Source organism: Eschrichtius robustus, chromosome 8 (assembly GCF_028021215.1).
Source record: "Eschrichtius robustus isolate mEscRob2 chromosome 8, mEscRob2.pri, whole genome shotgun sequence".
Lineage (NCBI taxonomy): Eukaryota > Metazoa > Chordata > Mammalia > Artiodactyla > Eschrichtiidae > Eschrichtius > Eschrichtius robustus.
The window spans coordinates 107,686,654-107,901,479 of record NC_090831.1 but is presented as its reverse complement, the minus strand read 5'-3'; the positions used below and the strand labels follow the sequence as shown (position 1 = coordinate 107,901,479).

The window sequence follows — 214,826 nt, the reverse complement described above, 5'->3', positions numbered from 1 at the left end:
GGGGAGGAGGGGAGGGAAAGAGGAAGACAAGGCCTTTAGCTGTTTTCCTCCCCAGAGGTTTGCTGGGCCAGCCTCTCGTGAACATCGAATCCTCCATCTCCAGAGAAAGATGAGAGAAGCCAGAGGCCCAAGGAAACCACTCCTTTCCTCCCTCTTCCTACTCTTTTCTCTGTGCTCCTTCTCCCTCCCCATCCACTCACACGTATCCTCCTTGCACATAAGGATGTGGACACCATTGAAACAATGCCGTGTTTAGACACAGAGCTGGGTGCTCACTTCCTGTCTAAAAGGTCTGGGGCAATTGACCTCATCTCTCTAAGTCTCAATTTACTCATCAGTCAAATGGGGTTAATAAAATCTCTCCTCCCTACTTCACAGGATTTTTGGGGGGTATTAGATGAGACAACTTGGGTGAATTGGCTTGGCAAAGCCTGCAAAATATAATGTCATTATCTCAAAGCATTTAGCTCTCAGTCACAGCTGCATCTTAGCTCAGGACTCCAGTTGCAGTGGAGAGAAGAAAATAGAAAGGGGAACAAAGGAAATGTCTATTCTATGAGAAGGAATTCAGTGAAGAGTCCCTTTTCTCTATCTTCAGGTGGTCACCATTATGCCAGGATAGGTAGTGCATGTTCTGCTATACATGAAGGTCACTGCAGTCATTATTATAGTTCTCAACAGAGAGCAGAGTCAATTTCTCAGTGCTGCTGAAGCCCCACACAGCCCCCTTTACAGTGTGGGAACAGTAGGAATAAAGCAGAGGCCAGCACACAAAGCAGTCATATTAGAAGGAGAAAGTGAAAGATGATGCCTGAATGGTAAATGATGAATCTAACAGAAAATCTGCAGGAGGTGGAGGAGAGGCAGAGACTAAATCCAACAAAGTTGTTCAGCAGAGGACATCAACAAAAGGCCACTTAACTGTCACTGGCGATTCTCAGAAGCCCCCCCTCCCCATCCATGCTTTCCCAGAATGGCCAATTAACTGGCCATGTGTACAGAGAGGGGAGCTCTTTTATTGAGAGAATGCCCTGCTCCCACACCCCGCTGGACCTACTCCATTATCTCGTAGTTCAGCTGTTCAGACATGCCAAACTCTCCTAGAACCCTGGCTTTGGGAACTCTCAGACTGAACCATTAGCAAAGGGTTTAAGGACCTAGAAAAGAAAGCAATTAGGCTTTCTACCCAAGTAACATTCAGCTTCAGTTAGAAATAGGAATAAAAGAATGTATTAGTAAACAATAGCTCAGGAATTTAAAAGAAAGAAAAGTGAGATGGTGCTAGTCACCCAAAGTACCCAGCATCCTCTTGTTCAAAAGCACCATTATAAGTCACTAATAATAAGACAATCCCTGCACTTGGTTTAGGGGTGGGGAGAGAGAGAAAGAAAGACTGAGAGCAAGAGCAAAAGAGAGACAGAGGAGCAGTTAAGAATTCTTGAGAATTCTAAGGCAGCACTTCCAGTAGAACTTCCTGTGATAATGGAAATGTTCTATGTCTACAGTATCCAATAGGATAGCCACCAGTGGCTAGTGTGAGTGAGGAATTTTAAATTTTAATTAATTTTAATTAATTTTAATAATTTAAATGGCCACATGTGGCTAATGACTGCCGTATTAGACAGCATAGTTCTATGGGAATTCACCAGCCCTGTCTCCAAGGCTGGATCTGAAGCAGAGACACACAGCTGTGTTTGATCTAATACCTAATATTGGCTTCTCACTCAAAATTAATTACTCATTAATTAATTTTATTTTTAGACATTAAAATATCTAATTAAGTAGACATTATTTACTCAATAAATGTTTACTGAATACCTACTATGGGCCAAGCACTTGCTAAGGTGTGGGAGAAAAACAGAGCGATACAGACGTAGCCCTTAGATTTCTAATGGGGTAAGTAGACAATTAAGTTAAAGAGCATACAAATAAGTGTGAAAATATAGCTGATGTATGTGCTCCAAGGGGAAGGTACAACATGCCAGGAGGATGGGTAACATGGACTCCATGTAGACTGAAGAGGCAGGGAGAGTTAACCTAAAGAAGTTGTTAGAAGGACTTTAATCTCCTGCAGGTGAGTGGGCAATCCTGCCGAAATGAAATAACTAAAATGCTAGATAAAATATTTTTAATAACAACTTTTCTTAACACCTCACTGGGCTGGCATGAAAGTAAGAATCTACAGATCCCATAAAGGAGTAAAAGAAGTAAAAGCAAACTTACCTGAGAGGTAAGCAAACATGTCCCCTGAAGAGTAGATAGAGGTCTCTCAACCCTAGAGTTCTTGATCTTCCTCCTCAAAGAATATACCTTGTATCTAGGATCATGTTCCTCCTGCTTGAAGTATATATTTAAATTCTTTCTTTAGTGAAGCTCTCTGTTTTTATTTGTTTGAAAATTCTTTATTTGCTTCTTTTTTTTTTAAATATTTATTTATTTATTTGGCTGTGCCAGGTCTTAGTTGCAGCATGCAGGATCTTCCTTTTTTTTTTAGTTGCAGCATGCGGGATCTAGTTCCCTGACCAGGGATCGAACCTGGGCCCCCTGCATTGGGAGCACGAAGTCTTAACCACTGGACCACCAGGGAAGTCCCTATTTGCTTTCATTCTTGAAAGAGTCTCACTGGTTATAAATTCTAGGTTGATTATCGTTTTTCTCTCAGCACATCGAAAACATTATCACTTTTGCTGTTAAAAGGTAATCATTTAGACACATGTATAATGTGTCTAAGTATAAATTTCTTTTGGTTTATCCTGCTTGAGATTGGATTACTGTACCTGGGGATAGCTCTCTCTCCACTATTTTCACAAATTTCTCAGTCATTATACTTTTTTTTTGGCTGCGTTGGGTCTTTGTTGCTGTGCACGGGCTTTCTCCAGTTGTGGCGAGCGGCAGCTACTTTTCATTGCCGTGCACGGGCTTCTCCTTGCGGTGGCTTCTCTTGTTGCGGAGCCTGGGCTCTAGGTGCACAGGCTTCAGTAGTTGTGGCACGCGGGCTCAGTAGTTGTGACTCATGGGCTCTAGAGTGCAGGCTCAGTAGTTGTGGCACAAGGGCTTAGTTGCTCCATGGCATGTGGGATCTTCCCGGACCAGGGCTTGAACCCATGTCCCTTGCATTGGCAGGTGGATTCTTAACCACTGTGCCACCAGGGAAGCCCCCATTATACTTTTTAACGTTGGCTTTTTTCCAATCTCTTTATTATCTTCTGGAATTTTGATATGGTGTATGTTAGGTGCTCTCATTCTATCCTCCAAGACTCTTAGTCATTCTGTTATATTTCTATTTCATTTTATCTCCGGGCTACAATCTGGATAATTTACTCGTATTGAATATTGTTTCTTTAGCCCAGTTAACTGATTCTCTCATCAGCTGAGTTTAATCTGTAATTTAATCAATCTCCTAAATTTTAACTTTCAACTTACACAGTTCATCGATTCTAAAACAACTTTTTTCCAGATTTTAACACCCCTGAAATCCAGGAGCATCTTATAATCGGTGGCATCTTGAATGATAATTGTCAGTGTTTTTCGTTTTTTTTTTTTTAATTTTTTTTTTAAATTTTTTTTTAATTTTTAATTTATGGCTGTGTTGGGTCTTCGTTTCTGTGCGAGGGCTTTCTCTAGTTGTGGCAAGCGGGGGCCACTCTTCATCGCGGTGCACGGGCCTCTCACTATCGCGGCCTCTCTTGTTGCGGAGCACAGGCTCCAGACGCGCAGGCTCAGTAATTGTGGCTCACGGGCCCAGCTGCTCCGCGGCATGTGGGATCTTCCCAGACCAGGGCTCGAACTCGCGTCCCCTGCATTAGCAGGCAGATTCTCAACCACTGCGCCACCAGGGAAGCCCAATTGTCAGTGTTTTTGACGACACATAAAATTATGGCTCATCTTATGATCAATCTTATTTTATAGTCAACACAGTATGGTATTCCTTTTTCATTTTTTGGAAGTTCTATTTTATTCTTTTCGAGACCAAATGACTTGAATTTCTTACCTATTTTAGAACTTCTTGTTTGTTTTTTTTAAAACTTATAAAACTTGGACTTCCCTGGGGGCACAGCGGATAAGAATCCTCCTGCCAATGCAGGGGACACACGTTTGATCCCTGGTCCAGGAAGATCCCACACGTCGCGGAGCAACTAAGCCTGTGAGCCACAACTACTGAGCCCATGAGCCACAACTACTAAAAGCCCACGCACCTAGATCCCGTGCTCCGCAACAAGAGAAGCCACGACAAGGAGAAGCCCGCGCACATCAATGAAAAGTAGCCCCCGCTCGCCACAACTAGAGAAAGCCCGCGCGCAGCAACGAAGACCCAACACAACCAAAAATAAATAAATTTAAAAAAAATTAAATCTTTAAACTTATAAAACTTAATAATCTTATATTATGTGTCAGATAACTGCAATATCTGGAGACTTTGCAAGTCTATTTCTACTGCATATTATTTCTGCTGGTTTTCATTCATGGTGCATTTTTTTCCTGTGCTATTTCTCTGTGAGCCAGTCATTTTCTTTGGACCTTTATCTGTGGAATTGCTTTGAGGCTTAGATTGAAGTTTAATTCCTCCAGAGAGGATTTGCATTTACTTTTATGAGTTGCCTGGGGGGCACGTCCAACCTGAGACCACTCTAAATTAAATTAATTTGCTTGAGTTATTTTGGACTACAGAGTTAGCTTAAATTTAGACCACAGACTCATGTAGGGGCTTACTTATTACGGTTATATATTCTCAGGAGATATTTTTCTCTAGATCACTTAACATCAGGATTTTAAATCCTGCACAATAACAGCAGATTATTTGCAAGCGGGTAATCAGAGTGTTTTAAGGTCCTCTGCTGGAACAAAGGTTAGACAGTGATACTTTTCTAGACTTAGGTTAAGTATGCATGTTCAGATTGCTAGAGTAATAACTTCCAAACAGGTAGAAAGGGTAAAGATGAAATGAAAAACAGGGGGAAAAATAAATCAAAAGAAGATAGAAAGGAAGGTGGGAAAAAAAGGGGGTGTTAAAAGTAAGACAAATGGAAAGAACATAAAAAGAAGAAACTTACCTAAGTATATTTCAGTCATACTAAAAGTAGTTTTAACTCTCCAGTACAAGACAAAAATTATCAGAATAGATTCTTTTTTAACCTAGCTATATGTATTCACAAGAGCTATGCTTAAAGCATTAAGAACAAAGAGAAACTAAAAGTCAAAGGTGGAAAAAAGATATGCTAGGTAAATGTTAACCAAAAGAAAATATCTGTAGCTTTATCAATATAAGATAAAATAGGGCTTCCCTGGTGGCGCAGTGGTTAAGAATCTGCCTGCCAATGCAGGGGACATGGTTTCGAACCCTGGTCTGGGAAGATCCCACATGCCACGGAGCGACTAAGCCCGTGAGCCACAACCACTGAGCCTGCACGTCTGGAGCCTGTGCTCCGCAACAAGAGAGGCCGCGACAGTGAGAGGCCCGCGCACCACGATGAAGAGTGGCCCCTGCTCGCCGCAACTAGAGAAAGCCCTCGCACAGAAACAAAGACCCAACACAGCCAAAAAATAAATATAAATAAATAAATAAATGTATTAAAAAAAATATGTATATATATATACATATATAAGATAAAATAAACTTCAAGGCAAAAGGCATTATGAGAAATAAGAGGGTCACTACATAATAATACTACTTTCAATTTCCCAAGAATTTTTAACATATATAAATATTCAAGAATAATTCTAACAAATAATGTGCAATCCTTCCTGGAGACAATTATAAAACTTTATTGAAAAATGCTAAAATTCTAAATAAACCTGAAGATATACCTTATTCTAGGACAAGAAAATTCAATGTCATAAAATTACCCATTCTCCCCAAATAGATTTAGAGATTCAATATAATGCCAATCAAAAACCCAACAGGACACAACTTCATGTTTATATAAATGTATATGAAAAAATAAAGGTCCTAAGAAGAGTCAAGACAATCTTGAAGAACAAAGTAAGAGAACTTTCCCTATCAGACATTGAACCATATTATAAAACTATAGTAATTGAGATGGTACAGTATTGGCACAGATAAATAGAACATAACATGGAAATAAACCCACGCATATTTGGAAACTTAATTTTTTGCAGACTTAGCACAGTACATCGTTGTGGAACAGAAAGACTTTTCAATAAACGTTGCTGAGACAACTGTAGATCTATATGGGGAAAATGGAATTAAATCTCAATCATACCATAAACAAAAATCAATTCCAGGTAGATTAAAATACTTAAATGTAAAAGGCAAAACTATAACACCCTCAGAAGACAACATAGAGAATATTTTATGACATTGGGATAGGTAATAATTTTTCTAAATAAGATGTGAAAAGCAAAAAGAAACTATAAATTTCCCATAAAGAGAAAAATGGATAAAATCAACTACATTATAATTAAGAACTTCTCAGCAGAGAGTAGAAAGTAAGCCTCAACCAGAGAGGACATATTTGTAACACATAAAACTGGAACAAAATATCCATGATATATAAAGAACATCTGTGAATCACTTTTTTAATGGGCAAAGAACACAAAAGTCCATTTCACAAAAGAGGACTCACAAATGATCTATAAACATGTGAAAATTATAATTAGTCAGGGAAAAGAAAATTAAACCACAGTGAAATTACCATATCATACTACCAATGTCAAGAGTTAAATGTCAGTCAATACCAAGAGTTGGCAAGGATGGGGACAGCAGCACCTCTCATCCACTCCTGGTAGAGCTTTAAATTGGTGAAATCACTTCAGAAAACACTTGTTACCTAATGAAGTTGCACATCCTACACCCTAACAATTGCACTCCCAGCTATATGCCCTGAGGAAACTCATGTACATGTGCAGCAAGATATATGTCCAAGATTGGATTTCTAAAATGGAGATGTAGTTGTAATACAACAGAGCAGAGGAAATGAACCGACTACAACTACATGCATCCAGCAGACGAACCTCAAAACCATGATGTTGAGTGAAAGAAGCCAAAATGGAACACGCACTGTATGTTTCCATTTATATACATTCACAAACAGGTAAGACTGAGCAATATATTGTCTAGGAATATGTGCACAGCTGACAATTACAAGGAAAAGGAAGGAACTTATTAGCGTGGATTTGTGGTTTCATCTGGGGAAGGGAAGGGAGTGCAATGAGGAGCACCTGCAGCCTTCTAAGGTGTGTTTGTTCTTGTTAAGCTGAATGGTGGGTAAAAGAGAGTTAATTATATTTTTAACAGGCTATGAAAGCTTTACACAGGCTCTTGTAGGTATGATATACTTCACAATAAAATGTATTTTAAAGGAAATATGGGAAAGCTAAATTCTTATTTTTCATAGTGAGAAATCAATAGAAAATGCCTAAAACTGAACAAAGCAAGAGGTAGCAATATAAACACCGTATCTAGGTTTATGCATGTGAATGTCAAGGCTAAAAGAATTCAGTTTGGTTGTTGCTGGAGAGCAAGACATGGGAAGAAGGAATGGGGAGCAGGACTCGGCTGCTTTTTATAACAAGTCTTGCAGACCTGTTGGACTCATTAAACAATGTGCCGTATAATTAATTTAAATAAAAGTGAAGTTTAAAAAGTGGCGTCTGATACCTAGGATAGTCAAATGCATGGAGACAGAAAGTAGAGTGGTGGTTTTTGGGGTCTGGTGAGGGAACAGGGTCATGGAGGGTTAGTGTTTAATGGGTACAGAGTTTCAGTTGGGGAAGACGAAAAGATATGGAAATGGATGGTGCTGATGGGTGCACAACAATGTGAATTTCCTCAATGCTACTAAACTGCACACTTAAAAATTATTAAAGTGGTAAATTTTATGTTATGTATATTTTACCACACACAAAAAATTAAAGCTCAAAAAAAAGAGAGTGGAATTTGAGCTAAGTCAGGGAAAGTATGAAGGAGTTAACCATCCGAGGCAGGGTGAAGAGGTTCCAGGAAATCTGATTCTTGCCCTGAATCCTTTCTTCATTAAAGGTATTAATTCCCACTTCTGGTTGGAGACCTCCCTAACGGTCTCCAGAGATCACGTGAGGTGCTCCAATATTTGCAAATAAAACTCCCAAACTAAATTATGTTTAATTTCCAGAAGTCCCCTTTGGGTGCTTAATGGAAATAAATATATCAAATGTAATCTTAAAAAACAGAAAAACAGGAGTATCATCACTCACACTGCAAAAGGATTCTTTGACTAACAAGAGGATTTACTACAGTTTCTTAACATTCCTCCCCCAGGACACTCAAAATGTGATTTAATTAACACAAAACAGGCTTATCCCACCTTCCAGAAATATGCCAAACAGGTGCTTTCAAAGGAAATTGAGAACTGAAAATCCAAGAAAACAATGACCCACCAAAAGGTGGGTTAATGCTGCTCTAGACTAGTTTCTAAATCAACTTTATCATTGAAAAGCCCCACACTGGGGTCATTCCAGCAAGGGAAGCTGTAGCTGACCGACCATATCTCCATCACATCTCATGCTTCCCCCTATCATCACACACCATATAAATTCTATTTCTTCACAAGCATCAGTCTAACACGAAACAAGCTCATTGTGGGCTGGGGTTGTGTCACATTCAACTGTGTGACCCAAGAAACCCTGCATACAGCCCAGGCACTGCCCAGGACCTACTTATTGATGATCTGTTGATCCACTCATCCTGCTAACTGCCCAAAGCCTAGGGGAACAAACCTTGCTTTCCAGGCCTTTGCCCTTGCCTGTTCCACCAGCTCTGCATCCACCAGCTCAGAGCTCCTAAATCTTTGCTCTGTCCTGCTTCCCACTTTTAGTTACTGGACCCCTTTCTCACCACCCACAGAGACCTCACATGGTATCATACTTAAATGCAACCCTCCAATACCAGGGTCTTGCCTTCCCCTCCCCCAGAACTGGCGTCCACCCCCAAACCTAGGCCCAGCAGTTGATGACAGACTCTTGGGCCACCCTCTGCCACATGGATGCCTTCGCTTGGACACCCAGCTGGCCTCCTCTCTATTGCAGCACACCCACCCTCGTCCTCACTGGTCCAGCCACCTACCCGGGAGACCCCAGCTCCAGCCCACCTCCACCCAGTCCCTAAAGGGGAGAGGGTTTGCCCAGTGACATTCCCTGGCCCTCAGCCCACAGCTCTCACCCCACTGTGGCTGAGGGGCTGGCCATACCAGGACCACCCAGCCAATGATGGTGAGGTGCCCCAGACCACAGGCCAAGAGCCTGCTCCCAGTGAGGCGGAGGGTTGGCAGCCACCACCCAAGAGGCCACTTCCTACTTTTTGGAGGAAGGGCACCTGCAGGCCAAGGGGTGCAGCTGCAGCCAGGAGCCAGCCCCTGGTGCTGGGGAGCCACACATACAGCCCCATGAGGAGCTGGGGAAGTCTCCACTGTGTGGAGGAAACGCAAAGGTGACCAGACACTTTTCCTGTCTGTGGGCCAGCAAACTCTTTCTGGAAAGGACTAAACAGTAAATATTTTAGGCTTTGGGGGGCCCACGAGGCAATATACAGCAAGTATTCTCACTGCATAGTCTTTCTTATATTTAAAAATATAAAGAGCTTTTGGGCTGTACAAAAATAAGTGGATCTGGATTTAGCCTGCAGGCTGTAGTTTGCCCACCCCAGTCTAGTTGAAGAGCCAGGCATTCACTTATGAGACTATTGGAAACTATTAGAAAGCTCAAGGGAAATCAGAGACCGCAGTTAGAAGCATTCTTCAATCAAAGCCAATGATCTCCAAAGTGAGGCATTTGCTCTTACCGGGGGGGAAAGGAAGAAATTAATAAGACTTCTGGTGTATATATTTTTTTAATTAATTAATTAATTTATCTATTTATTTTTGGCTGTGTTGGGTCTTCATTGCTGCGTGCGGGCTTTCTCTAGTTGCGGTGAGCGGGGGCTACTCTTCATTGCGGTGCGCTGGCTGCTCATTGCAGTGGCTTCTCTTGTTGCGGAGCACAGGCTCTAGGCATGCGGGCTTCAGTAGTTGTGGTGCACGGGCTTAGCTGCTCCGCGGCATGTGGGATCTTACCAGACCAGGGCTCGAACCCGTGTCCCCTGCACTGGCAGGCATATTCTAAACCACTGTGCCACCAGGGAAGTCCCTCTAGTGTATATTTTAATCTCATCCTTTTTTATTTCAATTTTTGTTTGTGTTTTATAAAATACATGATATAAGTACAATGGTATTTATACAGAATTTATAAATACGTAATTACATATGTTGGGTGTGACATGCTAAAAACTTTTTAATTGTAGGAGGGCAGGATGAAAAAAATCTGAAGAATGCTGGCCTAATGATCTGGCACCAATTTTGAAAAGTCTCATACTGTCATGACTTTATTTCTGTAAGTACCTCTTCTCTTACATAGCGTTGGGTGGCAAAATCTGAGTTTTTTAAATTAAAACTTATTTAAATCAACGTTGACAGATACTGGAGGATTTCCCTATCTTTGAAATCAATGTATTATGAGGGGGGGGACTATTTGAGCACTGCTATGAGCAAGGTTATGCCTTTAGAATCTGATGTCTGGTTGAGATTTTGAATCTTTGCTGCTCCTTTTTGTCATGTGGCGTCAGAACAGTCTTCCCCCATAACAGGCCTTTGGGATCAAGAATTTTAAGACTACTGCTGGGTCCATGTTTACTTCAGGCTCTCCTTGACTTAATTACATAGTAACACTTCTTGTATGTGCTGAACTCAGCCTCTGTTCAACAGCAGACTTTTGTGCAACAGAAGACAGCAATTGGGGGGATGGGGTGCTGCCTGCCAATTTAGCTCCTCACCTTACTTGATCTCACCTAAACAGAGCTGTTTGCACATTTTGCCCAGATTTTTAAAAAATTAATGGAAAATGGAAAACTGAAATTTTTAGTGCCAATTTTTAAACAGTTGAGATAAACTTGATGCAACTGAGATAAAGATGGAAAATAAACATTCTGGAAACAAATAGCCTCACTCGAACATTCATTGGAGTAACCTAGGTAACTAGGTATTGATTTGGACAGGAAAAGATTAAAACTATAAAAGATGTTGTCAAGAACTCTGAAAGGTCAAAATTTTTACCCTGACTTCAAGTTAATAAGGTGGCTTGCCACCGTTTCCTGGATGCCAGCAGAAGACACAAAACCCTGGGTCACAGACAAAGAACTGTATTACTCATGGCAATATCAGCATTTGTGCCAGTTCCCTGAGTCCCATTTTCCACAAAGAGGGTCAGGTGACACCTGCCCAGGCAGTAGGTTGAATTATAGGAGAGGAATCCTGAGTGTAGGGAACCTTAAATCTTCTATGATTTCTATTCTTTTAAATTTGTTAAGTTTTTTTGTTTTTGTTTTTTTTTTGCCATGCCGCAGCTTGCGGGATCTTAGTTCTCCAACCAGGGATCGAACCCACGCCCTTGGCAGTGAGAGTGCGGAGTCCTAACCACTGGACTGACAGGGAATTCACAAGATTTTTTTTTTTATGGCCCAGAATGTGGTCTATCTTAGTGAAAGTCCGTGAGCGCTTGGGAAGAATGTGTATGCCACTGTTGTTGGATGGAGTGTTCCATAAATGTCAATTAGATCAAGTCAATTGATGGTGCTGTTCAGGTCAACTATATTCTTTCTGATTTTCTGCCTGGTTGACCTAAAAATTACTGAAAAAAGGGTGCTGAAATTTCCAACCAGATAGCAGATTTGTCTATTTCTCCTTGCAGTTCTATCAGTTTTTGCCTCATGAATTTTAACACTCTGTTGTTAAGTGCAAACATGCTAAGAACTGTTATATATTCTTGGAAAATTAAATCCTTTATTGTTATATAATGCCCCTCTTTATCCCTGATAAGTTTCCTTTTTCTGAAGTCTGCTTTGTCTGAAATTAAGACAGCTACTACAACTTTCTTTTGATTAGTGTTAGCATGGAATAGCTTTCTCCATCACTTCACTTTTAACATACCTGAACCTTTACATTTAAAGTGGGTTTCTTGTAGATGACTTAATAGTTGGGTCTTCTTTATCCAGTCTGACAATCTCGGTCTTTTAATTGGTGTATTAGACCATTCACATTTAAATTTTTTACTGATATAGTTGGAGTAATATCTACCATGTTTGTAACTGTTTTCTATTTATTATACTTGTTTTTGTTTCTTTTGTTCCCCTCTTTACCTGCCTCCTCTGGTTTTAACTGAACATTTCAAAGAATTCCACTTTGTCTTCTCCCTTGGCATATCAAGTATGCTTCTTTTAAAAATTATTTTAGTAGTTGCCCTAGAATTTGCAATGTACACTTTTAACTAATCTATGTCTGCCTTCAGACAACACTACTTCACATGTGGTATGGGTACTTTAGAACAGGTGTCCCCAACCCCCAGGCCACGGACCAGTACTGGTCCGTGGCCTGTTAGGAACTGGGCCGCACATCAGGAGGTGAGTGGCAGGCGAGCGAGCGAAGCTTCATCTGTATTTACAGACACTCCCCATTGCTTGCATTACCACCTGAGCTCTGCCTCCTGTCAGCATTATGGTGAGTTGTATAATTATTTCGTTATATATTACAACGTAATAATAATAGAAATAAAGTGCATAATAAATGTAATGCACTTGAATCATCCCAAAACCATCCCCCCACCAACCCAGTCCATGGAAAAATTGTCTTCCATGAAACTGGTCCCTGGTGCCAAAAAGGTTGGGAACCGTTGCTTTAGAACATTCCCAGTTTCTTCCTCTTACCCCTTATAACATTGCTGAAATACAGTATATTTCACTTATCCATAAACTGTAATCTCATTGTTACCATTTTTAAACAGTTATCTTCTAGATCAATTAAGAATAAGAAAAATAAAATATTTTATTTTACCTTCATTTATTCCTTCCCCCTTCCTTTCTTTATGTAGATACAAATTGTTGACCTATGTCATTTTCCTACTCCCTGAAAAACTTTTTTTAATATTTCTTGCAGAATTCAAAATCTGAATTCCCTCAGATTTTGTTTGTCTGGGAAAGTATTTCTACTTCACTCTTTTTTAATGTTGATATTTATTTATTATTGTATAAGTTTCAGGTGTACAGCATCATAATTCAACATCTGTATACACTACAAAATGATTATCACAAGTCTAGTTACCATTCGTCACCATACAGTTGACCCCCTACCCTCTATTTCACCCACCTCTCAACCCCCTTCCCCTCCGGTAACCACTAATTTGACCTCTGTATCTATGAGTTTGTTTTTGGTTTTTTTTGTTTGTTCATTTGTTTTGTTTTTTTAGATTCAATATGAGTGAAATCATATGGTATTTATCTCTGACTGAGTTAATTCACTTAGTTCATAATACCTTCATGATCCATCTATGTTGTTGCAAATAGTAGGATTTCATTCTTTTTTATGCCTGAGTGTATTCCATTTGGTATATACACCACATCTTCTTTATCCATTCATCCATCAGTGGACACTTAGGTTGTTTCCATATCTTGGCTCTTGTAAATAATGTTGTAATGAACATAGGGGTGTGTGTATCTTTTTGAATTGTTTTCATGTTCTTTGGATAAATACCCAGAAGTGAAATAGCTGGGTCAAATGGTAGTCCTAGCCTTAATTTTTTGAGAACCCTCCATAGTGTTTTCCATGGTGGCTGCACCAATTTACAGTCCCACCAACTGTGTATGAGGAATCCCTTTTCTCCACATCTTCTGCAACATTATTTCTTGTCTTTTCAGTAATTATCATTCTAACAGGTGGGAGGTGATCTCTCATTGTGGTTTTGATTTGCATTTCCCTAATAATTAGTAATGTTGAACATGTATTCATGTGCCTGTTGGCCATCTGTATGTCTTCTTTGGAAAAATGTCTATTCAGGTCCTCTGCCAATTTTTTAATCAAAGTTGTTTGTTTTTTGTCGAATTATATGAGTTCTTTACATATTTTGGATATTAGCCCCTTATCAGATATATGATTTGCAAATATCTTCTCCCATTCAATAGATTGCCTTTTCATTTTGATGACGGTTTCCTTCACTATACAGAAGCTTTTTAGTTTGATATAGTCCCATTTGTTTATTTTTGCTTTTGCTTCCCTTGCCTTTGGAGTCAGATCCACAAAACATCACTAAGACGTCACTAGATGTCAATGAGGTTACCACCTATGTTTTCTTCTAGACATTTTGTGGTTTTCGGTCTTACATTCAAGGCTTTAATCCATTTTGAGTCAATTTTTGTGTATGGTGTAAGATAGTGGTCTAGTTTCATTTTGCTGCATGTGGCTATCCAGTTTTCCCAACACTGTTTATTGAAGAGACTATCTTTTTTCCATTGTATGTTCTTTGCTCCTTTGTCATAAATTGTCCTTATACATATAGGTTTATTTCTGAACTCTCAATTCTGTTCCATTGATCTGCGTATCTGTTTTTGCCAGTACCATATTGTTTTGATTACTATATCTCTGTAGTATAGTTTGGTATCAGGGAGCATGATACCTCCAGCTATGTTCTTCTCTCTCAAGACTGTTTTGCCTATTTGAGTCTCCTTCAGTCTCAAGGGATAATCTCACTGGGTAGGAATTCTAGGTTTGTGGTTTTTTCTTCAAAACTTTAAATACTTCATTCACTCTCTTCTTGCTTTCACAGTTTCTGACAAGAAGTCCACTGTAATTCTTATGCTTGTTTCTCTATAAAGAGTAATTTCCGCCCCCTCCCCACCCCGCTTTCAAGATTTTCTCTTTGTCTTTATTTTTCTGCAGTTTGAATACGATGATTATTTTATTATACTGAACAGTAAACAAATCTTTCCTTCACAGGGAACGTTATCTCTGTCTTCCAAAGCTATTTATTGTTCTAACAGCCTTGAAAAGATAATCTGGATGTGCAGAAACATAGAGATCCATGGAGAATTTATCCATGTATAAAACACTGTGAAAATGGCACTGGAAATTGGGTTCAAAACAGTGTCCTCAGGGGGAATTCCCTGGCGGTCCAGTGGTTGGGACTCGGTGCTTTCACTGCTGTGGGCCTGGGTTCAATCCCTTGTCAGGGAACTAAGATCCTGCAAGTCGCCTGGCACAGACAAAAAAAAAGTGTCCTCAGCCTTGGTTGTCCATTAGTATCACCTGAGCAGATCTTTACAAACCAATGTCCACAGATTCTGTTTTAATTGGTCTGGGATGGAACCTAAGCATCACTAGTTTGCAAAAGCCCCCAGGTGATTCTAACGTATAGCCAGGGTGGAGAACACTTGTCTAAAAGATGATGAGGTGAGGTGTAATTAGTAAACATATTTTTAGCTCAGTGCTTCCCAAAGTTTGCTGGGCATGTGAATTACTTGAGAATCATGTTCAATGCAGATTCTGATTCAGTAGGTCTGGAGTGGAGCCAGAGATTCTGTTTCTGACAAGCTCCCTGGTATTGCCTGATGCTGTCATTTGACTTTGAGTAGAAAGGTTTTGGCTCACTGGGAATACACTAATTATAATCTGTGTCTACTGCTAAAATTTCATATACATACATGTTCAGGAATTTATCATATATGAAGGGAGAAGGCAGCCTGACTCTGGAAGATGGTTTTGCAATAGAGTGAGGCCTTTCGGTTCCCGGGACCACAGAAATACCTTGGGTGTTGAGATCTTGAGAAATTTGACAGACACTTCAGGGTGTTAAAAAAAACAGATTTAGAACACAGGGCCATTAAATCCTAAGCAACAACTTTACTCTGAAACTTACATTGCTCAAATATTGATGATGGTAATAGTTGAGGACGAGTCCACAAATTTGGATCCAAGTGTCAGAGAAATAAAAAGTAAAATCCTGATATTAGTAGAGCAAACATTCCATCAAGTTTGGGCAACTCAGGGAAAAATTGATCAATGTGTTATTATTTCTCCTTCTATTGGGAGTAAGGAAAATTATCTCTGGACTGCCTCTTCTCAATCTTTTGGTTTAATTTCTAAAGGTTATGATACCATTGGCCTCTGAGACCACAGAGCTGGCACCTATATCCCTCCACCACCCTGCAGCCCTGGCAAAGAGTAGGAGGGAAACACCCTCTTCCAGGGCCGGTGCTATTCATCATCAGGCCTTCTCCAGCCTAGCAACTTGTCCACTTTCCAGCTTGAACAAATATCTTTCTGGCTACATGAGTCCCTCATCTGTTTTCCTGAGTAAACGGAAGGCTCCTAGACCTGCTGCCAGGCACTAGGGAGGCTGGAGGACATAAAGAAACATGCCTGTAAGATATTTATCCTATTGATGGCCCTGGGGCAGGAGGGAGAGAGGGAGATCTGGGGCCTTTTTCTTTGACATGCCTCCTTAACAAGTTAATACCTGTTCAGCCACCAGCTGCCTCTAGAAGCATTTAGAAATACCACTTCACAATGATGAGATAGGTCATCCTTCCTCTCCCACTGGGCCTGACATCTCTGAGTTTTCTAATACAGATTTGCTGAAATGAGAGCAGGTCTTTGCTTTCCCTGACCTCTGTGCTTCTTACATCCATCAGAAAAGAACAATACCATAGCAAGGTACTCAGAGCTGAGGAAGGGAGACTGCCTCAGCCAGTTAGCTAAGTAGATCAGCTGACTCTGCTGCAGGTGTCACCAATTTGTGCTTAGGTACTGCGGACCCAAAATAAATAAAACCTTGGCTCTGCCCTTGAGGGAATTATAAGCCCAAAATCTGGGTTAATGATTTTCTAAGGTTAGGCCAAGTTGTTTAAATACTCAAACAGAATATATCTACCTCCTTGTTGAGAGCAGTGGGCATTTTGTCATCAAGGTTTCAAGAGGCTAAAGTTAAAGATGGGAGTAGGTGGTTCTATAGGTTATCTAATCTCTAAGGGCATGAAGTCCCTAATGGATGGATATAGTGTCTTTGGTCCATTTCAGATGTTTCTTAGTATTAAAATATTGTCCCTTGATGACAATGTTGGGTGCAGGCACAGGGGGCAGACCCATGGGAACCACACAATGCCCCTCAATTGTGGTCATCATCAGCCAGCAATGGCAGCCAGAGAGGGAGACCTGGCTCCTGTTTCTTTCCTAAATTCCCTCTCATCACTGCAAACCTGGAAACTCAAAGGTTTCAGGGGCCAGGCAGATAATACAGGGCTGTGAGACCAAAGGAACTGGAGGAACTCTGTGCATTTTAAAAGCATTCAAACTGCTTTCTCAGCAGCAATCTCTAGAGCTGGCCTTGAGAATCTGCTTCACCATTTCCATCTGTCTATGTTTGGACATGTTACTTCACCTCTTTAATTCTTTGACTCCTCATCAGTAAATAGGGATAATAATACCCATCCTGCATATATCCCCAGGTGGTTGTGATAATTTAATTATCCAATATCTATAAAAGCATTTTAAAACTATAAATCATTACAAAAATGCAAGCAACTTAAACAATATCAAGTCTTCCTTATCTCTGAAGGTTTAATTTATGCTCTGTTTCTCTTAGAACTTAGGGACATACATTCCTATCTATTTTCCAGAATTCCACTGATAATATTTGTTGGAAAAAGTACTCTTTTTCTGCTGCCCTAACTTGTTGAGAGTATGGTTTATGCGATTGTTAACTTGCTGCCCTACAGCAAATCAAATCGACAAATATTTACTAGCTGCTGAGCTCAGCTTTGTAGGAAATACAAAAACTATGAGATTCTCTTTCTGCATTAAAGGAGCAAATTGCCCAGCTACACCGTGGTACCCATATATTCTAAGGAGGAAAAAACTGCCTATGCTCTCTGGATGCCCCCAGTACACCTGGAGCTTTACTTCAAATACAAGAAACAGCTGGTGTTCATGATTTAAGGCTCAATACAAATAGTAGGGAGAATTTATTTTACAAGCTGTCTAGTTTGGCAAAATTCCAGAATTCATCAAATAGAAAGATAAAGATGATGGTAATAATGATAAAAATGATTCTTCAAATGGCCATCATCAAAAAATCTACAAAAAAAAAATGCTGGAGGGGGTGTGGAGAAAAGGGACCCCTCTTGCACTGTTGGTGGGAATGTAAATTGATACAGCCACTAGGGAGAACAGTATGGAGGTTCCTTAAAAAACTAAAAATAGAACTACCATATGACCCAGCAATCCCACTACTGGGCACATACCCTGAGAAAACCATAATTCATAAAGATACATGTACCACAATGTTCACTGTGGCACTACTTACAATAGACAGGACATGGAAGCAACCTAAATGTCCATCGACAGATGAATGGATAAAGAAGATGTGGCACATGTATACGATGGAATATTACTCAGCCATAAAAAGGAATGAAATTGAGTTATTTGTGATGAGGTAGATGGACTTAGAGTCTGTCATACAGAGTGAAGTAAGTCAGAAAGAGAAAAACAAATACCATATGCTAACACACATACATGGAATCTAAAAATGGTACCAATGAACCTAGTGGCAGGGCAGGAATAAAGATGCAGACGTAGAAAACGGACTTGAGGACTCGGGGGGGGGGAAGGGGAAGCTGGGACAAAGTGAGAGAGTAGTAGCATGGACATAGATACACTACCAAATGTAAAATAGATAGTTAGTGGGAAGCTGCTGCATAGCACAAGGAGATCAGCTTGATGCTTTGTGACCACCTAGAGGGGCGGGATAGGGAGGGTGGGAGGGAGGCTCAAGAGGGAGGGGATATGGCAATATATATATGTATACTTATAGCTGATTCACTTTGTTGTACAGCACAAACTAACACAACATTGTAAAGCGATTACACTCCAATAAAGATATAAAAAAAATTTTTTTAAAGATTCTTCATAGCTGTTCTTAAGATAGTGACATAAAAGAAGTGCAATCTACATAGGACCTTCCAAAACTGGAACATACCCTCAACTTCACCCAAAATAGACTTATAGCAGGCAGGGCCTTCCCAGCACCTGTAGAAATCAATGGTGACCCTATACACTTGACACAGTTGTGCTTGGAAGCTGGACCTGTGAAGGTTTCAGGCCAGGTTCCTTTGATTAATCCAGTAAAAGGGCATCAATATTTGTTTAACATAGGAAAGCTCCCAAAGAACCCCAATATTTCAAAACCCAAATGATACTCAAAATGACAACATCCAACTAGTGCTTTTCTGTGAACCGTTGAGATCTTTAAGTCTCAAGATAAGTCTAAGAAAACAAGGCTTCTATGGGACTTCCCTGGCGGTCCAGTGGCTAAGACTCTGCGCGTGCAATGCAGGGGGCGAGGGTTTGATCCCTGGTTAGGGAACTAAGATCCCACACGCTATGCAGCACGGCCAAAATAAAATAAAACAAGGCTTCTAATAAGGGAAAATGCCAATGTCCTGATTCATAAATGAATTTTCACCACTTGGTGAGAATAATAATTCAAGCTAACACATACTGAGTACTTCTACTTCCAGGTAAGGTGCTGAGGACTTTAATACATTAGCTTACTGAATTCTCTTGATAAGCTGTTGTAAGTATAGTCACTATTCTCATCTTAAAGATAAGGAAACTAGGGCTCCCAGAGGTTCTATCATGGCCCAAGGTCACATGGCTGAGTTGGGCTATTCGGCTGCCCCTCACCACGTGTAACTCAGACAGAAGTGGATGTGGTCTGCCTTTCAGTCCCCAGGTGGCTGCAGTTCAATGAGTGGCTCTGGTTTCAAGTAGGCAGCACATGGATGACAGCTAATCCCATCTACAGCCATGGACAGTATCCCTCACCCTACCAGTTACTTCACAGAAGGTCTTCTTTTTGTCCCCAACAGGACTGGGTGTAAGACCTGGAAATGGCTCAGCAAGCCCCCTCCCCAGTACTTCGAAAAAGAGAATCTAAAATACTTTATTCCATTATCAATGGATTATCCCTTTTCCATCCTATTTAGTGTCCTTAATAGTGGAAAATTCCATGGAGACTGGTTTGATGAGGTACAAGAGCCTTTCCAACTGAAGTGTGTTTCAGAAATTTAAGTTGTGTCCATGAATGTTTATGACTTAGATCTTCTCTTTTTCAGTGGGGTCTTCACTTAGAGGACAGAAGATATTATTTGTCTTGGGCAAGAAACCTATTGCTCTTGAGATTTTCCACCTGTAAAATGGGGATAATAACATTTAGCCCACATTTTCCACATGGTTTTGGGGAGTATAAAAAGAATGCAAAAAAGAGAGGTAAGAAGACTTTTATAATACAAGCCAGATGCCATCTTCTCTAACATTTCCAATCTAGAGGCCCCACCACCACCCATCACTCTCCTGACAGCAGCCAGTTTTCTTTTATTTATAGCAGCTCTCATTACCCAAATTAAAATTTTTATTTAATTGTTTACTTGAGAACTTCCTGTGTCTCCAAATACAATGAAATTCCATGCAAGAAAGGATTTTGTCTCCTTGTTTGTCATTGCATTGCCAGCATCTAAAACTGTCCCTGGCAGACATTAGACTCTCAATAAATGCATGTTGAATAGTAAAACCTTTTTTTAAAAATACCTATATCTTTGTTAACATTTTTAAAAATTGGATTTCAGGTCCATAGAAATAGATTAAGTATAATCCTTGGTTAATGGCACGACTTCTTTGGTTATTTATTTAGCTGTTGAATTAGGTTTTTTCCCTGAAAAAAAAAAAGAAACATAACCTAAAACAAAAGCTAAGGTCCTTCATTTCACCATAGGGCCTTGACCCTTATCTCACCTCTGAGTCTCTCCCCATCTAAGGTAATCATCATTCAGAATCCCAGGTTCTTCATTTCCCTAGAAGTAGAGCCTGAGATGGGATTCTTGCTTAGGTGATTTACTGAGGGAGTTCTCAGGAGAAGGGGAGTTTGGGAAGCAGGGAGGGACAGGGGGAAAAAAAGCTAAGCAAGGATATGGAATCTGCTGGAGGCTGGATTCAGAGCTGTCAAGCATACACTGAACCACAGCATTCAATCTACCGTGAAGTAAAAGACTAGCTGTTTGTACCCCGAGTCAGGCAGTCATTGGCTGACGTGTGGGGAGGTGATAAAGAGGAAGCAGGTGCATGGCTTCCTAGGTAAGGCAGGCCCCATTTGGCTAAGGACAATTCTCCAGAGAAGGATGGGGCCTTGAGCTGTGGATAGGCAACACTCCTAGCAGCTGCGGATGAGTGCACTTGACTGGGAAAAGGGGTCTGAGCATGCCTACTATACCTTGCTTCCCTTCCCCCAACCCTTTTTACTGAGTTATAGCTGACTTACAATATTATATGTTTTAGGTGTACAACAAAGTGATTCATAATTTTTAAAGATTATACTCCATTTATATTTATTATAAAATATTGGCTATATTCCCTGTGTTGCACAATATATCCTCGTAGCTCATTTATTTTATACATAGTAGTTTGTACCTCTTAATCCCCTACCCCTATCTTGTCCCTTCCCTCTTCCCTCTTCCCTCTCCCCACTGTTAACCACTGGTTTGTTTTCTATATCTGTGAGTCTGTTCTTTTTTGTTATATTCACTAGTTTGTTTTATTTTTCAGATTCCACATATAAGTGATAACATACAGTATTTGTCTTTCTCTGTCTGACTTATTTCACTATTGCTTCCCTTTTTTACACAGTTTTATCAAATTTTATGCCTTCCTTATAAGTGTATGTGTATATATAAATTATATATATATATATATTTTTTTCCCAGTTATTTGGAACTTTCTAGAAAGGAAATCACACTAAATTTTGTTTTGACTGTAGTATAATATTTCAGTATGTGAAAATACCATACTTATTCACCCATTCTCCCACTGGTGGACTTTTAAGTTGTTTTTAGGTTTTTGCTATTATGAACAGTGTTGCTGTGAACATTCTCATTTATGTCTCCTGTTGAATACTACAAGAATTTCTTGGGTTTATGCCTGGGGTGGAATAGGTGGATCATAAAGTATGAACTTTAGAAGATAATGCCCAACTATTTTCCAAAGTGATTTTACTAAGTCACACACCGACCCATAATGTATAAAAGATCCTATTATCTACCTCCTCTCCAACTTTTTTTTTAATAGATCTTTATTGGAGTATAATTACTTCACAATACTGTGTTAGTTTCTGTTGCACAACAAAGTGAATCAGCCATATACATACACATGTCCCCATATCCCCTCCCTCTTGAGCCTCCCTCCCACCCTCCCTATCCCACCCCTCTAGGTCATTGCAAAACACCTAGCCGATCTCCCCGTGCTTTGCTGCTGCTTCCCACCAGCCAACTACTTTACATTCGGTAGTGTATGTATGTCGATGCTACTCTCACTTCGCCCCAGCTTCACCCTCTCCAACTTTTTGACTTATGTAAATTGAATGAGTTTAAAATGGCATTTCATTTTGGTCTTGATTTGTACATCTTCCATCAGTAATCATCTCTTCCTGTTTTTATCAAAATACTTGTTACCTCTTAAGTGAAATGCTTGCTCATATCTTTTGTCCATTTTTCTATCAGATTATTTGTTCTTTTCTTACTGATGTGTAGGAGTTCTTTGCATCTCCTTCGTCTGTTGAGTGTATTATGAATGTTGTGACTATCTTCTCCTAGTCTGCAACTTTTCTCTCTTCATGGTGTCTTTTAATTAATAGCTCTTAATTTTATTATAGTCACAGATATTCTTTTATGGCTTTTTAATGCCTTGCTAATAAATCTTTCTCTTAAGGAATCTAAAGGACAATCTCAATCTTGGGGGTGGGCAGGGGGGTTCCACAAATAGAGCCAGGTTACAGGCGAGTCACAGAGGCAAGCATTGTCAGGTCTACTGAGGCATTGTCTGGTCTGAGGCAGCCCTGACTAGCCAGCACAAGCGACCAGCTGGCTGGCAGGTGTGTTCTGGTTATAGAATTGGATGTATCATGCTATTAGAGCTGGATACCATTAAAAATTCTAATCATAGACTGTAATTAACTTTCCTTGCTCTGACGCCCTGCTCACTAAACAACCTTCTGATTATAATTTGGCTTCCCATGTATCTTTGCCTACAGGGAGAGAATGTACTGTTCAGGCCGACGTGAGGATCCAATCCACTAAACAGTTACATGCCATGATGTAAGTTAATAAATTCGTATTCTGATTTTATCATCTGCCTCATCTGAGCCCTGTAGGCGTGAGTCAGCATCCCCAAGTCTAATCAATATGGATACAGAGAATATCAAGCCTCTGAGCTGAAAAACTAAGAACTAGACCCAGGACCAGAGCGAAATCACCAAGGTAACATTACCCTGGAGGCCCCTCGGCCTGATGGAGAAAGCCTTGCTACATGTCATGTGATGTGGACAGGAATTAAAACTGACTTTTGACATTATAAAGAGCTGCATATTCAAAACCATGGCTTGGTTCCATTCAGGTGAAGGCGAAGAATAGAGGATGATCAGGAGACTCATATTGAATATTTATTGGCTTATGAGCACACACCAGATGCTGCACAAATCCTAGGCAGAAGGATAAGATTTACAGACATGTTTGAAAAAGGCAAATTAAAAAAAAAAAAAGAATAAAGAAAAAAGGCAGATGGTACATGCTAAGGAGGAATGTAGCAAGAGGAGCCTGACTGATGAATCCTTGCTCCACCTTGGTACTCATGGTCCAGGATGCAAAATAGAAAAAGGCAACTTTAAAGACCAAAAACAAAAACCAGGAGAAGAAAACACAAGGTACACCAGAGAACAAATTGTAGTGTGCCAGGGCAGGGAGATTACCCAGGCTGGAGGAGTGATTTAGGACCAGTAGGGTGAGAGAAAGATCTTTGAACTAAGTTCAAAAGGCAAAGTAGAGGGGAGCCCATTAGGACAGATAGGGATAATTTAGCAATCCTGCTATTAGATCACCACTTCATCCAGGGTTTCTGAGTGAGCAGTACCTATAAAGACACAGATCCCTCTCTGGGATCCCAGTTACACTGAATAATAAAGAGAAGAATGTGATCAGAACTGTAGTATCTGGGAATTTTTGGCCCAGTGATGAGAAGTGATCCTCTACTTTGTATTCAGACTAAGAATAAATAAACAAAAACAGAAAAGGGGGATGACCTATACTGATGACCCTTCGGGATTTAGTTTTCAAAGAAAAATATGTTCAAGAAAGGTGAGATGTATTGAAGGAAATTATGCGTCATCTTCGAGACCAATCTAAAAGACAAACATTATCTCCCACAGCACTTCCCTTGGGGCCCCCACCAGAGCAAGGTCATGGGCGTGGCTAGACTGGATGAGGCTACAGAACCATTTCACATATCCTTTTATTCTAAAAATGAGGTAGAGACAGGCCACCCAGGAAGGGTTGATCCCAAGTGTGGCCTGCCCACCCAGCTATGTGGAAGGAAAGGCATACAAAGGGCTCAGTGAAACAGCAGGACCAAAATACAGCAGGGTGGCAGAAGTGCTTCTCTAAGCACACCACCAGAATGCACAAACTTCAAGGAAGGGGGCTGGAGAGGGGCTGACCTGTGTTCTCTACAAAGCCAGAGGGCTCTGACTCACATGTGAAGGAATAAGCTCCCTTTAATACTGGCCTCAGTGTGTGTGTGTACATGTGGATAAATAAATGTAGACAGAGCGGGCTCTCTTCTAGGAAAGGTTGTCCCACACATGCTCCATGATGGTCTTCAGCCCCAGCCAGGTCTCCTCTGTAGTGGGGATGATCTGGTTGGCTGGCAGGAAGAAGCCATAGTGCCCAATATCTCTCAACTCAAAAGTGAATGCATACTTGATGCCATTATCATATGCCCAGTCAACACTGCTGCCACTAGCTGGATCTGTTAAGTCAAAAGAGAAAACACCTTTGAAGCCTAGTTCCTTTCAGGATTAGATGGGAAGGGGCCTGGAGCTCTGCCCACCTGTGGTTCCTTAGGGATCTACAGTTATTTCTAAAAGTCATCAGGCCTACAGCACATAAACACTGGCCTGATCCCTATGTCTCAGACTGTCCTGCACCATGAGGGTCTTCACTAGTCTCAATCCAAGAGATTTTAAATCCTCATTTCCATCTTGTCACCAACTCACTGTGTAGACTCCTTCAGGTCACTGGAAGCAAATCTTTAGAGAGTGTGGCAGGCAGCCTCCAAGATAGCCACGATGATCCTTGTCTCCTGGTACTCACATCCTTGTGTTGTGCCCTCCTACACTGGACAGGGCCAACTTGACCTGTTTTTCAGGAGACTGCAGAAATGAAAGTGCGTGCCCTTCAAAGCTAGGTGATAAATATCATGGCTTCTGCCTTGCTCTCTCTTGGATCACTGGCTCTGGGGAGCCAGCTGTCATGTTGTAAGGACACTCAAGCAACCCTATAAAGAGGTCTATGTGGTGAAGAACTCACTGCCAGTAATTAGCCCTCACTTGCCAGGCATCTGAGTGAGCCATCTGAGAAGAAGATCCTCCAGCCCCGTCAAGCCTCTAGATGACTGTAGCCCTGGAAGACACCTTAAGTGCAACATCCTGAGAGTCCCTGAGCCAGAGCCACCCAGATAAGAAGCTCCTGAGTTACTGACCCACAGAAACTGTGTAAGAAAATTAATGTTTATTGTTTTAAGCTAATTTTAGGATAGTTTTTTACATCTCAAGAGATAACTGATACACAGAAAGAAGCACAGCCCTTGGGACTTCCCTTTGCCGAAAGGCAAGAGGCCTGTTTTCCTGCTTCTTCCAGTCAAACTCTACTAGAGAAGAAACTGGTTAAAAGTGCAAAGTGTAGATGATACTGAATAATAAAATAACAATGTAATAGCAGCTATCATTTGTTGAACATCTACCATGAGCCAGTCATCATACCGTAAAGTTTACATTTATGATCTCATTTAATCTTTAAGAAGCCAGTGAGATAGGTAATACTGTCCTTGTTTTTCAGATGAGAAAATCCAGGTTCAGAATGAATAATTTATCTAAAAAAATATAGATGGAAAATGGCAAGGCTGGAATTTAAACCCAATCCATCTGATGACAAAGCCCATGCTTTCTTCAACCGACTTGGGGTCCATTTATTATATAATATATATGTCTGTTAAATGAAAATATGGGTCCCTTTGTTTTTCCACTGTTCCTAAGGGTTGTTTCTCATGATACTATTTGTGATTTTCTAGAGATGCTGCTTCTGCTGCAATTACATGCTCCCAGAGGTTGTGGAACAGGCTCTCCTATACTCTCTGAAAGTCTTATGTAATTCCCACAGCCTTTCTCTATACTGAGAAAAATGCTGAATAAAAAAACAGGCAATGGCACCAGAAGTTTCTAGAAGTTATTTACATGGCAAGCTCAAGTATTTCAGAACAGATTTTAAATTCAGGAAGGGGCCAAGAAGACCTCTGCTGAGCAAAGTGATCAGGTTCATGAACTTCACTTTACTTGGGTCCCTGCTAAGTCTACCTACTTTTTTTTTTAAAAAAAGCACATATGGGGGACTTCCCTGGTGGCACAGTGGTTAAGAATCCACCTGCCAATGCAGGGGACATGGGTTTGAGCCCTGGTCTGGGAAGATCCTACATGCCATGGAGCAACTAAGTCCCTGCGCCACAACTACTAAGCCTGCGTGCATAGAGCCCGTGCTCCGCAACAAGAGAAGCCACCGCAATGAGAAGCCCACGCACTGCAACAAAGAGTAGCCCCCTCTCGCCGCAACTAGAGAAAGCCCATGCACAGCAACGAAGACCCAAATGCAGCCATAAATAAATAAGTAAATAAATAAATTTATAAAAAAAGAAAAAACACATATGGGAACATACTAATAACACTGTTCTGTACACTGTATTTTTCAATTAACATTTGAAGATTATTCCCTATTAGCACATACAGATCCACCTCACTCATTTAAGGGCTGCATAGTGTTTCATTGCGGTAATGCACCAAATGTGTTTTTATCCAGCACTCTACTGATGAACATTTAGTTGCTTACCAGTCTTTTGTGACTATAAACAATGCTGTCATGAACATCCTTAATACTCACAATCTATCCATGAGCTAAACGAGCCCAATGAACTTGTTTCCAAGCCCTTAGTAGATCAGAATCAGTGAAGAGGAGGGGAAAGGGTTGCTAGAGGAAGGTGGCCTGAGGAAGGAGACATGAAAACTCTAAAAAGCAGACACAAGAGTTAAAGAAGAAAAACAGGCTGCGCTGTTCAGCAAAAGGATTGAACAGTCCAGTACAGCACAGAAGGCCTTCAAGATACAACAACTGACATTCAGAAGGCCACTCAGTCATGAAGAAAGGAGCTTAAGTCTCTTCTACATACTCTGTTTAAGAAGGCAGGAAAGTGTGAAAACCCATTTTAGAATTATTTTCATCTAAAATGATTAATCTAAGGAAAAGTTCAGCACTTGAAGGGACAAATGTCAACTACTTATATAACACATACCATAACCCAGGGAGTTAGAGTGTTTTTATATAAAAATTGGTTTCATTTTGGGGAAGAAAGGAAGGCAGACAAAGCCTATAAAAATTACGGAAGATGGGCTCTTGAAAGAGGTAGGAAATATTATGTATCCTGGACAATGCTCAGGAGACCCTTTCTCCTCTTCTGCTGGAGGAATCTGATGAGTATCTCTTAATTTTGGCACAGCTTATGCTGGGGAGAAGAATGTTTTTGACATGGGAGGAAAAGGCCGTTCTTTAAACTGGCATCTGACCCAAAAGCCAGGACCCTGGTGACCCGCAAAGATCTTTTGAGAGGACCTCCTCAGAAGGCTCCTGCCAAGTTCCTTTAGCTCTCTCTGGTGTAGGACTCAGTTCTGACTAATTAGAGGGTGGAGAACCTCTCCTGATGTGTTTGTTCTCTGAGGAGCTCCCATTCAACAACACTAGTAATAATAAACCATGAGTAATTACTGGATTGTTGCTGCAATTAGCAACACAACCACCAGCATCATGCTGAGTGCTTTATGCAGCTTGGGGGCATGTGAAACACAGACAAGAGTGCTGAGATCAGAGTACAGAGGAGGACCCAAGAGGTGGGTTGGAGAATCTTCGCAGAAGAGGAAGACTGAGGGGAACAGCTAGTTGAGGGCTAAGTAGGTAGGACAGGAGAGCAAGTTACAGTATGGAAAAGGAAAGAATTATCAACAAGTTTGCAGGGGCTTTGAGGTGGACCAACTATTGGAAAACTATTTACAGAAGAGGCACAGGAGGGGAAAAGAAGCGCACTTGCTTAAAAGGAGCTTTGCTCCCCACGTTTTTTGTTTCTGGTTCCCATTTATAGCTAGGGCCTTGCAGAATAATCATATCCTTCAATTTGATCTAAAACTTTAAAGATCAGACTCACAGAATAAGGGAGCTGGAAGGATCTCAGCAGGAATAGAGTGAAATGCTCAGATGAAACACGTCAGTGAGAAACCAAAACAAGGGTATTTCCTCAAATTGGAGCTGAGTTGTAGGTGATGGGCCTCAAGACCATCTTCAGGTCTGAAGTCTTGGTAGAGTTTTTGTTTTTGTTTTTGTTTTTTCAGCTCAATGCTAATGATTGTCGGGGGGAACCCCTAACCTAAGCCTGTTATGCTCAACACGTGTTCATTTTGGACAGGAAGGTGAGGGGGTCCCCTCTACCCGCCGTACCACCACCTCAGTTTGATGAAGATGGCCGCACGCAACAGCTACCATCACACAGACTTGACATAAATTCAGCCTATCATTAACAACAAAAAAAAAGACTACAACGTAGGAAGGCTGACTTGCAGCTCTTCTCCCGCTCCATTTCAAGTGTCCTCTCAAAGCATTTCCTTATAACCAATAAACTCAGTGAGTACTTACAGACAGTGGTGCAGGTAGGACACACTTGGTACTCAGTGCCTGACAGGGAAGCCAGAGCTTTGGCTACACACCTTGCCACCTCATCCTAGGAGTGGGGAAATCATCAGAGTGAGAAAGAATGGATCCCGAAGTCAGACATTCCTCAGCTGTTCTGTACTGCAGTGGTTTGAAAAATTCCCGACCCCACCCCCAATGTTCCCTCCTGGTCTCCTTCTTTCCCATCCAACCAGAGCAAAGGCCTGACTATGAAGTGAGGGAAATGGTATGGTTCCTCCAACTCCTTCTCTTATCCTCAGTTCTTTACTTCCAGTTTGGGGCAGGGGGTAAGGAGAGAGGTGGAAGAAGACCAGATAAGCATTCTGAAGCATGTATATTATAAACTCAAATTGGAGGAGCTGTATTCAAGCTCTTCACAGATCTGGAAGGCTGCTCACCAGCACATTAAAAATCTAATAAAGGCACCACCATCTTCACCTATCCTGAGGGAAGGGAATGTCATGTTCATGAACATGAGGGAAGGGCAAGTATGTTCAAGAGAAAACCTTCTAAGAGTTGGGTGTTCCCAGAGTGGAGGTGGAGACAGGGACGCCATATATGGATGTGCCCTACACAGAGCACCTCCTTGAGAGCAGAATCTAGTCCACACCTGGCCAGCCCTGGGTGGGGCTGCATCTGCTGAGAGGCGTGTGAGCTAGCTGTGGCCCCGGGCAGAGGGGCACACTCAAGCAGACCAGCGTGGAGAGAGAGGCCTGCAGTCACTCTGCGGGTGCCAGCCCTACTCCAGTCAGTTCACCCTAAGTGCCTGCTCACATCCTGGGTGAGTCATTGCATGTGACACAGAGCACCCCTAGGCTGTGGCCTACATCCTACTTAAACTCTACCTTACATCAAGTGAGGAGCACCTCCCCCTTGCCCACCACAATGCTACCCACAGTTCTTGGCAAGCAGTGGGTCTGCAATACATTTTGGTCAGAAAAACAAGTGAGAAGGAAAGACAGGGTTGGGTGTGGTTCTTGGAACTCAGAGCAAACACAGAAATAAGAGGCATCATCTTCTTCCTATTCCCAGTAGGCCTGATGGCACACTGCAAAGAACAGAGAGAGAACACTGGGGCTTCTTGAAATAAGCCCTGCTCCTGGACTTTGCAGCACCCAGGGGAAAAGCATGCCCAGGGCTGGATGCAGCCCCGCTTACCAGCTCATCAGCATCCGGGGCCTTTTTGACCATGTACCCACATGGATACGTCAGCAGCTGTGAGTAGCTGTGCAGGTCGATGAAGCATTTGAAATTCCCACGTTCTTGAATGAAATCTACCACCAGTTTCACCTCCACTTCTGAACTGGCGTGGGCTCCATGGTATACTTCGGAGCAAGGGTTGTCACTGGCTCCCTCTCCTGTGGGGGGTGGCCCAAGCAGAAACATTAACCCATAGGCTAAGGAAACAGAAATGCAGGATACTCTACCCAGAGGAGGGGGAGAAGGTATGGGCAGGCCATTGCTAGCTTCTCCCTGAGAATCTGGTCCATAGTGTGTGTAAATTGCGGGGAGGGTGTGGCAGTGGGGTGCTGGATCTGCCACACCTGAGCAGGAAAACTGGTAGGACTCCTCTAAATGGAGAGAGCTGACCTTGTATTGTATCACCAACAGTTGTCATAAATAATTAATATCATACTTGACAGTGAGTTGTCAATTAATAAGTATTCTAGATAATTAATATGAATACCAATTAATAATGAAAATGACTCCATTTATTCTGGTGTCAACTCATTCTCTGGGTTCAGATCTTAATGGCCAAGTGCTGCCAAAAATAATCTATTGTTGTGGCTAAAATCTCTTGATTATTTGACAGGTATTTAGAATTATTGCCTTCTGTATTACCTCACAATATAGGCCTCTAAGGTATCTGGTGTATGTGTGAAACCATCCCTGTTGTGACTTAACTTCGATGCCCTCAATTCCCACATTTGTATCAGCTCCTTTCCCACAGTCACATTATTTTTCCCCCAATGGTTTTTGTGGTATTTCTATGCAAGTAAGAGAATTAAAACCATTACATTAAAATATTACATTAAAACATTACATTAAAAACAAAACATCAGTACAGCTGAATAGTGAAAGAGAACTCTCAGGCTTTGAAATTCAAAAGTGAGTTTAGATCCTAATTCTTATCAACCATATGCTCTTGAGATGGTCTCTGAGCTTCAATTGTTTCATTTCAGATAAGAAAACTCACTCTCTAGGTCAGAAGAATAAATAATACATGGGAAGGTACCTGGCACATAGTTGGCACTATTGTGGGGATGATTTTTAAATAACTGGAACTCAGAACCCAGGACTCCTAATTCTCATTCTCTTTACATGACATCAAAGGGCTGAGGTTCTTATTTACACACCTAAGGGTAAACTGCTGTAGTTTAATCCTCACAATGTGATCTTGCCTGTTGGGGTAACGGTGCTAATTGCTCTCTTCTGAGTTGCCACCAACAGCCCTTCCACCCATCCGGTATTGCCCAGAAGCCGGGATGGCCAGGCTACAAAGCAGGCCCATGAATTTATATATCTAAGATAGAATAGTTTTTAAAATATTAGCATTCTCTCAGGAGGACAGGAATTGTTCAGCCATTCCCTTTCAAAATTACAAATAATAATAATAATAGTAAAATGATACATAGAGAGAATAAGGGACTTATCCAAGTTTCTCAATGAACCAGCAATGGAGCTAGCCTGGAAACCAGCTCCCTCACTGCCAGCTCAGAGGCCTGTGGACCAGGCTACCCAGGGGTAGCAGGATTTAAAAACTGTCTCCCCCACCTACCTGCAAAACTAACATTCCAATTTCTATTTGGATCGGTACCAACGCAGGAGCTTCCAGGATTTAGAGGCCGTGTCTTCCTCCATAATCGGTTCGGGAAAATTCACCAAGGAAGGAACAACCTTCAGAGATGGGTCAGGGCACAGGAGAGGTGAAGGTTTTCTTTGGGGGCCTATGACGGAGATGGCACCGTAGATGGGACAAGCTGCCTGCAGCTCTGGAGGCAACTCCAGAGATCTGGAGGATCATCGGGGCTTCAGCCCTCACTAACTGAGGAGTCTCCTCTCATGCCCCAGAGAGAGGAGGCTTAGCCCTTCTGGCCCGGAGAAAAGGACCTCGCCAAAATGCCCTAATGGGACCCAGGCTGACACCATCTGAGTCCACTGAATAACTTCGGGCTTCGGTAAAAGTGGGACAAATGGACATTATGGGCCTCAGTGATCACTGATGTGATAGGAAGTGCACGGCAACTATTTTATCCTTGCCTAAAAAATTAACCTGACTCCAATCAAGCATCTAGATCTGACCACAAGTGAATAGGAAATACAGGAGATGAGGGAATAAATTAAATGGCATAGAACAAAGAAGCCATCAGGCAAATTCAGAATGTGACACATTCTACAGGACAATTTACTTGGTTTCTCCAACAATGAATGACATTTTAAAAGATATGTGGGGGGGTGGGGGTGGGTACCACTGTAGAATAAAAAAGCCTGCAGAGCCGTAACAACCAAATGCAGGTACAGACCTTATTTGGATTCTGATTTCAACAAACTGTCTCAAAAGACAGTTTAAAGATAATTAGGGATATCAGATGATATTAAAGAACTTCCATTAATTTTTTACAGTTGATAGTGGTATATTGTTTGTTGTTTTAATTATCATCAGCTAGAGATGAATACTAAAGAAGTTTTGAATGAAGTAACCTTATGTCTGGGATTTGCTTTAAAATACACCAGGAAAAATGTGTGGGAGGGAAAGAAATGAAAAGAAGATTGGTAAAGTGTTGATAATTGTTCAAGATCCATAATAGGGAGTTCATTAGACTATCCGCTCTAAGAAAAAAATATTCCCTAGTGACTCTCAGCTCAGAGAATGACTGGAAAATGAGACCCCAAGGAAGCTCCTAATGTGCACATTTTGTGGAAGTTTTCTCTAAGGTCATACAACTATTTAGTTGCAAAGCAAGGAATTCAACAAAAAAGTCTTAACTCCAAACCCAGCCTATTCTGTCAGTATTACTCACTTGAGTTTGTGTGTATACATATCCATCAGGATTGGCCACAGTCAACAAGAAAATGTCCATTTTCTCCAAGATGGAGGTGATGGCTGGATCCTTCCCATAGTCAGATACAGTCTAAGCAGAGACAACGAGCTTGTCAGCTGTGCCCTGCAGGCTGGGTTGCTAGGTCTAAGTCCGTGTATCTTCCCCAGATGCCCAACTCCTAGAACAGCATCCACCCTCTGCAGCCTCCCTGCCACCCTCATAGGTGCAGTGCTCTGCAAAGCCCACAGAGCACTTCAAAACCTGGGGAAACATGGTTGCCTGATGACATCAACCTCACTGAGTCCTGGGCTGCCTTGTTTATTCATTCCTTCCAGGGGGCGGGAACAGGGGAGGGGAGAGCTGCCCATCATAATAGTTATTAGGAATCTGAGCAGCCCCCCTCCCCGTGCTAGGGGTAGGGAAGATGGATCCTCCACTTGCACCACCCCTCCTCCACTGGTGCTGGCTTAAAGTAGACTTTCCAGAGGGACATGGAGATAGCATGATGTCCCTGAGGGTCTGGGGGGCCTGAAAGGGACTAAAGGTAAAGCTTACCTGAGCTTTGCTACTGAGAAGGCCCTTCTCCCTTCCTGAGGGACTGACTATGGGTCAGTGTTTTAGGGCCACCTCTGCAGCTCATTAGCTTGCTTGCTGCTATGAATGCACTTTGTCATTTAGCCACAGTGGCCTGACTATGGGGCTCTGATCTTTTGCTTATCCAATCAGAAAAGGCACCCCCCAGCCTATCATGTCTGTGCATAGTGCCTTCCTATCTCATCTCCAGGGTCTAGCTGTGTGGGACGCTGCAGGGCAACCTGGGCCCACCAGAATTCTGGGCTAATACAAGGCAACATGTCTTTCTTTACAGTCCAGATCACCGTGGCCTGTGAGATCCACTCCCGGGAATGGATACCTGAATTCAGCCAAATGGTCAGCTGCTGCCTGCCTTCTCCAGTGCTGAACTGTGGAAGGAAAAAGAGGCCAGAAAATGACCCTCCTGCCCGCCTGCGTCTCCGCTCACCTCTCCTCTCCTCTTCCCAGCTCGCCCCTATTCATTTAATCCATTTAAGATCATTCAGAGACCAAATGTCTGAGGGCACCATCCCTTTATCGGGCTTCTTCGTGACTAGGGAGCTTAATTTGCTGGCTGGCAGGGCCCAGTTGCAGCACTGCAGCTCCAGGCAGCTTGAGCCACTCCAAGGTTGGAAGCAAATAGGAAGGGGAAACAATTGCTATTGTGAATTATAATGCCCGTGTGATTAGAGATACTATTACGCCTCTTGAAAGACCTCAAATGGCAGCCCAACAGAGAGAGACACAAAAGTGCATGAACCAGCCTGTTCTACTTGAGGCAATAAACGAAATCAGTTTTAAAATGAGGAATGGAGGGTTCACTATAGCTCTTTGTAAACAGTATGAAATGAATTCTGGCTGCTGCTTTTTAGTGTGGGGCCCCCTTGGGTCAGAGCTTGGTGCTAATGAAGTAAGGGTCTCTATCAGTTGGCAAATAATCTAAATTTATATAGATTATTTTACGGCAACAAGCTCAATGGCAGGTCTTCTCCCACTGGTAATTTCACCATTGCTATAAACCTGGGCTCCTCAGGGCCCGTATGGATTCAAGCGTTTGACAAATTCTAGGCACCATCACTTGTTCCATGGTTTGTATCTCCAAATTCCTTTTTATTCATTTGGCTGGATTATTTATGTAATTTATGTCACTGCCATAAATTCTCTACTTCTTTTGCCAATATAGACCTGAAATCTGTTAGAAATATCTGGAAATTAGGCTTTATGCAGCCAAGGATCATAGACTGGGCTTAAAACTACATCAACCCTAAAATCAGCTTCCTAGATTGCTTTTCCAATAAGGACCCCTAAAAAGCAAAATAGAATTTTTAGGCCCATCCCAATTTGTCTTCATATTTACAGAAGATGGGAATGGAGGGAAAAGACTGTGGCCAATCTGAGAGCTTTCTGGAACACTAACCGCCTCCCACCTCTTCCTGATTCTGCCTTTCAGCCAAAACTTGGAATGGGATGTGCCCCTACTAACTCCTCCCACATTAGGCAGAAGCAGGGGACCCTCTGTCAGACCAAATTCGAACCCGGGTAGATGTCTCCTCACCTCACCCTCCTCCCTAAAGTCAAGGAGGTCCTAAAAAGCTGCCTCTTTCAGAGGTGTGAGGGCTGAATCCTGGACACAAGGAACCAGGAGCGTGAGTCCAGTTGAGCCCTTCAAAGTGCATGGGGCCTCACCTTCAGTACATACATTGACCGGTTTTCAAATAAATGCCCAATCTTCACCCTGCTCGCCAAGTCAGGAAAATCTCTGGCAATGCTGTCTATCTCATGGTAAATCTGAACAGTGAAAAAGTAAACACAGGGGCATTTTAAAAATTTGTTCAGCTCTGGGTGGGTATATGTGAACGTTATCTTGTTGATCTTAATGATTTTTTACAGTCCCCTAACCTGGGGGTTGTCAATATTATCGGCATGGAATGCTTATTCTTAAGCAACTGCTTAAGAATCCATTTCTACAGTTTTCTAGAGAAAAACACATTTTATTTGTCCACAAAATTATAGTCCATTAAACTAGAGTAGAGAGACTTGTGCAGGTACTGCTCCAACAGTGTGGCCCTTTGCACTATACTAGGCTCAATAATCAGCAAGGGTCCCATTTAGCCAAGGTTCTTAAAAGCACTGCTCTCCAAACTTTTTTATCATTTTTTCCATCAGTTAAAAAAAAAATTCAGCATGCACCCTGAATATATATAATAACACACAAGTATATTATGTACATTATAAAACAAAAAATAGAAACAAAAATTGTTGCATTGCTCAATATCAAAAAAACAAACAACCCAATCCCAAAATGGGCAGAAGACCTAAACAGACATTTCTCCAAAGAAGATATACAGATTGCCAACAAACACATGAAAGAATGCTCAACATCATTAATCATTAGAGAAATGCAAATCAAAACTACAATGAGGTATCACCTCACACCGGTCAGAATGGCCATCGTCAAAAAATCTAGAAACAATAAATGCTGGAGAGGGTGTGGAGAAAAGGGGATCCTCTTGCACTGTTGATGGGAATGTAAATTGATACAGCCACTATGGAGAACAGTATGGAGGTTCCTTAAAAAACTAAAAATAGAACTACCATACGACCCAGCAATCCCACTGCTGGGCATATATCCTGAGAAAACCATAATTCAAAAAGAGTCATGTACCACAATGTTCACTGCAGCTCTATTTACAATAGCCAGGACATGGAAGCAACCTAAGTGTCCATCAACAGATGAATGGATAAAGAAGATGTGGCACATATATACAATGGAATATTAGTCAGCCATAAAAAGAAATGAAATCGAGTTATTTGTAGTGAGGTGGATGGACCTAAAGTCTGTCATACAGAGCGAAGTAAGTCTGAAAGAGACAAACAAATACCATACGCTAACACATATAAATGGAATCTAAAAAAAAAAAAAAAAAGGTCATGAAGAACCTAGGGGCAAGACAGGAATAAAGATGCAGACCTACTAGAGAATGGACTTGAGGACACGGGGAGGGGGAAGGGTAAGCTGGGACAAAGTGAGAGAGTGGCATGGACGACATATATACACCACCAAATGTAAAATAGACAGCTAGTGGGAAGCAGCCGCATAGCACAGGGAGATCAGCTCGGTGCTTTGTGACCACCTAGAGGGGTGGGATAGGGAGGGTGGGAGGGAGACGCAAGAGGGAGGAGATATGGGGATATATGTATATGTATAACTGATTCACTTTGTTATAAAGCAGAAACTAATACACAATTGTAAAGCAACTATACTCCAATAAAGATGTTAAAAAAAATTGTTGCATTAACAATAAATACAGGACTTCCATGGTGGCGCAGTGGTTAAGAATCCGCCTGCCAATGCAGGGGACACAGGTTCGAGCCCTGGTCCGGGAAGATCCCACATGCTGCGGAGCAACTAAGCCCATGTGCCACAACTACTGAGCCTGCGCTCTAGAGCCCGCAAGCTACAACTGCTGAGCCCACGTGCTGCAACTACTGAAGCCCACGCGCCTAGAGCCCGTGCTCCACAGCAAGAGAAGCCACCGCAATGAGAAGCCCACGCACCGCAACAAAGTGTAACCCCCTCTCACCGCAACTAGAGAAAGCCCACGCACAGCAACAAAGTCCCAATGCAGCCAAAAATAAAAAAATAAATTTATTTTAAAAATAATAATAAATACAAATATATGTAGAAATATAAATAGAAGTTGCAATAGTTTATTTCTCCATCCCAGTGGGCCATCTTGCTTACACCCTGCCATACAAGCACCCCACTTTGGAAATGATTCTTCAAAGGCTTTGAGAGGGCACGTGAAGAGCTGTATAAATCATGGCTACAAATGCTTCCACTTGCTTTCAGTAAAAAAAAAAAAGTTTGATTTAAATGGAGTTCATCCATCTTAGTTGTTCAAACCTTTTGAGGGCTGAAATAAGGAAATAAACAAATTTCTGTTTAGACCTTAAAATTGAAAGAAGGAGCTTTACCAAGAACGAAAATGTGCAATCAATATAGAACAAAATCAAGCTTAAAGGATTTATCAGACTTGCAACCATTACGGCAGATTGAGCAGAAGCAAGAAACTACCTCCCAAATATATAGGCAATCCAGATAAAATACAATGAAAATGAGTCACAGCCAAATTTAAAAGCCAAAAAAAGGAAAAATTGTGGGTGCCAGAAATGAAGAGGGAACAAGCTAACACAGTAAAGGGCAGAAGATGAAGCCCCAGGACCAGATATCTACCTTAGGCACCGAGAGTTTACAGCAACCAGGAATAGGAGCAGAGGGCAATGGACCCTGCCTGGGGCAAGGAGCTGGAACTTGAGAGCTGGGAATTGGTAATTATGGCCATGCAAAGGGCCTGGAAACTCTACCCACTGACCCTAGAACGTCAGATGCCTGCCCTGCGTCATGAGAGGAAAGAGAGTCACCCAGGAAAAGTTAAAACACCAAGCTGTGTCCAGATGAGGGGTGCAAATTCACACTGCCAACATCAGGGGAAAACTTACCCACAAAACTAACAACAATAACAGCAACCACAACAATACACACAAAGGATCTGAAACTAGAAACCCTGGCAGAGACAAACATGAAATTCCCTTTAGAGACCTAAGAAGGCCCAAGTGATTGTGGAATATGAGCTCTTAAAAGCTGTTTTTAAAAAGAACTGAATATGAACAAGTCAGAAGGGAGATGGTACACCAACCCACAGCAAAAGGCCTTGCAGGGAACGATAGATGGCTGTAAGCCAGATGACAATGATACCTAAAGCCAGAGAACAAAAGTGAGTGGATGGGAAAGAGAGGCTCCTGCAGCAGGCAGGTGAGGGGATGGAGTTTCCAGAATCTGGGGTGACATTTGCCACTGGTTAGCTCAGCTAGGGAGTGCCCCATGTTAATGAGGCTAACGTCATGGGTTTGATCCCTGTGTGGGCCCTTAGCTCTGCTTTCGTCCATGGCCCTGGACTGAACTCCTAACTTTATCCAGGTGTTTTGCAGCTGTATGTCATTGGTCACAAGAGGGATCAAGGGGCAGTGCGGCTGGAAGTGTACACATTAAACAAAGCTACTGACAATCCTGGGAAAGGAGGAGAAATATTTGGTCAAGCTTTGAAAAAAACCTCATCTAGAAGAAAAATAATTCAAAGTATATGCCTCATGAAAAGCATGCCAAGAACTCTATCTTTGGATATAAAGAACAACATATATTCAGCTATAGGAAGGAGAATACCAATTTAGATTTGGGGTGTGTTCCTGAGTTAGTAGAGAGTTTCCAGACTAAGGAAGAAGACATTGAGGGACCTAAGAAAACCGTATGCTATGTGATTCAGTTCCATTCCAGACCTTCTTGGTTCCTCAAATTCCAATATCATATAAAATTATTCTGCTCTAAATTTCTCATTTGAAGGGTTGGCTTACCTTGAAAGTCAGTAATCTATATAAGTGATTTCTAACTAAACACAGCACCAAAACGCATTATGGAATAAATATACGTTATAAGTAGTCATGATAAATGAGTGGAAATATTTGGTTAACCTTGGAAATAATCACTTGTCTATTTGCCTGGGATAAGAAACACTTTAATCTGAGTGAATAAAATACAGGGATTCTGGTGGGGTATAAGAAGGTTGAATTACAAGGACTGGAAATGATTGCAATTATTTCATGGTTTTCTTTGAGGGGTTGCTTAAGAAAAGAACAATGCACATGGGAGAAAATGTTCAGTTTCGGTTTCACTATGCTCTTAGGTGTTGGTGGGAGATAAACAAAGAATTAGAAAAGAATTGAAAAATGGATAACTAATAAGAACCTGCTGTATAAAAAGATAAATAAAATTCTAAAATTAAAAAAAAAAAAAAAGAAAAGAATTGAAGTGTACACATTTTAACCCCTCATTGTAGGGGTATTGTGTTAGGGACTAATACCTCCTGGAAGTAAGGAAAGGGGTTACAAAACCCAAAAGGCCAATGACCTTAATCTTAACCTGCTCTGAAATACTTACAGCTTCCAGGGAATGATAGGCTCTATAGTTGAAGTTATTACTGCTCCGTTCTTGACCTTCATTGTATTGCATTTCCTCATCTTCATTATCTAAAAGGGCCTAAAACAGACATGGCAACATTACAAAGTGATCCTTTGGGCATGGAGCTTCATGCTGGTTCCACCATATCTTGGGACATGTGCTGGCCAAGATGGCAGCACCCTTGGCACACATATCAAGAAGCACAAATGTCAAGGTGTAAAAGGGGGTCTGATTTCTTCCACATATCTATATAATCTTACTTCTTGGAGCCCAATATACAACACCTCATTCAAAACCTACTTACTTCCTGGAAGCAACATATGTGCTATTTGGTTATTCTATACCACAAATTCTCTAGACATCAGTCTGCATCTGGTATCCAGTGCCTCTGAAATACCCAGCTTGGGAAACCATTCAGAAACAAAGAAATTCTTACAACCACTCATACTTTGAAGGTTCCTGGCAGATGTCTGTGACATGTGAGGATGATTAATAAGCTCACAGCTGCTCACACCATCAGGAAACTCCTGGGCCAAATCACCAATTAGTCCACAACCCACCTCAGTGAAGGAGAGAACATGAGCCAGACACTGCCCTGCTGTTCAAATACAGCTCATGAAGCTGTTGTCTGGCTTAGGCAGTGATGTTCCCTCTGCTGGGGGCTGCTGGTGACATTCTCCCTTTCTCAAAGGATGCTTTTTTTTGGCCGCACCGCACAGCACACGGGATCTTAGTTCCCCGACCAGGGATCGAACCCATGTCCCCTGCAGTGGAAGTGTGGGGTCCTAACCACTGGACCGCCGGGGAATTCCCAGAGGATGCTTTTTATGACTGATCTTCAGCACCTCCCCACCGGTGCCCCACCTTCTACCCACCAAACACTCTGTTCTTCCCTCCTGACTTCAAATAAGAAAAGGGAGAGGGACTTAATACTTGTGGGGCATCTATGACATACCCGGCACTGTTAGACATTTTATGTACATTTAGCCACTTAATCGTCTCAATAAATCGTATGAAGTAGGTATAACTATTACCGTTTTACTGAAGAAGAAACAGAGTCTCAAGAGGTTAACAGCTTGTCCAAAGTCACACAGCTAGCAGTTAGCAAAATCAGGATTTGGATCCAGATCTGGCTGGTTTCCTAACCCATGTATGCCCTTTCTAGTACAACATGTTCCTCTAACAAGTCACTGCACTTTACTTCCATATACCTCAATGTCTTCACCTTTTAAATGGAGAAGAATAAGACCAGAACTTGAAAATGTCTCAAGTCCACTCTGGCTGCTTGGTCCTACGCAAGACCAGTGAGGGACCTTGGCCTATCCACCTGCAGGTCTTCAACAGTCACCAAGTACTCTAAGCCCTGGGACTTCAGGAAGGATTTGACTGGCTGCAGACTGACAGAAGGGAACAGGACATCCACAGGATGACCAAAGGTAGAGGGAGATTTCCAGAAGTTGAGCTGAAGAGAAAAGAAGTAAAACCAGGTTAAAGGATAGTTCAGGTAAAAGGCACAACGAGCTCATTCTTCTAGAACAACCGCCAAAAGCCTTGGTGATCCCTGAGGGGTTGGATTCTGCACAAGGGCAAACTCTGCCATTTCATAATTTTATCTGGTCAGGTCTGCCCAGCAGGCAATACCTGGCAAAGCCCAAGAAGTAATAAGTCAATGCAGATAGAAAGATGGAGCCCACTGCTGAGGCCTCTCATCTCCCTGGACAGCACTGCTGTGATCTACAGCACTTCTCCCCCACCAACCCTCTCAATTGTATAAAGGCATGTTGACTAATACAGGATTATACACAGAAACTCTTCAGGAATAACAATGCCAGTGCTGCAAGAGTCTTCTCCCACTAAAGTTAATTGATACCCAAGAGAAGGAGAACTAGGTACCTTAAAGTTGTCTGAATTCACTAGCTGACTTAGTTTGCTGATCTCATCTCCATTTCTGACATTAATCCTGAAAACTTGGTCCCTGGAGAAAGGAAAAAAAAAGCAAAAGATAATGGTGAGCTTTCAGCTGGCAAATAAACCCCAGGCCTACTATCCCAGACATAACTGGGACGAATGAGAGGAAATGGTCTAGTCTTTGGTTATAATGTATAGCCATTAAAAATAAGACTACGTGGCAAATATGAAAAAGTGCTTATGGTATAACTTTAAGGGAAATATTAAGTGAAAGAGCAGGACACAAAATTGTATGTATGCCATGATTGCAAGTATGGAAAAAGCAGATGCATTGGAAGAAAAACAGACAACGGAAATATAGCAAATGCTGACAGTGCTTATGTTCGGGTCATGGGATTATGGATGACTTACTTTTTTCCCCTCGTATCTGTTTTCTGTAATGTGGTCATATTACTTTATAATGAAAAACATATATATTTTGCAGAAAGGAATGTTCCTGAGTTACACGCAAAGCTAACTCAAGACATAAAGAAGCACTTCTTCACTGTCAGGGTCTAGGACTGAAACTCTGGCTGAATGTCCATGCTGGAAAGAGCTAGAAAAGAGAATAGACCTTCCATCCTTGGAGGGTTAGTTATTTTTCCTCTTAGCAAAGAGGGGAGAGGCTGGGTGCTGTCCCAGGCCCTTCCAGCTCCAGAACCCTATACAAATGCATGGTGCTGGGGCTGAACTCGGGATTCATCCTCCCTATGGGGCCCTGATAGGGACCAGAAGGGAGCCGGCCAGTCCCGAGTCCCCCTTTGTTGTTTGTCCCGCACTTGTTTCCTATACACCATTTAGCTCCCGCAGCAGCAGCAGGGGTAGAGGCCCCTGAAGTCCTGTGTGTGGGTGGGAGAAGGCCAAGCCTGAAAAGCTGCCTTTGTGCTCTGGGCCGGCTCAGAAAGCCAGGGGAGCCATTAGGCCGTTGCTAGGTGACGGCCGGAATGAATCCACACTCAACGCTGTCACATGCGTCATCCCTTTGACACAAATGAATGCGGGAAAAGCTGCTGGAGAGGGCTGTGGGCTGAAGGACCTGTTGACAGAGAAAATGGTTCTGTCACAGGGAGCTAAACGTGCAGCCACATGTGGCAGATCAGCATCTCCTCATCAGAAAACTGGCTCAATCCGGATGGACTCTCAGAGTTTAACTTTGTTCTGGGAGCTTCTGGGGGATCTCTGTGGGGTCTAGGCTAGCATCAAGGAGGCAAGGTCCACTGCAGAGTTGCTTCTGTTGCAGGTGGCAGGTCTGGAGGAAACGCCATTGATGAAGCCTCACTTTCTCCCAGCTCATCCGGTCTCCACAGGGTTCTGGGAGGTGGGCAGCCAACTGCATCCCATGGGAGCTGCTGAGGCCATGGTGGAGAAGCCACTGGCTGGCGGGTCTCAGCCTGAACCCAACAGCCTTGCTAGATGTTGGACTGCAGCCCTGCAAAGATGGGGAATCAAACCACCATTTCCCTGACACAGGCAAGCAGCCTTGCAAAAGAAACAGGTTGAAAACAGAAGAGAAATCCTTCCTCCTGGCTGAGTACCAGGACCCATCTGCAGAACTCATGCTCTGTCACAACTCACCCTCAATACCCCAGAAAAAGGGGCATCTTAAAAACGGGTGTTCTGGAAAGTGCCTGTGCATTGGCATCTCTGTTAGCAAAATGAGGCATCGGTAAAATACAGCACTGACTTGAGCAATCACAAAGAGAAAGAGGAGAGAGAAGGAACAGGAAGAGGAAAAAAAAGAGAAACATAAGAATAAGGAGCTCTTAAGAGTATGAAAATCATGTTACACATTCATCCACAGCATGTGTTTTAATTCTCCCAAAGTGATAACTTCACAACAGAACTTTCATACTCCTGGGCACTGTTCATGATAAGGGAACACAGTGAATCTAACTGGCCCGGATGATGATTAAAACCACAGTGCATTTCATCATGTCCTAATTAGCCCAGCTCCAAAGGATAAAGACACATCTGCAGCATGCAGAGAGACAGGGCGGAAAGGCTGGTGCAGAATGGAGTCTTTCCCCATCTGTCTCTCCTCCACCTCTCCCTCCTACACATTCTTGGCTCCAGCCTCACTGAAATTCCGAATTCACCACATACTTTGCCCTTCTATGCCTTTGCACATGCTGTTCCCTCTGCCTGGATGTCCAGCCCTTTTCTTTACCTGCCTAGTCAATCTGCCACCCAGGCTTTAGGACCAATTCCCATCACCCACGAGGTTTTCCCCAACCAGAGAAGACAACATTAGCGACAGTCTTCAGATGGTGCTAAAAGCTGGCAGGGCATGGGGAGAATCTTATATTATTCTCATGAACATAAGCCCATCAATATCTAGAAACAGAGAGAACATAAGTGGGTGCCAGGTGAAGGGCAGCCTTTCTCTTGCCCTCACTGTCCTTGTCTCTATTTGGAAAATGCCTTCCTGAGAGCGTGGGTGGCGGAACACAACCTATCTCCACCATCTGGAAATCTTTTCACAGACCTTAAGCTCTTTCTGAAGATGGAAGATTGGCCTGGGAAGGGGGACATGTTGAGGTTTGCAGGTTGCCATGTTCCCCCCTACTACTCCACACAGGTAGGTGCTCCTACAGCTCTTCTTAACTCTGGTACTCTCCAATACCCAGGGCTGGCCAGCTGCTACCACGCAATGGCTAGTGATCCACTCTCAGTCACCCTCACATGTGTCCCATGTTCTGGACAGTCAATAGTCACCTTGGTGCTGAGCTTCTCTCCCTCCCCCTTTTACCATGTGGGCAGCCAAGTGGCCTGTTCTTTGTGCCTTTCTCACCTGCATCCCCAGCCAGGCTTAGAAGCCACCACAAGAGATGATTTCACAGAACTCTTAAATGCCAACCAGTTACTGCTGATGTTACAAGTTCTGCAACTACTTCCTGTTCTATGCTTGCTGTGCACCTTTAGGCATCCTGGTCACCATCCTATCCTTAAGATGAGTGAAGCCCAGGACAGAAGACACCAGCAGAGTGAGAGAGACTGGGAAGATAGGTGAGTTAGATGAAATGAACAGAGACTGGGGGGTGTGGTGGGGGGAGAAACCATCATCTTCATCTGCATCAGCACTGTTCCCCCTCCAAGCCAACCTGCATCCTGGCTTCCCAACCACTTGAATGCTCAGAGGCCAGCTTCCCCTTGCTCTAAATGTTCACCAAGCTGGCTGCCTAGGCCGTGTCTGTGGACCTCAGGAAGAATTCCTCCACCTTTGCTGGGTTCCCTACTATGAGGCAAGAACAGATTTGGGGGTAAGGATGACACTATTGGTTATAACCATCTGGAATTTGCTCAGGCACACAGCCCTTTCTGTGCAAGCGCCTATGGTGAGCACTCCAGAGCTCAGCCAAGAAGCCTCAACCCAGGTGTCCGCTGCCATTATAAGAGAAGTCTGAATCCTGAGAAAGATTTTTCAGCCACGTGAATAGGAGCAGCGAGAGCCTGAGAGCTCTATGCATCAGCCCACATGGCAGCAAGGGTAGTTATTACACACTTACTGCTGAGCTGCCTGTGGAAAAATCTCCTTCCCTGACCACCTGCTATGCCTAAACCCTCTGAGCCATTTGGCAGTAGAGACCAGGTGTGAACGGAAGTCATCGCCATAAAAATTACTCAATCACATATAAGTAATTACCTCAATAAACAATCCCAAAGTCCCTTTAGCCAGATAGTATAATGGAGAGTAAACTAACAGATATAGACAGATCAGTGAGATACAGGATTCTATCTGGAGATTAACTTGTGTTATAACAAAAGCATATGGGTTTTGCTCCAACTCCCCTGCTTACCAGCCAAGTGGCCTTGGCCAGGATTCTTAACCTTTTTTTTTTTTTTTAATAGATTTTTATTGGAGTATAATTGCTCCACAATACTGTGTTAGTTTCTGTTGTACAACAGAGTGAATCAGCCATATGCATACATATATCTCCATATCCCCTCCCTCTTGCATCTCCCTCCCACCCTCCCTATCCCAGCCCTCTAGGTCGTCGCAAAGCACCGAGCTGATCTCCCTGTGCTATGCGGCTGCTTCCCACTAGCTGTCTATTTTACATTTGGTCGTGTATACATGTCAATGCTATTCTCTCACAGTGTCCCAGCCTCCCCTTCACCTCCATGACCTCAAGTCTGTTCTCAACGTCTGCATCTTTATTCCTGCCCTACCACTAGGTTCATCAGTACCATTTTTCTTTTTTTTAGATTCCATATATATATGTGTTAGCATACGGTATTTGTTTTTCCCTTTCTGACTTACTTCACTCTGTATGACAGACTCCAGGTCCATCCACCTCACTACAAATAACTCAATTTCATTTCTGTTTATGGCTGAGTAATATTCCATTGTATGTATGTGTCACATCTTCTTTATCCATTCATCTGCTGATGGACATTTAGGTTGCTTCCATGTCCTGGCTATTGTAAATAGTGCTTCAATGAACATTGTGGTACATGTCTCTTTTTGAATTATGGTTTTCTCAGGGTAGATGCCCAGTAGTGGGATTGCTGGATCATATGGTAGTTCAATTTTTAGTTTTTTAAGGAACCTCCATACTGTTCTCCATAGTGGTTGTATCAATTTACATTCCCACCAACAGTGCAGGAGGGTTCCTTTTTCACCACACCCTTTCCAGCATTAATTGTTTCTAGATTTTTTGATAATGGCCATTTTGACTGGTGGGAGGTGATACCTCATTGTAGTTTTGATTTGTATTTCTCTAATAATTAGTGATGTTGAGCATCTTTTCATGCGCCTCTTGGCCATCTGTATGTCTTCTTTGGTGAAATGTCTACTTAGTTCTTCCGCCCATTTTTTTACTGGATTATTTTTTTTCTGATATTGAGCACCATGAGCTGTTTGTATATTTTGGAGATTAATCCTTTGTCCATTGTTTCACGTGCAGATATTTTCTCCCATTCTGAGAGATGTCTTTTCGTCTTGTTTATGGTTTCCTTTGTTGTGAAAAAGCTTTTAAGTTTCATTAGGTCCCATTTGTTTATTTTTGTTTTTATTTTCATTACTCTAGGAGGAGGGTCAAAAAAGATCTTGCCGTGGTTTATGTCAAAGAGTGTTTTTCCTATGTTTTCCTCTAAGAGTTTTATAGTGTCTGGTCTTACATTTAGGTCTTTAATCCATTTGGAGTTTATTTTTGTGTATGGTGTTAGGGAGTGTTCTGATTTCATTCTTTTACATGTAGCTGTCCAGTTTTCCCAGCACCATTTATTGAAGAGGCTGTCTTTTCTCCATTGCATGTTCTCGCCTCCTTTGTTGTAAATTAGGTGACCATATGTGCGTGGGTCTATCTCTGGGCTTTCTATCCTGTACCATTGATCTATATTTCTGTTTTTGTGCCAGTAAAACACATACTGTCTCGATTACTGTAGCTTTGTAGTATAGTTTGAAGTCAGGGAACCTGATTCCTCCAGCTCCGTTTTTCTTTCTCAAGATTGCTTTGGCTATTTGGGGTCTTTTGTGTTTCCACGAGTTGTAAAATTTTTTCTTCTAATTCTGTGAAGAATGCCATTGGTAGCTTGATAGGGATTGCATTGAATCTGTAGATTGCTTTGGGTAGTAAAATCATTTTCACAATATTGATTCTTCCAATCCAAGAACATGGTATATTTCTCCATCTGTTTATGTCATCTTTGATTTCTTTCATCAGTGTTTTATAGTTTTCTGAGTACAAGTCTTTCTCCTCCTTATGTAGGTTTATTCCTAGGTATTTTATTCTTTTTGTTGTGATGGTAAATGGGATTGTTTCCTCGATTTCTCTTCCTGATTTTTTGTTGTAAGTGTATAGGAATGCCAGAGATTTCTGTGTATTAATTTTGTATCCTGCAAGCTTACCAAATTCACTGATTAGTACTAGTAGTTTTCTGGTGGCATCTTTAGGATTCTCTATGTATAGTATCATGTCATCTGCAAACAGTGACAGTTTTACTTCTTCTTTTCCAATTTGTATTCCTTTTATTTCTTTTTCTTCTCCAATTGCCATGGCTAGGACCTCCAAAACTATGTTTAATAATAGTGGCGAGAGACATCCTTGTCTTGTTCCTGATCTTAGTGGAAATGCTTTCAGTTTTTCACCACTGAGTATGATGTTTGCTGTGGGTTTGTCATATATGGCCTTTATCATGTTGAGGTAGGTTCCCTCTATGCCCATTTTCTGGAGAGTTTTTATCATAAATGGGTGTTGAATTTTGTCAAAAGCTTTTTCTGCATCTATTGAGATGATCATATGGTTTTTATTCCTTAATTTGTTAATATAGTGTATCACACTGATTGATTTGCATATACGGAAGAATCCTTGCATCCCTGGGATAAATCCCACTTGATCATGGTGTATGATCCTTTTAATATGTTGTTGGATTCTGTTTGCTAGTATTTTGTTGAGAATTTTTGCATCTATGTTCATCAGTGATATTGATCTATAATTTTCTTTTTTTGTGATATCTTTTTCTGGCTTTGGTATCAGGGTGATGGTGGCTTCATAGAATGAATTTGGGAGTGCTCCTCCCTCTGCAATTTTTTGGAAGAGTTTGAGAAGGATCAGTGTTAGCTCTTCTCTAAATGTTTGGTAGAATTCCCCTGTGAAGCCATCTGGTCCTGGACTTTTGCTTGTTGGAAGATTTTTAATTACAGTTTCAATTTCATTACTTGTGATAGGTCTGTTTATATTTTCTAATTCTTCCTGGTTCAGTCTTGGAAAATTGTACCTTTCCAAGAATTTGTCCATTTCTTCATGGTTGTCCATTTTATTGGCATATAAAAATACATGGCATATAGTTGTTTGTAGTAGTCTCTTATAATCCTTTGTATTTCTGTTGTGTCAGCTGTGATTTCTCCTTTTTCATTTCTAATTTTATTGATTTGCGTCCTCTCCCTTTTTTTCCTGATGAGTCTGGCTAAGGGTTTATCAATTTTGTTTATCTTCTCAAAGAACCAGCTTTTAGTTTTATTGATCTTTGTTATTGTTTTCTTCATTTCTTTTTCATTTATTTCTGCTCTGATCTTTATTTCCTTCCTTCTACTGACTTTGGGTTTTCTTTGTTCTTCTTTCTCTACTTGCTTTAGGTGTAGGGTTGGATTGTTTATTTGAGATTTTTCTTGTTTCCTGAGGTGAGATTGAATTGCTATAAACTTCCCTCTTAGAACTGCTTTTGCTGCATCCCATAGGTTTTGGGTCATCGTGTTTTCATTGTCATTTGTTTCTATGTATTTTTTTATTTCTTCTTTGATTTCTTCAGTGATCTCTTGGTTATTTAGTAGTGCACTGTTTAGCCTCCATGTTTCTGTGTTTTTTTCAGTTTTCTTCCTGTAATTGATTTCCAATCTCATAGCATTGTTGTCAGAAAAGATGCTTGACACGATTTCAATTTTCTTAAATTTTCCGAGGCTTGATTTGTGACCCAAGATGTGATCTATCCTGGAGAATGTTCCATGTGCACTTGAGAAGAAAGTGTATTCTGCCACTTTCAGGTGGAATGTTCTATAAATATCAATTAAATCTATCTGGTCTATTATGTCATTTAAAGCTTGTGTTTCCTTATTTATTTTCTGTTTGGATGATCTGTCCATTGGTGTAAGTGGGGTGTTAAAGTCCCCTACTATTATTGTGTTACTGTCAATTTCCCCTTTCATGGTTGTTAGCATTTGCCTTATGTATTGAGGTACTCCTACATTGGGTGCATAAACATTTATAATTGTTACATCTTCTTGGACTGATCCCTTGATCATTTTATAGTGTCCTTCCTTACCTCTTGTAAGGTCTTTATTTTAAGGTCTATTTTATCTGATACAAGTATTGCTACTCCAGCTTTCTTTTGATTTCCATTTGTATGGAATATCTTTTTCCATCCCTTCACTTTCAGTCTGTATGTATCCCTAGGTCTGAAGTGGTTCTCTTGTAGACAGCATATATATGGGTCTTGTTTTTGTATCCATTCAGCCAGTCTGTGTCTTTTGGTTGTGGCATTTAGTCCATTTACATTCAAGGTTATTATCGATATGTATGTTCCTATTACCGTTTTCTTAATTGTTTTGGGATTGTTTTTGTGGGTCTTTTTCTTCTCTTGTGTTTCCCGCCTAGAGAAGTTGCTTTAGCATTTGTTGTAAAGCTGGTTTGGTCGTGCTGAATTCTCTTAGGTTTTGCTTGTCTGAAAAGCTTTTGATTTCTCCATCAAATCTGAATGAGATCCTTGCTGGGTAGAGTAATCTTGGTTGTAGGTTTTTCTCTTTCGTCACTTTAAGTATATCTTGTCAATCCATTCTGGCCTGCAGAGTTTCTGCTGAAAAATCAGCTGATAACCTTATGGGGATTCCTTTGTATGTTATTTTTCATTTTTCCCTTGCTGCTTTTAATATTTTTTCTTTGAATTTAATTTTTGTTAGTTTGATTAACATGTGTCTTGGTGTGTTTCTCCTAGGGTTTATCCTGTATGGGACTCTCTTTGTTTCCTGGACTTGGGTGACTATTTCCCTTCCCATGTTAGGGAAATTTTTCACTATAATCTCTTCAAGTATTTTCTCAGACCGTTTTTTCTTCTTCTTCTGGGACCCCTATAATTTGAATGTTGGTGCGTTTAGTGTTGTCCCAGAGGTCTCTGAGATTGTCTTCAATTCTTTTCATTCTTTTTTCTTTATTCTGCTCCTCAGCAGTTATTTCCACCATTATGTCTTCCAGCTCACTTATTTGTTCTTCTGCCTCAGTTATTCTGTTATTGATTCCTTCTAGTGTATTTTTCATTTCAGTTATTGTGTTGTTCATCTCTGTTTGTTTGTTCTTAGTTCTTCTAGGTCTTTGTTAAACATTTCTTATATTTTCTCAATCCGTGCCTCCATTCTATTTCCGAGATTCTGGATCATCTTTACTATCATTACTCTGAATTCTTTTTCAGGTAGAGTGCCAATTTCCTCTTCATTTATTTGGTCTTGTAGGATTTTACCTTGCTCCTTCATCTGTGACTTATTCTTTTGCTGTCTCTTTTGTTGTTGTTGTTGTTGTTGTTGTTGTTGAGTGGGATTGTGTTCCTGTCTTACTGGCTGTTTGGCCTGAGGCTTCCAACACTGGAATTTGTAGGCTGTTGGGTAGAGCTGGGTCTTGGTGCTGACATGAGGACCTCTGGGAGACCTCACTCCAATGAATATTCCCTGGGAACTGAGGTTCTCTGTTAGTCCAGTGGTTCAGACTCGGAGCTCCCACTGCAGGAGCTTCGGACCGACCCCCAGCCATTCGCTTGGGGGTTCCTTCCATCTTCTTGGGCGTCAAGGTCCCCCACCGGTGTCTGGCAGGTGCCCTAGTTGTGGGGAGAAATGTACTCCGTGTCTTCCCACACTGCCATCTTGACTCCATCCCCCCCAATCTTCTAGTAGGGTACCATGCCATCCTTTCATCTCTCCTACCTCCCAAATGTCCTCTCCTTTGCAAACCTCAAGGCATTCTGTGTGGAGCACGTGTGCATGTGTGTGCACACACATGCACACACACACAGAATGTACAGGTGTATCCTTGCATGTCACTTTTCATAGTTAAGGCTAGGCAAGACCTATCAAATCTCCATATGCCAAATGCTGACGAGAAAGCTCCACCAAACCTTAACCATTAATAGAGAGGTGAAGTCAAAAAGCCTATGACCCAGGCTTTCCCTTAAGCATGGCAGAAATTGAAACAATTTCTGGTAATTCTTAGTAATTCATAATATAGGAGTAAGAAAGTAGGAATGCCTGAAACTGACCTTACAAATAAGAACTAGGAAGGAAAAGAATTGGCAGGAATTAGGGAGCTGGGGAGGGACTGTGGAGACCACCTAGTCCTGATATCACAGATGAAGCTGAGCCTGAGAGAGAAGTAATTGACCCAGGATGACACAAGGGCAAAGCTGGGACTGGAGTCCAGGTCTTCCTTCCCAACACCATACCATTTGAGGTATAATCAGCCACTCATTTCCAAATCCATTTGGTTCCCATATCTCTGAACTAACCAAGTAATAATAAGTCCAAAAGGAACTTACCCAAAAAACTTTTCTTGGCCACAGATGCTGGACCCAATAAGGTCCCCAAAGAACAGTATCCACTTCATGTCCCAAGGGTGTCAGTCATAGAGTGGCTGAGTCAAGCTGTATTTATAAGGAGTCTGAGGCAGTCTCATGTCCTCAAAAATGCTAATGTGATTCCCAAGCACCCTTGAAACTCTGACAGTACGTCAGATGCCTCTTCCATTCCTTTTGAGTGATAAAAGCCAAGCCTCTTGATTTACAAGGTCAGGAACTTGCTCCTCAGGCTGGAAAAGTCTGTGCTAAGGGTGCTATAATGCTCATCACTTGGTATTTAAATAGTGTCTTCTGAGTAAATACGCAAGTCCCACAGTGCTGGATAGAATTTATACTGATAGAGGAGGACAGATTATAAACCCGAGATGAAGTTACCTCTAGAGTAAAAATAAATAAATAAAGACTATCAAAGAAACCCCAAGCCAACTCCAAGACCACACACTTCACACACTTGAGAAGCCCTTCTCTGGTGACAGCAGGTCATGATGAAAGTTTGTGGCTTCTGTTATGAATCCGACACCTAATTCTTATGACTCCACTAAAAAGGCAGAAATATATGAGGTAAATGGTATAGGAGGAATGTGTTTGTCTGAATAAATTATCAGTTTTCCTTAAAATCTGAGCTAAAGGTAAGGTTTAATGGTATTATTAATAATAAGGCTTTCTTGCATTTACTAGATTCTGAGTCTGGTGTCCTTTCTACCAAGTCACAGCAGAACAAATGGAAGACACTCATGATCTCCATGACTTCTTCAAGGACTCTGGGGCCTTTCAGTCTGTCCTAGCTGCCCCAAATCCCACAAGCCTCTCCCACCCTACTGTCCCCACCAACTATATACTTTCTGTACTTTCTCAAGGGGAGTAGATTCAACCAAGGGTCATGGTTGAGAGTATTAAAGAGATGTTATTCTGACACTTGTTACAACTGTAAGGAAGACTTTATTCAAGATACAATAGGAGAGAGTAATTGTGTTCAACTTCAAATACAGTAAAGATAGCAGAGCAAGGGGATCAGTGGATGGAAAACTGTTAAGAGGAGACATCACGGTAGGGGGGATTCTTGCTTAACTGGCCTAACAGATTCTTGCTAAAGGCAGGCCAAGGACTTAGACGTCAATGGTGGAGGATGAGGAACTCGATCAGATGTCAAGGATTGGGGGATTACTTAGCAGGATTCTTTTGCTAAGACTGACTTAGGGCCCAAGGACAAGGCTAGTAGAAAAGAGGGCTCAGGGAAGCCTGTCCAAGGTTTGGTCAAGAAGAGTCTTTGTCAGGAGTTGTGGAGCCGGGGGCCTCTATCAGGGCTCTTTTGTCCTTCCAACACTGGAACTGAACTCCTAGGCCCACCTTGGTCTATCACAAAGGCTGGGCTGTACTTCACCATGATAGATTTCAGCTTTGAAATTAGTAAAAAGAGAAGCTGAGACCTGAATCTGCAAGAAATGTGAACTAAAGAATCAAGTACCCAGAATTCTAGGCAAGCTGAAATTCACTTCCCACCCTTTTCTCCCAGGGAAAGCCATCAACGTGAAGAAAATGTAAATCTCTAATGGAAGCCAATGTCTAAAGAGAAATTGTATGGAATCTGAGACCCAGACTTGATGGGGCAGCCTGGAGGAAGGAGCATCATTGGTTTGCGTCTCCACTAGTTTTTATGATGCAGCATACCAGAAACGGAAAAGCAGAAGGCAACATGGAACCAGAGGATACAGCACCTAGCGTGATACTTAGCACAATGCAGTTGCTTAATTAGTATTTACTGAATAAATAAACTCGAAAGTCCCTTTCTAGCTCTAAGATGCTACTCTATTAAGATGAAGGAACTGACACATGCCACAACATGGGTGAATCTCGAAAACATTATGCTAAGTGAAATAAGCCAGTCACAAAAGGACAAATACGATATGATTCCATTTATATATGGTACCTAGAATAGGCAAATTCATAGAGACAGAAAGAGCATAGAATTACCATGGGCTAGAGAGAGGGAGAACAGGGACTTATTGCTTAAGGGGTACAGAGTTTCAGTTTGGGACGGTGGAAAATTTCTGGAGATGGATGGTGATGATTGCACAACATTGTGAATGTACTTAATGCCACTGAATTGTACACTCAAAATGGTTAAAATCATTTTATGCTATGTATATTTCACCACAATTTTTTTTTTAATTTTTAAAGCATGTTGGTAGCATTTTGCTTAAAATGGGATTAAAAAGATAAAGGGGTACAGCTCAGTGAGTGCTCAGTGTAATGAGTACAGCTCATTAATCAAAGATATAATGCTCCTATATCAGGATTAGAAAAAGGAATAATCAGGGGCTTCCCTGGCGGCTCAGTAGTTAAGAAGCCACCTGCCAATGCAGGGGACACGGGTTCGAGCCCTGGTCCGGGAAGATCTCACATGCCACAGAGCAATTAAGTCTGTGCGTCACAACTATTGATGCTGCGCTCTAGAGCCCGTGAGCCACAACTACTGAAGCCTGCGCGCCTAGAGCCAGTGCTCTGCAACAAGAGAAGCCACCTCAATGAGAAGCCCATGCACCGCAATGAAGAGTAGCCCCCACTCGCCGCAACTCGAGAAAGCCCACGCGCAGCAACGAAAACCCAATGTAGCCAAAAATAAATAAATTAATTAAATAAGTTTAAGGAAAAAAAATTACATATCTTTAAAAAAAAAAAAAAGAAAAGAAAAAGGAATAATCACAATGCAGGGGCTTCCCTGGTGGTGCAGTGGTTATGAAGCCGCCTGCCAATGCAGGGGACACAGGTTTGAGCCCTAGTCTGGGAAGATCCCACGTGCTGCGGAGCAACTAAGCCCACGTGACACAACTACTGAGCCTGTGCTCTAGAGCCTGTGAGCCACAACTACTGAGCCCGCGTGCCACAACTACTGAAGCCCATGAGCCTAGAGCCCGTGCTCTGCAACAAGAGAAGCCACTGCAATGAGAAGCCCGCGCACCACAACAAAGAGCAGCCCCCACTCACTGCAGCTAGAGAAAGCCTGCGCACAGCACTGAAGACCCAATGCAGCCAAAATAAATAAATAAATAATAAATAAATAAATTTATTTTTAAAAAAATAATAAGTAATCATAACCCAACTTTGCTTCAAACCAAAGAGCTTTTTTTTTTTTTTTTTTTTTTTCCAAAGAGCTTTTAATGGTGTTTATTCCCAAGAGCCTTAATAGGGGTGGTCTCGCACATGCTCCATGACTGTCTTCAAGCCAAACCAGGTCTCTTTCACTGTGGGTAAGATCTGATTGGCCAGCAGGAGGAAGTCATATCGATCTGTGTCTCCCAGTTCAAATTCAAATGAGTATTTGATTCCAGAGTCATAGGACCAGTCAGTGCTTCCTCCACTGGCTTGGTCTGAAGGGCAAATGAGAATAACGTCTGGTTACGCTATTCCCACTGGACTCTCACAGCTATGTAACCTCTATATTAAGTTCCACCACTATCAAAAATAAGTCAGGCCCCTATCTGCATGGACCTTGAGAACAGGGATAGCTTAGTAGAGGGCCATGCTTATGAAAAAGTACAAGATTAATTTGAAAAGCAAAAGGTGTTACTCAAACGGACACTATACTTAGCCTTCCTTTGGTGTTCTTAGGAGCCTCTGGCTTCACCCACCCATTTGGAATCCTGCCTGCTCTCCTACTGGCATCTTCTACAGCTTAGGGAGGCTACACCACTTCCTTCTTCAGTTGGGTGCTAGGTGTAAACATTGTTTCCTCTGGTGGGAGAGAAGGGATTACAAATAGAGGAAAAGATTTGGTCCCTGCCCTCAGGGGACTTTCAGCATAAGGATGGAACAGGCTTTGTTCTGATAAATAACATGCCCAGCACCTATATGTGTGAGTAAAACCAACAATGTGCACCTGTGTAATATGTGGCCACTGATGTGACAAATGATAAAGGAAGGTAGCATTAGCCTACAAAGACTTCTGGCAACCATGACTCAGAAGAGCTAAGCAATAGGTCGGGTCTGAGGCCCGTCCGAGGGAGGGCAGGTAGAGGCCAAATAGAGTCACCTAATCCCTAAGAACGGGGCCAAGCAAAGGGGAAGACCAGGGAGGTTATACCAGGGAAAAGTAGGACTAGTGGTTAATATTGGGAATTAACACTATGAACTCTTGTGTCTTGTGTCTTTGCCTTCACCCACAGCAGCCGTGGTAGCACCTGGTAAATAACAAACACCAAATGGCTGCTGACTTGAACTGAATTTTCCTGGGTACCAAAATTACTAATTTATACCTTTGGTGTGGTCACATGACACAGATGATCCCACTAAGAGGTCCACAGTGGACTGGCGTCAGATTGAATCCTGATTCTGCAAATCATTAGCTGGGTGACCTAAGACAGTCACTTATCTGAGTCCCAAATGCTTCTTCTGTCAAATAAGGATAATAATACTACTTACTTCACAGGGCAGTGAGAATTAAATGGGATAATATAATGTTTATGATTCGATCAATTGTTGAGTGTTTATTAAATGTGTTAGACATTATGCTAAATTGGTTTATTTAATCCTCACCTGTGTCACAAGTAGATATTAGTATTAGTCCCATTTTACAGATGAGGAAATCTCAGAGAGATTAAGTGAAGGAGATGGGATAATGTATGTAGAATAGGCATTCAGTAAATGTCAGTGGTGATTATAATCATCATTATCCATAAATGACGAAGATCCCATCAGAAAAGTTGGACCACATTAAGGATCAGAGGTATCTGGAGGAGAGTAGTTCACCAGGAAACGAACAAGCAACATTTATATAGTGCCTTCGAGTTAGTGAACTCTTTTATTCTACATTCTATCTTTAGAGCTTCTCGACAACCCATTTCATAGATGAAAAAACCAAGGGAACCTGGTTTGAGTGACCAGGCTTGAGTGACCTGCCCAAGGTTACTCAGTTCCAAAGTGATGGAACTATAACTCAAACCCAGACCTCTCTCCCCAAGGTCTGTGTTTTATTTCCCCCTGAGAAAGACTCAAGTAACAACTTCTGGACCAAACACCTGTTGTGATGCAGCTCCTTATAGCCCTTTCCAGATGAGAAACTGCCCAGAAAATGTCTCACCCACCACAGACGTTCAGCCATGTCTTGGGTGGAGCGAAGCAGGTATTCAACCCAGAGCTGCATACCAATCGGGGGCAAGGGGCAAAAAGTACTTCATTGGGACTAGTTCTTAGAGGCAGTGCTTGTCCAAGCTGGAATGAGGCCAGAATCAAGGATAACAGAGTCAGCTCTGGACAGAGATGCAGCAAGAACTTGATTCACCATTAATGGTCACATTACAAAAGATCAGACAGCAAACCCTATACTTGTCTGACATTTGCTTATTGGAAGTATCTTCAACATCTGTGACTTTACCAAAAAAAACATACTAAATGTAGGCCTTTCAAGGTCTCCAGTACTTGTAAATACCTCAGAAAAGGAAGGCGGAAAACTAGATTCCTTGTAATAAAATGGCTGAGACCCCATGTATGTGTCTCAGGGGCAAATGATGCCATTCTGCTGACATTCTGAACTCCAGCCTCCACTCAGAGGCGGCCAACCAGAGAAAACATGCATTCCTCAGCCTCAAGTGGCCATAATGGCCTTCTACCCCACTGCCACCACTCAGGGGGCCCTCCTCCCTGGAGGTTCCCCCACCAAAGGGTAGGACAATCCCACATGGGACACAGTTAAAAAGGTCTGGGCAACTGTAAGAAGATCAGTCTTCCCAGAGAATAGCCTAAAAAATATGTAGATAGAGCTCCAAAGCTGTTCATTACATTTGACTTCGGAATTGCCTAAAAGAAAAAGAAGTTTGTGCCAATATGTTCATAGCAGCACTATTTAGCAAAAAGTTGAAACAATCCAAAGGCCCAATAACTGGGATATGGCAGTATAATTGAATAACAAATACCTAGAGTGGAAATAACATAAAACTATGTAGGAAATGTACAATGGAATACTACTCAGCCATAAAAAAGAATGAAATAATGCAATTTGCAGCAACATGGATGGACCTAGAGATTATCATACCAAATGAAGTCAGAAAGAGAAAGATATACCATATGATAGCACTTATATGTGGAATCTAAAATATGACACAAATGAACTTATCTATGAAACAGAAACACACTCACAGACATAGAGAACAGACTTGTGGTTGCCAAGGGGGATGGGAGAGGGATGGATTGGGAGTTAGGGATCAGCAGATGCAAACTATTATATAGAGAATGGATAAACAACAAGGTACTACTGTATAGCACAGGGAACTATATTCAATATCCTGTGATAAACCATAATGGAAAAGAATATGAAAAAGAATATATATATGTATAACTGAATCACTTTGTTATACAGTAGAAGTTAATACAACATTGTAAATCAATTATACTTCAATAAAATAATTTTTTTAAAGAACTATATGGGAAATGATGTTAAATGAAAAAAAGCTGAACACAGACATTGATTACAACTAGATAAATATATTTGTGTTCAATGACAAAACATTAATGAAATTGAAACTGATAATAAAGTATGATCATTATTAGACTCTTTTTTCTATGAAGTTTTAAAAATACATCATAATAGCAAAAAAGAAAGAGAGAGAGAAAGAAAGAAAACCATAATCTGGAAAAAAAAAGAAAAAGAAACTTTCATGATCTGAAATATTACCAAATCAGTAGTCTTGGGATTTCCATTAACTGTTCTAAATATGGTGAGTAAACTATTACTCCTCTGCTCTCCAAGACTCCCATTAAGAAAACCATGACTGGGACTTCCCTGGTGGCCCAGTGGTTAGGAATCAGCCTGCCAACGCAGGGGACACAGGTTTTATCCCTGGTCCGGGAAAACCCCACATGCCGTGGAGCAACTAAGCCCATGCACCACAACTACTGAGCCCACGTGCCACAACTACTGAAGCCTGCGCGCCCTAGAGCCTGTGTTCCACAAGAGAAGCCTCCGCAATGAGAAGCTCGCGCACTGCAAGGAAGAGTAGCCCCCGCTCACTGCAACTAGAGAAAGCCCACGTGCGGCAACGAAGACCCAACGCAGCCAAACATAAAATAAATTTAAAAAAAAAATCAAGTATGCTTTAAAAAAAAGAAAAGAAAAGAAAACCGTGACTAACAAGTGTGCTCTCCCTCAGATTCCCACCATCACCCTCTTACAGATAGAGCTATGTCAGTGTCCCCAGCATGTCGGCACACTCTCCTCTTGTTCAAGCCTGATCTGCCCATCTCTGCTTATCCCTTTCTTGCCCCGCTTCTCCCCCTCTTTGGAACAGCACTGCCTTGGTCATTTCTTCTCTCTCCTATATCTTCCACCTCTCCCTCTCTATTGTTCCTTTTCCCACAATCAATAAACAAATCTCTTAGCTCAAAAACAAAACCCTCCATTCCTCTCTCTCCTCCCCTTCTCATCCATGCTCCTCTGAAGAGTAGTCTACTCACTCGGCCTCCCCTTCTCCCATCCCATGTACTCCTCCAGTTACCCTCACTCTTCTGAAACTGCTCTGGTTATGGTCACCATAAGCTAGTAATGAAAACCCAATGGTAAATGTTCTGTCCTTTTCACATTTGACCTTTTTGTGACCTTTTTGTCATTGTTAACCACTGTCTCCTTCCCTACAATTGCTCCTTCCCTGGTTTCTGAAACGCAAGGTTTTCGGCCTCTCTGCCCAGCCCTGCTGCCATGCCCTCCATCACTGCTAATCACTTCCGCTGCCCAACATCTTGCTCCCCTCCTCTGCCCAGGGCTTTTCCCACTTCAAATGACCTCCTTGCTCTCCTGTTCCAACCACCTTCTCTGTGTCAACTACCCTTAAATCTCTCTCTCTGCAGAATCCCAGGGGCATACAGCCCAAAGCCTACAGGACATCTCCACTTGAAAACACCACAATTATCTCAACCTCAGTATGTCCAGAGCTGAACTCATCTTTCCAACCCCACCCCTCCTTCACCTACCTGGATGTCTCCCTCAGTTAATGGCACCATTCAATGACCATCAGTGAGAAACTCTCCACTTCTGATAAATGACAAAAAACTTTTGATTTTACCTTGTAAATGTCTCCCTTCCATCCTCACTGGCACTGCTGTAGTGTGAGCCATCATCTCTCCTCTGAACTCTTCCTGCTCTTCTTGTGGGATGTTCCTACTTCTAGTCCATCATCACCACATCCTCCATGTTGCTGCTAATGTGTTTTATCTAAAACACAATGCCTCAGTTCGCTCGCTGCCCTGCTGATAACCCTCCAATGGCTTCCAGAATCCTTTGGGTTAAAACCTAAATTCTTTAATATGGCACACAAAAACCTGAACTCCCCCAACTCTTGTTACCACTTTCATTCCTTCTTGTAGTTCACAGAGCCCATCATGCAGTTTCACGTCTGTGCCTTTGCATGTGCTAATGAGCCAGAATGTCCCATTCCTCTTCCTCTTCTCTAGCCTTCAAAACCCTGCCCTCTTCCTAGATGAAATCAAATCCCTCCAACTTTCTAATACTTTTGTACCATGTATAGCCTACTATTGCACATATCATACTAAAGTTTGTCTTCCCATTCATCTCCCATATTAAACAGTGAGTTCTCTGTGGGTTCATTATGTCTCCAGTACTTGGAGACAGGTATATAATCATATACAATGATTAGCACATAGTATATGCTCAATAAAAGTGTGTTTTTAGGCACAGTGGATGCCTACAAAAGTCATTTGTTTCCAAAGGATCCATGGGCATGGGAGCACTAGGGAACTCCTGGGCATTCAACTGTGGGGTCCTGAGTTTCTGGCTTTGTCCATAACAAAGTGAGGGGATTCCTTTGGAGGACTAATAATCTGCATGTGGGTGCATTAGGATTTCCAACAGTGCTGCAGTCATTTCTTGTTCTTATCTCGATTTACTATGGGAGAGAGGAGCATCGGGAAGTCTGACAGCAGGCTCCCAAGCTTTATACCTGCCATTGCTGTTACTCCTGACTTGTCCTCCTCTTTGTTTCCCCAAACTCTGCATGGACAAATGGCTGCAACAGAGTCTATCCACTGAAACCTCTGGGTCCTCTTAAGAGTTGCACCCATTCTGTCCCCACATACAGTCCATGGGTTTACTTAGGGTGTGAGCCTCTCTTAGCCAAGAAATGGGTAATTAATAAAAGTGATAATTTAGGTCAGAGTCTTGATAAATGCCCATTTTCAGGCAAAGAAATTCCACATAATGAGAGTGAGCCGTTAAGGATCAGGACAAGCAGAGCAGAGAACACACAACTCAAATATTTAGGAAGTTCTTTGCTCTAAATACCACATAGTAAGTATCTCATGGAGGAGATCTAGCCTCGCCAAAGAAAACTGTGTAAGTTTGGGTTCCCTGCATTTTTAAGGCCTACCCATTTCATGTCAGAGCATTTAAAGGCTTTGACCCCAAATCACATGGTGCCTGCTATCTTAGTGGGTCATTTGTAAAAACACGTTAGATACTTACAGATGACTAAGCAGATAGGTCCCACTTTGTATTTGGTGCCGTGCAGGCTTGTCAGAGATTGGGCAGCCTTTTGGGCCACTTCATTCTAGAGTGAGAGAACCAAGGAAAGGTGGATAGATAGTGCTTGTCTCTTGGAAGAACAGATGCCCAGTTGCAGAACGTAGAATGGGACAGTCTGATGAACTGGACTCTGGTTAATTAAGCACAACACCCTTTTTGTTTCAACCATTTTCACTGGGAAGTAAGCACAAGTTCGCTTCTGTTGGCTCTGAAAATACAGCAGACCCTCGTTGTTTATTTCACCTTTCAGCTTTTTGCAATAAATACACCAGGGTCATTATTTTGCCACCAGCTCTCCTTGTTCAGGAGTGTGAATGGAAATAGGGTGGGAGTAAGGGGCTAAAGAGAATGTGTACTGACTCAAGGATGTATCCAGGAAGTTGGGTTTTTTTTTAAACTAGATCCCTACATTGGCTTATTTCCCTATGATTGTCTCTTTTTCCAAGAAGTAGAGCTCAGCAAAGTATTTTCCATTATTTGAGGGTTCCAATTTTGACTGATTGAGGCTTTACTGTCCTTGCTAGGGATAAATGTAAGGTCTTGAACTTGGGTCCAGGAAAACGACTGTACAATTACCAGATGGGGGAAACCTGGCTCAGCAGAATACTCACAGAGCCTGGGGGTTTCGGCTGTCAATGAGCCCAGCATGAGTCAACGGCATGACGCCACTGCCAAAAAACTAATGTGACCCTCAACTGCATAAGCTGGATGAGGGCAGTTATGGTCATGCTCTATGCTATGCTTGTTAACCCCACAACGCGAGTTTTACATTCACTTCTGGGAGCTGCCCTTGAAGAACACAGACAAATCAAAGCATATTCGTAAAATAGCAACCAGAAGGGTGAGGGAAGTTGGGAACATATTCTGAGTGCTTGAAGGGATGGGGGTACTTAGCAAGGAAAAACCTAGGAGAAGCAGGTTACTAATCTTCAAGTAATTAATGAATTTGCCTCTCAAAGGGAAATAAACTTGCTCTCTGGAGCAAGATGATAAACCAGGGCTGGTATGTGAAAACCATAAGCAGAAGGCTTGAGCTCAAACAATCAAATCTGCCCCAACATGGAAAAGGCTCCCTTGGAGGCAGGGAGCTATCCAATCATAGGCTGGATGACTATATGGTAGAGATTTAAGCACCAGGTTTAGGTAATGTAAGGTTATCTTACATTAGATAAGAGCTACTAAAAGTACCTTTGACATTCAACCCTGACATCCTCTCTCCCTTGATTCAACCTTTAGTGATAATATTCACCATCAAAACCCTGAAAACTGGCTTACAGGGGCTAAAATGCAACTGATGAGATGAAAGATACACCTGAATTTGAATAATCTATTCCATTTCTGCTAGCTGCTGACAACAATGTACTTGAAAGTAAACTGACCAAAAGGTCCCATCTCAGGACTTATCTCTAATATATGGGTTTCAAAAACCAAGCCTAAAAGCCATATTGGAAATATTTGCACATTCTCTTCAGCTGGGGTAGCACCTGCTCAATTATAAGCAGCCCCCTGAGATGTCACCATCTGACTTAAGGCTGCCACCAGTTTGCTCATTCCTGAAACAGGAAAGACGACGGAGGGTATCAAGTGATACCTTAGGGAAGTGTTTTATGCCCAGCATACACCAGTGCAGCATGATGACGGATCACAGAGCCAAAGACACCAGGAAGGTATAAGGCAAAGAGCTGGAGGCAGCACTGCTTAGCATAGAGCAACTGACTACAAATCCAAGAGCTTCAGGTCCAAATCCAAGTGATTATTTCTTAAGCAACAGAAAACACATCCTGGGAATTTATAGTCAAATCAGGCTCCTGCTCATCTAGATTAAGGCAACAATAATTTCATGAATTCTATTTCCCAAGGAAATTTAATTTAGGCAAGTCTTTCAAACCTTTGCCTGTGTCACAATCTTCTCAGCGGTTGGACATATTATGTCTCATTCATCTTTGTAACCTGTCACTAGTATACCCCCATCTCAATACCTATCTTTATGACTGAAACTTATTTGTCCCCACCATGGATGTTTGTGTCCAAGCTGAAATGAAGTTTCAGAAACTTACCAGCTCATCAAATTTATGTGACTCGGCACATGTATACCCATAGGGGAACATCAGCAGCTGGGAATAGCTGTGGAAGGTAATGAAGGCCGTGACTTTGCCAGGACCCTTGATAAAGTCCACTATGGATTTCACTTCAACTTCAGAGTTGGCACTGGGTCCACGGTATGAGTCAGAGCAAGGGTTGTTGCTGGTTCCAGGTTGTGATGGGATGCAGAAGAAGCCAAGTGAGAACAGTGAGCTTTAAGGAGACAGTGTATGGAGGCAGTTACCTTGCATCACTTCAGTTCCTCCTCTGGAAATCAGAGCAAGATTGTCATTGTATTAGATTGAATTACTACCTAAAGACCCAGTCAGGAGACCTAACTCAAGAGATTCTGGACACATCTCTCTTCTTTAAAAACATGGCTCCTCTATATGGCAGAAAGAACTATCAAATTAAATCATCTCCTCTCTGTGGGAGTTGTTGGAAGAAAAACTAGATTTAATATTATAGATGGAATTCCTGCATTGGGTGGGAGTTGAGCAAGCTCATTTTCTGGGATTTCTTCCAATTCTTAGAGCCCAAGAGTAGAAGATTCTATGCGTCTGTACTTCTAAGTCACAAAGCCTCAAATGCAAGGAACCTCTGATACCCTTTCTGTGGTGAGGAAGTCACAATTACTTTTGACAAAAAGGCTACCTTTGGCCTCATTTTATCAGCTACTGGAGTTACTCATGACCACTGAAGTGAGCCCACTGTGGCCTGGCCAGGGCTCTGAATGCTAGAGAAACTCTGAGGGGACAGGTAGAGGCTGGGACTCCCCAGAGTCTCTAAATGATACGGACAAAGTATATATACAACCTATCACCTCATTTGGAGATTATTTAATAAGAACAACATCCCAGGAAAACTTTTGACTTTGAATTGCTGGACATTGTTCAGTATTTTGGATCTGATGCTTTGATTTTTTTTCTTTCCTACACTAAAAAAAAAAAAAGAATTTGTAAAAGCAATGAATGAAGTTGCCACTCATCCATATCCTGTCAGTGTATCCTTTCTTGGTTCAATGATTCTCATTAATTCATCTGTCTTTCAAGTCTTTAGTGATTGCCTTCTATGTGCCAGACACTATGCTAGGTGTTAGGAACACTGCAGTGGAAAAGACAGTTTCTAACGTTACTGCTATCATACCTAATGAGGAAAAACCAAACACATTTTAACTCTGTGATTAGAGAAACATAAGGGGTTTTAACTGGTGCCTGAAAGCAAAAAGGAGCCCCCCAACCAGCCTGGCACTGGACCCCGAAAAATTAGAGCTGTAAGTCAACAAAGGCAGAACAGGAAGCAAGTATTTTCTCTTTGAATCTATTTTGAAAATCAATTTCTTAATCTTATTCGTACTTCATTTTAGTTTTTTTTCTCTAAGCATCCATAGATGATGTAATGCTTCTCCTGTGACTAGATCCCAACCCCCTCTAGTGGTTGGTTCAGGGCTTCCTGAGGCTTCCCGCCACCACACAAAGTCTTGCTCTGGAAGCTCAGAAGCTGAGCCGGGATACAGCTTATGGGAAAACCAAGATGTGAGACAAAATATATTAAATGCTCCTCAGAGCTCAGTGACAGCACTGTGTGCCTGTGAAGGGAATTTAGTGAAGTGTTTTTCAAATAGGTTTTTAAATAGCTTCAATCCTGAATGGGCTTAGCAGGCTGACAGCACTGCAGAGCCATGCAAATAGCTATCTGGCCAGACAACATCTGACTATCCCTGGGGGAAAGTCCCCGTGCTCACCTCCAAAACCCACATCCCAGTTCCGGTTAGGATCAACACCAACACTGAGGCTTCCAGATACCTTGAACCAGGTCTTCTGCCACATACGATTCTTTAAAATCCAACGGAAAGAAAATACAGGGAAAAAAAAGACGGTCATTCAGTCCAATGAGAAGTTTCCTTTAGAATTCTGTTAATTTCTCTCAATCCCTCACGGGAAAGCCCTTTTGGAATTGCACTCATCTTTCTTGCCCACAGACTTGACCAGTAGTCCTCACACAGGGTTCTGCTTGGAGCTTCTCGGCCGTCCCACCGAGGCGAGAAGTAAATAAGCCCCCATCTCCTCCAATGAATACCTGCCAAACCATGTTCCGTAGAACCACAGTCCTCTCAAACGTCAACAATACAATAACAACAAAAAACAAAAATTAAAAAACAAAAAAATAGTGGGGAGAGGCCGAGGGTTCTGTGATAGAACATTTTGGGAAAATACAAGGTTAAACTGGCTAATTTACTTCAGAACTTCTGAAGTTTTTTTTTAATGCTTTAATGTTTTTTATGAAGCTCCAAGAGAGGGATACAGTGGGCGGTATTTCCCAAACTTGACTGTGGAACCCTTTATTCATAGGGTATCTCATGAGACGAGTACTACTATTTCTACAAGTTCCTTCTGAACACACGTTGAAAAATGCTATCGTAGTGTGCTCTCTCCAAAAATAAACTTGAAGCTCTGATTCATTTTGAATATATGTGGGGTCACAGTTGCCATAATGGTGTTCTGTAATGAGATTTTTAAAGAAAAAAAAAACTGCATAACTCGTTTTTGTGATATAACAGAGGATTTCTTCTACAGATTGTAAGTAAAATGCCAGATGCATTGTACTGCCTACCTAAATCCTACAGCAATCTAATTGTCAGCAGGTAACATCCGCCTCCTCTTTTCTATCAATCCTACCATCAAAACACAGGGATAATTGGAACAAATCTCCTAGGTGACTCACGGTGAACACTGAACTCTAATAGCCCAGCCTAACAGCTGAAATGAGCTCTGACCAAGGCAATATGGAAAGATATCGTGTGTTGGAAAATGAAATGATTGTAAACATCACTATATGCCTCAATTCAGGGCCACTACTGAGAGATGAGGCATTCCGTTTAGGGTAAATCAAGAACAGAAAAATCACTTTTGTTTTGTTTTGAAGTTCCTACACATCTCCTTAAATTCTTGTTGAAGAGAGAAAGTCCAGGCTTCCTTTGGTTTGAGAGAACACATAGCCATCAGAGCAGCAGGAAGATATCCATCGTATCCAATCAAAGTGATGGATGGGTCATTTCCATAATCAGAGGCAATCTGAGCAGAGACAACAACATATATGTCAATCTCATATTCCCCTTTCACCAGGGAACAGAGGAGAGAATATTAAGGCAATGTGTTTTTTCCAAACATGAACTATCACTGCTGGTCAGTGAGAGTCTTCCAGGACTAAAGCCCAATCTCCTATTAATGTGTTTAATACGACGCCAGTGTTGATACTTTTATTTCCAATCAGAATAATTTACTTATATTAAATAAAAATCAGGTATCACTTATCCATTCTCTCTCAAAAGCAGAATTCTTCCAATTAATTTTAGTGAGGCATTTTGCAATGGTGGGCAACTGTGTTTGTGGCTCAGAGGGACCTATGAACCAAAGAAATCTTTTCAGTTTCCTTAATCACCACACAGGCTATACCTTCTCAAAAGTACTCACGACCAACATCAGATTACTTAATTATGCAGAGACTTCTCTAAAGACCCAGAGAACCAGTTAAATTCCATTTGGGGAATTACATTTCTACTTGTGATCAATTGCAGTAGAGTTGAAGTTTCTGCTGGATTAAAATTTATTCATTTCCTGTGCTCAGCCATCCTAAGGCATTATTATTCAACTGTTAAATATCCATTTCATAATACCCTAAAGGTAACTGCATTTTAATTGAAGGGAAAAATGTATCAGCCGGTATGCACGTGGTTGCACATGCTTGAATGATCTGATGTGGATTGGTTTCCTTTGCTCATGAATTAACATTCTGATTTATAGCATGTCATTTTTGAATTACTTAAGAAATACCAGACTAGGTCACAGCCAGCACGGTGTCCTGACTCTAATTCCAATGAACATGTGGAAGAGAGATATTGCTACACCCTAACTTTAAGTCAGATTTGGAAATTTTTCAGAACCCAAAAACCCTCAACGAGTTCCACTTTGTATCTGTAGGTCAAAGTAACTCTTCTAGCACCTGTTTATATTCTCTATCTGAGGTCCTTTTGTGATTTTATAGATCTCTAGTACATCGTGCCACAGCCCTAGGAGCTCCAGGCAGCAAGCAATGTTCTCTAGTCTGTTCTTATGCTGAAATCTGACTCTTGGTGTCCTTACTTGCCACCCTCTTAATCTCTTTTAGCTCTCACTATCTTTTTTTTTTAAAATTTATTTCATTTATTATTTTTGCCTGCATTGAGTCTTTGTTGCTGCGCATGGGCTTTCTCTAGTTGCGGCAAGCAGGGGCTACTCTTCGTTGCAGTGCACGGGCTTCTTATTGCAGTGGCTTCTCTTGTTGCAGAGCACGGGCTCTAGACACGCGGGCTTCAGCAGTTGTGGCACGCAGGCTCAGTAGTTGTGCCTTGCGGGCTCTAGAGCACACGCTCAGTAGTTGTGGCGCATGGGCTTAGTTGCTCCACGGCATGTGGGATCTTCCCAGACCAGGGATTGAACCCGTGTCCCTGAACTAGCAGGTGGATTCTTAACCACTGCGCCACCAAGGAAGCCCGTAGCTCTCACTATCTTTTAACAGAGCACGCAGTGGCCAGCAGGTTGGGGGAGTACGGAGGTACATGCCAGGGTGCTGGGTGGGGCAATACCAAATTAGGTTTGAATGGGTCTGTTTCCTGACTGTGTGACAGAGAAGGGATTGGGATGAGAGCGTCAGCCATAGGACCACAGGGATTGCTGTGAGGTTAGGTGGGGCCTGACCCCAGAAAGACAAAATAAATGGGGAATTTTGGGCAAAATGACCTTATTTGCAGTTCACAGCGCAATAGCTTGTGTAACTCACTCACCGTCATGGATCCCAGCCTCTAGCCAGATAGCCAGCTTGTCTCCTCCCGTGCTGAGCTGCAAAACAAGCATGGAAGTGTGAATGGCTCCACCACCACAGACCCCTTGTCTGTTCCTCTTTCTGTACTTGATGTGGTTGAGAAGGAGGAGGTGTAGACAGTGATGCTGTCAATTAACTTTGCATTTAACATGGGTTTTTTTTGTCCCTTTCCTTTAATGTAAACTTAAATACAGGCTAACAAGAGGGGCATCATTTGATGTTTGTAAAAAATCATTGCAGATAATGTGATGACATGAAAATATGTTCATCATATGCCATAAATTTTTAAAAATAGATTGCCAAATAGTATGATACCATTTTTATTTCTTAAAAGGCTAGCTCATGTGTATGTATATATATGTACACACACAAACATAGGAGAAAAAGGGAAGGGGGAAAGAAAAGAGAGGAAAACATAGAAAGATGTACAACAAAATGTTAATAGCTATCAATCCCATAGTTGTGGAATTAGTGAAAGAGGGATTTTTTCATTTTTTGTTTCTCTGTTCTCCATTTTTTGCAATGATTGTGTTATTTTTGTAATAAAAATGCTTGTGATAACCTTTTGAGTCCTTCCTAAAAACAGGATGGTAGGCTCTGGAAGTCCTTTCCAGAGTTTAAATTTTATGATCTAAAGGACTCAGTTTTATTTGGAACAGTGGCTTTGCCAATTGAATCAGTAAATGGGGAGGAAAAGATTATTTTTGCACCATCAATTTCTATCTTCCTGCAGCATTCTAAACATCACGGATAAGGTAAATGAGAAATGTAAATCCCTGCTAAAAATTACTTTTCAAGCGTTTTGAGAGTTTTAGTTTAAAGTGTTTCATGCTTTTTCCTCCAAAGAGCTCAAATAGGGAACTTTGGAAAACAAATAACATTCTCAACCACGAACCACCGAAACACCCGGGAGAAGGAAAGGCCAGGAAAATCCAAGGGGGAGGAGAATCTGGGGTTTCCTGACCCAACTGTAGGAGAAACAGGGAAAAGGAAATCAAAAGAAAAGAAGGTAGTAAATATGAGCAAATGTGCCACGGTGTCATAAAGTAGGCAAACCACTCCTCCCAGGCCTGCTTTGGGAGAACCGCTCTGGGGAAATCGATCTGTCCCAGTGAGTCCGTTGGTTCTCAGCCATAACGTTTCCAAATTTAGCAGGGAGTCGTGACATTATCTTTTTTTTTTTTCCCCCTTAACAAACTCTTTCTAGGAAATCTGGGGAAATACTTTTCACTCTTTTGCAAGGCAAGGTGAAAAAGCTTGAAATTAGCACTAACTGTTGTCAGCGCGTACAGGTTGAAGTAAAACCATAACCTTTTTCCGGCTAGCAACTAAAAAATGCCTGCGTTTCTGGGCATTTGCCTTTGCCGTTTGGTTGCCAATCATTCTGCACAAGAAGAACTCTTTTGGTTTTAAATGCGGCTTCAGCAAGTACCTGGAACTTTTATTTCTTTTTCTTTTTTAAACTCTCGGTTTTAAAAAAAAAACAAAAACGAAAGAAACGAGTAAAAGAAAAACAAGGCACAGCACGGCTACCTTGATTAATTACAGAATACCTCCCCCTTCCCCGCTCACCCAGGGGCCCGCACCACCTCCCCCTTCCTCTGTTCCTATTGGTGCATACGCCTGTTTCCCTGAGAGCAAATCTATCAAGAGGAGAACATTAATTCACTCCTGCAGACCTGCGTCAGCTCGCGCAATAAAAAGAAAAAGAAAGGGGGGTGGGGGAAGCAGGGAGGTGGATAGTCAAAACCAGCAAGGACTGGTTAGGAGGAGAGGGGAAAAAAAAGGAACAGCTCTGCAGGCAGAGCCTGGACTGATAGCCCGCCTGGGAAGAGCGAGGTTCTAGAAGCATCGAGAGGAAAAATCACCACTGCACCTGTGTACCTTGAGCACGTTCATGGGCCGGTTTTTGAAAGAATAGCCAATGTCCACTTTGCTCACTAGACCAGGGTGCTCAGCAACGAGGTTATCCATTTCTCAGGAAATCTGAAATGTTTAAGATGAAGAAATAGACATTTGCGAATGAATAATCTGGTGCATCCATCAGTGACTTTTCTCTCTCCTCCATTTCCATCCCCTCAGGGAATGGAGAGGACCACACGGCAGATGCTGTGGGACTGGGGACGCTGGAATCAAAGCTAAGAGATGATGAGTCACTGGGCATCCGCAGGGGCTGGGAAAAGGGAAGCCATTTTGTGGTAGCGGATCCGGCTCTTTCCAGTTTTGTGCTTCAAACAAAATGGCACTGCTCTGGTTTGCCTGTGGCTTGCCTCAAGCCAGCTGTGAGGTGGAACTTTCCCAGCCAGAAAGCATCTTCCCCTCACTAGCAGAGAAACACAAATGGTAGTGGCACCAAAAAAAAAAAAAAGGTGGATTTAGAAGCAGGCGCTGCAAAATGCAGCCGGGCTGGTTCAGACCGGGGCATCGGGGTGCCTGCCTCAGAGGCACTTCTGCCACAAGCCACTTCGGCTCCTATTTGCAGGGCTGATTGCAATCCTGTACAGCTGGGGCACCCAAACTGTGTCCATGACTGGGATTGAGACATGTCTGGGCGTGTCTGGAGAGTGATCGGCATGAAAACGGCTCCTCCAGCTGTTGCCAGCATTTGGTCTCGTAGGACAGCAATTTGTGAGGCCAGGCAAAGGAGGGAGCGCATCCTGTTTCGGCCACTCCCTTTTCTCACTCACTCTCTGTACTGGTCCACAGTCCCTACTCTGAAACCCTTTAGGGGCCATACATATTTCAAATTAAGATTTGTGTGTGTCTGTGTGTGTGTCTGTGTATGCAATTTAAAAAAGGTAGAAAGATACATTTTACACACGTGGCAGTGCTCCATACTCAAGCACATTAATATTTCTGGCAGTAAAATAAGTGAGTAGCAAGTCAGTTCAGGTCAGATTTTGCCGCTAAATGAGTTTAGGTCGGGTCAGGGTTTGCCACCAAATAAATGCAGGGGGAAAACTGTTTTCTAAGTTCTCTGCATTTTAGAATTGCTTATTTAGGGAATCAGCACCTACCAGATAATCTCCTCTCTGGCTCTTTCCTGCTCCTCCACCTCTCCCCTTAACCCCCAAACCCCATCTCCTCATCCCCTCCCCCACCCTCCCAAATCAGTTAGTGCAAGCAGACACCTGTGCCCCCCAAGAAAAGCTATGTGTCACAAAGAGGCAGATGTAGCACTGTCCAGGCGATCCAGGTGAAGGAAGGGGGCATTCTTCACACCAACAAAACTCAGGAAAGATAGCAGAGAGATTGCACAAGACTTTGCTGCCATGAGGTCTAGGAGAATTTGGCAGGTTGGGAGACTCCACCGTCGGCTGGAAGTCAGTGGTATCAAGTGTCCCCTGATTCCATCATCAGTGGCAGCCATGAAGCACAGCTCTCAGATGGCTTGTGGGTGGCACAGGTCAGAAATCAGCCAGGGGACCTTGAGGGGAGAGTATGAGCATTAGCGGCTGTCTTGTGCTCACTTAAGCCACTCCTGGACACGTCTAAATAATGCAGTGGCTGCTGGGATGGGCAGGTGGGCTTCAGGTCCTAACTTAAGGCAGTGACACTGATACTGGCTGTGAAATCCTAGGGAAATTTGGAGAAGTTAGGAAATAATATAAGAATAATTTCCATTAAATCACCAAGTGGAAGTATAGGCCTTGTTATCAGAGGAAAGCATGGCCCATTTCTCTGATGTTCATTTTGAAACACCTACCTCTTCCAAGGTATAGATAAGCCTCAAAGTTGAAGTTACCATTCTGTTCTCTTCCCTAAGGAACATTTCTTCATTCTCCTCGTCCAAGAGAACCTAAATCAGTCACACCTATGATTAGTTTATAGCAATGCATTTGAATCTACAGTTGTGAGGGAAGTGGTGACATTCAGGTCCCCAGTCCCAAGCATTCTTCTTTCTGTCCTATAGGCTTTGGGGTCATGCCTTTCCCTTATTCTGGCAGCACCCTGAAAGGGGATGGGGCATTAATGGGACTTCGGGCCAGACAGATGCTGCAAATATAGGATGACAGTCAGTCCTGTGGTTGTGTTATGGCTCATTCTCCCTTTCTGGGAACCCAGGGTCAGAGGTAACCTCCAATTAAAAACTAAATGAGTAACAACTTACATTTGCCTACTTTGACTCACACTCTTCAGTTTGCCCTTTGTATTTCATGCCAGAGACTCTTTTTTGCCCTTTCCATTACATTTTTTATTACCATCTCCCACATGTACCAAATGCAAAAAAAAAGAGGGATAGAACCTTCCTACCCACTGCAGGGGTAGTCCAGACTTCAGGAAGGCCCTAGTGGTACCCACAGGTCCCTTCCCTGGCAGAGGGTACACAAGGATAAAAGAGGGTGGACCTTCATTTCATATGGACCAGCAAGCCTCTGGAAGAGTGGGCTGTGGGATAATTACTTGAACATCTTCAATCACAATGGGATAAGCAATTACCTTGGACTTTAAGGAAACTTCGACTGCCTGGATGCTGACAAAGGGAACTCGGACATGGATTGTCTCTCCTGGGATGGTGGGTGATTTCCAGAAATCAAGCTGAAAGGGATAAAAGGCCAAAGCAATGACTGGGTCATTCCAGGGAAATGGACAGCTCAGCGTGAATAGATTTCAAGAAATCAATTCGTTATCTATTTTACCTCAAGCCTCCAAGACTAGAATCATTGTGGAATCGCTATGATGTTGCAAGAAGTGTTTTTAAATGTCCAAGCATCAGCATATGTGTTATATGGTTTTCCCCCCATATGGTTAAATATTAAAACTGGAAGAAGGTAAAGATTATTTAAAACTATGGCAGTTTTTTTTAACAGTTGACATTCAAGTGACCCAATTCATTTCATAACAGAATATTAATACTATAAATTATTTAGGAGGGAAATAATGCATTAAAGGTGCTCAATAATTTTTCAAAATAACTTTCACATTTGATTTCTCTTTTCATTCTTATAAAACATCTGTGAGATAGAAGAATGGTATATTTATCCTCATTATACTGAATGGGAGAGAAGTCAGTATGACATTGGGCAAGTCACCTACCTTCTCTGAGATGCAGAAGGTAGATGACTTGCCCAATGTCATACAGTTGGGACTAGAGCCCAGGTGTTCTGGATCCCAGCTCCATGAGTTAGCATTCCATACTTCTCATCAGAGAAGACAAGATACAATCCAAAGTAAGAGATCTTAGTCATCGTGTCTAACTGTGGAGTATTCACTCTGGGAAACAGAAGCCCCCTCCAGGACAGATACCTGAAGATGTTCTTCAGCCTCCAATTCCACCAGAGTTTTTATTTGTTCTTCATTCCTTGGTCTGATCTCAAGAACTTGGTCTCTAAAAAATATTAACCACAGACATGACCTTAAAAACAAAACCTCGACACTGTTTCCTGTTGCTTTCTGCTCCTGTTAGTCTCCGCATATAAGAGGTTAATGCAGCAGTCAGTAATCTCTTTGACAATCAAGAAATTAATAAATAGTATACTGACCCACATCCCCAGAATGAGGAGTTGATAGAATGGCTTTTCTTCCCCCAAGGAAATGTTATCTAAATAATAATTAAGAGCTGTACCTAATCCTAGCAGGAACTTTGCCAATAAAGTTACCTTTCCTTTAGCTAATGATTATTTATCAAGTAACACCTGCTGCTCATAAAGCATCAGCTTTTAAAACTTGTCTGTTCCTGTTTTTCAGAAATAAGTTTTAAAAAGGTAGAATAATTAATTTGGTGCTTATAAGTGCTCAAAAGAGGAATCAAATTTACATCTGGGTAGACCTAGGGTGTTTTTGTTGTTAACTGAAATGTATCAGAGTTCCATCTCCAAACCCCATTCATGTGACCCAAACTTGGGGTATTGTTAGGGACAATTGAAACCCAGACAAATCATGGTGTGTGTGTGTGTGTGTGTCTCTCTCTCTACACACACACACACACACACACACACACACACACACACAATGAGTAATGAAGGATATCAAGGACTCCTTGGCAGCAAAGAGAAGTTGCAAAACAAGCAAACAAATATCCTTAAAAAAAAGTTCAGTAGTAGAGCTGGATTTCTTATAGCCCTTCCTTGGTGACAAAGGATTTTCCTCTCTCCCTTTCTCTGAGTAGGCTGACTTCCTGAGTCACCGCCCTGCCCATTTATGCGGTGGGGAAGGGATTGGTACAAAGAGCCATAATAAGGGACCAGAACCCAGACCCTCTGAAATCAAGTATCATCCAATTTCCAGTGAACTCCAGTGGAATACATAAGTGATAGAATGTGAGCTCTTCAAGTCTCTTCTGCCTCCCAGTATCCACTGGCCATAGATGGTCTGAAAAATCTTCCATTCGAGTCTCATTCCTTTTGGTTAATGTATAGACTCCCAGGAGTCCTCCTTTAAAATGGGAAGGCACTGGGAAAAGTAATACATTGGGCTAATATTTCCTGGTGTGTGTTCTAAGGAATAATAGCCCTTTGAGTTGTTCAGCATAAATAAATAAATAAATAAATAAATAAATAAATAAATAAATAAATAAATAAAGGTGGGGAGGAGTTTGAGGATCAAAAAAAAAAAAAAAAGGATAGCTGCAGCAACCTAGATCCCCTCTTATAGATTTACAATACACACTAATTTAGTAAAAGTTCCTAGAAATTCTATAGTTTGTTTAACCCTCTGATTCCCAAATTTATTTGATCACCCACTTTTTTGGGCCAAATTTATTTGGCCACTTCATTAGTTCCCTGGAACACTCTTCAAGAAATGCTGTCTAAAGCTCTTTATAGAATCTTGAAACCAAAGTACTTTGGAGAAAACATGGATCCTACAAAGCCATGAGAGTTGGATTTGGGCTGAACTCTGCAGCTCTGGTCCTCCCACTTCATGAGGTCCCACTGCCTAGACACTAGATCTAAAGATGGGAGGACTTAAGGTGACATGGAGGATGAAGTCCGGAAAGGTAGGGAGGAGGATGGGAGAGTAACCCAGCACTTACTGAGATGACACAGAGACAAATGACCAAACAGCTTTATTTTCACTGATGTCTGTCATCCCCACATTCTGATCATCAGAGGGGAAAAAGATTAAGGACAGAGAGAAATAGGGTGCATGTGTTCTGTTTTCACTTTTGTTTTTTTTTTTCCTTTAAATTCATTCATCTCTTTTTTTATCACTCATTCCTATTATTTCCACTACCCCCTCTCTCCAAATCTAAAAGAACTCTGAAAATGCTGAACGCTTACACTCATTGTTCTGCAACAATCCAGTGAGATACTCTGTGAATCAGGTAAGCAAAATTCAAATAGGCATCAGAAAGCATAACTTACCCCACAAATGTTTCTCGACAGTAGATATGCCCCCAAAAGGGCACCAGAAAACAGGATCAATTGCATAGTCAAGGATCTTCCAAGAGTCCAGAATTCGGTGTCACTCCTGAACTTTATTTCTAGGGACCACGGCTGAGGCTGACCTGTTGGCAGTCTAAGAACTCAAGTAAATTCCCACAAGGTAAAATTCCCACCTGCATGTCAAATTCTCAAGACTGTAGACACCCACCTGTGTGATATCACCAATCCATACATTTTATATTCTTTCAATGAGATAACAAACTTTGATGGAAAGAAAACAAAATTGCTAGAGCATACCAAGGGCAAATCATGCCTTTATGATTTAGAACATAAAGTGCCACTAACTCTGACCAGTGATAGAAGCCAGACTGATAGACCTAGAGGTTAAAGTCTTTTCTGGGTCTCTGACAGAAAAGGGGCACAGCATTTATAGTAATTACTCAGGCATCCTGTCTATCACATTCCATTAGTTGGCTCATTTGTTTATTTTTATAATGTTTACCCTGAAACACTGCAATCACTTAGTCCATATCTGCTGAATCTCCCTGTAGATGTGGTCTGTTCCAGTCTTCACACTATACTAAAACAAAACAGAAGGCCTTTTAATATTCAATTTTGAACTGTTTCTAAAGTGATCCATCTGCATTTGTAGCAAATTGATGTCCCTGTTTCTGTGCTTTTTCCCAAAATGAAAATGTCTTTCTAATTATGACAATGAAATTGCTTGTTACAGAAAGTTTGGATTAAAAGGAAGTGTTTTATTTAATCACCAATAATTCCTCCAGCCAAAGAAAACCATTTGGAGTACATCTTTCCAAACTTCTTTCCATGTTTTAGAGCTTTTTCTTAAACAAAGATTAGACCATAACATATATTCTGATTTTTAAACAAAGGATTTTTTAAACAAAGGCAACCTTTCCTTGTCTATAAACATACATCTACATTGATCTGACTTTGTTCTTCATTGCAAAAGGAGAAGATACACCATTTTATTTTTAGGATTCATATTTTATTATATTTTAGTCTTCACACACATTATATTCAGCCTAGCAAGTATCAACCAACAGACACAAGGAAATTTTCATCTGTCCTCTTGTAACCGAAAGTGGGGTCCAGCTGCTCGCTGCTCAAAAGCCAATAAAGAGGCCAGGTTTGTGGAAAGGAAAGTTTGCTTTATTTTGGATGCCTACAACTGTTGGGGGAGTGGGGGAAGGGCAGACATCTGTCCAAAGGCCTACTCCAACAATCAGGGGGCAAGAGCTTTTATAGGCGGAGGGAGGGGGCTGCATGCAGAAACAGCACAGTCAGCTCTGACCGTCATCTTGAAATTGGTCATGAGGTGGTCTGACCAGCATCATCTTGATTGTTTCAAGTACAGTTAGTCTTCAGTTCCAGGGTCTGTTTGTTCCCATTTCCTTGAGGCCAATTCTTGGAATCGTGGCAGCTTATGTCATGGCTACAGTCTGGTCATCATGTAGTTAACTTCTTCCACCTGGCGGGGGTTTCAGTATCTATAAGACAGCTCACAGGATACGGCTCAGAATATTACTTATAGCCCTTGAGGAAGAACTAAAGGTCCTTGACTATGCTTAATGACTAAACTATTATTATTTGGTCTCCTTTGACTATTTTCCTTTGTTTCTGCATGTTCTCACTTCTCTGATTAAACTTATTTTTTGGCTACAGTTTTTCCACAGACAAAAGGCAGGCAGAGGACCTGGGGGACAAAGACCAAAAAGTCCTGCTCTGTTTCACTCGGTGTGTCAAATTCTTTATCTGCACACGCTCTAAATCCCTGGGTTAGAATTTTCAAGTACCTACTTTAAGGGTGTTTCTGGTTTTTTCATTCTCTTGGGTGTTGGGGAGAAGAAAGAAACCAAGAGGCAGAGACCATAATTCATCCTCATGTCCCCAGCACCTATCAAGTAGACAGTAGTCATATGAATTGAAATTAACGTACTTCTGGAGAGGGCCTGCTCACAGCGATGAAGACCCAATGCAGCCAAAAATAAATAAATAAAATAAATTAATTTTAAAAAAAAAAGAAAGAAAGAAATTAATGTACTTGCAGAATCAGTAAAAGCTTCTTGGAAAAGACGGGCAGATAGGATTTGCTGAGTAGAGTATGGATTCCTGGTGGTTTGGAAACATGAGAAAGGTAGAAAACTAGGGGAAAATGGTACACGATAGAGTTGGGAGGAAATTTGCCCCACTTGGGCAGACCTGACCCTGGGCATGGTGGAGAAGGTAGAATATGAAAAGAAGATATGAGAAGGTGACAGAGGGCCTCACAGTCCAAGTAGAAGACTTTACACCTGATGAAAGGGGCAAATGTAGAGCCTCGGAAGGTTTCTGAGCTGGTAAGTGACTGCAGTCTTGAGAATGGTGAATCATGCACGATGGTTGCAGGGCAGAGATGCTTTAAGCAGGAAGCCAAGCAAGGAGCTTCCTGGAGAAATCCAGATTTTTAAACGATGCATCTGGGCTGGGTGGTGGCTGAGGGAATACATGAGAAGGGCTCAAAGAGGCATTTCAGTGGAAGGATCAGAGTCCCTTGTGAGTGACTGGTGCCTGACTGGGTATAGGAGAAGTCAGGAAAAGGGTATATACCAGTGGGTGGGAAAGGAGGGGCAGATAGCCACCTCCATAGCAGCCTCTGAGCATTTCCTCACCCAATTGTCACAGTGTGTGAAGTTCCACTGTAAGAATTTGTTTTATCTCCCTTACAATATGCTTTCAAAGAGGAATTTTTGCTGAGAGTTACTACCCAATGAGTTGAGTTCACTGTAAGTGTTAGGGACATGACAGCTCTCTTCTCTTCCTGAAAAAGATAGTGGGGATGAGCCTAGAGCCACATTGGGGATCCAGCTGAAGCTTAGACCCCTTGCTCCTGAACCTCAGGCATTCAAAAAAGGAGTGAGGACTCAAGGATAATGCCTGAGATGAACAAAATCAACATTTCCTGGAATGGATGAAATCAGTAATTTTTTTTAACGAATAGAAGAAGTTGGAGGAGGAGAGAGCACAAGCCTTAGTAGGAAGCTGTATGGAAAACTCCAGAAATCACTGTTGTTTCTCTCTGCTACTGACAATATAAACAGATGCTTATCAGAATAGAGTAGCATCCTTTCTACTGCCTCATCATTCTGAAAGCTGGATAAAATAAGTTTTTTTAGAAAGCTATATCGAGATATACATGACATACAATAAACTGCACATAATTAAAATATGCCATTTGAAAAGCTTTGACATATGTATACACCCATGAAACCATCACCACAATCCACATCATGAACCTATCCATCAACCGCAATAAAATCTGTTTTTGAGACTCACTGAGAAATCTCCAGATGGAAAGAAACCATTGAAGACCCCCTGCTTTGCAGATGAGGAAATGAGGCCCCAAAAGGGGAAGTGACTTACACAAATCCTCAGGAGTGATCAGGGATAGAGCAGGCATCCTCAGACCCTGGGTCACTGCTCCAACACTCTGGGCTGTCCAGTCATCCAAGGTATTTCCACTCAGTTCTAGGAAAAGACCATTTTAGACCAAACAACTCTTTATCAACCTATCCCTGGGGAATCTGTAATTCAGAAAGAGAAAGATGATAGCTGTCTTTAGAAAAGTACTCTTGGGACTTCCCTGGTGGCGCAGTGGTTAAGAATCCGCCTGCCAATGCAGGGGACACAGGTTCAAGCCCTGGTCCGGGAAGATCCCATATGCTGAGGAGCAACTAAGCCTGTGCACCACAGCTACTGAGCCTGTGCTCTAGAGCCCACGAGCCACAACTACTAAGCCCATGTGCCACAACTACTGAAGCCCACGCGCCTAGAGCCCATGGTCCATGACAAGAGAAGCCACCGCAATGAGAAGCCCACGCACGGCAACAAAGAGTAGCCCCTGCTCGCTGCAACTAAAGAAAGCCCACCCACAGCAATGTAGACCCAACGCAGCCATAAATAAATAAATAAATAATTTTTTTAAATGATGTATAAGAATACTAAGAATATGTAAAGACATGGAAAGATGTTTACAGAATATTAAGGTGGTTTTTTTTTTTTTAGAATCCACTTACAAAACAAAACATGCATTCAAAATAATGACTATATAGGAAGGAAATACACCAAAAACTTAAACAAGTGATTTGGCTATACACTTCTGTGTGGTTAACAGTAACTTTAATTTTCTTCAATTTGCTTATAATTTACATCAAAAGAAAGAAAGAAAAGACCAAACCTCCCTCTAAGGTGGGATGGGAAACCACAGGTCCTGGCATCTTTCCTTATACCTTGGTCCCAACTGGGTTTCGCATCCTTCCTGATGCTGTGCTTTGTAGCCTTGGCTTTCCTTTTGGTCTGTGAGTTCCTGATTTGGGTTCACCTTAATACTTCATTTTCCCACCTACCCATACTTTGGGGCTCCTCAAAGCTCACCACCCTGGTGGTTCGCTGCTGCCCTCACCTGCCACCAGCAGACAATCACCATGTTAATCCAGTGGGACCCAGTTTACACTGGGCCCTGGCCTTCTTCCAAAGACAGCCTTTGTGCTTGCTTAGGTCTAAAAGTCTATTACACAAATTCTTGTTTCTATTAAGTCAGTTGGGAAGAACAAATAGAATTCATAGATCATTTACTGTTTGCAACACCAAGCTCAGAAAACCTCCAGTACAATAACTATTTGTCCTTCCGCAGCTGGAAGATAACCACCCAACACCAAATTGTGAAGATCTGTCTTCTCATCCTTCTCTGTCTGCATCAGGTTCCCATTTATGATCACCCCAGCTCAGGTTCCATGAATGGATCCCTCATTTATGGAATACCTACTATGTGACAGGCACTGTTAAGTTGTAGGACTCCAAAGATGAATAAGATTTTATCAGTCAAGAGCTCAATGTCTAGACTAGCACTGTCCAATAGAACTTTCTGCAGTGATGGAAATGTTCTATATCTGCACTGTTTCAAGAATGTAGCCACCAGCCACATGTGGCTATTGACCACTTGAAATATGACTAGTGTGACTGGGGAATTGAATTTTTTTAATTTTTAATTAATCTTAGCTCAAATTTAAAAACTGAAGCAGTGTAAAATATTCTTCCTTTAAAAACAATGTAATGTTTTGGTAGGACATTTTAACTGTTGAAAATTTAGCATCCAAATTGAGATATACTGCAAGTATAAAAATACACACCAGATTTCAAAGACTTAGTATGAAAATTAGAATGTAAAACATGTCATTAATAATTTTTATATTCATTACACGTCAAAATGATAGTATTTTAGATATATTGGGTTAATAAATTATATTATTAAAATTAATTGTACCTGTTTCCTTTTACTTTTTTAAATGTAGTTATTAGATAATTTTAAATGACATATGTGACTTGCATTAAATTTCTATTGGATAGCACTGATCTAGAGAAAAAAAAAAGTGATATCTAAACAAAGTCTTCAACTAAAATACATTATACATTCCTGGAAATGTATACAAAAGTCTAATGCATAAAAGTTAAACAATAGATTTACCTGATATAACAGGGTGGGGTAGTTAATTCTTAAGAGCTAAAATATATTATAAAATCTCTAATTTCAATATGCATTAAATAATAGTCCTTTATTCCAATTGCAGAAATAATTCATGCTGCTCATTAAGAATTGAAACATTACAGAAACAACTCAGAAGGTTAAGGTATCCCTAGAGATAATTAACAATTTGAGCTATATAAAAACATACTGCTATTATTGGTTACTTTTATAAGTGTGAGATGATACTATATTTGGGGGAGAGCTAAATTATATTCCATGATATGGATATATTATAATTTATTTAACCAATCCCTTGTATATAACATCCAATTTTTCACTATTTCAAAGCATATTATAAGGAACACTTCTATATTACCTTTGTATACTTTTTACATATTTTTCTGCTTCTAAAATAATATTCTCATAGTAAAAACATTCAAATATTGCTGAAAATTATAGCAAAAATGTGACTACCTCTCATGTTGCCCCCTGCCCTGTGCCAATCTGTATCTCTGATGATTATTACCAGTTGGGTATATACATCTTGTCAGAAATTTTTTTTCTGTGTATATATTAATCAGCTTATTTTTTTCTTTTACAAAATTTTAGACAGACTATACATACTGTCCAACTTACTTTTTAACTTAAAAATATATTTAGTAAGCAACAAGGATGTACTATATAGCACAGGCAATTATATCCATTACGTTGTAATAACTTATAATGGAGTATAATCTGCAAAAATACTGAATCACTATGCTGTACATATGAAACAAACACAACATTGTAAATCAACTATACTTCAATTAAAAAATGAGAAAAAACACATAAATTTGCACACACACAAAGGCGAAATCATTATTTTTCTCAACTCATAGGGAATATCAAGGGTTGAAACCTCAGAGCACAGGCTTGGCCTTTATAAGTCCCTGGGCTTAGTGTCCAATCTAGCCTCAGACATAGGTTCTAAAGGTTTCACTAAAACAAATACTTGCTACATTTACTTTTCCACACTTATTCCTATCATATGTGGAGAAGACCAGGCTCAGGGGAGATGCCATATATGCTCAAACAGAAGATGCAGTGTTGTGGGTTATTTCCCCTGAGAAAATCCAAATCCAAAAAGATGTGTTTTTAATTTTTGGCTAAGCTCTCATCTATACTCTCTCGATGAAATTGTCAAACGATGGTAATAGGTATGTAATTTTTAAAGCTGTGGAATTTAGCGGTTGCTTCATTTGTATATAAAGTTTACAGAATCAAAAAACTTTAAAAAGATGACAGTGACATTACTTGCAATTAGAAATTTCCTTTCAAGATCTTCATCAAGATTTTTTTTTAAATGTCAAGAAACTTTTTTTCGAAGAATAAAAAACCTCCTGATTTGCTAAAAAAAATTATTACTTGGGCAAAGGGGGTCAAAAGGTAAAAAGAAAAAAACTATAGTTGATGTAAAAGAGACATAGAAATTTTGAATCATATTCAAAATTTAAACTTAATGAATTAAGTAAGTAAAAGAGTGGATTGCTGGGCCAGAGGGTAACTCTTATGTTTAACTTTTTTAGGATCTGCCAAATTGTTTTCCAAAGTGAGTGCCAAACATTTTTATAGGCATTTTGGAAAACACAGAAGTGAAGATAATCCCTCATTCCAAAGAGCTTACAATTTACAGTAGATGGAGAGATGCAATTAACATGTATACATTAAAAGTATAATTATAATATAGCTTATAATTAAGAGCCAAACCATGCAACTCTAAATTAAAAGTGGATCTACACATAGTCATACATTTTTAGAGCTGGAAAGGAAAAGAAATATATATACATTCTATATAGATATCATTTGGACACCTTTCCGTGTCAGTACATATACTTAGGTTACCAATAAATGCTCATCGATAAGAAACTTATTCAACAAATTATGATAGAGCTATACAATGGAATACTATGCAACCATTAAAAAGATATGATATAGGTCTTTATGAACTTACATGGAATTATGTCAAAAATATATTTATAAGCAAAAAAGGCAAGTTGTTGAATAGTGTATATTAATTTTTTTTTTTTTTTGGCCGCACCGCATGGCATGTGGGATCTTAGTTCCCCGACCAGGGATCAAACCCTCACCCCCTGCATTGGAAACGTAGAGTCTTAACCACTGGACCACCAGGGAAGTCCCAATGTTCCCCTTATCTTTGGTTGGTGTGGATTTGTTCTGTTTGATTTAACCAGTTGACAATTAGAAGACACTAGGATTTTTCTAATTTTTCATCATTTGAAACAATATAAATACTAGGTAAATCTTTGTGTATATCCATGATGATCTCCTTAGAATAAATTCCTAAAAGTAGAATAGTAGGTGAGAGGTTCATATCTGTAAGTTTTTGGATTTGAATTGCTAAATCCTTCTCTTGAAGGCTGTAACAGTGTACACCCTTCCACTAGTGCCCAGGCTTCTGGATTTTATTTGTACTGTGCTTGGAAAAGTCTTCCCTACTTGAGATTAGGATACTTTTTACTAGTGCATTTTTCTAGTACTTTTATGGTTTCCTTGTTTTATCTTTCAATTTTGTTCCATCTGGAATTAATTTTTATATAAGGAATTAGTTCACATCACCTTTCAGATATATTCTTCAGGAATATATTTTCCAGCATTTTATATGTGTTCTTTAATTTTGATCTTTTTTTTCTACAAATGAGCAGAGTCAACAGGCTTAAGTCCAAATATGTAATTGATGCTAAAATGCACCCCTTCCAGCATGTCTAATGATTTCCAGCTTTGTCTCAAATGAACTAAATCTATAAAATCTATTCTTCTTATCACTAACATCGACACATTCATTTTTCCACATATAAATGTCAAGGACTAACTATTCAAATAGATGTACAAACACCAGTGAACAAAGATATTGATGCCATTGAAACTAAACAGTGCAGTCATTTGAAATGTTCATTCATGAGCTCAAGTACAAAAATCCAAGTTCTGGGGTTTAGGAGTGTCAATGAATAATGTCCAAAAATCCAGTTTTTGAACATCAAACCTATGAGAGGAAAGATTGGGGGTTCATGATAGCAAGATATGATGGGGTACAACAGGGGTCTCAACTGTGGGAACCCAACTTTCCTGGGAGATCCACAGAAAATGTTAGAGGGGTGATCTTTGAGACTGGTCTTAAAATTGAGGAGTGGTTCAACATTTGAAGAGTCCAACATTTGAAGATGTGGTGACTGGTGTTTCAGGCAGAGGAATCAAGTGTGGGAAGGTGGCTAGGCTTGGAAGGGGCTTCTTAAAGTCCTGATACCATCTTTCTCCACCCTTCCCAACTTCCCCTCTTCAAAAGGAGGGAAGGATATGATGCCAGACTTACTGATTGATTATTTGACCTCATTCACAATAAATGTATTACTCCAACCCTGCATATACATTTTATACCTTCTTATCTTAATTGTGTAATAAAAGGCTTTTCCCTCTTTAAAGGAACTTCACACAAAAGCAAAGCAGGTCAGGAGATTTTACAGGTGATAGCCAAATGACCTAATTTAGTCCTTTGTTAGTGTGGTGGCCTGGGGTACCAGGTAGCCTTGGCTTCTCACCCCTAGAATGCCTGTCTTCACCTGCAGAAGGTGATATTCTCCTTTTTGTCAAGGCCTGGACCCTGCCCTCACACAGCCCACCTTCTTCCCCATCTTTCCAGCTACACTCCCAGCCTCTTTCCCTTCCTCAGTCCAAGCTCCCTACCTCCCACCTCGTCCCAATACACCCAAATCACTAGAATACTTTCAAAAGTTTTTTTTCAATATTTAAGAACTTAATCCTACTTCCTCTATTCCCTGAGTCCCAAGACTCTGCACATTTAAAATTAATTAAAAGATTTTAATACCGGAATTCCCAGCTTAGCAGCCATCAGTGTATATCCCTGAACCTCCCGTTTAACACGGATTTTCTGAAAAGCATGCTGTGTGTTGTATTCTTTAGGCAGTGCTGGAGCTGTCACAGACCAGCTCACCAGAGCCACTGTGCTCATTTCTTCCCAACTCCACGTTCAGTGATGTCACTTTGTTAATGTGAAATAAGCAACAGTGGGAGTATTTATATCACAGAAATCAGCAAGTGCTACAAAATCAGGGCTTTTAACAATCAGAGCCGATTGTTAAACATTTACCAGCACACAACTGTTTTAAGGATTCTTTTGGTTTCCAGTAATAGAAATTCACTTGAGTTAGCATAAGCAAAAAGCGGAACTTATTATAAGAGCCAGCGAGTGAAGTGTCTGTCATGATGCCTATGAGAGGGTAAACAGATTGGCCTTAGGAATTAACTGGAACCAGGGACTTGAAAACCATCAGAACTTCCCATTGCATCTCTCTGCCCTTCTCTGCTTCATTCTTTTGTTCTTGTTACAACCTTCTTTCCCTGGTTTCCAATCTATATGAAGGGAAACGTGAAAACCTGCTCTAAGTCCAGTCACCTAAGGAGACTGATCTCTTTACTGGTCCCAATTCCAAATTCTCAGGAAGGAACTTTGATTGGAAGAAAGTCCTACTGAAATCAATGCCTGGACAGGGTGAAGGGATGGAAACAGGCAGGATCACACCGTAACAACATGCATGAGAATCAGGGAAAAAAAGAGGCTCCTAGAAAAGAAAAGGGTTGAGGCAGTCAACCCAAAAAGTCCACGACAATTATAAAGACCTTTTCTCAGCTATTAACAGCTCTCACCATCACTACCACAGGCTCCATCAAAGGAGTACATGTACTTAGTATATATTTAACGTCTGAGCACCTTATAATAGGCAAAAGGAGCTGCTCTAGAAATTATAGAGGATAAAAGATGATTAAGACTCCATAATGGCTGCAAGTAAAAGAAAAGCCAACTTAAAATGCTTAATAAGGGAAATTTTCTTGCCTAACAAAAAGTCCAAAAGTAGGATGATTCCAGAATTTCTTAATTCAGCAGCTCAGGACCTAGACTTTTCCATATTTTCACTTTGATATGTTTAGACTAATGTCCTTATGGACACAGGTACCTGTCACAGTTGAAGTCATCAACATCACCCGCCAAACGAAAAGGGACAATTTCGTCCCAGTGCAGGTCTTTTTTAAGACTGAAAAAACTTTTCTCAGAATGCCCCCACCAGCAAACTTCCCTTTCCAGAATTAGATCACATGCCCCTGCATGAACCACTCACTGACAAGGGGAATGGCACCACCCTGGTTGACTTAGACCGACTGGGACCTAAGTCCTATAAGGGAAGGAGAACAGTGGAACAAAATGGGGAGCTGCTGGAACAGAAGGAAAACAATTGATGGAGGCTACCACAGACCCTTGCTGCATCTGAAGGGGTGCAATCAAAGAAAAGAGACAAAAAGACTCTCGCCCTAAGTTGAATTCCTCCAAGCGCTTTTGTCTCATTCAACTCTCTGACCTGCCACATCACTTTTACTAACCCTGGCTGCAGACCCTTCCACTGGGACCTGGTTTTTATCTCCCTGCTTCCCTCTTTTGGTTTACACTAATTAGTAGCAGAGTTGGCTCCCTGCCTGATTTTCTCACTGCTAAATCAAGATTTTGAACACATGAAACTTCATAGTGACAGAGGGCCCTAATAAACAAAGACAATTATAGACAACAGGCCCCTGTAATCAGGCAGCTTGAGGGTCTGCCTGTGAAAGAGGCCAAGCTCAGAAGATAAAAGATAAGAACTAGAAAACAGTATTGTTTGGGATTATAACATTTTTGTTTTTGTTTTTAAGTATTTCATGCACTTCCTTTTGTTCACTGAGTGGAAATCTGCAGTGAGAAATGTTATGCAAAAAAGGACAAGTATAATTTTTTTTTTGGAATACGTCTTTTTTGCCAGCTTCTCTGGGCCTAATAACTTCCAGTCTCATACAAAAAAGTTCGGTTTTCTACTTCCATCTGTAGCTTTGTTAAATTTAAAGTGCAACTCTTCTTTACAGTAAAAAGTGCCTATAAATGTACACTTTAGTTGGTATTAGATACTAAAAAAAAGAGGAGGGACATTTTCTCCCTGTTGTCTCCTTCACTACCCCTGCATGTTTGTGCCTGATTTGTATTTCCTCTTACCCTCCAATGCACCTCTGTGACCATATGTTCCTGACAGACAGAGAATATCCAGGTGGCCTGGTACTTGGAAACTTGTCAGATGTTATTCAAAGCAATAAAGAACACATCATACAAGTCTTTGGTATATTGTTACAGGGAAACCCTGTTTAGAATTCACTAATTGGGAATTTGTGATAATTTGAGGAAGGGCTGGCTGAAGTTAACCTTTGTACTATCTATGGGAAAAAAAAAAAAGAATTCACTGCAGTTCTCAATAGTGTAAACAAGATTGGAAAGGGAATAATTATCTACTTAAAAGAACCAGTTGTTTTGAAAAGCTTTAGAAGTATCCTTTTACATACAAACAGGGTAATTATGATTTAAACAAAGGCTGGCCTGTTTCTAAGGCTTCTTTGAAATGTCAATTACAAATTACTCTTGTTTATTCACCAAGGCAAAACCCACCCCTGTGTACCAGGCAACAGTTGGTTAGCTTGCTTTCACTTACTCTATTTGAAAATAATAAATCTAAAGTTCTTTCAAAGTTGTATAATTTAATTCAAGCTTTTCACTAATCTAGACAGTTGGTCCATCCTTTAGTGTTTGAGTGATGATTTACTAATTACTAGCATACAACAATCACGAATGCATAGAGTGACACCTGCCTTCATAACATAGTGGAATAGCTGGCGAATACAGAAAATCGACAAAGAAAACTCCTCCAGAGCGGTGGCTCCTATTTTCTATCCTACCGTAGTTAAGAAACACATTTTGCATTGATTGCAGCTCAGTACACACACACTAAAACAAAAACAATACTTACCTTTATTATGTGCGACACTTATCTTCTATGCATTTGTTAATAAATGCTAGTCACTACCCACTAAATTGACTGCACAATCTATTAATGGGTCGCTGTTTTGAAAACACTACCCTGGAATCTGTTGGGAGATAGTATTCTTTTGTGAGACAAAGGGATGGCGGTGGTGTCACCAGCAAAGCCCATTAAAAATTCCCAGTAAATAAAAATAGAATCTGGGTAATAAAGTCTAACCTTTTTTTTTCTTTTCCTTTGTGCTTCGCCTAGTTTCAGTTGCTCATGGAGTACCGAGTGCAGAAGCCTCGCAGCCGGCACTGCAGCCCAGAGTTGCTAGTGCAAAATGGCCGCTCGGACACCTCAGCTCGGTGGGCCGTGTGCAGAAGCTCTGCACACGACACTGCAATTCAAGATGGCGGCGGCGGCAGGCCGTGTGCAGAGACGCTGCGCCCAGCACTGCAACCTGGAGCCTTGAGCAGAGCAGCTGTGCCTGCCCCGCAAGATCTCTGCCTCCCTCCCTGCTGACAAGATCCCTATACAGCAGCCCTGCCCAGAGCCTGTTGGGAAGAGTGTGGACTGTAGAGCGAGAGGTCACACCTCCCCATTCTTTGATCAAAGAATAAAGCTTTCCTTTCCTTTTGAACCAAACTCAGTCTCATTCTGTTGGCTCCAATGACACCAGGCAGGAGGACACTTTTGGGGGCCCTAGGCGGGAGGGTCAGTAACAGTGGAAGGAGCTGTAGCTATGTGGTTTTCTTGATGGTGTCCTCCCCCAATTCTCCTCTCAAATCTTTGGCCATCAACCTCATTGCTCTAGTCACTACTGCCTCCTATTCCTCAACATTCAGTACAAAGCTCATTCTTACCTTCACCAACCCTTTCAGCTAAGTTTCCATTTCCCTTCTTTTTTTCAAAAGCCCACCCTGAGTTTCTGCCTGATCTACTGATAGTTGTCCAGCCTTACTCACTGCAAATGAGGCAAGATGATGCTATAAGGCCTCTCCACTGAACAGCGTCAGCCCTCCCCTGCTTTACTTAACTGCTCCCATCTCTGCTCAGCTTCTGACCCTTGGCTCCATTTTCCATGAATAGTCCTTCTCTAGTCTCTGGACTCGGTTTGGTATTTGGTGTCTGGTCTCTCAAGTTCTTATCTAATCACTGTTCATTAAGAACATGGATAATGTGTTATCATCACGGTAAAAACAAAATCTTTGTGATCAGACAAAACCCAAGACCCAACTCCCCAACACTCACCAGCTCTATGATCTTGGGTATATCATTTAATTTCCCTGAGCCTCGGTTTCATCATCCATAAAATTGGATGCAAGCTTGTGAAGGGTAAATTAATCCTTATAAAATGCTTACTTTGGTGCCTGGCATGTAGCAAGCACTCTCTATATGTCATCTGTTATCATTATTATTATTGTTGCTGTTATTGCTACTGGCTTGCCTCTCCTTCCACCAAAACCACACCACCCAATCTTGGAGGGCAGAGGTTCAGAGTTTGAGACTATCTACCATGTAGCTATAGTTTCCAGTTCCCCTATTCCCCAACCCCTCTCCAAACACCTCCCATGTGTATACTCTCATTTCTCATTTCACATCCATCTCTTAAAACCTTCCCTGGGCTTCCCTGGTGGTGCAGTGGTTAAGAATCCACCTGCCAACGCAGGGGACACAGGTTCGAACCCTGGTCCAGGAAGATCCCACATGCTGCAGAGCAACTAAGCCCGTGTGCCACAACTACTGAGCCTGTGCTCTAGAGCCCGTGAGCCACAACTACTGAGCCCATACGCCACAACTACTGAAGCCCGCGCGCCTACAGCCTGTGCTCTGCAACAACAGAAGCCACCGCAATGAGACACCCGCGCACCGCAACAGAGAGTAGCCCCCACTCGCCGCAACTAGACAAAGCCCGCGCAGCAATGAAGACCCAACACAGCCAAAAATAAATAAATTAAATTTTAAAAAGAAAAGAATATACTGTTTAAAAAAAACAAAACAAAACAAACTTCCCTGCATCCCATAGTTCCCTCCCTCACAGTTCCTGACAAGAGTTGTGATGCTTGATGTAGGTGGACATTGCTACACAGGTCAGTTCTGACCATTTAGTTGCATGGATGGACCACAGACAGGAAGCAAGCCCAAGTGTTCCATGCCTCCCCACAAGCAAGCTACCCAAACAGGTTACAACCTTCTACCATAAAAACCACAGGGGGCCAAGTTTATCCCATTCAGCAAGGACAGACTGAAGAAGGGACTGTTATGAAGCCCAGGGGCCCCACCCTGACAGCTCACACAGGCTCTGAATACAATGAACACCAAGCCACAACTAATGTTTGCAGCCCTAGTTTCAGGAACTATCTCCCACTTCACGTGTTCCGTACCTCGCTCATCAACTCAGTTCCAATGAGTCTGGCCATGCTTTTGCTCCTCATCCTACAATGCCCTTGCCTTATTCCTCTGATTCAGTGTATTTCTCTCCTTGGCTTTGGCTGTCCTCCCAGCTGTGTTTGGTCTCTGTTTTTCGATTAATGTACTTACAAATTACCCTAATTAATCCCTTCATATTTATAGCCCCTGGTTTAACTCATCCATGATTCCTTCTTCCAGTGGACACCTGTCTCCCACCCCCCAACTCAGACCTGTGTTAGCCCCACAGATGAGACCATGAAAAGTAGTAGTCTTTGACATACATGACTTTTCAGATAATAGTTCATTGCTTATATTTTAGATCCACAAGCAACACATTTGGGGCCTGGACCCATCATACTCTGTTATCTAGAATACAGTCATTGTCCTCCTCTTCCTGATGAGATTATGCCAGCTTGGATATCACTTATGGCTGTGTGGGAGGTGGTAACTGACTTACCTTGAAATCAGGATTTTTCCATCTTCAGAGAATAATGGCTAAGATCACAGTAATTAAGAGCCCAAACTCTTAAGTCAGATGACTTGGGTCTAAATCCTGTCCCTGCAACTTACTATATTTTGAGTTTGTTTTTATTGTCTTTTGGTATTTGGGTTTTGTTTTGGTGCTATTTAAATAAACAAGATAACAAGCATCTTGATCATATCAAGTTAGAAATACCAGAATCATTCACTAAATTTTAGGTATTGGCCCCTGCCCTGCTTTCTCTGCCTCTGCTTTCCTCAGCTCCTCCCTTTTGCATTCATGAATCCCTCTGCATATTGATTTAACTGCATTATTTATCTGCCATGCTGTCTGGCACTGTGCTGGGTCACAGAGATACAGATAAGTCATGGACTCTATCTTTAAGGGTGGAGATTATATATATATATATATATATATATATATATATATATATATAAGCAAACAAATACATGCATTAAAATGTTAAGGGTGCCGAGATAGAGAACTTTTCAAGGTACATTGGAGCATAAGGGAGGGCACAGTGAGTTCTGCCTGAGGGGACAAAGTGGAGGAGGGTAAAATCAAGAAGTAAAGGAAGTCTTCGTGGAAAAGGTTGATGCTTGAGTTGAAACTTGAAGTTGTCCTCTTTTCACTTGCAGCCTCAGACCTGTTCCAATCCTGAGGAAATCTGAATAAGACAGTCTCCACAAATAAGCTCAGAAATGTCACCCCATGTCCTGGATTCTAGTGGCCTAGTTCCAGTGGCTGGGGCTTCCACATTGCCTCCCGGGTCTCTTTGTTGCCGTTAGTTAAGGAACTTGAAATTATCAGGAGTAACTCCCAAGCCCACAGTAATAGCTCTGTTGTATCTCTCCCAATACCCCATAAAAGGCTCAGTTCTTAGTATTAAGCTGTAGTATCCAAATCCGTCCCTAACACTTAAACCCTTCTTTGAACTCCAGCGCAGAGCCCCTGCTGCTTATCTTGTCCTTGTCAGCCCTCTTCTCTGGGATCTGGGCCTTGTTTTATATCCCACTTGGGGTTCTGCCATCCTCCAGAATAGCCACCCATCTACTAGGCCTGCTTGAATTCCCCACCACTGGGGTCCCCGCCTAACTGGAAAACTCAGCCCCAACTATGTCTGGATTGCAGCTAACTTTCAATAAAGACTCTTTCTTTGACAAATTTGAGTTAGGCTCCTCCGAGCCCTCTTCTCATCCAGATCTCAACCTTGGCGCCCATCCTGTCTTTGGCTGCCCAGTCCAGTTTTAGCAAGAATTCTGCTAAGTAAGTTTAGTGACAGTCCCCCACCCTTGATATCTGAGCACCCTTGACATCTGATCAAGTTCCTCATCCTCTACCTTTGCTTTATAAGTCCTTGGTCTGCCTTTAGCAAGAATCATGCCAGGTCAATTTAGCAGAAATCCCCCTACCCGTGATGGCTCCTCTTAGTAATTTTCCATCCACTGACACCCTTACCCTGTTCCTTGGTTATAAATCCCCACTTGAACTTGCTGTATTTGGAGTTGAGCTTGATTTCTCTCCCCAGTTGCAATAGACTGGACCCCTATTACAAATAGTCTTGAATAAAATCTTCCTTATCATTTTAACACATGCCAGAATAATTTTTTCTTTAATACTTGTCATGCCCTTTGGACAATAACCACGGACAGCCCATGGCCCAGCTGTCCTTCTGGTCTACTCTAGGAATCCGGTCTCATTCCAGCCCCAAGCTGACACATGTGCATCAATACAGCTCAGGTAGGGAATTCCCTGGCAGTCCAGTGGTTAGGACTCCACGCTCTCACTGCCGAGGGCCTGGGTTCAATCCCTGATGGGGGAACTAAGATCCCACAAGCCTCCCGGCCAAAAAATAAAATACAGCTCAGGTAGAGCCACCTGTAAATATGGATCTGGAGAATATGAGCTAATTCTATTCCAACCAACATTACCTAACTCATTCAGTCAATCAGATGACCAAAACATATAAATTTAAATAGTTTCTAAACATAAATATATTTTCAAAGAGGTTCCTTATTTGTATTACAGATATAAACAAAATACATACACTCAAGGCATAAAGTATCTGTCTTGTGCTCTTTTGAATAAAAAAATCACACTGGATGTAGATCTTTGATGCTCCAATGGTGCCATAAACAAATTCACTGGCCTGTTTTTGGACAAAGAATTATCTGAAATTTTATCTTTTGCATTCCAAGAATGTTTTTGTTGTTAGTAGAGAGACTTTATTGTAAAAGCCTCCTCACCTAGAGCTCTGGTGATTTTTTGTGTTTTATTCATCTCTTTCATTTGGCTTCAAGTAAGGTAAGGACTGGATAAAATTCAAAATTTACTGAATTTTGTTAACACCAGGTCCAGAATTTCCTTCTTGAATATCTCCCTTCTTTGGGGTTGTTACTGAAGTGTTTTGAAGGAAATGGCGGGTCAGCCATTCATTGGTTCTCATGGCTTTGCAGTGGAGGCAGGGCCTTTCCCTGATTTGGCAACCTCCCATATTCCTTTGCCTCTGAGCTATTTTTCTCTTCTTAATACTGGCTGGTGATTGGTGGTGTTCACTTTCACTCTCCTTCCAAGAGGAGGCTCCCGAGTTAGATACTTCACTCTCACACTCAGTAGTATCACTGTCAGGTTGGGTCTGATTCACCCGGCTGAATTCAGAATGGTGCCTCGCTCGTCTTTGTTCAAGATATGCATTGACCAAAGCCATTTCTGAGTCAGTTACAAGAGTAAGTTGGTTCTGCTTTGGTTTTGTCATCATTTGCAAAGAATCCCAGGCACCATCTTTGTTTTGCCGCTTATAGGAAGTATCTTTGCTTGCTAACAACAATGAAACAAATCAACAAGTTAGGCACATTGCTGGTTACTATAATCTCATCTTACCTAGAAAGGAAGCCTATGGTGTGGGCTCACTCTTTGCTGCCATTTGCCAAGCCACCACTTTTCCCCACTCATTTGCAAGTGTTGGCAGCTGACTTCATTTTCCAGTACCATACCAAAACTCCTAAAAACCAAAAGGGCCAGATAGATGCTTGACATATTACTTTTGAAGTTTCATGGACCCTTGATATAATATCAAGGGAAAGGTCTCCAAACTTTTCCAGAGAAGGACCTTTTTACCTTTGCCTTGACAGCTTAAAGATGCAAGCGTGTATATGAACGTGATTTGGGTAGCAGAAAACTAAAAAGGATCTTCTCTTTATGCACTGGTGTGCTGGAGTTGGCTCATACCAGCCAGTTCACAAGAACCGATAAACTTTCAGGAACTTTGCAAGATGGCTGTTAAACACAGCTATTAGTAAAAATTAAATCGTATAAACTTACCACTAAATCAATTTGTTACAAATAAATGTAATAAATACTCAAAACTCATCACTTCCTAAATTATTTTACTAGATTTTATTGTGAGGTTTGCTCTTGAAGCTACTATTTATGTCTGTTGTCTCTAGATATCGGAAATACTATGCAATGATGTGCTACTGTGCATCTCTTCCTAACTCCTATGTTCAGTGACATCATGTTGGTAACCTGAAATTAGTTTTGGTGGGATAAAAATCAACAAGCACTAAGAATCGGGTCTTCATTTATGGTTTTGTTGATTGTCTAGACTTAAAGTAATGGAGAACATGTTACTGACATAGATTACATTTAAAGGTATCATGCCTATAGCCGCTATATTGTGAATAGCACCCAAAAAATGAGGAAATATTCTTCCAGAGTATTCTAAAACTATTATCCAGCTCAGCAAAGATGTCATACACATCATTAACAACCAAGTTAAGTTCCAACATACATCTTTCTGTTTCTTTCATCTTAATCCTTAACTTAAAGGAAAGTATCAATAACATTCATATTAGAACTACACTCGTTCATCTATTGCAGCTATAGGTTGGCTAAGGCTATAATCAAAGAAAGTATTTTGTGAGAATCAGTGGTCTATATGGAATTTACCATAAAGTGTATCATATGTTTTATTATTTGTAAATTGTCTGACATACATCCTTTATATTAGTAAAATTTTTTAAATGATATATACACACATTTTTGGAGAGCCAGTTGTTAGACATTTATCAGCATACCACTATTTATAGGTTATTGAAAAAGATGTCATATAGAGCTCATAGTCCTGTGGTAACATTAGCAGCAAATGTGTGTGAAAGGCAAGCTGTGTGACGGGAGAATGCTGAGGAATGAAAAGACAGCTTGAGCTCTACCTACCAGTAATTTATAGCCTCTAGCAGCTTTGATGAAGTAGCTAACCAGTCCTTCTGCACCAAAGCAAGTTGCTCATCCAGTGGGCCACCACAGGTCTGGGGAGGCTCTATAACGCTCTTGGCTATTTACCTCTGTTGTTTGCTTTCCACACACAACACATATTTCTCTCATCACAGTCCAATATAAAATATGCACTGGCTCTCACCTTTACTTAGTGAAGTGCTTGTTCCATTGTCTTCATTCTTTTTCTTCTCAGACATCTGTTTCAGAAATATAGATTAGTAATAGTGATCTCAGTTGGTTGTTCTTCCCTCATATTTACTTGTTAAGAAACACTATTGCCTTGGGCCCTTTGACAATGTCTAATTTTAAACAGCGCAGTTCAATAAATACTTACTGAGTTCCTACTACTGTGATCCTACTTCTGCTGCCCATTAAGAAGACCATGCTTTGACAGCAGGATCTACCAAAATGTTTTGAGCCCAGCAAAATGGAACAAAGATTGAGAGAAAATAATACCGATAAGAAGCTATTAGCTACAAAGTTTTCTTGTACTCACTGATTTTATAGAGAAATATCGTTTAAATGTCATTTAAAAACAGATATGATAGTACTAGGATTAGTTTTAAATTACTTTTTTAAATTTTTTGGCCATGATGTGCAGCTTGTGGGATCTTAGTTCCCCGACCAGGGATCAAACCCATGCCCCCTGCAGTGGAAGCGCGGAGTCTTAACCACTGGACCGCCAGGGAAGTCCCAGTTTAAAATTACTTTTTAAAGGACATTTTATCAGGTTATGTTATGATAATTCTTTAAGATCTTTATATGAATTCATAGACTTATATCTCCTAAATCCTTCAGAAACTTTCCTCCAGAATGCAACCATAATATACTACCTGTGAATATGGCAACTAGAAGAAACTGATTTCTTTGAATAGTTCCAATTTCAAATATTCTGCCCCAACACTCCATAAATATATTTGCCCCATTTTTCACACGTCCCACTTTTTGATGCCGAAAATGGTTTTGCTAAAAGATACACATACAAAGCAACTCCTTCAAAATATATCAAGTACTTTAGAAATACTCATAACACTTTTGGCACATAATAATTCTGGGAATCTATCACTGGGAAATAAACTCCAAAAGACAGAAAGTTTTATGTACAGAAATATTTATCCCAATGTAATTAGGGTAATATAAATACAAAATTCAAAAGTAGGCTCAGACTTCCCTGGTGGCGCAGTGGTTAAGAATCCGCCTGCCAATGCAGGGGACAAGGGTTCGATCCCTGGTCTGGGAAGATCCCACATGCTGTGGAGCAACAAAGCCTGCGTGCCACAACTACTGAGCCTGCGCCCTAGAGCCCCCGAGCCACAACTACTGAGCCCGCGCGCCACAACTACTGAAGCTCTCATGCCTAGAGCCTGTGCTCCACAACAAGAGAAGCCACTGCAATGAGAAGCCTGCTCACCGCAACGAAGAGTAGCCCCCGCTCACCGCAACTAGAGAAAGCCTGCGTGCAGCAACAAAGACCAAATGCAGCCAAAAATAGATTAATTAATTTTTAAAAAAGGAAGCAATAGTTAAATAAATTATGATGTAATCATACAATCATACAATATATAGTTGTAAAAATTATAATAAAAGTATGTTCTAACATGAGGAAATAAATGTTATAATATTAAGTTAAAAATCAAGATGCAAATTTGTATATGCCGTGTGATCCTAAGTTAGCTAAAAATATGAAAAGAAAAAAGACTAAGGGATGTACGCAAGTGTTAGCAATAGTGGCTTCGAGTGTTGAAACTGATTTTTTTTTCCTTCTAATTATTCAAATTGTCTACAATTAGGGAAAAAATGAATTTATGTAGAAAGTCATACTGCCTCTGGGTTGAAAAGTACCACACTTGGCTATTCATAACTGCAATCTAAGATCTTTGGTCCATTCCTTTCTTAATACCTGATCTCCACAATGGTAGGCAAGTTTCTCTAACGAGGTACCTCTTTGCTTTTTGGGTTACTGAAATCATTCTCTGAAAGCTTTCAGTGAAATCCTCTTTTAAGATACCTCTTTTTTAAAAATGTTTTTGGGTGGCCTTATTTTAAATTTAAAATGTATAGAGATGATTATTAAAAGATTAGAAGTTTATGAACCTTAAAAAGTTAATAGTAGTTGATTATTTCTATATAATCTGGAGTGGTTTTTATTTCATTTTTTCTACTTTCCTATAATGTCCACATTTTCTATAATGGGTACTTTTGTAATTCAGGGGGGAAAGTGTTTTAAAACACTTATTAGGTTTATATCTTTTTCATGGAAAGCTTCCATATTTGACTTATGTCAAATCAAAATATAATCACAAAATCAAAAGAAAGATTTTACATCAAGCTAAGTGGAATCATATGAACTGTGGTTACCAAAAGCATTTTATTAAGTGTCTTTGTGTGTGACTCAGTTGAGTGAAAACAGCAGAAGTGCCTGCCCTGAAGTGTAGGGTAGGACAGTGGTGAGATCTGGGCTATGGCTCTGCCTTTCTTCCACTGTGATTTTACCAAGCCACTTAATACCTCCTAAGCTCAGTTTCCACATATGCAAAAAGAGGAGCCTGGACTGGTTTTGTTTGGAAAAATTCCAGCACTAGCTGTCTGAATAAACACTAAAAATATATATAAACTAAATATAGTATATATAATCTCTGAGAGCAAGAGGGTACATGCATCTTAGACAGTGGCAAATCCAGAGGAAATCAGTGTGCTTCATGTTTGAGGATAATTACCACCACATTTCCATCACGCTTTTACCATTACTTCAAGGTTTGTAAATAAACGTTCATAATTTAGCAGAGAAAATGAAGTTCAAAGTGAAGGAAAAATTCCATCCTTTTTGACCAGCTCTCATGTGGTTCTCAGATTTCAAATTTGGGACCCTTTAGAAGAAGCAGTTGAGTGGATTATAGCTGCCATAAGGGTACAAAGTGAAAGACAAAACCTCTAAGATAATTAAGGTTTTAATCAGCACTGAATAGATATAATTCAACATTTCAACTATGCTATGAAACAAACAAATGATATGGCAGGAAACCTGGGTCTATTCGCCTCTCTGTCATAACCACTCACGTGACATTGGACAAGTCACTTAATTTCTTTGGGCTTTATCAATAAAAAAAACAAAGGATGGATACTGATAACTTACTTGCCTACAAGCAGAAGGCTGGGCCATAAGCTCTCTTGAGGTCCTTGAAGCTCAGGGCTCTATGACTCCAAAAGCTGATGCAAGCAAGGGAGCAGAGAAAGAACTTAGACCTCTCAAGGGGTCTTCATGATGAAATTGCCAAGAACCAATTTCAATTTTTTGTTAATTTTCTAAAGTAGCTTTTCTTGCCAGGCTAGACAAATTCAATGTACTTAGCTAGGGAGTCTAAGACATGTATAAACTATCACTATTCTAAATATTCTTTTGGCAAAGTATCTATCTTAAGCATTTAGACTTTAGATGAAACTTCTTTTTAGGGGGAGGAGGTGATGAGGGGAAGAGTCTTTGATTATTACAATGGAATCCAGCTGGCATACACATAACAAGCCTCCTCCTCTCCGTCTAGAGCTGATACAGCATTCAGCCTAGCTGACCATTGCCAGCCTAGTGCTCTGGCTGTAATGCTAAATGGTCGTGGTTTTATTAATCATCAGCCTGGTAATAATGGTCAGCAAGGATTCCACATCAGCGATTTATAAGAGCTCAGTTACTCATAATATGTGGGAGCATCACAGCCCTGATTAAGTGGGCTATCTCACTCCTTAGGATGGCATTTTGTCTGCTAGTAGGTGGTCTAGAGTGGTGACTTTAGCTCTGTTTAGTTTAGTTCTGTGTCTTTTTCTATGTGGAGAATGTAATGCCTCATTCTAAAAACCCAAAATCCTACAACATGTATCCTATAAATATGACAACTTCTGTATCTTTGATTAGAATCACACAGCTACAGAAGGAATTTGGAGGTCATTAACCAGTAGGGAAGTTTATCCCAGTATTACTTAGCATTTGGACAAACTGAGAACAACCTAAATATCTCAAAATTGCAGATTTGTTATGGTGCAACCATAAAACAAAATTATGCAGTCGTTAAGAGTGCTGCTGTGTAAATATAATTTGAGGAATGATTACAATATAATATTAAGTTTAAAAAAGCAGGTTAGGGCTTCCTTGGTGGCGCAGTGGTTGAGAATCTGCCTGCCGATGCAGGGGACACGGGTTCGAGCCCTGGTCTGGGAAGATCCCACATGCCGCGGAGCAACTAGGCCCGTGAGCCACAACTACTGAGCCTGCGCGTCTGGAGCCTGTGCTCTGCAACAAGAGAGGCCGCGACAGTGAGAGGCCCACGCACCGCGATGAAGAGTGGCCCCCACTTGCCGCAACTAGAGAAAGCCCTCGCACAGAAACGAAGACCCAACACAGCCAGAAATAAATAAATAAATAAAAATTAAAAAAAAAAAAAAGCAGGTTATAAAAATATATAAAACATAATGTCAACCATCTAAGATCAAAGATAGACAGATGAAGAGAGATATACTGTGATACAGAAAAAGAAAAAAACTAGAAGAACATACTCCAAAATGTTAACAGTGGTTATCTCTAGGAAATAGGATTACAGTAGTTTAAATTTTCTTCTTCATCCTTTTCTATATTCTTGGGTTCTCTAGAATGATACTTCATTATTTTTAAAACTAGAAGACAAACTTTTAAAAAGTAGTTTCACCAATGTAAAATAAATTTATTTTATGGAAAATCCCCTAGTATACAGTAAATATATTATTTAAAATGAAAAAGGATATCCTACCCAGACAGAAGCCCGAGAGAAGAACATCAGGACCAATATAATGACAAAATACCAAAGCAGGAAGTTCCCTATTGTCCCACAAGAGTCATCCTTCCGGCATTCATAATCTTGATTTGGAATGGTAAAACTTATAGGTATGGGGGGAGGATCCACCTCCCAAAATAAAGAAAAAAGGTCTCCCATGATGGCTTCTTGCTTTGAAAATAAAACATGCTCAAAGGGATGAAGAAGACTGGGAAGTACTTCACTCCATGTGTATGACAACTTCCTTGGCAACCTATTATGACATATTCTTCAGTAACTATGACAGGAACTGACAAACATTTCTTGGATTACTAAGTTTTTGGAAGATCTGTCCAAATCACTTCTATGAAAGTTTAAGGCATATGCCCCATATCTCAATATGGTGCATTCTGCCATAATCTTTTTTTTTTTTGGTCCTGAAACTTGTATACACGGTATTTTCTTTAAATACAGTATTTTAATGTCTTTTTTTTTTTTGGCTGTACCACATGGCGTGCAGAAGTTGCCCGACCAGGGATCAAACCCATGCCCCCTGCATTGGAAGTGCAGACCACCAGGGACCACCAGGAAAGTACTTTAATGTCTTTAAAATCTAAGTCTCTGAGGTATCCATTTTTTCAGTCTCTTTGATATATATCATATCATTGTAAATTAACATACACAGTTCTAATGTATTATTGACTGAATTGTGTCCCCCAAAATGCCTATGTTGAAGCTCCAAGCCCCAATTTGGCTATAATTGGAGATAGGGACTTTAAGGAGGTAATTAAGGTTAAATGAAGTCATAAGGATGGGGCCCTAATCCAAAATGACTGGTGTTCTTACAAGAAAAGGAAGAGACATAAGGGATGTGCAAGCACAGGAAAAAAAGGCCATGTGAGGACACAGAGAGAAAGGGGCCATCTGCAAGCCAAAGGACACAAGGCTCAGGAGAAACCAATCCTGCCGGCACCTTGATCTCAGATTTCCAACCTCTACAACTGTGAAAAAATTTACTTCTGTTGTTTAAGCCACCCAGTCTGTGGTATTTTGCTATGGCAACCCTAGCAAACTAATACATAATGCCAACAATACATCTAATTTAGGTAGTAGTCGTGTTCCTTTTTAAGCCTTGAATAAATGCACAGTAATTCATAGATTACATTAAGAGGGAAAACATAGATGTACCTGTTGTGAATTACAACAAACATGTACAATTTCTTCTTATGAAAGAGTCAGACATGGGTTGGGGAGGAAACTTGTATTCTAATTTTGACTGTACATTTGCACAATTTTCAAGTTAGTTCATCTCTATATCTAAAACTAGAGCAAAACAGCATTGCTGCTAAGGCAATCTAAAAAGTATAAAAACTTCACTTCAAAAAAATTGGTTAGAACTTTAAGAGCATAGCATACCTGCAGATTTTCATTAACATGCAATACCACGAGGAAACTTCATTTTCTTCTATTGGAACTCAGGAGCATTTTAGGAAAAAATTTTGGTCACTGGGACGTACAAGATGTAACAATCCGTTAGCTTATTATGACACGGCGTGATGTTTTTATTACAGGCACACTTTGCATCCCCACAAGCAAGTCTCCAGACCCTGCGCACGCATCCTGGACCATGCCTGTCTGCTTTAGGCTCTCGTCCCCTCCTCCAGGAAGCTCGCGGGGATCCAGGGCTGGGCCCGCCGCGACGCCTCGGGGCTCACTGCGCCCCACCTCACCTGCCTTTCTAGTGAACCTGCCGGCCTCCCCCGGGCTGAGCTCCTCCAGGCGGTAACCAGGGAAGATTTTATTTTCACATCCCCGCGCGGCTCAGCGGCACATTGTGGGCGTTTGTATTTGTTAAATAAAAGCAAACTGAACTCCCTGATGAAACTTTTCCTCAGGATTAGAAATTCTTCCAAAGAATATGCAGGAAAAGTAAAGGGTGTTTTTTAAAAAAAAAACCCTCAAAACCACTAACAACTTTAACAATTTGGTTTTTGTTACTGCTGTACCCTCGTTACACGGATATTTTAGAATTTACATCGGGTCAGAACACTTAATTTTTTTTTTTTTTTTTTTTACACAGAAGTATGAGAAATGCTTTGTCATTACTGATGGTGTCTGGACCCATCACCAAGTACTCTGTATCCTACACTTGGCCACCCTACTTAATAAAATCTGCTTAAAAATGTGTCCATAAGCGCCCTAAGGAAGCTAAAGTTATATTAATATATAGAAATTCATTTTCTTATAGTTATTACTTTTTACTGCGGGTTCAGAACCTGGTCTGAATTTTTGCTGCTCAGCTTTCTCCCCTCACCTGAGCGGGCGCCACAAATCCAACGGCTGTTTCCCTGGTAACGCTCCTAGCCCCTGTCCCTCCCCCACTCCCCTCTTCTCGCGAGAAGAGACAGTCTCGTTCTTCCTGTAACTGTAGCCTCACAAGCCGGTCGTTTTCGCCTTAACGCTTGGCTTCGCGCATGTGCAGTGGAGAGTGGTGCGAGCCAGCCGCTTCCGGGCGAAGAACACGGTGCGTTTTCGGGGTCGTCTTTGTGGTGTCTGGACTCTTGAGTCCACGCGGGCCGTGGGAGTTACGCGCCTGCGGAGCTGGCGAGGGTTCAGCCGAAGGGGAGTGTGGCCAGACCTCCCACTACCCGTGGTGGAAGGGAGGAAAGAAGCCATAAAGTTTGTGCTGCGAGAGCCAGGGAGGGAAGCTCTCCGCACTGTGTAGTGTTGACTCGGGGGCAGGGTGCCGGGAAGGGTACTGCTCTTACTCTGTGGGCTACGACTCCATATATCTGGAGCAAGTCTTAACACTTGTCTGCAAGAGATGAGGCCTAGGAAAACAGAGGAACTAATAAATCCTAATGTGGACCAAAACTGCTCACTCTCCCCAACTCACCCGTATCCCCTTCACACCATGAGTACTCGCCCTTCTAAAATTAAATCCTTATATTTTATCAGCAACACGAATCAGAGATCTCTGGCGTGTGTCGGTCGTGTGCAGAGCTGTTAAATAAAGATCATAGGCAGTTAATGACTTATGCACGAGCATGTGGGAGGAGAGTAATGACATATCTTACTTGGAATACTTTCTCCCAGAACTAGGTAATTTGAATTTCTTATAGCCCTTGGCCTAGTCCTTGTGACATATTCCAAAAACACAACAGGGCGTAATTGCAAACATAACCACTAACCCTTAAATTACAAAATAAAATATTTTTCTTTATTGGAAGTGTTAAATTATTCTCTGAGGGAAACAGCCAGTTCTCTGTTGATTACAATGTGGTGCCAATGAAGCTGTAATTTAGGGTTCCCTTTTCATATACTAATATTAAAATTAGAAAAAGTTAGGAAAGACATTTGAAGATGAGGAAAAGTAGATGCAATTTTTAGTTACCTTATAACAAGTTTGATTTCTTAAATGGAGAAGTTGTTTCTTTTAATTCTCATGCTTTTTGATTTTGAACAGATGCAAGGGGAGCCAAACCCTAGTGCTTCCCTTATTGACAGAACCATCAAGATGAGAAAAGAAACAGAAGCTAGGAAAGTGGTTTTAGCCTGGGGACTCCTAAATGTATCTATGGCTGGAATGATATATACTGAAATGTAAGTTAATTAGCCAAAAAGGGGGAAAAAAGTGAAAATTTAAGAGGCCAATGGTTGGTTCCACAGGTTTTGTGTTTGTTTTGATTTTTGTGTGGTTTTGTTTTGTTTTGTTACTATTAAAAAGCCTTTTTAATTCTTTCAGGACTGGAAAATTGATTAGTTCATATTATAATGTGACACACTGGCCCCTCTGGTATATAGGTAAGTAATTAATTTTCACTGCAGTGTAGTTACTCCCAGTGAAAAACTGCGTTCAAGTTTAATTCAGCTTAGTATTCATTCCTTTATTCGACAAATATTTGAGTGCCTGCTATGTTCCCAAAACTGGTAATACACCAGGAAGGGAACAAGGTCCCTGCCCTCATGGAAGGAATATTCTAGTAGAAGAGACAATCAAATTAATAATACGATTCCAGATAATCATGAGTTCTGTAAAGAAAAATAAAGTTTGGAGCTGGTGAGATTTGTGTTTGTATTTGTCTCCCTGAATTGCCTTCCCTACTTCTCTACCTTTTCACCTTTCAAGATCAACCCGATTTCTGCTGCATTGATGGCTTCCTCAGTTTCCTCATCCTTCCTCTCTGTCTGCTCTTCAGTAGTCCTTGGGTATAAAGGGTCCTTATGGCCATTGAAGTAAATTCCAAAGTCTAATACATACATTAAGCTAAAGTCTGCGATAGGGAAGTGGTGTGGCAAGTGGAAGAGCAAGAGTTTTGGAATCTGCATACCTGAGTTAGAATCATGGCTTCAGTAACTAGCTGTGAGCTACTGCAAAAGTCACTTGACTTCTTTACAACTGGTGGTTGATCTTTAAAATGAAGGTGAAAATGTTTACTGTAAAAGGTTGTAAGGATTAGTGATAATATTTTCCAACTCACTGGTAAATGCCCTACACATAATAGACATTCATTAAGTGAAGTGGTAACTCTTATGAGGAATAAGAAGATAGTTTTCAATTTTGTTGTTGTTAATTTGCTAAAGTATGCATGGTTTTGTTCCCCCCCCTTTAAATGTTCCACCCCCCCCTTTTAAAAAATAAATAAATTGTTCTCTTCCAGAGCTTGCCCTTGCATCTCTCTTCAGCCTAAATGCTTTATTTGACTTCTGGAGATATTTCAAGTACACTGTGGCACCAACAAGTCTGGTTGTTAGCCCTGGACAGCAAACACTTTTAGGGTTAAAAACAGCTGGTAAGTGTTTCATATCTTTTGCAAAGGTGGGTGAAAGGTTGGCAATAAATCTTTCTCAATTTAATTTTCTCTTCTCATAGACTCAGCTAGAAGGGACTTCTAAGGCCATCTGGTTCAACTATATTAAACAGTTCTACAGTAAATGGTCTTAAGATCAATGATTATCATTCCGATTTATATAAATTGAGTAACATTCACAGCCTCATGGAAGTTTGTTCCATTGTTTAATTACTGTTAAAATTAAATGACTAACTTTTGCTACATTAAAGCCAATTTCTTATTTTGAACTCTATGGAAATGGTAAACAACCATTTGTGTCCTTTGGTAGTAATACTTTATGTAATTTAACAACCAGGTCACTCTATTACTTGCCCTTTTCCTGAAGGAAAAGATTCAGTTCATTAAATCTGTTTTCATAGAAATTTTATTTATACTTACACACAATTATTTGTTTGTTCCTTCTAGTTGTACAGACTACTCCTCCACGTGATCTGGCAGCACCCCAAATGCCTCCCTCTCCACCTTCTCCTTCAATTCAGGGTCAGAGTGTATTAAGTTATAGCCCATCTCGCTCACCCAGTACCAGCCCCAAGTTCACCACCAGCTGTATAACTGGATATAGCCCTCAGCTACAAGGTCTGTCATCAGGTGGCAGTGGTTCTTATAGCCCTGGAGTGACCTACTCACCCATCAGTGGTTATAACAAGGTAATGACTCTTTTCTCTTGGCCAATCACATTACTATTTTAGAATTGGGAGGTTTGAATTGAAAATCATCTAGTGAGTCGAAACTCCTTGTTTTATCAATAAAGAAACCCAGGACCAGTGGGTAATTGACTTGCCCAAATTGCCCATTTAAGAGCTAAGAATAGAAGCCAGATTTCCTGACACCAGTTAGAAGTTCTTTATATCGCATCTTAAAACAAAAGAAAAGATTTAGCTTTTGAAAAGATAACGAACTGAGGTTCACCATCTAGGATCTTTCTGCTGTCTTTAAAAGTTGAAATTATGATGATTTTTTACTTTAGTTTCCTTTACTCATGTTTTCCCTCTTTCTTTGCTTCTTTATGTGAAACTTTTGTATATCCTTATAGAGTATTAATGCTTTTCATCATATTGGAGTATCTTCTAAGCTAGAAACTGGGATTGTCGTGTAACTTGACTCTTGAGTATGAATACTCTCCATAGGATGATGAGAAACCTTCATTCCATCTCCCACGGTAGAGTGGACTTTTGTTTTAATTTTTAGGCTTGATAGAAACAAAATTGACAAATTTGAAATTGTGGCTCCTGCCTGATGCATAAGGCTATAAAAGAAGCATTAAAAGAGGGATGGTCACATTTTCAAGTACCTTTTTTTGGCCACACCACGTGGCTTGCAGGATCTTACTTCCCTGACCAGGGATTGAACCCGTGTTCCCTGCAGTGGAAGCACGGAGTCCTAACCACTGGACCATCAGGGAATTCCTGGGATGGTCACATATTCAGATACTGTCACTAGTTAGACTAATATCTCTATAGTTATGAGAGATGTCTGGAAATGAAATCAACACACTGTCTGCCCTTACCCTTTTACATAATATTTCTTTGTAATGAAATTCCATACTACTGGTTACCTAATAATAATTTTGGCAAGTAATGGAATTTAGAAAATTTTGTATAAGTTAAATATTATGAGGGTAATTCATAACCCATAGGTAAATATGACTTTTTAAAATAGTTTTACTTTGTTTTCATGGGAAAAGTACCATATGATCATTACAGAAAGTTAGGAAATTAGTAGAAAAAATCACTCATCGTCCTACCACCCAAACATAATTTCTGTTTAATGGCTAATTAATACTCATCTAGTGGATATACCCTAGTTTACTCTTGAATATTTATTTTTATTTCTTAAAAACTATTATTAGTATCTACTAATTAGCTCTGTACATAAAGCTCATAACATTGCTTAATTATCTTGTTTTCTACTATATTATAACCTTGAGCACAAGATTATGTGTTTCTATTCATCTTTGTTTCCTTAGCACAGTGTATGGAATATAGATGCTATATGTGTCTGTTGAACCAAAGTAATACTTTGGAAAAATTAATGAAATGAATAATTATTTTTCTGGGGAAAAAAAATGTTAAAATTGATACAGCCACTATGGAGAACAGTATGGAGGTTCCTTAAAAAACTAAGAAAAGAACTACCATACAACCCAGCAATCCCACTACTGGGCATATACCCTGAGAAAACCATAACTCAAAAAGAGTCGTGTACCAAAATGTTCATTGCAGCTCTGTTTACAATAGCCAGGACATGGAAGCAACCTAAGTGTCCATCAACAGATGAATGGATAAAGAAGATGTGGCACATATATACAGTGCAATATTACTCAGCCATAAAAAGGAACGAAGCTGAGTTATTTGTAGTGAGGTGGATGGACCTAGAGACTGCCACACAGAGTGAAGTAAGTCAGAAAGAGAAAAACAAATACCATATGCTAACACATATATGGAATCTAAAAAAAAAAAGAAGAAGAAAAAATGGTCAGAAGAACCTAGGGGCAAGATGGGAATAAAGATGCAGACCTACTAGAGAATGGACTTGAGGATATGGGGAGGGGGAAGGGGAAGCTGGGACAAAGAGAGAGTGGCATGGACATATATACACTACCAAACGTGAAATAGATAGCTAGTGGGAAGCAGCCGCATAGCACAGGGAGATCAGCTCGGTGCTTTGTGACCACCTAGAGGGGTGGGATAGGGAGGGTGGGAGGGAGGGAGATGCAAGAGGGAAGAGATATGGGGACATATGTATATGTATAACTGATTCACTTTGTTATAAAGCAGAAACTAACACACCATTGTAAAGCTATTATACTCCAATAAAGATGTTTTAAAAAAAAATGCTAAAATTGACAGAGTAGTAGAAAACCTAAATAAATCAAGGAAGAAAATTTAAAAACTATTAATCAAATACATCCACAGAACACATTAGGGCCCAGAAGTTTTACCATTGAGTTCTTTTAAATTTTCAAGAAACAATTACTTTTTAAACTTTTGATTATGGAAATTTTCAAACATACACAAAAATGAAGGGACCAGTATAGTGAACTCCTGCGTATCTATTACCCATCTTCAACAGTTGTCAGCATTTTGCTATTGTATGAACAGATCATTCTGATCCAATAAAACATGTTAGAAGTGTAAGCTCCAGAGTTAGAAAACTGGAGGAGATTGGTTCAAGATGGCAGAGTAGAAAGACATGTGCTCATCTCTTCTTGCGAGAGCACTGAAATCACAACTAACTGCTGAACAACCATTGACCAGAAGACGCTGGAACCCACCAAAAAAGAGACCCCACAACCAAAGACAAAGGAGAAGCTGCACTGAGACAGTAGGAGGGGCACAATCACGATAAAATCAAATCCCATACCCACCAGGTGAGCATCCCACAAACTGGAGAACAATTATACCACAGAACTTCTCCTACTGGAGTGAAAGTTCTGAGCCCCATGTCAGGGGGTCTGGCAATGTGAGTAGGAATCCCCAGAGAATCTGACTTTGAAGGCCAGCAGGATTTGGTTGCAGGACTTCCACAGGACTGGGGGAAACAGAGACTCCACTCTTGGAGGGCACACACAAAGTCTTGTGCGCACCAGGACCCAGGGGAAGGAGCAGTGACCCCATAGGAGACTGAACCAACCTACCCACTAGTGTTGGAGGGTCTCCTGCAGAGGTGGGGGGTGGCTGAGGCTTACTGTGGGGACAAGGGCACTGGCAGCAGCAGTTCTGGGAAGTACTCATTGGCGTGAGCCCTCCTGGAGGCCGCCCCACCATATATCCTGTAGGCTCCAGTGCTGGGTCGCCTCAGGCCAAACAACTAACAGGGAGGGAACACAGCCCCACCCATCAGCAGACAAGTTTTACTGAGCATGGCCCTGCCCACCAGAGCAAGACCCAGTCCCTCTTAGATAGCCTCATCCACCAGAGGGCAGACAGCAGAAGCAAGAGCTACAATCTTGCAGCCTGCTGAACGAAAACCACAATCACAGAAAGTTAGACAAAATGAAAAAGCAGAGGATTATGTCCCCGATAAAACCCCAGAAAAACAACTAAATGAAGTGGAAACAGGCAACCCTCCAGAAAAAGAATTCAGAATAATGATAGTGAAGATGATCCAGGATCTCGGAAAAAGAATGGAGGCAAAGATTGAGAAGATGCAAGAAATGTTTAACAAAGACCTAGAAGAACTAAAGAACAAACAGAGATGAACAATACAATAACTGAAATGAAAAATACACTAGAAGGAATAATAGAACAACTGAGGCAGAAGAATGGATAAGTGACCTGGAAGACAGAATGGTGGAAATCACTGCCTTGGAACAGAATAGAGTCAGAAAACTGGAATGGTGTCCTGGTATGATCTTGAGCAAGTTACCTAACCTCTTATACCTAAAATTAATACAGTAATAATATTTACCACTTATTGAGAGAATGAAATAAGATAATGTCAAGGAAGCATAAAATATTACACCCCTTGAGCAAGATAAAACCAGTTAATGAAACAGTAGCCCAGACACAGTCATAATATATATAAGGATTTAACATGTTAATTGAAATAAAAGAAAAATCAGTGTGGAAGAAGATTAACATTTTTATTTGTAAACAGCATTAAATATTATAAAATTTGTTAATCCTTAATTTATTATAAACTAATATAAATTGATCATGAAACCCCAGTAGAAAAAAATTGTCAATGTACTGGAGTAAGTAGTTAATAAAATAGGTAATACTACTGACAAGTAATTGTATTTTTAAGGTGTTTAACTTAATAAGTATAAGGAAAATGCAAATTAAATATACATTTTTAAAAAATTCTTATATATCATAAATATTTTTAAATAGTAATGCTGATGGACACATACCAAAATAGGTGTTCCTGTCCTCTTCTGATAGGAGGATAACTTAGTACAACATTTTCATTTAATAGAATGGAAATGTGTATTAAAAATGTTCATATGCTTTGATCAAGTCATTTCAGTTCTAGGGATCTCCTAAAGGAAGTCATCAGAAATTAAGCAAAGATTTATGCACAAAGATGCTAATCATAACATTATTTACAGTAACCAAAAATTTTAGACAATCCAAATGTCTAGAATATAAGAATGTAAAAATAAATTATGATAGATTTGTATTATGAAGTATTATATAGCTAGTAAGAATATTTACAAAGGATTTTTATAGAAAAATTCTTGTTAACTTTAAAAAAACAATATAATGCTAAAGGGTATTACCTCAATTATATGAAAACAAAAATATATTAACATATATGTACATTTAAAGAGTTGAAAATACATGAAATGTGAAAAAGGTTTGTAGTATCTCTAGGTGGTAGAGTTACAAGTATGGCTTATTTTCTTCATGCATTTCATTTTTTAAAATATACATATATTACTTTTTTGGAAAATAGACTATTTTTAGAACAGTTTCAGGTTCACAGCAGAATTGAGAGGAATAGAAAACAGATTTTCTGTGTACCCCTGCCCCCCGCACAGGCACAGCCTCCCCCGCTATCAACATCTTGCTGCAGAGTGGTACGAATAGAAGAGCCTGTGCTAACACATCGTTATCACCCAGAGTCCATAGTTTACATTAGCATTCACTCTTGGTGGTGTACAGTCTATGTGTCTGGACAAACATATGACATGTATCCACCATTATGGTTTCATACAGAGTAATTTCATTGCCCTAAAAATCCTTTGTGCTCCGCTTATACATCCTCCCCCTACCCCAGCCTTTTCCACAATCATACAATATGTAGCCTTTTCAGATTGGCTTCTTTCACTTAGTAATATGCATTTAAGTTTCCTCCACGTCTTTTCATGGCTTGCTAGCTCATTTCCTTTAGTGCTGAATAATATTCCATCATCTGGATGTACCACAGTTTATCCATTGACCTACTGAAGGGCATCTTGGTTGCTTCCAAGTTTTGACAGTTAAGAATAAAGTTTCTTATAAACGTCTGTGTGCAGGTCTTTGTATGGACATAAATTTTCAGCTTTTGGGGGTAAATGCCAAGGAGGAGGATGTTTATTTTGGTAATCGTATGTTTAGTTTTGTAAGAAACTGCCAGACTGTCTTCCAAAGTGACTGTTTTGCATTCTCACCAGCAATGAATCCAAGTTCCTGTTACTCTACATCCTCGTCAGCATTTGGTATTGTCAGTGCTCTGGATTTTGGCCATTCTAATTGGTGTGTACTTTTTGAAAGTCAAAAACCAAAAGAAAGAAATTTCAGTTAAAGAAAAATAAAATAAATTTCTTTTATTTTGTATAGTTGGCCAGCTATAGTCCCTCTCCATCTTCTCCATACCCTACCACTGTTGGACCAGTGGAGAACAGTGGATTGAGATCTCGCTACCGTTCTTCACCCACCGTCTACAACTCCCCTACTGACAAAGAAGACTACATGACAGACCTACGAACCTTGGATACTTTTCTTAGAAGTGAAGAAGAGAAACAGCATAGAGTTAAGCTGGGTACATATATATTTTATTTAGATCTAATGTACGTATTTCTTGTGTCATTTTACGTTATCTTCAACCTATTATTTTTGTTACTTTGATCCCATACATAACTGTTTAAGTCCTTTAATAATACACCTTGTGTAGCTTAGGAGAGAAATATATTTTGTTTTTGTATTTTGTTCAGTTAGAAGAATTAAGTTCACCAAAATTTAAGATGTAAAATATAGCTGAGCTAACAGAAATCTTGAACCTTTTGTCTACATTACGATTGAAAGCTTTTTCGTATAATGTAAGTTATAATTTGTTTAAAAGTTGAGGTCATAAAACTGTTTTTGATGCGGTCCGCAGCAGAGCTTCGTGAAGTGATAGGTGTCTCCTTTCAGGTAGTCCTTGGGAAGGTTGGTGTGGCAGGGAGGCTGGAGAGAGCATGGATTTACTCCAGAAGTGCTGTTGTTTTCAGAACATTTTTTAACTTGTCTCTAGTTTGCCTTGGGAAACAATGTTAGCAAATCTTAATCTATTTGGGGTGGATTTGATTATTACAAAGTCTATTATTGAAACCAAGTTAGGCTATTGAGCCTAGTAATGATTTTTCCCCCTCAGGAACTTTCACAGAAAGCACATTAGGTGCTAAAGCATGGCCACAGTGAGGAAGCCAGTTATTGGACCGTGGCTCTTTGTGTCACTTGAAATCTCTCTATTGATTTTTAATTTAATTTTGCCTGAAAGTGCCACAAATGTCAAAGAAACAAGTCAATATTGTTATTTGTTGATACATGCTTTTTCTTCTTTTTAAATTTTGAAATATTTCAAGGATACCGAAAATTATAGAGTGGAATACAAAGAACCCTGTGTACCCTCTACATATTTTTGTCATATCCAGGTATTTTCTGACTTCCATTTTTATTTCTTCATTGACATATAGGAGTTGTGTAGAAATATTGTTTGGAAGTATTATTGGTGATTGGTGTTGCTTTTAATTTCCAAATATGTGAAATGAAAGGCTTTGTTATCTGTTTTTTCCTAAGTTAATTGTACTCTGGCTAGAGATTTTGATCTGTACCCTATTAATTTTTTTATTTTTTTGAGACTTGTATTTAGGCCTGCTATTTATGACCACTTTTTATGAGTGGTTCTTGGTATATTGAAAAGAATGCACAGTCTCTAAATATCGGGCTTCATGTTTGCTCATTGAGTCAAGCTTCATGATGGTGTTATTTTTTTAATTTATTTATTTATGGCTGTGTTGGGTCTTCGTTGCTGCGTGCGGGCTTTCTCTAGTTGCGGTGAGTGGGGGCTATTCTTCGTTGCGGTGTGCGGGATTCTCATCGCGGTGGCTTCTCTTGTTGCGGAGCACAGGCTCTAGGCATGTGGGCTCAGTAGTTGTGGCACGCAGGCTCAGTAGTTGTGGCGCACGGGCTTAGTTGCTCCGCGGCATGTGGGATCTTCCCAGACCAGGGGTTGAACCCGTGTCCCCTGCATTGGCAGGCGGATTCTTAACCACTGCGCCACCAGGGGAGTCTTATTAATTTTTATCTGCTTGATTTATTGGTTACTAAGAAAGTGTGTTAAATGCTCCCACTGATTGTTTCCCATTAAATGTCTCCTCATAACTCTGTCAGATTTGCTAAATATACATGAGATTGTTATTATAAGTGCGTGTAAATTCAGAATATCCTTCTAGTCAATTACTCCTTTTATCTTTATCTCTTAGGCTTTTTGCCTTCAAGTCTATTTTGTCTGACATTAACACAGCTACACTAGCTTTCTTTTAGTTAGTATTTGCCTTGTATATCTATATCTGTCTGTATACTTTTAACCCTTCTGTGCCCATAGGTTTTAGGTAATTAAGTATTTTTGTTTAAGTATTTGTAAATAATTAATAGTTATTTTGTTGGGAACTACTTTGAGACTATAAATATTCTGTTCCTCATCAAATTTTCACTTAATAGTTTTAACACCCTTTTAATAATCTTTGCAAATTTAATTATTACTATGTTGGTTGTCATAGTGCCTTTCTAATTCCATCATTCCTTCATTATTTATCCCTTTTATGTTTTTTAAACTTTTTCTGTGTGGGTGGTAAAATATACATAAGATTTACCATTTTTAAGTGTATCATTTAGTGGTATTAAGTACATTCACTTCGTTGTGCAACCACCTTTTACATTTATTTGTTGGTATTCTACTGTAAGATAGAGCGTTTTCTTCTCTCCAATTAGGTCATTTATTTTGATGGTTAGATGTCTCAGATTTCACTAGTCTGTGTTCTTTTGACATGACGGTGTCATTCTTTGAACACTGCCCCCACCCCATGCCACCCCCTGCCTCCCTCAAGATAATCCAGGCTCCTCTTATACTTTCCCTAGTAACTAACTCTGGAGTTAGTCTGTTTCTCATGCAATCATGGCCATGATTGCTGAGTGGAGAAAGATATTTAGAAATTAATGTCTGGGCACTGGATATGCCATGGTTAATCTAGGTCCACTGAGCAGACAGCTAGGAAATATATGTGGAAACACACACACACACACACACACACACCCACCCATCCATTTGTATATTTCTCCGTCTATCCATCTATATATATTAAAAACCATGAGTTCCTATGACACCTCCAATCCCAGTCCAACTATACAGGGTTTGTTCTGGCCTCCTCCCTTTACATATTTATAGCTCCTTTCTCCAGCAGCGAGAAACCAGGCACTCACATATCCTCTCTCACACACACACTCTTTTGCTGAATGGCCACTTCATCACTAAGTATTTCATATGCATCTCCTAAGAGCAAGGACATTTTCCTTTCTAACTACAGTATGATTCTCATATTTAAGTTACTACTATTCTTCATACTTACATTTCCTCCAGTTGACCCAGTAATGACCTTTGTAGCTATTCTTTCTGTTACTGATGGTGGATCCTGTCAAGGATCATGTATTGCATTTAATTGTCAGGCTTCTTTTGTCTTCTTTAATCTAGAACATTTGTGAGTTTTTGTTTTCTTTTTTGTCTTTTATGACATTTACATTTTGAAGATATAAGGCAAGTTTTGCAAATTTCTATTTGTGTGATCATTTTCTCATTATTAGATTCAGTTTAAATATATTTTTGGCAAGAATACAACTTAGGTGGTGGTGTGTTCCCTTCAATGTATCACATCAGGGGACACATGATATCATTTTGTCCCTTTATTGGTAAAGTTAAATTGGATCACTTGGTCATAGTGATGGCCTGATTTCTTTGTAAGAGTTTTTCCCTTCCGTAATTAATAATCTATAGTGTGATGCTTCTGAGACTTATGACTATCCTGTTCCCCCAGCAGGCTTTCATCCAGTGGTTTTAGCATCCATTGATGATCCTGTCCCGAGTGAGTTAATACAGTAGTGGTTGCAAAATGGAGACTTTCTAATACTTTCATTTCTTCTACATTTAGTGGTTTGGCATTCTATAAAGAAGAGCTTTCTGTTTTACTCCTCACCCCCCAGTTTGTTTGTTTTAGCCAGTTTGGACTGATGGTTCTTTCTTCAGCAGTGTCTGAACTACTGTTTAACTAACTCATTGAGCGCTTTGTCTTTTTTTTTTTTTCCAGTTTTCAAAGTTTCATTGGTTCTCTTTCAGATATGCCTGATTTAGAGTATCTTGTTTTGTTCTTATGTTTTCAATTCTTTTTCCTATCTCAATCACTTTAAACATGCTTTTTAAAAGTCTCCGTCCAGTAGTTCAGTTATCTAAAGTTCTTGGAGATTACATGCTAACATTTTTTTCTTGTTGACTCATTTGCTTGGAGACATGTTTCCCTGTGATTTATGTAATTTTTGTTTGTTTTTGGTAAGCTCATCTTCAGCAGGGTTTTATCTGTGCTTTTTCTGTCCTAGGCAGGCTGGATGGAAGCCTTGTTTCCTGCTAGCAGTTTTATATTTGCCTCTACCGGGTGCCTAAGGAACATCATTGACCTTGAACTAACTTAAGTAATTTTGGGGCTTGGAGGTTCCTGGACCTCACAGGGAGTGTAAACGGGCACTGTAAACCCATGTGAAGATAGATCTGTAATTTTTACATCTTCTTTTTAAACAACCTAAGAGAGACAAGCTTCCTTGTTATCTTCTGGTGTCGGTGGACAGATGTTTTTTCCTTATCCACAGAATGTGGCCCTTTGAGGTTCCTGGCTCTATGCGGGGTGCAGGGAATAGAGACAGGAAGAAGGTCTCAATCCAGCTCTCTACCTCTCCTGGACCTGTATCCGCATTTCCAGTTCCCAGGCACTGAAATCCAAGCTGATAGGTTTCCCAAAGCCTGCAGAATTCTCCAGAGCAGCCACGGCATCAGCTCACACACAGGCCGCTGGCCACTCTGATTTTCAATTCCCTCTTCATTTTTAGCCACTGACTCTTCCTCTTACATTTTTGCGAGCTCCATTATTCATTTAAATTATATATTTTATTTGATAAGCATATATATATCTGGAGATGTTTCAGGTTACCTGATTTGTTATGTTGCCAGAATTCCAAATCTCTGTGTGCTTTGATTCTTTGGTCTTGGTGGTTCTCCAGCTACAGGTTTTGTGCTATTTTGGTGGTGGTGGTCATTACAGAGAGGCCCTATTGTGTCACTTGCTATATATATTTTCCTTGTACTTTGGCTAATGTACAACAGATATAAAAACATATTTCTGTCATCTGTATAAAACTTCTTTTGTCATCTAAAGCCACTCTTTATTGAAATTTTTCTTAAGTTCAAGTTTTCTCTCAGAAAGCTGGATTATCATTTTCAAAGTTAATAGTCAAAATAATGAATCAAAATAGGATAAACTTTGTGCTCTATCATGACCATGTCTCTTACCTTCCTTTTTTATTCCCTATTTATTAAATCATTTGTGCTTGTTTAAAACTTCTTTTCTTGACATTAATTCATTCCTCTAAGTCAGTGTTACCAGAAGTCCTACTTGAAATTTTTTTACCCCAAGTGTGGTGTTTCTTTATTATATGTAATTATTTATTTTCATGCCAGCATGAAACGTACTTTCACCAGTGCTACTAGCACAAGACTGGCTAACCTTCAAGGTTTTTATGCTGCCACATATCCCTTTCATGATTTCTCGTCTTTTGTGCCTGTAAACATCACTAGAAAACCAGTTTTATTATTTTACAGTCATTCCTTTTAAAAATTCTGCTAAAATTAAAAAAAAAAAAAACTAGTTTGTATTTGTGACTTTTGTGTGAGGGTATGAAATATTAATTGATATTTTTGATATCAGGTAAACTCTGTAAAAATAAACTCTTCATAAGTATCATATAGTTGTCATTGAAGATTAGCTGTTTATTCAGGTACTGTGCTAGATGCTTGGGAAAAAAAATAACTCCCTGCCCTGAAAGAGCTCAAATTTTATTTGGGAAAAGAAACAGACCTTAAAGTGTGATAAGTACTGTGGTAGATTCCTCTGTAGTATTAAGTCCCTAAATGTGACTATTTACATTTCCTAAAAGTAAATTTATAAATTTAGAAGTGTAATCAGCAGATGGTCTCTTAATACAAGGCAGGAATTACTACAGACTATAAATAGAACACAGTGTAGTGCAGGGAAGAGTGAGTTTAGCTGCTAGCCAAAAGGCTAGTTTATTAATAAGAGGCTGTAATTATCCCATTCAGAAAGAGCTTCCAAAAATTCAAGCAAGAACTCCTTAGCCTATTTATTTCCTGAAGAAATTTGTCTTTTGTTTTTCTCTGAATCCTTTGAAAGTCTTAGAGAATGAAACAAGCTTAATTTTACAACAAAAATAAACAGACACTTTCAGCCACTTACAGAGCTTATGGCTCTTAAAGTGATACTGCTCAGAAAATGTTCTTTTTAATTTTTAGCACCAGCAGTCCATTTCTCTGAAGAAGAGAAAACGTTGGGAGCGGGGAGGAGAGGAGACTTTGTCTTTGATTGCCATTGCCTAGGTTCCTGGATACCCAGAGTTCATATACCAACTCCAGATATCAAAATTACTACAACACACTGATACTCTTTTAATTAATCATTGTAGGAAGCCCAGATTCTACTTCACCTTCCACCAGTCCTACTTTCTGGAACTACAGTCGTTCTGTGGGGGATTATGCACAAACTTTAAAGAAGTTTCAGTATCAGCTTGCCTGTAGGTCTCAGGCCCCATGTGCTAACAAAGATGAAGCTGATCTCAGTTCTAAACAAGCTGCAGAGGAGGTAAATGGAAAATAAAAATGACTTGATATTTATGATTTACAGATTGTTAGAAAGTCGTCTCTTCTTCTGGAACTTTTTTTTCTGTAACCTCCACTTCTACTGGCTAGAAACATAAATCTGGCACACATTAAACGGTAGAAAGACTCCTTAAGTTTATGTACCCAAAACTGAATTATATTGTACGTTTTACTCTTTATGACACATAGTTAACATTACTTTCCTGCCTAAAACATTTTTCTGCACTCATTTATATTAAAAAGGTATCTCAAGTATCTACTCGTACTTAACATATACAAGACTCTTGCCCTTGAAATACATTTAGATTAGAACATTTGATATTCTGTAACTTCATCAGTTTAAAAGCAAATAAAGGATTTGAATTTTGTTCTTAAAAGCAAGAAGAATGTTCTTTAAACATATCAATGTAAGGAATTTTAAATATATATGTGTGCATGAATAGCAACTACTGCATATTAATTAGATCAGTATTGATGTTCATGAAGTTTTTTCCAAAGTATTCCAAATATTTCTGAGGATGGGGGAAGGAATAATTGATAACTGGCATTTTATTTGATTGTTCATTTTAAACATTTTTAATAGGTCTGGGCAAGAGTGACTATGAATAGACAACTTCTTGATCATATGGATTCATGGACAGCCAAGTTCAGAAATGTAAGTTCTGACATTACTCTTTGGACAATATTAGTGCCTCTTAATGTACAAAGTATGTTGTTAGGATATCAATTAGAGATGTTAATTATTAGAACATCAGAATTAAGTATTATTAAAAGTGCAGTATGTGTGGCACATATATAAGAATAAACATGACGTTTACCATATGGTGTCTGTATTCTTGGGATTTTTTTTCCCTCCGTATTTAGCAAATCAGTGTATTTTGAGTGGATAAAGGAACAGTGTATTTAGTTGCTAAGATTTTCCCTCTCCCAACATCTCAATTTTACTTTTCAAAGAGCTTTCCTGTCAGAGCCTGTTATGTGTCTAGAAATGTGAGGGAAGCAAAAATGAGGTCCTTAAGGTCAGAAAACTTCAGAGTTACAGAACATAACATATGCTTGAAGCTACTTCAGAATATATCAATTTCTTCGATTTTTCCAAAGAAGAACCTTCTAATCTTTGGCCTAGAGGTTGGCAAGGCCAGCTCTTGCATATACAGAGTGAGTCAGTTCCCTGGTTTCAACCCTGCCTCTTTCTGTCGTTCTCTGTAGTACCTGTTTGTCCCGGTTCCGGGGGGCGAATTGGCCCCTCCTCCACTGCAGGAAGCTCCTCCACTTAGATTCTATAGAGGCTGCCGCTTCTTCCACTGTTTGATCCTTCAACACTCATCCACCCACTCTACAGCTTCTAGAAATATGTTGAAATCACTTGTTCTCCTTTTTTCTTCTTTTACTATAATTTAAATAGGGTATCAAGAGGGAGTGGTGAAAATAGTAGCCTACTTTCTTGAACCAGAAGCCTGATTGGCTTTTTTGAATAAGAATTCCAGAGCCAGCCCTAGAACTACTCAATCAGGTTTTCTGGGAATGAGGCCTAGATCTCTCTCCTGGACCTAGTAGATAATTTTGTTGCAGCCTAGGAGTGGCTGGCAAGTAGGATACACTTAATAAATGTTAGAAGAAAGAACAAGTGAAATGATGTCCTAGAACTGTACTTTCTTTTATTTCCACTCATAGGCTTCTCTAAAAATGTTAATATATTTATAAAGTCTTGGTCAGAAGTATTAGCTTAGAAGAAATACAAACACAATCCTTTATCTGAATTCCTAGGCTACAGTGTTCTGAAATTTAGGGTTTTCTGTAGTTTTTTTTAAAAAGCAGTATATGCATATACCATATTTTGTAATACACTAGCAGGGTCTTGTTAGTACTCAGTAATCAACCACATTATTGTTTCTGCAGCAAAGCATATGCACTGTCACACTAGGTAGGATAAAGTCTAAAAATAGCTTCACAGGAATTCAGTTCAGGTCTTGCCAGTATATCAAATTTTCTTGCTAAATAGATTATAAAAACACTTCATTTTCAGAGGCTTTTTAATTCAAAAATTTTATAATGAATTCTGTAGACTTGTATTTGATCTGAAGCTTGTTTTCATCCTTCTACTTTATGGTTAAACAGAAGTGTGAAAACAGAAATGGTGGTTGAAGTTGCTGTGAACAAGCACAAAACACATAACACACAAACTAGATGGGGTATTTCCTTGGGCAGTCTTTTCACATCCCAGAATGAGTTTGATATCTGCCATGCAAAGTGGAATTTGAAATTCCTAGTCCTAAAATGAATATTGTAATATTCACAAAGTAGTTTCAAATACAGTAAAATCTGTTTTCCACATGGTTAGGGGATTGAGTGAGCCTGCTGATAGCTAATCAGTTATGTTAGTTTTAAAAACTATTCTACTAACCACAAACCAGTATAAATGCTACATGTGTAAATGTGTGAATAATTACCTAGAAATGTAAACTGAAGATGATCCTTTTAGCTAAGTATAATGATCCTAGAAAGAAGAGTTTAAGAAAAACTTAACATGTAACTGAAAGTTTTATATCTTCAAAAAATAGGCATATGTGATTTAAGAATATAACTTAGTCAAGTTATACTCCATTAGCATAGTTACTTATCTCTCTCTAGACTTCAGGTAGCTGCTACTTCCATTCTCTTTCACTATATTAATATTCAAGTACAGGACAGCAAAAATAGTTTCATGAAAATAATTATTTGAGAAATGCTTTAAGATTGTGTGTGTAAAATCATTACCTCATTTCTTCCTAGTGGATCAATGAGACAATATTAGTGCCACTTGTACAAGAGATTGAGTCTGTCAGCACACAAATGAGGCGAATGGGTTGTCCAGAGCTGCAAATAGGAGGTATGTGAAAATAGAGCCCAGCGTTTGAGTTCCTTCAGTGAATCTGCCAAGTGGAAAATTTCTTCTTGTAATGGGCTATTTAACAACACCTTTTGTTATCTTGAGGTGAAGAAAAAAACTAAATGTCTATAATATCACTTTTTTAAAAATGTAAGTTTTATTGAGATATATGCAGTTCACCCATTTAAAGTCTACAATTCAAAGGTTTGGATTGTGCAAATCATCCCCACAGTCAAGTTTGAATAGTTCATCACCCAAAAAGGAAACCCCGTAGACCCGTTTCCCATCACCACCCATCCTCCAGCCCTAGGCAACTACCAGCCTACTTTCTGTCTCTTTAGATAGGCCTGTTTTGGATATTTCATCTAAATGGGATCATACAATATGTTGTCCTTTGTGACTGGCTTCTCTCACTTAACAATATTTTCAGGGTTCATCCATGTTGTAGTGTTTATCAGTACTTCATTTCTTTTTATTGCCAAATAATATCCCATTGTTTGGATCTACCACATTTTGTCTACCCGTTCATCATTTGATTGACATTTGGGTTGTTTTCACTTTTTTGGTTATTATGAATAATGCTGCTATGAACACATACGTACAAATGTTTGTGTGAATATATTTTAATTTCTCTTGGGTATTACCTAAAAAAGTGGAATTGCTAAGCCATATGGTAAATCCATGTTTAACCTTTTGAGGAATTGCCAGACTGTTTTCTAAAGCAGCTGCACCATTTTACATCCCCACCTACAGTGTATAAGGGCTCCAGTTTCTCACATCCTTGCCAATACTTGTTATTATGTGTCTTTTTCAGTTGTCCTAATGGATATGAAATGGTATCACATTGTGTTTTTAGTTTGCATTTCCCTGATGGCTAATGATGTTGAGCATCTTTTCATGTGCTGGTCCATTCATATATCTTCATAAGCGAAATATCTTTTCAGATCCTTTACCCAGTTTTTTTTCCCCTTTACCTATTTTTAAATTGGGTTATTTGTCTTTTTATTATTGAGTTGTAGGTGTTCTTTATATAGTCAAGATACAAGTCTCTTATTAGATATTAATTACAAATTGTACAAAGCATAAAAAATGTGTACAGTGCTAATTTAAAATCCCCTTTTTTCAACTTTCTTATCTGCTAAAAATAAAATTGTTAAGGTTTTGTGTAATATAATTTGCCTAAAGTATATATATACTGTAACTTATTTAGTGTTAAATAATTAGGTTTCAAAATAAATAAGGAATATTTTAGTCAATCAGCTTTCTAGAGAATAAATTTCTCTTTGAAATATGTAAGGGCTTTGGATTGCACATTAACACTTTCCACTTGCTTTTGGGTATCTTTTAATCAGTCTTTATTCTCTGGAATAAGTATAGAGTTGTGCATCACTAAAGTACCCACGTGTTGAGTATCCAAATGTTTTATATATAATGTATACAACACTCACATTAACCTTGAAAGCTGGCTTTTAGTGCCACATTTTATGGATCAGGCTACTAAGACTCAGAGAGGTTAAGTAACTTGCCCAGTGTCACAGAGCAGTGATTTGAGGCCAGAGCTTTCTGACTCCAAAGTCAGAGGGTTACTTTCTTGGTAATGTTATTTGAACCTATGCTTATCCTTTTTGAGCTTTTTTATAAGCTATAAAAATATGTATCTTTCACAACATTTTTACCAGTGTGATGTGCTTTTTAAAAAAGAATAACATTGTTTTATCACTATGAAAGCAACATGCATATGTTCATTGTAGAAAATTTGGAAAGTACAGAAATACACAAAGAATATTACCCATGACTGCGCTTCAGTAGATAACCACAATCAATCAGTTTTAAATCACAGTCACTTATTCCTTTTGGAGAAAAATACTATGATACTATATATATCAATGGTAAGTTATACCATAATTTAAGAACATTAAAATGTGAAAAGTGTATATTTAGGAGTTGAGCAAATAGTACATATGTATGTATATATTTTTAATTAAATTGGGGTCATACTGTTTTGTTACCTGCTTTTTTCCCTCCACTTTTTCTATTTTGTTAAATATTCTCCAGTACTATTTTTATGGCTAGTTTGTATTTCTTTTATGTATGTAATATATTGTATTTAACTGATCTTTATTATTTAAAATTTAGAAGATTTTTCCCTTTACTGTTATTAATAATGCCATAAGAAATGTCCTTTTACCTAAATATTTGTATACATTTATAATTATTTCCTTAGGATAATTTCTTAGGAGTGAAGTTGTAAGTTCAATAGGTATAAATATATTAAGGCTTTTAATGTACATAGCCCTTCAAAAAGCTTATACCAATTTATATTCTAGCAATAATGTCACATATAAGAAAGCCTTTTTCCCAACATTGGGTATTACTAGTATGGTTGGACATTTTGAAACTTTCTGTTGGTTTATTCATTTCTTTGGATAGTTGTCTTTCATGAAGTGATGAGAGAAATCACTGTCATAAAAAGTTTTCACTTGTCACTGGCATAATGGGCAACTTTTAATTCAACCTGATTTTGAAAGCTGTCATGTGTCTTTTTATATATACCCCACAAAAATTTTCTGTGTATTAGTTGTTTATAGATTTGACAAACTGGATTTGGCTGTTTTTGGAGTATGCATGTGTTTGTGTGTGTAAATCTGGCCACCTTGCCAGAAGTGATCAAATAAATTGTAGGTAAAGTAGATAATGCAGATTGCTAAGATAAACTATCATTGCTTTCCTTTATTCCTTCAACATCTATTGAAGGAAGAGCATTTGAAGTTTTTTCAAAGATCCACATGAGGAATAATCTGTGTTCTGTGTGTTTTAATTTTAACAGAGGCTAGTATTACTAGCTTGAAGCAGGCTGCTCTGGTCAAAGCTCCACTCATTCCAAGTCTAAATACAATCGTGCAGTATCTAGACCTCACGCCAAATCAGGAATATTTGTTTGAAAGGATCAAAGGTAATTATTGATTTGAAGAGGGAAAAAATGAAAGCTTTTTCACTAGTTTGAAATTTTATACAGGTAACATGGAAAAAAAAATTTTTTTTTAATTATAAGTATCACTGAAGTATGATCTTATTTTATAAATATGTATTTAATTATGGCTTTATTAAGGCTTATACTTGGACAACTTTTGAGTTTTACATTCTATATGCTTAAAAATGGTCAAAATAATGTAGTTAGCCTTGAATACATTAATTACTAATTTTGTTCTAAATAGGGAAACTTGAATATGAGCTAAATGGGCTCACATGAATATTTCACTCATTTTCTATTCTTAAGCTACCAAGAATGGATGCCACAATGACATTCTTTATAATTTCAGCATGCTGATCCTATTTCTTTCGATTTTTATAAGTCATATGTAATATGTTGCTTCTTTATATTTCTGTTATATTCTGATTATTTGGGGGAAATATGATCTTCTGAGAAGACTGACTTGAGACTCAGGAAATTTAGCCTCCCTGATACTCCCACATACTCTCTTTATGCCTCCCTACATTTAGTTGGATAAACTCTGTAAAATGTTCTCATCACTAAAACAAGTTTTAGAAATAGTATTTCACTCTTTAGATTTATCATAAATCTTAATTTGAAAATATAATGTTGCCCCTTTTCTATTCTAGGTTTGGACTGAGGTTTAGGAATAAACATTTATCATGACTTACTTAGGAATAAACATTTATCATGACTTACTTACTTACTTATTTATATATGGCTGCATTGGGTCTTCTTTGCTGCGCGTGGGCTTTCTTTAGTTGTGGTGAGCGGGCTTTCTTTAGTTGTGGTGAGTGGGGGCTACTCTTCGTTGTGGTGCACGGGCTTCTCATTGCAGTGGCTTCTCTTGTTGCGGAGCACGGGCTCTAGGCACACGGGCTTACAGTAGTTGTGGCACGCAGGCTCAGTAGTTGTGGCTCGTGGACTCTAGAGCACAGGCTCAGTAGTTGTGGCGCACAGGCTTAGTTGCTCCAAAGCATGTGGGATCTTCCTGGACCAGGGCTCAAACCTGTATACCCTGCATTGGCAGGTGGATTCTTAACCACTGTACCACCAGGGAAGTCCCCATGGTTCTATTTAAATTAATCTTTTACATCTTGTATTTCTTTGTCTGCATGTTTTGATCAGGTTTTTATGATGTTATACTTTCCTTATTGTAACCCCTTAGCCTTTTTTTCCCTTCTTTCTTGTATATTCTTAGCTTATTTTATTTTACCTTTGTTGCTACAGAACTTTCTCAAGGAGGCTGTATGAGCTCATTTCGATGGAATAGAGGTGGAGACTTCAAAGGCCGCAAGTGGGATACAGACCTGCCCACTGATTCTGCTGTAAGTCCCCAGTTTTATTTTGTTTTTTCAGTTTGACATTTTTGTTACTGGGTTTATTTTTCCCTTATAAAAATGAGTATTAAAAAGAACTTAGAGGGAATTCCCTGGCAGTCCAGTGGTTGGGACTCAGCGCTGTCACTGCCGTGGGCCCAGGTTCAATCCCCGGTCAGGGAACTAAGTAAGATCCCACAAGCCACACAGTGAGGCCAAAAAAGAAAATAAATAAATAAATGAATAAATAAATAAAAATGAAAATGAAAATAAAATAAATAAAAAGAACTTAGAAACTAAGTAGAAATAAAAAATTTTTTGTACCAGCATCTTAACCCAACCACTGTTAATATTTTGGTATACTTTCCTCTTTTTTTTTCCTTTACTTAGATTGTGCTAATTTTAATGTTTTTATCGATACAGATGTAATAACCCCATATGTAAAATTATGTCTCTTGCTTTTTTTCACTTTTCAGTGTTCTTATTTGCACTATTACACACTGTCATTTAACTGTTCTCCTATATTGGACCTAAAAGTTTGGGAAACGTAGTAGGGGAGGGATTTTTGTTTTTCTGTCTTAAATAATACTGCCAGGAGTAACATAATGCGTGTTTCTTTCTTATTTAGGATTATGATTTTACGAAAGATTCCTAGAATTAGATTTATGAAATCAAAGAGTATAAAGTTTTTGAGCATTTAAGAGTTTTTCAAAATTATGTTTATTTTGTTTTTTATAGTGACTGTTACGTGTGAAAATGAAGTTTTAAATGCTGATACTCAAATTCAGAATTGAATGTATGTGTATTTTATTTTGACTTTGCTGTTAATTACCTATATGGGTGTGAATGATCCACTTAACAGAAAACTAGGAATGTCTTGCTCTAATCTTTTCATTTTATAGATTTCATCTTACAGATACAACCACTTGAAAGCATTTTTGCTAATTCTTTCTTTGGGGAAAAACTTAAAAATTGGAGTCATTATAAACATGTTTTAAAAGTACCACATACTTGATCGATTTTCATGCTGACTTTGAAAAATTGTTTCCTCGTCTTCAGATCATCATGCATGTGTTTTGTACCTACCTTGATTCCAGACTACCTCCACATCCTAAATACCCTGATGGAAAAACATTTACTTCTCAGCACTTTGTTCAGACACCAAATAAACCAGGTATAAACAACCACTCCTAAAAGGATGAATTGAGCTTTTCACATGAAATACATCTAGTGGTTTTGTTTTTGTTTTTTAAATGTAGCATATTTCCTTTACAGACGTGACAAATGAGAATGTTTTTTGCATTTATCAGAGTGCTATCAACCCTCCCCATTATGAGCTAATCTACCAGCGTCATGTCTACAGTCTTCCAAAGGTACTTCTAAATGTAGCAGTTGCTATTACTAATGTCATGGATGACTTGCTTTGTTAATATTTTTAAAATTAGATTCTCTTGTTTATGGAATAGGTAAACTTTTTAAATTAGGGAAAAAGTGCTAGTTTTATATCCCTTTTTCTAAAACTCTAAAAGTAATATGTGCTTAATTTGGAGAAGTATGAAGAAAAGGAAGAAAAGTTCATTATTCCATTATTTACAGGAAGCTCTTGTTAACATTTGGTATAATTTTTTTGGTAAATTTCATTTTGGTCTTTCTCTGTACTTATTTATGGGTAGAAATCATATTATTTATGTAGCTTTATATCCTTTTTAAAATTAATGTTATAATTTTCGATGCCTTTAAGAATCTTCGTTAAAACACTTTTTAATGGCTATTTTAAAACTTCACAATAAAATTATAACATAATTTATTTAACCACTCCCCTACAGTTAGATATTTTGGATGTTTCTAAGTCTTCATTATCATAAATACCTTTATGCATATAGCTGTCTGCATTTTGGGTAGTTTTTTAGCCTGAAGTCCAAAAATGGAATTCTGGGTTATAGAATATTTTCAAGGCTGTTAAAATATATTATCAAATTACTTTATAAAAAAGGTGATTGTACCAGTTTACACTTCTATCCAGGTATTTTACTTTTGATTACAAACATCAGTTCTGTTGATGACCTTTGCAGTTATTTTTGTTACCAGCATCTATACTAAGAAATTTTACATAGACTATAATCATAAATTGTATCCTTCACTTCATCAGATACCCAGGAGAGAATTTTTTTTTTTTTAAGTTTAATATTTCAACTTTGTAAGTGTAAATATTTTGGGCCATTCAAGTTCCATGCAAATCCGTTTTTTTGTTTGTTTTTTAAAGAAACACTGTCTTTAAAAATCGTATATCCTAAGATTTTTTAGTAAAAACACTAAATCAGAATAAGCAGGTATAAGTTAATCAGTAAATTGAAAATCTAAATCAGGAGCTATTTCACAGACCAGAAATTATATATAATAGTTTGATTTTAGTGCTGGCAAAATGCTGCCTCATAGTCCCTTGTAGATAAAATAAATTTACATTTAATATGTTACTTACACTGTTAACATATATCATAATGTATTTTGAAGTATGATTAAAGGTTTTTTAATCCCAACACTGTTGTTTATGCTGTTAATTTTGGGGATAGAGTATTTTTTGTGTGTAGGATACAGGGGTACCAGCTTCAGAATAGCTCCCATCCAGACCTTCATAAATGCTGCTCCCCATGTATGGGAACTTCCCAGTGTGTTTATTTCTGCTCATCTTTCAGGTCTCAACTTAAAAACTTCTCTCTCAGGGAGGCATTGCTTGCCTCACCACTCTGGGTTTAATGCATATGTTCCCATGGCACCCTACACCTCCTTCTTTCTCATAACATTCATCACACTTTATTGTAATTCTGAGTTTCCTGTCTGCCTTTCCTACTAGACCTTAAGCTCCTCAATTACATGGATCCTCTCTGTTTTATTCACCACAGTATTCCCACTTCCTAGCACAAAAGTGGGCACTTTGTTTAATGAATGAATGAAAGGCTGAATTACATGGAATTCCGAGTTAGTAGAATATAAATTGATAGGATCTGCATTTACCTATCAGGCTGAATGGTTTGGTTTGGTTAGGTTTAAATCTTGCTGTATTTTTTGTCTTTGTTCCAGGGCCGAAATAATATGTTTCATACATTGTTAATGTTCCTCTACATCATAAAGACCAAAGAGTCAGGAATGCTTGGGTAAGTATTTATGCTTTAAAAATACAAGTACTTAACTTATATACTGTTTTTCTTATGTTAAGATTCTGCAGAAGGCAGCATCATATACTGAAGATTTGTGGACTGAACAGTAAGAGATACGGTTTCTAGTCCAACTCAGTCCTGTCACTAACCAGCACTGCCATCTTGAGCAAGTCCATTACAGTAATTCCTTGGAACCTCCATTCCCCATTGATAAAAAGGCAATTTGACCACATCATTGGCTTTACAGCTGTGTCCCCCAGAGGAACAACCCTGATATATCAGGCTCTTGCCACTTTAAAATTAAAAAACCAAAACAAAAACAAAACTGGAGTCCTATTTATTCAGGCTATCCCATTTCAGACACAAAGCCTTCTGCAAAATGTTTACACTTTCAGAGAGACTAAGTCAGCACCGGGATGACTTAGTTGGGATGGAAAAATGGTCAGTTGAAATTGTTTACTTTGTTTATTCTAAATACTTAGTAATGAAGCTCACATACTGTTACAATAAACTCAAAATTGCTGTCTTGTTAATTTAGGTGATTTGAAATTTTAGTCCTTCAAATAATATTTGAAGTAAATGGACCTCAGCTAATGCTGGGTAAATCTGGTAATGCAAGGACTGGAAGTCTGAAAATCTGGGTTCTGGGTCCATCTCTGCCTGCACTAGGTAACCTGAGGTTAAAAAAATGTAAAGGGAAGGGCTGAATAGAAAATATCAGGGGTCTGTTCCAGTTTGGTATGCATGCTTCTTTTCAGTTTTATAGGTGTCCTGTTTTATACAGGTTCTGGAACTCCACTGTCCAATACAGCAGCCGCCAGCCACATGTGGCATTGAGCATTTGAAACATGATTAGTCCAAATTGAGATGGGCTGTCAGTGTAAACTACATAGACTAGAATTTGAAGACCTAGTACCAAAAAAGAAGAAGTAAAATATCTCTAATAATTTTGTATATTGATGACATGTTGAAATAATGCGTTGGATATACTGAGTTAAAGAATATTTATGCTACCATGGCTCTTTTTTCTTTATTTTTTTAATTACAAAAATAATGCATGCTCAGTATAGAAATATTTAAACAATATAGCAGTGTATAAACTAGACATTGAAAACTCCCCTCTGATCAGCTCTCTCTTCTGATGAACTCTGCCTCGAGGTATCCAGTGTGTTAACAGTTTCAGGTGTACATTTTCAGACTACTTTCTGGGGAAAGTTGATTTTGTTTTTAGTTTTCATTTTGTTTAAAAATATATTGTACCCAAACGTATTACTCTGTGACCTGCCTTTTAATCTTATGGTATATCTTGGATATTCTTCTATGTCAGTAAATACAGACTTTTTTCCTAAATTTTCTAGCAGTATTTAGTGATAGATATACATGTGTTAGAAAAATGGAATGTGCTATAAATATATTGTTTTGTAATTCTTAACAGTGTTTCTGGAAGACTATTTTGAAGTGAGGAATTAATTTAGAAGTATTTTAAATAAATAATGAATTTTTGGTTTTAATTGAAAATTTATCTTTTCTCTAAAAATCTAAATTGATACTTGATACATAAGTGATTTGTCATGATAGCATGAAGCTTGTGTTGAGTACCATATATAGTTTGTCATATACATAAAAATGTAAAATCTTTAAAAGTATTGGGTTGGCCAAAAAGTTCATTTGGGTTTTCTGTAACATCTTAGTGGGGCAGTAATTTACGCAGAGGCCCAAAAGAATTGGTATAATATTTAAAGTGCTTATCTTCTCTGAATGAGGAACTTACATGTGGAAAATGAAACATTTTAGACTAAAACTAATCTGTTTTATTTATTTGGGATTTTTTTTTTTTAACCAAGGGAAAAGCCTTTGAAATTAACTTTTAAAATATGATTAATCTTTTTAATACATTTTGGAACAATCAAATGTTAAAAACTGCTCTCCTATACCTTAAAGGAAGGAAGTTTCCTTTGCTTAAAGGAAATAAGCAAGTGGCTCAAATATAGACCATTTGGAATCATGCCCATAACACAGCAGTTTGATACAAATCCATTATCAGTTCAGTGCCACATATTTGTGCGGTAGTGGAATGAGATGAATGTTTTACATCCAAAAGGGAAAAGAAATCTAGACAGAATTGACTGCACGGTAATTTAAGTGTCCTGTTTAGCAAAAGACACCATAAATAAAGTTTAAAACTAAATGACAAACTGAGACAAAGCATTATAATTTCAACATTTAGAGCAAAGCCAAGTTAATATCCATCATGTATAAGGAGCATATATGTTAATTAGAAAAGAAAAATATAGAAAATGGTCAAAGACACGAGAGACTTCCATAGAAGAGTGTCGTGCAAATGGTTAATGAACATGAAAAGATGCTTAGTCTCATATACAATCAAGCCAAAATTAAAACATTTTTTTCTATCAAATTGAAATTTATCATTTGCAGTGTTGGTGAGGGTATGGAGAAATGGGAAAACACAGTTGATGAAATGACCTTTTTTGAACAGGTAAAATTCTCTGAGAGGCCTAGCATTTCTAACTCCTCAATTTTTAAAAATTTGACACTTTTACTTAAATCCTACTTGCTAAAATTGTCCTGTTTAACTCTATCTGTTGTAATAATTCTTGAGGTCCACTGAAAAATTAATTTTCCACACTCCGTAAGTCCATTTATTCTAAATTTGGGTTTTAAGCACAGTTAAGAAAGTAATTACTGTTTCTAGAATTCACCTGATAAACCATGTGTAACATAACTTATTTCAGAAAGCACTAAATGTTAATTTAAACATGTATCCCTTGTAAAGACTCCTATTTTAGTTATTTGAAAAAAGACCTTAAATGCTGGGCAATCAATTCCACTAAAACTTTTTTTTTTCTCTTTATAGGAGAGTTAATCTTGGTCTATCCGGTGTGAATATTTTGTGGATTTTTGGCGAGTAGTGGGTCATTTAATTCCAAACTTTTGGACTTTATTTGACTGAATCAGAAGTTGAATCTAAGTATCTCTAAGTCACGGCCTCTTCTGAAATAAGATACATATGTGTATGTTACAGACTCTTTAGATTTAACAAAAAATTAGCTATTATGAAACTTCTTTGTAAAAGTATGCCCTATATCTTCTACACCAAGAAACATTACTTTATCATTTCAGAAAAAAACTGCAACCCTTCAGATTTTTGTTGGCCAAAACAGTGCCGTTCCGCCTTAATTGAGTCCTTCTTCACTGTAACCCCCCAAATGAGAATCATCTGCCTGATTTCTCCCCACAAAAATTGTTTTTTCAGTTGAGTTATTTAGTATAAATAATTTTTTTAAAAAAGCAAATTGCTGGGCTTCCCTGGTGGCGCAGTGGTTGAGAATCTGCCTGCTAATGCAGGGGACACGGGTTTGAGCCCTGGTCTGGGAAGATCCCACATGCCGCAGAGCAACTAGGCCCGTGAGCCACAACTACTGAGCCTGCGCGTCTGGAGCCTGTGCTCCGCAACAAGAGGCCACGATAGTGAGGCCCGCGCACCGCGATGAAGAGTGGCCCCCACTTGCCGCAGCTAGAGTAAGCCCTTGCACAGAAACGAAGACCCAACACAGCCAAAAATAAATTAATTAATTAATTAATAATTTTTTAAAAAAAGAACTTTGTAAGGTAGCAATTTGTCTTTCCAAGGTATCCTTTAAAAAAAAAAAAAAAAAGCAAATTGCTTATTTTTTTTAATGTTTATATTACCCCAGTGTTCAACAAATTAGCCTAAGGCCCATATTTTAAAAAATGAGATAAACTTTTAAATAATAGTTCATGTGCATTTAAAAAATATTATTGGAAGAGGTTTGACGGTATTAATGTTTAAAAAGTCAACTCTTGATGAAGTTCACAGTCTTGAACATGGTTTGAAAGATGCTGCCTGATCTTCCCTCTGCCCCCTTGCCCCTGCTTCCACTCCAGTCTTGCCTTGCCCCTCTCCTTCTGTGCCCCAGCCACACTGGCCCTCTCTCAGCTCTCATCGCAGGGCCTCAGTGCACTCCCGCTGCCTGAGACACTCCGGCCCCACTCTTGGTCTAGCCAACCCTCCTCAGCACCCTTCTAGGCTCTGCCTAAATATTGCTTTCCCAGAGAAGCTCTCCCTCCCCCAACTCCTTCCATTCCCACCTCCCGCAGATCCCCTGTTTTCTCTCTTGGTACCTTTCACCTTTGCTTCACATCACCGACCATGGTTTGAAATCACATAGGCATGTGTATTTCTTTATATGTCTCTCTAAACCTGTGCTGTTCAATACAGCAGCTACCTGAGGCTGTTAAGCACTTGAAACACGCCTAGCCCAAATTGCGATGTGCCATAAGTGTAAAATCACACCGGTTTCAAAGACTTGATAGGAATAAAAGACTGTAAACTAAAAAATAAATAACTATAAAAATAAAAAGTCAACTCTTGGATTAAATTTAGCTGATAGAATTAAACTATTTAGGTCTTAGTTAAGAGGCTGAAGACATCAAGAAAACAATTGCCTTGGTTTTAATAACTCAGTTTCACTGTTCCATAATATTGTATTGAGTTCCCTTCTTTAAGATATGATATCTTATCTGTTTAAATTTTTTAGATATGTTCAAAATATCTGGAGAGTAAGAAATTACCAAGTTTGTAAGTTTTGCTTGACTCTCCATCTTTATTTTCTTACATGTATATGTAGTATATCTAAGGCTAGTCAGCAATTGCATGTATTTTCTGGGTTGACATGTTACTAGAGAGTGCTTTACCTGGAAACAACTAAAACTAGTATTTTCTCAGTAACTCCGTGTCAGTATTACATATGCAGCTCATTTTGTATAATTTGTAAATCTTGTTCCTGTTTTTTAAAAGTCAGATGTCCAAAGGAAAGGAAGTTTCTATCTTTTAACTGCTTTTGATGTATGTTAAATTTGTTTGTTATGATAAAATACCAATTAAACATGTTAAATATAAGAACATGTTAAAATCGAAGTCTACTGTTTCAAAAGTTGGTGTGTCTACTTCACAATTACAAAGAATAAAAAATGATGTGTCATTTCTTATATTAAAAAAAGTTTATGTGTCAGAAATGCAATATACGGTAAATATTTCACGTAAAAAGACTAGGGGTACACATTAAAAAGAAAAGATATTTTGTTTGCATACTAAGGGTGGTGTGGGTTACTATACTCTGGGTAGCTTTCATATATTAACTTGTCTTCACAAATGTTTGAGCCAGCATATACTTACTATAGCTTTTATTAAAAATACTTTGATGAATTAGTTTGAATTCATACTTCAGGAAGACAGTGCACTGCAAACATGGTAAATTTTTTGGTGCTTGTGTTAAAATGAGTAAATATTTCTCACAAGTTTTTATTTTCTTTGCTTGACTCATCCTCGTGGGATCAAATCCACTAATCTTCTAGATTATGTTCACTGTATCACTTATTCTTTTTTTCTCTATGAATATCAGCCTTTTCTTCAGCCAGATTTGTTTAGAGGCATGTTTATAATTTAGTTCCTACTATAGCATAAAAATGCTGTGTTGCTTGACTTTCTCAAATAGATATACACTTTAAACTGATATTTTAGTGGTGAAGACATGCAGCATGTAGGTGGCACTTCTAAACTCAGCTTTGTGATATAAATCCTTTGAAAGCGGGCATTCCTCAAAGGTCATGCTTTGGTCCTCTGTCTCACTGCTTATGCTTTTCCTTAGAGATCTCATTCATTCTGTGACTTCAGTTATCACCTCTGCATTTGATTCCCAAGTTCATCACCAACCATACTGTCTCTCCTGAGCTCTAGTGTTAAATTTCCTGTGACCTGTCAGACATTTCCACTTGGATATCGTGCACATTCTCCATGTGTGGAACTGAATACACATCTGCTGAAACAGCTCCCTCTTCTAACATCCCTTTTTCTGTTCATTGTACTACCAGTCGCCCACACTCAAAACTCTGCTGTCATCTTGACTCCTTGAGCTCCCTGGGTCCCCAATCCAATCAGGCAGCAATCTCATCCATTCTTTCTTAACAATGTCTCTTGCAGCTGTCCCTTTCCATTTCTGCTGCCACTATGCTCATTTACACCCTTATCAACTCACACAGGACTACTACAACAGCCTAATTAATCTCACAGCTTCCTAATTATTGCCATGCTTACAGATTCTCCAATTCATCCTGCACACTCTCTTCAAATTCATCTTCCTAAAACACTTGTTTGATCATTTCATTCTCCTGATAAATTCCTTGGCCTGACATTTAAAACCCTTCACAATCTGGCCCCAAGCTAGCCTTATCCACCTGGATCCTTGGCTTCAGCCATTGTAGGCTGCTCCTTGCTGGGCTGTCTGCATGTATCTCCTGCCCATCCTGATCACTCCCTGGGGATGTCCCCTCCCCCTCTACAGTCTACCCTTCCCTTGAGACTTTGCTCTAATTAAACCTGCTATTTTTTGGAGCTGATCCTGACCACTGCAGCTGGCAGTCATTTCTCCCCCAGGGTGATTAGATTTGTGCCCCTTTTCTGGCACTCAGCCGCCATATGAATGAATTCAGAAGTGACTTTTAGTCTCTAAGGATGGGTCCTTATAGCTTGTCTCATCCTCATGAAAGACCTGAGTTTTTTACTAGTCTGAGCTGTGCTACTGTTCAGGAAGACTTTGATGATGGCTAAAGCTACCTTTTGGGAAAGGCTTGAGTTCTCCTCAAAGGACACCTTTTGAGCAGCCAGGCTCACTGACTTTCCTTTTGTGTCTAGGCCTAAGGAGGAGGAAACATTCCCAGGCCTGAAGAGCTGCAGCAGGGACACTGCCTAAAACGTGTAGGCATTAGGAAAATGCACAACCAATTCCCGGTACTCTTGGGGGTCTTCCTTAGTGACGTGAGGTTAGGCCGTTAAACTTACCAGCAGCACATTGTCCCAGATGCTACAGGGTCCACTGTGAGGGGCCAGGAGAGGCTAGCTGGCCCACCCATCCGTCCAGGTGGCTTCAGTGACAGCACTCCCCTGCTCGTAGGTAGGGCCAACGATACCTGAGGATAAGCAGCAGAAGGCTGGAGTCTCTGGCAAGAAGGCCTTGGGGAAGGATCCTTGGGGGGGTTGGGGGGGGGCGGTAATCTGCCCACTTAGAGTGAGAGGGGTTTGCACATCAGCACCTGTGCTTCTTAGGCCCCAGTGACATTGCCACATCTCACTGTGTATGCCAGTGGCTTTGTGCTGAGCCTGCTGGATTGTTAGGCATTACCTCTGAGCCACATCTCTAATTTGACCCCTGAATGGTCATCAGTAATTCCATTTCCACACTGAATGAGCTGCACTGACCTGGGGGACAGGTTATGGATTCTACAGAGGGTGGCACCTCAGTCGGGGTTAGGGAGAAGGGTCCAATACAGCACGATGGGTATGAAGAACAGCCTCATGGGTGCCCAGAATTCTGTCCACCTAGGACAACAGTGACCCCAAAGATATTCCCTAGCAAAGTCACATGCAAACAATCCCAGGCACTGCTGTGGATGAAATGTAAAGCTATAACTAAATCCTTTCATGCCCCCGAAACGAATATTCCACAGTCAGTCTGGCTAGACGAGCCACTGGCCTGAATGGGCTGAGACTTTGGAGGACTGAGCTCTGTCACTACTGGGGCAGGGCAATTAACATTTTACACTGTGATTTCTGGGTATAAAAAAGATACTATTCATACCTCAGAGATCATTGAGAAGCTGAATGAAAATAACAGATGACAGTGCTTTTGGGTAAGAATAAAATGGCTTTAAAAAGTCTTTCAGAATAACATTAGGATGAAACTAGGAAATGACCCTTTTTAGCATTGTAAAGCAACTCTGTCATTCCTGCATCATGCTGAGATGTATACAGATCTTCATGCCTTGACACACTCACACCCGCCCCAACTGTCCTAGCCCAGCTGTATCTGCCTCTTGCTCCCTCTTTCCTTCCCCCACCCCAGACCTGGCCATTTCCCAATCAGAGACAGTACCGCCCTTGTATCTTGAAGGCTGGGCTTTCTGGTCTACCAAGAAAACACTGTCTCCTTCCTTTCCCATTTCTAAACTAGAAGGAAAAAAATAACAATCCTGAATCAGACTGCTTTCATGAACTGCATCCCATAGGAGGAAAGTCAGAAGGTGGTGATCAGCTCTGTTGGGGGCAAAACTTGTTTTTTCAGGAGCCGCAGCCAGGCATGATTCTTCCTCAAACACATGGTACGTAGACTGGAATCAGGCAACTCTGTGATAGTTTTGGCCCAGAATACAGGCATTAGCTTACTAAGCTCCAACTCCAAAGAAAGGCCCCTTTTGTTCCTAATGGGGAGGGTATCATCCACTGGACAGCCTGAGGAGCAGACGAGTAGTCCTGCTAACTCGTGAAAGTGAGACTTGGCAGAATGAAGTCTAAACTAAAGCCATCAGCCCCAAAACCTGGTGGTTTGAAAAGGTGTTATATGGCTTCCATCTCAAGTTAGCTAACCACCCTTAAGAATAAATTAAGGGGCTTCCCTGGTGGTGCAGCGGTTGAGAGTCCGCCTGCCAATGCAGGGGACACGGGTTCGAGCCCTGGTCTGGGAAGATCCCACATGCCCGGAGCAACTGGGCCCGTGAGCCACAGCTGCTGAGCCTGCGCGTCTGGAGCCCGTGCTCCGCAACAAGAGAGGCCGCGATAGTGAGAGGCCCGCGCTCCACGATGAAGAGTGGCCCCCGCTCGGCGCAACTAGAGAGGGCCCTCGCACAGAAATGAGGACCCAACACAGCCAAAAATAAATAAATAAATTTATAAAAAAATAAACTTTGCACTAAAAAATAAGCAATTTGGTTTAAAAAAAAAAAAAAAAAAGAATAAATTCAGTACAATGCTCTGCTTCCAGTTAAATGTTCTGCATGCACTCCTTAAAGTTTTTTTAATGCCATCTTGAAAATTCCTGGAGTTAACTACCTTAAAGCGGTGGTTAGACTCCACTTAGACCAAGTGCCTTGGATAGAACCCATAGAGGCAAAGTCCATATCCTAGAATACAGTGTCTCTTAAATAAAACACATATTTTTTCTGTGTAGCCAAAGAAATGATCTTTCATTTAAACTACTGTATCTCTCTGAGTAAGTTACTACTTTCTCCCACAACTCTATTTCACCACACATACCCCTCTCCACTCAACCACCCCCCAGGCTGGCTTGCCCTCCTGACCCTATCCTGGCAGGTATAATAGTAGGGCCATGCTAGAACAAATACCCAAGGAAAACTGCAGGCCTCTCAGATGAACAGAACTCCTGTAAATGATGGAGCTTCCATTAGCCTGCAGCTTCCTTAAGGTCCTTGAGGGCAGGTGCATGTTAGGTGTTCAGTAAATATTTGTTAAATTAATAATTGGGTTAAGTAGACAGAATTCACTTGAAAAGCAATCCTTTTCTTTTTTTGGACTGTAATTTTCGACAAGTGTGCTTTCCATGCTGAAGACCATGGAGAGCTCTCTGGCCGGTGAGTGGAAGCGTGGCAGAGAAGAAAAGAAGCAAGGATCTGGCAACTGGCAGTGGATCTAAACTTGTAGAAGGAAAGGCCAGAGGGCCCGCTCTACATTTCCATGCATTCCTCTTTGTTGGGCTGTATGAAAATTGATTCAATAGTAAAGAGTGTGTACATGGCTGGGGGAGAAAACCCATCTAGATACGTATCTGCCAGTAGTTTCTCGGTAGAATGCAAAATTGGAGGCATCTTGCAATCTCTCACAGCTGGAGCTGTATTGGGGGTGGATGCAAGGTATGAGGGCTGGGAACACTCTGATCCAGTTATAGGATACCATTATCCTGTTTCCTAACACACCGTACAGTTTCTTCCAAGTTTATGTATAATCGGACTAGAGGGTGTGTTTTCTGAGCTGCTTCTCTGAAATCTGCTTTCTCTGATGAGGAAACCAAGATAGCTTCAATCTACTACACGGTCAGAGTCTGTGCTTCCTGGCCAGGACAATGTATACCCTAGTTATGTACACTTTTAACAAATGTACAAATGCACAAGCATTTACCAAGTGACAGCTAAGAACTGTGAACAAAAATGCAGTGATGTATCCCCTCAAGGAGCTTACAGTTGAGAAGCAGAGATGAGATTTGAAGACTTTGGGGTAAATGCCCACAAAGAGGCCACACTCCAGGGCTCATGAGGTTGTGGTGAATCTGCCATAGTCCTCCACTGCCGATGGCAGCGCAAATTGGTACAACCCTTTCGGAACACAACATGGGACTGACTACGTGTGTGTTTCAGTCACTTCTGCTGCACAAGTTGCCCCCAAAACAATAATCATTTAGTATCTCTCTCCATGGGTCAGGAATTCAGATAGGGTACAATGGGGATGGCTTCTCTCTGCTCCACAATGTGTGGGGCTGAACGACTGAATAATTTTAAGGCTGTTCATTCCCATGTCTAGTGGTTGATGCTGGCTATTGACTGGGGACCTAACTGGGAATGTGGGCAGAAGGCCCACATTTGACCTCCACATGTGGCCTGGGCTTCCTCATAATATAGTGGCTGAATTTCAAGGGCAAGTATCTTGAGAAAGAGGGGGAGGTGGAGACAGAGCATATTACCTTTTATAACCTGGGCTTGAAAGTTCCATGTTTCTTCCACTGCATTCTGTTGATCAAGACAGCTACAAAGAATTGACCAGGGGCTTCCCTGATGGCACAGTGGTTAAGAATCCGCCTGCCAATGCAGGAGACACGGGTTCGATCCCTGGTCCAGGAAGATCCCACATGCCGCAGAGCAACTAAGCCCGTGCGCCACAACTACTGAGCCTGCGCTCTAGAGCTCGTGAGCCACAACTACTGAAGCCCACGTGCCACAACTACTGAAGCCCACGCACCTAGAGCCTGTGCTCCACAACGAGAAGCCCGCGCAATGAGAAGCCTGCGCACCGCAACGAAGAGTAGCCCCCACTTGCTGCAACTAGAGAAAGCCCAAGCACAGCAACGAAGACCCAACGGAGCCATAAATAAATAAATAAATAGATAAATAAATAATAAAAAAAAAAGAATTGACCAGTTTCAAAGGGAGAGAACATAGACCCCACCTCTCAATGGAGGGATGTCCCACATCACAGCACGTGGGATGGGACATATATTGATGTGGCCATTTTTGAAAAATACAATCTGCCACAATGTGCAAAGCCCACCAAAATGCTAATTTTTATATTAAAATATTAATATTTTATATAAAATATTAATGCTCTTTTAATACTCTTTGGCTAGGAAAATATTCATCAGGAAAAACGTTATGTCTAAGGATGTTCATTACGTGCATTTGTTCATTTATGTATCCATCCATCCAATAAATATTGATTGAAGTGTTTGCTAGGTGCTAGGAATACAGAGAAGGCTTAAGATATTCTTTTTTCTCTCAAATAACTTCTAGTCTATAATAGCTAGACTATAACAAAACCCATCAAATGTTCGGTGATAGATGGTCTAATAAATTATAGTACATCAACTCTGTGAGATACATCCTTGAATGAGACACTTATAGACTTATTTTGACCTTTTTTTAAAACTCCTACAACTTTGAAAAGACTGTGGAAAGATGGGGGAAATGTTGGGTGGAAGTAAAAACAAATCAAAGTTGTATGTCTACTATGATTACAGTTATGTAAAAATATGCATGAAGATCGTCAAGGACTAGAAAAACTATCAAATGTGAACTCACTTGTTGAAATAGGAATATGGATTGTTTTTCCATTTTCAACTCTTTTCTCAATGCTGTATTCCTTTTACAGTTGAAAAGGTCCAGAAAGAAAAGTGATGCAAATAGGATTTTATAGGTTAAAGGACAGAAAGCTCTGCTGAGACGTAGAGAATGGACTTGAGGACACGGGGAGGGGGAAGGGTAAGCTGGGATGAAGTGAGAGAGTGGCGTGGACTTATATATAAATGTAAAATAGACAGCCAAATGTAAAATAGATAGCTAGTGGGAAGCAGCCGCATAGCACAGGGAGATCAGCTCGGTGCTTTGTGACCACCTAGAGGGGTGGGATAGGGAGGGTGGGAGGGAGACGCAAGAGGGAGGAGATATGGGGATATATGTATATGTATAGCTGATTTACTTTGTTATAAAGCAGAAACTAATACACCACTGTAGAGCAATTATACTCCAATAAAGATGTTAAAAACAAAAAACAAAAAACTCTGCTGAGCAAGAAGCTGAGGAGAGACTTCATAGGAGAGGTGGCAATCAAATTTCAGTAGGAGGAGGAAGCAGCAGGAATCAACATGAAGACAGAAGAGGAGGAGCTGTCTTCGGAAAACTGCAAAGAATCCAAACCAAGATGTACTTAGAAGAGCATGGGAAGATGGGACCAGAAGGAAAGGTGGACCTTAGTTACTGGGCTAAGGATTGCAGACTTTATTTGTAGGGACTCTGAAGCTTTTTGAGCAGAGGAAGTCAAAGCAGTGCTTAAGGAAGATGACCGACCACAGTCCTGAAGACGGACAGAAGCTGGAGCAGCTGCAGGCACGGAGACCTGTGAGAAGGTTGCTGCAGTAATCCAGGGCCTGGACTCCAGAGGTGGCAGAAAAGACTGGAGAGCATTTGTAGAAGAAAAATGGTCGTAACTTGGTAATTTGGTGCACACGACTCCAATGTTTCAGTCTAGGTCATTATGATATGAAGATAGTGGCACTAACAGAAATAGAGGAAGAAGAACTGGTTTGGAGCAGAACAGAAATTTTAAACACGTTAGGTTTGAGCTGCTGTTGGGACATCCAGATGGAGGTGACAACAGATAGTTGGAAATAAAAGTCTGAATCGTAAGAGATCCCCACTTTTGGCAAAACAATTTGACTGTATCCCTCTTCCCTGAATGTTCTTCCCCCAGCTATCTGTAACAGGTCCTTCCTGTCTTCACCAAGCTCTCTGCTCAAACATCACCTCCTCGGATCCTTTCATGCTACCCTTAAAATGGCACCCCTGTCACTCACCATGCCCCATACCCCACCTGCTCAGTTCTTCTTCATTGCCCATGCCTGAGATTTTACTTATTACCTGCTCCTCTCACCAGCATCCCCTTTAAAGATGGGATGCTAGCCTCATCTTCCTGTTTGAAGAACTAAACATTAAAGGGTACCTATGTGTCAATTCACTCTTAAATAAATCTCTACTGTGAAATGATAACAATAGCATATGTTTTTCTGACTCCATCAGATCCTAGTCTGAAGGTTTAAAACTCTTCTGCTATGTTATAGATCAAAAATACAACTCAGAAGAAAGGGCACACACCAATGGGGTGGTGGCAGACACTTCCAGGTACATCCCACTGGCCAGCAATTAATCACAAGGACACATCTAGCTGCAAAGGAACCTGGGAAAAGTTGTTTTCTGGGCCATGGCCAGCTAATAACCCTAGTACTACAGAAGAAGCAGACAATGGATATTAGGCAACAGCAGTAGTATTTCCCTGCAGGACATGTCTGAATCAATCCACAGAGCCCTGGATGTGCTTGACTCCAAGAGCAGTAACTGTGCACATAGGACTCCTAGTCCCCTTGAACAATTTAACTTTCGCCAAGTGCTTCCATAATTGGCTCACCTTCTCCCCCTTCCCCAGGCACTGAAAATGAGGAAATGTTCAACATTTCTGTATTCCAGATGCCAAAATTCTATAGAGCAAAACACTGCAGACATGTCCATGCTGCTACTCCTTGACCAACATCCTAAGTACCTGTGGCCGGCACCAGCTTCACATCTGCAGGACCCAGTGCAAAATGAAGTTGTGGGGCCCTTGTGCAAAAATTATCAAGACTTTTAAGGCAGCCACAGCAGAGCATTAAACCCAACACAGGGCCCTTCTAACCGTGGGGTTCTGTATGACTACCCAGCTCACAGGCCTGGGAAGCCCTTTCTGTATTTAGCCTTAAAAAAAAAAAAAAAAAAGAAAGAAAGAAAGGAGCTGTTACATACCGTGAAACCCACAGGCAAGTAATGTTGGCTTTTCAGCCTGCTTCAGCTTCTAGGTGTGATCTTTTTTTTTCCTCGTCATGGCTCAGAAAACATAGAAGTGGTCTTGGGGATCAAACAGCTGGACTGTCTCATTTTACAGAAGACCTGGAAGCCCAGAGTGGGCCTGTGAGTGCCCACGGTCTGGCTTGGTGCTGGTACCAGAGCCCACTCTAGAAGTCTGGCCTCTACACTGTGCCCCCTGGGAGCCCTGGCTGCACTGCAGGAGGGGGTCATTTTCCCCATCAGACAGGCTCCGTGATGTCAGGTCACAGTCATCCTGGACAGTCTTGGGACCTCCCATTGCTTACTCTGTCTAGACTCTTCTTCGGGCCTCTAGTCAAAGAAGAGTCAAAACCAGAAGTCACCCTTTTCTTGGCTCCCTTTGGGGGAGGTGCCACTGGTCACGGAAAGGCTGAGTGGTGGCCTGAGAAGGAAAAGCTTGGCCACTGCGCTCTGATGCTCCCTCATCCGATGCCTCCAGGCTACGGGTCTGTGCCCCTCTGTGTGCAGGTGGGCAGAGAGGTTACAGGACGGCTGCTGGACACAGCCTGCCTGCCAGATGCCTGAGGCTCACCATGAGGGACACTTGCTGGAGTGAGGGATGGGCACACAGTCATCCTGGCGGAGGTTGGAGCAGGAGGCAGCAGGCCGGGGAGTGCGGTGTGGGGCTTGCACAGAGCAGGGGCAGCGGCAAGGACAGGTGAATGGTTCACCGGGAGCAGGCAGGCGAGGTGTCAGATGGGCACGCTTTTCCCCAGGGGAGGGAAGGCTGTGCGAGACGCGAGGCAGAGGAAAAGGGAGTGATTAGCAAGCAAGGAGTGAGTCGCATCCAGTCCCCAGGGCAGCGCGCGAGCGCGGGCTGCGGGCTCTCCTGGGTGCAGACGTGGTGGCAGGTGGCACAGCCGTCACCAGGAAAGGTGCCAGGCTTCCTGCGGGGGCCTCAGGAGGTGGGGTCGGGAGCCTGGGGTCTGATGGCCGCCTGCTCCCGGCTGGAATCCAGAGTTTGCGGGCATCTCTGCCTCTGGGCCTCGCTGGCCTCAGATACCTTCCCGGCGAGCAGGCCTGACGTCCCCACCGCCCCGTGCCATCCAGCCCTCCCCCCGTCCCCTCCCCCTCTCCCACCACACACGGAGGACTTGGGGTTTCTGAAGCGCCGGAGGGAAGCAGAAGGCCCCCCAGTCTCCCTCCCAGCACCGCTCTCGCCCGGAGGACAGAACCGGGGCCCCGCAGGGAAGGAAAGGGCCCTGAGGCGCGGGCGGTCACGGCCACACCGCCGCGGGCTGTCCCTTCCTCTCCAGGACTCCTAGGCTGCTGCCCACTAGTTTTCTGGCGCCCTGGGGAGTTGTGGGCAAAAGAAACCCGACTGTTTCTCCTCCCCCGCCGTAGGCTGGAGAGCTATGAGCGGCTCCCCGCGCCGCCGGGCCCTTGTCCCTCAGGCTCCTGGGTCCCCGCATCCCCGGAAGATGCACACCCTGCGGCCGTTTCTAGAAGACCCTTCTCAGAGCCGACGGCCCCGCGCTGTCCCTCCCCCTCGTGGCACCTCGTTGGCACCTCTTCCCTGAGCTCTGCTTCTCGGTGGCTCGTCAGCGCTGTGGCGGTGGGAGGCGGGACGGAGGGCCGAGGCCGGGGATGACCGGGAGCCCGCGGGAGGGACTGTTCAGAAAAGCAGGCCGGCGCCGCCCTTCTGCGGCTGCGGGAGGCCCAGCTCGAGCTGGGGCCCGGGGAGCTTCTGTCCCTGTATTCTGCCCTCCACTCGGGCCGTCGCTGCCGCCCGGCCCGGGCAGGGGGAGGGGGAAGGTCGGCAGCGGCCTCTCCCCCTCTCGGGCCCTGGAGTTATTCAAGCACCAGCTCCTCCCTGGATCCAGGAGGTCACCCGGCGGCCACGCGCCAGATGTTAGCCTTCCCACAGCTGTGCCAATGGCTCCCGAGGACGAGGGAGTTTTTCACACCCTGTGCTGGTCACTGATGCTTGCCCCTCTCCTGCCAGAAGCTTCTCTGCCCTACCTGGGGGGTGGCGCGGACAGGCGTCCAGGAGGGGGAGGCCGCTCGGCTCCGGCCCTGGGCCGGGCGAGGCCCAGGCTTGCCGGCCTCTGTCCCCTGCCCGACCCCGCACAAGGCCGTCAATGTCCTCTCCCTCCTCCCGTACCTCCGCGGAGGTATGGACGCTTCAGAGGCTCAGGGCCTCGCTGCTTTCGCCTTCCGATCACTTTCCTTCCCCGCCTCCATCTTCTCCGTCTGCAAAATGAGACCAATACGTCTCGGCGCTGAGGTAAGAGGCTCTCTCACGGCAGAGCTGGGGAGGGAACAATAGCCGGGACCTTCGCCCCACCTCGAAGCCCGGTGAGGCGGTGACGCATTTTCTCTCGTCCTGCCGCCTCCCTGCGTCACCGCGTGGGCGGCCAACTCACCGTACCTCGCGTCACAGGTTAGAAGCGCGTCACAGATTAGAGGCGCGGGACAGGGGTGAATGGCCCCTGGTATATTTTCCGGGTGTGCGTGCGTGTGTGTGGTATTTTGTGTGGTGTATGTGGGTGTGTGGGCTGTGTATTTTGTGTGATGTGTGTGGGTGTGTGTGGTGTATTTTGTGTGGTGTGTGTGTGGTGTATGTGGGTGTGTGAGGTGTGTATTTTGTGGTGTATGTGGGTGAGTGGTGTATGTGGGCATGTGTGGTGTGTATTTTGTGTGGTGTGTGTGGGTGTGTATGTGGTGTATGTGGGTGTGTGTGGTGTGTATTTTGTGTGGTGTGTGTGGGTGCGTGTGGTGTATGTGGGTGTGTGTGGTGTGGTGTGTGACTTGTCTGTGATGTGGTGTGTGTGGCTTGTGTGCAGGGGGGGCACAGCACTGGGGGTGAAGGCGCTGCGTGCAGAGGAGGCTTGAACAGAGGACAGGCCCTTAATGTTTCCTTCCAGAGGCTGTTACAGGGAAGGGCCTCGGTTTGAGCTCCTAAAAGAGTGATTCTCAAAGTGTGGTTCACAGTGGATCCTACAGCGGACCCCCAATTTACTGAAGCAGAACCTCTAGGGTTGAGGCCTCATAATCTGCACTTTTTCACCAATCCTCAAATAATCCTTCAGGCCCCTCAAGCCTAAAAGCCGCTGATCCGGCCAGGAGGGGGCGCAGAACCCCAGCCTGCAGGCGGCGCTGGTGCGCAGGTTTCGTCCACGCCTGCGGGGCGCTGGCAGGTGTGGCCCATCCTTAGCATGGTAGCAAACATCTCCCTGGGTCGCAGTCATTCCCTGCGCACAAGCGTTCTTCAACTTTTTAAAAAGTCCTTCCGACTTGCCCCCTCGCCCCATCTTTTGAAACCTCCTGGTTTCGTAAGTATGCACTGCCCGTGGTTTGGTTTTGTTCTCAGGCCCTCTGGTGGGTAGATTTGTGTATCTTGACCTAAATTAAAATATCCTTGAAAGCAGCAGAGGCATTTCTGTTTCTTTTGTTTCCTTTTTGCTCCCTGGGGTCTAATGTGGGGTTCTGTACACAGCTGGTGCTAAAAACCGTTTGTAAAATAAAATGGTGACAATGTAGAGAGGGTAGGAGAGACTCTAAGAGGCCGGTGGGAGTTACTGGGGTTTGGCAGGCACCTCGCTGCAAAGCCCTCTTCCCTGCAGCTGCCTCCTCAGCACCCTGGCCTGGCCGGCCCTCCCCCACCCGCTTCATTAGATGAACATGGGGATGAGGCAACTCTTGGCAGACATAGAGCAGATATGGGTGCAGCTGGGACAGCGCAGCAGGTGGCTATCCTTATCCAGCATCCTCTCGGTTGAGAGCTGGGTTGGGTGGGCTCGGGCCCTTCCAGCCCAGCAGGACTGGGAGTGCCCCGCTGCTGGTGGGCTGCTTCAAGCTCTTCTGCGGGGAGCAGGACCTGAAGCTGCACCCCACCATTAGTCCCCAGGCAGCAGGATCTGGGGGAGGGCGCAGCACATCCTCAATGCCCCCCTCCACGATTATATGCCAAGCAGCCCCGGGGTGGAGCAGGAGGAATTCCGGGCTTTCAGGGTCAAGTGTCTTGACAGGCCTCCTAGCCTCCCACTCCCCAGGCTGAGTCAAATTTTAATTGAAGCCTGTGAAGCGCAAAGTCCTACAGAAACTATTATGAGAGTTTTCTGGAAAATAGAGGCTGACAACACTCCCTATAGGGAAGAAGATGAAAGTAATTCACGGCTCACCAAGCCCTCTGGGCAACGAGCCCCAGGGCACCCAGCAGACGGCTTCTCCATTTCTGTCCTATCCCAGTCCTCTCCCAGTCCTGATCTCATTAAAAGGAAACCAAAAGGGCAATATTACTTGGTTTCCATCTGGCCTCTTGAGATTTAAGGACTTTAATCAGTAGAACATTAAAGGATAAAATAACTCTACAATAACAAGAAAGCTGCCAGCTGGCCCTTCCAGTGACCTTGCCAGAGTGCATGGGAAATGGATCGCACCATCTGGGCTTGACTTCCCTCCGGGGGAAGAGTGAGTGATTACAACACTTTAGGATCCAAGTTTACCCAAATTAAGAAAAGCTGTGCCGGGAAACAGCTTATATCTAAAGTATCATCTGCTTCTTGCATCCCACTGCTTTCACCCCAACCCAGCCCTCCTCTGTGCCCTATTCCAGGTCCACAGTTCCAACACGGGATCTTCGGGAAGGGTTAACAGCACCACAGAAAGCTCCCAGGGAAGAAATGTGGAAAAGACTTAAAAAGCAGGAAATAAATGACACTGGTTGAAGAGACAAGAAAAGGTGTGGAATTCTTCCCTCAAGTCCAAGTCTAGGATTTCCCAGTCCTCTTCCCGAGGCCATCCTGCTCTCACCGGGGGAACTTACACCTCAATCTGGGAAGGAAAGCCAGAGCAAGCAAACTGCCCAGTGGTGACCGTCGAGGAGGGAGGAGGGAGGAGTATTGGCGGTTCATGCTGACCTTCCCTTTTTCGAGGAGACATTGAGAGGAAGCCTGAGTTTCTAGACTGGGAGGCAGCCCCTAAATTCCCACACACACCCCTCTGGCAATGGCTGACTAGCCCCACCTGATGTGTCCCTGGGAAAAAGAGGCTAAGAGAGCAGGAAGACTCCTCAGGAGGCAGGATTGAAAACTGGGGCTGAGGCTCGGGCTCTGCTCTCTGAAGTGCCACCGTGAGGAAGGGGCTGGGCTCTTCTTCCCCAAAAGGGCTGTAGCAGATGAGGCCGTTCGGGGTAAATCGCCCCACTGAAGGACACACTGCAGCCCTGAGCCACTTGGCCAGCTCCCCCTCTCACCTCGCTGCCCCTCAGACTCCTTTCCACAACCTGTGGAAGCTTTGCTCCCCTTTGGCGGGTAGGACACCACAGGCAGGCCCCAGAGGTCATCGGCGCCTTGGCCACGGGTGCCCTTTCTGAAGGAATTGGCCGTCCGTCATCCTCCCAGGGAGCACCCTGGGCTACAAAGGTTAGGGTGGCCAGACCATGGTGGGAAGAAGTGGTGGTGAAGAAGAGCTCACTTCCTGAAGCACGAGAAGCAAACCCTGGAGAGAGATCCTCGTGAGGTCAGCAAGGGCTTGAGGTGGGAATAGGGGCTGGTGGGTGGCACCTGGGTGGCTGGTGTGGATCCCAAGGCTGGGACCAGAGCTTCTCCCAGGCTGTAAAGTGTGACATCAATCACCCAGTAAGTATCGAATCAGACACCTACTGACATTCTGGCACTTTACAGGTCACTCTGTTTTTCTTCTCGTGCTTGATCCTCACAACCTTCTGAGGGCAGTTTTTCTCATTTTAGAGAGGAGGAAAGCAAGGTCCAGAAGATCACATTCTAAATAGAATCACTGAGACTCAAAGCTATGTATTGTTTAAAGCTCATGTTAACTAAACCTCCCGGCCTGGCCAGCTGAGTGCAGGTGCTCACAGGGCATCAGAGCCCACCCGCTCGCTGCCTTGTCCTGGGGCAGGCTCTCCCCAGACAGAAGTCACACGGCCCCAGGCTCAGAGCCACCAACCCCAGTAAAGAGAAGCTGAGTCTTTTTTTTTAATCCTTTAAGCAAAAGTATAGAGAATATTCATACCTACTACTCAGATTTGTCTTATATCTACTACTCAGCCCTGAGCTGGTGTTAAAAAAAGGGTTTTTTTTAAGAAAAAAATTAGAAATAGATAAACTGTAGTGTATCCAGACAGTGGAATATTATTCAGCACTTAAAAGAAATGAACTGTCAAACCATGAAAAGACGTGGAGGAAACTAAGTGAAAGAAGCCAATCTGAAAAGGCCACATACTGCATGATCCCAACTATGACATTCTGGAAAAGGCAAAACCAGGTAGACAGTAAAAAGATGAGTGGTTGCCAGGAGTCGAGGGGAGGAGAGATGAAAAGGCAAAGCACAGAGGATTTTTAGGACAGTGAAATTCTTCTGTATGATACCATAATGGTAGATACAGGTCATTAAACATTTGTCCAAAGTGTGAACCCTAAGGAAAAGTAGACTCTGCCTGCTTATGATGTGTCATCCATTGCAACAGATGTACCCCTCTGGTGGGGGACGCTGACAGTGGGAAGCTGTGCCTGTGTGGGAGCCGGGGATACATGGAAACGCTGTCTGCCTGCCTCTCAATTTTGCTATGAACCTTAAACTGCTCTAAAAAAGACAATCTTGTAAAAAACAAAAAGTACAGGATCATTAAGAACAGTAACACCCAAGTCTCCATGATGCCCCACAGAAATAGTTTCATAGGTCAGTCATAACAATGTACCTCAAACCACGTGGCTTAAACAACAGAAATATATTGTCACACAGCTCTGGAGGCTAAACATTCGAGATCAGGGTGTTGACTGGGTTCCATGCCTCTCTCCTAGCTCTGGTGGTTGGCTGGCAATCTTTGGTGTTCCTTAGCTTGCATATGTATTGCCCTGATTTCTGCGTTCAGGTTCACATGCCGTTCTCTGTGTGTCCGTGTGTGTGTTCGAATTTCCCCTTTTTATAAGCACACCAGTCATATTGGGTTAGGTAGGACCCATCCTAATGACCTCATTTTAATTTACCTCTGTAAAGGCCCTATCTCTGAATAAGGTCACCTTCTGAGGTACTAGAGGTTAGGACTGCAACATATCTTTTTTTCAGGAACACAGTGCAACCCGTAATGCCTGCTGGGGACATAGCCTTGCCCCAGCATGTGGCAGCTGATTGAGTGCTACGTTGCTACGGAACCATTCAGACTGTTTATAACCAGCCACGGCCGAGTTGATTTTATTCCATTTCGGAGTCTCACAGGTAATTTCACAAACGGACTACAACTCACCCCTGGCTCTCCCATCAGAGCAGCCTGTCAACCCGCAGCGTGGCTAGACACATTTTCCAGGTGTCACAGGACAGTTCAACGCGTGGCAGGTCAGCAGGCACTCAGCAGGTGCAGACAAGTCTCCACCAGTCACATCCAAAAGGTCTCAGGGAGACCTGGGCACTCCCAGAGCTTTTCTTATTTGTCTCTGTGCCACAGAACTCATGCCAGACATTCCACCAGCGAGAATTTTCTCAAGATCTGGTGCCCAAAACATACTTACTGTCTGACACAAGTCATTTTTGTACCTTTTAGGGTCCCTTTTCGCACTGCTGACTCCAAGAAAGCTAATTAATTATTTTAGACACCATTATTAAATTGACAGTGATTAATCTGATCATCCTTTTTATGAAATTACCTCTGAAATGCTAACTTCTCATCTTCTGAAACTCACTGTGCAAAGTTCTCTGAAGATTACATTGTACCAGATTTTGGCTCTGTAAATCTTAATGGCAGGGTTTTTTTTTTTTGCCAAAAGCAGTAAGAGCTGTCCTGAATTTATCAGGTCAATCAGGAAAGAGGCAGGCAGCAGGAAATTGAAGGTGACTCACACTGCAAGTGGGGTTTGACTGACATTGTTAGAACCTGCTGTTGCCAGTTAGCTACAGGGGACTTTGCGTCAGTGAGCGGTACAGTGGTAGCCTTATGAAGCAGAGAGGCACGCGGAGCCTGCAGTTGCAGGTGTCAGGGCTCCCTGCCTGAGAGAAGAACTAGTGTGGTCCTGAGTGGTCCCTCCCCCCACCCCTTCCACCGCCTTTCCTGCATCTTCTCCCAGTGCACCCACTGAGTCTCTTGGTGGTAGAGACCTCCCAGCGTGTCCCATTAGGGCTCAAAGCCCACAGAGAGATGCTTCATGGCTGCCCACCCTGAGCAATCCCCAAAAGTCCTTGGCATGGGGTAGGGGCAGGGAGCATACCTTGGCTATTGCCCTCCACTACACTTTACTCCACCCAGTGGGCAGGCTCCTGGACTCCAGTCTCAGGCTCTACCCATGCTATCATCACTGTCCTACAGAACGAATCTTAAAGCCTGCAGAGGCTACCAGGTCTGGTAGAAATAGCAGAGTCCATCTTCATTCTTTTTTTTAAAAGCTAGTTTTCTTTCTTTTTCTTTTTAATAGTAAGTCCTGTGCATCCCACGTGTGCCTTACCAAGAGAGTGTTAGGTCACTTTGCCAGCATCTTCTTAGGCTGCATGCAGAACACCTTTTACTTGTTTTGAGAACAGGTGAAAGACAAAACCTATTGAACCCGTGGCCTCATTTATCCATCCACCAGCCCATCCATCCATCTATCCCTCCACGCCTCCACCCATCCATCCATCCATCCATTCAGCAGTGTATATTGAGCAACCTACTGTGTGTCAGGCTCTGTTCTAGGATCTGGGGGAAAACAGAACAAGAACATGGCAGAGATGATTCCTGCCCTCATGATACTTCCATTCTAATAGAGAAGTTGGACAATAAATAGGATAAATACTAAATGAGATGGTGTTCCATGCTTTGGGAAGAGGATAGGGACTCCTAGTGGGGGTGGCAGTCTACAATTGTAAATAGAGGGGTCAGGGAAGGCTGAGTTGCCTCTCACCTCACTCTATCCGTGGCTCTGCCTCATGGAGAAGATGACATTTGAATAAAGAACAGAAGGAGGTGAGAGATTGAGCCCTGTGGATGCTGGAGGAAGAGCCTTCCAGGCAGAGGGAACAGCCAGTGCCAAGGCCCTGACACAGGTGCATGACTGACTGGTCAAGGAACAGCGAGGAGGTGCTGTGGCCGGAAGAGGGTGGCGGGAGTTGAGGTCAAAGAAGTTTGGAATCCACGGGCCATGGAAAGAGCTGAGTAAACTTGACACTTCTGGGTGCTCCGCAAGGGAAGAGAGCATCTCTGTGCCTTGTTTCTGTGCTCCCCTGGCGTTCCCTTGTACCCCAGTTCTGTCCTGAAGGTGTCTATCCCCCAGGCAGACCACAGCCTGAGGGCCCAGGCTAAGAGAAGGGTGTGGGCTGGAGAGCATGTGGGTGAGCATTTCCTGGGCTCTGAAGCCCCACTGCCAGGATTCTCTACATGGCCTGGGGAAACTAAGGTTAGAGGGCACCTCCCTCCAGCTTCCCCTGTAGTGTCACTGCAGCCGCTTCTCCTCTGAGCAGGTTCCTTCTGCTTCGCTGGGGCAGGAAGCTTACCGCCTACAAGCTCCCTCTGTTCCAGATTTTCTCCCCTCCCTGCGCACACAGGTGAGATAAACGAGAGAAAGGCCCTTCCCAGGAGCTGCTGGGCTGATTCCTCTGGTGGAACGAGTTTCTGATGAATCTAACGTGAAGCCTTGAAACCAGAAGCGGTCAATGATGCCCTCACGTTGCTCCTGAGGGAAGACCGCAGTGCGAAAGAGGGCTCCAGTCAGCAGCTGGAGAGTGGCACGGTGAAAAAGAGACAGTCCTTGTCCTCTGGAGGACTGAGGGGGACACTCCTCTGTGACCCTACACCCAAAATCCTGTGTGGAAGTTAGTCTATTTCATCACACTCCCCACTTCAGCAAAAGGATGACTTTTCCATAGTCATGATGCCACATTGAGGTGTCAGCCTTCCAGGGGTCTAAAGGAGGTACAGGAAGAGCCCAGAAGGCCCCTGAGGGGAGCACAGAAGGGACAGCGGTGTCCCCTAGCTCACCCGCAGTTGTTTGTTTCAGACAAACCCTGTCTTTGGGCCTGGGGCTCTGGATCTAATCTGTGACTGCCCCTCCGCTGAGCTGCTCCACGAAAACATTTTCTGGAAAGGGACAGCCAGGTGTGAGTTTGGGGAGGCTCTGAGAGCTCTGGCATCTCTGTTTTTTGCTTCCTGGGTGTGAGGATGAGTGACAGGTCGATAGATGTCACAATAGCACTTTGGTGTGTCCCCAGCCCTCTGGCTCATCTGCCACTCCACCGCGAGTGCCTGACTCCTGCCTCCTCTCCTCCCCTCCTCCAGGCCCACATCATGTTCCAGAACAACCCCACACCGTGTGCGTGGGGAGAGGCCTTACTCCCTGTTGCTTTTCTAATGAGCCTTTTCTTCCTCCTGAAACCACACTCACACACCCGAGAGCGCCATATCGACTGCCCTCTGGGTTGCCATGGAAACAGAGCATTCTTCCCTCCTTCCTCCTCTCTGTTTACCTTGGTCAGGGACTGCGGCAAAACCCAGCCTGTCGCGGAAGGAGAGGGAGGACGAAAAGCCAGCCGCTCTAAACCAGATCATTCCGGTTCAGAGTGGTGCTCCCGCCCCTTTCCAATCCTGAGAGCCGCTCCGCTAGGCGTGGTGGGCTGCACTGGGAGGCTCTGGGCCCTGGGGCGGACAGGGTCCGGGGCTCCTCTCTCCGGCCTACCCCTCCTCTTCCCTGCGGGGCTGGGTGTTAGCAAAGTCTTTGCGGTGCTGGCCCAGGTTGCTGGGCCTCTGCCCAGAGCTGGGCAGTTGTTCACTGCACAAGGGCGCCCTGCTGGGGGTGAGGAGGAATGAGACCTGAAATCCAGCCCTGCCCGCTGCCCCGGCCCAAAGCATCCTCACCCTGCCTGGACCACTGCCATGTCCTCCTAACAGAGTCCTGCTTCCTCTTGCACCCTCCCTGCGGCAGCCAGAAGCATCCTTTTGTGTTCTCCTTGCCTTAAAGCTTCCCACTGCTCTTAAAATAAAAGCCGAACTATCTGCCCAGCTCGTCATGAGCTGCCTGGCCTGCGTCTCCTTTCTCTCCTCCAGCACCTCTTCTTCCGGGTTCCCCTTTCTCCTTCCTTCTAGAAGACTCCAGGAGGTGGGTTTGGTCCGTTACAATAACATTCTTCCTCATGGCGCTTTCTAGCTCTTCCTGCACATTCACTGGGTTCTTAAAAAGGCTTTATCTAACTTTTCTGTGTAAAACGTAAAATAGTTCGTATTCACATTAGCCCCCCACCCCGACCCCCAGATGGAAGCTCCCTGAAGGCAGGGCCATATTCTCTGCCGCATCCCCAGCACCCGGCACTGCGCTCGGCACGTAGTAGGTAGGTGCTCAGTTAGGAGCCGACCCAGAGGTAGTGAGCGCCGGACCCCCTCCACCACCGCCACTTCTTTCCGGGTCCGGCTGGGTGGCGGTTGCCCGCTCCGGGCGGAGCTCCGCCGGCTCCATCCCCGCTAGGGGGAGGCAGGGGAGCCACCGGGACGGCTCTTCGCGACGCTTGACTGCAGCACCAGGCAATCTTGCTGCGGACGGAGAAACTCGACTCTTGACCGCCCCGCCGTGTGTCCACGGCCCAACCGGGAAAAAGCCGGGGCGGCAGGGCGGCGGGGGTCTCACTGCAGGAGTGGAGGTGGCGCGTTGGGGATCCGGCGTCCCTGAAGCTGTAACCCCAGCGCACCCCGAAGTCCTGACAGCACGGCCCTCCCTGCCCCAGCCCAGGGCTTCACAGCCCGGAACAGCCCACCCCCGGGAGGCTGCGGTGGGTGGATGTGGTTCTCCAGACGCCCTTCGATAAGGGTTTTTTCGGTAACGACTTGCTGCCTGCAGCCAGGCGCCGCCCGGCGGGTGACAGTTATTACAGAAAACCTCTCGGAATTGCAGGCAGGGCGCCCCTTTTCTGGGCTTTGCGGGTCAGGCTAGCTCTCGTGGCAAATCACCTGACTTGGCTTGTCTTGGCTTCGCAATCTGTGAAATGGTGTAAGACCTCCCCATCCTTTGAATCACCCAATCATTTACAGCCAGACTTGGTCAGAAGGGACCCAGATTTACGGTATCCTGAAGAAGAACTAAATTGAAAGAGCTGTGAAATTCTGCTTTATAAAGGGGAAAAAAGGAAAAAAACAAAAACCAAGAACACACTTGAAAAAACAGCAGCCCCTGCTGCAGCTCTTCTTACCTCCCAACCTTACAACTGTTAGCTCTTTTGTCTTTCTTTGGATACCTTTACATCTCTAATTAATGTGCTTTCCTGGTTATTTGAGACATTCTGTATTTTTCCTTCCTGGTATGGAAGATGAGGATTTATCTCACTTCCATCACTCCATCTCTCCTGCCTCATCCTCTTATATTTAGTTTCTTTATTGGTTATTTTTATAATTTTAGTAAGTAAAAGTACTTCACCTTTATTTCTTGTTCCATCAACTCCAGAGAGCAACCTAATAATGCTTACTATGTGCCAAACATCGTTCTGAGCACTTTACATGTATCTACTCATTTAAAGCACACAATAATGTCAAGAGACAGGTTATAGTTATTAGCCCCATTTTAGGGAAAAGAAAACTAAGGCCATTTTACTATTATTACTAGTGGTTTTCCAAGGGGGAGAGGAGGGGAATGTGGGTGGCCAGTCTGCCATCTCCACACTGAGTTCTAACAGAGCAAGTTTTGGGAAGCACTTATTCTGGCCTTTGCTCTAGTTCCCTGTTGGGCAATGAAGTGTGACAGTGACAAGTAAGGTAGGGAGGTCTCCTGGTCATCTCAGCCAGTACCAGACAGTTAGCTCAGCTGTAGGACAAGGATTCCCAGATGTTGCAAACCAGCTAAATTATAATCAACTGAAGAGTATGTTAAAATAACTCACCTACAAGAACAGAATCTTTGGGATTTGGGCCCGGGAATCTGTTTTTCACAAGCATGCCTCGTGCTTGGAAACCAGTGGGTCATAGGTGAGTCTGGCAGCTGGCCTTGTTCTATTCCATACTCCATTTTCAGCACTCTTCCTCGGAGCCTGCAATGAGCAAGTGGGTACCCTTTACTGTGGCACTCACTAACGAACTACCTGGCTTTTGCAGTAGACCTCCTATCAAAGTAGCATCAACAATTTTAATATGAAGATCAAGGTGAAGAGCTAATGCAAGTCCAGTCCTAGTGTTGATGCTCATGTATGATGTTCACCATTATGCTCCAGGCCTTTGGTCATAATCACAGAATGTTAGATCTGAAAGGGACCTTGGAAATTATCTAGCCAAACTCCTCATTTGACAGATGAGTAAACCAAGGCCCAAAGGAAAGCAAATTGCATACAGAACCATTATGGACTGAGCCAAGAGCCAAGCCCTGGTCTCCCAACTCTCCAGGTTGTCTCTTTCTAGAACTGTACTGTCTAGGTAGCCACTAGCCACGTGTAACTATTTACATTTAAATAAATTTAAATCAAAAATTTAAAAAAAAAATTTTTTTTTTTAATTTGTTTTGTTTTTATTTTTTTATTTTTGGCTGCATTGGGTCTTTGTTGCTGCGCGCGGGCTTTCTCTAGCTGTGGCGAGCAGGGGCTACTCTTTGTTGCGGTGCGTGGGCTTCTCACTGCAGTGGTTTCTCTTGTTGCAGAGCACGGGCTCTAGGTGCGTGGGCTTCAGTAGTTGCAGCACGTGGGCTCAGTAGTTGTGGCTCGTGGGCTCTAGAGTGCAGGCTCAGTAGTTGTGGTGCACGGGCTTAGTTGCTCTGCGGCATGTGGGATCTTCCCGAACTAGGGCTCAAACCCGTGTCCCCTGCATTGGCAGGCGGATTCTTAACCACTGCGCCACCAGGGATGCCCTGAATCAAATTTAAAATTCAGTTTCTCAGTCACAAAAACCACATTTGCAGTGCTCAAGAGCCAGCAGCTAGTGGCTACTACATATTGGACAGTGCAAACACAGAACATTTCCATCCTCATGGAAAATTCTATAGTCTAGGGCTGGTCTGGAACCTGGGCCTTTCATCTGAAGGTAATATGGGAACTGGATAGTTTTATCAATGTCTTCTCCCCTCAAACAATTACTGCAGAAGAGTAACTCAAGAGAATGTGGTTGTACTATTCAGTAAACAGTAGTTTAGAGATAGCATTTTGACAAACTAGAATTTTATGCATGAAACTGGCAGAACAAACCCACCCAAACCAACTAAGCCACTGAAAACTCTCCTCCTAAGCTAAGATGGGTCTCATCTAAGAACCAAATCAGATACTAACATGAGTTCATTTCAAAGCTCTGGCTGGTTTAAAAGGTGTAAGGTCCATTTCTTATTCCTGGTAGGTCTGAGGGGAGTATACTTTAGAAGAGACAGGAAAAATAAACCAAAGGAAATAAAATTGCTCTGCATAATAACTGTAAAATGTTAACTGTAAGGTGGGCTGGGAAGGCTTATGAATTAATTAAGGGGTAGAAATTGTATCTTTTCCTCCTTGTGGATTTATAATATCTAAGATTATTCATCCCGGGAAGGTGTATTTGATCCAAAAGTTTGTCAATGGAAACACTGGAAAACAAAAGGTGCACGTGCAATTCTGGATGGGAGACCTTAAAAGTGACCAGACTTGGGAGTGCCCACACCTACTTCGCACTTAAGAGACATGAAGAAAAGTACTACTGGGAGAGGGGATCTCATTAGAAGTGAAGCTACACAAAGCAGAGGCCTTGGAGAAGGAAGCATCTGGAAGACCAGTTCCAGAACTAGGAACTGTGGTTTCATTCCCAAAGGACCCTGGCGAAGGGCTCAGATCCTCCTGGGGCTTTTCCCTTGAATCATACAGATAGTCATGACTCTGCATGTAAAGGTTCACATTCTTCCTCTGAATTCCCTGTAGCTCCTCCAACCCTTCAGAAGTCTTGATACATCCATATAAACTTGTGTGGAGGTGGTTTGCGGAATATATGGGAGGGGGCAGTAAAAGGGAGTATGCCTTGCCCCACAGTTACCCCTTGCTGATGTCCTGGAGGGAGCCGCGTTGCATTGAGTGGACTACGTGTGTCCAGGAGTTCCAGAGGGGGAGCAGAGAGAAGGCACCCACAGTGGGTGGCTGTGAAAGTTAGACGACACAGAGAGAAAACTGGACCCTGTGGGGTGGTAAAGGGAGTGGTGGAGGTAGGCTGGACTGATGCTTGGGTCATATAGGTGAGCTCACATACACAAATTACTGTCAGACAATCAAGGTGGCCTTGAACCAAACAGATCTGGATAAGATTTATTGATCAGATTGTTTTAGAAAACCAACAGCAAAACACTGACAAGATACATAAATACAGATTGGACATTTTAGGGTAAATTCACTATATTTCCTACCTGCTTGTAGGAAACCAGGTAAGGTGGGAAAAGCTGTCCTGATCATATGGCATGCACACCAGACTGCAAAAGGACTTCCACACTATTTAACAGGACTGTGGCAAACAGCTTTAAAGTAAGGCAAGCATCGTGTGTGGCCTAAGCATACCCTGTACCAAGAGCCAAGCCCAGGCTCGCCTCAGAGACTGCATGTGAGTGAGGCTTCCCTTTCTTGCCTAGTTCTTCCAGAAAGATCCTCATTGGCAGGTGCCTTTACAGGGAGATGCCTGGCGCTGTCCCTGCTCAGACTCTGTGTACAAGGAAGTGGCTTTAGAGAAAGTGTGTTTCTGATGCCTCCTTTGTATTCTAAATGTGCAACTAGTAAAACAGCAATTACTACAGCTTGGTGAAACTGCCTCTGACTCACCCTGTACAGTGACTAAGCAGGGCCTTTTAAAAACTTCTAAAAAGTGAAAAAAATAAAAGATAAAAACATGAAAATTATGTTAAAAAGATAGTACCACTTTTGAAGCACAACTCAAAACTTCTTTCCGTAACACCAGATGAGGGAAGAGGTCGCTTTCCACCAAATCTAACGACCTTAGAAGGGAAACGCCACTGCTGGGCATGATCTGGTGGCGATGCACACAGAGGTTACAGAACTCTACCAAGCCTACCTCAGGCCCTGCCAATGCTCCTAGAGCCCCGAGGCATTTGGGGAACCTAAGCAATTTAAGCAAATGGTGACCAGTTTTGGAAGCTTATGATCATAGGACCATAAACCCTCATCCATCCTGGAGCTCAATGCTAGAACAATGAAGAATGAGGAAATTGACTTTTTGTGCTATATCAGAGTGCTGGCAGGTGGACAATTCAGTAACCTATGCCACCTTCTAAACATCTTTAAGACCACATAAAAACAAACTGGTTTTACAGAATTAAGACCAATGTAGTCTTAGAGGATAATTCAACCTCTCCTACAAGCCAAGCTATATGGGTTGTAGGAAAGGTTGAGGCTCCTTCAAGAATAGTGGAAAAGCAAGTATTTGCAAAGATCCAAAGAAATGTATTCAAATGATGGGATTTCCTCTGCATCATACACAGCTTTTTTCTTCCAATATGTGCTAAGAGTTCTTTGGTGGTTATAGGAGAGACAGCCTAGAACTCAGGGCAGGAGACTATGCCAAAGCAGAAGAGTGAAGAGTGACATCTAAACTCACCATTAACCGCTGTCATCATCAGGTTGACCACCTACAGCTAACTGGGCTGCTTATATGTTTGCTGGTTTCTAGCCCCTCTGTGATTCCTGCTTTTCAATTTCTAACTACACATTAGCCCCACTCCATTGAAAAGGAGGTGCTTGTGGGAAAGGGTAGGGAGAAGGAAGAACTATAAATCAATCAATTGTTTGATAGAAAAGTTGAAACACTGATTATCTATGGATTTCAATTATCTGTGCTTTACTCTGGGTAATGAAAGATCACTGTTAATATACCTTTTGCTTAGAAATGTTAATGTTTATTATTATATTTTTAAATCTAGCTATGTAATGGACATGAATAGCTTAGAGCAAATTTTTACATCATGTCACCAGGGCCCTGAAAAAAGAAGATCTGCCAGTAGAGAGGGTTTCAGTTTGGCCCCTGAACAGTTAAAATTTCAATCTATTCTATATTGGTTTATAGATTTTCCAGAATATGGAAAATACCTTATTAAATGAAGAAAGCATCATTTTCTTCATTTAATAAAGTATTACTTTCACAGATAAATTAGTATATACATGGGAGAACTCATAGTATTAAATATTAGGTTTTAATTCTCCATTTAGAAAACTCCTTACAGGTAGACTTCCTTGTTCCTAGGCAAAGAAATGTAAGAAGATACGCAAACATGAGATAGTACAAAGATGACTGGGGAAAAGTCTCAATTCTAACAAACCCAAGAAACAACAAGTCTCTGAGTTGGAGTAAGGAAACACTGGACTTGAAAGTCCAGCTTTACCAAGAGTTGGCCTAAGCCAGCCAATCACATCTCAAATTTTCGGTATAATTTGACTCTAAAGTAATGAGCTGGCTTCCCCAAGACAGATACAAAATAGTAGTCTACCTGCTTTATAGTCACACCTTATATATAATCTGTATATATCCATATGTGTTTCTATATATTGCACTTAAACTTACAGGACTGCAGTAAGATAGCTGGGAGTACCTCAAAGAGGCAGAGAAGCAGCAGGCATAAACTTTCCTAAATCAAGTAACAGTGTCAGGAATTCAGAGTGCTGGTTTTGGATATACTAAAATGCCTGGTGACTCCCTATATAAAATTCTAGTCATCTACATTTAAGTCATCACACACACAGTCTCATTTGGCATTCAGAACACGTGCACATGTGTGGTTCTATAGCACTCAGAACCGATCATACTACATCATTTTCACTAGTGTTATATTAAAAGAAGACACTTTAGACCAAAGATATGTACTTTTATGAAAACGTCACACACAAGGTCTTGGATGTCAGGCCTCCAAAGTCTACCTCAAAGAAGACCGCCTTCAGAAGGTTTTAAAAAGGATGCTAGCAAGTGTGGATTGAACCAGTCGCTCTTTCAGCTCTCTGGTGTCACAGAACTAGAGACCTGCTTATATCCCAAGGACTATGGAAGGATAAGCACAGAGGCTGAGCATTCAGTCTTTGGTCCCTATAAATCCAGGACATTGTAAATAGAGCTGCAATGAACATTTTGGTGCATGACTCTTTTTGAATTATGGTTTTCTCAGGGTATATGCCCAGTAGTGGGATTGCTGGGACACGGAAGCAACCTAAGTGTCCATCAACAGATGAATGGATAAAGAAGATGTGGCACATATATACAATGGAATATTACTCAGCCATAAAAAGAAACGAAAATTGAGTTATTTGTAGTGAGGTGGATGGACCTAGAGTCTGTCATACAGAGTGAAGTAAGTCAGAAAGAGAAAAACAAATACCGTATGCTAACACATATATATGGAATCTAAGAAAAAAAAAAAAAGGTCATGAAGAACCTAGGGGTAAGATGGGAATAAAGACACAGACCTACTAGAGAATGGACTTGAGGATATGGGGAGGGGGAAGGGGAAGCTGTGACAAAGTGAGAGTGGCATGGACATATATGCACTACCAAACGTAAAATAGATATCTAGTGGGAAGCAGCCGCGTAGCACAGGGAGATCAGCTTGGTGCTTTGTGACCACCTAGAGGGGTGGGATAGGGAGGGTGAGAGGGAGGAAGACACAATAGGGAGGAGATATAGGGATATATGTATATGTATAGCTGATTCACTTTGTTATAAAGCAGAAACTAACACACCATTGTAAAGCAATTATACTCCAATAAAGATGTTAAAAAAAAAAAAAAAAATCCAGGACAAAGATCCTTTTGCCACCCTGGGTAGTGTGACTTGTTTAATTATGGATAGTTTCTGCCCAAACATCCAGAGACTAGATTGGAGTCATGCAGCAAAGCTTTGTTTTGAACTAATGGAGCTGCTCAGACTGACCTGCTCTGGAGAGAGCTCCTCACTGGAACAAGCCTAGCAGTGGGTGGTAAGAAGTTAAAGGCCAGACTGGTCATGGCAAGAGGGGGATGGGGCCTCTGGAGTAGTTGCTCCTTTCCCTGCCTCCCTCCTACCCCCTAACTCCCCCAAAAGGACCCAAACTCACAGATGAAAGGTTGTTACGAGACCTTGCAGAACACAGGCTCTATGAACTCAACCCCACATGGATGGGAGGTTATAATAAGGCCTGGAGGTTAGGAGTCCAAGTCTAGAGGCCACATTTTTCTCTTCCCCAGAACTGAACACTAGATGGTAACTTTTTAGCCGTAAGTCAAAGGTGATTTTAAATCCACACATGAGCCTAAGAGATTCCCTTCTGGGACGAAGGAAGAAGAAGAATAATTTTAAAAGCTAAGCGAAAAAGAGGCACTTAAAGCAAAAACATGTCCCTAGTCTCCCCTCTGAGTCTCCTGTTATGACGTAACCAACGGAATGATCAGCACTGTGCCCTCTTGCACACCTTTAGCACCTTTCATACACCGAAGTACTTCCAACTGCTCATGTCTCAGTGACCACTCTAGTAGCCTGATGGCAAAGCAAGTAAAAATTTAGGTCATTTCTTTTTTAGAAATGCTTCCTCATGCTAGTTTTAAAAATGATACTTAGTCCTTCAGGAAGAATGACCTGTGGCTTTTCCCCAAGACCTTTTATCCAGTTACTAGGCAATTACTCACAGCACCATGCACATTAAAGCAGACAGAAAATGAGGCAAAAAGCTAAGAGAAAAATCAAGGGCCAACTGGCTTTCTAGAGATAAAACCCATTGCCTGAGAATACAGTAGGTGCATGGCCCAGAGTGAGAAAAGAAACAGTTCTGGAAGAGATATGGGAACATATGTATATGTATAACGGATTCACTTTGTTATAAAGCAGAAACTAACACACCATTGTAAAGCAATTATACTCCAATAAAGAAAAAAAAAAAAAAAGAAACAGTTCTGAAAGGAAATGGCCAATATGACAGTCAAAGCTCACAGCCCAGAGCAGAAGCCCTCCCTGCCCTGCTCTACTCCGGCCTCTCATGAACTTACATTTATGTCCCACAGCATTTATGCCACACACTTAGGGTCTGCAATCCCCCACAATGAAGTCAAAAAGATACTTGAAACCATTAATAAGCATAGGAGAATTTCAAAACTGCCCAGAACGAAGAACTTTGACCACCATAAATTTCTTGATTTGAAATGTTCTTGGTGCCATAATTTCTAAGAGCAACAACAAACAGCACAACTATAACACACAATAAAGTCTTTAGACAAGTCAACTCTAACCACTGCTGGCACCATAAGGATGAGAAAAGAAATCACTAATCAAGAACTGCTGAGCTGCTGAACTTTTCTCTAAAGTCAAAGGATCGGTTTGGGCACCTAGGCAGCAAGACATCAACCACTGCTGCCATTAGATCCAGCTGCTCAATTAGATGTACCTTTGAAAACAGGAAGTTAAACATCTAGCTTTCCCTATAATCTGCAAGAGTCTCAAGGTTAGCCTTCTTGTTCTATCCCCAAAACTTCTTGTTGTTGTTGCTGGATTTAATTTTTTTAATTTAATTTTTGTTTCTATTGATGATGTTGCTTTAATTTATAGAGCACTGCCTGACAGGGTCATATGTTTAGAGTTCCTTTAAAATTTTCTTTATCTTATCTTGATTCATAACATTATTAAGGTACTTTCAGACTTTCCCTCAACTCCATCAAGGAAGAGGGAGTATGTGAGTATGTGTGTGTGTACTGGGGCAGAAGGGAGAGAAGCAAAGAAAAAAGCACGAGGGAAAGTGAGATTCCATAAACTTAAAACAATTTACAGAAAGGCATCTGATGTATTTTCTGAATAAGGCCTTGATCAGGGTAACCAATCCTCTCTGTAGCACATTCTACACTGCCCATAAATAAAGGAGTCTCTTTAAATTAACATTTCCAGTATCAATGAACAGTCCAGAAATCCTCATTTCAAGCGCTCGATGAGTCCCTGTGTGAGTCCAAGGTGCAGAAGCTGTGTCCGGGAGAGGTTTGCTAGGTTGGGGAAGGCCGCAAGCAGCTTCTCCCACGCCAGTTCCAGCAGGCTAGGAACCACCAGCCAGATCTTAAACAACGACCCAGTCCGTTTATTTTCGTGGATGTTCACCACTCCTCCATGAATGTACATGCAACCAGCCTATGAACAAATGGCAGTCAAAAGAGGATAAATTCACATGGGAGAGAAACAGGTACTTACGCTGAAGATTCAGCCAAAAAGTTCACAGTAGGCTGAATTAGACGACAGGAAACAGAAAAGTTTCTCACTGATCCCAACACAGTGCAGAGATCAAGAAAGGCTTAGATACTGAATGAGTTACTAAGGGAAAAGCAGGAGGCTGGTTTTACTTCAACAACAACTCCAACAACGGTAAACTAAGACTATATTAGGTATCCACTGTGCCCAGTACTAGGGTACAAGGTGAAAATAAAGGTCTTTGCATTCAAGAAACTAGTAGAATCTTCAATAACATGACATCTTGGGGGTAAAACTATTCTGTCCTCCCAGGAAACACCTTTGATATCACTGTCAGGGCCTGAATGCCACATGTAGCATTTCTTTTACATTTATGTTGCTCTTTTAAGCTTGTATGTGATGGTTTTTCTCCCCTTTTCTCAGAGGAAGAGCTAGCTCTGGAAGAAAAGTTTTTAAAAACACATTCTTAATCCAAGCTTTGTTAATATCAGAATTTTTTTTTCTTGCTATATCTCTAAAAATATCTCCTTATCATCTGCAACTACATAAAAAAGATACGAAAATGAAAGCTTACTGGTGTAACAGCTGCACAGTGAAAATAAACTGGCTCTGGCATGGTAGCTGGGAGCTTTACCCATTGAAAAGTCTGCAGATTCAGCTTCCAGATATCTCCCAGGATCACTTCTCCATTATAGCCCCCGCAAATAAACACATCTATCAGGAAAAGAGAAAGCCAAAATCACACAAAGGAAAAGGGTCACAGCGACAGCATGTCCTGTAGTAGCTCTCACGGCTAGATGACACGGGAGCAGTTTAGTCCCCATACCATAAAGGACTCCAGCTGGCGGGCCGCTCATGCTGCTGTCCTGTCCCTCACTAGAGTTCGGACACTATGTTGGGATCTTTGCTAGGGCTAAGGATGCAAGCCTCTGAGGAAGCTTCATGTCTAGGTTCTCAAATTCAAATACCTACAGTGCCAGGCATAGGAAGTGAATGAGCAAGAAGGTTCAGGGAAAATAAACAAATAGGTCCAGGGAACAAACAGGAGTGCACATGCTCTAATGAGGAAGATGGCAATGCAGCTCCAGCTCATCAATGCCATGTAGGACTTAGGGTCAGCAATTGCCAGATCTTCCAATTTTTTAAAAGACGCTGGAAATCCAGGTTTTTTGAAAAGTGAAACATTTTGATTTTTAAGTATTGGCCACTAATTCAAAAACTGTAATACACACATGAGCCAAACAGAACACATCTGCAGGCCACCAGGTTGCAAACTCTTCTTTTAAATAACATCCTGAAAAGGATAGACATTTTTCTGCCCATAGAGACAAACATTCTCTACTTAGACAATTAACCTGCAATGTTCAGTTTGGGGGCACAAAAGAGGTTTTTCCAAGCTTTCTTCAGCCCAAAGAGGACAGTTTGAAGTCCCATTTGATCTGTACCAGTTATTTACGTCAGGAACAAAACCTTCCCAAAATCAAAGGTTTTTAAATTATTGTTCTTGTTGTTCTTTTTGTTTTTATAAAATCAGTTAGTTATAACTAAGTAGACAACATGTAACAAAGGCTATGTGAACCTTCAAGCTAAATGCCCACAACTATAGCTGAATTCCATTTGTATAGTGCCTGGACTCAAAGAACCAAACGAATACATGTCTTAACTCAGATCTAGATCAAGTTTAAGTCAATACAATTAAACTATAAAATACACTGGAAACTTTTCTGGCTAGGATTTAAAAAAAGTATGGCTCCGTTCTTAGAGAGGGAAAGCTGAACAACGCCACTATCTATAAATCTTGTCCAAAGAGCAGAAGCAAAATAAAAAGCGCCTCTGTACTAGAGATGGCAGCATAATCCTAGTAAAATCTGAACTAAGCTGCTGAAAGGATACAGGCTATCAAACTCATTTACACACACCTTCCTCCCCTCCAAAAATTTAAGGTGGTATATCCAACTATAAAATAAGCTGTAAATTAAAAGACAGGACGGTTTTCCAAAGAGGAGTCATTTATTACACTCAGATAAAGTAGCTGCAGCTGCTTTCTGAAGCCATACAATGCTTGTGCTGTAATATGGCCAAAGAATGAGCTAAGAGTTCTATCTGGCATCAGATAGAGAAGAGAATAAACTTTATGAAATTACACTCTGAAGGAGCTATTACAATTTTAATACAATGTCTACCAAGGTCTCTACTGTATGTCAGGATTATTAGTGTTACCCACCAAAACCAGAGACATCTGTTGAGGTGGGGTGCCGAACGATTAGGTGGTAGAGTAGAAGCTTATTTATCACTTATTTTTGAGTTCTGTGATAACTGAGGGAACCCAAACAACACATTAGTTTACTTTATGAAAACTGCTGAGAGATGCAGAACTTTATGGATTTCCCTTTAAGTATAAACTAAAAGAAATAGACTCTCCCCAAAGTTATGCCTCTTTTAAAGAGTTATCATTAAGAAATAAAATAATCTCAGTATGTACAATTACAAAAATGGAACCAGCCTGTTATTTGAAATCCTTACCATTTTTTATCTGAACACAACTGTGACATCTTCGGGCTGCAGGAAAACCTGCCAAACACATAAATACAGAAATTCCATTATTCACAGAAAGACTGGGAATAATGGTGATCCGACACAGCAAAAGACATACTATGAATAACTTGCTTAAAACAATCCCTTTGTCGCATTAAAGCAAACATTGACTAGTCCTTCCAATCCTGCCTTATTTCACACTAGAATAAATCCATCGTAAGTTTCATCATAATGATATAACGTTAAGGTGTCAGGAAAACAAAATGAGGTGGCAGTAGGCAGGGGTTACTAGTGGCTTTCCCAAGCCCTTTTACCCACAAAGAGACAGGTAGATCTTCATTTAAGTGCCTACTTTTATCCTACCCAGATTTCCCCTCTTCCACAGAATTCACCAATCCCCATTAAAAGTCTATGCTCATGGGCTTCACTGGCGGTGCAGTGGTTAAGAATCCGCCTGCCAATGCAGGGGACACGGGTTCAAGCCCTGGTCCGAGAAGATCCCACATGCCAAGGAGCAACTAAGCCTGTGCGTCACAACTACTGAGCCTGCGCTCTAGAACCCGCGAGCCACAACTTCTGAGCCCACGTGCCTAGAGCCTGTGCTCCGCAACAAGAGAAGCCACTGCAATGAGAAGTCTGCACACCGCAACGAAGAGTAGCCCCGGCTCGCTGCAACTAGAGAAAGCCTGCGCCCAGCAACGAAGACCCAATGCAGCCAAAGATAAATAAATAAATAAATAAATAAATTTTTAAAAAATGAAATAAAAAAAATAAAAGTCTCTGCTTAGTTGCTGAGGAAGAATAATAATTGGGCTAAGGAATACAAGTAATTTCTTTTCTTTTCTTTTTGGCCACGCCGCACGGCATGTGGGATCCTAGTTCCCAGACCAGGGATCGAACCCGTGTCCCCTGCAGTGGAAGCTTGGAGTCTTAACCACTGGATCGCCAGGGAAGTCCCACAAGTAATTTCTAATACCAATTCAACAGATATTTTTCTTCTCATATAATGCAATAAAATTACTTTTTCTCTTTCAGAACAAGTAAAACTATAAAATACATTTATTAAAGATAAATGAATCAGTATTTTAAATTTACCTATTTTTTCATGGGGTTTTGTTGCAATTTCCTCCCATGCATTCGTTTCAAGGTTATATGCATGAATCTTGGAGAGAAAAAAAAAAAGAGGATACACAAAAAATTTTAGCTAGCCTGAAAACTGGATTTTTCAAAACAGCCTGTACAAACATATTCTTGGTTGAAAAGCCTTCTTTTCCTTTGCTATTCTCTGATCTTTCCTAATTCTAATATACGGCAAAACATTAAATGAAGCAATTGAAAATTAAGCACATACATAATTTTATTATTTTTAAATCATAGAAAAGAGTGAAGAAAAAAGGTGGAATTCTGCAACTTGCACATTTTCTACAATGAACATGTATCATTTTTATAACAGAAAAAAGCAAGTGTTGGTAAGAAAACACGGAACTGCAGTTTTGACAAAACTTGAAAAAGACCATTAAGGTTCCAAATCAGGAGCTCTGAGGCCTACAGATTTCCCCCGGGAAATGGATTTAGAAATGCCACAGAGACGGATGAATAAAAGCCCTTCAGAACTCAGCTTTCTAAAGTTAGCGATGTGCAGTCCTAAACGTGCCTGTTCTTTTTAGATACACAGCACTGACAATGAGAGGGATGTGACATTCTGAGAATCCTGGTTCCAAATCTAATTAGTTGCTCCATTTAAGCTACTGTATCTTTCTTTTAATGTCTTTTCTCATCTAGCATAAAGGGATAATTCTAATAAAGTATTTTCAGTGTGTGATTATGCAACTGTCAGCTGGAAAGCATATCAGGGGCACAGAGTTCAACCTTATATCATAAAGAGCATCTAACACAAAATAGGTGTGGATGAAGAAACTGCTTGAAAATTACAATATCTACAGTAACAGAATTGTTACTTATTATGCTTAGTATAACACATGCCTCTCTCTAGCCTTCTTCCTCTCTCTTTTTTAATATACCTTGTTTAAGGAATAAGCTGTCCAAGAAGTACCACCTCCCAAGATATAAATCCTCTGCCCATCATGTGCAATTTCATGTCTGTATCTGAAAATATACAATAAAATACATTTATAATTATGGGAAAAATGATCTACCTAAGATTTGGCTGCAAGACTTTTTATTGCATCATTATTTATAATAATAAATTATTGGAAATAACCCAAATGTTTAATAATAGTGAATTGGTTAAATAAATTATACAATATATAAAAAATGGATTAGCATGCAACCAATAAGAATGTAGGAACAGAGGATGGTTAATATACTGAGAACTTCTTTTCATGTCATTAACTGAAAAAACAAATCAGTTATATAAGAGCAGATAGGCTATAATCCTACTAAGAATTTATAGATATACAAATATGCAAAGAAAATGACTATAAGGATACATGCAAAATGTCAACCCTGGTTATCCCTGAGTTTAGATTTTGCTTTTTATTTTCTTTATTTTGCTTATTGGTATTTTCTAGATTTTCTATAATCTTTTTGTGATAACTTTGTATAAGGGGGGAAATTATTACAGTTTTAAAAAATGATCTGCCTACATTTAATTAGAAAGCTTAGACTATGGGCTTTCAAATTAAGACACTTATTTAACAGATACAAAAATCTTCATCTTCAAAAAATTCATGGAAAAGACTCTGACAAGTACAGGTTTCTGGTAACTGACTGTACTGCTGAACTGAATGAATAAGCATTTTCAGAACTCTAATGAAAAACTGATGAACTCATAAAAGTGCTAACAAAAGATCAAGATGAAAAAAAAAAAATTAATTACATGGGACTGAGTGAACTGATGAGGATGAGTATAATTTTTGTGACTTTCTGTCTGAATTTAAAAAAAAAAAAAACCCACAAGGACTCAGAGGCAAAGAATATACAAATCAATTTTCACTGCAAAGTAAAGGAGCTGTTACAGTGGAGGATTACTGGACTGAATGTCAATATTATGACATAGTATGAGTGTGTTTCATGTTTGGTAATTGCAATCATTGTTGCTTTTGTTGTGGTCATCCATGTACAATGCTTGGTGTCAGTCTATTTATCTCTTGTAAAAATAAAATACAGTGTGTGTGTGTGAAAAAAAAAAAAAATACCAGAAAAATTATGCTACATAAAACTGTGAATATAATGTGAAACACCTACCAGAACTTTTATCCAAGCAGTCTAGCTAAAAGCTGAAACAAGTTATAGTATGTCCATAAAATGATTCAAAGAAGGCAACCATGTGAAAATGCTTTGAAAACTTAATCTATTTCCTCCTTTCCCTGGAGGCCCTGGTGCTGATAAAATAAATTACATCAAAATTGCTCCCCATACCAAGCCATCTCCCAAGTCCTCTCATGGTAGTTCTGCAATAATCAGCCCACTAAGATATTACAATAGAAATAAGTCTTCCTTGGCACCCATATGTCATTTTCTTAAAGGCAACAAAGACATAATAGTCTAAACAGTGAATAAAAAATTATTTACTGTCTTTGCTTTTAAACTAGAGGGCAAAAAAACCTCTTTAAGTTTTCCAGTGAGTTTAATTCTAAGAAGAGGCAACTGCTACTAGGAAAAAAAAAAAAGTGAAAGATCTACGACTGCTACTAGAAGGCAACTAAAGAGAATCACGTGATGTTTGAGTGTTTAACAGAGCACTTAAAATAATGACCTTCCCTTCCTTTCTTCCATCCATCCAACCAACACTCACTGAGTACCACTATGGGGCAAGGCACTGTGTTCTTACTGGGGATACAGTTGTGAGCAAATGAGCCAAAGAATCCTAATATGCAAGTTAAGAAGGGAAATCAAAAAGTAACTAGAATGTAATTATTTTGCCTGTAATATGAAATTTAGTTACAATTGTTATCATTGGTTTCACTATTTTCCTAATGCAGGAAAACTGAAGTACAGAGGAAATAATAGGAAAAAAATTCTTTAATTCAGAGGAAGATACCATTCCCTCACCAGAAGACCCTTCTTTAATGCTGAACTGGGATCTAATAGCCAGTTAGCTATTTTAACCAGGTCAAAGGGTCTTCTTCAAACCATACTCCCAATATTCTGAAAAAAAGTAAAATCTTAGCAAGAAAGAATAAATATGCTTTAATCCTAGAATCTCACCTCTCTTCTGGTAGATCACAGGATAGGTTGTTTGGTTTCAGTTGTGTCCACTCTCTGGTATTGAGATCTAATTTGTGCAGGTCTGTGCTGTAAATATAGCCAGTTGTCCCTCCAAAGACATAAAGGGAGCCATTGATGATAGCCATGGCCTGGATAATGAGGAAAGGTGAACGAGACTTCCTCGTTAACACTTGATTGAAGAATGTAACCTTATTAGATATCCCCAAATCAGGTTTTATTTAAAACCTGGGGGGTCTAAAAATCAGACCCTTAAAAAGGACTAAAGATTTTAGAGAAACAGAGATTATTTTTAGAAAAGTTAACTTTGCTCAACTGGAAAGAAAGTTCTATCTAGATAGGCAAAGGGCGTCAGATGATCCTTAGGGGTCCTAGCCAACCAAAGAATTTATAGATCATGGACATGAGCATTTCCACTGAAAGCTGCTTCACTTTCTAAGCAGTCTGAAGAAAAATGCCCTTAAGGAGAAGGAGCAAATATGAAAATAAGGCACCAGAATCCCTTAAGTAAGAAATCTAGAGTTGGAAGTCCCCAAAACTTGACATTTTCTACCAGACTCTTCTCAGTGTAAGTTTTGCTATTGTTATGGTAATTTCTTAGAGTTTAAATGCTTCCTGTGGTGGGATACAGTCATCCAGTATGTGCCTCACACATAGTTCAGAAGCTATGTATCAGTACCAGTGCCAGCCAGTGCTAGTTAAGAAAGAAGCCACAGCTTTGGTTGTTTTAAGCTTAGCCCATTACTCTCAAAGGGTCCCTGAAGTATGGTGAGTTGCTTTCCTACCTTTTTAGATATAACTTTTCAAACCTAAGGTTTGAAGCACTAGAACCTAACTGGAAACTAATTTCTATATAATCTGTGTTTTAGCTCAGATCTGTATAAAAGTCTCTTAACCAAGTACAGGGATCATCTACTCTATTACTTAGGTTAGAAAGCTCTTCAAAGCATCATAACACTCTAAAGACTACAGGACCTGGGCCATAAATAGCCAAATCTCTCATTGGGGGTGGGTGAGGTCCTGACATTTATAGAAACCTCCATACAGGTCTAGATCATTGGTCTTAATCAGAAACAAAAAGTAAGGGGAAAAAAAAGAAAGAAGAAGGCAAGCAACCAGATTTACAAACTACAATTTCACATCAGAACTGAAAAATCAAATAGTAACCACAAAGAATTTATTCGCCATTAAAAAAAATTGGTGGCAATATAAATATTCTGACATTGTTCCTGGAACTAGAAAATCTGAACAAATACATCCACAATGACTGGCCATAGATTGGTACCTGTCCATATATACGACTGGGTTTCTTCCCCCGACAGCTGAGTAAAGCCCATCTCTTATACTTCACGTTACAGACATGGACGTCATTGCCGTTGCTCTCACCAAATGGGATGCCTGTTCCTCCAAACACCAACAGGTTGTTTCCATGCAGCACAACTGGGAAAGGAGAAGCACAAATTTCATTTTCGTACTGGCTACCTGCAATGTGTTCCCACATTAACCCAGAAAATCTGAGAAACTCAAAAATGTCCGCTTTGATACTTTCAGAAGATAGCTCAAACCACTGACATATAACTACTACAAAGTTTTACAGAAAAAGATCTAATTCACACTATTTCACATAGCTCACTGTTTGATATGTGACATGTACTGTGAAATTCATGAAACACTGTATATAACAATACAGAATGATATGAACTACAATCCACCGCTGCTGCTTAACACAGTTCAAGTACACAGTAAAGCAAAAGAAAATGAAGGATCATCATTGCCTTAGCAAAGACCCAGTGGGACTCAGGATGAAGGGATAAAAGGATCATTCGGTTTTTGCCAGGGGAATGATCTCTACATTTTAAATTATAGTTTCTGTCATCTTAATCCTCCACCAGATAAAAAGAACACGAATATCCTGCTGGTAACTTTCTGTTCGTGTCATCACACACACTTGTATATACTTTTTCTCTCTCTGATGGCAAATATTCTGAAAATACTGCTACTGTATTATTTCAATGACTTTTTTTTTTTTTAACCAATTATTCAATTGATGTAGTGTAAGAGTCAACAGCATGAGCTCTGGTGCCCGTGAGAGCTGGGTTTAAAGTCTCATGTGACCTCAGGAAAGTTATTTAATCTCTCTAAATTAATCTTCCCAACAACCCTATGAGGTAGAAACCATTATTATCTTTTCCATTTTTATAGATGATAAAATAGAAGTGGTGAGAGGTTTAAATAATTTGTTGAAGGTTTCCTAAAAAGAACCTTGCCAAGCTAGGGTTCAATCCCAGGCAGTCTGGCTCCAGAGCCTGCACTCACAGCCACTGCCCTTCGGGCCTCTCTAAAGCCTCAGTTTCCTCATCTGTACAATGGCGATAATTCCAGTGTTGGCATCATAGAGATGTTGTGAGGATTAAACAGATACCACGTGTGAAGTACTTTGCTCAAGAGCTTTAAACCCCATTTGCTGATCTTCTACTACATTTTGCGTAGCATATATATGATACTTTATGTTGAACCCTCTGAGATATTATTAATTCCATTTTATAGGTAAGGAACTAGAAGCTAAAAATCATCTGTCAAGTAAATGACATACAGCTAAGTTCAAACTCAGGACTATCCAGCTCACAATTAATTCTGAATCACCATGCTATAGTATTGATACAGTGTTATCACAGTAAGAGTCTATCCATTAACAGGGCTTAATCATATTACTATTATGATTTATTATTATTAAACATTATTAACAAGGAAAACATGTGACACTGAGCCAGACCTCTCAGACATTTCATAAAGTCAAAAGTTTAGAACTGCTGGCACTCACGTGACATAGATGCCAATTCTCGGGGCATGTAGCCATCTGTGCCCATCTGGTGCCATACTCCTGTAGCAAAATGATACCTCCAAAGCTCCCTGAAGAGAGGATAGTCTTCATTATCTGGCCCTCCTGATTCATCATAATCTGGGTTATAACCTCCAAACACATATAGATTGGTATTATCTGCCACACAACGATGTCCGCTTCGTGCTGGTGGAGGTCTGTGGCCTAGGAGAGAAGAGGACAGTTTTCCACAGATGACCCAGCAGATTAAAAGCACAAACAAAATTTGGCAACAAACATTTTATCTTTAAAAGGAAATCAGGGAAAATTTATAATGTGGATGTACTTTTTATTTACTTAGGTTATTTTATACATTCACACATACTACTTAGGATTTTAAGGAGCTAGTCTCCATTTCTATTTCACAGGACTATTTTCAGATTTTGATAACTGTAAAAAGATTTTTCCCAAGGGAGGCAAAATAACATCATAAACTTGAGAAAATGGCTGGTAACTTGGAGTTTTCAAGAAAAGAAGGAGGAGGGGTTTAATAATCCAAAAGCTAAAAGGACAGATTTTCTATTTTCTTAGAGGAGAAAAAAACACAGGCCAACGAAATTAAACTGAAAATATTAGAGAACTACATAAATATAATCACAAATGTGAATGAGTCATGTATAAATAAAAATACACATACATAAAACCTGTGATTTTTCCACAATATATAATTATACACTTAAAAAGAAAACTGGCTTTCAAAGAGTTATAGCAAAGTCTGGAATTTAAATACCACTCCAGACATTATGGTAGTTAACAAAGAATATCCCTGTATTTATCTCAAAGAGCATCTTTCATCCTATTAAGAGCTTTACTGAGAAAAGCTATTTCAGGGAATTTCCTGGTGGTCCAGTGGTTAGGACTCGGTGCTTCCAATGCTAGGGCCCCGGGTTCGATCCCTGGTCGGGGAACTAAAGATCCCACAAGCTGCACAGCCAAAAGAAAAGAAAAAAAAAAAGCTATTTCTACAATTTGTATTTGCAAGCTTTCTGAAGTTTAAATTATGTCAACTAGTTTACTAAAAGTTACTTCAAGATTATTTTAGAGTAAAAAACCCCAAAATTTATATTACTTCTATTATCCTTACAATTTTTACACCAGTCTACACAAACCCTTACATAGCTGCAGAACCAAAGATGCTTAAATACACACTGGACAGAATAAGCTACTATAGTCGTCTGTTATCCTACAGGTTTATCTACCTTCATATATTAGGAATAGATACTAGTATAATATTAATATTTATGACAATGCTGGACACCTAATAAACATTTGTTATATAAACATTTATTACCAGCCTAATATAGGCCTCACATATTTATATTTTTAAATCAAAATCCTACTTCCTACGCTATGCTTTTAAACAAGAACTGAAAAGAAATTGCACAGAGCTAGAAAAACTAAAAACCAAACAAACAAACCACAAATCACCCAATCACTCAAGTCCAACCTGTTGGTCCTGAGAATCTTTGATGGCTCCTTAGTGCTCAAGCTTGAAGCCCTCAAACAGCAATTCAGAGCCTTTCCTGATCCCTCACACTCCTGCCTGTTTAAGTCTGTCTCTCTGCTTAGAATGCTGAGTCCTTCCCTTAGCTCTTGGCCTGGTCTACCTAGTGTTCAATGCCTGGAAGTTCCCTGGTGGCCTGTTGGTTAGGATTCTGGGCTTTAACTGCCGTGGCCTAGGTTCAATTCCTGGTCGGGAAACTGAGATCCTGCAAGCTGTGCAGTGCGGCCAAGAAAAGAAAAAACCTACAGCCCTTACAATTTAGTACCATACCACTCAAGTAATAGGACAGACATGGACAATTAATAAGATGATTACACCATAACTGTGTAAATACATAATAAATATAATTTTAGGCAAACTATAATCACTGAGGAAATTTACTCACAAGCTGTGATTTACCTCAAGTGAACTCAATTTCTCTTTCTAAAAATCTTGAAACACAGAAAATGTGGTGTGGAAGAAAGAGCAATAACTTCTACAAATATCTAGATTTGAATCCAGGTTCTTTCTTACTGCTTCCTTGAGCAAGTCACTGACCCTCACTGAGTCTCAGCTTCTTCATTTGTATGAATGGATTATTATTCCTGTACTTTACAGATTTATTATACTTGCTATTATGTTAAAATGTTTATTGGTTAATAATATATGTATCTTCCCAGAAGGCTATAAGCTATTTGAGGGAAGAGGAATTACTTGCGTTCACCTTTCTATTACCAAACCTAAGGCACACAGAAAACACTGAACAAATTTACAAATTTAATTTTTCTCTACTCATTTTGTTAATATTTATTTTTCTTCTCCAAATAATCATAAGTTTCTGAAGGGCAAAAATCATGTATAGCAATTAGCCTGCATCACCCACAACACCTAAAACAGTTAGAGATATGTAACAGACACTAGAAGTTTCACTGATACTAACTTCAGGTCAAAGTTAACAGCAACAGGGATGATCAAAACAGTGTAGAGCTCTCAGTGGACTTTGATATTGTGCTTAAGAGAGATACAATTTTGGGGACAGGGGTTGGATTATGCAATGGTCTTCTCAAAACACAAATGCTTCTAAGAATTAGCAAGACAAATTTTAAGAAAAAAACTTAACAGAGTTGCTATGGTCAACAGACAGGAACTCTAAGAATCTCTATAATGTCATTTGCTTTATTACCTGGAGCCAAAAGATACTTTTTAAAACTGCTTTTGGGCAAATATGAAAAGACATACAGTATATTCCAGGATTTTCTCTAAATGACTGTACAACGGAGAAGACATTCCATTCTAAGTTTACTGCCAACTATTTTTGAGACAAATGTAACTCACATGGATTAAAGGTTGAGGAGTCAATGAAAGATGATTTTATATTTACCCACTCATTCATTCATTCATTAAGCCAAAAATACTACTGGACGCCTGCTACATACCAGGTACTGTACTAGTTGCTGAAGATACAATGGTAAGACCATTACTCTTTCTGTCCTCTGGAGCTTACAGTCTAGTCCTGTGCTGTCCAACACAGTGGCCACTAGCCACATATGACTCCTGAGCATCTGAAATAAGGCTGGTTCAAACTGAGCTATGCTTTAAATGTAAAATACCCCCTGGATTTCAAACACTTAGTATCCAAAAATAAATGTAAAGTTACTAATTTTTATATCTGAATATAGGTTGGAATGACATTTTTGATCTCGAGTCAAATAAAAATTAAGATTAATGTCACCTATTTTTTACTTTTTTCATGTGGCTACTAGAAAATTTAAAGTTTTGTGACTCACGTAATATGTCTATCAAAAGCGCTTGTCTAGCTCAATTACTGGCTTCTGTAAATAATGCCATTATCTATGCAAATTAAACTGCTGGGTAAAGAGCATCTGATCAACGTTTGATAAATATTAAACATCCTGTCAAGAAGTCTTATAGCTAGGAGTGAAGAGGTAACTATTCTTTCTCTTTAGTCAGTAACTAAAGATTTCTTTGTACATATTTATAGCCCAAGAGTGACTAACATATTAGAAAGCCATATTTTATTTTGAATAAATCATGGGGAGTTATCAGGGTTAATGTCATGGAGACTACACATTAATTTTCATTATGAAGAATATAGCATAGGCTCCTCAACCTTGACCAAAACTTAACTGGGTTTTAGATTCTTAAAGTAGTTCTCTGAATCTTGTCCCAAATTCTCCATGTGCAAACCCCACTTTCCTAAAAAGTATTTGCTACTAATAAAATCAGCCACAGAATTAGGTTACCTGATTGAGGAACTCCAATTAGAATATGCAGAAGTCAAAAATTAAAACTGAACCTGTATGCAGAGGTGAACTCAATACCCAGAAGGGAACATGCAGCTGAGGGAGTATGTACCTGTGGTAACTGAGCCACCTTTTTGCTTCAGTGTGCCCATCATGTCACAATGATGAGCACACTTGCTCTTTACCCCAGGGAGTAAGCCAGAGCTTACTGTAACCAGGGACATGGGCTTTAGTTTGCAGCCCAAAGGAAGAAAGAAGCTAGCTGTCAGAGATAAGGCAATGATGAGGTTGCGCCAACGTTATTACCGTTAACAAATAATTTGGTAACAAAGCTTTCTTTACGTAGATTTATATGCAAATGTCTAAAAATTTCTGGGGTCAAAGGAATATACACTTAAAATTGACACAGATAGGGGACTTCCCCAGTGGCGCAGTGGTTAAGAATCTGCCTGCCAATGCAGGGGACACGGGTTCGATCCCTGGTCCAGGAAGATCCCACATACCGCGGAGCAACTAAGCCTGTGCGCCACAACGACTGAGCCTGCGCTCTAGGGCCCACGTGCTGCAACTACTGAGCCCACGCGCCTAGAGCCCGTGCTCTGCAACAAGAGAAGCCACCGCAATGAGAAACCTGTGCACCACAACGAAGAGTAGCCCCCGCTCACCGCAACTAGAGAAAGCCCGTGCGCAGCAACGAAGACCCAACGCAGACCACCCCCCCAAAACTGTTACAGATATGATACTGTTATAGACCCATATTGCTTTCCGAAAAGACTGCAACAATTTATACCCCCAGCAATAGTGTACGGTAGTGCCTATTCCTTTATGCCCTCTTCAACCTTTTTAGTTTGTGCCAATCTGATGGGTGTCAGGTTACTTTGTATTTCTCTGATTTTTACTAGTTCACATATTTATTGGCCCATTTGTATTTCTTCTTTGGGGAATTGCCTGATCATATCCCCTGTCCACTTTCCTATCTATTGTGTTGTCTTCTCACGGATTTGTAGAAATTATTTATTTATTCTATTTCTTTCTTCCAGCCTGCTATTGGGCTTTTAATTTTGTTTATGGTACCTTTTACTATATGGAAGTTTTTGTGTAATTGAATCTCTCAATCTTTTCTTTTAAGGCTCCTTTGCAACAACAACAAAAGGCTCATTTGCTTTACATCTCATTTAGCTCTGCATCATTATAAAATTACTATTCTTATTTATTTCTAACAATTTTTTAGTTTTGATTTTTAATATTCAGAACCTGAATACATTCAGAACATATTTTTGTGTATTTTATGAGGTACGGCTCTAATATTTCCTGCAAAATGGAGAGGCTACTGTCCCTAAACCCCTTATGGAAAGTCATCCCTTCTACACTGAACTGAAATGCCATCTTTATTGTATACTAAATTGACATGTTCTACAGTAGAATTAGTAAAATCCCAGTATCCAGGTCTAATCACCTTGGACACAAAATCTATTGCTCTTTAAGAATGCACACAATCAAGACACATCACACAGTCTTAAATGCGAAAGCTTGCAAATAAAGTAGCATATAACATTTTTGCTTAATAAGCCTATCACAAGATGTAGCCACCTCTAGATGTGCTATCAAACATTTGTGATAAGGCCATTGTAAAAAAAAAAAAAAAATTAAAACCTTTATTGCTAAAAGTATTAACTAGTTACAAATATCACACAGCCTAAATGATAAATTCAGTTTAACTTAACTGGTCCCTTCTTTCCAAATATAAAGCCCAGCATTACCTCTACCTGAGAAGACAGGTCTTCTATTGTACACCTGGAAGCCTGGACAGGAAAGCCAGGGAAGACTGGGCCAGCTGGTTCCCATCCCTGACTGATATGCAGACCGTTTTACTGCTCCCAGAGCCCAAGCTGCTCAGGCAAAGGCCATCCATCCACAGCAGCACACAATATTCTTGGTTATGTAAGCATCTCCTACCACAGAGACTCCATACACTGTATGAGATTCATATATGAAGATCTGGCTTCTTCGGGCAGAGCAATCTTAAGTCTAAGTTGGCAGCAGTAAAAGAAACTTGCTTTGACAGACTTTGGTGTTACCATGAGTTAGTTTCAAGTGCTGAGCAAAGCATACTTGAGACAGCTGTCACTACATATCGGCCTGGGCCTCTGGGCTCTGTTCAGTCCCACTGTTTATTGATTCCTGTACCATTACCACACCGTTTTAATTACGACAGCTCTGAAGTATCTATCAACATCTAGTAGGGCAAATTCCCCTTTGTTACTCTTTTACAAAAACTTCTTAGCTATTTTTCCCCATTTACTCTTCCATTGGGTTTTAGAATCAGTTTGTTAAAATCTGTTAAGAGGCCCCTTGGGCAGACACCATCTTATCCAGGTGATCAAAGTTAACATCACCAGTAATGGGACAAATCAACATCATGTGCAGTGAAATGAACACAGCATTACTTCCGCAGTATTCCAGCCAAAAATGTATAAGCTGAACGTAATCATGAAAAAACACAAGACAAACCCAAACTAAAAGAAATTCTACAGTATGACTAGTCCCTACTGTTCAAAAATATCAAGGCTAAAGATACACGAGAACTGAATGCAACACATGATTCCGGGACTTTATTATGGACATTATTGGAATAATTGGCAAAATCTGAAATGAGGTCTGTAAATCTGATGATAATGTTTATTTAATCCATTATTTATAGTGTTAATAGTGTTAATTTCTCAATTTTGGTACTTGCTCTGCAGTTACATAAGAGAGTATCTGTTTTCCAGGAACAAACACCAAAATATTTAGGGGTAAAGGAGCATAGTGTCTGCAGCTTAATCTCAAGTGGTTCAAACAGAAAAACAATATGTATATGCATATGTATTACAGATAGCGAGGGGAGAAAGGGAAGAGGAGAGGAGAGAGAGAGGGAGCAGGATAAAGCAAATGTGATCAAATGTTAACATCTGGGGGACCTGGGTGAATACAGGACAATTTTTTTACCATTCTTGTAACTTCTCTGTAAGTCTGAAATTACGTCAGACTAAAATTTAAAACTAAATTTTAAGCAAGTCCCTTGAGGATTTTACTTGAGATGACCCATGAAGGAACATAGTCTCTAGCCATTTATCCTCATCTTTTTGATATCATCAGTATAGTTTCATTGTTTTCTTCTTGTTTTTTATTCCTAAGTACCTTATCATTTTCTATATAATTGTGAATAGATATCTCTTTTATTTTTTAATCGCTTGTTGTTAATATACAGGAAAGTAATTTATCTTTGCAAGTTTAAATTTTATCCAGCCAATTTTCTAAACTCTAATATTAGTTATCATTAATTATCTTGAATTTTACATTAAGACAATCATATCATCCTGTTATTAAAGACAACTTTCAGCTCTTTCTTTCCAATATATGTACCTTTTATTTTTTTCTTCATTGTATTGGCTGAAACCTCCAGAACAAGGTTGAATAGTGGAGATGATAATGGGCATTTTTGTCTTGTTCTTTACATTTTTAATGAGGATATTGGTAATGTTTCACTATTATATATGATATTTGCTATTGGTTTCTTGTAGATAGTCTATCAGTAAAATAAAATTTCTTTCATTCCTGGATGCCTACAAATTTTTTTCTTAACCAGGAATGGTTTAAAATAAAGTCTTTATTAAAATGTACATATAGAAAAGTACATATATCATAAGAGTATAGCTTGATGCATTTTAATAAAATGAACACACTGAGTATCAAATTTTATTAAATGCTTTTGGTAACAGAAAAATCAAACTGTTTTTTTTTTTTAACATCTTTATTGAAGTATAATTGCCTTACAATGGTGTGTTAGCTTCTGCTTTATAACAAAGTGAATCAGTTATACATATACAATATGTTCCCATTTCTCCTCCCTCTTGCATCTCCCTCCCTCCCACCCTCCCCATCCCACCCCTCTAGGTGGTCACAAAGCACCGAGCTGATCTCCCTGTGCTATGCGGCTGCTTCCCACCAGTTATCTATTTTACATTTGGTAGTGTATATATGTCCATGACACTCTCTTACCCTGTCACATCTCACCCCACCCCCTCCCCATATTCTCAAGTCCATTCTCTAGTAGGCAAACTGTTTCTTTTAACCTTTTAAAGTACTAAATACATTCCACAGATAAACCCAATTTGATCTTAATTTCTATTTCTATTTAGATTTATCCCTGCCATCATATATATATATATTTTTTTAACCATTCTTTCTTATTATTTCATTTTCCCACTTTTCTAATTTTACTGAAATAATCAAGCTTTCTTTTTTCCTTTCCTTTTTCCCTAGGGAGATCTACATACTATTACCCCTAATATTTTTTAAAAACCCATAAATTTGTATTTCTCTAACAACAGTAAGAGTAAACCACGTCTGGAAAGAAATTTGGCTATTAACAGTGGTTACTTCTGGAAAGGGGAATAAGGTGAGGAGTAAAGATGCGAAATGGGACCTTGCTTTTTTAATTTAACCTCTTTTATTATGAAATATAACACATGTATAGAAACATACATAATTATAAATGTATAGTTTAATAAATTATCAGAAAGGTAACATGTCGTCATCATCCAGGTCAAAAAACAGAATACTGCCAGCACACAGATGCCCTCTTACCTGCCCCTTTTGATCACAACCCTCTCCATCCCACTGCCTTCACTTCCAGAGGAAACCTATTTCCTGATTTTTATGGCAATCATAAAACCTGCTTTCTTTTAATAGCTTTATTATACCTAAGTATGCATCCTTAAACAATATTGTTTATTTGGGCCTAGTTTTGAAGTGTATTTGTATAGAATGATATAGTATGTTTCCTTTATGGGATCTTTCATTCAAAATCATGTTTCTGAGATTCATCCACGTTGCTGGGGTTAGAGGCAGTCTGTTCATTTCCATTGCCAAATAGTATTTCTTTGTATGAATATATACCACAATTTATCCAGTCTATGTTGCGTGAATGGACATTTGGGTTGTTCAAATTAGTGGCTCTTAATGCTGCTATAAACATTTTTGTACATGTTTTCAGATGTACAGGGGCCCATATTTGTTGGCTATAAATGTAGAAATGGAATTTCTGAGTCATAATGTATGGAAATCTTTACCTTTACTAGATAAAGGCCAAACTGGTTACAAAATATTTAGTATTAGTATCATCAGTCTTTTTAATTTAGCAATTCCTGTGAGTTTGTAGACCTAGCTCACTGTGGTTTTAACATGCATCTATCTCATTACTAATGAGGTTGAGCACCTTTTCATGTTTGTTGGCCAACTGGATTGATCCTTTTGGGAAGTGCCCGCTCAAGCCTTTTATACATTCTTGTACTGAGATGTCTTTTTCTTATTGATTTATACAAATTTGTTATATATGCTTAAGATAAGGACATTCATTTTTCACCCTGTATATTTCCATATTATTTGAATTTTAATAAGCATATATTACACCTAGAAATTCTAAAATGAAAAATTATAAGATCTTTAGCAGAGTTTTACTTTCTTCCTATCCCCCGTTTGTTTAAATCATCTGAAATGTTAGTTACAGAATGTTATATATATATACATACACACACATACACATATACTAGATTTACATTATTCTTTTATATATTTAGAAGACTTTTCTTATCAATTATACCAGGCTTCACAGTCCCTGTATTTAGACACAACTCTAAGTTTTTCTGCTTTTTTTGTACACTACTGCTTCTTGTGCCCAAACCTTCCTCTTTCTTGGATTTGTTTTTCATTTTACTGGGAACACCTCTTCAAGTAATTTTCTCAAAAAGGGTGTGTTCATAAACTTTCAGAGTTCTTATTTATTTTGACCTCCATTTAAACATTTAAATATTAGTGAGGCTGGGTACAGTTCTGTGTTCAAAATAATTTTCCCTCAGAACACTGAAGGCACTTATCTTCTAGCAAACTATGTTGCAGGTGAGAAATCTCAGTCTTGAGTCTTTCTACGTAGCCTGTTTTCTATCTTTGGAATCATAAGTAGTTCAGTAATTTACAGATAGATGCTTTTTGCTTTTACATTTTTCTAGCTTGTTCCTTGGTGGGCCCTTTATACTTGAAAACTCGAGAGTCTTTCTTCAGCATAGGGAAATATTCTTTATTTCTTTATTTTCTCTCTTCCACTGTCTTTCCTTATGTAACTCTATAAAACGGATACTGGATCACTTAGATCTACCCTCAAAGTATAATTTTCCTCATGTACTTTCTCTTTTTTGTCCTCCTGCTTTACGGTCTGTAAATTTCCTCTACTTTATTTTTGTAAAATTTGGTCTTAAGCCTGTGTATTATTTAATCCTCCAACTGCATCTTTATCTCAGCAAGTTTCAATATGGAACTCATTCCTTAACCATTCCTTTTTTTTGCACGGCAGTTGTCTTTTTATTTGTGGACCAATTCTCTCTTGACTCTGACGAAACCTGCTGTGATCAGAACAAGTTTAGTTTCCCTCAAATGTCTGGTAAGCCTTGATCACTGATTCATATTAATAAATGAAGGGCTACATTGATTAGTATTCTAAGAGATAAGGAATTTCCTCCACAGTTGTATTACTCTGTCTCCAAACCTCCAAATGGGAGATGTGTTTGATTATGGGTGTCTGCAGGTAAGTGGTACACTCACAGACAGGTTTCTCTTTAGAAGTGGAGAAAAAGCAGTTTTTCTAAAATAAGGAAGGCTGCATTTTGCTAGCATGGTCATTTAACGTACATCAGTCCTCGGTGGAGTTTGCTTTCTTCTGCTCCCCCTATTCCACCCTCCTCATCCAATCTATTGTGGAGGTCCATTACCTAAAGCTCTGCTTTGTGCGCACACTCTTTCCAATCCCAGTCCATGAAAGCACTGCCTGTTCAACCCCCCCCTAAACAAATCCGCTACTTTGCTTCAAGAACTGTTCTTAGAGCTTTATCTTAGAACTAATGCCATTGCCAGGGAGGGAGGGAGAGAAGTAGGAGAAATGACAGTTCTGAAGGCAGTCCCTTAATTATTTGCCCCGATGTTCCATCTTCCCCCTACCTGCTCCCTCCTCCTACACTTGCTGATTCTAGGCTTGAGTTTCAGGAAAGGAGCTCTTTAAGAAATTAACTGACTTCCAGCATGCAGCAGGAGTACCTATTTGGGGTTGCATTTTATTCTGTTCTAGTTTCTCAATCATTAGAATTCCAACTGCTTTCTGTTACCCTGAAATTCCTCAAATTTTCTGGTATTATAACGATAGCAAGAATGACAGCAGCTAACATTAAGTCAACATTGGCTAAACAGACTGTCAGTATAAATATTTGTTATCCTGGTCTTTAGCTAGTTGACAAGCTAGAGTTAAGGCAATTAATTTGGCTTGTTATGCTGACTTTGTTTCTGATAAATAGAAGTTTTCAATTATGGAAAAAAACACATTGGCTAGACGTAAAAACTCTTCTAAGTGCTTTGCACATATTACCTCTCAATACTCACAACAAACCTAGGAGGTTGGTACTATTATCATCATCCTAATTTTACAGATGAGGAAACTGAGGCAAAAAAAAAAAAAAAGAACAAGCAACTTGTCTAGTCACACAGTTGGTAAATGGCACAGCCTGGATTCAGACATAGGTAATCTGGCTTCAAAGCCTCCCTTTTCTGTTTTTCAATATAATTACGATTCATTCTTTTTTGTAGGTCTGCTTTGTCATTTTCAGTAATAAGTGAGAAGTACAGGAGGGTAAATGGGTGTAATCGGTCTATCATTTTGTAATGAAAACACACTGTTTTCACTACACTGATATTGTTTTCACACCACTTATAATGGGTAGCAACATCTTTTAGAGAATATGCAGGATCTAGCGAAGGAATCTAGCGACAGAAAATGAGCCCTATGAAACTGTTTAATCAGAATCAAAAGAGATAATGTGTAGGAGTCCCAAAATGAGAGGCTTGAAAGTGGCAATTTCAAAAGTATAGATAAGTTGTTTTAAAAATCTAAGGAAACACTAAATAGCATTTTCGTATTCTCAGCAACTTATTAGTTTACTGTCACCACCACCAGGGAGAAGTTGAGAATGTACTAAAATTTTAGTCCCATCCTATTCCCTGACAGCAGCCTTACAAATAATTCAGTTCAACTCAAATACATATGATATACCTACTACATGCACTGTGCTACAAACTGGAGATAAAGAAATGAAAGGCACTGTTCCACTGTCCCTGCCCTTACAGAGCTTACAGTCTATGGCAGGCAGGAACAAGTAAACAAATGACTATAATTCAGTGTGGTAAGTGTTATGATACAGGCAGATACACAGAGAGTGCAATCAAAACAAAGAGACAAGCCTTCCAAGGAGGTTTCTCTAGAAATAACTCGTAGACTGAGTGTTCAAGGATATGCTATTATTGGCTTGGGGAGATTAAACTGAATTTATCATTTTTTCCCTCAATCTGCTCTTCCATCCATCTATATAATACCTGGTAAAGAGAAAATGGTCCACACAGAAAGCTGGAAGCTTTCTTGACTTTTCCCTCCTCTTGAATTGGTCATCAAGTCTCATCTAATTCCACTTCCTTATATTTCACATCAATTACCTACTCTCTATTCCTACTAAATATAACTGCCTTAGTTGCAGCCTCTATCATTTCTCACCTTGATAACTCTAATAACCCTAACTGGTCTTCCAATTAAATCTCTTCATTAATTAAATAAACTGATCCTAAAAACTCCCCTTGGGTGATGCTCCACTTGATCTGGGCCCTCTCCAGCTTCTTCTTTCCACACTCTTTCCCACTCTGCCGAACTTCCTACAGTTCTCTGAAAGACCGTGCTCTGTTTTGCCTAACTGCCTTTATTTAAGCTGTTTGGTCCTTGTGGTTTGAGATGTTCCAACCTTCCCCTGTTAACACATACTCAGACTACTCAATACATTTCTTCTGAAAAGTCATCCTGATGGCTACTTATCTTCCCCTGTCCTTCCCACATGCTAAGTCAGGTACCTCTTCTGTGTGCTCCCATACCACACTACCTCATCAGGACACTTATCACAAAGAATTACACTCAAATTATTCTGTAATTGTTTCTTTACTGGATTCTCTATAATCTAGATGACTGAACTAGCACAAAGCCTGTTACACAGGAGGCAATCAAAAAATACTGAAAGAATGAAAGCATGAACGAACGAACGAACGAGGTTAGTTAAGTCTGTGAAATCTGATGAGATAACCAAAGGAGATAATGGAGAGGACAGAACATTGGAGCAATACCCATCTTTAGTGAGTAGGAAGAAAGAAGCCAGTAAAGGAAACAGAATGAACAATCAAAGAGGCAGGAAGAAAACATCTCAGATTGTACAGCAAAGTATAACCCAAAAGAAGAGAAAACTTTAAGAAGGTACAGGTGGTCAACAGATCAAACACTACAAACAGGTCAAAGAAGGTGAGGACTAAGACAAGGCCACTGATTTAGAAGTGGTCACTGGTGATCTTGCTGTTGCTAATGCTGAGTTTACTCCCGCCTCACTCTTCTCAGCACTGTCAGAGACCATCTTCCTCAGCAATTTTTTGAGGCAATTTAGGGCTTATGAAAATAACCAAAGATATGAAACTTACCTGTGCTAATCTCTTTTTTCCATGATTAAAATATTGAAAAACAGAGAATATAAAGAAAATAAAATCCCACCATCCAGATATAATGTTATTTCACTATTTCCTTTGTTTTTTATGTTTATATTTGTACAAAACTGGTATTATATTGAATTTTACATCCTAATTAAACAATTTCTTAATTATACTTAAATTTAGTCAGCCCCCAAGTTAGCCTTCTCATTGTAAATCAAAAAATTAGCATTCTAATTTTTAAATAGAAAAAAGAAAAAACTTTATCAAATTAGATGTACTGCTTGGCTACGTGTGCACAATGGTTTTTTTGTCACATAACACTAAAATTACCTATTAGTTTCTATCAATAAAATTATTTATGCTAAAAGGTAGCATAGCAGGAATTCCCTGGCAGTCCAGTGGTTAGTACTTGGTCTCTTCACTTCCATGGCCCGGGTTCAACCCCTGGTCAGGGAACTAAGATCCCACAAGCCACATGGCACGGTCAAATGATAAAATAAAATAAAATAAAATGAAATAAAATAAAAGGTAGCATAGCACCCTAAGTATCTTATCTTGACCCATTTAGGCAAGATTTTATTTTTTTCATGATGCGGACCTTGGCCGCTAAAAATAGGTTAGGCACTAGATATAGAAACATCTTTAGCAGCTGCAGGTCTTTTTTCTAGTCTTTTTGTTTTTTTTAGAAATAATCTCTTCAGTCAAAATTAGATACACTGACTTATAAATAATAAGGTCTAAACTATAACATTAAAAACGCTTGTCTGACAATTTATTATATCTAGAAAAACAGTATGAACCAGAGTTTTCAACCCTCTTCTGAGATTTTCTTTTTTCAGTAGGGAGTATGTTTTACTAGAAGAAGTAAAAAATAGAAAGAATGAAACATTTCTAAAAGTAAGAATTACTAGGTCAAAGGATGTGAACATTTTCAAGGCTTTTGATACATATTGCCAAATTAAATCCAGAAAGGCTGTGTCAAATTTACACTTCCTCCAATATATGAGCTTCATTTCCCCATACCCTTGCAACACTGAGTATTCTTATTTTTAGTCTTTGCCAATCTAATAGGTAAAAATGATAACCTTATTATTTTAATTATGTTTATAACAATAGTGAAAATAAACGTTTGTTCATATTTATTGACCTTTCTTTTTTACAAATTGATTATTCATGTTCTTTTACCTATTTTTCTAGTGGGCATTTGCTTTTAAACTATTGATTTACAAGAGCTCTTCACATATTCATGATATTAACCATTTGTTACAAATATTTCCCCCTTTTATCTTTTTATTTATGGTTTCTGACATGAGGTTTTTAGTTTTATAGTCACATAAATTTTATTTATTTCTTAAAATCATATTTAGAAAATTATTTCCCATACCCCATATTTTATAAATTTTTCAAAGTTCTTTTTAATATGTTTACAGTAGAGTAATACTGACATCAATGAGATGATTTATTTCTACCACCTAATACACATTAAGTGATTCTAACTTCCTAAAACTTATAACTACAATTCCAACAGTGGTCACTATGAAACACAGGTTTAAAATTAAATTCTAGATTTTCTTTCATCCAATTTTAGCTGTTTAGACAATTTTTAAAAACCAGAGTTTTGTGTTTAGAAAATTCATTCAAAGTTCCCTTTAACCCATATGAAGCACAGATCTCTTGCTAGTTATCACCCACCTCTCAAAAACCTGTTAGGGATCCTTATGATGGGACAGGACTGAATGAAGCGCCTCCTAACTGGGTCCCATCGTATTTTCTTCTTACCTGTTACCACAATTATCAGCAATAAGTCAGACACATACAACACATGGCAAATAATACATAGTAACTGTAGTTATAAAGACAGAAAAACAGGAAACAAAACAATACTTGAATACAGAAAGAAGTGATGTAAAGTAGCATTTAACCCTGTTTTGGAAGTCAAAACAAAATTTAATTAATATATAAGCAGTGATGAAGGTTTTCAACTCATCCCCAAAAGAATAAGAACAATTATGTGCACCATTTTTCGGAATTCTGGTTCAATAGACATGCATTCAATAATCACCAATGCCATCTTGTGGCAAAAATTCACCAGGAGCTTTATAAACAGATTAGAAACGATGACATTTTTACAAGTCGGTGAAGGTTAAAAAGGGAGCTCTGACTAAAATTAATTTGGCATAACGTAGACTCCTGTTCTCTTCCAGGTTTGGTATTCTTTTATCAGTTATATGGTTAAGAGGATAAAGCAATGGGCACCATTCTTTAAGTATGAAATAAGCTGATCTTGCTATAATTAAAATTTTGTGGTAGCAACCAAATAAAACAAACATTTATATCATGACACTTACACTGTGGGGGGAGAAAAAAAAGGAAATTCCTCTGCCTTCACAGGAAGCAAATTAACTGCACAATAACCCCAATTAAAACTTGTTTTCTTATAACATAGAAGAAAAATGCAAAGCATAGTAGAAGTGTTAAATGGGATAATTTTGTCTCTTCCCAAAGGTTTGATAGCTCCCAAAGACAGCTCTTACAAGCAATAAAAACAATTAACACTGGTACAGAATTTAAAGTTTACAAAGAGCTTCTACAAGTATTATCTCATTTGATCCTCACAACCCTGTATGGATTCAACAGTCATTTCATTAAGCACCTGCTATGCCTTGAGCCCTAGACTAGGCTCCACAGTAGCCAAAGGAGGATATGACTCCTAGCCTCAAGAACTCATGGTCTTGTGAGGAAGGCAGATGCCTAAACTAATAATTACATTACAGTGAAGTAATTGCTATAACAGGGGCTATAAGAACACTTTGAGGAAGATATTATCATCTTAATTTTACAAGTAAGGAAGCTAAAAAAAAATTAAGTGACTTAATGCCAAAGCCAGGAGTCAAGCCTGGGCAGTTTGACTCTAACACCTGCCTTCTTTCTACTATACCACACTTAACCTGTCTCAAATTCCTTGGAAAGCATATATAGTTTTTGGTTTTGGCAATTGGAAATATGTGAGATGTTCATCAGCAAGGTCTGGTCTGTTTACTATAGCACTTGTACATAGAGATACATAAATTCAGTGTAATGAAATAGCATTACCTGCACATGTATACTTAATATTGTGGCGGAGACAGACTCGTGAGCAAGGGAAAGAATTATTTTGCAAAAGGGTTGCAAAAGGGTTTATCTATTAATCCTCCAAGTCTTTTAAATCAGTAGTTCCCAAATGCTGGTCTACAGACCACTGGTGGGCTAAGGTGAAGATTCACCAGTCCAACACAAAATGAGAAAAATATGGACAAGCCAATGAGTTTTTAAAAATGCTAAAATGTTTCATTTAAAAGTCTGTCCTTTTTTCAGAAATTAGAAACTTTTGTTATGAAATCTTCTTTTATTTTAAGAGATGAAGGTGATAGAATATGGTACTTGATTTTGTTTTTTAATATTCTTTCTTGGAAAAATAAAAAATTTGAAAGCCTATGTGTATCCCCAAATTATACATATATTTAAATTTATAGGTTTATGGCATCCAAAGACTGGAGAAGCACAGCTTTAAATCAATACAATATTTGTCGATCACTCATAAGTCCAACATTGTCCACCACACTATCAAAGGATACATAAGATGTATAAGAAACTTCCCTTGCCCTCAAGAAGTTATATTCTAATTAGGGAGACAAGACAAACACATAAAACAATTAGATAGCAATACAAGACAGAATATAACAAGTGATTAGCTTAAAATTTGACATTTTTATGTATCAAAAGCATTAAAATGTACATACCCTTTGACCCAGCTATTCCACTTCTAGGAATTTATTCCTAAAGAAATAATCATAGATGCATGGAAAGATGTATGGACAAAGATACACACTACGATATTATTTATAATGGCAGAAAATCAGAAACACTTTCAGTGTCCAATGATAGGGAGATGGTTAGGTATGCTAAATAAACATATTTAAATATATTCATATTCTACGTACCACTAAAAAAAGTACATACAAGAATATTTACTAACATGAGAAAACATTCACAATATATTGCAAATGAAAGGTGCAAGGTACAAAATAGTAGCGCATGATACCATATCAACAAAGAAAAAAGTATATATTCATGAAAAATACAGGCAGGATATACATCAAATTTTTTAATTGTGGATATCTTTGGGCAGTTATTATGAGTGATTTTGGTTTTTTCTCCTTAGTGCTGGTGTTTATTTTCCAAGCTTTCTCATTGAGTAGGCATTACTTTTGGACTGGAAAAAAAAACAATACCATATTACTTTAATTTTTTTTGAAGCTATGATAAGAAAATACTGTAAAGAAACATACCAAAGTATTAACAGTGGTTATGATTCAGGTTGAGGATTATCACCCTTTTTATATTATCCAAAAATTCTAAGACATATATTATTTTATAATGGAAAAATATAAAACAAATTTAGATAACAGTGAGGGAGTAATACTGAAAATTACTGAACCAAAGTTGTAATCAAAAATCCTTTTTGATGTTTTCTCAGAGCTCTGTCAAACATCTTTGGCCTACTTTTCTCTCAGCAACCAACGTAAGTCTGTCACAGGCATAGGCTAATGTTGACTCTACAGAGGTTATTCACGCAAAGTAGGCACTAACTTCAGAATCCATGTTTTCTTCCTTCAGCCAAAGAGCAGAAAAAAAAGAGAAACCAGCAACATAGCACATATATGCCTCTCCAATTTCATGTAAATATATTCCTGAAGTTTTGTTCTTGAAGCTTTAATTTTTATATATTTGAATGCCAATGTTCATTTGTGATTGCTTATACTCTTCAAAACCATAATTTTTTCAATCATTTCATCAATATTTTATTTTTTGCTAGCTTTTCAATTTTTCCTTTTTATTTATTTCACTATAAATATGACATAGTCATTGACAGTCAAGATGGTAGGCTAAGCACACTGCAAGCAAGCTCCCCTCTCCCCAAAGCCCCACAAGTAACACAAAAGCCATTTAAAATATATATATATATAATCAAAAGAAAGCAAGAAATGGTCTTAGTCAATCACTGAAAGATGTAAGGCTGACAGAATCAGCTTAAAGAAGGAAACCACAGTGCTATACACCCAGAGTAGAGGGCTACTGCAAGTGATCTGAACAGCCCTCAGAGTAAACTAAGCCCAGAGGTGGAAGACAGCAGAAAGAACTGAAATAATTTATAGAATTTACAGCATAACTGGTTAGGGGGTGGCATGGAAGTTACAAAGCAGGTCAACCTGTCCCACCATTTACCATTTTGGTTCAAGCATTATAGAATAGAGGTATATAATTTGCTCCTAGATGGGAACAGTGGCATCAAACAAGAAAGGTGTCACTCCCCAGGTAGGAACAATGAGTATAAACCCTTGGATCAGAAAGACAGGACAGAGCCCTGGGTGGATATTAAATCCCAGGAAAAAGAGGGGACAGACACTAAAGAAGTCTGGCAATTGGTACACTCTATCTCATTGCACATTCCATCTCTACCCAGTCAGTGGAGACCTGCTGCAATAAACATATGTAACATTCACAGGAAGGCTAACAAGGACTCTCAAATAAAGGTGAATGAGCACAAAACCAAGACTCAAACATGAAAAAGTTATTAATGTGACAAGCAGAACTCACACCCAAAGAAAGAGAGTTGACAAATTAAATAGAATAAAACCTTAGATTTGGTACAATTACTGTCCTGAGATATGCAAGATGATAATACATTTATTTTAAAAGAAATAAATTGGAACTCTTAGAAGTTAAATTTTGATCATTTAAATAAAAAAACTAATTAAGGATTGAAAAAAATAAAGAACAAATTAAATTAGTAATCTAACAAATGGAGCCAAGAAATTCACCAGACTATAATATAGAAGGAAAAAGAGGTGGGAAGCATTTTAAGAAGTTAAGATATAAAAGGGGATTGAGCAATTACTATCAAAACGCCACCTGCCTTTTTTGTAGAAACGGACAAGCTAATCTGAAACTTCATGCAGAAACACAAGGAAACCAGAAAACCAAAACAATCTTGAAAAAGAACTAAATTGGAAGACTCACATTTCCTGGTGTCAAAACTTATTAAAAAGATAACAGTATTCAAAACTGTAGTCCTGGCATAAGGAGAGACATGTATATTAATGGCACAGAAATTGAAGGGTCTACAAGTAAACCCATGTATCTATGGTCAATTGATTTTTTTTTAACATCTTTATTGGAGTATAATTGCTTTACAATGGTGTGTTAGCTTCTGCTTTATAACATAGTGAATCAGCTATACATATACATATATCCCCATAGAATAGACTTATGGTCAATTGATTTTTGACAAGCTTGACAAGATTACTCAACGGGGAAAGCACAGTCTTTTCAACAGATGGCCCTGGGACAACTAGATATACTTTTAAACCTAGAATTCTATATCTACTCAAACTCTCAGTCAACTGGGGGAGTGAAATTAAGACTTTCTTTTTTTATTGGCCATGCTACATGGCTTGCAGGATCTTAGTTCCCCGACCAGGGATCAAATCTGTGCCCCCTGCAGTGGACATGCAGAGTCCTAATCACTGGACGGCCAGGGAATTCCCAAGACATTTTTGAATGTACAAGGACACAAAATTTTTGCTTCCCTCAGAGTTCTAGTGAACGAATTACTCAAAGATATACATCTGGAATTTAAAAAAATAATCCTAAGAATAATAATCAAGGTATAAGAAAAGAGTAAGCAGAGAAATCAGTAAAGTAAGTTTAAATAAGTGCTGACTGGAAAACAAAACAAAACACAAAAGCTTACTAACATTCAAAACCGTAATCTCAGTGATACCGACAGGAATAATTATGAGGGTAAGAAGAAGGGCTGGAGAAGGGAAAGCAGGTGAATGGTAAAGTCCTTGTCTTGTTCAGAAGAAAGATACAGAAGGTGATTAATACAGATACTGACAGAAAATATAAATTTAAGTATTATGTAAAAAATTTAAGATGGCTTCACTCCAAACATTTAAAGAAGACACAAATGCTTTCAGAGAATAGAGAAACGCATTTATGAAACCAGTAGAACCCTGATATCAAAATCTGATAAAGACATTAAAGATCATTACAGGTCAACATCCTTTATAAACATAGGCACAGAAATTCTAAACAAAATATTATCAAATCAAAGTTACATAAAAAGAATAATATATCATGGCCAAGTGAAATTTGTTCCAAAAATGTGAGGCTGATATAACATTCAAAAATCAGTATAATTCACCACAAAAACAGAATGAAGAGAAAAACTATGCAATCATCTCAATAAATGCAGAAAAAGCATTTGATAAAATTCAACACCAAGCCAACTGGGGGAAAAAAGAAACTTATGCTTACACAAAACCTTGTACGTAAATGTTCATAGAGGGACTTGCCTGGTGGCGCAGTGGTTAAGAATCCGCCTGCCAGTGCAGGAGACACAGGTTCGAGCCCTGGTCCGGGAAGATTCCACATGCCGCAGAGCACCTAAGCCCGTGAGCCACAACTACTGAGCCCGTGTGCCACAACTACTGAAGCCTGTGCGCCCAGAGCCCGTGCTCCACAAGAGAAGCCACAGCAATGAGAAGCCTACGCACCACAACAAAGAGTAGCCCCCACTCACCGCAACTAGAGAAAGACCGCGTGCAGCAACGAAGACACAACACATCCAAAAATAAATAAATTAATTTTTTTAAAAAGATTAAAAAAATAATAAATAAATGTTCATAGAAAGTTCATTCATAATAGCCAAAACCTGGCAACAACCTTGCAATGAATCAGAATGGGTAAATGAACTGTGGTTCATCCATACCATGGCAGACTACTCAGTTATCAATGAACTAACAATTGATGGGGGCAATAACTTGAATGGCTCTCAAGGGAATTATGCTGAATAAAGAAAGCCAATGTCAAAAGGTTACATGATTCCACTTATATAACATTATTGAAATCACAAAATTATAGAGACGAAGAACAGATTAGTGGTTGCCAGGGGCTTGCCAGGGGGAGGTGGCTATGCCTAAACAAGGGCACATGAGGGGCCCTTGTAAATGGGTCTGTTCCATATCTTGTCTAGGTGGCCATGCAAATCTATACATGTAATAAAATTACACAGAACTCAATACAAACACAGACACACAAATTAATGCATGTAAAACTAATGAAATCTGAGTAAAGTAAGTTGATGGTATCAATGTCAATTTCCTGGTTGTGTTACTGTGCAGTAGTAACAAGATATTATCATCTGGGAAACTGGATGAAGGGTGTATGAATCTCTCTGTATTATTTCTTACAATTGCATTATAAATCTACAATACCTCAAAGTGAAAAGTATGAAAAATTAAATAAATAAAAACCAAAATGCAGAGGAAAAAAAACCTGACTATGTTGATATGGGGCAGATTGCATTCAAAATGACATATCTGAAACAATTATGAATATTTTAACAATTAGAACTATTGATAGAGAACATGATCTAAGAATTCTGGTTTAGGTGATATGGTCCTATTGCATTATACAATTCAGTATCTATAAAGAATTTCAAAAGAGAAGCAAATTAACACTGTATTCAGAATCACTGCACGGTTGTGCAGACTGCTTACTGCATGAGAGCTCCATGCCAAGTGGCTAAACGGGGACTAAAATCCAGCCTGCACTCTGCTGCCCAATGTACTCACAGAACTATGTCTACATGCACCATGGCACACTTTGGGCTGGCAGTGACCAACTTGTTAAGTGAATGACTTTCTTTTAAACATAAGAGAAACAACATTTATTGAGTATCTATTCCTAGCACTTATATACACTCATTTTTAAATTTCTGCCTTTGCCTTTCAAAATAAGATCTGAACCCATATCTTAGTTCTGCTGTGCTGCTCGGGTATAGAGTATTCCTCAGGAGGCTTTGGTTCTGTCTCAAATCGTTTTTGAAACAAAGTGGTGTATAAATTAATACAAACCAAAATATGAATTACAGTGCAATATTGTACTGTGTTATGGTTTAATTAGTCATGGCATTATATATATGTATGTTTATGTGTGTGAAAACAGCTGCATTCCTTAATAAAAATACTGTTCTAAGAACTCATTTAAATCCTCACCACAACTCTTAGATAAAATTATGATCCCCAATTTACAGATGAGAAAACTAAGACATAGAGAGATTAAGTAATTTGACCAAGGTCACTTAGCTAAGTAAGCAAGTAAAAACTCTGGTATTCAAACCCATGCAGTTTGGATCCAAATCACTCTTAACCACTCACAATAATGCTCATAGTCACAATTCAATTTGGGACCTGAAAAAGTATGTCTAACAGAGGCACTTGATAAATACTTGTTAAATGAATGAATACTATGGCAGTAATTCTCAACCAAAGGTACACTCTCCCAACTCCCTAAAGAAGTTGCTCTCCTCTCCCAAGATTCTGGTATTATTCTCCACTATACAGTCATCCCTTGGTATCCACTGGGGATTGGTTCCAGGACCCCTGAGGATACCAAAATCCGAGGACGCTCAAGTCCCTTCTTCTAAAACATAGCTAAGTGTTTCCATACAACCTACTCGCACATCTTCCAGTATACTTTAAATCCTCTCTAGATTACTTATAATACCTAATACAATGTAAATGCTATGTAAGTGTTGTAAATACAATGTAAATGATCTGTAAATAGCTGCTGGAGTGCAGCAAATTCAATTTTTGCTATTTGGAACTTTTATTTTCCCCAAATATTTTTGATCCGAGGTTGGCTGAATCCATGAATACGGAACCCGCGGATACAAAGAGCCAACGGTATCATTATACTGCCACTTAATTAAGAATACAAACCAGGGCTTCCGTGGTGGCGCAGTGGTTGAGAATCTGCCTGCCAATGCAGGGGACACGGGTTCGAGCCCTGGTCTGGGAGGATCCCACATGCCGCGGAGCAACTGGGCCCGTGAGCCACAACTACTGAGCCTGCGCGTCTGGAGCCTGTGCTCTGCAACAAGAGAGGCTGCGATAGTGAGAGGCCCGCGCACCGCAATGAAGAGTGGCCCCCGCTTGCCGCAACTGGAGAAAGCCCTCACGCGGAAACAAAGACCCAACACAGCCAAAAATAAATACAAAAATAAATTAAAAAAAAAAATAATAATAAAAACCAGGGACTTCCCTGGTGGCACAGTGGATAGGACTCCACGCTCCCAATACAGGGGCCCCGGGTTCGATCTCTGGTCAGGGAACTAGATCCCACATGCATGCCACAACTAGGAGTTTGCATGCTACAACTAAGGAGCCCGTGTGCTGTGACTAAGGAGCTGACAAGCCTCAACTAAGGAGCCCATGTGCCACAACTAAGGAGCCAGCGAGCTGCAACTAAGGAGCCCGCGAGCCACAACTAAGACCCGGTGCAACCAAATAAATAAATAAATATTAAAAAAAAGAATAAAAACCATAGTAAGTCATAGCCTTCTATGGGCTATGAAGGCTATAACTAAGGGCTATTAAGTCTATCATAGACTTCTTTCCTCCTACAAAAATGAAGTAATCACAGCACATTGAGAGACATCTTCAAACCTTAAGATATTCTTTGTCATTTTGGTTTATATCGTTAGTTATTCAAGTATGACTTTACTGAAAAAAACAGCCTTGTAGGGTGAGTAGTTTTGTCTTTGGGGGAGGGAGAGAGCACAGGAGGAATTGTATCAGGCTCAAACTGTTCCAAAAGGCAGATGTGATACTGAAACCACTGTTCATAAATGACTGAATTCTAAGTTATACTATCTTTCCTTAGAAATAGTAAAAATGAAAGAGGCTAAAAATTTTACAGATTAAAAATTAATCAAAAAGTATTATAATTCATAAACCTGTGTTAGATTAAAATATTAAATCGGGACTAACAAACAAAAATTCTAGGAATACTCCTGACTTAAAATAGCGCCATCACATTCCTAATGTTTATGAATGGCTGCCAAGACTTTGAAATAAAGTTTTAAATAAAAACCCCACCCTTTGGGACCAGTTTAATCTTTTGATAGGAAAAATTAACTATAAGCACACCACAAACTATATGTATACTAGATGGTCTCTAAAGCTCTAAAAATTCTACAATTTTCAGTGGAATCAGAAATGCTCTAAGAATCTTAGAACTTACCCAGTGCAGTGGTTCCTGGGATGCTGACTAGATGGCTCGTTGCAAGCTTATTAAAAAATATAAAAATAAAAACAAAAACAAAAAAAAGCAGATTATCAGGTCCATCCCAGTAGGTCTGGTATATTAACTTCGGTAGGGAATCGGGTTCTATTGAGACTAATAAGAATTATTGGCTCTCTTCCCAGAAAAATGCACATATATGCTCACAATTTTACATATGATACAATCCTCTGAAGACTATTCACAGACTTGTGAATTGAGGGACTCCAAGTTAAAGAATTAAAAGAATTTAGACCCAGAATGTTATAATTGTTTTCAAAGGGTAGTTAAATGGAAGAAGGAATAACCTTATTCCATATTCTACCAGAAGACACAACTGGGAGAAACTCATGAAGTTGCAGCTGAATTTAAGGCAACAATTAGAGGCAACAAATAATCTGACAGCTCTCTCCACAAATAGGCAGCCCATTAATTTAAGAGGTCAAAATAAGTAGACCTCTTTAAAATAGAGGTTAAAAAAAAAGATTAGAGCTATTGTGGAAAGGATTCCCACACTGGCTGGAAGATAAGGCAAGATGACTTCCAATGTCTTTTTCAATTTGAGTATTTTATGATTCTAAGGAATTTTAGAAGAGGGGAAAAGGGAAAAATAAAAAGTCAATCTTAAAACTTTTTTTTACTCCTTATAGGTTGTTTTCCATATTTAAGATTAAAAGAAAAAGTCTGCATTTGTACTCTATGTTACCTGTGTCAATGTGCCTGTCTTCTTTTTTTTTTTAATTGAAGTATAGTTGATTTACAATGTTGTGTTAATGTGTGCCTGTCTTGAAATGTAAACCATAGCCAAAGGATCTGTTTTTCTTAATTCAATATTGCCTCCTTCCTTTTTATCTCAAGCAGAACTTCATTAACAAGCAAACAAAAAAAGCATATAGAATATATCCTACAACCCTAGAAAATAACCCAATCAGTTTTGTTACTAACAACTATGTATTTGAATCTTAATTATACTGAAATAAAAATTTATAGTAATAATTCACTCAAAGAGCCAGACTACATTATTTGACCTTTTCTTGCTCCTGGATTTCTTGTACTCTATAACTTGAGTTTCCAGAGAATAACCTCTCTCCCCAAAAACATCCCTGAGAGAGAGAAAAAAAAAAAAAGACTATATACTGGGTGAGTATAGATGCAGGAGATTAAATATGAAAAACAGATTTTTAAATCAATACATTTTGACAAAGCCTGCTGATCTAAAATTTTGCAACCTCCCTCCTTTAAGGAGCACCAAAGATGGGTAGCTCTTTAGAGGCACAGAGTCCACCCTATTTCTGCAAGTGAAACTGAGAAACTAAAGAGAAGGAAATCTGCAAATTCTAATAGTTAAATGACTGTATCCAGAAATGTCATTTATTACTTTTGCTATTCATTCTGTTCCTTGATTAAAACTAGAAAAGTGATCAGTTTTGAAAGTGAAGACACAGCTGTTCTATATGAACTCACTTTCCCTTCTCTCAGGTAGCCATTTTCTGTTGGCAACTGCAGTGTCTTCCAAAAAAAATACCTAGACTTGACCAAAGGCAATGAGAACTTGTGTTGGACTAAATCTGGCAAAAAGCAACAAAACATTCACTAAATAACAAATTTTTAATACCAGATATTTTAAGAACTGTTTTAAAAAGTCTAATATTAAGAAACAAGCTATCCTGAGAAACTGATAATAATCCTGTTATGTAAAAAGCAGAGAGCCAATAAGAACATCTTAAATGCAAAACTAAAAAATGCCAGATATGAATACAGCCAAAGTATACATGATTTCTAGTAAGACATTTGCATGAAGCATTATATTCAGAAATAACAGCTATTCTTTACTCAGAAACAAAAATTTCAAAAAATAACATTTCACAAGAATATTTGCATTGAAGCATTTTTTCTGTAAGTGCACAGATCAGTTTTGGACTTAAAATCATAATTGAATAGATTTTGATGTAGCTTTAAGAAGTTATTTCTCTCCCTGAATGGTTTTCTCAGTGTTTTCTTTTGTATATGCACGTTATTAAAGCTAAATACATTACCTCTTTCTAAGGTACACAGTTCACATTATAAAATTCATATTCCTGCATCAAGTTTGTGTGTTTGTGTGTGTTTTAAGGAATTTATTCTATGTGACACCAAGATGTTTGCGGTTGGCTTTGGTTTGATCAATTACACATCTGATTCAAATTAACTGAGTTGACAGTTTGCTGATGAAACCATATGGCAAGAACTACTGTGGGTAAAAAGGGAAACAACTTTTTCAAAAAGCACCATTCAACTCCAATGACTATCTACCTCATTTTTTTATTTTTTGGCTTAATTACTTCTAATTTCACTATCTAGTCTTATAGACAAACTCAATGATCACACTTTAGATAAAGCTTGGAGCAAATTCACTGACAGTATAGCATATATAAAAAGGAAGAGTATTAGATCGAGCTGAATTCTAAATGCAACAGGAAGCCACTAAGGATTCTGATCCTGGAAGCAATAATCATAGTTATGCTTTGGGAAGATTAATCTTCTTTCAGTATATAGAATGAAATAGGAAGACTGAGAATGACAAAAACATTACAGGTTTCCCGTTATCCTAAAGTAGAGTGTTCCTAATGAAACCTTTCCTAAGTCGAAATGGTGTAATGCGCAGAAGCAGTTACCTTAATTACCTTTGTGCTAACCGATGCACAAAATAAACCCTGAAAAAGCACAGATGCTCGCAGACACAGTGCAAAGCTATACGGCTTGATGCTGAGATGATGAGTAGTTCCCAGGCAAGGAGCTTGGCGAGGCCACTCATGCTGCTTGGGGTGCACCCTGCCTCTATAACAGCTAGCTGCAAAACAAACGCTGAACCAATTTTTGCTTTTCACCTTTTTTTATAAAAGTGAAAATCCTCTTCAGATTTCTTTCAGTTAGTGAAAACAGATACCCTCTTAAAAATGAAGTGGCGTAAAGCAAACTTTGTAAAGCAGGGGATACCTGTATTAATATAGTCCAATTTGAGGCAGTGAAGGCCTGAATTACAGCAGAACTGGGAAGGACAGGCAACAGAGATGAGGACAGCACAGTGGTTAAAAGCATGGACTTTGGAACCACACTGCTGTATCCAAATCCTGTATCCAAATTCTGGCTCTGTCCCTTGCTAGCTATATGGCCTTGGACAATGTCTTATCCTCTGGGCCTCAGCTTCTTTCTCTATGAAAAGGGGACGATAACATTACCTACTCCTCATTAGGTTATGAATAAATGTTTATAAAATGCTTAGCTAAGAATATTATTTGGGGATAAAACACAAGGACTTAAAGACTAGCTGGATGGGAAAGCTGAGTAAGATAAAGAGATAAACTGTAAGCGTGAGTTTTAAAATTCTGTAACTTGAAGAAAACTTTAAAAACACAGACACTAAAGGGTAAGTTGGCAATATTTATCACTATGCATTGCACAATGTTTTTAAAGAGTAAAAGACCAGAGACAATTTAAATATCTATCAATTGTGTGGCTGGCACCTTGCTGTACACCTGAAACTAACACATCATTGTAAATCAACTATACACCAATAAAAATTATTTTTTAAATTTGTGTGGCTGGTAAATTAGTGTACATCCATACAATGCAATACTTTCAGCCACTAAGAAGAATCAGATCAATCTAAATGCACTAATATAGAACAGTCCCCAGAATATATTTTCAGTAAAAAGAAAAAAAAGAAGAAAAAAGGGCAGGTGCAGAAAGAATACTTTATGTTCTACTCTAATTCGTTTAAAAATAACGTTAACATACACCTATATGCATATATATGCGAATTCTAATTCTGGAAAGATACACCAGAAACTAACAGATGATACCTCTGGGGAGAGACTAGAGAATCAAGGATCTAGGGAGAAAAGAGATTTTGTCTCCCTTGTATACTATTTGATTTATCATGTTTATGCAGTGTTTTTTAGTTTAAAAAAAAATAATGAAAAAAAAATGACAGGCAGGGAAGGTTGAGTTCAACAGTAAGAAATCATATTTACATATTTAAGTGAACATAACTTTTATGTGTTCTACAAGCTTGCCCAGTATAGATTCTGGTAACAGTCTAATGATCTGGGGGTTCAAAAACACTAAAGACTTTTTTAAAAAAAGATGGTCTTAAAAATAGCTCAGGGAGAATAAACAAAAAGAACCTTAAAAAGTATACAGGCTATTAAAAACTAGGCTGCATTTCAAAATTCTAAATTTATATGTCAGTTTGTGATTTGAAATTCTGAATATGGTTTCCCATGTTACATATAGTTAGTAAGTCCCTAGGCCACCCCACAAAAGCCTACTACACCCACAATGATAACTACAGTACTGCAGTGATAGCAGTAGAGAGTCCACCATTTTAGAACCTTATCTTACTCAAGTTCTCAGGCACATCTGACAAGGTGAGCTCTCCCTCCTTGAAACAATTTCTTCTCTTGGCCTTTGTGAAACCAAGCAGCCCTGCTTTTCCTCCTATTTTACTGACCTTCCTCACTTGCTTCTCCTTTCCTTCTCACCTTCAAGAGTTATAGTCTTCTGCCGCTATTTCTATTTAATCTTTCTTGGTGATCTCACCTAATTCAGTGACTTTAAATACCATCTGTATGCTAAGAATTCCAAACTTTATATCCTGAGCCTCCACCTCTCCCTTGAGTTTGATTTATATATGAAGACTGCCTCCCTATATCCTCTACTTGGAGGTCAAACAGGCATCTCAAGCTTAACACAGCCAAAACAGAACTCTTGATTGACCCCTCACAATCCTGCTTCTCTCAGTCTGCTCCATCACATTTAATGACACCATCATCCATCAAGTTGCTCAAGACAAAAACTTTGGAGTCATCCTGATTCCTCTCTTTCCTTCATATTTCACAGTAAATCCTGTTAATGCTACTTTCAAAATATATCTCATACTCAATGACTTCTCACCACCTATACCACTGTACCCTACTCCAAACCACCATCATCTTTTTAGGAGACTACTGCAATACTTTTCTAAATGGCCTTGATGCTTCACTTTTACCAATTCCCACAATCCATTCTCCACCTGGCAATTAGAGAGAGCTTTAAAACATGTAAATCACATCACATACTCCCCTGCTTAAAACTGTCCAATAGCTCCCCTTCTTAGAATAAAGAAAGGTCACAAATTCAGTTTTAGACATGATAAACTTGAGGGGTAAAAGCCATATAAGTGGAGACATGGAGAAAGCAAGTATTTGGCCCTCAAGAGAGATTTGGGCAGAAGTTACAAAGTGGTCTTGCTTATTAGCATATGAATGAAAAATGAAAACCATGGATTTGGAAGAGAATACCTAAAATAAGTGGATAAAGAAGGGCAGAGGCAAGGGACCAAGACTTGAGAACTCCAATAACTTAAAGCTCTGGTAACAGAAGAAGGATCAACAAAGAAGACTAAGTATGAGAGGCCAGACACATAAAAAGAAAACCAGACCTGATGCCAAGGAAGCCAAGGAAAAAGGACATTTCAAAATGAAGAGAGATCAGGTAAGATGGAGACTGAAAATCAACCACTTGATTTGACAACACGTAAGTCATTTGCGACTTTAGCAAGAGCTACTTCAAAGACAATGAGGAGATATGGCAATGAAGACAGCAACTCTAGTCAATGCTTTCACGAACTTGATTATGAAAGAAAAGGGAGAGACCAGAGATATAAAGCTTGAGCAAGCTCAAATGCTATAGGGATGATTTAATGGAGAGAATGAGGTTGAAGACACAGATAAGTGACAAAAATGTAAATTTTCTGAAAAGGCAGGAAGGGATGGAATCAAGGCACAGATGGAAGGATGCAACAACTATTTCTGATAATACTAAACATAAAATTGTACTTGGAAAAAAAGTATTTGGAAAAACCACACAAAAATTGTATGTGCTAAATTCCTAGGTTAAAAAAGTGTATTTAGACTTATGTAATGTAAAATAATCTAAACTCAACTCTTTTGCATGAATAACTATAGACACTGACAATTACTAACTCATTCAATAAACATTTAGTAAAAGTCTGCTATAAGCAGGGCAGTGTTCTAGTCTCCGTGGAAGGTGACAGAGAATAAGACATTATTTTTGTCTTTAAGAAGCCCATTGTTAGTAAGCAGATAAGTGTGAAAACAAATACTTGCAATTCAGTGTAATTACTGTGATCCTTTGTAAATAGAAAGGAAGGTGGTGACACAAAGAAGAGGCACAATAGCATGGACTGTGAAGTCTAACAGACTGGGTCTGAATCCTAACTCTGACATCTATTAGCTGTATAAACTTTGTGCAAGTTCTGTAGCTTCTCTCTAAGCCTCAGTTCCTCATCACAGAAGGGGATGAGAAAGTTAATTACCTCACAAAGTTATGAGGATTAAATAAATTAATACCTGCAAAACACCTTGAACAGACGCAGACACACAGTAACTACTCAGTGCAAGTAACTTATTTGTATCAAAAGAGAGAATAGAAAAAAAGCTGTATAAAGTATACTCGGGTGGGTCTTAGAAGACAGTAGGAGAATGGCAATCTAGGAAGAAAAACTGTTATGTGCAGAATCATGACACAGTGTGGTACTGCAGGAAACTGCAACTTAAAAAAAAAATCTCTCCCAACCTAACTTCTTCCAAGAATTTAAGGCAACTAACGGCAAATAGATCTATAGCTGAAATATAAAATGAAAGACATAAATGGCGAGGCTGGAGAGGTAGAACAGGACAGACAGAAAAGTTAGAGTAAAGAGGAAAAACTGACACGACTTTATGACCAATTGGATAAGGGGTGAACAAAAGAAAGGAATCTAATGTGATTCTCAGATTTCTGGCTTGATTCACTAAACTGATGAGGTAGCCATTAAATTAGAATTAGGAGCATAAAGGGAAGAACAGGTTTGGCAGGAAAGATAATGAAATTGTTTTCAGACATGCTGAATTTAAGGCACTCATCAGTCACTTGGGTGGCAATGGCAAACAGGCTAGGAAAAGAGGTCTGGATTGGAGACAGATTTGGATATTGTCAGGATAGTAATGATATCACCCAGGGGAAAACATAAGAATAAGGAGGGAAACAAACAAACTAACATATACTCTTGGATATCAATACTAAGGGGCAGATAAAGAAAAACTAATGCGAAATTCAAGCGATTAAAAAGGATAACTAAGAGCTCTTTAGTAACTAAGAGCTCTTTAGGAATACAGACTGTGTCTAGTTATGTATTCCCACGCTTTAGTACGGGAGGTAGTCAAAATCAAAATCTAGAGAAACTGGGTAGTATGAAGACTAAGAGATACTAATGGATTAAGGTAAGTTATTACCTTACCAAGAGCACTTGAGTAGAATGATGGAGGTAGAAGTGAGACTGCAATAGACTGAAGAGGAAAAAAAGAAATTAAACAAGAGAGTCTATTCTTTCTGAAAGCTTGGCTGTGAAGGAAACAAGTAAAATAGCACATCAGCTAGAAAAAAGCCTAAAAGGTTATTAATATGATAAATTGAGAAGAAACAGATTCTACTTGATAAAATAACAGAAAACATAAATAAGTGTTTATGAGTAAAACATTTAAATATAGAACAGCTTTAGGAGAATCCCAAGTTGCTACTAGTAATATGTACTTACTTATATTGTATTAAATAAAACATAATTCACTGATAAAGAACTAAAAGGAAAGCAAAATATCAAAATGTTGACACAGTTGTCTTTATGTGGAATTACTATAGATGATTTTCCCCTTGTTTCAAGTTTTCAATATTTTCCAAATTTTAGTAATGAGCTTGTATTCCTTTTTTTAAATCAAAGTATAGTTGATATACAATGCTATATATTTTACAGATATACAATATAGTGATTCACAATTTTTAAAGATTATACTCCATTTATAATTATTATAAAATATTTGCTATATTCCCCATGTTGTACTATATATCCTTGTAGCTTATTTTCTACCTAATAGTTTCTTAATCTCCTACCCTTATGTTGCCCCTCCCCACTTCCTTCTCCTCACTGGTACCCACTAGTTTGTTCTCTGTATCTGTGTCTGCTTCATTTTTTGGCTTTATTCACTAGTTTGAGGTGTTTTTTTAGATTCCACATACAAGTGATATCATACAGTATTTGCCTTTCTCTGTCTGACTTATTTCACCTAGCACAGTGCCCTCCAAGTCCATCCATGTTGCTGCAAATGGCCAAATTTCATTCTTTTTTATGGCTGAGTAGTAATCCATTGTATATATAAGCCACAACTTCTTTATCCATTCATCTGTTGATGGACACTTGGGTTGTTTCCTTATCTTGGGTATTGTAAATAGTGCTGCTATGAGAGCTTGCATTCCTTTTATAGTGGTGGTGGTAGGAGGTAGAAGACAATAAGCTTTACCAAAATTAATGATACTTCAGGGGCAGAAAAGACTTAAGTGATTCTAACTTGAGGAAGATAGATAATAGAGAAAGATGAAATATTAGCAGGCAGAGAGCAGAAAAGAAATGGAAGGAAAAAAATAAAACCAATGCAGAAATGAAATCTTCATTGTAAGTAGCACAAAGGAGTACAGACACTGCTGAAAACACAGTAAAGGACCTGGACAACAGAACTGAGAAAGGCAAGCAAGATATAACCTAAATGGGAAGGAAATCCAAAAAAGAGGGGATATATGTATAAGTATAGCCAATTCTCTTTGCTGTACAGTAGAAACTAACACAACATTGTAAAACAACTATACTCCAATAAAAAATTTTTTTAAAAATACTGTTTTCACCCCCCCCCAAAAAAAGATATAAACAAACTCTGAAAACCATAAAACATTGTTGAAAGAATTAAAGAAGATCCAAATAAATGGAAAAACATCCCATGTTCAGGGATTAAAGGACTTAACATTATTAAGATGGTGGTATCTCCAAACTGATGTACAGATTCAACACAATCCCTATGAGAACCCCAGCTGAGTTCTTCATACAAATTGACAAGCTGATTCTCAAATTTATATGGAACTGCAAGGGACCCAAAATAGCCAAAACAAACCTGAAAAAGAATAAAGTAGCAGAGGGACTTCCCCGGTGGCGCAGTGGATAAGACTCTGCGCTCCCAATGCAGGGGGCTGGGGTTCAATCCCTGGTCAGGGAACTAGATCCCACATGCATGCTGCAACTAAGAATTCACATGCCACAACTAAGGAGCCAGCGAGCCACAACTAAGGAGCCAGCGAGCCACAACTAAGACCCGGTGCAACCAAATAAAAAATAAATAAATATTAAAAAAAAAAAAAGAATAAAGTAGGAGAACTCACACTTTCTGGTTTCAAAACTTGTTCCAAAGCAACAGTAACAGAGGCAGTGTGGTACTGGCACATGGACAGATATTATAGATTAATGGAATCAAGAATCCAGAAATAAACTTATACATGTTTAAAGTCAACTGATTTTCAACAAGAATGCCAAGACCATTCAATGGGGGAAAGAACAGTCTTTTCAACAATGGTGCTGGCACACAGGACAGTCAGTTAAGATAACCTTTACCACAAACCAAACATAAAAACTAACTCAAAATGAATCAAAACATAAATGTTAGAGCAAAACTTTAAAACTCTTAGAAAAAAACACAGAGGTGAGTTCTTCATGATCCTGGATCTGGCAAAGGATTCTTAGATATGACACCAAAAGCAAGAGCAACAAAAGAAAAAAAATAAGATAAATTGGGCTTCATCAAAATTTAAAACTTTTATGCTTCAAAGAACACAATTAAGAAAGTGAAAAGACAACCACAGAACAGGAAATATATTTGCAAATCATATATCTGATAAGGGACTTGTACCTAAAATATACAAAGAGCTCTTACAATTCAATTATTATTGTCTTTATTAAGACAAATAATCCAATTAAAAATTAAGCAAAGGATCTAATAGACATTTCCCAAAGAAGACACACAATTAGTCAACAAGCACATGAAAAGATACTCAATGTCAATCATACCTCAAAAAAAAAAAAAAAAAAAACCAGAAAGAAAGGAAGAAAGCAGGAAAGGAAAGAAAAGAAAAAGAAAAAGTGCTTGACATCATTAGACATCAGGGAAATGCAAATCAAAAACTACAATGGGATGCCACTTCATTCCCACTAGGATGACTGAAATCAAAAAGTCAGATAACAAGTGTTGACAAGGATGTGAAGAAACTGGAACCCTCTTATACCACTGGTAGGAATGTAAAATTCCAGCCACTTTGGAAAACAGTTTGACAGTCCCTGAAATGATTAAACATAGAGCACAGAGTCACGAAATGACCCAACAATTCTATACCTCGGTATATACCTAAGAGAAACAAAAACGTATGTCCACAGACAGATCTGTACACAAATGTTTACAGCAGCATTATTCATAATAGACAAAAAGTGAAAACAATCTATATTTCCATCAACGGATAAACAAAATGTGGTATATATCCATACAATGGAATATTATTTAACCAGAAAAAGGAATGAAGTACTGATACCTGCATCAAATGAATAAACTTGGAAAATAGTATGGAAAGGGAAAGAAGGCAGTCACAAAAGACTCTATGATTCCATTTATATGAAAAAGTCCCTAATAGGGAAATCTATGCAGACAGTAGATTATGGTTGCTTAGAGCTGGGATAGTGGGTAGGGGAGGATGGGAATAGGAGGAAAAGGAAGTGACAGCTTAAAGGACATAGGGCTTCTTCTTGAAGTGATGAAAATGTTCTAAAATTGACTGTGGTAATAATTCCACAAATCTGAATATACTAAAACCCACTGAACTGAACATTTTAAATGGTGAATTGTATAGTATGTGAAGTGTATCTCAATAAAGCTACTAAAACCACAGGAATGGAAATGTTAAAGTTTAAAAGGATTAACCACTATTGTGCCAAAGAAAATAAATAAATAATTGAACTGCAAAATATTTAGAAAATAACTACAAGAAGCCTACAACCTATAAGACACAACTCAAGTAGTATTCAGAAGAAAACTCATAATTTAAACACTTAGAAAGAATGAAAAGAACATTAAGCATCTAACATAAGAAGAGAGAAAAACAACCACAAAATAAACCAAAGGAAACCTAAAGGAAGGATTTAAAACATGAAAGAAAAAATTAATAAGTAAGAAAAAAGAGAAAAATAATAGAACTAATTTTTTTAAAAATCCAAGAGTGGGCTTCCTTGGTGGCACAGTGGTTAAGAATCCGCCTGCCAATGCAGGAGACACGGGTTCGAGCCCCGGTCTGGGAAGATCCCACATGCCATGGAGCAACTAAGCCCGTGCACCACAACTACTGAGCCTGCGCTCTAGAGCTCGCAAGCCACAACTACTGAGCCCGCAAGCCACAGCTACTGAAGCCTGCACGCCTAAAGCCCGTGCTCCGCGACAAGAGAAGCCCCTGCAATGAGAAGCCCGTTCACCACAACCAAGAGTAGCCCCCGCTCACCGCAACTAGAGAAAGCCCGTGCACAGCAACAAAGACCCAACACAGCCAAAAGTAAATAAATAAATAAATAAATAAATTTATTAAAAAAAAATCCAAGAGCTGGTTCTAAACACAAACAAACAAACAAACAAAAGGGCAAGGCCTCACATGTACAAAATAAGAAGTGATAATGAGTAAAGTGATAATGTAGTCACAGACACAGGAAATTTTTTTTTTAATCGTTAAAGAGTATCTTGCTCACTTCACACAAATGATTTTGAAAACTTAGATGAAACGGATTATTTTCTAGGATAATATAAGTTAGCAAATCTTCCTCTCAAAGATATAAATTATAAGCAGTCGAATTATCATAGAAGTAAAGAGATAATTGTCAAAGAGCTATTCTCCCCCAAAATACTCAAGGTCCAAGTAATTTCACAGGCAATTCAACCAAATCTTTAACTTCAATGCCATTTAACTGGACAGGGAAAGAAAAAGAAAAAAAGCATAGAAAAATAAAGAAAAGTTTGAAATTATTTTTATGAAAGTGGCATAATCTAACAAAGATAAAATACATAAAAGAAAACTACAAAGCAATTTAGCTTAAGAAGAATGATGCAAAATTTCTAGATAAAGTTTAGCAAATAGAACCCAGCAGCACGTTTTAAAATAATAATACATAATAACAAAGTGAACTGATTCAGGAAAGCAAGGATGGTCCAGTAATAGTAAATCTATTAGTACAATTCACCACAATAGTAACCAAAGGAAAAAAATTACATAATTCCCACAGAGGCTAAATTTCACTTCCATATTTTAAAAAATCTTAATAAAATGGTAAGAGCTGACTACTTTAACATAACATGTGTACTTCAACCTAAAGTCAGGTCTAATCTTAATAGGAAAGCACTAAAAAAAACTCGAATTGATGTCAGGAATAAGGCAAAGATCCACTACTATCTTATCGTTTAATATTTTTGGAAAGTACTAGCCAAATCAATTTGACAAAAGAAAGAAATAAGTATAAAAACTGGAAAGGAGGAGATAAAATTATCTTTACTTGGTAATGATATGATTATTTAACTGCAAAACCCTAGAAAAACAACTGGGAAACCATTACAGATAGTATGAGAATTCCAAAGGTGGCCAGGTACAAAATTAATACTCAGAAATTAATAGCACTACCATATTCAAACAACAAGATAAAAGATATAATAGCAATAGAAACCCCATTTACAATAGCAACAAAAAAGATAAAACACCAGGAATAAACATAAAAGAAATGTGAAAGGTCTACATGAAAAAAACTTTAAAATGTTATGAGGGCTACAAAAGAACTCTTGAACAACAAGAAATGAATGTACACCCTGTTCCTGAAAAGCAGACTGAACCTCAAAAAGATGTCAATGATCTCTAAATCAATCTACAAATATAATGCAGTATCAATAAAAATACCAAAAGATGGGGAAGGGGAGCTCGATAAACTAATTCTAAGTTTTACAGAACAAGCAAAGAATATTCAGGAAAACTCCAAGAAGTAGAATGAGAGAGGACTATAATCAAAGAATGGGGTCACTAGGTATAAATAGGTAAACTGATCAATGAAACACAATAAAAAGTCCAGTAAGAATGCCAAATTATATGTAGGAACTAAGCACACCTATAGATAATATTTCAATACTGTGATAACTGGGTAGCCACCTAGAAGAATAATAAATTCCTACCTGAATACTTTACATAACTTAAATTTTGTATGAATAACTTAACTTAAAAATAAATGATAGGGCTTCCCTGGTGGCGCAGTGGTTGAGAATCTGCCTGCCAGTGCAGGGGACACGGGTTCAAGCCCTGGTCTGGGAAGATCCCACATGCCGCAGAGCGACTAGACCCGTGAGCCACAATTGCTGGAGCCTGTGCTCCGCAACAAGAGAGGCCGCGACAGTGAGAGGCCCGCGCACTGCGATGAAGAGCGGTCCCCGCTTGCCACAACTAGAGAAAGCCCTCGTACAGAAACGAAGACCCAACACAGCCATAAATAAATAATTAATTTTTTTAAAAAAAGATAAAATTACCAGGAAAAACACAAGAATTTTAATTTTAATTAGAAATAATATTGAAATAGGAAAGGCCTTACTTATGACAAAAAAACCTAAAATCCAAAAAAAGATTAATAATTACAACTACAAAAAAACTTTAATTTCTGCTGAAAAAATATACCATAAACAAGGTTAAAAGCTAAATGAAACTGTGACAAATATCTGCAACACATAACCAAGGCAACTAATTTCCGTAAAACAGAGCTCCTATAAACAATATTAAACATCCCAGTAGAAAAATGAACAAAAAATATAACCAGATGAATAAGAATGATAAACAGATGTTTTAAATAAAGGAAACAAATATGGCTGTATGGTTCTTATACCTATTGAAAAGATGAAGAAAAATATACCTTTTAAATTGGCAATGTAAAAAAAGTTTAATAACCCACTCCGTTACCAAAAGTATGGAAAGCCAGAACTCCAGCACCAGTAGTGGAACACAAACTGGTACAACATCTATGAAGGGCAATTCGACAATATCTATCAAAATTTAAATAGCACATATCCTTTGACCCACCAATTGTATGTCTAGCAATTTACTCTAAAGGGATATTAACTGTATCATCCTTTGCTTTAGCAAGACTGTAAACGTTTTAAATGCCCATCCAAACAAAGAAATGCTACCATTTTTCTCCCCTCCTACACACACACACACACCTTTCTGAAAGATACACAAGAAATTAGTTGCTTCTAGGGAAGGAAGCCAATTAGCTTGGGTCAAAGGAAGAAGGAAAATCTGCCTTTTACCATTTGTACCATTTGTATCTTATATCATAAACATGTATCACATTGAAAATTTTTAAGATTTTCAGTATTATTTTTACCCAGCTTTACCAATTGTTATATTTTCCCTCCTCTTTGTCAGTTTTCCAGTTCCTACATTAGCAACAGTGTTTAACTGTTTCCCCAAGCAACACATGGCATTTACTCAAATTCACACAGTTAAATCACAATAGTAATGTGGGTTCATTGTCCCCATGATCTCCTTGCCCCTGAGCTCTACGCCTGCATACTTATTCTACAGAGAGCACTGTCCCTGTTCTTTACTGCATATACAGAGATTATGAGTTAGGAGAAATCCAGGACTAAGAAGCTATGAATTTCTTGGCCTATGGGGCAAACACATAATCACTATTGTATTTTAGGAGACAGAAAAAAGGTAAGAAGCTGCTCAAACAAGGTTTCACGAAACATTACTTGTGCTGCCACCGTGGATGCAGAGTCTAGTCCACTATTTTTATGTTTAAGAAATTGATTGTATCCATTTTTCCAGAGTCAATGGGGCTACAGGGAATTGAACCACACTAACCAATCACATTCACAAGAACTTAACTGCTTACACATAATGCCAATGTATTAATTTAGAATTTAAGAATATATATGTATGTGTATGTATACATGTATATATACATATATATTTGATGCATATGTGTATATATATAAAGAGTAGCAAATCATGCATATCAAGGAATCACACACAAATGGTAATATATGCCCAAGGAGAGCCACATGATAGCATGAGTGTGTATAGGGAGGAGAACAAATAGAAGGTCAGAGAAGACTTCCCTGAAAAACACAGTGTGATCAAGCTGAGATCCAATGGGAAATAAGTTTAAAAAAAGAACAGAAGGAGGAGTAAGAGGGTTGCTGGATGATGGAATAGTAAGTACAATGGCACTGTGGCAGAAGGGAGCATGATCTAAGGAGGTAGAAAAAGATCAAAGAGCAAGACAACAAGATGTAGGGTTATCTGGAGAGCTAGAGAGGGGCCAGACCATGCGGTGGCTTTTAGGCCATGTTAAGGATTTTTGCCTCATCTTAAGAGCGATGAAAAGCTAGTAAAGGGTTGTAAGCTGAGATGAGAACAGACTTGTGCTTGCAAAAGATTAGTGTGCTGTACAAACTGGAGGGCAAGAGTATAAGCAGGAAGACTGCTTAGAAAGCTGGTGCAGGAGACCTAAATCAGGGATGATGGCAGCAGGGACTGGAGTTATGGCACAAATAAAATAAATAGGACTTGGTGATTGATTACACCTGAAATGCAAGGAAGAGGAAACCCTTAAGGAGGATGCCCAAGTTTCAGGTTTGTATAACTGCAGGAATAAAGATGCTATCCCTGAAAGAGAGAACACTCCAAGACCAGGTTGTTTTGATTTTGTTGTTTTGTTTCTTTGGGGGCTAGAGAGAGGGTAGATATGCAAAAAAGTAAGAAAGGGTTCTGAGTGCCCAGTATCTGAAAATCTTGCTAGAGAAGGATGAAAAATGGAAAATGGGATTAGAATTCAAAGGTGGGAGAAAGTTAGCTCAAAAACTTATTATTTTTTAACCTCCATGGTCAGCCATAAAACAGGCCTAGAGATTTCTACCCCTCCCCATCACCTAAAATCTTTTTAAACATATCAAAATAAAATCTTTCAATCAAGGGGAGAGGCAAGGCTTAAAATGCAATACTTGTAAAAATAAAGAATTGGTGTGAAAGAATTTCAAAGTATATACTGAAATATCAGATGTTCTTAATTCTGAGAGTGAAGAGAAGACAGAGGCTTCCTACTTGGGGAAGGAAGAATTAAGTGCCAGTCAAGGAGAAAAGAAAGCAGAAAAGAAGAGCTGATGGCCCCACTGCATGAATTTTCACAGTTTAAACACATTTATCTTTACCTCTGGACAAATGGGTGTTCTTGGCCTTGTGTGCTAAGAGAATGCAGAAATAGCTCCACACCTAACCCCCTTTTCAGAAATTATGGCCTCCACTGCCATCAGGTGGTGGCAGTGAGGAAGTGCACCAACCAGTTTCTTAGAGCCTGGGAATGCCTATATGAAGCCTATGGTATAATTAATCTAAGATCAAAGACCTAAGATTGCAGTAGAGGACAAACTAGTTATAGTCTTTGGTAACAGATTTATCTTCTAACCTGTCAATACACAAAAATGAAATATTTTGCTATTAATTTGGGGTAAGAAAAAAAGATTTCTCCTTTTTTTCTTTTTCATGTTAAAGAGCATATATTTAGCAATTTTAAGAATACCCAGTTTGATACTATCATCTCAAACCCAACTTTTGGTGTATTATATATTTGACTAAAACTGCTTCACTGTTCATTCTAATGGCGCATATAAATGAATTCACGTGCATTTCTAGCATACATCAATAACCTTATCACAAACACAAGCAATTGTCTCATTGAATATGCAAAATTCCCTTTATCTTCAAATTAATCAAATAATTTTTGACTACTTAGAAGTACAAGGCATGGTAGTAAACACAATTCAAAAACCCTCATATTCTCAAAACTCATCAGCTAAACAAATATATCACTGATAAAATCAACTTCAATCTTATTCACAAAAAACATGGTGAAAGATTAACACACATTCTTGATAGTTCTTGTCATGGTAAAAATAAGCTTGCCCAATATAATATTTGACATTCTGGGCAGTACACCTTCATTCTACTATACTGAATATTCACTTACAAATGTAGTTCTTTAAATTTGCTGCACACACACATCGATTTGATTTGTCTGTCTTTCAAGGCATCTGAACACAAGGACACAAGGATAGGAAATTGTAGGCAAAAACGTGAAATTATCACATTGGGTACATTTTTCCTGTTCTCAATCAGCTGTTTTCATATGGTAGACACAGCATAATTTTGTCACTGAGTATATTCCTGATCTTCATTTTCTCCCGTTAAAATCCATACACACTATCTATTCTGTCTCTGTACCTTCCAGAATATTAATAATTCAACTAGTTTTCCCTAATTCTCTTGGTTCTGTTTCCCACCCACCTCCCACCCACCCCACTTCCTCCTCCTTTCTTGTTTCAGAATGCCTAACTCTTACACACTAGAGGTGGTTTTTTTACAAAAATCACTCTTTGGGATGCTCTTCCCTTTTCTCTCCTTAAAAATAATTTCCCACAGCTAGGCGCCAATGTCTTTCTTTTACAAGATCAAACTGCGGAAGAGGACGAGACTGGGAACCGAGTAAGCGAACATTTGAGAATGTCAATGAGACAGCGGCCTCTCCTTTGAAAAGAAAACACAACTCTCAGCACAGAGCTTTCAACAGAGCAAAAATACTTTTTTTTTCCCGCTGTGCTCCTGTTCCCTCCCCAACCTCAAAGACACCTTTCCTTTTCTCTAAGCCCCAGTCGCTTTGCTATGCGTGGGGCCTGCCTTTCCTCCTCCCAAGGAAAAGAAAGACAGGGAGAAAAGAAAAGGTAGCAGTCACCTTCCCGCCGCGCCCGCGAGCTGTCAGGACCGTGCCCTACGACTCACCTGGCAGGTGCGGCCGCCCGGAGAGTTGCACGAAGCGGTTGAGCTGGCCGGTCCCCCGACCCCCGCTGCCCCCACTGCCCCCGCCGGCCCCGCTACCTCCGCCGCCGCCACCGCCTGCGGCGCCTCCTCCCCTCCGGCGGTTCCTGTCCCAGCCCTGGGCGGCCGACATGACCCGCTAACAACGGCTGCAATCCGGTCGCGGCAGCCCGTGGCCCGGCGGCACTACCCGAGCCTCCTTCCTGGGCTCCTCAAGAGACCCGGGAGACAGGGGAAGGGGGAGCGCCCGGTCTCACCAGCGGCCAATGACTGACGGACTTGGTGACAGAGAACCAATGGCCAGTCGTCTTCTTGGTAGGTGGAGGGAGGCGGGGAGAGACGTGGTAACCATAGCTATGGCTAAAAAAAAAAAGTGGGGGGAGAGAAAGGCAGAAGCAGCCACTCATCACTCGCATCCACCGCGCTAAGCAAGCCCGCGTCGCGGTGACTCCTGCGGAATCAGGCGAGCCAATCGAAGGCCGAGTGAGAGAGGCC

The 214,826-nt window shown here is 40.1% G+C and overlaps 5 protein-coding genes across 9 annotated transcripts; 1 reads left to right on the top strand and 4 right to left on the bottom strand.

Moving 5' to 3' along the window:
• Positions 1-24,507: 24,507 nt before the first annotated feature.
• On the bottom strand, positions 24,508-51,369 carry CPA4 (carboxypeptidase A4). Its single transcript, XM_068549822.1, has 11 exons — positions 51,302-51,369; positions 41,234-41,315; positions 40,668-40,802; positions 39,320-39,418; positions 35,011-35,112; positions 33,611-33,713; positions 32,732-32,843; positions 31,488-31,579; positions 29,867-30,066; positions 28,673-28,757; positions 24,508-24,695 (listed from the first exon to the last, which is right to left on the bottom strand). Exons 1-11 carry the CDS (start codon positions 51,367-51,369, stop codon positions 24,508-24,510), a joined length of 1,266 nt encoding a protein of 421 aa, XP_068405923.1.
• A 3,151-nt stretch (positions 51,370-54,520) lies between these two features.
• On the bottom strand, positions 54,521-75,178 carry CPA2 (carboxypeptidase A2). The gene is given in 14 exon segments (XM_068550097.1): positions 54,521-54,708; positions 60,807-60,891; positions 62,924-63,122; positions 64,692-64,787; positions 65,929-65,955; positions 65,957-65,983; positions 65,985-66,022; positions 67,727-67,825; positions 69,693-69,794; positions 71,515-71,607; positions 72,213-72,347; positions 73,056-73,137; positions 75,113-75,147; positions 75,149-75,178. Coding segments are annotated over 14 exon segments (1,236 nt in total).
• Positions 75,179-76,120: 942 nt separating this feature from the next.
• Positions 76,121-101,137, bottom strand: SSMEM1 (serine rich single-pass membrane protein 1). Of its 2 annotated transcripts, XR_011074757.1 has the most exons (4): positions 100,904-101,137; positions 94,855-94,909; positions 78,557-78,661; positions 76,121-76,625 (listed from the first exon to the last, which is right to left on the bottom strand). XR_011074757.1 is itself a non-coding variant. In XM_068550096.1 (3 exons), the coding sequence occupies exons 1-3, from the start codon at positions 99,665-99,667 to the stop codon at positions 92,767-92,769; spliced, it is 726 nt and encodes a 241-aa protein (XP_068406197.1). In that variant the 3' UTR covers positions 92,516-92,766. The 2 variants fall into 2 exon arrangements, 1 of the variants encoding a protein (XP_068406197.1); XM_068550096.1 differs by lacking the exons at positions 76,121-76,625; positions 78,557-78,661; positions 100,904-101,137 and adding exons at positions 92,516-93,254; positions 99,485-99,667.
• A 792-nt stretch (positions 101,138-101,929) lies between these two features.
• On the top strand, positions 101,930-132,297 carry TMEM209 (transmembrane protein 209). Of its 2 annotated transcripts, none has more exons than XM_068549454.1 (15): positions 101,930-102,011; positions 102,954-103,090; positions 103,233-103,291; positions 104,149-104,280; positions 104,746-104,987; positions 110,607-110,808; positions 116,823-116,998; positions 117,599-117,670; positions 119,788-119,884; positions 122,712-122,837; positions 124,107-124,204; positions 125,255-125,369; positions 125,471-125,568; positions 127,274-127,347; positions 130,226-132,297. In XM_068549454.1, exons 2-15 carry the CDS (start codon positions 102,954-102,956, stop codon positions 130,278-130,280), a joined length of 1,683 nt encoding a protein of 560 aa, XP_068405555.1. In that variant the 5' UTR covers positions 101,930-102,011; the 3' UTR covers positions 130,281-132,297. The 2 variants fall into 2 exon arrangements, with proteins under 2 accessions (XP_068405555.1, XP_068405554.1); XM_068549453.1 differs by lacking the exon at positions 130,226-132,297 and adding an exon at positions 128,135-128,293.
• A 24,173-nt stretch (positions 132,298-156,470) lies between these two features.
• On the bottom strand, positions 156,471-214,582 carry KLHDC10 (kelch domain containing 10). 3 transcript variants are annotated; one of them, XM_068549450.1, is made up of 10 exons: positions 214,296-214,582; positions 187,020-187,106; positions 171,927-172,148; positions 170,391-170,545; positions 169,088-169,236; positions 166,939-167,023; positions 166,013-166,079; positions 164,906-164,953; positions 162,957-163,096; positions 156,471-162,325 (listed from the first exon to the last, which is right to left on the bottom strand). In XM_068549450.1, exons 1-10 carry the CDS (start codon positions 214,462-214,464, stop codon positions 162,116-162,118), a joined length of 1,332 nt encoding a protein of 443 aa, XP_068405551.1. In that variant the 5' UTR covers positions 214,465-214,582; the 3' UTR covers positions 156,471-162,115. The 3 variants fall into 3 exon arrangements, with proteins under 3 accessions (XP_068405551.1, XP_068405552.1, XP_068405553.1); XM_068549451.1 differs by lacking the exon at positions 187,020-187,106; XM_068549452.1 differs by lacking the exon at positions 187,020-187,106 and having other exon boundaries at positions 214,392-214,582.
• Positions 214,583-214,826: the final 244 nt, after the last annotated feature.

Bases quoted from the DNA above. Each gene is read 5' to 3' on its own strand.
- CPA4 (XM_068549822.1), bottom strand. From the start codon at position 51,369: ATGAAGTGGATACTGTTCTTTGGGGACCTTATTGGGTCCAGCATCTGT. The intron at 40,803-41,233 runs GTACCTAGTTCT...TTTTCTCTTCAG, and splicing joins TGAATTCAGACAACTTTAAG to CTCAACTTCTGGAAATCTCC. The intron at 39,419-40,667 runs GTGGATAGGCCA...TGTCTGTTTTAG, and splicing joins TGACTGTTGAAGACCTGCAG to GCCCTTTTAGATAATGAAGA.
- SSMEM1 (XM_068550096.1), bottom strand. From the start codon at position 99,667: ATGGGAGACCTTTTTTCTTTATTTTGGGAGGTGGATCCTCCCCCCATA. The intron at 94,910-99,484 runs GTAGGATATCCT...TTTCTGAAACAG, and splicing joins TCTCTCGGGCTTCTGTCTGG to ATGTCTGAGAAGAAAAAGAA. The intron at 93,255-94,854 runs GTGAGAGCCAGT...CATTGTTGTTAG, and splicing joins AAGCACTTCACTAAGTAAAG to CAAGCAAAGATACTTCCTAT.
- TMEM209 (XM_068549453.1), top strand. From the start codon at position 102,954: ATGCAAGGGGAGCCAAACCCTAGTGCTTCCCTTATTGACAGAACCATC. The intron at 124,205-125,254 runs GTAAGTCCCCAG...CCTCGTCTTCAG, and splicing joins ACCTGCCCACTGATTCTGCT to ATCATCATGCATGTGTTTTG. The intron at 125,569-127,273 runs GTACTTCTAAAT...TCTTTGTTCCAG, and splicing joins ATGTCTACAGTCTTCCAAAG to GGCCGAAATAATATGTTTCA.
- KLHDC10 (XM_068549450.1), bottom strand. From the start codon at position 214,464: ATGTCGGCCGCCCAGGGCTGGGACAGGAACCGCCGGAGGGGAGGAGGC. The intron at 187,107-214,295 runs GTGAGTCGTAGG...TTGTGGTAACAG, and splicing joins CGGGCGGCCGCACCTGCCAG to GTAAGAAGAAAATACGATGG. The intron at 170,546-171,926 runs GTGAGTGCCAGC...CTCCTTTCCCAG, and splicing joins AGAATTGGCATCTATGTCAC to TTGTGCTGCATGGAAACAAC.